The sequence below is a fragment of the Pseudonaja textilis genome, chromosome 5 (genome assembly GCF_049901715.1).
Source record: "Pseudonaja textilis isolate UNSWEBS1 chromosome 5, rPseTex1.2, whole genome shotgun sequence".
Taxonomy (NCBI): Eukaryota; Metazoa; Chordata; class Lepidosauria; order Squamata; family Elapidae; genus Pseudonaja; species Pseudonaja textilis.
Genome location: NC_141994.1, coordinates 23,939,548 through 24,186,188, shown reverse-complemented (window position 1 = coordinate 24,186,188; position 246,641 = coordinate 23,939,548). Strand labels below are relative to the sequence as shown.

The 246,641-nt window shown below is 42.9% G+C and overlaps 3 protein-coding genes across 9 annotated transcripts; 2 read left to right on the top strand and 1 right to left on the bottom strand.

Annotated features, from left to right (window-relative positions):
- Window positions 1-30,031: 30,031 nt before the first annotated feature.
- LRRK2 (leucine rich repeat kinase 2) lies at window positions 30,032-126,917 on the top strand. 2 transcript variants are annotated; one of them, XM_087935524.1, is made up of 51 exons: window positions 30,032-30,623; window positions 30,718-30,803; window positions 35,798-35,907; window positions 43,703-43,791; window positions 44,804-44,938; window positions 48,137-48,271; window positions 48,487-48,618; window positions 49,382-49,501; window positions 54,796-54,938; window positions 56,609-56,688; window positions 58,758-58,867; window positions 59,786-59,915; window positions 61,805-61,929; window positions 63,457-63,581; window positions 64,016-64,160; window positions 65,398-65,537; window positions 66,800-66,928; window positions 69,460-69,630; window positions 71,128-71,386; window positions 73,775-73,951; window positions 77,065-77,177; window positions 77,915-77,984; window positions 80,032-80,252; window positions 80,713-80,963; window positions 83,159-83,301; window positions 84,168-84,261; window positions 86,425-86,611; window positions 88,816-88,997; window positions 90,597-90,826; window positions 93,471-93,598; window positions 94,251-94,469; window positions 96,364-96,565; window positions 98,029-98,117; window positions 100,315-100,502; window positions 102,420-102,574; window positions 104,221-104,367; window positions 105,073-105,264; window positions 107,130-107,276; window positions 108,537-108,637; window positions 109,945-110,135; window positions 111,685-111,845; window positions 112,880-113,050; window positions 113,780-113,880; window positions 114,899-115,093; window positions 116,350-116,543; window positions 117,924-117,996; window positions 118,260-118,444; window positions 118,600-118,752; window positions 120,001-120,209; window positions 121,853-121,915; window positions 124,357-126,917. In XM_087935524.1, exons 1-51 carry the CDS (start codon window positions 30,449-30,451, stop codon window positions 124,476-124,478), a joined length of 7,593 nt encoding a protein of 2,530 aa, XP_087791650.1. In that variant the 5' UTR covers window positions 30,032-30,448; the 3' UTR covers window positions 124,479-126,917. The 2 variants fall into 2 exon arrangements, with proteins under 2 accessions (XP_087791650.1, XP_026557018.2); XM_026701233.2 differs by having other exon boundaries at window positions 30,033-30,623; window positions 83,153-83,301.
- A 7,855-nt stretch (window positions 126,918-134,772) lies between these two features.
- ERGIC2 (ERGIC and golgi 2) lies at window positions 134,773-171,775 on the bottom strand. Of its 6 annotated transcripts, none has more exons than XM_087935553.1 (17): window positions 171,679-171,775; window positions 168,855-169,083; window positions 161,824-161,889; window positions 158,465-158,628; window positions 157,975-158,083; window positions 152,720-152,766; window positions 151,286-151,356; window positions 149,834-149,874; window positions 148,191-148,292; window positions 146,528-146,623; window positions 145,373-145,428; window positions 142,504-142,602; window positions 141,833-141,930; window positions 140,310-140,472; window positions 139,343-139,422; window positions 136,702-136,769; window positions 134,773-135,541 (listed from the first exon to the last, which is right to left on the bottom strand). In XM_087935553.1, exons 4-17 carry the CDS (start codon window positions 158,568-158,570, stop codon window positions 135,499-135,501), a joined length of 1,179 nt encoding a protein of 392 aa, XP_087791679.1. In that variant the 5' UTR covers window positions 158,571-158,628; window positions 161,824-161,889; window positions 168,855-169,083; window positions 171,679-171,775; the 3' UTR covers window positions 134,773-135,498. The 6 variants fall into 6 exon arrangements, with proteins under 6 accessions (XP_087791679.1, XP_087791680.1, XP_087791682.1 ...); XM_087935554.1 differs by lacking the exon at window positions 168,855-169,083 and adding an exon at window positions 162,780-162,904; XM_087935556.1 differs by lacking the exon at window positions 136,702-136,769.
- A 16,326-nt stretch (window positions 171,776-188,101) lies between these two features.
- Window positions 188,102-246,411, top strand: LAMB4 (laminin subunit beta 4). The gene is given in 35 exon segments (XM_087935516.1): window positions 188,102-188,105; window positions 188,933-189,093; window positions 192,599-192,731; window positions 194,072-194,145; window positions 195,960-196,148; window positions 197,246-197,309; window positions 199,015-199,229; window positions 200,627-200,747; window positions 201,149-201,337; window positions 202,338-202,517; window positions 203,557-203,666; window positions 205,643-205,722; window positions 207,371-207,521; window positions 213,576-213,707; window positions 214,413-214,598; window positions 215,702-215,823; window positions 217,337-217,457; window positions 218,815-218,992; window positions 219,790-219,827; window positions 219,829-219,934; window positions 220,938-221,169; window positions 222,221-222,378; window positions 224,830-225,054; window positions 226,476-226,696; window positions 228,540-228,627; window positions 232,307-232,682; window positions 233,944-234,104; window positions 235,184-235,389; window positions 236,623-236,826; window positions 240,428-240,572; window positions 241,656-241,863; window positions 243,530-243,668; window positions 244,366-244,542; window positions 244,704-244,857; window positions 245,919-246,411. Coding segments are annotated over 35 exon segments (5,388 nt in total). The 3' UTR covers window positions 246,059-246,411.
- Window positions 246,412-246,641: the final 230 nt, after the last annotated feature.

Genomic DNA, 246,641 nt, shown 5'->3' with positions numbered 1-246,641 from the left:
GTTTTTATTCCTTTTGGCCATGCCCGTTGTGGTGGCCGTGGCCGTGGTTGTGGCTGTGGTTCCATTCTTTGGGGTCCTGTCAGAGAAATGGTGAGAGGGGGAGGGCGAATAATGGATTAGGATCGTAATAAAAGTGAAATCATAAGAAAAGACTTCCAAAGTTTCGTCTCTCTATGGAAACGGGAATGGGCATGCGCGGTAAGGGCCGGTGAAGCAGTTTGGGCGGGTCTCGCGTACCAGTCCTGCCCTTTTCCTGGAGGCAAAGCTTCTTGGCTGGGAATCGCCAAAAGTCGGAGGCAGGAGGGAGGGAGTGGAGGAAACGTGTGAAAGAAGGGAGTTGGGCGGTCGTGAGGTTTTTTTTCCCCTGGAGTATGTTTGGGACAACTGGATGAGGGAAGGGACCTTAGAGGTCATCTAGTCCAGGGCTCTCCAACCTTGGCAGCTTTAAGACTTGTGGACTTCAATTTCCCCTCCCCTTCCTCCTTCCTCTTTCTTTCCCTTCCTCTCCCCTCCTTCCCTTCCCTTCCCCTCCCTTTCACTCCCTTCCCTCCCCTCCTTCTTTCTTCCTTTTGTGCCATTTGTGCAGGGACGCGAGCCCCAGGCAAACTTACTCACTGCACATGCGCGCACCTCCCAGCTGATTTCTGGGCCTCTTTCGGACTCCCAGAGGCTCAAGAGAAGCCTCTGCAGCCTTTGCAGGCTGAAAAACAGGCCCGTTTCATCACTTCCTGTATTTCTGGAAATACCGGAAGTGATGAAACGGGCCCATTTTTCAGCCCCCAAAGGCTGCAGAGGCTTCCCTTGAGCCTCTGGAAGGCCAAAAAAGGCCCGAAAATCAGCTGGGAGATGCATGCATGCACAATGCAGGTAAGGGGGTGGCGTGGGAGGGAATCATGCGTGCATGCACAGGGGTGGGGGGGGGGGGCGCACGCATTTCCTTCTGGTTGCTGGCATGTAAGCATGCGTGCAATTTTCGGCATAGGAGCCCAAAAAGGTTAGGCACCACTGCTCTAAAAGGATGCAAATGACCAGCTGTCTGCAAGGAGTATAAATCCTTCCATGCCTCACCATCCAGTCAGAGCGGAAGAAGCTTCTGGAATGAGAAGCGAAACGTCTTCCAAAGAAAAATAAAAAGTAAAAAATGCTTTCATGGTAAAATCCTGCCCTTATCTATTCTGTAATAAGCAGAAGGGGTCAGCCCCCAAAGTCGATCCTTCTTGAAATGACCAGTGTTGTGATCACATCTTATTATAAGCCAAGGTTGTTAAACCCCAGTTTAAGAAAGAAAAGGTTGGATTTGCATAGCATAACTAAGTTACCTTTTGTCTAACTGGGTTACAGAGAATGAATCACTAACGATGGGGGTTGCATAACATGCTCAAGTCAGAAAACAGGGTTATTAAATCACTTTGACATGATTCATAGAGTCTCCAAAACGAAAACAAGAATTTAAATCTGAATGCAACAGGCGAACCTAACCAATAAGTCTATTTGGAATGATATAATTATAATATATCATTATAATTCAAAAAGGGAAATATCACCATATTTTTTTTCCCTTTGGAATTTCTAGCCAACATAGAGCAGAATACCTGGAGTCCTCGATTTACGGCAGAACTCAAAGTAACCAAAAAAAGTGACTTATGACTGTGTTTCATACTTACGACCATTGCCGCATCCCCGGGGTCACGTGATTTGCATTTAGATGCTTGAAAACTGATTCACATTTATGACAGTCACAGTGTCCCCTGGGGGGGTCATGTGATCCCCTTTTGCGACCTTCTGACGAGCAAAGTCAATGGGGAAGCCAGAATTCACTTAACAACCAGGTTATGTCATGCCCCTGCTGGAGTCTGAATCCAAGGAAGAAGATGAACAGCTGACAGGGAGTGGGAGTGTGGCTCCGTTGGCTGTGGAGAAGGCTGGGGAAGAGCAAAGTCCAGCTGGGCAGAGCAGGGGGGAGGGAGAACAAGGAAGAGGGAGTTCAGAGGAAGACCCAGGCCCAGCCCCTCTTCATCCTTTGGCACGCAGGGAGGAACGGAGAAGAGAGCAACATGGGTTGTGTAGCTTATGGGGGAGGAAAGGGCCCTGATTACCTTCATTAGTCACAGCTGGGAGGAGAGTTTAAAAGAGATGCAGGCTGCGTGCGGCAGCTTCTGGGAGCAAATATGACTTTATCCTGTGTTGTCATTGCTTATCTGTGTTTCTTGCACTTTCCCAATGGGTGAGTTTTGCCATGCCTTCAGGTCTGGAATTCCTGCTCCTGCTCTGCCAAACTAATTACCTCATTTTGCCTTGATTGGACTTATAGTTACAGTTTTTGTTGACCACATTTTAGTTACTCTCTGAGAATATATCTGCTGAACAAAACTTCGCACTGGCAACAGGAATGGCATCCGGCCACTCAAATGCTTTGTTAGTTCCATTCAGTTGCCCAGACTCCATCCTGAAGGGGATTATGAGATCGTTAAATGAAGATGATTGCAACCTCACCGCACCCTACAAGAAGTGACCTGCGGCAGACCCAATAAAGCAATTTAGCACCTCGAGGTTTCCTTAAACCCTTTAATCTTTTCCTTATGAGTTAGCATTACGAAGGATTACACAGCATATCATTTGTCCGTTCTAATCCCCCCCCCTCAGCATTATTTGGCTAACTGGCGGGTGAGAGAGCATGTGTTAAATTTCCGCTCGGCTCTCTTGTTTCTGTTTCAGCATTTTCCATGCCTTTTTCCTAAAAGCAGTTATTCAGCGGGATTTTAAAAACTGCAAATCCTATGAAGATAAATGCCGGTAATATTTGTTCTGATCAGCAGGCCTCCGAAGATTAACGATGGTTATTGGAGTTATAGGTATTACGCTTGCAAGGGTAAAATTATAAGGTAGAAAATGGGAGAAGGGTGTTTTGTGTGTGTGTGTGTGTGTGTGTGTATGTGTGTTGGGCCCAAAGCTTTTCTGCAAATACGTGCAAAAAGAGAGTGGGATGTATTTCTGAGACCGGCAGTATTGTTGTAATATAATGCAAGAAAGATCAAATAAATCTGCATAATAGAATCATGCTTAGTATTTGCTTTGGAAAAGAAACCAGCACAAAGAACAAGAACTTTTTTCCCCTTTCTACCATTATAAAAAGCCGAACGGGGCTTGTGTTTGGAGGAATTGTTCTGTTCCTGTAGAGGGAAAATCCAATATCTAAAAGGACCCCACAGCCAGAGTTATGAAAGTACTAATGTAGCCCTGACACGGAATTATTCATTGCCTCCTCTTGTGAGTTTTTATACATATATTAAAAAAAAATCCATTAAAAGCTACCAAACGGGGCCATTCTCTTGGAGAATCCCCTGTGATGGTTTCAGAAGATGGCAGAGTTGGAAGAGGCTGTCCACTTAAGTCGGAACTTTACACAACAATAGCCCTCTACTCTTGACCTTGAACAGGTCCAAGGAAAGGGAATCTCCCAATTGCTGAAGGGGAGGGGAGGAAAGAGGAAGGGGAGGGGAGGGAAGGAAGGAATGGGAGAGGAAGGGAAAGAAAGAGGAAGGGAAGAAGGAGAGGGGAGAGAAGGGAGGAGAAGAAGGAGGGAAGGAAGGGAAATGAAAGGAGGGAAGGAAAGGGAAGGAGGAGAGGAAGGGGAGGGGAGGGGAGGGAAGAAGGAAGAAAGAAGGGAAGGGAGGGAGGGGAGAGGAAGGGTAAGAAGGAGAGAGAGAAGGGAGGAGACGGAGGGAGGGAAGGGGAAGGAGGAAGAAAAGGGGAGGGAGGGAGGGGAGAGGAAGGGGAAGAAGGAGAGAGAGAAAGGAGGAGAAGGAAGAGAGGGAAGGGGAAGGAAGGGAAGGGAAAGAAGGAGGGAAGGGGAAGGAAGAGATGGGAGGGGAGGGAGGAAGGGAGGGGAGATGAAGAAAGAGAGAGGAGGGAAGGAAGGGGAAGGGAGGAGGGAAGGGGAGGAGGGAGGGGAAAGGAAGGGAAAGAAGGAGAAAGGAGAGCGGAGGTGAGGAGAAGTAAGGGAGAGGGAAGGGAAGAAAGGGAAAGAAGGAGAGAGGAGGGAAGGGAAGGGAGGGGAAAGGAAGGAAAAGAAGGAAGAATGGAAAGGAGAGGGGAGGGAAGGAAGGGGAGAGGAAGGGAAAGAAAGAGAGGGAGGGGAGAGGAAGGGGAAGAAGGAGGAAGGGGGAGAAGGAGAGGGAGAGAAGGGAGCGGAAGAAGAAGGGAGGGGAAGGGAAAGAAGGAAGAAGGGAAAGGAGAGGGAAGGGAAGGAAGGAAGGGGAGAGGAAGGGAAAGAAAGAGAGGAGAGGGAAGTGGGGGAAGGAGGAAGAAGGGAAGTGAGGGAGGGAGGGAAAAGGAAGGGAAAGAAGGAAAAAGGAAAGCGGAGGTGAGGAGAAGTAAGGGGGAGGGAAGGAAAGAAAGGGAAAGAAGGAGAGAGGAGGGAAGGGAAGGAAAAGGAGGGGAGAGGAAGGGAAAGAAGGAGCAAGGGGAGGGAGGAGTGGGAAGGGAAGGAAAGATAGAAAGGAAAGGAAAGGACCCTTCCAAACGTTGCTTTTACAGAGACACAGGGGGGAATGTAGGCATTTCAAAGGGAAAAAAATTAGATAAGGCTCAGGAATTAAATGAGATTTCAAGACGAGCGAAGGATGAGCTCGGCCTTCACACAACCTTATCTTGACCTCACGAGGTTGCCCTACAGCTTGGTTGAGTCACAGAGAAGCCCCCTCTCCTCACAAACCGTCTCTGACCAAAATACTATGCATCCCTCAATTATGGAAAGGGCAAGGAAAGGAACCAGACAAGGGGTTGCGTATGAAGGATGGAACGATAAAACCCTCCAAGTCTAGACGCAGAGAATAAAAATGGATCAACCTTCTCTCTGATGCCATCGGGGATAGGATCACGAAAGAGAGAAAACAACCGCCATGTTTCTCCATCCTTATGGAGATACCTGATAAGAAAAACCATCTGGGTCATTTTCTTTCTGCCTGTGGAGAACTAAGCATTGAATACCTGAGCATAAAAATACAAGATTCCTTTGGGAGCTTTAAGGAAAAAAAAAACCAGTCAATTAATCACAGTATTTAAAATACCATCAAAAGTCATAGGCTGGACATTCATGAGGTTTCAGCTTGGAGTAACTTTGTGATGACCCGGGGCGTGGCACAAAGGCAACTCAGCCAGAGTAAGTATGGGTCCCTTTATTAGCTCCAACTTTGCCCGCAATGTCCCGGTTACCTTCTGGTCTGGAGAAAAAAACTCTCCCATGAACCTGCAACAGCCTTTGGCTGCAGATACTTCAATCCAAATGTTGTAAACAGAAAACTTTAAATTATTATTCCAACAAGGCAAAATAAGGTAATAAATCCGGTAGGGCAAGATAAGGAGCTCCAGAAGTGAAGTAACATCAAACTAGTTGGGAGGATGCCAAGAACTCATAACAGCAGCCCACACAAGATAAACTCAACATTTCTTCCTGACAAACATCCCTCCCAACTGCCTCTCCTTTAAACACTAATTCCCAGGTATGCCTAATGAAGGGAATCAGGGCCCTTTCCTCCCCCGTAAGCCACGCAACCCAGGTTGCTCTCTTCTCCATTCCTCCCTGAGTGACCTAGGATGAGGAGGGTGTGGGCCCGGGTCTTCCTCTGAACTCCCTCTCCCTTGTTCTCCCTCTTCCCTACTCTGCCCAGCTGGACTTTGCCTTTCTCCAGTTTCCTCTGCAGCCAACAGAGCCACAGTCCTTCTCCCTGTCACACTCCTTCTCCTCCTCAGATTCAGACTCCAAGGGGGGGGGGGGCATGACAGCCTTGTATCCTGGTAACCCAATCAGAATATGGGTAGTTTTATCACAATTAAAGTTCAAATTTCTGTTGCTAAGTGAGACAGTGGCTAAGGGAGTTTTTGCCCCATTTTAATTACCTTTCAGACCACTGTGGTTAAGTGAATCACCGCAGTTGTGGAATTAGCAACACGATTGTTCTTGACTTTGCTTGTCAGAAGGATGCAAAGGGGGATCACAAGACCCCAAGAGACTGCGACCGTCATAAGTATGAACCCATTACCAAGCATCTGAATTTTGATCCCGTGGCCATGGTAATCCTGCAACGTAAGCATGATGACGGTGTTGTGGCCTGTCAGCTCCTGGCCCCTCCAGCAGCTGGATCGAGGACGAGGAGGAGGCAAGGGAGTCAGGGTCAGCATCAAGTCAATCTGGGAGCCCGAGGGGGAAGAGGGAATGGAGCTGGCAGAGAGAGACAGAGAGAGAGAGAGAGGCAGAGTCTGGACCATCCATCAGCCCTCAGATGGAGAGTCAACAGCCCCCAGGTCTGGAGGTGGCTGATGAGGAAGAGGAGCAACAGCTGGGTCCAGTGCCTGGTGCACAGATGCTCAGAAGGCAGAGGAGAGGAGAGCAGTGAAAATCTATGGGCCGATCCTTGGGACAGAAGAACCAGGTCTGGAGGTGGCTAATGAGGAAGAGGAAAAACAGCTGGCTCCAGTGCCTGACACGCAGAAGGCAGAGGAGAGCAGAGCAGTGGAAATCTATGGGCCGGTCCTTGGGACAGAAGAATCAGGTCTGGAGGTGGCTGGTGAGTAAGAGGAAGAACAGCTGGCTCCAGTGCCTGACACACAGAAAGCAGAGGAGAGCAGAGCAGTGGAAATCTATGGGCTGGTCCTTGGGACGGAAGAGACAGCTCAGAAGGTGGCTGATGAGTAAGAGGAAGAACAGCTGGCTCCAGTGCCTGGCACGCAGAAGGCAGAGGAGAGGAGAGCAGTGGAAATCTATGGGCTGGTCCTTGGGACAGAAGAGACAGCTCAGGAGGTGGCTGATGAGTAAGAGGAAGAACAGCTGGCTCCAGTGCCTGGCATGCAGAAGGCAGAGGAGAGGAGAGCAGTGGAAATCTATGGGCCGGTCCTTGGGACGGAAGAGCCACCGCTGCTAGCAAAGCCTCACCCTAGCTCTGGGGCGGAGATGAATAGATGGGGCAGACAACTAATCCTCTCCCTATTGGATGGACAACCCTAACCCTGTGTTGAGAGAGAAACTTTTTTCTGGGACTGCCGGCATTCCTAATGAAGGAATATTTGAGTTAACTTCAGAGGGTTTGTCATGTTTGGGAGTTGGGTCAGAACAAATGGTCATAAGTCACTTTTTTCTATGTTGTTGTGACTTTGAACGAACTGTTGCAGACTACCTGTACATAGGGACTTCCTTACGCTTTACAAATCATAAGAAGGAAGATTGTGGTGGACATAAAATGGGAAGGAAATACTTTCGAGGAGACCCACTGTACTGCTCTCTCCACTCTTGATACAGAGACGTTTTGTATTTTCTGAACACAACAACGCACCAGAGAATAGACGGAGGATGTGTGTATATGACAGTGGAGTATGGTTTCTGATAGGAAATGCAGAGAGCAGGCCTGTGTCAGAATGACCTTTAATATTTTTGTGTTGTAAACAAACTCCCTTCAGAACAGCAAATAATCTTTCCTGTAAAAAAAAAAAAAACCTAGCATTTTTTCTTGACTTCTATGAGATGAAAAAAAAAACAAACCCGTAGTTTGTGAAGTTGAGACTCTGGAAAACAAATGCAGGGAAGAGCAATTAAGATGATTAAGAGCCCAGAGACTAAACCACATCAAGAATAACAGATTAACAGAGTTGGAAGGGACCTTGTAGGTCATCTAGTCCAACCCCCAGCCCAAGCAGGAGACCCTACACCAGTGATGGTGAACCTTTTTGTTCTGGTGTGCCGAAAGTACATGCGCTCACAAGAGTGCACACGTGTGTGCTGGCCCCCACAATGCAATGCACACCGCCCCCCTGCACATGCACATGCAACACCCCCGCCTCACCCCCTTACCTGCACTGCGCATGCACGTGCCCCCCGGCTGATTTTGGGCCCATTTAAGGTCATTTTTGTCCTCCTGGAGGCTCGAGAGAAGCCTCTGCAGCCTCGGGAGGCTGAAAATGGGCCCGTTTCGGCACTTCTGGTATTTCCGGAAGGCCCATTTTTGGCCTCCCGAGGCTGCAGAGGCTTCCCTCAAGCCTCCAGGAGGGTGAAAATGCCTCAAACTGGCTGAAAATCAGTTGTGGGCTTGCGTGCCAGCACTAATGGCTTTGCGTGCCATCTGTGGCACGCGTGCCATAGGTTCACCATCATGGCCCTACCCTGTTTCTGACAGAGGGCAGTCCAGTCTCTTCTTGAAAGCCTCCAGGGATGAAGCTCCCACAACTTCCGAAGGCAACTTCTGTTACATGGGTTGATTTACACTCACACACACACACACACACACACACACACACACACAGTTCTCTTCTATTATTAAGAATGTTAAATTTCTGGCATTTTGATTGATGCTTTCTATGTCCCTAACTTGAATCTGAAAGGATCGTTTTGATAGGCCGGGGAGTCGTACGGCTAATCCCAAAATGTATATTGTGAAGTGAAACATTTGTTAAGTGAGTTTTGCCCACCATTTAACGACTTTCCTTGCCTCGGTTGTTAAGTGAATCACTGCAGCTGGTAAGTCAGTAACATTGTTGTTAAGTGAATCTGCCTTCCCCATTGATTTTGCTTGTCGAAAAGATCTTGTGATAAGTTGGTTTTTGGTAGCTTTCGGAAATTTCAACGTTAGGAAGAATCCGATCTCTTTAAGCAACACCAACCAGCTAATTATTTCAGCACCAAGGCGAGCTGATCCTGCCTTCCGCTGCTGTATATAATTTATGAGTGACATATTAATAAATTAAATTATTTGAGCAGGATTTGCAAATGGAAGAGACACGGCGTCTGTCATATCCCCTGACCAGAAATGCCAGATGTAATTTTTGTTATAAATATAGCCCAATTAATTTTTTTCTATGATTAATATGGTCGGGTCCTGTGCTTTTATTATTTTCAGGCACAGAAAATTGCATCCCAATGCAATTTTTGGCTGGTAAGGTCGTGGATTGATCGGCTCAAGAAGAATTTTAATTTTAAGCAAAATTAAATGAAAAACTGTACAACGTGAGGGTGGGAAAATAACACGTCTCATAAAACGAACATGAAGCTAAACATAATCACCTTGTATGTATTTTGATTTGCAAAAATTGGATTTTTTTTGTTGAAGTATCTATTCTATCAACTGTTCGGACGAAGGCTTCCGAGACCGTAATTACGCACACATTTATTTAAAAAACAAGTTTTCTTTTATTGCAACGCTGGGAATTTTTTTCATTCCCAGCCAATAATGAATCTCAAACAGTTCCTCGAGATAAGCACCAGCCTTTCTTTCTTGTGAAGTGCTACCAATAACAGAAGTGTTAAATGAACTAGAAAAGAAACCAACTGAAGTACAAAGAGCTTCAAGAATGAATCTGAACCTGACGAACGACTTTGCTTCCTGCAAACGTTTCGTCATCTTTGCCTGTCCTTTATCCCTTATGGGAGGGGCAATCACCTCCCAGCCTTACTCCCGAGTCGCCCATTTTGTTTCAGCTGCTCTCGCCTTCTGGCAGCTCTGCGCACGCACGCACTGGGACCAGGCTCCCCTGGGTCCTCTGCCTCGCTGCTGCCAGACTTGGGAAGCTCCAAAGACAGCACCCCATTCCCAGATGGTCCTGGCCCCATTCCTACATCGGATGCAGGATCCTTATCTGAGTCCTCTCCAGATTCCCGGACTGGTCCTCATTCTTCCCCACTGTCCGATTCTGCTGCTGCCTGCACAGGCTGCCAGTGAACCACAACATTAACGTAGTTTAAATGTACTCTAACTTTGAGATAACCAGTGAAGTAAGTAATAAATAATAACCAGTAAGTAGTAATAAATCCCCCTTTAATTCAATTATGATTTATAGCCTATTATTATTCTAATTAAGCTTTGCATTTCACGGTCTTTGACAGATGTTGGAGAGAGAGCAACAACCGTGTGGAAACACGAATTGTGTTACAATTCAGCCATCCCACTACACAAGATAGCTATCATAGGTCTCTTCTGAAACAAGAGGTTATTATCAACCATTACTTCAAAAATCAGGCGTATTCATGGACCTATCTGTGAAAAAAAGATTGTGCATGGAAGAAGCAATCAAATGTTCATAATTAGATTGTTCATGGAACAATCACCCAAAGATTGATTTTCCTACATAAGAAGTACTACCTGGAAATTTAGACACTGTTGCTTCGATCTGTTATTACATACTTGGGCCTCTTCCAATTGAATCCAACACATGTTTATTTGCATTTAAGTCTCACCATATTTGTTTTCAATGAGCTATGGCTTCCAACTGGTCTTAAAGACAGACCCTTGAAGAACAATATCAAAGGTTTCTTTCTACCGTGTTTCCCCCAAAATAAGACTCTGTCTTATTATTTTTCTTGCCACAAAAAAGGCACCAGGTCTTATTTTCGGGGGATGTCATCCACTGACTAAGTTCACTTGCACGCATCGCCCCCGGCCTCCTTTTCACTGTCAAAGGCCTTCAGGAAAGCCTTGCCAGCCTCAGAAGAAGTAGTTCCTTGGAAGAAGTAGTAGGCCTTCAGGAACTACTTCTTCTGAGGCTGGCAAGGCTTTCCTGAAGGCCACTGCAGCCGATAACAGAACTCTGGATTGAACTTTGCCAGCTTTGCCAGCTGCAGTAGAAATGGGCTGGCCAGGCAGGTGTCGGGGTGTGTGAGGCCTGGTTACAACTGTCCAAAAGTAAGTAGTTTTAATTAGGGCTTATATTGGGTGCATGTGTAAAAATCAACTAGGACTTACTTTCAGGGTAGGTTGTATTTTCGGGGAAACGGGTAAGTTGGTAAGGATGGGACACCCTTCATTGATAATATAGACTATTGAGGCAATACACAACTAGTTTCATCTTTACTGGGAACGGCCAGATGTACACAATCAGATTTATTTCCCTGTGGTTCAAACCCTCTATTGAGAAGTGAACGCATGGACCATTCTGCTTTAGGTGTCATGCGTGAAAGATCAGATCCATCTGTGAAGATCAAATTAAACTGATTTATAGATCCAATCTGGGTTGGTCACCAGGACCAGAGGTTTAGTCTTCTGAGCTTTCAGATGCCTGCGGGAGCCCATCTACGGAGAACTTCTCTCTACTGGTATATGTGCTTTGGTCTATTCTATGTGTCTGATTTATATGGTGCCTTCTGATTGGTTGATTGGTGTGTTGATGGTTGGAGATTGTCTGTTGTTTCCTTGTGCTACCAAGCCCTTGGCTGCTAAGTATTTGATAGGCTGGCGATAATTCAGCACTCCTATTAACTGAGAAGGGGCCCGTTTCCCAGGCTTCAATAATTTCCCTGGCTGTTTTTGTACCTGCACAGCCAACAATCCTAGTAGCTGTGAAATTAAATATAACTGATTTATTGCTGTTTATCCCTGTGCATAAGAATCTTGTTAATTTACAGTTAACACCTGCTATGAGTTAGATAAAGATCAACGAAATTCAAGAGAGGTTGGACTTGGTCCACTTATGGCTATGTAAAGATTCTAGGCTCAACCCTCTCTTAACTCCGCCTCCCAGATTCTGCCACTCCTTCTCCTATGTCAGATGACTAGATAGCCTGTAATTTTGGGAGCTGATGACATGGCTGTTTACCACTAGCTATTTACACCTTACCACTGGCTATTTTTTTTAATTTATGGCTGTCTCCATAATCTTTATTGCATCAATAAAGGCAAGGAGAACAAGTTTTGTCTTACTCACTGTGTAAGATCTTTTTTTTCCATTACAATCCAGAACCATGAGTATGCTTTGGGTTTCAATTTTGTCGAGCTACAGCAGAACTCCGAAGAAAGAATATGTTTATTTTTCAGATATGAAATTTTTATTTTTCTATTCCATGCATATCCCTAAAATTAGTGCTGGATCTGGTTTGTTATGTTTTGACACCTGGCATCATCATCTTGCTGTAATTTATTCCACAGATTTTATACAGGCTGGATGTTGTTAATCCCTACTTAAAAACGAATTACATGCTGCAGGCAAATATTCTCATTGTTGCATCTTTATAGACAAATGTCATTGGATAATTATTTGCATACGAGTTATTAAAAAATGACAGTTTGCAAAAAGGTGTCTGATATTTTGCAAGTTAAAACCATTGTTGGAAGCCCCCACCCACCCATTTCCAGAAGAATGAAATATTCTGGGAAATATTAAAAAGGCAGAATATTGTATTTCCCTAAATAAGAAATGGAGAAACATGTTTTTAGAAGAATAAAACAACCCCCATCTTTTCTTAATAGCCCACAGCAGATGTCAGCACTTAAGAGATAATGAGCTTATTGAAAGAAGATAAGTATCTAGATAGCTCTATTCATAAGCAAATATCCTCACCCAAAAGCCAAAGTAGGATGAAAGCCATTAAGCCACAATAGGAATTGCATCATCCCCAGAGCAGTCCAAACTTTAACCAAACCTGGGAACTCAGACAAACACTCGGATTTGCATTTCCTCTTTTGCCTATAGAACCAGCTATGACCCCTACACGACCCCATAGGAATCTCACAACAGCCAATAGAATATATGTTCTTGCTCAGGAACAGGAAGCTCAACTGCAAAGCCCAAAAGAAGGTATAAAACCCACCCACTCTCTCCATTTTTGTCAGCTGCCCAGAACCTATGTGGTTCTGTTCCTCAATAAACCATCTTTCCAATCAGCCTCCATGTTTCCAGTGTCTTTGTCCTGGCTTGGACCTGAGCCAGATGGATCTCTTTTCCTACACCATCACAGTCAATTTCATAGACTGTAATTTTTAATACAGCATTCTCTTACTTCTGCTGTCAAGATGGGCTTTGAGTTGTCCGTACGTAGGGAAGCAACTTCAAATGAACATCCCAGGTCTTTTCAAATGTTAACAAGGGCATATTGCACTGATTTCATCAAAAATACAGATTGGGAACATTTGTTTTCCTTCTGTTAATTCATATTTCTTTGATGATTCACTGAAAGCATAATTCAGATCAGTTTTGGTGGAATAAGCTGTGATTATTGAAGTCTACTGTCAGACAGCTGCTAACCCCCTGGCTTAATTGATGGGGAAAATTCACGCAATTTCTTTGAATGATGGAGCAGAACAAAGGAGGGTTTTGCAGCCAAGTCAAGAGCGAGACAAACCATCCTTACTTAAGAGTAAATAAACTCAGAGGGGCTCTTTAATCTGCTATATTGGGGATGTTATGGAAATCCAGCTAATCAAAAACCTTTTTCATGTTTCGACTCAGATAGATCTTTCTGCCTTCAGAATGAATAATGCTTTCTTTTCCAACTTCAAGGGGGCAAAAGTAAGACTATAAGAAACTGCTACCCTCCCAAAACATGTAGTATTTCTTTTAGCATCTTTCCGAGCACATTTCAGTTAATTGAAAGAATTGATTCCACTGTGAAAGCCAAATCTGGCCCTAGCTCCTGCCTCAGTTTAACTTCCCAATAAGCAACTGGGTCAAAAGATCATTTAAAAGCAGTTTATTAGGGTACCCAGAAAAAGTGGGGGTGTCTCAATGAAAAAAAGGAAGAGGCAACCCAGAGCCCTATCTTACATTCCTTTTTTATAGTTAACACAACAAAAAGAACACAAGAGAAAAGTTGATTGGACAGAATAAAAGTAACCTTCCCTTTGTATAGGAAATGACTTACAGGTAGTCAAATATGTTACCTATTTGCATCTCATAATATCACACGATACTTAAAATGAGGAAGCAGCATAATTGTAAGAAAAAAGGTTGTACTAACAAACTTTTTTCTTACCTGGAGCTAGTCTCCAGCTTGTTTATGAATTTAAGAATGTTAAAAGCTAACAAACCTGAGCATCATTTTAAAAGAGAGAAAATAAATCCAATTAACATGCAAAGTTAGTTAACAAATTACAAAACTCATGTCATTTGACCCCCCAATTGTCTGTATCTACCCAACGATTACATGCCAGGATTAAGAATCTACTTCCCTCTACCCAACCTGGCAGAAAATGGTCCACAAATATTTGAAACTAGCCAATAACCCGGTGCTGTCTGTGTATTTATTTATCTCAATCCTATATTAGACAGAAAAATCCTGTAGTCGGGACTCACGCTGTTGTACTGTCTCTCTCGCAGCATCGCAAGTCTTCTATTCCTCTGCTCGGGAGTTTGTTGTTTACGGTGGTGTTTCATTTTTTTTACTGCACTTGGCCAATTGCCTGACATATCCTTGGAGGGCTGAAAGGGAGCCCCCTTGTGGAGTACTGGAGTACTGTGAAGCCATTACCATGACAAGTCCACTGTGCTGTATAGTAGAAGCCATTTTAAGGCACGCACACACAGACACAGACACAGACACAGACACACACACACACCGCGAGGGATGTCTTACCCCCACAGTATTTGCTTCCAGAGGGCAAGTCATCTGTTTACCAAGTTTGGTTGTAATTGCTTGAGGCGGTCCAGGGTTATGCTGGCACATACATGCACACAGGGGTGGGATTCAAAAATCCCAGCAACCGGTTTGCTGCCTGGTTGCTGGGTGGGCAGAGCCATGGTGGGAGGGGCCTACCAGATCTTCCTGTTTCTGGCTTCCGGTGGGCCTCCAGAGCCCGGGTGGGGGGGACATTTTCGGCTACATACCTTTCAGAGTAAATTTCTTCTGTTTCTCCAGCATAGAGTCTCTCTTAAGCTTCCAGGTGGAAGGAAGTGAGAGGAAACAGCATGGCATATATTCTTTTTTCTTTCATAGCCAGCATCTCACAAAAATCTGATTTTTCTTTCCTAACTGAGAAAAATCTGTCCATTTCCCCCATACCGAGCTGCCCGTGGAAAGAGTCCGCCATGCCAGACACCCACTCAGCCATCTGGTATGGAGACCAAGAGAAACTGTTCTCCCTCAGTAAAATAGGCTAAAAGTCCATAACATACAAAAAGGGGAACATGTAACAAAAATAGAATTAAAAAGAATAATATGCAATAACTGTAAGGAACAAAAAGGAGAACCTGGAAAGGGTACGTTAAATACTAGGAGCAGTCAAAAGCTGGACTTTTAGGCATAAATGTAAATAAATTTAAAATAATTTAAAATAAATAAATAAAAGTAAAATTTAAAACATAATCGGTGGCCGTTTTTTAATTGGTTTAAATCTCGAACAATTAAAAAGGGGAATTGTCCTATTTTAGCCAGAGTTTTGTGCTGGACAATGCTGAGGGAAAAAAAACGTGAAACAAACTTATCCTGAGTAGCCTTATACAGACAGTCCTCAACTTATGATTACAACTGAGCCCAAAATTTCTGTCATTAAGTGAGACACTTGATACGTGGGCTTTTGTTGAGGTAATTCCCCGTTAGGAGAATGAGCGCACACAGGGAGATGTAGTGAGAGTGGTGAAGAATAACACACAACCAGCACACAGATACACTGTATAGTAAAATGTAGGTTTTTACTACCAATAAACATTTAAGCAAAGTCCAAACAAATCCAAGTCATTCACGGTTAAAGCAGTCAGTTTTCAGTCCAGTATCAAAAACAGTTCAGTAACAAACTTACATCAAATCCAAAAATAACGATGATCAGTAACAGTCAATAGGAAAATGTAGGAATGGCAACACTCTCGGAAACAACAGAACAGAACAGCCCAGGTTTCTGGCTCCATCTTATGGCCGTTTGCGGAACCACACCCAATTACAATTTTAGCATTCTCTTAAAGAGACAGTATTAAAATGTCTATCCTGGTTTATATATTTTCCAGCCCAACTAACTGTTAGGTGACTTACATTCCTAACAGCTTTGTCCCATTTTAACCAGCTTCTGGTCAGAGTTGTTAAGTGAATCATTGCAGTTGTTAAATTAATCAGACCGTTGTTAAGTGAATCTGGCTTCCCCATGGACTTTACTGGTTGCAAAAGGGGATCTGCGACTGTCATACTAATTAACAACAGTGATTCACTTAACCACGGTGGCAAGAAAGGTCGTAAAATGGAGCAAAATGACATATGCCTCACTTAATAATATACGTTTTGGGCTCAATTGTGGTCATAAGTCATAAGTCCCTGAAAAATATATGTCTGTGGTAAACATCACTCCAATAGAAAGAAAATGCAGGGACTTAGAAACGCAGGATAAGCATTCTTTCAAGGTCAATAAGTTTACATTTTGGTTGAGCAACGGGGTTTTCATTCAATTGCACACAGATGTTTCATGGCATCTAGGGAGAAGAGGAATGCATTGATAGCATCACACAAACAACCTGTGTTATATAATTGCATCAGCTGCACCGTGACATAGAACTCAAGTCATGCACATTGCAAAATTCACATCATTTATGCAACATCTTCCAGATGTGCGGGATGTCATCTTGGGTTATAATATTTCCCCCCCTCCAAAACCAGATTGTTGCAATCGAGTCGAATTCCAGACATCCATAATAGGTACAGAACTTTTGTTTGTGTTCTGTCAAGCTCCAAAATCGAGAAAGACATGTGGTGATTTTTCCAAGTAGATTGCTTTATTGTTCCAGCACCTGTAGACAGAATTTTGCCAAAGTGAAGCACTCTTCTACCTACGAGAAATGGCCACATTGTGCACTGTTAGGGAGGATCTGTCTTCACCCTCTTTCTCTCATGCAAACTGTCTGAACTGAGCTGCCTCTTACTCCTTTGGAATGCACCCCTCCTTCCTGGGAATCCAGACTACATTCCATCACAGTTCTGCCATCTGTTTGTAGATTTGCAACCCTTGCAAACATAATCTCCTGCTATCTCAGGCCAGTTGTTTTACTCCAGCTAGTTTACCTGGAGCTCCTGGTCCTGTCCGGGGTGTCTTCAGCATGTCATCAAATTTTCATGTGATGCACATGTGTGATGCACATAAAGAACAGGTGTAATTTGATCGCACCACAATGGGGGGAAATGTTTCCCCCTGCATCCTGAGAGCATCCCTGCTCTTATTTATGTTGAGAAGCAACCAACCTGACCAGGAGGAGGAATCAAGCTGGGAACTAGCCTGGTATCACTGTGTAACTACAAAAGGGTTAGGACTAACCCTAACCCTAAGTTTCTCGGAGCCTCATCTAATTGTTCCTAGGTGTAGGCTGCCAAACTGGGCAGATTCCCATAGTACAGGTTGAACATAATAAAGCAGTTAGCTTGACCTCTGTACTGTGTGGGTTTATTTGTTTACACCTGACAATCTTTTTTGTATTATTAATTTTTTTATTGGTTTTTAAAACAAACATAAATAAACAAAACATAAAAACATCAAGTCATCTTCCATACATGTACATACAGTGTGCTGGTTGGTTTACACATTGTTTTGTGCTTCCATTTCATAGTCTTCAATTATAATTACATTGTATATAATCTCGTATTTTCAATCAAATATTAAATACATTAATATCATTATTAATCAATCATTTGACTATACTTTTATTCATTCACGTTTTACAAAATGATCATATTTTACTTAATTTGTTTTATGACAATTCATATTATCATCCCAGATCTATCCTAGAATCATTTTGTAGATATAAGAAAACATCGTTATATATTTATTATTTTCTAAAAATCTTCATATTTCATTACTATATTTTATTGTCTAACCATTGATAGAATAGATCCCAAATTTTATAAAATTGTTTATCATCTTGTTCTCTAATTTCAAATGTCAAATCTACTCATTTCAGCACATTCCAATATTTTCTTAATGATTTCTTGTGATGGTATTTTCTCATTTTTCCAGTTTTTAGCAAATGCAGTCCTGGCCGCTGTTAATACATTTACAATCAGGTATTTCAAGTCTTTACTATATATTTCAGGTAAAATTCCCAATAAAAATATCTCTGGTTTCAAATTTATATGTTTTTTTGTCATTTTTTCCAACCACGTGTGGATTTTAGTCCAGTATTTTTTAGCACCCACACAAGTCCACCACATATGGCAATATGAGCCAGGTGTCTGATGACATTTCCAACATTTTTTGGATTTATTCTTGAACATTCTTGCTATTCTTGTCGGGAGGAAAACGCCACCTGTAAAACATCTTATACAAATTTTCTTTATATGTGACATTGTCATTTTATAATTTGGAGACCACAATTTTTGCCATTTCTCTAGATCAATCCCGTATCCAAAATTCTTCCCCCAAGCAATCATAGTTTCTTTAACTTGTTCTTCTTCTAGTTTAATTTCTAATAAATATCCATACAATTTTTTAATCACCTTTTCATCAGTACCTGTCAAAATCTTATCTAAATCAGTCAGTTTATCATAGAAACCTGTTTTAGAATCTTTATCATACCTTGAATGTATTTTCACATATGAAAACCAATTCATCTTTATACCTTGTTCCTCTAGTTTTTGTATAGATTTAAGTTCACCCTTTTCATTCAATATTTCACCATATCTAACTGTTTGTTCCTTTTTGTATATTATAGGATGAGAAAATGCTTCAATAGTCGATAGCCAGACTGGAATTTTCAAATAACATTGTCTTTTAATCTTCTCCTAGTTTAACCACAGAGACTCCCGTATATAATGTCTTCTAAAATACCTTTGTGTTTTAGTTCCTTTATACCATAAAAAAGCATGCCACCCCCAACTACAGATCATGTCCTTCTAATGTCAACAATCTAGTATTTCTTATTGTTATCCATTCCTTAACCCACATCAAATTTGTAGCTTGGTAATACAACTCCCAATTAGGTAAACCAAATCCTCCTCTTATTCTAGTATCTTGCAAAAGTTTTAACTTTATTCTCGCTTTCTTACCTTGCCATATATATTTCAACACAATTTTATTTAAATCTTCAAAGTAGTCTTTCCCAAGCCTAATTGGAATTGTTTGAAACAAATATAAAATTCTGGGTAATATATTCATCTTGTTGATATTCTCCCTATTAATGACAGTTGTAAATTTTCCCATTTCGCCAAATCTAGCGCTATCTGCTGTTTAAGTTTGATATAATTATTCTCTTTTAGTGTACTGCATCTTGCTGTCAAGTATATCCCCAAGTATTTGATCTTATTCATGACCTGAATTTTCAATAGATCTGCCAGTTCTTCCTTTTGCCTTGATAGCATATTCTTTGTCAAGATCTTTGTCTTATCTTTATTTATTTTCAAACCAGCCACCTTTCCATATGTCTCTATCTTTTCTATCAATTTTGATGCTGTTTCTAGTGGGTCTTCTAAGATGAAAACCAGATCATCCACAAATGCTTGCAGCTTAAATTCTTCCTTTTTGATTTCCATCCCTTTTATATTCTTTTCATCTCCAATATTTCTGTTTAGCATTTCGAAAGTTAACACAAACAACAAAGGTGATAGTGGGCACCCTTGTCTTGTTCTTTTTCTTATATCGATAGATTCTGTCAGTTCTCCTTCTATCATTACCTTTGCCATCTGCTTATAATATATAGCTTCTATTGCTTGAATACATTTTCTAGCAAAGCCCATCTATTCCAGCAGTAATAACATGAATCACCAATTCACATTATCAAATGCCTTCTGTGCATCTAGAAATATCAGAGCCATTTGTTTTTCAGGATGTGCCTCATACTATTCCAAAGTGTCCAAGATTACTCTCATATTGTCTTTAATTTGTCTTTTTGGCAGAAATCCATTTTGATCAGGATGGATAAAATTATTTAAGTATTTGTTAAGTCTTTTTGCCAATATTGAAGCAAAGATTTTATAATCTGCGTTTAGTAGGGAAATAGGTCTATAGTTCTTGATTTGTCATGGATCAGTCTCCTCTTTTGGAACAAGTGTGATATAAGCTTCTGACCATGATTTAGGTATCCTCTTCTTTAACATAACTTCATTCATAACTTCTAGCAATGGAAAGTTCAATGATTCTTGTAATGTTTTGTAAAATTCTACCGGAAGTCCATCTAGGCCTGGTGCCTTTCCATTATTTTGCTTCTTAAGTGCTTCAGTTAACTCCATCATCATTATATTGCTTTCTAACATTGTTTCAATCTCTTTAGGTATCTGGGGTAAATTAGCATTCTGTAAATACTGTTTAACTCTTTCTTCATCAATATTCTCTTGTGTGTATAGTTTCCCATAATAGTCTCGAATGATTTCCTTCTTCTCTTTACTACCATAGCAAACTTGGCCTTGGTCATCTATTAATTGCAATATTTTCCTTGATTCTTTCTCCTTTCTCAATTTATATGCTAACCATCTACCTGGTTTATTTGCATCTTCAAAGTAGTTCTGTTTAGCACCTCTAATTTTTTGTGCCAATTCTTCTTTTTCTATTAGACCCATTTTATGTTTGGTTACATCCATTTTTAACTTAATGTCCTTTTTCTGTTGCATTTTCTGTAGCTCTTTTTCAAGTCCTTTATACTCATCTTCTAATGCCTTAGAGGCTAATCTTTTCATAGTATTTCTTTTCCTTGAATAGTCTATTATCAAGCCTCCGGCACATCCCTTCATTGTATCCCATACATTCTGGATTGATGTATCTTCTTTTTTGTTTTCTCTTTAAAAAAAGGCCAGTTCTTTCTCCATCCACTGTGTGAAGTCTTTTTCCTTTAAAATAGTATTATTTAACGTCCATCTAGATCTTCTTCTTTGTCCTTTCCATTTAATTGTCATTGGATTGTGATCTGCCCAAGTACTTGTTTCAATATTTATTTCTTGAATATTAGTTAACAATTCTGTTGACATCCATATCATATCTATTCTGGACCATGATAAGTGTCTATTTGAGTAGAAGGTGTATTGTTTAGTTTTAGCATTTCTTTCTCTCCATGTATCTTTTAAGTTTATTTCATCTACCATTTAAAAAAAAGATTTAGGGAGAGTCTTTCTATTTTGCTTTATTGTTTTCTGTGCTGTATAGTCCAGTTTATTGTCTACAATTCCAATTAAAATCTCCCATCATAACTATATCAACATAGTCCAGTTCAATTATTTTCATATGTAATTTTTTATAGAAATCTTCTTGATTGTCATTCGGGGCATCGATTGCAATCAGGAGTGTTTTCGTATTTTTGTCCATTATTTCCACCATTAATATTCTTCCATCGTCATCAGTATAAATCAATTTCACTGGGATGGTCTCTTTAATATATAAAACCACTCCTCTTTTCTTACATTGGGTCAAGGAAGTAAATATTTTCCCTAATTTTGCCTGTATCAACAATTGTTCATATTGTTTTTTAATATGTACTTCTTGTAGACAGATTATATCAAATTTTAATTTTTCTAATTTATGAAAGGTTTTCCTTCTTTTAACGGCTGAGTTAAGTCCATTTATATTAATTGTAATCAATTTTTTCTCTTCCATGGTTATATTTTGTAGTTAGGTTTGACGGCTCTCGTGGATCTTGGTTCACGTTGTTCTTTGGCTTCCTCCTTTCCACCTACTGCACCTTCTTCTTTTTCAGTCGTCATTTGGGAGTCCTCTTGGAATTCAATTAGTGAAATTTCTTTTTCTGCCTCTTCCTCCCCTCCAAAAAATTCTGTGTAAAATGATTCAGCTTTCTCAATTGAGTCAATTCTATATCTCTGTTCTTGCCATGTGAACATTAAACCTTCTGGAATCATCCATCTATAATTCATCTCTTTTTTAAGTAGCAATTTGGTCAAGAATCGGTATTCTCTTCTCATCTCTCTCACTCTTCTGGGTACTTGTTTCAAGACCACAATCTCCTTATCTTTGTATTTCAATGTTTTCTCTCTTGCCACTTGCAATATTTGTGGTTTAAAGGCTTTCTTTGTAAATCTGATGTAAACTTCTCTTTGTAAGCTATTTCTCATCGCATATCTTGTGAAGACTCGATTAACCTCATCTATTCCATCCATCATCTTCTCTTCAGTTATTTCCAAAGCTTCAGCCAATATTTCTATCATTATCTCAGCTAGATTTTGTCCTTTTTCTTCCTCTATGTTTTGCAATCTAAGATAAAATTCTGATCTGTCCATCTCCCATCTCAGCATACCACTTTTATCTTGTTCAACCACAGTTAATCTGTTATCAATGTCTCCAATCTTCTTGTCTCTTTGTTTAAGTTCTTCAATTTTTTGGAGTCTCTCATCATAGTTCATCATCATTTGTTGGATGTTCTCCACTTTTTCATCGGTTTTCCCTGTTCTTTGTTCAATGTTCTCTATTCTCTTTTCAATATTCTCTGATCTTGTTTGAATATTTTGAATTCCTTGCATAATCATCTGCAGGGTCACTTTTTCTTGTTCTTTTTCTTGCCTTAACATTGTCTGTATTGAACGTTGTCCTCCAGATGGTGGAGAGGAAGAAGTAGAATTTGAAGAACCAGGAGCTGTTAATTTCCTACTCATTTTGAGCAATTCAAAATCTTCAGGTTCTTAATCCAATCCAATCCAACCTTAATCCAATTGTGAAATAACCAATTGCGGTTCCAAATAAAAATAGTAGGAAAAAAGAAGCCAAATAGTAATAATAATAAAAAAGAAGAAAAAATTTCTTCAGGTTCTTGGTTAGATGACAGTAAAAATTCAAAAATGAAGGAAAAGACCATAAACACACCATAAACACACACAAAAAAGAAAAAGTTGTAAAATCCTAAAATAGGCGAAAAAGTGAAGAAAAAGGCTAAAAAAAGAAAGGAAAAATTCTTCAGGTTCTTCATCCAATTAAGAGGTCTCAAATATAAAAGGATGCATAAAAATAAACAAAAAAAACCCAATATGGAAGGTAGATGGAAAGACAAAAATACCAGGAAGGGAGAGAGAGAGAAAAGGCTACTCCCTTAAAAAGAAAAGGAAGGGAATCATTAATACTAAAGCTTTTCCTTTAAAATAAAAAGCAGGTGTAGAAATTTAACTTCCAAAGACAAGAAAAACAAAAACAAAGACAAGTTCCAAAGAGCCAAAAATCCAAATAGCTATTACAAAAAAAAGTAAACTGATGAGGGGTAGCACAGTTTAGAAAGAATAAAAAGAGCACACTGCACTTTGTTTAATTATCCAAGGCTCTTGTTATAACTCTCTTCTCCAAAGACTTATCACCTTTTCTTTTCCTAAGCTTCAACATCAGACTCCAGCTGTTGATAGACACCTGCAATAATACTCTCCCATGCTCTTCCCTCTATCTTATCAAACAGGCAATGTCCTTGAAATGAAGTCTCAGTTCTTTCTCAGCTTTGTCTGGTCAAAAGAGAAATAGAATATTTCCAAGCCTCTAGTTGGAAGTGTTACAAAGTTTCTTTAGCTTTCACTTTCCCCGCTCCTTTTCCTAGCAAAATATAATAAGAATTAATTAAAAAAAGAAAAAGATATTTTAAAAAAATAACTAAAAGGAAGTCTCTGGCTTAGAAAATTATAAAGTCAAATAGGAGAAAAGAAGAGATAAAAAGAAGAGAAAAAAAACAGTCCAGTTTCAAAATATAAGATCATGTGTAGAAAATCCAGCAATGAGAAAAAAAATAAAAATATTACTTTGATATTCCTGTTTAAAATCGCCGCTTAATCACTTCTGTCAAAACTTTTACAGATTCTTTCTTTCCCTTAGGGTGTCCTTTCAAGTCTTAAAATAAAGAAAAAGTTCTCACCAAACCGGCACACTTTCTCTTTCCGTTCTCTTTCGTTTCGGAGCTGTCCCAGCTTCAGCAGCTTTAATGGCTGCCTCTTTGCTGCTGGCAAAAAGAGCTTCTCCTGGATCTACCAGGGACTTTGCGGTATCCCTGGGATCAACAGGATGCGCTCTTTACATTCACCATCTCTTCGGGACAGTTTAGATCCCCTTGGACCATCCAGGAGCAAAGACATCGGCAGCGATCTCAGACCGCCAGGATCGCATGCCGTATCGTCGCAACGCCAGCTCCGCCCTCCCTCACCTGACACTCTTGTGCATGACAATCTGAGAGCTATTGTCTTCAGCCACACTCAACTTCCCTTTACCAACTGTCCAGTTTTTAAGTGACACTGTTTAATTGTCACATTGATCTTTTGGGTTTTAACATCCTGCCAAGAGCTTTCATCTATCATGTTCGTAATGGATATTTTGAAGGCTAGTGTTTTTTTTTCTTTTAACCCCTTAACTGTTTTAATTCCCCCTGATTTTTCAAGCGTCACCTTCAAATCTTCCTGTTTTATATATCTACAACTTCAAATACCACACAACGAAGGGCTCTGGCCCACTAATCCTAACTCTCTTCCAAGCAGTCACCAATAGCCTCACTTGAGGCTGCTTAGCCTGACCTTCTTCTGTGACATTAACAGATTTCATTCATGAGGGAAATTGCTTGTGAGTTTTGCCCCATTTTATGACTCTTCTCGCCACTTTTGTTACGTGAATCACTGCAGTTGTTTAGTTAGTCACACAGGGAGTCTGTCTTCCCCATTGACTTTGCTTGTCAGAAGGTCGCAAAAGGGGATCATTAGACCTCATTGGTTCTCCATGAGTAAAGGAAGCCAAGAAGGCCTAATCATCAATCAATCAAGGGTCATTTTGATGTTGGTTTCTCATTGATTATTAATTAAACCCTCTTATCTCTTTGGGTTTTTTCGCATATTCAGATGGATTTTTCTTCCACACCACAATCAGCCCTGGCCTTGCCTTTTCCATGAATTCTTCCACCCACCCACCCCACTTACAATCAGGGGTGGGATTCAAACATCCCAACAACTGGTTCTCTGCCTAGTTGCTGGGTAGGCGTGGCCATGATGGCCTTCCGATAGAACTTCCAGGAGGGCCATTTTTTGCCTTCCCCAGAGTCTGGGGGCTTCCCTCGGACCTCTGGGAGGGCAAAAACGGCCTCCCCCGGGCTCCGGAGGCCTTCTGGAAGCTGGAAACAGTCCCATTTCCAGACTTCCGAAACTTCCGGGAAGGCCATTTTTCGCCTTCGCCAGAACCCCAAGGCTTCTCTTGGGCCTCTGGGAGGTCACAAACAGCCTCCAGACGTCCTCCAGAAGCTGGAAACAGGCCCATTTCTGGACTTCCGGGAGAGCCATTTTTCGCCCTTCCAGAGCCTCCGCCTGGACCCTGAAGTTACCTGCATCCAAAATGGGCCACGTGGCGACCCCTGGGAGGGAAGAGAGGGGTGGGTGGAGCCAGCCGGTTGGTTGAACTACTGGTTCAGTGAACCAGATATAAATTTAACATCCAGTTCACCTGAACCGGTCCGAACTAGCTGAATATCACCCCTGCTTACAATCAAGCATAAGAAACTCCCCTTTTCACAATCCTGTAATCCCTTCATTTGTGGTAGAGTCAGGGCTACTGGATGGAGCTGAGCGTTTACTGGCTGGATGCCCTTCCCGATGCCTATGTGGAGTACGCAGCAGATACTGGTAGTACTCGACTTACAACAGTTCATTTAGTGACTTTTCAAAGTTACAATGACACTGAAAAAAGTGACTTACGACTGTTTTTCACAGTGATGATTTTTGTAGCATTCCCCCCACGATCATGTGATTAAAATTCAGAGGACTGGCAACTGATTCATACTCACAACTATGGCTGTGTCCCAGGATCAAGTGATCCCTTTTTGCGACCTTTTGACAAGCAAAGTCAATGGGGAAGCCAGATTCACTTAACAACCAGGTTACTAACTTACGAATTGCAGTGATTTGCTTAACAACCAGGACAAGCAAAGTCATAAAATGGGGCAAAACTCACTTAACAAATATCTTCACTTAACAACAGAAATTTTAGACTCGATTATGGTCATAAGTCAAGGACTACCTGTATTTTTTCTTTGTGGCCTAAGAGAAAAATATCTACCCATCCTAGGTTTGAACTCTCAACCTTCTGAATGTGAGGTGTCTTCACCACTAGGCTATCACACCACTCTAGTTACAATCAATACTAACGGGTTATTATATCTGTTCAAGGAAGGCATCTATCTCATTTACAATTGTATTTATGGATTTATTCAGGAATTGGTGTTCTAAACTCGACAGTTCCGTTATATGAAACCGAAAGGCAGGATTCAGCAAGAATGCCGTAATCAGATTTATGAAATCTATTTTTTTATAAAAAGGGTCTTTTAAAATTTAACTGAGTGTTTTGAACCACTAGGAGGCATAACCTTCTGATTATTTTCAGCTATTATAATTTCAGCAAGCTGTAGAAATGATGGTTGTGTAATAAAATGCCTCATTCAGGTTTCATCTGTAATGTTTATTGAGTAATATTTTAAGTGCACTCAGTCATAGGATTACGGAACCAGAAAGCAGGTAGCATATTTTGTTTATTTAGAGGTGGGGAAATGATATTATTTCCCACATGTTTATAAAAGCCTCTCTGTTCTCCAGTCCTGTGAGGCTATCCTAAGCATCAACTGCAAACAAATTAAATAACACACAAGTGCAGTGTGCAGAAATTGGAACTGCAATTCAAGTTTAAAACAATCCTTCTGAAACACAACCTACATGTTGAATGGACACAAATATGCAGCACTGTTGATACACAATAACGCAATGCAAAATGAAACACAAAAACAAATATTTATTGACTCTAGCTTGAATAGAATTCAGAAATCCAGGAGTAAATTTAAGATAAGCAGTGAAAACCAAAGCTGCAATTTTTGCACACGTCTATCTATCTATATAAAAGCGAAATACCATGCATCATCACAAAATCTCCAGAACTGCAAAGCCTACAAATTTGAAATTTGGCCTGTATGTTCCTCTTGGCTTCGAGGTGCTCACTAAGAAAGGGTTTTTTGAAATGACCATCAGAGCATTCTAATTTCCTATATTATTATTATTAACACGCTCTGATGCTAAGGAGTTCTAGTCCCCCTCCCCACCTGAAAAGAAATCTCTTCCAAATGCAAAACACAAACAGAAGAGAGGAATTTCAGTTTCAGAGCACCAAGCAGCTTTAGTACAGTTGAGCTAAGCCACGCCCAGGCTCCTTGCTGTTTCCTTCTTGCTCAAACAGCAAATACTGCTTCAGTTTCCAAACAGCCCTCAACTTTCTCACACACTGACAGACGCTAGCCAGATGAATACTGATGGATGCTGGTAGGCAGAAGCAGAATTTTTCCCCTTATTTTCCTCCCCCCCAAACTAAGCTCAGCCACATAGTTTTGTAGTGAAGCACGAGTATCGAGCTAGTTCCAAATAAAAGTGCCAAAGGTTTAGTGCCAGAGAGATGTGTAGTAGATGACACACTAAATATCAGGACTATCAGGACCATGTCAATCTGTTAGATGTGTTCATTCTGTCTGTAAATTGGCTGCTGTGCTCAAAATAAGCCAAAAGTTTAAAAGGCACGCCATATAATTATGGCATTACATCAACCCTTGTGCTCAAGAAATGATCATTATGCACAGGATTGCATCTGACCTCTTCAAAAGGTCCAAGAGTAACACAGCCTGCATTTAAATATTAGGCTGTAATTTCAGTGCAGAAGTTGGTAAACCAGCCACATAAAGTATGTGTTGTCTACTTTCCTGAATCCTTTCATTGTTATAAAAAAAACCACCCTGAAATTCAGAAGATTGATATCATTAAATATAGTAAAATTATGTGATGGCCAGAATGGATATTGATAGTGCAGGAAAATACACGGTCTTTCTCTAACGTTTATTCGAGAATTCTGGACATGTTTATTATGATTCAAAATAACAATGAAGAACGGTTGCAGGATTTGGGTCTAGCTTGATAAAAAGGACTAGTAACATGATAGCAGTCTTCCAATATTTGAGGGGCTGCCCCAAAGAAGAGGGAGTCAAGCTATTCTCCAAAGCACCTGAAGGCAGGACAAGAAGCAACGGATGGAAACTAATCAAGGAGAGAAGCAACTTTAGAACTAAGGAAAAATTTCCTGACAGTGAGGACAATTATCCAGTGGAACTGCTTGCCACCAGAAGTTTGGACACTCCATCACTGGAGGTTTTTAAGAAGAAACAGGACAGCCACTTGTCTGAAATGGTAGAAGGTCTCCTGCTTAAGCAAGGGGTTGGACTAGAAGACCTCCAAGGTCTCTTCCAGCTCTATTCTGATTCTGATCCTGAAAAGATCAAGAACATGCAAGAATTCAGTTTCCGAGGACTGCAGATTCACCAAAGTTTTACCGTAGCCGAAATAGTTTGTGCTCAATGAAGCCCAGCAAGAAAATGTTGAATTGTAGCAGGGTGCACGGCAATTGGAAGTCTGAATCAAGTGCGGAAAAGCAAAGAAAAGCACTAGAGGTATTCCTCAACTTACAACCATGATTGAGCCCAACATTTATATCGCTAAGTGAGATATTTGTTAAGTGAGTTTTTCTGCATTTTACGATTTTTCTTGCAGAGTTTGTTAAGTGAATCACTGCCATTAAATTAGTAACATAGTTAAGTGAATCTGGTTTATCTGTCTGTCTTATCTATCTATCTATCTATCTATCTATCTATCTATCTATCTATCTCTATCTTATCTTTCTCTATCTCTCTTATCTTTATATATCTAATTTATCTAATCTTATCTCTATCCATCTAATCTATCTTATCTTTATCTATGTATTATCTTTATCTATCTATATCTTATCTTTATCTAATCTCTTATCTTTATATATCTAATCTTCTCTATCCATCTAATCTTATTTTTATCTATCTATATATTATCTTTATCTCTTATCTTTCTCTTAATTTATCTCTCTTATCTTTATATATCTATCTAATCTTATCTCTATCCATCTAATCTATCTTATTTTTTATATATTATCTTATCTATCTCTATCTTATCTTTCTCTATCTAATCTCTTATCTTTATATATCTATCTATATCTATCCATCTATCTTATTTTTAATCTATCTATATATTATCTTTATATATCTCTATCTTATCTTTATCTATCTAATCTTATCTCTCTTATCTTTATCTATCTATATCTTTCTCTCTCTCTCTATTTATCTAATTGATCTCTATTTTATCTTTATCTCTTATCTTTATATATCTATCTAATCTAAATCTATCAATATCTCTCTTATCTTTATCTGTCTCTCTCTCTTATCTGTCTCTAATCTATCTCTATCTTATTGCTCTCTCTTTCTGTCCTATCTATCTCTATCTTTATCTAATCTATTTAATCTCTCTCTCTTATCTTTATATATCTAATCTATATCTATATCTCTATCTTATCTTTATCTGTCTATCTATCATTCATTCATTCATCTGATTTTTATCTCATCTTTATTATTTTTATAAAAAGCTCAGGAGGGCCTCATAGCTAAATACTCCTCCTATTTTTCCCACAACAACAACCCTGTAAGCGACTGGCCCAAAGTCATCCAGCGGAGCTTTCCTATATTATCCCTTATTTAGACCAGGTGGAATACATTTTGGAGGCTTTGATGAAACAACCGGCACTGTCATATTGCAGACATTAACAGGGTTCTTCTATTTGAGGGTTGCTACTTCAGCAACCAGGAGCACTTTTTCTGTCTGGTGATTTGGGGAGAACACCAGGGAAGCTTCTTCCCCCCCACCCCCAATGGGGAAGCGGGGTGTGGGAGTGGAAAGCCGGAATGAACTGCTGTCCTGCAACCTCTTGCTACCTTCCTGAGAAATGCTTTTCCTAACTCGGGAGCTTTGAGCTGTCAAAGAGAACTGGCATTACTTTCTAACAGCAGTTCTAGCAGTTTAATTCTTGGAGGCAAAGGGGAAGGGAAGGGAAGAGAAGGGAAGGTGGGAGGCAGGAAGAAAGTGAAAGAAGAAAGAAAAGGAAGAAGAAAGAAAAATGAATAAAGAAAAAGGGAAAAAGAAGAAGGAGAAAAAGAAAGGAACAAAGAGAAGAAAAGAAATATAGACAGAAAGAGAGAGAAGGAAGGGAGGGAGGAAAGAAAAAGAAAGAAAAAGAAAGGGAGGGGAAAGAGGGAGAAAGAAGGAAGGAAGGGAAGAAAGAAGGAAAGAAAGGAGGCGGAAGGGAGGGAGGAAAAAACAGAAAAAGAAAGGGAGGGGGAGAGCGAGACCAAGAAAGAAAGAAGGAAAGAAAAATAAAGTGAGAGAAAGAGAGAGAAAAGCAAGGAAGGAAAGAAAGAGAGAAGAAACGAAGGAAAGAGAGCGAAAGAAAGAAAGAAAGTGAGAGAGAGAGAGAAAGAGAGAAAAGCAAGGAAGGAAGGGAAGAGAGAGAGAAGAAAGAAAGGAGAGAAGAAAGAAAGGAAAGAGAGAAGAAAGGAAGGAAAGAAAGAGACAGAAAGAAAGAAAGAACGTGAAAGAAAGAAAGAAAAGAAAAGAGAAAAACTTTCCGGGGACCATCCTCTGTGCCCTTTCCGTACTCCTCTTCCCCATTTGCTCCCGGGCTCCGCTCGGCCGCCGCCCCCGCTCGGCCTCGGGCCGCGGAACCGTCCCCCCGTCCCAGCGGCTTCCCCTCCGCTTCTCCCCTTTCCTTCCTTCCTCCCTCCCTCCCTCCTCCTCCCTCCAGCCGGGGAGGAACCCTCCGGACGCCATCTAGGGCTCCTTCCTCCGCCTCGCCCGACCCGACCGGGCTCCAGAGGAGGAGCGCGGGGCGAGCGGGCAGGCCGGGCGGGCCTGAGGAGACTTTGGTTTTTTCCCCCCCACTCAGGCAGGCGGGCCGGCCGGCCGGCCATGGCTAGCGGGGCGCCGGGCCCGTCGTCGTCGTCGTCTGAGGCGGACGAGGAGCGTCGGGCGGCGGCGCTGCAGAAGCTGGTGGTCCGGCTGCGGAACTTGCAGGAGGGGAAGCAGCTGGAGAGCCTCTTGCAGACGCTGCAGGACCTGCTGGCCTTGGCCGGCCTGCCCAGCGGTAAGGGGGCGGCCGCCTCTGACTCCCCTCTCCGAGGGTCCCGCGGGAAGGGACGGGACAGGACTCAGGCTCCTCTCCTCCTGCCTCCCCTCAGGTGCCCGGCTCTTCCGCGACGGGAGCGTCTACGTGCCTCTGCTGCTGGTGCTGGTGTCCTACCTGAGGGTGGGGAGAGTGCAACAGGTAAGGCAGCTGCCCTTCTCCCCTGCCTCCTCTTTGTAACTCTCCTTCGATCTTCTGTCTATCTCCTCCTTTTCCTCCTCCTCCTCCTCCTATCTTTTCTTCTATCTTCTTCTCCTTGTAAGTCTCCTCCTCCTTCTATCTTCCTTTTCTTCTTTCCTTGCTGTAAGTCTCCTCTTCCTATCTTTTTCTTCTCTTTTCTTCTTCTCCTATCTCCTCCTCCTTCTATCTCCTCCTCCTATCTTCTTCTACCTTCTTGTAAGTCGCCTCCTCCTCCATCTCCACCTTCTATCTCCTTCTACTTCTATCTCCTTCCCCTATCTTCTCCTTCTCCTGTCCTATCTCCTCCTCCTTCTATCTTCATCTTCTATCTCCTCCTCCTTCTATTATCTTCTTCTATCTCCTTCTCCTTCTATCTTCTTCTTCTTGTAAGTCTCCTCCTCCTCCTCCTCCTCCTGGACAGCCACGGGAATGGAATAGGGTCTCCTGCTTGAGCCGGGGTTGGACTAGAAGGCCTTCAAGGTCCCTTCCAACTATTCTGTTATTCTTGTCCTTCTGTGCCTGTCTACTTTCTCTTTCTTTCCTTCTCCTCCTCCTTTTTTCTGCTCCTTCTCCTTCGTCTCCTTGTAAGTCCCCTCCTCCTCCTGGACAACCGCTAGAATGGAATAGGGTGTCCTGCTTGAACAGGGATTGGACTAGAAGACCTTCAAGGTCCCTTTGAACTCTGTTATTCTGTTATTCTCCTTGTCCTTCTGCTACTGTCTACCTTCTCCTTCCCCTCCTCCTCCTCCTCCTCCTCCTGCCTGCATTTGCAAGCTAAACATCATTTTATCTGCTCCATCAAAAAGAGAGAGAGAGAGAGAGAGAGAGAGAAAGAAGGAAGGAAGGAGAGAGAGAGAAGGAAGGAAGGAAGGAAGGAAGTCAGTCTCAGGGAGATGGAATGTGTCACAATTCACTTTCTATTCTGTTCGGGCCAAAAAATGATGCTTTGACATAATATTGACTGTGAAACAGAACTTCTGTTTTTTAATTATTATCTTTTAAAATAGGCTGCCCCTGTACCCTCCTTACAGTTTGAAGAGATGCATAAAATAAGAATCTAACAGGTGGCTTTGGGACTGCTGTTTGATGAGAGGCATGTTGCTATAAACAGTGGCCTAACTGTGAGGAAATATCATAAGGAAATAATTTCTCTTTTAAACCAAAACCTGATTTAATTACCATAGTAAAACTGTAAGACATAGGTAAAATGTCCCACTATAAATGTTCCTTAAATAAAAATAAACTACAATTGGACAGGATGTTAACAGAAAGCAAAGCCATTTGCTTGCATATGTGTGTGTGTAGACACACACACACACACACACACACACACACACACATATTGCTCAAAAAAATAAAGGGAACACAAAAATAAGACATCCTAGATCTGAATGAATGAAATATTCTCATTAAATACTTTGTTCATTACATAGTTGAGTGTGCTGACAACAAAATCACACAAAAATTATCAATGGAAATCAAATTTAGCAGCCCATGGAGGTCTGGATTTGGAGTTACACTCAAAATTAAAGTGGAAAAAAACACTACAGGCTAATCCAACTTTGATGTAATGTTGTTAAAACAAGTCAAAATGAGGCTCAGTAGTGTGTGTGTCCTCCACGTGCCTGTATGATCTCCCTACAACACCTGGGCATGCTCCTGATGAGGTGGCAGATGGTCTCCTGACGGATCTCCTCCCACACCTGGAAAAGCATCTCCCAACTCCTGGACAGTCTGTGGTTCAACGTGGCGTTTGTGGATGGAGCGAGACATGATGTCCCAGATGTGCTCAATTGGATTCAGGTCTGGGAAACGGACGGGCCAGTCCATAGCATCAATGCCTACATCTTGCAGGAACTCCAGCCACATGAGGTCTAGCATTGTCTTGCATTAGGAGGAATCCAGAGCCAACCGCACCAGCATATGGTCTCACAAGGGGTCTGAGAATCTCATATCAGTACCTAATGGCAGTCAGGCTACCTCTGGCGAGCACATGGAGGGCTGTGCGGCCCCCCTAAAAAAATGCTACCCCACACCATTACTGACCCACTGCCAAACCGGTCATACTGGAGGATATTGCAGGCAGCAGAACGTTCTCTACGGTGTCTCCAGACCCTGTCACGTCTGTCGCATGTGCTCAGTGTGAACCTGCTTTCATCTGTGAAGAGCATAGGGCGCCAGTGGCGAATCTGCCAATCTTGATGTTCTCTGGCAAATGACAAACGTCCTACACGGTGTTGGGCTGTAAGCACAACCCCCACCTGTGGACGTCGGTCCCTCATACCACCTTCATGGAGTCTATTTCTGACCGTTTGAGCAGCCACATGCACATTTGTGGCCCGCTGGAGGTCATTTTATAGGGCTCTGGAAGTGCTCCTTCTGTCCCTCCTTGCACAAAGGCGAAGGTAGCGGTCCTGATGCTGGGTTGTTGCCCTCCTATGGCCTCCTTCATGTCTCCTAATGTACTGGCCTGTCTCCTGGTAGCACCTCCATGCTCTGGACACTACGCTGACAGACACAGCAAACCTTCTTGCCACAGCTCGCATTGATGTGCCATCCAGGATGAGCTGCACTACCTGAGCCACTTGTGTGGGTTGTAGATTCCGTCTCATGCTACCACTAGAGTGACAGCACCACCAGCATTTAAAAGTGACCAAACCATCAGTCAGAAAGCATAGGAACTGAGAAGTGGTCTGTGGCCACCACCTGCAGAACCACTCCTTTATTGGGGATGTCTTGCTAACTGCCTCTGCTTTCCACCTGTTGTCTATTCCATTTGCACAGCAGCATGTGAAATTGATGGTCAAATCAGTGTTGCTACCTAAGTGGACTGTTTGATTTCACAGAAGTGTGATTAACTTGGAGTTACATTGTGTTGTTTAAGTGTTCCCTTTATTTTTTGAGCTGTGTGTGTGTGTATGTGTGTTTTCTTAAGTTTTCACGGGTACTTACATGTATGATATTCAGCTTTGTTCGGGTACCTAGAAGATGAACAGACCTATGGAACAGCTGTCCTGCCCTACATAAGAGGTACTACAGACAAAATCAGTAAGATACTACACAGGCACCACATCAAGACTGCCTTCAAAACAGACAGAAAAATAGCAGCCATCCTAAGAAACCACAAAGATAAAATTGACCTGGAAAACCAAGGCATATATGAAGTCCCCTGTGCATCATGCCCTCCCACATACATTGGACAGACCAATATAAGAATAAGTACCCGCCTGGATAAACACAGAAATGCAGTAAAAAAGCTGGAACACACTTCCTCACTAGTCCAACACATGAAAGCCACAGGTCATAGCATCAACTTCAATGGCACCAAAACCCTAGCCACTATAGAAAACCCCAGCCACAGAATTATCAGAGAAGCCATAGAGATTGAAAAAAGACCTGAAAGCATGAATAAAAGAGATGATTCCACCAGACTGTCAATTATTTGGAAGCCTGCACTCACAAACAAAAAAATCTCCACACCACAAGCCAGGCAAACACCTGGGCACAAACAGATCCCCCCTGATACCTCCAGCTCAGACACACCCCAACCAGGCACCTAGATGAAACCTAGCTTTCTAACAAATGATAGCCGTCCATTTACTCGGAGCCAAGCTGCACTAAAAGCCTCCAATACAGGAACACAATGTTGCCAGCCAACCAAGGCAAAAAAAGCCACAAAACAGACAGAAGATATTAGAAACACCAATCAAGCAGAACACAGCAAACTCCAAGACCAATAAACACAGACCAAGACTTCCAACCAATCAGGATGAAGAAAAAACCATTCTGGCACAGCAGTAGGCTAGCCCCAAATTTAAAACTGAAACAACTGTAAAAGTCTGACTCACAGACGAACACTATACAGAAGCCTGATGATGGCAGATGAGATTCTGCTGAAACGTTGCTACAACTTTAAAAGCACAACTATAATGACGTGGGAAAATACCCGAACAAAGCTGAATACCATACATGTAAGTACATGTGAAAACTTAAGAAAACATATATACATATACATACATATACATACATATACATATATACACATTCACATACACATACATACATACATACATACATACACATATATGAACAAGGAATTGCATGCCTGGAGTGATGTTTTTTATTGAAGGAGCAGTTGAAACACAGACGCTAAAAAAAAAATGTAGTGAGAGGCACACAAAAACGAACAGATTTCAAGACAGAAATGAAGTGGCTGGCATCCATTTTGTTCTGTCCAGAACTCTGTGGGTGTTTACACTTGTTTTTTGTCGCAGTAAAAAAATGACTCCACTGTCAACCAGAAACCCACATTATTTCAGGTCAGGAACAAAACTCTAATTTTATAATTACTGCTTGGGATTTGATGCCTTCTCCCTCACGCATTAGATAAAACAGGACAGTTTGTGTTAAGTGTGATGTCCTGGACTTGCAACAATTTGTTTAGCGATCGTCCGAAGTTACACCGGACTCACTGAACTTTACTTGAGTGCTGTTATTTTATTCTATTCTTGCATTACAAGCGAAGAAATTGACTTATTAAAAATTTACTGTCTGGGAAATAGATAACAGATAATCAGAGTTAGGAGGGTCATCTAGTCCAACCCCCTGCCCAAGCAGGAGACCCTACAACTTTTCTGACAGGTGGCAGTCCAGTCTCTTCTTGAAAGCTTCCAGGGATGAAGCTCCCACAACTTCTGAAGGCAACTTCTGTTCCATGGGTTGATTGTTCTCACTGTCAGAAAGTTTCTCCTTATTTCCAGGTTGAATCTCTCCTTGATCAGTTTTCACCCATTGTTCCTTGTCTGGCCTTCAGGTGCTTTAGAAAATAGCTTGAACTGCTTCCTCTCTGTGACAGCCCCTCAAATATTGGAAGACTGCTAAATCTTTAAGTGGGACGTAAAGGAGGTTGGTGAACTGTATTTTTATAAACCAAACATTTATTTTCTGCTTTTTAGGTGGGCTGGACACTTCTTTGCAAACTGATTAAAATATGCCCAGAAGCTCTGCATCATTTAACAGCTCCACAAGGCATCGGAAAGGACTGGGAAGTTCTTGGTGTCCATCAGTAAGTATACTGACTCTAGCACAGCCTGTTACTGCAGAAGAATAAAATATTATCTTGTCTTTGAATATGAATACAATGGAGCTCAAAATGTCCATTGCTAAGCAAGAGTGAGGTTTATCCCTTTCTTGCCACGGCTGTTAAGTGAATCGTTACAGTTGTTAAGTCGGTCACACGGTCGTTAAGTGAATCTGGCTTTCCCCATAGATTTTACTTGTTAGAAGGTCGCAAAGGGAGATCTCGTGACCCCCGGGGGACACTGCATCTGTCATAAATACAAGCCAGTTGCCAAACGTATGAATTTTGATCATGTGATCACGGGGTCATAAGTGTGAAACGGTTGTAAGTGTGAAAAACATATAATAATCAGAGTTGGAAGGGACCTTATAGGTCATCTAGTCCAACCCCCCCGGCCCAAGCAGGAGACCCTACACCATTTCTGACAGATGGCAGTCCAATCTCTTCTTGAAAGGCTCAAGTGATGAAGCTCCCACGACTTCCGAGGGCAACTTCTGTTCCATTGGTTAATTGTTCTGTCAGAAAGTTTCTCCTTATTTCCAGGTTAAATCTCTCCTTGTCCAGTTTCCATCCTTTATTCCTTGTCTGGCCTTCAGGTGCTTTGGGAAATAGCTTGACCCCCTCCTCTGTGGCAGCCCCTCAAATATTGGAAGACTACCCTGTCCGTCCTGGTCCTTCTTTTCATTAGACTAGCCAGTTCCTGCAACCGTTCTTCATATGTTTTAGCCTCCAGTCCCCTCATCATCCTGGCTGCTCTTCTCTGCACTCTTTCTAGAGTCTCAACATCTTTTTTATAGTGTGGTGACCAAAACTGGATGCAGTACTCTAGGTGTGTTCTTACTAAGGCTTTATAGAGTGGTATTAGTACTTTCCTGGATCTTGATTATATCTCTCTGTTAATACAGCTTAGGATTGCCTTAGCCTTTTTGGCTGGTGCTACACACTGCTGGCTCCTATTTAGCTGGTTGTCCATGGAGACTCCAAGATCCCTCTCACAGTTATTGCTATTAAGCCTGGTTTCTCCCACTCCAGATGTATACTAAAAAACACTCCTAAGCCACTCTTTTCAGTAATTTTGTAACTTAAACAGTCACTTAACGGTTGTAAAATGTGAAAAGCAGTCCTAAGTTCTTTCTTTCAGTAACTTTTCAGTAACTTTGAAGAGTCACTCAGTGAATGTTGTAAGTCCAGGATTGTCTGTGCACATAGCCCAATCATCTAGCTCAGTGATGGCTGACCTTTTAGTTGTCGCGTGCCAAAAGTGCGCATGCGTTCCTGCACCCATAATGCAATGTGCGTGCGCAACCCCCGCCCCCTACGTGTGTGCATGCGACCCTCCCCTGCATGTGCTGTGCACCTCTGCATGCACATGCAACCCCCCTGTGCATGCCCCCTGCGCATGTGCATGCATCTCCTATGCACGGCCCACCCCCGTGAATGCGCGGTAGCTACCCGACAATCAGCCGGCTGGTGGGAGGGACGCACATGCATGTGCAGTGGATCTGTTCCAGGAGATGGCTCATAGGTTCGCCATCACGGGCCTAGCTGAAAAATCTGTCATTTTGCTACTGAATTTTGGCAGCCTGATCTCCAGTGTGTTGTAGGCAGTGGTGGGATTCAACCGTCTTGCACCACTTCGGTCAAGCCGATGGTTAAATTGCTGGCCCCTCCCCTCCCCACCCCGCCACTTCCAGGAATCCACACGTGCCCCATTTTGGCTCCCAGGTAAGTGCAGGGAGGCCTACTAGGCCCAAAAACGAGGCATGGGGATGTATGGCATGGCTCCCCCACGACCCATTTTTGCTCCCAGAGGAGTTCAGGAGGCTGATTGCTGCTTGTCACACACCCCTGGCCACGCCCATCATGGCCATGCTCACCCAGCTAGTCATTAGGGCAGAGAACCCATTGTTAAATTATTTGAATCCCACCCCTGCTTGTAGGCAGGGGTGGGATTCTACCAGTTCGCACCTATTCGGTAGAACCGGTTGTTAACATTCTAAGCAGTTCAGAGAACCGGTTGTTAGAAGAAATTACTGGCCTAATCCTGTAAGGAAGGCAGGAAGGAAACATTCTGGTGTTGCTTACAGAAACTGCCTCTCTGTTAATCCTTATTACATTCTTGGCAGGACTAGACTTTCTGTCTCAGGAACTTCTCTGGAGTTTTTTCCCCCTCCTTTGCTGGTACTTGTGTGGAGTGACCATTCAATGTTACAATGGCACTGAAAAAAGTGACTTATGACCGTTTTTCACACTTATGACTGTTGCAGCATCCCCACAGTCATGGGAGGCCAGGCGAGGAGATGCATGCCTCGATGTGTGTGATGTTGAGTTGGCCACGTCCATCCAGCCAATAACATGACCACCAAGCCATGCCCACCAACTAAGCCACGCCCACAGAACCACTTGTTAAAAAATTTGAATCCCACCACTGCTTGTAGGCCACAAACATCCTGTGTCTGTTAGCCAGGACTGCTTTTCAGATGAACACAACGTGAACAATGCATGGTCATAAACATTTGCTTTTAAACTTCTTGGTTCCACTTGTCTCAAAAACCCAATTGATGGAGAGGTTTCATCTGGGGTAGAATGAAAAACCCGACAGGTGGAATCAGCTATAATTTGCCCGGGAGAAGATCACCAGAATTAGTAATCATAATTAGATCGATGAAACAGTGGGTCACTTTATCAGTGGCTGCAGCAAAATCTGACAAACTTGATTATTCTACAACATGACGATTGAGTTGCCAAAATCATACATTGACAGCTTTGCTGGAAGTTTGGGTTCGAATGCAGCAAAAATGACTGGGAACTAGGAAAAAAATAACGTAATATTGTGATTTGCAAATTGAAGTTGAGCAGTTATGGAGGAAGAAATCGGTTGTACCAATAGTAACAGGAGCCCTTGGAGCAGTAGAGTTGCCTAGATACATGGAAATTTTGAACTCATCAGAGCTGAATATTCTGAATATAGGTTAGGACTTGAGCTGTTAGGTTTTTACCAGTCCCAGACTGTGAATCAAATTGAAGATTTAATAACAACAACAACAATAATTGTAGACACGCAGCAAGAAAAAAATCACAAAGTATCGGGACTTACAAATTGAAGTTGAGTGACTTTGGAAAAAGAAATTGTGTGTTATCCCAATTGTGATTGGAGCCCTTGGGGCAATACTTGAAGGGCTGCCTCTCCTATTTGGAAATTCTGAATTTATCAGACTTGAATACCATGATTCTACAAAAAAAACACCCTACTTGGAACAGCTTATATCCTCTGACTTTACCTGAACGGTTCCTAGGTCCTTGGTTAGGACTCGAGCTGTTGAGCTATCAACCAGCCCCAAAAGCTGTGAAACTCACTAAAGATATAATAATAATAATAATAATAATAATAATAATAATAATAATAGTAATAGTAGTAGTAGTAGTAGTAGTAGTAGTAGTGGTAGTAGTAGTAGTAGAAGACTGGAATAAACCAGTGCAGGTGGTTCCAGTGGTACTCGGCACACTGGGTGCTGTGCCTAAAGACCTTGGCAAGCACTTGAAAACAATTGGCGCTGACAAGATCACCATTGGTCAGCTGCAGAAGGCCACCTTACTGGGATCTGCTCGCATAATCCACTGATACATCACGCAGTCCTAAATGCTTGGGAAGGGTTCAACTAGTGATTTGTGATACGAAACCCAGCATAGATATCTCATTTGCTGTGTACACTGTTATTTTTTTTTGTATTATAATAATAATAATAATAATAATTTTACAAAACACATCAAGAAATTGTAGCTTCCTGCAATAACACCAACAGAACTGCAAAAAACTGAGCTACTTGGAAAATTGTATATTTTAACTTGGTTGATATCTAGAATGCTGGCAGCAACCCGTATCAACCATCAATGCCAGTCACTGGTATTTGTGATACATTTTTAAAAATTCAGTTGACTGAATTTCATGGTTAATGAATAAAATTTTATAACAATAATAATATTGTGTTTCCCGGAAAATAAGACTAGGTCTTATATTATTTTTTGATCCAAAAGTTGCATTAGGGCTTATTTTATGGTTAGGTCTTATTTTCAGGGAAATATGATTCTAAATACTAAATCTGGCTGACGATCTTAACTGGGGCTTGTTCCTGGGGTAGGGCTTATATTATGAGCATCCTGAAAAATGCTAGGGCTTATTTTCCTGTTGGATCTTATTTTCGGGGAAACGGTAATAATAATAATAATAATAATAATAATAATAATAATAATAATAATAATGGCTGAAGAGAGCATTTTTGATGAAAAGAAAGTTTCTCCGTGCTGAGAAAAATGTCAATGCTATTTTTGTCAGAGAGACAAAAGAGAAGTGAAATGGTTTAACTTTCAGAATCTGTGGTTAGCTTCCCGTTCTCTGAGAGGGCGTTGGTTTGAAGGAATTACAGCAGGGTTGGGGTTTTTTTTGTTTTTGTAATCTCAGTCTGCCTCTGGCCTGCCTGAGACAGGGTGGGGTGAGGGAGAGAGCCAATTAAATCCGTCAGTAAGTGAGATACTTAGAATAAATCTGTGCAGAAACTGTCTAGTGAGCTTTTACCCTAAGAAAGAAAAATATTTGTTTTGTTATATTGTCTAAAGGGGTTCGACCCCAGTGAAGTTTCAAAGAATGTTGGGTTCTAGAATGAAATCTATCCAAAGGATTTCATTATTAGCTTCCTGTACACACTTCCTCGACTTATGACCACAGTCGAGGCTAGCATTTCGGTTGCTAAGAATGTTGTTGTTGTGGTTTGCCAGCAGCCTGTGCAGACGGCAGCAGAATTGGACAGTGGTTAAGAACATGGTCCAGTCCGGGAGTCTGGGGAGGACTCGGACGAGGGTCCTGCGTCTGATACAGAGATGGGGCCAGGACCATCTGAGAGTGGGGTGCTGACTCCTGAGTCTCCAGAATCAGGCAGCAGCGAGGCAGAGGAACAAGGGGACCCTGTTCCCAGAGCGTGTGTGCGCAGAGCTGCCAGAAGGCAAGAGCAGCTAAGACAAAAGGGGCGACTTGGGAGTACGGCTGGGAGGTGATTGCCCCTCCCCTAAGGTATAAAGGAAGTGCAAAGGTAGGAAAACCTTTGCAGGAAGCAATGTTGTTTGCTCTGATCAGTTTGGACTCTGAAAGCTCCATGGTGAATTTGTTCTCTGTTTGGTTTTGAAAGACTAATTGGAACTTTAGTCACTGGCAGCACTTCAAGTCAGGTAAGGTGCGTTCTTATCAGACATTTTGCGAAGAACTTTGGCAGACGTTCTTGGGACTATTTATAACCGGTTGAATCTCATTCGGGGCTGTGAATGATGATAATTCACAGCCATTGAACTAAAATAAAAGGGTCTTGGATTTTATGTGTGTTTGTTGGTGTCTCAGAAAGCCTTGGTCAGAACAGTTGTGCCCCATTCTAAGACCTTTCTCGCTGTAGTGATTAAACGAATCACTGCAGCTGTTAAGTACTTATGATCGTCACAGTGTCATGCGATTCCCTTTTGAGACCTTCTGACAAGCCAAGTCAATGGGGGAAGCCGGATTCGTTTAACGACTGGGTTATGAACTTAACAATTCCAGAGATTCACTGAACCACTGTGGCAAGAAAGGGGGCAAAATGGGGCGAAACTCACTTAACCAATGTCTTACTTAGCAATGGAAATTTGGGGGCTCAGTTGTGGTCATAACTCAAGGACTTACCTGTGTTCTAAAGATTAATGGCATGCCTTGTGTGAAGGAATGTTTTATTTTGTCTGCGCCGAATCTTCCAGTAATTATAGTCAATGCCTTAACGTTTTGGTACAGACACACAGTGGCATGCCCCTGTTGGAGTCTGAACCCAAGGAGGAAGCAGAACAGCTGACAGGGAGGGGGAGCGTGGCTCCGTTGGCTGTGGAGGAATCTGGGGTGGGCAGAGCAAGAGAAAGGTAGAACAAGGGAGAGGGAGTTCAGACCCAGGCCCACCCCCTCTTCATCCTAGGACACGCAGGGAGGAACGGAAAAGGGAGCAACATGGGTTGCGTGGCTTACCGGGGAGGAAAGGGCCCTGATTCCCTTCAGTAGCCACAGCTGGGAATGAGAGTTTAAAAGAGATGCATCCTGAGTACAGCAGCTGCCAGGAACAAACCTGAGTTTATCTTGTGTTGACTTTGGTTATCTGTGTTCCTGGCGTCCTCCCAACCATGTTGAGTTATTGCCGTGCCATCACGCCTGGAATTTCTTCTCCTGCCCTCCCGGACTAATTACCTCATTTTGCCTTGATTGGACTTATAGTTACAGTTTTTGTTGACCATGTTTTGGACTTGATTCTCTGCAGCCAAAGGCTGTTCCTGGGAGAGTCTTTCTCCAGCCCAGAAGGTAACCAGGACTTCGGGGGCAAAGTTGGAGCTAATAAAGGGGCTCCTACTGATTATCTGACTGTGTTGCCTTTGTGCCACACCCCTTTGGTTCCTCACACACACACACACACACACACACATACACACAATCCTCCATGCAGTGTTAATTACTTTTAGCTTGAAGATCTTTTTCCTGAATGGTTATAGACAGTTCAAACCTATTTTCTGTATGTGAGTTTTTGAGTTTTGCTCTGGTTTGCATCACTCTGCACAATCAGATAGGATGGGCGTTTGCTTTGGTTTTTTAAAAATCATTCATCCGGTATGAAGAGATCTGGGAATTGTTCACAATCAGTTTCGGTTTCACTATTATGAATAATTTGGCATCATTCACAGGGCTTGGCCTGCTGACCAGTTCATTCCTAAACCCAAACAGTTTGTGGACAAACCCAAGAAAGGATGCACACACAATTCTTTCGGGTCTCCTATCCTTGTTTTCTCTATGCAGAACATTTAAGATTAGCCATTTTCAAAGGAAGAATTTGTGGTTTCAACTAGTGCCAGGGTTGGATGAGAATAAATAAAAAGTGAGATCCAGACAGTTATGAGGAAGGAAGAAATATTTAGTATATACTTACACTTTCAGATGCCTTGGTTATTTTTTTTACCAATGTATGTTGATTGGGTAATTGAGAATTGTGGTTAAATGACTATCCTGATACGTGGCATCTAAATTGCATTTGTTGGAAACGGATAAATTTTGGTTAAATATGTCTAGGATAATGTTCTCTCTCTCTTCCCCCTCTCTTTCTCTCTCTCCCACTCTTTCTCCTTCCCTCTCCCTCCCTCCCCCTCCCCCCCTCTCTCCCCCTCCCTCCATCCCTCTCTTTTTCTCTCCCTCTTACCCCTCTCCCTCCATCCCTTCCTCTCTCTCCCTCCCTCTTTCTCTCCCCTCCCCCTCCCTTTGTCCCTCTCTCCATCTCTCTCTCCATCCCTTCGTCCCTTTCTCTCATTCTCTCCCCCCTCCCCCTCTTGCCCTCCCTCCCTCTCCCCCTCCCTCTCTCCCCCCTCCCTCCCTCTCTCTCTCTCTCTCTCCTCGCTCCCTCTTTCTCTCTCTCCCTCTCCCCCTCTCCTTCTCCCTCCATCTCATCCTCTCTCTCTCTCTCTCTCTCTCTCTCTCTCTCTCACACACACACACACACACACAAATCTAAGCCAAAACCAACAAATCACATTATCATTTAGCATGATATGTAAATCCAACAATGATTATTAAAAAAAAGGAATGGTCAGTGATTGAGGAATAGAAATTTCAATTGCTTGCTTGTATGCGGGAACATTATGCTTATCTGAATCCATAAGTATGCCTGTTCATTTTACTGTGATTTGTAGCTAACATATTTTGGATTGCAATTAAGATTTCTTCTTCTTTTTACTTTAGGCAAATTCTCAAGATGCTTAAAACCCACAGTGCTGATGTGCATCTTTCAAAGGTTGGCTTGAAAGCATTAAATCTACTTCTTTCTTCAGGTGCGTAATTTTTCTTAAAATGTATAGGCACATGATATAATGTTAGTGGTTCAAGACCTTCATTATTCTCTGCCTGTTTATTGTTCTTCGAACCCTTGCATATGAAACGATAGGGGGGAAAGAATATTCTTTTTAATTTGTATATTTTGATGGGTTGATTAAATGCTACTACTGCCGACTCTTTGAGACCACATAGATAGAACTTTGTGGGGTCCTTGGTGCTGTCTGACTTGGTGGTTTTCTTGCAGATGTTTCATTACCAAAGCAGGTAATATATGATCATCCCTGTCATCCTTGTCCCCTACTGGTTCCAGTAGGGTGTTGTGGAATGGAACAGATGGAACGGATGGAACAAAACAGAATATAACAGAACAGAACAGAATAGAATAAATGGAATGGAATGGAAAGGAATAGAAAATAGAATAGAAAATAGAATAGAAAATAGAACAGAAAATAGAACAGAAAATAGAATAGAATAGAATCTATGAAATGGAGCGAGTGGAGTGGAGTGGAGGAGTGAAGTAGAGTAGAGTAGTAGAGTAGAGTAGAGTAATAGAGTAGAGTAATAGAGTAGAGTAGAGTAGTAGAGTAGAGTAGAGTAGAGTAGAACAGGGGTCTCCATCCTTGGCAACTTTAAGAGTTGTGGACTTCAACTCCCAGAATTCTTCAGCCAGCATTCCTGGCTGAGGAATTCTGGAAGTTGAAGTCCACAACTCTTAAAGTTGCCAAGGTTGGAGACCCCTCGAGTAGAGTAGAGGAGTAGAGGAGAGGAGAGGAGAATAGAGGAGAAGAGTACAGTACAATACAGTACAGTACAATATAATACAACGCTCAATTAACAACCATTTCACTTAGCAACCAAAAATTTTGGGCTCATTGGTGGTCATAAGTGAACCTGTACTTCTCTGGGAATAATACTTTTAGATATATATATGGATTTGTATTGATGAAAGCAAAATGAACGCGATACTTGTAAGCCAATGATCTCCAGAGTTTTCCTTGTATCGTTTAGATGAAATCACACTTCTTCTCTTAGAGGAAGGGACTGATATATTTCTATTGATATTTGATGCCATGGATACTTTTCCTGATCATGAAAAGATCCAGAGATATGGATGCAAAGCTTTGCACATGCTTTTAGAAAAAGGTAAGCTGTAGAGTCGTCTGCATACATTTTCACAGTTGTGGCATTGGTTCGTAAAGCCGGTAAGAAGCTTACGAGACCCCCAGAGACAAGGGGAGCAAAAAAAATTAATAATACTATCACTAAATTCTCAATAGGATCCTTTTAGTCTCTGATTTTCCATGCACTGTTTTGTTTGTTTTTTTGTTTGAAACTCAAGGCAACTTCATCATGCACCCTTCTTTCATTTTTACTCATAACGATCACCCTATATTATAGGTTGAACTGAGCAACAATGACTAAGTTGTAAGACAGGGGTATCAAATTCAGGGCCAGACATGGCCCGCAGGATGCTTAGATCTGACCCGTGGGGCCAGCCTGGAAATAGTACAGGACTGGCCCACAGTGCCTCTTCTAGTGAAAGCAGGGCATGTGGGGGGGCATGGGGGCCCCCATGTCTGCCCCATTTTTGGCCTGGACTGCTTCCTGCAGCACCCTGCCAACCAAAATGAGCCCCCCACCCCGTTTTGGCCAGCAAGAGGCTGAAGGTGACCACCCAGGCCAAAAACAGGGTGCGCGGAGGTTCCCCATTGCCCCCCCATGCCCTGTTTTCACCGGCAGGGTACTCCAGGAGGCTGGTTGTCCTGTCTCCACCCCCAAGCCAGCCCACAAAGGACAACTACAATTCTGATCCAGCCCTCCAAGAAATCCAGTTTGACAGCCCTGTTGTGAGCCACTCAAAAGGTGCTTTTAAAGAACTGTGGCGTCTTCCAAAAGCTTCTATTTTCCACTTGCTTATGCAAAGCGTAGAGCTTAAAACCAACCCAATCACAATTTTATAGGGTTGCAACCTTAACGTGCACATCTAAAGGCCTTGACAAATCTTTCGCCCACGACTATAAATAACTTAAGAATTAAATAAGTAGTTATTTCCTAAGTTTACTTGCACGGCGATCAACAGATCTGAGAGGGAATGGCGTTTCAAGACATTCCCAACACAGCCGTGTAAGAAGATCTTGTGGTTTAAGAAACGGCCCGGGCTACACAATTAATCAGGGAAATAATATTGTGCCTTGAATTAAGGAGGTATCTCTCGGTGTTCTTCCGCTCTCTTAGCTTCTTTTGATTTATTAAAGCTTTTAATAAATCAAGAGCAGGTGCTTGGAACATTCTGTCCTTCAGTAAAGAAGGAAAAACATTCAACTTGCTGGGCATTAACACACTGTGGTATTTAAGGAGCATGAACTATTCTAAGTATCTTGCAGGTTTAGCAAAGTCATTATTGCACACTACACTTTCGTGGAGTAGTTATCAAAGTCTTTCAAATTTCACTTCAGTGCAGCTCTGCGTTTGCCCAGTTGCCCTTAACAGTTTTCTGACCTAGGCTTCCCAAGATCACAAAGCAGACTCCTCGTCCTGACAAAACCCCTTTTTATTTAGGCTAATGTGAATTCCTCTCATTCATATCTGGCAAAGTCCCGGCAAACAGTCTTTCAAGGGTGAATTGCAACCACAGACCTTTTTTCAGGCTTGGAGAATTGCCAGGCCATAGTTTCCAAACTCTGTAGCAGACAATACTGGGCAAGGAGTCACGAATAGATCTTCATCCTAATTAAACAAACTAATTGTCTCCTGCAAACCCCACTCCCCCTTTACTCCTCTTTATTCCCTATGGGAGGGACCGTTCACTGTCTACCTGCGCCTTTACTCCCAAGTCAAACCTTGTTCCTTAACTGTTCCCTTCTTCTGGCAGCTCTGCGCATGCACACATCGGGAACAGGCTCCAGCTGTTCTTCTGCCCCACTGATCTCCAACTCCGAAGGCAGTTGATAACTGTTGGACGGCCCTGGCCCTGTCTCTGCTTCTGATGCAGAGCCCTCGTCACAGCCCTCCCCAGACTCCGGGACTGGCTCATGTTCCTCCCCAACCTCCTCACTCTCCGAGTTTGCTGCCAGCTCTGCTGGCTGCTGGCGGGCCACAACAAACATGGCTGAGAAACAGCAGAAAGGAGAGAAACTTTTATTTAATCTCACAGTTTTGATGTAAACTTATCAACCGGTATTGAGTTAGGCCTGATGGAAAGGGGAAAATAAATCACTTTTGGATAATGGCTGACCATATTAATCTATGCCCAGGTTTCAGCTCTCGGATACTTAAAGCACACCACAATACAGGCAGTCCTTTACAACAGCTCATTTAGTAGCCGTTCAAAGTAACAACGGCTCTGAAAAAAATTGACTTAGGACCGTTATTCACACATAAGTCTATTGCAATATCCCCTGGGAGTCACACGTTCAAAATTAAGATGCTTGGCCGCTGAATCCTATTTATGACAGTTGCGTTGTCCCAGGGTTACGTGATTCCCTTTTGCAACCTTCTGATACGCCAAGTCAATGGGGAAGCCTGATTCACTCAACAACCGGGTTGCTAACTTAACAAGTTACTGAACGACGTTGGCAAGAAAGTTCGTAAAATGGGGCAAGACTCACTTAACAATTGTCTTGCTTAGCAACAGAAGTTTTGGGCTCCATTGTGGTCGTACGTCAAGGACTTACCGATACAAGCGATCTAGAATTGTGTTTCTCCTCTCCTCTTTAAACCTCAAAAGACTCCCATTAGTTCACCCCTCACCTGTCTCTTGTTCAAGAGAGAATATAGATGGCAGAGAGGAGATCTTTGCCTTATACTCGGGGTGGGCCGTGACCAGTTAGCACTGGTTCAAGCAAACCGGTTGTTAATTTTATATCTGGTTTACTATTACAATGACTTGCTGTCCCCGCCCACCTCACCACTCCCTTTCCAGGAGTCTTCAAGTGGCCTGTTTTGGATCCCAGGTAGTGTAGGGCATGCGTGGAGGCTCGGGGGGGGGGGACAAAAAAAATGGGCCTCCTGGAAGGTCCGGAAGGTCAGAAACGGGCTTATTTCTGGCCTCCAGAGGGCCTCCGGAGCCCGGGAGGCCGTTTTCACCCTCCCAGAGGCTTGAGGAAAGCCTCCAGAACCCAGGGAGGGTGAAAACGCCCTTCCCCGTCGTGGTGCATGAGACCGACTAGGCCACACCCACCATGGCCACGGCCACCCAGCAAGCAGGCAGAGAACCGTTGCTAAATTTTTTGAAGCCCACCCCTGCTTATATACACTTCTACGTTCTGAATATTGAATCACGTTCATTCCATTATCAAAATGAGGTCTTGACTTGGTTGGTGCCTTTGTCTCGTCATGCAGTTCCCGAGGAGCAGCTGATTGAATTTGTCGAGGAGAACGATCACTTGATCATCCTCAAAGTCCTTAAAAAATTCCCCGAGAAGGAAAATGTCATTGGCTTTGCCCTTCGGTCGTTGTACATCTTGGCTGGACCAGGTAAATAGGGTTGTCTTATCAGAAGGTCCTGCTGGGGGAACGGAGCCATGGGTCAGTCATAGTCCTCCTTGTGCTGGCATTATAAATTGGCCATCGATGAATTTATGAAAAAGTTGTTGAATTGTTAATGATAATTTTAAATTTTAAAACACCGGCATGCAGAAATGGGATAAATGTTTTTTCTTACTCAAATTTCCTTTTTATGCTGTTTTTAGTTAGTAATGCGGAAGTTCTCATGTCTGGAAGTGTGCGGTGTTACAATATCATAGTGGAGATTATGAAAGCATTCCCTGCATGTGAGCCAATTCAGGAAGTCAGCTGCTGCCTGCTACACAAACTTACTCTGGGTGAGTTCTGAACGAAAGGGGAGAGAAGAATGCAAAAGGAACTGCAGGGGAACTCTGTACACTTAATAAAGCTTCTTTCTAAACCATTATTTACCTACCTACCTATCCATCCATCCTCCATCATCTCTCTCTTGCCCCAACCTACCTACCTAACTATTCACCCATCCATCCATCCATCTCTATTGTCTATTATCTATTTATCCTACCTATCTACTATCTACCTATTTATTTATTGATCCATCCTTCCATCCATCCATCCATCCATCCATCCATCCATCTCTCTCTCTCTCACTTCAACCTACCTACCTATCCATCCATCCTCCATCATCTCTCTCTCGCTCCAACCTACCTACCTACTAAGATACATTTGTCAAGAGTCAATAATCATCAGGTACAACACTTAATAATAGTCATAAGGGACAATAAGGAATCAAATCATGCTAGGAAACAGTCAATATAAATTGTAAGGATATATGGACTACTTCCTGTAAGGACTGAACGTGATTAAAAAAATTATGGTGTGAAGGAAATTCACCTTGCTTGATATTTTCTCCTAGATGATTTTTTCCCCCTTCCCCTTAGTTGCCATTCTTAATTATTGCAAACCATGTCGCCTCATGTTTTGCAGAAACATGCTTTGAGAATAGTTTTCAGCTTGGGTGGGGGGGAAATCTTCATCATGAGTCTTTGCCAACTCTGTGTCAGGTAACTTTCTGGTTTACACGTCGGCTCCAGTACATTTTGTTTTTTAAATCTCCCACAGAAAACTTTTTCAATATCCTCGTGTTGAATTCTGTGCACAAAGTGATCGTGACGGCGGTGGAAACGTACCCTGAAAATGAGAAACTACAAGCAGCAGGCCTCAGCTGCTTGGCTCTCCTCAGTAAGTAACGAAATGAAAGAAAATTAAATTCCCCAGATGAATGTACCCCCTCAGGCCTTTTATTTTATTTTTTTTATATATGAACCTGCAAATAAATCTAGACACCATCTGCTAAAAGGGAAACGTTTAAACTTCCCTCTTTCTGCAACCCACCAAATATTGGTTTGTAACTTTTTCAGTTCCCTCTAAGCGAGGAAATCTTAAAATTGTATTTCCAACCCATCTAGCTGACAGTTTATATTGCCAGTCATTTTTTAAAAAAACAAATATCACCGTTATGTACAGATCGTTCTCAACTTACGACCACAATCGAGCTCAACATTTCTGTTGTCAATGGAGACCTTTTGCCCCGTTTTATGATCTTTCTGGCCACTGTTGTTAAGTGAATCCCTGCAGTTAGGAGCACGGTCCTTAAGCAAATCAGGCTTCCCTGTTGGTTTTGCTTGCCAGAAGGTCACCAAAGGGCATCATGTGACACACACACATACGCACACATGGGACACTGCGACCATCATAAATGTGAATTGGTTGCCAAGTGCCCAAATTTTGATGGAGATCCATTCCAGATGGATATTGAGAGACTAGAACACTGGGCCATATCTAACAAAATGAAATTCAATGTAGAGAAAAGTAAAGTCCTACACTGAGGCAAGAAAAATCAAAAGGACACATATAGACTGGGTGAAACCAGGCTCAATAGCAGACACTGTGAGAGGGATCTTGGAGTCTTCGTGGACAACCAGCTAACTAGGAGCCAGCCGTGTGCAGCAGCAGCCAAAAAAGCCAATGCAATCCTAAGTTGTATTAGCTGAGGGATACAATCAAGATCAAGGGAGGTAGTAATACCACTGTATAAAGCCTTAGTAAGACCACACCTAGAGTACTGCATCCAGTTTTGGTCACCACACTATAAAAAAAGATGTTGAGATTCTAGAAAAAGTGCAGAGAAGAGCAACCAGGATAATTAAGGGACTGGAGACTAAGGCATACGAAGAATGGTTACAGGAACTGGGCTTAGCTAGTCTAGTGGAGAGAAGGATCAGGGGAGATAGGATAGCAGTCTTCCAATATTTGAGGGGCTGCCACAGAGAGGAAGAGGGGGTCAAGCTAATTTCTTTTTTTTTTAAACAAGTTTTATTGATTTTACAAACAAACAAACAAACAAAACAAAACATCATTAAACATTAAAAACATAAAACCTCTTTCCATTGTAGATCTTTACAAGGCAGGTAACATATTGCTTTATATCACGTACTTATAATTTATCCCATTTCCATATAAACACGTAAATTACCTTTACCAAATTCCACATTGTTTCTCTTTAATCATTATTCAATCATATTTCCTTTCTGATTTATCTGCTATTCAGTCATCAAATTTATATTTTCCTCTGGCTTGTTTATAATTATTCTCATCTAGTCTTCCTCCAAGATTTTATTATTTAATTCTTAATTAAACACACACACATAAGACATAGACATAAAAACATAAAACTTTCTTCTAGAAAGTAACTTGGCCCCAGATTACCTCTTTTTGTATGGACTTCAATTGAATTCATGCTCTTCTTATATACCATTACCCATCTTATTTACCATTCTATATCTATTATATAACTCCTCTCCACTTTTGCCTCATCTTAATTCTGTTTTATATATTTAATCTTGCTTTAAAGAAAAATATTTTTATATCTTTTGTCCATTTCTCCATTTACATCTGTCTCATTTCCAATTTAAGAAACAATAGTTTCCCCTGGAATCACTAATCGGAGTATGATGCCTTTCTACCATTCCCCTAAATTAAAGTTTAAAATAACACCTAAATCCCAATCAGATTCTGCTTAGTACATTCTACTATTTCAAAAACCAATACTACAATAATAAATCCATAACAATCAACACATTAATCCATTAAACTCTATATTCAAACTAATATTTTAAACATTCCCTTTAGTATTTTATTAAAACTTATTATCATTCATTATTAAACCTTTTAAAGTTATGTCTTGATATTTTAGTCTTTTATTAGATCTTAAAAAGTTCTGATTATCTACTTATAATACAAATACCACTATTACAATACTCATGTGTACTTTGCAGAATCCCCCTTTTTTTAAAAAAAAATCCCATATATTACCCATTATCCCTAAAAAAAATTTCCTTTTCTCCATCTTGTCTTATATCTTTGTAACTTTTTTCCCCCTTTTCCCTTTCCTTCTTAGCCCGCCTAAACTTTTTACCCCCTCCTCTCCAAACCTCTGCCTTCTTGATTTCCCCTTTCTGTTGCATTCCTCTTTCCTTTTGCTTTCTAGCATTCTGTTGTTTTTGCATCTTCTTTTTCTCTTTCATAAACATTTTTTTAGTTCTTAAGTCCTTCCTTTTCGCTCCTCTCTTTCTCCTTTCTTTCTTAGTCACACCGTTTAGTTCATTAAAAATGGCTTCTTCTTCCTCGGCTTCTTCCAGCTGTTGTTTAATTTGCTGACACATGAGAAGCGCCATATCTAGAAAACAAAGGGCTTCTCCCATAACATCTTTGCCTTCTTTCTTTATTTTAAAATATTGTTTTTTTAATTCATCAAGAGATAGAGCCATTTTGAACTGTTTCTTCTTCTCTTTCTGTATCCTCTTCTTATTGTTAAGCCAATCAATTATTTCCAAACTTAAAACAGTTCCCAAAAGTCCCAAAGTCCCACAGTCATCAAACAGTCCAGGCAGAGTACAAGCTTCTTCTTTTTACAGTTTCTCTTCTAGGAGTGAAGTCAAATTAGGGAAAGAAGAAACGTCCAATCTGTGCTTTAAATCTTTCTTAGAATTAATTTCTATTCTCTTTATCTTCAAGGCATCTCCTCCAGCAAAATCTTAGAGTAAAGATTTGTTTTCCCAAGCCTCTCCCTTCCCACTTATAACAAAGGAGTTTAGGTTTTACCTTCTACCAAAGGGCTAGTTTCCCTTGTCCATTTGTTAATTCCATAAGGGAGGGAGAGTGACTTCCCCTTTTCGTCACTTTTCTTCGCAGCTGAAAACATCAATCGGGAACATTATGGCTTCCAAGTCATTACTTTCCCAGGTGTTAAATATATCCTTAAGGTCCCAGTTCGACCAAGAAAAATCTTTCTTTAAAAAAAAAAAACTCCTTCTTCCTCCTGCGCATTCTTTATCCAGTTGCCGGCTTCTTTATGGTGGCCATAAAAGACCACCGCTGCACCGTCTTGAGAGAAGGGGGTTATTGCCGGCTGGGGGGGGGTTGCGACGCCCCTCACCCCCGTCCGGATCCCCCCTTTCTTCAGCTGCCCCAACAGGGCAGCCTTAGCCTCCAAATCCGTCAGGATCGGAGGCACCTGAACGTGAGATTCAACCTGGAAATAAGGAGAAACTTTCTGACAGTGAGAACAATCAACCCATGGAACAGAAGTTGCCCTCGGAAGTTGTGGGAGCACCATCACTTGAGACTTTCAAGAAGAGATTGGACTGCCATTTGTCAGAAATGGTGTAGGGTCTCCCGCTTGGGCAGGGGGTTGGACTAAATGACCTATAAAGTCACTTCCAACTCTGATTATCTGTTATCTGAAATGCTGCAACGGTCTTTAAGCATGAAAAATCAATTTTTTCCCAATGCTGTTGTAATTCGAATGGTCGCTGATTGAACCATCGTAAGCTGAGGACTACCTGTATTTGTTTAAAGTCAGGATAATGATCCTCACACTGAACTGGAACCTCTCTTAGTACCGTGTTTCTCACAAAATAAGGCCAGGCCTTATTTTTTTTTTTGAGCCCCGAAAAAACGGCTAGGACGTCTTTTCGGGGGTGAATTAATTTCTTTCCCCCTCCGCACACCAGCGCTGTCTCCAACAACAGCGTCTGAGTCGCTCCCGCTTTTCCGCCGTCCCCATAACAACAGGAAAAAAAAGATTTTGAGGTACCTGGGAGCGCTGCGCGCTGTGTTTTGGTTTAATCCCGAGCAGCTGGGTGGGCGTGAGAAGAGCCGAGTGAGCGTCTCTGCTGCTGCTACTCTTGGTGCTCCAGCCTCGGGCTCTGCAAGTTTGCAAAAGTCCTGGTGTGCAGCCCATTCCTGCATTCCAAGCGCCCAGGCTGAGCTGCAGTTGTTCCTCTCTCGCCAGCGCTGTCTCCAACAACAGCGGCTGCAGCGGCGGGAACCATGGAAGTTACGGAGGCAGCTCCCTCATCCGAGAAGCGGCTGAAACGTTTCCACAGTTCCCCCCGCTGCTGCCACTGTTATTGGAGATGGCGCTGGTGAGAGAGGGACAGCTGCAGCTCGGCCTGGGCACTTGGAATGCAGGAACAGGCTGCGCGCCAGGACTTTTGCAAACTTGCACAGCCTGAGGATGGAGCACCAAGGGTAGCAGCAGCAGAGACGCTCGCTCGGCTCTTCTCACCCAGCCGCTCGGGATTAAACCAAAACGCAGCACGCGGCGCTCCCAGGTACCTCAAAATCTTTTTTTTTTCCCTGTTGTTACGGGGACGGGGGAAAAGCGGGAGCGACTCAGACGCTGTTGTTGGAGACAGCGCGGACGAGAGAGGCACCAGCACCAATGGGAACCGTGGAAGCTACAGAGGCCTGAGAAGTGGCTGAAACCCTGCCGGACATCCACGCCTATGCCGCCCGCCTACTGACCTGGGTAAGGGAGGGGTAAGGGAGCCCTCCGTGCTCCACCATGGTGTTAGGAGCGGCTGATGGTGAGGTGTAGCTGCCCGCGGGGCACTCCTAATGACAAGTTCCCCCCTGCCTCCCCCCCAATTTCGCATGTTTGAAACTAGGCTTAAATTTGGGGGGAGGGGCTTAATTTCATTTTATACCTAGAAAACATGCTGGGTCTTCCTATTGTGGGGGGGGTATTGTTGGAGAAACACGGTACAGAGCCTGGATGTTTCTGAGTTTGTTTTTCATTCTGATTGAAAAGTAAAATAAATTTGATTGCTGGAATGCCAGAGCTAAAACTAATAGCGTTGTAACCAAGGCATCAAACTGTAATTTAGTGCTGCAGTTTAATTATGCAACATCCTGTTTGCCCTAAGGGAATGTTTTTTACTTTCAGAAAAATCAATTTAGAATTTTAAGAGTAACTTAAGTCCAACTGTTAAAATGCTTTTTTTTTTTTGGTCTGGTTTTTTCTTTTCTTTTTTGTTTTGCTGGCCATGAGTATCTTGGTTCAGAAATAAATCGAGCCATTTGTGAGTGAAGTTGGTTGTTTCTTTACTTGGCTCACCTTGTTGCTGTGAAAATTAAACGAGATGGTCGGGTTTGCGAAGTTCAATAAATGGATCATTTTTCTCCCAAAGCGGAAACCATCTTTTTAAACAGAGATTTGGAAGAAAAAAAGGAAGAGGAGGGGGAGAAAGAGGAGGAGGAAGAAGAAAAATTATATTGGCTGGAGGCCTGCTATAAAGCATTAAAATATCACAGAAGAAATAGAGACATACAGGTAAAAACGCTAAAAACATGGACTAGGGCAGTGGGGACTAACCTTTTTCGGCTTCCGTGCCAACAGGGGTGGGATTCAAATTTTTTAACAACTGGTTCTTTGGGCGTGGCTTAGTTGGTAGGCGTGGCTTGGTGGTCATGTGACTGGGTGGAAATGGCTTGGTGGTCACGTTATTGGCTGGGCGTGGCCAACTCAATATCACTAACATCGAGATACGCATCTCCTCACCTGGCCTCTCATGACTGTGGGGATGTAGCAACAGTCGTAAGTGTGAAAAATGGTCATAAGTCACTTTTTTCAGTGCCATTGTAACTTTGAATGGTCACTCCACACAAGCAAAGTACCAGCAAAGGAGAGGAAAAAAACTCCAGAGAAGTTCTTGAGACAGGAAGACTAGTCCTGCCAAGAATGTAGTAAGGGTTAACTGAGAGGCAGTTTCTATAAGCAACACCAGAATGTTTCCTTCCTGCCTTCCTTACAGGATTAGACAAGTAATTTCTTCTAACAACTGGTTGTTCTGAACTGCTTAGAATGTTAACAACTGGTTCTAGCAAATAGGTGCGAACTGGTAGAATCCCACCCCTGGTAGCAATAATTGCATGGCCCGCTTGCTTGCGTGCGCTCCTATGCCAGCACCCAGAAGTCAGTGAGTGCTGGCACCCTCCCATGCCCCCTGCGCATGTGCACGCAACCCCCTCACGTGTCATGCACCTGCATGCAATCCCCTCGCACGCCGCACACCTCTGCGCATGCATGCGAGACACCCCTGTGCACTGCATGTCTTTGTGCATGGGTGCGCATTTCCCATGCAACCCCCTATGCCCCCTGTGCACGCACATCAGATACCCAACAATCAGCTGTCGGGTGGCGACGGTGCATGCGCAGTGGGGCTCTTCTGGGCGACCTCTTGCATACCGGGGGGAATGTGTTCCATAGGTTCGCCACACGGGACTAGGGCATCAAATACAAGTTAAATTTTGTGTAGGAAAAGAAGCTGTCGGTGCTAATTTTATTTTATGTCATTCTTAAAATACAAACTTCCCCCCAAAATACCCATTTTAACTAGAAATAGATATCAGTTATTTCCGTGGAGAAGCTTGAAGCAAAAAATTAAAATTTTAGTCCTTGACTTACGATCATAGTTGAGCCCAAACTGTCCATTGCTTAGCAAGACTTTTGTTAAATGAGTTTTGTCCCATTTTAGCACCGTTGTTAAGTGAATCTGACTTCCCCATTCATTTTTGCTTGCCAGAAGGTCACAAAATGTGACCATATGACCTTGGGACACAGTAACGGTCGTAAGTATAAACCAGTTGTGAATTTTGATCACCTGATCATAGGGATGCTGCAAAAGGTCGTTAAGTGTGAAAAACGGGTCATAACTCCCTTTTTTTGGTGCTGTTGTAACTTTGAACAGTCACTAAATGAACTATTGCAAGTTGAGGACTACCTGTGTTTCTGAGAATCCATCAGGTTTTTCATTTCTGTACATGATTTAATGTTAAAATGGTCTTGGTTTTATTTTATTTTATTTTTTTTGAAAAATAAAACTTTGTACAGGTTTTGAAGCCTTTTTTATTTTGCATAAGTCATGCCGGGGCTTGTGATTAGTAATGCTCTGAAATTAGGAAGTGCTGGCCAAATAAATACTTTTTATTCTGTCCATTTAGGAAGCTGCTTGCTGGGCTTTGAACAATCTCCTTATGTATCAGCCTACTCTTAATGAGAAGATTGGAGACGAAGATAAAAAGTTAGTGGCTTGAGTGCAAACCTTTTGCAATACCTTCGTCAGCTGTAAATAGTTTTATTTTACATTTTTCTTTCCCACGTAGAAGTAGAGAGGTTCACTTTTCTAGGTTCTATAATAGCTCAAAATTTAAAATGGACACCTAACATCAATCAAATGTCATCAGAAAAGCACAACATAGAATGTTCTTGTCCAATCACACTTGGCCAATAAAGAATTCTATTCGCACAATATTGGAAGGGTGAGGAGATCCCTGCAAAAGAAAAGATAATAACAAAAATTTTGGAATGTGCAAAAATGAATAAACTAACATTTGAAATTAAAGAAAAGAAAGACACTGAACATTTTGAGGTATTTTATTAATATTCTGTTCCATCAGTTAAACAAGAGAAATGGAAGTTGTAAATTCAAAGATTACAAGAGAAAGATCAATCTCACAATCAGGGTTGTTTATTGTAACTTATTAATTGTGATTAATTTTGATTACTTTTTCTAAACAAGGGTGACAGTGAATTACGTATTTCAGAGTTGGCTATCTGTCAGGATTCCGGCAGTTACTCCAATTAAATCATGAGTCTTGAGCCATACTCCCAAAACTAAAAAAGATTTATTTGAAGGTAACGTTCTACCTCCGGAATTTACCTGGGTGTAGCCAACTCTGAGATATGTAATTCACTGTCACCCTTGATCCTGCTTTTCCCCCCCACCCCTTGGGGTGTATCATCCAACGAAACACGTCCATAGCCAAGAGTCATTAATCATGCTCTCCAATTAGATTTTTGTGCGGCAGAAGCTTCAGTCATCTAATCAGTCTTTGAAGAAATATGAATGGAATGTACTTTCAATTCCACACTGCTGCCTGCTCTTTGAAACTCCCCCCTTCTTTCTGTTGTCAACTATAAAACGTGTATACAAAATGTTTTATGAGTTGACTGTATCGATGTTATGAGGGAAAAGCACTGTTATCATGAAATTATCATTAGAGAAGACTATTATCATGATGATGACGAATATTACTCCAAGAAATGTAACCAGGCAACACACTGTATATATGGATTTTGAACAAGTTGCGCTTTCTTTTTATTTATATGTTAATAAAAAATGTATTAATTAAGAATGTTGTTGTCCAATCACACTTGGCCAATAAAAAATTCTATCCTATTCACTTAAGACAAGGGTGTTAAACTCAAGGCCCACGGGTGATCTGGCCAGCCGGGTCCTTCAAACTGGCCCGCTGTGGTGTCCTGAAAATGGGGGCCCCTGGGCCTCTGCCAGTGAAAACAGAGCTCAGGAGGGCCACGGGTGACCCTCCCAAGCTCTGTTTTCACTGGCAGCGAGTTGCAGAAAGCCGTCGCAACCAGAAACAGAGCTCAGGAGCCCATTTTTCGCTAGCAGAGCACTTGGTCCACCACAGGCACCCCTGACACGAGTGTTGTCAAATGGCCATGCCCCCTGGCCATGCCCCCATGCCCCCCTAAGGTCAGACACAACCCTGATACGGTCCTCAATGAAATCGAGTTTGAGACCCCTAACGTAAGATGAACAATATTACTAAGGGAGGGAAGCATATTCCCTTTGTGTTGTGGATCACATTTTGTGGCGGGACCCTTAAGTATTAATATTGGGAAAAGCACGGAAAACTCACTTTTATACATCAGATCGCCTCTTCAAAGGGAGTCCTCAGCACAGGACCGCAATGGAGCCCTCAAATTTTGTCACTAAGCGAGACAGTTGTTAAAGTGGGTATTGATCACATGGCCATGGGGCTATTGTAACAGTTGTTAAGTGTAAAAAACAGTCATAATTGATACTTTTAAGCGGCTGCAGGTTGAGGACTACCTGTAGTTCTCGTTTAGTGACCATGTGAACACTGCAAAGGTTGTAACTGTGAAAAACGGTCCTAAGTCACATTTTCCAGCGCCGTTGTCACTGAGTGGACTGTTGTAAAGTTGAGGACTACCTGTGGTAACCTAGCTTTTAAAGTTATTTTTATATTAGTTTTCATTCCTATTCAAATAACTGCATCATGGGTAGTTTCCAGGGACATAACCCGATTGTTCTCTTCGTCTTAGATACCCAGCCCACAGAGAGATGATGCTCGCCATGTTGATGTATTATTCTTCCTCCAAAGAAGTATTCCAGGCTGCGGCCAATGCCTTAGCTACTCTGGCAAAGCAAAATGGTAAATAAAAATTTAATAATGCCTCTAAGCGGGGAAGGCTCAGAGGTAGTATTCAGCAGGTTCTGACCAGTTCTGGAGAACCGGTAGCGGAAATTTTGAGTAGTTTGGAGAACCGGCAAATACCACCTCTGACTAGAGATTTTACAGTATCCTTCCCCTGCCGTGCCTACCAAGGCACGGCCACAGAACTGGTAGTAAAACAATTAGAATCCCACCACTGGGAAGGATGGCATTGCAAAACCAGTCCTTAATATGTTGAGGCCACTTGGAGGTTTATCTGTGTCCTCAGGGTCGCCTCAACGACTTTCTAAAAGGATGCAAATGACCAGCTGTCTATAAAGGAATATAAATCCTTCCATTCCCCCACCATTCAGTCAGAGCTGAAGGAGTTCAAAGCCTTTATTGTCATTGTACATCATGTATACAACGAAATTGGTTAAGCTTCTCGAATGAGAAGTGAAACATCTTCAAAAGAAAAAAACCAGAGTCCAGTTGCCTCCTGAAAAAGCACTTTCGGGACAACTATGATCTAGAGGACTGAGAATCTCTACAGACCTTTAGTGATACAATTTGGGATGAATGTGGGAGTAGGAATGGATTTCCAAAGAAAAAAAAATTGCAGACTATAGGAACCATTTGCACTACTCAGGTGACCCTGAGGACACAGTCAAACCTCCAGGTGGCTCCAATGACCCTCTAAAAGGATGCAAACGATCAGCTGTATGCAAGGAATATAAATCCTTTCGTTCCTCACCATCCTGTCAGAGATGAAGAAGCTTCTTGGAGGAGAAGCAAAATGTCTTCAAAGAAAAACACGAAAGCCCAGTTGCCTCTTGAAAAAAGCACCTTTGGGACATTCTAAAAGTTAGGTGCGTTGCATTTAGTCTATATCATTTCTTTCTTTTTGTCTTACTGTAGCACATTCTCGAGAAATTCTCTTGGCCAAAGGGATACACATGAACGTGCTGGAGATCATGAGAAAACATTCAGATTCCCCTGAAATTGCAGAAAGTGCTTGCCGATTGCTGAACTGTGCTTTCGAAGGAAGGTAACGAAACCTGAACTCTGAACAACTCGATCCCAAATCAGCAATCCTCTGGGTTGATCCTTCCCTGGCTTTGTGTTTCTTCAGGGATCGTTCCACGTCCCTAAAATTAAGACCTCTCTGGCTACGCGCTCGGTTTTACGCAGAGGTGGCCTTTAGCAGGTTCTGACCAGTTCTGGAGAACCGGTAGCGGAAATTTTGAGTAGTTCGGAGAACCGGCAAATCCCACCTCTGACTGGAGATTTTACAGTATCCTTCCCCTGCCACGCCCACCAAGCTACGCCCACAGAAGAGGTAGTAAAAAAATGTGAATCCCACCACTGGCCACGCCCACCAAGCCATGCCATGTCCACCGAACCGATAATAAAAATTTTTTAATCCCACCACCCCCACCAAGCCATGCCACGCCCACCAAGCCATGACATGCCCACCAAGCCACGCCCACAGAACAGGTAGTAAAAATTTGAATCCCACCACTGGCCATGCCCATCAAGCCATGCCACGCCCACAAAAGTAGTAAAAAGTTTGAAACCCACCACTGGCACATGCGGCCTCCCATGCCCTATTTTGGCTGCCAGAGGCACCGTGGACCGGTCCTTTGCTATTTCCACACCGGTCCCATGAGCCAGATTTAAGTACCTCATGGGCCAGATCCGGCCCATGGGCCTTGAGTTTGACACCCTTGTCCTAGATCAAGAGTCTTCAAACTTGGGAAATTAAAGACTTGGGGACTTCAACTCCCAGAATTCCTGACTGGGGGAGGAATTCTGGGAGTTGAAGTCCACAAGTCTTAAAAGCTGTCAAGTCCTAGATGCTGAGGTCCCGGAAAGTGTTCAGAGAAGCTGTCATGCCTCTGGTGGAGACTGACTCTGAGGGAGAGGAAGAACAGCTGACAGGGAGTGGAAGTGTGATTCAGAAGGTTGTGGAGAAGGCTGGGGAAGGGCAGAGGCCAGCTGGGCAGTCAGAGGAAGAACCAGGCCCATCCTATCTCCATCCTAGGGCACGCAGGGAGGAGAGGATAAGGGAGAGATGTGGTCTATTCAGGAGGAGAGAACCTTGGTCCTCTTCATGGGCTGCAGCTGTGACAACTGGATAAGAGGACGGACATGCATACGGGCAAGTGCTGGAAACAAAGCATGGAAATATCTCTAGTTTATTGTTCCTCTCTGAGTTTGGCATCCTTTCCAGTGTGTGTTCTGATATATGTGGACATCTTCCAGCCCTTATCTTGCCTGGTTTGTGTGGTTTTTTTTACTCTTTATAATTTAAACGGAATTTCCTCCTCCTTGTAACTGCTTGTGTGAGAGTTTTTTGTCTCCATCAAGGATATTTGGAGCTTGGAAGTGAAGTGAAGGAATAAAAGGGGATACACCTGTTCTTTTGTGACTGTGTTTATTTTGTATCCCACCCTGGGTCATTACAGAAGCACAACAAAGATGCTAAGTGGGACTGGAGGCTAAATTGTAGGACAAACAGTTGAGGGAGCTAGATATGTCTAGTCTAACAAAGAGGAGAATTAGGAGTGAGAGGATAGCTGTATTCCAACACCTGAGAAGCTATCACAGAGAAGAGAGGGTTGACTTGTTCTTCAAAGCACCTGAGAGATCCCACCTAGAAATAAGGGGAAATCTCCTAACAGTGAGAACAATTAATTGACACGGAGGCCCAATCAATCAGTGTGCCTCCAGATCGTGTGGGTGCTCCATTGCTAGAGGTTTTCAAAAATAGAGTGAACAACGGTTTGACCAGCTTGGAATAAGGTCTCCTGTCCTGAGCAAAGGGGTTGGACTAGAAGACCTCCAAGGCCCTTCTGGCTTATGATTCTATGTTCTAATAAATGAATAGGTTACCAAGTAGTTGGTATTTTAGCATTTCCGTGATTTATGTTCCAGTTTCTTACAGTTGGATATCATGATCGCTGCTGCATCTGGATGTATGAAAACTATGAAGAAACACAAAAACTTGCCATCGGTACAGTTGGAAGCACTTAAAGTAATTTTATGTTGCATGGTTCCAGGTAAAACACCTTAGAAGATAGTAGTGTAAACTAATCCAAACTAGGTACTACAAATAGAGAGTCTTGTTTATGTCTTCTTTCTTTCTTTCTTTCTTTCTTTCTTTCTTTCTTTCTTTCTTTCTTTCTTTCTTTCTTTCTTTCTTTCTTTCTTTCTTTCTTTCTTTCTATCTCTCTATCTATATCTATCTATTCTATATCTATCTATCTATATCTATATCTTTCTATCTATTCAATATCTATCTATCTATCTATCTATCTATCTATCTATCTATCTATCTATATTTTGAAAGAGAGGGAAGATGAGAAAACCAGGTACAGATAAATGTGGCAGATTCAGCAGCAAATCTGAACTATCACAAAATAAAAATATTCTAATACATTATTCAAAATTTATAATATTGTAAGAGGCTTACTGCACACTTTCGATTCAAAATGAGATCCCATTTCAGCTAAAAATCCTTGGTTCAGCTGTTCAATTCATTAAAGTTTGTGTTGAAATGGTTTCCTTAGAATGACTTTGAACAATTATTTAGAGAATAGAAATCATCTGAATGCGTCAGTAATGGGACATTTACAATGAAGCGTGGTTAAGATCAGAGTTCTCGGCTGTTCCTCTCATCAAAAAGTTGTTTGCAAATTATCAGGTATACAAATATGTAGGGTGCCCAGCATGGAACAAATTAAACAGAAATCAGTGGTGGTAATTAATTTACAATAATGGTTTCTCTCTCTACCTTGCATTTTTAGTAGGATAGCATCTTAAAATAAGTTTATCCATTCATTCTTTCTGTTTTAGTCTATACTTACCGTAATTCTTCTCATTACTGAATCACTGGATAGTTTTCTTTTAAAACTTTAGGATTGAAATGTAATGGCTCAATTTGTTTTTGTTTTGTTTTTCCTATACTTATTTCATAAAACTATTTATAAGCACAAAATGATTGCCTGGTCACCTCCTTTGAGATGCCTCCAACTCAAAACCTGGGTTAGAAATCTCTTAATAGCACTAAATCATTAGGAATTTTCTCCAAAGAGTTCATTGCATAAGATTTTGGACTATAAAATAATAAGTGTAAGAATATGTGTATAATTATTATAAAAATTGAATAAGAATATGGATAATATTGTTTAATATGACAGGAGAATATTTAAAGAAAAACAAAATAAGCTATAATATCAAATGTGATGGTATAAAATAAGAGTAATGAATATAGAAAATGAATACGTATATGGATAATATTGTTAAATAATGTATGAGACTATTTAAAGAAAAAGGTAATAAGTAATAATATGATATAAATTTGGATATAAAAGTTGGTATGTAATTTTGGTCTGGAAATGTATGGAAATGTAAAAACCTGGAACCATATTGTTCACCTAATGAGATGTTTTATAAAAGATAAAAAGTAAAAAAAATATTTAAAAAAACAATAAGTTTTGTTCTTTGTGTGTGAGTGTGGGTATGCATGTATTTGATGCATTTCAATTACAATAATCGCTTTTACAAATTGTTTTCGCATGTTGCAGAAGGGCTAAAAAATCAGCACCATGTTGGTTCAGAAGACACTAACCAGAAAACCATGCTAACACTTATGAAAAGTCAGTTTTTGTTAGAAGGAGGTCATTCACTTGTCCTTGGTGCTCTGAACACGGTACAGTTAATTTTTGTTACATCTGTTTTATTGTAGTCACTTTGTATTTAATAGGTAACTCTTTTCAATATTACAAGCTGGTTATAACAGCTAAATAAGGTCTGAGTTGCATTGTCTTCATAGAAGTAAATCAGTCTATGAAATCCTTTTAACAACCCGATAATCCCTTGTGGGTGGAGTCTGGGCAACTGAATGGAGCTGAATGTTTACTGGCTGGATGCCTTTCCTGTCGCCAATGTGGAGTTTTGTTTTCCACTTATAAGTGTGAGAAACAGTCATGGGTTACCTTTTTCAGTGCTGTTGCAACTTTGAAAGATCACTAAATGAACTGTAGTTAAGTCGAAGATTGCTGGTATTTTCATCAAGGGTCGATAAATTGAAGATTTATATAATCAAATATAACCATCTGCTTTTGGGTTTTTTTTTCCTTCTAGTTTATTGGAAATCCAGGCATTCAGAAATGTGGACTTCAAATACTCTCCACTATAACAGAACGTCCGACTTTATTACAAATGTTATCCAATCTAGGAATGGCAGATACTCTACTCCACACACTACAGATGTATCCAGATGATCAAGGCAAGCAGAAAAACCATTTATTTTGAAACTGAGAATGTCCGGTCATCAAATCAAAAGCGTTGTCAACCTGGAGAATGTGCAGATGTATGAGCCGAATTCCCAGGATTTTCTGTCATTGTTTTGAGATGCGTATGATGGGTAGACATATTTTAGAAGGTTGATCCAGAACAGGGGTTCCCAACCAGGGGTACAAGATGGTATTCCAAGGGCGTGAAAATCTGGGTTTAGAAGTTTCAAAATTATAGTGTACACTCTGTTTCCCCAAGAATATGACCTATCCTGAAAGTAAGGCCTAGCTTGATTTTTACATGTGCGCCCAATATAAGTCCTACTGTGATGACCCAGGGTGGGATACAAAAGCAACAAAGTCACAAAAACAGGTGAAGTCCCTTTAATTCCTTCAACTTGGCTTCAAAGCTCCAATTATCATTGACTGGAGAACTCAGATAAGAACTGAAAGACTAGAATTAGTTCACACTTTGCTTCCAGCACTGGCCCATGCGCAGTTTGTCCTTTTAAACAATCCTCACAGCTGCAGCCCATGAAGGGGATCAGGGCCCTTTCCTCTCCCGTGGACCATGCCATTCACATTTCTCCCTTATCCACTCCTCCCTGCGTGCCTTAGGATGAAGAGGGGATGGGCCTGGGTCTTCCTCTGGATGCTCAGCCAGCCTGTGCCCTTCCCCAGTTTCTTCCACAACCTTTAGAGCCACATTTCCACTCCCTGTCGGCTGTTCCTCCTCTCCCTTGGAATCAGACTTGGAGTCAATAGGGGCATGACACCTACCCCGCCCCCAAATAAGCCCTAATTAAGATCCTGACAACTTGAGTGCACAGGTAAAAATTAGGGTGGGGGGGTGGAGCTGCCCTACTACTTACCTTTGGACAGTTGTAGCCAGGCCTCGCATATCCTGACACCTGCCTTGCTGGCCCATTTCTTCTGGAGCTGGCAAGGCTTTCCTGAAGGCCTCTGTAACTGAGAACAAAGCTCTGGATCGATCTGTTATCGGCTGCAGAGGCCTTCAGGAGAAGCCTTGCTGGCCGCAGGAGAAGAAGTTATCAATGGCAGTGATTCACTTAACAATGGGGCAAAACTCACTTAACAAATGTCTCGCTTAACAACAAAAATTTTGGCCTCCATTGTGGTCATAAATTGAGGACTATCTGTACCGCTATTGCTATTGTGTGCTTGATAAGTACTTCCATTGTAATATTCCCAATTTTCTTTTCTTTCTAGAAATACAACGCTTAGGTTTAAACTTTCTGGGATCCTTGGTATCCAAAAAGATCTTATGTTCAGCTACTTTCTATGCCTTGGTATCTCCTTTGGTCTCGACGTTACGACGCTTTAAGGATGTTGTCGAAATTCAGATTCAGGTAACAAATGAAACATCAATTTGGGCAGGAAGATTCTTGCGGAAATTCAGATGTTTGGTATTTTTTTCCCCTCTTTGAGTTGAACCAAGAGCAACCAAGATGATCAGGGGACTGGAAGGTAAAACAGAAAGAACAGATGCTGGAATTGGGTATGTCTAGGCTAATGAAAAGAAGGACTCGGGGAGACATGATAGTGATATTCCAGTATCTGAGGGGCTGCCACAGAGAAGAGGGAGTCAAGCTATTCTCCAAAGCACCAGAAGGCAGAAGAAGAAACCATGGGTGGAAACTAATCAAGGAGAGAAGCAACCTAGAACTAAGGAGAAATTTCCTGACAGTGGGAATAATTAACCAGTGGAATTCTTCTTGCCTCCAGAAGTTGTGAATGCTCCAACACTGGAAGTTTTGAAGAAGAGATTGGACAACCATCTGTCTAAAGTGGTATAGGGCTTCGTGCCTGACCATGGGGTTGGACTAGAAGACCTCTAACCTTTCCAACTTTGTTATTGCATTGCATTGCATTGCATTGCATTGCGTTCTGTTCTGTTCTACTCTTCTCTACTCTACTCTACTCTACTCTACTCTACTCTACTCTACTCTACTCTACTCTACTATATTTCTATTCTATTCTATTCTATTCTATTCTATGCTTCATTCCAATATCTAGTTTATTCTACTCTACTCTATTCCATATGCTATTCTATTCCTATTCCTATTCCTATTCTATTCTATTCCTACTCCTACTCCTACTTCTGTTCTGTTCTATTCCATATGCTATTCCTGTTCCTATTCCATTCCATTCCATTCTATCCTATTCCATATACTATTCTATTCCTATTCCTATTCTATTCCTATTCCTATTCTATTCTACTCTACTCTATTCCATATACTATTCTATTCCTATTCCTGTTCCTATTTCTATTCCTATTCCATTCCTATTCCTATTCCATTCCATTCCATTCTATTCTATGTTTCATTCCAATATCTATTCTGTTCTGTTCTATTCTATTTTATTCTATTCCATTCTATTCTATGCTTCATTCCAATATCTATTCTATTCTATTCCATTATTCTATTCTACTCTACTCTGCTCTGCTCTACTCTACGCTATTTGAATGCACAGGTAATCCTCAATGTAAGTCCATGATAGAATCTGCCCATATTGGAACCAGATAAGGAATGTTCAAATCTCAAACTCTCCCTTCCCGATTTATTAACGGTACATTTGAGCCGATGATACTTTTTTTCCCATTGAATTACAGGGATTTCAAATGATTGTAACCATACTCCAGTCATCCCCTTGGTTTGCAAAGCTGCTCATACAGGAATCGTTCGAGATCTGCCTCTTCTACCAGCTCTCCATGTGTTTTAATGAGCAAAGAGATCAGCAGGTGATTTGTAATTCTGGTGCACAGGTAGTCCTTGAGTTACGACGGTTCAGTTAGTGACCGTTCAAAGTGACAACATAACTAAAGAAAAAGCAACCTGTGAATGCTTTTCCATCTTGTTGACCGTTGCAGCATTCCTCCCCCCCAACGGTCACGTGATCAAAATTCAGATGCTTGGCCACCGACTCGTATTTACGATGGTTGCAGTGTCCCGGAAGGGTTACATGATCCCCTTTTGTGACCTTCTGACGATCAAAGTCAATGAGGGAAGCTCGATTCACTGAACAGCCACGTTACTAATTTAACAACTGAGAGGATTCATTTAACAACCATGGCAAGGAAGGTTGCAAAATGGAACAAAATTCACTCAATCACTGTCTCACTTAGCCAGACAGATATAGGACTCAGTTATGGTTGTAAGTCAAGGTCTACCCGTATTCTTCTTGACTCCTTTTGAATGGGTCTCAGCTCTTCAATTCATTTCTTTTAACCCTCCTGGGAAAACAACCTTTAATCTATGTATATATAAAAGCGAAATACCACTCAGGCATCATCACAAAATCTCCAGAACCGTAAAGCCTACAAACTTGAAATTTGGCCCGTATGTTCCTCTTGGCTCCTAGGTGCTCACTAAGAAAGGATTTTTTCCAAATGACCATCAGAGCATTAGTATTTTCTATATTATTATAATTAACACGCTCTGATGCTAAGGAGTTCTACTCCCCCTCCCCACCTGAAAAGAAATCTCTTCCAAATGCAAAACACAAGCAGAGGAAAGGAGTTTCAGTTTTAGTTTCACAGCACCAAGCAGCTTTAGTACAGAACAGTTGAGCCAAGCCACGCCCAGGCTCCTTGCTGTCTTCTTGCTCACACAGCAAATGCTGTTTCAGTTTCCAAACAGCCCTCAACTCACACACGCTGACCGGACGCTAGCCAGATGAATACCGATGGATGCTGGTAGGCAGAGACAGAATTTTTTCCCCCTTATTTTCCTCCCCAAAAACTAAGCCCGACCACAGTTTCGTAGCGAAGCACGGGTATCCAGTTAGTTTATGAAATACCTTAACATTAAAGTAAGTGAAACCTCAAGTGAACAGGTACCTAAGTTTCTTTTTTTTATGTTAACATTTTTATTGAGTTATACAGTAATACAAAATACAAAGTAAATAGGAAAGCAGTGGGAAGGAGAAGTGAGGAAAGATAAGAAAAAGAAGAAAAAGAAGCGTGTCCTTCTGACTCTCTCTGTTACCAAGAAATAACGCATTAACATCAAATCACAACTTTTTTGCTTTTTCCTAATAATATAAACAAGCCATTTCTATAAAGATCTATCTATCTATCTATCTATCATCATTTAACGACCCCATAATCCCTTGCAGGGTTGAAGTCTGGGCAACTGAATGGAGCTAGCAGAGTGTTTACTGGCCAGCTGCCCTTCCTGTCATCAATGTGGAGTTTTGTTCAGCAGATACATTCTAAGTGTGCCCAGAGAGAGAAATATCTGCTGCTACCTAGGATCAAACTCACAGCCTCCTGATTGTGAGGCGAGAGCTCCACCTCTAGGCCATCGCACCACTACGTATAAAGATCTTATCAATCTAATAAAGTGTGCAGCAGCTGCTAAAAAAAGCCAACGCAGTTCTAAGCTGCATAAGCAGAGGGATAGAATCAAGATCACGTGGAGTGTTAATACCACTTGGTATGACCACATCTGGAATCCTGCATTCAGTTTTGGTCGCCACGATGTAAAAAAGATGTGGAGACTCTAGAAAGAGTGCAGAGAAGAGCAACAAAGAGGATTAGGGGACTGGAGGCTAAAACATAATGAAGAATGGTTGCAGGAACTGGGTAGGTCTAGTCTGATAAAAAGAAGAGCTAGGTATTACAGGATAGCAGTGTTCCAATATCTGAGGAGCTGCCCCAAAGAAGAGGGAGTCAAGCTATTCTCCAAGGCACCAGAGGGCAGGACAAGAAGCAACAGATGGAAACTAAACAAGGAGAGAAGCGACTAAGAACTCAGGAGAAATTTCCTGACAGTGAGAACAATTAACCAGTGGAACAACTTGTCTCCAGAAGTTGTGGATGCTCCAACACTGGAAGTTTTTAAAAAGATGTTGGATAACCATTTGTCTGGAGTGGTGCAGGATTTCCTGCCTAGGCAGGGGGTTGGACTAGAAGACCTGTGACCCTGTTTCCCCCCCCTCCCCCCCTGGGTATGTCATAAATCAGATTCTCCAATTGAGCACATTCACAGGTTGGACGTCATCATTCACATTCTCCAATTCAATATATTTGCGGGCAAAAGCTCTTATTTTAGCTACAATATTTTAAAGATAAAGAGTTGAAATGTACTTTTGCTTTCAAAGTGCTGCACTGCTCTTCCAGATGTCCTTTCTCCCCCACCTTCCTTTTTTATGGCAACTACTAAAACAGGCGTAGGAATGTTTTATGAGTTGACACTTATATTCTTTTCTTTAATCAAAGTGGTCAACAACACGCACCCAAGTTTCAATCCCCTCTTGTTCCTGTTTCAGTTTCGAAGTCTTTGCTTTAAATGCTTTGCCAAAATAACTGAACACGACGACTTGAAAAACCTGTTGCTGGAGAAGGCCTGTGAGGAGTGCAACACCTTTATGGCCGAGTGTTTGCTGCTCCTGGGCGCCGACGTCAATACAAGCTCGAAGGAAAAGTCCTTAATTTACGACGTACGTAAGTTAAAACCGCGGGCAGGCAGGCTCAGATGTAAAACTCCCTGGTTTTAACGTATTGGTGTGAACCCTTTATTGCTCTCCTTAAAATGGCAAGAAAGACTTCAATCCAATGTATTTGGCAAGGTTTGGCAAAACTTCCCAAAAGTGCTTTTTTTTTTTCTTTCCAAAAGACAACTGGACTTTCTGGTTTTGCTTTGAAGACATCTTGCTTCTCATGGAAGAAGCTTCTTCAGTTCTGACCGTATGGTGGGGAATGGAAGGATTTATATTCCTTGCAGACCTTTGGTCATTTGCGTCCTTTTTAGAGAGTTGTTGAGGTGACCTGGAGGTTTATCTGTCTCATTACAGATTTAAAAAAAGCATCTTTGGGACAACTATGACCTGGATGACTGAGAATCTCCATAGACTTTTAGCTATGCACTTTGGGGTGAACACCCTTGGAATGGTGCAGGAGTACGAATGAATTTCCAGAACGGTTGCAGACTAGAGGAAACCATGTGCGCTTCAGTTTGAGATGCAGACAACACAGACTCATCCCCAACAGCCTGTGCATGTCTTCGACAGGGAAGGTTGATGCAGGGCAGAAAACATCCTTCAGCCAAGAAGGCTCCACACCCATTTTCACCGCTTAGGTGACCCTGAGAACAGAGCTAAACCTCCAAGTGCCTCAACGACCCTCTGAAAAGGATGCAAATGACCAGCTTTGTCTGCAAGGAATATAAATCCTTCCATTCCCCACCATCCGGTCAGAGCTGAAGAAGCTCCTTGGATATGAGAAGCGAAACGTCTTCAAAAGAAAAACCCAGAAAGTCCAGTTGCCTCCTGAAAAAGCACCTTTGGGACAATCATAACCTGGAGGGCGGAGAATCTCCGTAGAGAGTTGCCTGACTTGTTTAAGCCATGATTTATTACGTGAGCTATTGAGGCTGTCCACATTCACATAAAATATGGTTTGTAGAATACAGTGGCTGTGTTTTCACATCCTGCTATACCAGGATAGACTCTATTAAAAGGAATCTCCAGCACTGATGAAATTAATAATTCTCTTCTTTCTTCTTTCTCCTCCGCCCTTCCCCTTCTCTTCCTCTATTTCCCCTTCTTCTGCTTCCCCTCTTTCTCCCTCTTCCTCCCTCCTCGTCCTCCCCCCTCCCCCCTTCTCCTTCCTCCCGTCCTCCTCTTCTCCTCCTTCCTTCCTTCCCCTTCTCTTCCTCTATTTCCCCTTCTCCTCCTCCTTCTGCTTCCCCTCCACTTTCTCCCTCCTCCTGCTCCCCTCCTCTTCCTCCTTCCCTTCTTCTTCTCTTCCTCTATTTCCCCTTCTCCTGCTTCTACTTCCCCTCCTCCTCCTCTCTCCTCATCCCCTCCTCCTCCTCCTCCCCCTTCTCCTTCTCTTCCTCTATTTCCCCTTCTCCTGCTTCTGCTTCCTCTCCTCCCCCTTCTCCTCCTCTCCCTCCTCCTCCCCTTCCCCTCCTCCCCCCACCCTCCTTCTCCTAGGTATGTGAGAAAGGAAGCAACCCCAAAGTGGTCGAACTCCTGCTCAACAGTGGTGCCCGGGAACAAGACGTTAGGAGCGCTTTAGCAGTCAGCATGAAGAAAGGGGACAGCAAGATCATCAGTCTGCTCCTGAAGAAACTTTGCCTGGACATGACCAACCGCAGCATTTGCCTGGGAGGGTTCGGTATCGGGCGAATGGAACCTTCTTGGCTGATCCCCTTGTTTCCAAGCAGACTTCCATCCTCCCAGAAGCCAACCAGTATGTCTTTGTAGAAGGGATGTTCATCTTTAACATAGGTGGAGTTGTCAGGCTCAAAACGATCGGACCCACCGGTGTAGAGTTCAAACTAGTACTTTATTCTGGTCTGCCTATCATACAGGTAGTTCTCGACTTGACAATGGTTTTGTTTAGTGACCGTTCAAAGTCGCAACGGCACGGGAAAAAGTGACAACAATTTTACACACTTACAACCGTTGCAGCATCCCCATTGGTCGCGTGATTGACATTCGGATGCTTGACAACCAATTCACATTTATGATGGGTCGCAGCGCCCCGGAGTCCCTTTTGCGACCTTCCAACAAGCAACGTCAATTGGGAAGCCGGGTTCACTTAACAACCAGACTACTCATTTAACAACTGCAGTGATTCGCTTAACGAATTTGGCAAGAACATTGGGGCAAGGCTCACCAAACCAATTTCTCACTTAACAACATACATTTTGGGCTCAATTGGGGTCGTACGTCGAGGGCGTCCTGTATTAAGGCAAAAACTTAATCCCATCGTTTTGTAGCGCTGCATTATTTTGAGGTGGGCCATCAAAGCTTTCCAGTTGCTCTGAACTTGGAATCGAACTATGTTGAACACTGCCTGTATATTCAAATTACTCACGGCTCTGAATGCAGCTGTTGCATGTAGTACCGCAGGGGTGTCAAACTGGGTTTCTTCGAGGGACGGATTAGCGCTATAACAGACAACAAATAATCAGAGTTGGAAGGGACTTGTAGGTCATCTAGTCCAACCCCCTGCCCAAGCAGGAGACCCTACACCATTTCTGACAGATGGCAGTCCAATCTCTTCTTGAAAGTCTCAAGTGATGGCGCTCCTACAACTTCCGAGGGCAACTTCTGTTCCATGGGTTGATTGTTCTCACTGTCAGAAAGTTTCTCCTTAACTTCCAGGTTGAATCTCTCCTTGTTCAGTTTCCATCCACTATTCCTGTCTGGCCTTCAGGTGCTTTGGGAAATAGCTTTACCCCCCCTCCTCTCTGTGGCAGCCCCTCAGATATTGGAAGACTGCTCTCCTGTCTCCCCTGGTCCTTCTCTTCACTAGACTAGCCATGTCCAGTTCCTGCAACCGTTCTTCCTATGTTTTAGTCTCCAGTCCCCTCATCATCCTGGTTGCTCTTCTTGCCACTTTTTCTAGAATCTCAACTTCTTTTTTTATAGTGTGGTGACCAAAACTGGATGCAGTACTCTAGGTGTGGTCTTACTAAGGCTTTATAGAGTGGTATTGATCTTGATTGTATCCCTCTGTTAATACAATTTAGGATTGCATTAGCTTTTTTGGCTGCTGCTGCACACGGCTGGCTCCTAGTTAGCTGGTTGTCCACGAAGACTCCAAGATCCCTCTCACAGTGACTGCTATTGAGCCTGGTTTCACCCAGTCTATATGTGTACTTTTGGTTTTTCTTGCCAAAGTGTAGGACTTTCCTTCTCTCTACGTTGAATTTCATTTTGTTAGTGTTCTAATCTGTCAAGATCCATCTGGATCTTGAGCCCATCTTCTTGGGTGTTAGCTATTCCTGCCAGCTTAGTATCATCTGCAAATTTGGTAAGTTCCCCTTCTATTCCCTCATCTATGTCGTTAATGAAGATATTGAAGAGTACTGGGCCTAAGATGGAACCTTGTGGCACTGTAGATCTCCTCCATGGGCTGGGGGAGGAGGGGGACGAGAGGGATGCCTCTTGCAGCACATTGCCAAGCAAAATGGGACGCAGGGAGGGGCATTTGTGTCCCCCCGGTGGCCCATTTTCGGCCTGGACAGTCTCCTGCAGCACTTTGCTGCCAAAAACAGGGCCCAGGAGGCGCTGTGGGCCAGTCCTTTGCTATTTCCAGACCGGCCTCTTCCGCCAGATCTAAGCACTCCACGGGTCAGATCCAGCTTTTTGGGCCTTGAGTTTGACACCCCTCTAGTACCGGTATGTAGTCTGTGTCAACTCATAAAATATTTCTAGGGTCTTTTTAGAGTTGCCAACAGAAAGGGTAGTGTAGCAGCTTGCAAAACCTAAACTGCATTTCATCATTGTTTTCAAAGATAGTAACTAGGTGACTGAAGTTTCTGTTGCACAAAATTCTAATTGGAGAGCATGATTGATGACTCTTGGCTATGGAAGTGTCCCATTGGAGAATATGAATTACGATACACCCAGGGGGTGGGGGAAAATCAAGGTCAGGCGTGACAATGAATGATGTGCCTCAGAGTCGGCTACCCACAGGCAGTGCCGGATATGTTAACTCCCAATAATTCCTTTTGAGGTTTTGGAAGTTTGGCTCGAGACTTATGATTGAAATGGGGGTAACTGCCGGAATCCTGACAATCTGTTCAATATTTGTGAAATAGTATTACTTTTCTTTCTTGTATGTAAGGTTCAAGTTCTGCGTTGGCCGTAATGGTCCTTCGATACCAGAGGACGAGTAGTTATGAAGATCAGTCAAGAGGTGACGTCAATAGCCAGAACGATGAAATGCAGAATGAATGGACGTTCTTACCTGACCCTTTAGTGGACAATGTTTTCTCGTTGACTGATGACATAGACAGCGAAGGTACGTGCGCTTAACGAAATGAACAGATTTATCTCTCTGTGAATATATCAACACTAGCATATAAAAAGAACACACCCCGTTGGGTGTATAAGCATGGAAGTGATGTGTGTACATCACGAGGGTGTGTGGGATTCTAAAGTTTTCTACAGCACATTTTTTTAAAAATGTTATCTCTGCCTCCATTCCTCTAGCTGTAGCGTGCAATGTTATAATCTAATCTGCTTTAGTCTGCACATCTATGCATAATGGAAAACTCAGAATATATTGTGTTAATTAATTTCACTGCAACTCGGAATTTGTAAGTCAGAAGTGGCGAGTTATTCTGTATTGCATGAGAAGGACTGACTTAAACATCAAGTCGTGAATTTATATTTTCTGCATTTATCCTATGTTGTCTGATGACCTTTAATAAGTATGATGACCCGGGGCATGGCCCAAAAGCAACACAGTCAGATAATCAATAAGTCCCTTTATTAGCTCCAACTTTGCCCTCAATGTCCAGGTTACCTTCTGGCTGGAGAAAGACTCTCCCAGGAACAGCCTTTGGCTGCAGAGAATCAAGTCCAAAACATGGTCAACAAAAACTAACTATAAGTCCAATCAAGGCAAAATGAGGTTAATTAGTTTGGCAGGGCATGAGCAAGAATTCCAAACGTGAAAGCACAGCAAAACTCACAGGGTTGGGAAGACGCAAGGAAAACAGATAAGCAAAGACAACACAGGATAAAGTCACCTTTGCTCCCAGAAGCTGCTGCAGTCAGCATTCACTTCTTATAAACTTTCATTCCCAGCTGTGGCTAATGAAGGGAATCAGGGCCCTTTCCTCCCCCGTAAGCCATGCAACCCACGTTGCTCCCTTCTCCGTTCCTCCCTGCGTGCCCTAGGATAAAGAGGGTGGGCCTGGGTCTTCCTCTGAACTCTCTCTCCCTTGTTCTACCTCTCTCCTGCTCTGCCCAGCCAGACTTTGCCCTTCCCCAGCCTCCTCCACAGCCAACGGAGCCACACTCCTGCTCCCTGTCAGCTATTCATCTTCCTCCTCGTATTCAGACTCTGACGGACATAACAGGAGGGAAGAAGCCCTAGTAAACTTTTAGAAAGCTACTTTATAGAAAGAGAAGTCAGGAAATGCAGCTGGTGCTCTGTGTATTTGTTCCCTTTGATTTTTAACTATATTTCTTGTTTGTTTAACATTAGATAATGTTAATGTGGTTTAACATTAAATAGATGTGCTATTTACTCTAAAAGTCTTCTTTTAAAAGTTAACTTTTTTTTAAACCCTGCACATAACTGTAAGATTTAGATATTATTCATGTTCTGATGAGAGTTAATTTTATTTTTTAAATAAATAAATGGATTGAAGCTACTGTACAGATATTCCTCGACTTACAACAGTTCATTTAGTGACTGTCTAAAGGTATGTCATTGAAAAAAAGGGACCGATGACCATTTTTCAAACTTACGACCATTGCAGCATCCCCATGGTTATATTATCCAAATTCAGATGATTGGCAGCTGTTTCATATTGATAACTATCACCGTGTCTTGAGGTCACATGATCCCCTTTTGTGACCTTCTGATGAGCAACATCAATGGGGAAGCCAGATTTGCTTAACAGCCCTGTTACTAATTTATCACCTTGAGAGATCTACTTAACAACTGTAGGAGGAAAAGTTGTAAAATGGGATAAAGCTCACTTGACCAATGTCTCACTTAGCAACGGAAATTTTGGGTTCAATTGTGATCATAAATGAAAGACTGCCTGTGTAATCTGCAGTCATATTGTGCTACATTTCTGAGTGGCGTGGTGGCCTAGCGGGGAAGCTAATTGCCTCCTGTTCAGAAGGTTGAGACTTCAATCCTAGGTAGCACAGATAATTTGTCTCTCCCCGGGCACAAAGAAAAAAATGCCTACTGCGAACTCCATGTAGGTGTCAGAAAGAGCATCCGGCCAGTAAGCACTCAGCTCCAGTCAGTTGCCCTGACTCTACCCTGAATTACCCGAATGATGAAAGCAGGGGTGGGCTTCAAAAAATATAACAAATAGTTCTCTGCCTGGTTGCTGGGAGACCATGGCCCTGGTGGGCATGGCCTAGTCCCGTGATGGCGAACCTATGGCACACATGAGCCATTTGTGCTGGCATGCGAGCTGCAGGCAAACTTACTTCACTATGCATCTGCGCGCCTTACCACTGATTTTTGGCCTGTTTGAGACCTTTTTCGGTCTCCCAAAGGCTTGAGGAAGTCTTCTGCAGGCTTCTGCAAGCTTTGTAGGCCAAAACCTAGCTGCGTTTTGTCACTTCCAGTATTTTCGGAAAAACAGGAAGTGACGAAACGGGGCTAGTTTTCGGCCTACAAAGCTTGCAGAAGCTTGCAGAACCCTTCTTCAAGCCTTTGGGAGGCCAAAGAAGGCCTCAAACCAGCTGAAAATCAGCTGCGAGGTGCAGTGCAGGTAAGGGGGTGGGTGGGTGGGGGATTACACGCGCATGCTTAGGGGGTGTGGGGAAGCACACATTGCCTTCTGGGTGCTGGCACACGAGCATGAGCGTGCAAGCGCACGCGCAATTTTTGGCACGGGAGCCCAAAAAGTTTAGTCACCACTGGCTAGTCGTCCTCCTGCACCACTCTGGGAGCGAAAACAGGCCACCGGAGGAAGTGTTTTTGTCCTCCCCAGGCTCTGGAGGCTATCTGGAGGTTGGAAACGGGCCTGTTTCCAGCCTTCTGGAACTTCTGGGAGGCCCGTTTTTCACCCTCCCCAAGCCTCTGTGTGTGACCTGCACTCACCTGTGATCCAAAACAGGCCCCACAGGAACTCCTGGGAGGGGTGGGGCAGGGCAGGGTGGGTGGGGCCAGCCAGGGTTAGGATTTGCTGGTTCGTCAAACTGACCTTATATTCACAACCAGTTCGCCTGAACCGGTGTGAACCGGTAGCAGCTCACCCCTAGATAAAAGTAATAAAAGGGGAGAGTATCATGCTACATTTCGGATATCTGGATAGTTACTAGTTGCAGTTTGTTGTGTTTGCGTGTATTTGGGTTTTTTTTTTTTTCATTTCCCTGTTTTATACATATATGTGTAATTTATTTTAATCAATTGTTGTTTTCTTTTTGCCTCAGGGAGTGAAAGCTCATTTACGGTGAGGCAGAAATCTTACTCTGTGGCAGCTGCAGACCTCCAGAAACCTCTTCAGAGTTCTACTCCTCCGCTACAAAGACATTCCAAATCTGTGGTGAGACCAATAGTTCCAATGGCTTCCAGTTGTACAAGTAGTCCTCATTTAACGACGGTCATTTCAGCCCCTGTTCAAAGGTACAATGGCTCTATTACCCCAATGACTCCAGGGCACTGCGAGCGTCATAAATATGAACCAGTTGCCAAGCGTCACAATTTTGATCAGGTGTCCACGGCATAGCTGCAACATTTGTAAGTGTGAAAAATGGTCCTAAGTCACTTTTTTCTCGAATGCCATTGTAACTTTGAACGGTCACTAAATGAACTGTTATAAGTCGAGGACTTACCTATATTTAGCCATCTCTTTCTTTTAACAGTAGTGTCTATTTATATGGACAGGGAAAAATCAATCAATCAGCTAGATTAGCACTCTTTGCGAGCAAGGAATTGGGTCTGGAATATACCGTATCCTTAAAAAAAAGAATAGAATAGAACAGAATAGAATGGAAATGGAGAATTAGAATTGGAATTGGAATTGGAATTGGAATGGAATGGAGAATAGAATAGAAAAGAAGGGAAGGGACCTTGGAGGTCTTCTAGTCCAACCCCCTGCTTAGGCAGGAGACCCTACACCACTTCAGACAAATGGTTGTCCAATCTCTTCTTTAAAATTTCCAGTGTTGGAGCATTTATAACTTCTGGAGGCAAGTTGTTCCACTGATTAATTGTTATAACGGTTTGAACTAAAATGTGTAAATGTCCAGATTTTTTTATTTTTGGGGCTTTTTTTTTCAGGGGGCTGGATCACCTTACGAACCATTAAAGAACCAAAGAAGAAAAAATGTGTTTTCTGAAAAACAGAACAGTAAGTAAAACGTTATAATAGATTTTAAAGTTTAGACGTACCTTATCGAAGCATACCTGGTCGAAAATAGCTAAAAGCAAAATGAAGCTCTAATAGTGCAGAATACTGTAATATGAACAAAACTGTTAATAGTGTTACTAGTATGGGGTACATACCAGTTGGATGTGGTTTGGTTTGAATATAATGGGGTGTGTGAACTCACATACAGATAGTCCTGGACTTAAAACAGTTCATTTAGTGACTGGTCAAAATTACAACGGCACTGAAAAAAAATCAGGAATGGCCGTTTTTCACACTTGTGATCCTTACAGTGACCCCATAGTCATGTGATTTACATTCAGATGCTTAGCAACTGACTCACATGTATGACAGTTGCGATGTCCATGGGTCACGTGATCCCCTTTTGTGACCTTCCAACGAGCAAAGTCAATGCGGAAGCCGGATTCACTTAACAACCAAGTTACTAACTTAACAACGGCAGTGATTCACTAAGCAACAGTGGCAAGAAAGCTCGTAAAACGAGGCAGAATTCATTTAACAGGTTGATTCACTTAACAACAGGAATGTTGGGCTCAATTGTGGTCGTAAGTCGAGGACTACTTGCAGAGATGGGGCTGCACTTACGTTACCAACCGATTTGCTGGTCGTGAGCATACGCGCGCATGCGGTCGCTTTGCTCTCACACGCCCCTTTGGGACTGAAATGGAGTGTCAGGATTCTGGCAGTTACCGCCCATTTAAATCATAAATCTCGAGCCAAACTTCTAAAACTTCAAAAGGATTTATTGGGAGTTAACATGCCAGCACTGCCTGGGTGTAGCTGACTCTGAGGCACATAATTCATTATCATCTTCTCCCACCCCCTGGGTGTATCGTAATTCATATTCTCCAATGGGACACCTCCATAGCTAAGAGTCACAATCATGCTCTCCAGTTAGAATTTTGCATGGCAGAAACTTCAGTCACCTAGTTACTATCTTTGAAAACGTTTATGGAATGCAGTTTCAGTTTTGCAAGCTGCTACACTACCCTTTCTGTTGGCAACTCTAAAAAGACCACAGAAATATTTTATGAATTGACAGCAGGGGTGGGATTCTACCTGGCTGGACCAGTTCTATAGACCTGGTTGTTATAATTCTGCCCAGTTCAGAGAACTGGCAAATCGTGCCACTGGTTGGCTCCTCCTCACCCACTTACAACTTGCCTGGTATGCATGCCATCAAACCTGCCCGCTAAGTTACTATTTTTCCTTCCCCCCTGACCATCAGCTGTTCTGCTGTGCCGGGAGATTTAGATTATCTAGAAAGCAGGAAATCTTTGGATTTTTTGCTTTCTAGCTAATCTAAAAGCAGGGTTGAATCTTCCTTAGGACTGGAACTTCTATTTTTCAGTGCAGACTCAACTAGCCGATGGCAGAAAGATAGATCTCTGAGTGAATCTGTGATTCTGTGAGCGACTCAATCTGCCTGCCTGCTTTGCCTGATTTTGGGTAAAAGTTGTTCTTTTTTAAATAAAAAAATAAATATTTACAATACCGTAAATATTACAGTATTGTAAATAATGTAAATATTTACAGTATTTACATATAAGCCACGCCCAGCTAGTCACGTGCCCACCAAGCCACACCCAGTCAGCAAACCATGCTCACCCAGTCACATATCCACCAAGCCACACCCACAAATTAGGCCACGCCCACAGAACCAGTTGTTAAGAAATTTGAATCCCACCTCTGGTTGACAAGGAGCTTCTAATATGCAGCTAGTCTACTCAGGCAGCTCCGGTGACTGCAGCAGGGGCGGTGTGGAACTCAGCTGGGCAATGTGGGTGGGTGGGGAACAACGAGAAAGTTAGTTATATACAGGGATGGGATTCTATCGGTTTGGACCGGTTCCGGCAAACCGGCAGTTCCGGTGATCTTTTGGCCCCGTGCATCTGCCCCGTCTTTTCCTGTGCTTTATTTCCTTTTGTTTTAGCACAGCTGAATCAATGCAACCAATGCAACAGAGATTTCTAATGAAATTGATTTTTTAATTTTTTTTTAAAATTAGAAGGCACATCTGTATTCCAACCCAACATGAAGAGCTCGGACAGCTTCCCTTCCCTGGTCTCCGACCGAGAATATATTAAATCCCTCGACTTGTCCTCAAATGAGCTGGAGAACATAGACAACATCAGCCAAAGTCTTGGCTTAATTACTCATTTCGAACACCTTGACAAATTAGAACTGCATCACAACCAGCTTTCGTGCGTGCCGAAGCAACTCTGTGAGGTGAGTCTCCTGAGAAGGACAAAGGAATCGGAAAATACTAGATTTTGGTCCTCAAAGAAATTAAGATGCAACCTGGAACAACTTTTCACTAGTCCCATTATCGTAGGTGCGTGATTCGTTACTTTAAGAACATGGTTTATAAGGATGCTGCCATTATGTAATTATGGATTATGTTCACATTGGAAGGTTGTTCATCTTCTGGCACGCATGCCATAAGTTTGCCATCACAGCACTCGGTTAAAGTAAAACGGAGTTATGATACAAACTGGGGAACTCATTTATGTTTATTACAGGAGTTCCTTGAGAGGATCATTATGATTCTTGCATTTTTTCCAGATAGAGATTATTTCTTTTAAGTGATCCCTTCAATAAGCTACATTTTCTACCACTTTATCCGTGTATTTACCCTAACATAATTTATTAAATTGGTTTATTGGTCATAATAACTTTTTTCTTTTAGACCATGAAATCTTTGACTTATCTCGACCTGCACAGCAACCATTTGAAGTCTTTCCCTCAATATCTCTTGGAAATGCCTCAGATCGTTCACCTCGACGTTTCACGGAATGAAATTGGACCTACCTTGTGCTTCAGTCCAACAATCACCTGTCCAACTCTAAAATTACTCAATTTGTCCTACAACCAACTGTTGGGCATTCCTAGATATCTTGGCAATATTCTGATCAACCTGGAACATTTCATATTGGAAGGGTGAGAACATAAACAAAGGTTTTTATTATATATTTTACTTATTTATTTTGTCAAACATGTATTAGATAAGAGATATAACTATAAACATGATTATTAATACATAAAATGGGTAAGAATAAAAGGAGACATTAGGACAGGGACGGCAGGCACGTTGGTGCGCTTATGCACACCCCTTACAGACCTCTTAGGAATGGCGTGAAGTCAACAGTAGACAGTCTTAAGGTTAAAGTTTTTGGAGTTTGGGGAAGAAACCACAGTCAATTAGAGTATTCCAGTCATTGACCACTCTGTTGCTGAAGTCGTATTTCCTTCAATCCAGTTTGATGCGGTTTACCTTGAGTTTGTATCTACTGTGTGCTCGTGTATTGCTGTGGTTGAAGTTAAGTAATCATAGACGGGTAGGACATTTCAATGGATAATTTTATGTACTATGCTTAGGTCGGACCAAAGTCGGCGTAGTTCTAAGTTGTCTAGGCCTAAAATTTCAAGTCTGGTGGCATAAGGTATTCTATTGCAAGTAGAGGAGTGGAGGACTCTTTTCGTGAAATATCTCTGGACTCTCTTGATTGTGTTAATGTCCGATATACAATGTGGATTCCAGACAGATGAGCTGTATTCAAGAATTGGTCTAGCAAATGATTTGTATACTCTAGTTTCATGTTGGCGACCTATGGCATGCCTGCCGGAAGTGGCACACAGAGCCATTTCTGCCACCATGCAAGAGGTCGCCTGGAAGAGCCCCACTGCGCATACACACCCGCTGCCACCCAACAGCTGATTGTCAGGTATCCGGCGTACATGCGCAGGGATGCATGGGAGACGCATGCGCAGAGATGTGTGGTGCACAGGAGGGATTGCGTGCATGTGCAGAGAAGCATGGCATGCAGAGACCCAGCATGCATTGCCTTCTGGGTGCTGATGTGAGCACGCGCACAAAGCATGCGCACAATTTTTGCCAAAGAAGCCAAAAAAGGTTAACCACCACTGCTCTAGTTGGTAGTACAATATTACTGGAGAAAAAGCTTCGCATATTTCTAATAATATGGAATTAAGGCCCAACTTTCACAACCTATCCTCAAAAAAGGCTATGATTAACTATGTCTGTGACACTGCTAGGAAAACCACATGGTTTGGTTCATGTCATCATCAGAAGCTGAGGTTGACTTGAATACAGGCACTCCTTGACTTATGACCGCAATGGAGCCCAAAATTTCTGTCATTAAATGAGACATTGGTTAAGCGAGTTTTGCCCCATTTTCCATCTTTTCTTGCCACAATTGTGAGGGGAAAAATCACTGCAGTTGTTAAGTGAATCTGGTTTCCCCATGGACTTGGCAGTCAGAAAGTCACAAAACGGGACCAAATCACGTCATCCCGGGATGCTGCAGCCATCATAAATACGAGCCAGTCGCCAAGCCTTTTAATTTTGGTTGTGTGATCCTGGAGATGCTGCTACCTTCGTTAAGTGTGAAAAACATTTGTAAGTCGACTTTCTTCAGGGCCATCGTAACTTTGGACAGCCATGAAATGAATTGTTGTAAATTGTGGACTAACTTGTATCGGAGAAAAGACCCGCAGGATGGTATTTATATTTTGGTGGGATTTTACGGGGTGGATTGTCAGGATTCCAGCAATCGCCCTAATTAAATCATGATTCTTGAGCCAAACTTCAAAAAAACTTCAAAGGATTTATTAGAGGCGACATACTGGCATTGCCCTGTATGAAGCCAACTCTGGCATATGTCATTTATGGTCCCCTGTGACCTTGTTTCCCCCCTCCCCCCTGGGTGTCTCATAAACCAGATTCTCCAATTGAACACATTCACCGGCTGAGTGTCACCAATCACATTCTCCAATTAAATATATTCCCGGGCAAAAGCTCTGGTATTTTAGTTACAATCTTTTAAAGAGAAGTATTGGAATGTACTTCCGCTTTCAAACCGTACTGCTCTTCCAGATTTCTTTCCTTCCCCACCCCTCCTTTTTTTTTTTAATAGCAACTACTAAAACAGTCCTAGGAATGTTTTTATGGATTTTTAAATGTTGTAAGCTGCCTGGAGCCACCTAGGCGTGAGTTGGGCCTCCATACAAAATGTTTTCATCAATAAAATAAATGAATTGAACAATCAACAGCTGTTTTGTGTGACCTTTGCTGAAATGCTCTTTTTCGTCTTCTTCCTTTCTCCCAGGAACAGACTTTCAACATTAATTGCAAGAAGCAGTTTGAAAGAACTGAAAAATTTAAACATTAGCAAGAACGACATTTCGTACCTGGATACCGAATTTCTGCATGATTGTTTGAAGTTGGAAAAACTCAATGCAGCAGCAAATAGAATTTGTGAGTATGTCGTATTAGAAGGAGCGGTGCTAGGAATGGAAGCGAATAAAGTAAAACTAAAAAAACAGGCAGACCTCAGCATGTGGCTTACATCATATTAATAATAACGGAATAACAGAGTTGGAAGGGACCTTGGAGGTCTTCTAGTCCACCCCCTTGCTCAAGTAGGAAACTCCATACCATTTCAGACAAATGGTGGTCCAGGCTCTTCTTAAAAGCCTCTAATGATGGAGCATACACAACTTCTGGAGGCAAGCAGTTCCACTGGTTAATTGTCCCCACTACCAGGAAATTTCTCGTTAGTTCTAGGTTGGTTCTTATCTTGATTAATTTCCATCCATTGCTTCTTGTCCTGCCTTCAGGTGCTTTGGAAAATAGGTTGACCCCCTCTTCTTTGGGGTCAAATATTGGAAGACTGCTATCATGTCACCTCTAGTCCTAGTGCTTGTCGATCAGAAAGGTCGTCAGTTCAGCAGTTCGAATCCCTAGCGCTGCATCACGGAGGGAGCTCCCTTTACTTGTCCCAGCTTCTGCCAAACTAGCAGTTCAAAAAGCATGTAAAAAAAAATGCAAGTGGAAAAATAGGGAGCCCTTTGGTGGGAAGGGAACAGCGTTCCATGCACCTTTGGTGTTTAGTCATGCCGGCCACACGACCACAGAGATGTCTTTGGATAGTGCTGGCTCTTCGGCTTTGAAACGGAGATGAGCACCGCCCCCTAGAGCCAGAAATGACTAGCACGTGTGTGTGAGGGGAACCTTTACCTTTACCTATAGGATATCTGTTTGATAACTGCGTTGTTCAGTTGTCTTATGACAAATTGTTTTTCCAAACCGGTTACTAACACGCTTATTTCTCTGTGTTTTAGACACCATAAAGAACTTGCCTTGTAGCATAACTACATTGAAGCTATCTCAGAATGCTTTTTACAACGTTCCAGAAGCAATTCTTCTTCTACCACAGTAAGTTACTAGGATACGTGATGATTGCTGATTGTACCGTATGACTATCACCAAGTGTTGCACCTGATGATTCTTGACTTTTGACAAATGTATCTTTTCTTTTATGTACACTGAGAGCATCTCCACCAAGACAAATTCCTTGTGTATCCAATCACACTTGGCCAATAAAGAATTCTATTCTATTCCATTCCATTCCATTCCATTCCATTCCATTCCATTCCATTCCATATTCCATATTCTATTCTATTCTATTCTATTCTATTCTATTCTATTCTATTCTATTCTATTCTATTCTATACTATTCTATTCTATTCCATTCTATATTCTATATTCATATTCTATTCTATATTCTATATTCTATATTCTATTCTATTCTTCTATTCTACGTACATTAAAATTTGCACCTCCTGTTCTTGTACTGATTTGTGGAGACTTTTGGTAATTGCAAATATCTATTGCAGGGGTCTCCAATCTTTCTGACTTTATGAATGGGTGGATGGGGAAGAGAGATTTTAGGTGTATGCGCTTGCCTGCCCGCTACACACCTGCTCGCCTACTGCCTCGGGATTTGGGGAACCCTGATCTATTGCATTCATTGCTTGAGAAAAACACATGCCTGTCACATACTAAAAGAAAGAATGGTTTAGTTCAGAGGTGGCATTCAGCTGGTTCTGACCAGTTCTGGAGAACCGGTAGCGGAAATTTTGATTAGTTTGGAGAACCAGCCAATCCCACCTCTGACTGGCCCCACCCCATCTATTCTCTGCCTCACGAGTCCCAGCTGGGTCTTCTTTGGTTGCCCTGCACAGGAGAACGGAGCTGGAAAGCAGGTTAGTGGGGTGAGGAGAGAATGGAGATGTTGCAGTATCCTTCCCCTGACGTGCCCACCAAGCCACGCCCACCAAGCCGCACCACACATACCAAGCCACGCCCATAGAACTGGTAGTAAAAAATATTGAATCCCACCACTGGTTTAGTTGTTAGGAAAGGGACAAAAATAATGAGAGAATTTTAAAAAAGCATGCCTAATTTAAAAAAAAAATGCACAGTGTGTGATTTGTCAACCCAGGAGTCATTTTCCCCCTGGCACCTTCAGGGCTGCCACAGCGGAGATGAGTTGAGATGAGAGGGCGGTGGGGAGGTAGAGATAGCTGAAGGACTGAAGCCAAAATACAATCCTTTTCTCCGAGAACCAAGGACTTTCCCACCAGGTGTGAGGAGGTGGGATTTGAGACCAACTGACCCTTGGGCTGTGACCTGATTGGACCACATCATGGACTGCATGGGCAGGGGAAGGAAAATTTCACTTTTAACCAGAGGGAAATCTGAGGGGGGTTTAGAGTCGGGTTTCCCCAGATGTGCCAATATGACATTCCTAATTCCATGCTAGTCTATATATATATATAAAAGGGAAATACCCCTCACGCATCATCACAAAATCTCCAGAACCGTAAAGCCTACAAACTTGAAATTTGGCCCATATCTTCCTCTTGGCTTCTAGGGGCTCACTAAGAAAGGATTTTTCCAAATGACCCTCAGAGCTATACACTATTATTAATATGCTCTGATGCTAAGGAGTTCTACTCCTCCTCCCCACCTGGAAAGAAATCTGTCCCAAATGCAAAACACAAACAAAGGAGAAGAGTTTCAGTTTCAGTTTCACAGCACCAAGCAGCTTTAGCACAGAATAGTTGAGCTAAGCCACACCCAGGCTCCTTCCTATCTCCTTCTTGCTCACACAGCAAATATTGTTTCACTTTCCAAACAGCCCTCAACTCTCTCACACACTGACAGGATGCTATCCAGATGAATACCAATGGATGCTGGTAGGCAGAGGCAGAATTTCCCCTCCGCCTTATTTTCCTCCCCAAAAACTAAGCCCAACCACATAGTTTCATAGCGAAGCAGGTTTCCAGCTAATAAATCTATACTTTAAGGAATATGCCTGCTTTGGAGTTTTGATTCCGTTTGGGTGTGTTACTTGGAATCCTGACAGTGACCTGGTTAAAAAGAAAAGCCATCTGATGTATGGTTAGCATCCTTCGAAAATTAATAAATATAATATTTTTTCTGTATGGCCCTCATGTTTGGAAATGATTGCTGCGAGTTACAAGGTCTAACTTTTCATTTAATAGCAATTGTATTCCTTTCTCTCTTTGCCAGTTTGCGATCGGTGGATTTAAGCAGCAATAGAATTGGGATGCTACCAGGGCCTGCGTTTTGGAAATCGTCCAATTTAAGAGAATTGCTATTTAACCACAATCAAATAAGCATTCTGGACCTGAATGACAAAGCTTCTTCCTGGTCTCGGCTTGAAAAGCTACACCTGTCTAACAACAAGTTAAGAGAGGTAATACGCATCATAAAATAGTAATTGATTTTATTACTATGCACCGATGCATTCTTTTTCAAAATACTTTTCGGGAACCTTTGAAGCAATTGCTTTTTTCTTGAAAAATTACGTTCCTTCAGCCCTGATTGTATTGGACTGGGCTGTAAACAAACTCAAAGTAATCAAGACTGATTTATTTGAAGACAGAGAAGCAGGATGCCTTCCATCCAAATAACTGCTGAGGAAAACAGATCTTAATTGTCTTAATGCAAAGCTTACTTTATGAGCCACGGTGGCGCAGTGGTTAGAGTGCAGTACCGCAGGCTACTTCTGCCTGCCTGCTGGCTGCCTGCAATTTGGTGGTTCGAATCTCACCAGGCTGAAGGTTGACTCAGCCTTTCGTCCTTCCAAGGTGGATAAAATGAGGACCCAGATTGTTGGGGTCAATAGGCTGACTCTAACCTGCTTATAGAGAGTTGGAAAGTACTGTAAGCAGTAGATAAATCTAAGCTATTGCCCTTCCTTCCTTCCTTCCTTCCTTCCTTCCAGTCTAAGTGCTATTTCTACTCCTTCCCTCCCTCCCTCTTCTCCCCTCCCTCCCTCTCTTATTCCCTTTCTCATTCTTCTTCCTGGTGGCACAGTGGTTAGAATTCAGTATTGCAGGCTAAACTCGGCCCACAGCCAGGAGTTCGATCCTCACCTCACCTTGACTCAGCTTTCCGTCCATCCGAGGTTAGTAAAATGAGGAGCCAAATTGTTGGGGGCAAGAGGCTGACTCTGTAAACTGCTTAGAGAGGGCTGTAAAAGCACTGTGAAGCGGTGTGTAAGTGCTATTACTTTGCAAAAGAGGATGACAAGAAACCAGAGAGGAAAGTCTATCAAACTGTATTATTAAACCTCAAGCAAATAAGTCTTCAGAAGAATATATGAATATATTTTGCAGTTTCCTGCAGATAAAGAATGGATCTAAATAATTTTAATCATGGTATGGAGGCATGGTTCTCCAGAATAAACTTTTCTTCCAGGGAAGCAGAGAAAACATACCACCGAATGCTCAAGCAATGCTTCAATTTTAAGAATTAAAAAAAACAAAAACACCAGCATTATTTAATTGGAGAAGGTGACAATAGGGAGTCAGTTACAGGCAATCCTCGACTTACGACCTCAACCAAGCTCAAAATTTCCACTGCTAAGCAGATCAGCGAGTTTTGCCCCATTTTACAACCTCTTTTGCCACACGGGCTAAGTGAATCTCTGCGGCTATTACGTTAGGATCCCGGTTGTTAAGTGAATCTGGCTTCCTACACTACAATGGTCATAATTATGAGTCAGTGGAGAAGTGTCTGAATTCTGATCACGTAACCATGGGGATGTTCCAATGGTCATAAGTGTGGGGAACATGGTTGTAAGTCCCCTTTTTCTTTGTAACTTTGAACGGTCATGGTTGTAAGTCAAGGACTACCTGTAACGTTAACCTGAACGCTCTTCAAAAGAAGCAATGAATGGACCTGAAGGTTACAATAAAGAGATAACGTATTTGATTATCAATGTATTAACAGCAGCTAGAATTGTATTTGTACAAAATTGAAAAGATGAGAAAATTCCGTCAGAAGAGGAAACAATTAAGAAAATAATGGAATGTGCAGAAATGAGTAGAGTGACAATGGCAATTAGAGAACAGGAAGAAAAAGATTATTATAAAATTTGGAATTTATTCCATGAATGGCTAGATAGAAGAGTAAGAAGTTGAAATATGTAATAATAGCATAATACCTCGTAATTGATTGAGTTAAATTGAGTAAAAGAATGAATATAATTTAGGTAAGGATGAAATATATTTTTGAAAGGCAATAATTACAATGTTAATGGTAATACAAGAATTGACAAATGTGATATAAAGTATTGATTAGAATGGTTATAAATATAAACAAGTAAGAAATGTATGATATTATTACAATGTGCACAAGATATATGTACCCAACCGACAGTGCTGAACAGAAAGATGGTTTAAAAAATAAAAATAAAAATAAAAAAAAACTTTCTTTTTTTAAAAAAGAAGAAGCAATGACTGGCCTAGAATTAACTCGCTACCGAGTTAATTGTCTAAATTAAACATCTGATTAAAACTTAGATTAGTTTGGCATGGAACTGACATTGACAACTGATAGATTAGCAGTTCTATTCTCAAAAAATATACAGTCTTCTTTTTCTCCTCTCTCTAGATCCCTCCTGAAATTGGCTTTCTGAAAAACTTGACGTCTTTTGATGTTAGTTACAATCCAGCCATCCGGTGTTTTCCAGATGAAATGGGAAAATTGTTGAATATATGGGATCTTCCTTTAGAAGGACTGCATCTTAATTTAGATTTTAAACACGTGGGAGACAAAGCAAGGGATATCATCCGGTGAGTTCTCTTGACCATTCTTTCTATGGCTTTGTACAGCTATTGTCACTGGAAAAAACACCGATAACAACAGAATAACAGAGTTGGCAGGGTCCTTGGAGGTCTTCTAGTCCAACCCCCTGCTTAGGCAGGAAACCCTATGCCATTTCAGACAGATGGTTATCCAATCTCTTCTTTAAAGCCTCCATTGATGGATCACCCACGATTTCTGGAGGCAAGTTGTTCCACTGGTTAATTATTCTGATTGTCAGGAAATCCCTCCTTATTTCTAGGTTGCTTCTCTCCTTGATTAATTTCCATCCATTGTTTCACCCCTGCCTTCAGGGGGGGGGGGGGGGGGGGGGGGGGGGGGGGGGGGGGGGGGGGGGGGGGGGGGGGGGGGGGGGGGGGGGGGGGGGGGGGGGGGGGGGGGGGGGGGGGGGGGGGGGGGGGGGGGGGGGGGGGGGGGGGGGGGGGGGGGGGGGGGGGGGGGGGGGGGGGGGGGGGGGGGGGGGGGGGGGGGGGGGGGGGGGGGGGGGGGGGGGGGGGGGGGGGGGGGGGGGTGGTGTGGGGGGGGGGTTGGGGTGGTTTGGGTGTTTTGGTTGGGGGGGGGTGGGGGGGGGGGGGGGGGGGGGGGGGGTGGGTTGCAGTTTTTTTTTTTGTGGGGGGGGGGGTTGGGGGGGGGTTTTGGGGGGGTGGGGGGGGGTGTGGTGGTTTTTTTTTTTTGGGTTTTGTTTTTTTTTTTTTTGTTTTTTTTTTTTTGTTTTGTTTTGTTTTTTTTTTTTTTTTTTTTTGGGTTTGGTTTTTTTTTTTTTTTCTTTTGTGTTTTTTCCTTTGGGTTTGCCTGCCCTGGAGAATAAATTGACCTCCTCTTTTTTGTGGCAACCCCAGAGATATTGGGACACTGCTATTGTGTCCCCCCTTTCATTAAAGTAGACATTACTCAGATCCTGCAGCCATTCTAATAAATATTCACGTGTTGGAAGAAGGCTTTACAGTATAAATCAGGAAATGATAAGTCTTTAATTAATAGATTAACATTGGCAATTAAGGAGAATGAGCAAACTGAATATTATATGGTATGGGATTTATTCTATCAATGATTAAATAATAAAAATGGAAGTTAGAAATAAGGAAACAAAACAAAGAGGATGTGTTAAAAGTGATAAGTTAATATGATGACTAACATATTGAATACTACTACGTTGATATTGTACAATTAGTATAATTAATAGGTGGACATTACTATGTTAAATATTGCAGAATTAATATGTAATGGAGGATGTTGTTATTTTGATTGTTGTTTAACAAAGATGTTTGAATGCAGAAAACACACTGTTCAACTGAAGATGAAATGATTATATTAAAAATAAAAAAAATATTTTTAAAAAAGGAAATGATAAACCCTTGAAATAGTTTCCTTTCCTTTTTTCTCCTTGTCAATTCACCGATATGATATCCCTTTTTCCTGCCATCTAGTTCTCAATTGTCTTGGCAGTTGGACAGGTCTGGTTTCCTTCCTGAAGTATTTTTACCAAGAGAAGAGAAGGATTATTATTATTATTATTTTAAAAAACAATTCTGTAATTCAAACAAGCCTTTCCTTTTCTTTTTTGCCAGGTTCCTTCAACAGCGTTTAAAGAAAGCTGTCCCCTACCATAGAATGAAGCTCATGGTAGTTGGAAACGCCAGCAGCGGTAAAACAACCTTGTTACAACAGCTCATGAAATGCAAGAGGCCAGATTTGGGGCCTCAAAAGCCGACCATCGGAATTGATGTGAATGACTGGAAGATCCCTCGAAAAGGCAAAATCAAGAAAGAGACAGTTTTAAATGTCTGGGATTTTGCAGGTATTTTTCTCGCGCCCGCAAGGAACAAAGGCAAAATACACAGTTCAGAATTTAGGAGAACAGCAAGAGCGATGGCACTTAGACTTATATACCACTTCGTAGGGCTTCACAGCCCTCTCTCTGAGCGGTTTACCGAGTCGACATGTTGCCCCCCCCTCCAAAAAAATAATCTGACTTCGAAAGGACGGAAGGCTGAATCAACCTAGAGCCAGTCAGGATTGAACTGCTGACAGTGGGCACAGTCAGACTGCAGTACTGCATTCTAACCACTGCACCACCAGGAAGGAGAATGAGAAAGGAAATGAGGGAGGGAGGGAGGGAGGGAGGGAGGGAGGGAGGGAGGAAGGAAGGAAGGAAGGAAGGAAGGAAGGAAGGAAGGAAGGAAGGAAGGAAGGAAGGAAGGAAGGAAGGAAGGAAGGAAGGAAGGAAGGAAGGAGAGAGAATTAGGGGTGAGGAAGGAAGGAAGGAATAGCAATAAGACTTTACATACTGCTTCACAGCCCTCTCTAGGCAGTTTACAGAGTCAGCCTATTGCCCCCAACAATCTGGGTTCTCATTTTACTGACCTTGGAAGGACAGAAGACTGAGTCGAACTTAGTCAGAATCGACCTCCAGACTGTGGGCAGAGTTTGTGTGCAATACCGCTTTCTGATCACTGTGCCACCACAGCTCGAATCAGCACCTACAGAGAGGCACAGCACCTCCCCTAATCCAGGTAGTCATCAATTTACAACAGTCATATGACTGGAAATGGCTCTGATCTAGGATTATCCACAGAGATGGGTTTCTACCGGTTCTGTTCACCACTGTAGAACCAGTAGCTCTGAAGAGCAGCAGACACAGAACCGGTTCTATGTCTGCTGATGTTTTGGCCCACCCACCTGCCCGGGCTCTTACCTGACCTTTATTTCCTGATTTTTCAACTTCAGCTGCCGTGCGAGGCACAGCTGCAGTTTAAAAAGCAGGAAAAAAGTGCTTTTTCAAAGGCTGTTTCTCTGCACGCAGCATGCTGATGACGATTTACAGGCGCATGCTCGCAGCATGCAGGGAAGCACATTGTAAATCACCGAACCTCGTAAATCACTGAACTGGTAGTTAACCCTGTCAGATCCCACCCCTGATTATCCACTAATCATTTTTTTCATATGTTGGCTACTGTATTGTATCTTCCTCAATAGATTTTTCAAGGGCTCTGTAATCCTATATTTTAGTTAGTTTTAACTAATAAGGATGCCTTTAAATACATTTTTTTTAAAAACGTATCACTCCTCTTTATTTATTATTGAATATTCTGGATATTTGGAAACTATTTTCTTCTCTTTTGCTCTTCTGCTGGTTACACAATAAAGTAATTTATTCACAATAATAATATAGTAATCACAATAAAGTAATTTGAATATGATTTAGAATGTTTTTCGCTGGAGTGGCTAGCGTGCAGTACTGTGGGCTACTTCTGCTGACTGCCAGCTGCCAGCAGCTCAGCAGTTCAAATCTCACCAGGTCAAGGTTGACTCAGCCTTCCATCCTTCTGAGGTCAGTAAAATGAGGACCCAGATTGTTGGGGACAAAAGGCTGACTCTGTAAACAGCTTAGAGAGGGCTGTCACTGTGAAGCAGTAGAAAGTAAGTGCTATTGCTATTGCTAGTTTAGGTAGCTGGCAAAAATCACCCTGGAATTAACCAAATCATGACAGCTGCAAAAAAGGTCATAAAATTGGCTCAGTCACCTAACAGCAGTAGCACTTAGCAATAGCACAGTACTACTAGTAGATAACAATAATTCTTGTACTTTGCAATTGTAGAAATTAATATGGAGTGTGAATTACTAAAGGGGAAGGAAACCTGGAGCCTGTCTTTAGATCTAGCATATAATGCAAGAGTCTTCAAACTTGACAGCTTTAAGTCTTGCGGACTTCAACTCACAGAATTCCTGAGTTAACATGATTGGAGGAGGAATTCTGGGAGTTGAAGTCCACAAGTCTTCAAGCTGTCAAGTTTGAAGACCCCGGGATGAGAATAGGGGAACTCTTGGGCTCTAAGAACCAGAATCCACATAGTAAGTTGCAATTCAACTGATTAATTGCTTATCTAGTCAATTAACAGAGTATCTAGTCAACTAAGGGTCAGCATTAAATTCGTGCTAATTGAGTGTCAGTGGAATTCAAGAGAGGTTGGCCTTAGACCGCTTGTGACGACACAAAGATTCCAGGCTGAGTCCTCTCTTGACTCCACCTCCCCCCCCAGGTGTCAAACTTGTGGTGTTACCTTGCCGTGACGTGTCACAACATTTTCTCCCTTCATGGAGTCAGGGTGGGCATGGCCTGTGTGGGACACATCCGGCCCAGTTTGACACCCCTGTCCCTACAGGAATGCAGTTTTGTTTGTCTAAACTTCTAAAGTTCGAGGAAACTTTCCGTTTTAACCGTGTTCCCAATAATATCTTTTGTGTTGTCTGTGTGAGAGAGCAAATTGGAAAGCCAACTGTTTCTTCATGATCTGTAACATTTCGTTCTTGTTTTTGACGCCAGCCTGAAATGATTTAAACTCTGTTTAAATTCTCCCTTTGGTGAGAATTGGAGGTCACAGAGAGCGTACGTGGGCATACATACCATCTGCCAATTACTGCTGTACTTGCTCTTCTGTAGGACAAGAAGAATTCTACAGTGCTCATCCCCACTTTATGACTCAACGAGCACTATACCTCGCGGTGTATGACCTGAGCAAAGGAGAATCAGAGGTGGATGCCATGAAACCATGGCTGTTTAACATCAAGGTAACATACTTACTGATCTTTTAAAAAAAATATCTGATATGATAGAAAATTTGTTGAGCACAAATAACAAGGAACATTCATTGAGTTCAAAACAGGAAAGAGTTTATTATTGCTACCATTACACAAGTATCTAGTCAACAGACAGTCAAAGAATAGAATAGAATATTCTCATTCCATTCCCTCTTCTCTTCTCTTCTCTTCTCTTCTCTTCTCTTCTCTTCTCTTCTCTTCCCACTCCCTATTCTATTCTATTCTATTCTATTCTATTCTATTCTATTCTATTCTATTCTATTCTATTCTATTCTATTCTGTTCTTCTACTCTACTCTACCCTACCCTACCCTACCCTACTCTACTCTACTCTACTCTACTCTACTCTACTCTACTCTACTCTACTCTATTCTATTGTCATTCCATTCCGTCTTCTCTTCTCGTCTCATTCTCTATTCTATTCTATTCTATTCTATAATTAAGATTTCATTTCCCATGTTGCTTAAAGATGGCATGGTGGTTAATGGGAATTCTAAACTGCTTGACAAATCTCAGGTGACTAGGATTGATGATAATAGAGTGGAATAAAACCAACTGCAAATAACAGGATGGTTATTGGAGAAGTGCCTTAATCTAGAGCATTGCAATGCCTTCTTTTATAGACCCGAGCGTCCTTCTCCCCTGTGATTCTCATTGGAACTCATTTAGACGTCGCTAATGAGAAGCAGCGTAGAGCTTGCATCAGTAAAATCACCCAGGAGCTGATGAATCAGAAGGGATTTCCTAAAATCCACGACTATCACTTTGTGAATGCCACAGAAGAGTCTGAGTCCATGACTAAACTTCGACAAATCATCATCAAAGAATGTCTGGATTTCAAAGTAAGCCATTTTGCTTTAATGTACATGTATAAATAGAAATAGCACTTAGACTTATATACTGCTTTATAGCCCTCTGTAAGCAGTTTATAGAGTCAGCATATGGTCCTCCACTATCTGGGTCCTCATTTTACCCACCTCGGAAGGACGGAAGGCTGAGTCAACCTTTAGAGCTGCTCAGGATCGAACTGCTGGCAGTGGGCACAGTCAGCCTGTAGTACTGCATTCTAACCATTGGGCCACCAGGAAGAAGAATGAGAAAGGGAATGAGAGAGGAAGGAAGAAAGGAAGGGAGGAAGGAAGGGGAGAAGGAGTAGTAATAGCACTTAGACTTATATACCATTTTACAGCCCTCTCTAAGTGCTTTACTGAGTCAGCATAATGCCCCCAACAATCTGAGTCCTCATTTTACCAACCTTGAAAGGATGTAAAAATGAGTCAACCTTGAGCCGATCAGAATCAAACTGCTGGCAATGGGCAGAGTCGGCCTGCAATACTGCATTCTAACCACTGCGCCAACCATAATTAAATGATTGATACGTTCTGCTAAAGCTGCATGTCTCAAGCATATTTGCATCCAATCTTGCTTGATTAGCAGTCGGGGAAATTACTGCTTAATGTTAAATGTGATGGGTTGGACTAGATCTCTAAGGTCCTTCCAACTCTTGTTTTTCTGTTATCACTGTAGAAGGTATGACTTATCTAGCAATTGCTTATAGACTAAGGTACAGTCGAACAGATTCACACCAGATTGTAAAGCCACAAATCATAGTTTACAAAACACAATAGCTGGATTTGCATGGCACCCTAAACCACAATGAAACAAGCCATCTTATGGCTTACTTCAAATGCCTGGTCCTTCTCAATGGCTCAGTCTTTTCAATATTCAGGAAGGCAGAGGATTTTCAAGAAGAGTTTGGACAACCATTTGTCCGGGATAGTATAGAGGTTCTCACCGCTTGAGCAGCGTGGGATGGGTTGGACTAGAAGACCTCCAAGGTCCCTTCCAACCTTGTTATTCCAAGTTCGAGAGCAACCCAAACGGCAATCCATGTTTCATGAGAAATTATTGATGATAGGAAAGTACAATTTATCCCTAAGGTATTCATTGAAATAGTTGAACTGTAACATTCATAGAATAGAAATAGGAACAGAATAGAATAGAATAGAATAGAATAGAATAGAATAGAATAGAATAGAATAGAATAGAATAGAATAGATATTGGAATATAGAATAGAATTGAATTCTTTATTGCCCAAGTGTGATTGGACACACAAGGAATTTGTCTCTGGTGCAAAGGCTCTCAGTGTACATAAAAGAAAAGATATATTTGTCAAGAGTCAAGAATCATCAGGTACAAGTCATAGGCTACAATAAGCAACTAAATCATACTAGGAAACAGTCAATATAAATCGTAAGGATACAAGCAACAAAGTTACAGTCATACATTCACAAATGGGAAGGGATGGGGGATAAGGAGTGATGAGAAGATTAATAGTAATAGTACTGCAGACTTCGTAAATAGTTGGACAGTGTTGAGGGAATTATTTGTTTAGCAGAGGGATGGCGTTCGGGAAAAACGGTCCTTGTGTCTAGTTGTTCTGGTGTGCAGTGCTCTTTTGTGTCGTTTTGAGGGTAGGAGTTGAAACAGTTTATGTCCAGGATATGAGGGGTCTGTAAATATTTTCACAGCCCTCTTTTTAACTCAGGGTGCAGTATACAGGTCCTCAGTGAAAGGCAGGTTGGTAGCCATTCTTTTTTCTGCAGCCCTAATTTCCCTCTGAAGTCTGTATCTGTCTTCTTGGGTTGCAGAACCAAACCAGACAGTTATAGAGGTGAACGTTCATCCATCCATCCATCCATTAATTCATTAATTCATTCATTTATTTCCTGCAGATCAGAGACCAGCCTGTGATTGGCCAGTTAATTCCAGACAGCTACTTAGAACTTGAGAAGAGCATTCTTGAAATACGCAAAACATTGCCGGCTGAATTCCCCGTGATTGGCCAGGATCAGCTTTATGAATTGGTGCAAGAAAAGCAGCTGCAATTGGATGAAAACGAACTTTCTCATGCAGTGCATTTTCTGAACGAATCGGGTAAAAATATATGGCTAGTCAGTGGGTCTGCCATCCCATTTTTCATTTAACAAAAAAAGTTGCACTAAGTTGGGCAGTGTGTTTATTTATTTGATTGTTGTCTTGCTTTTATTACTTGATAAGTTACTCAAGGAGGCCAACAAATCCAATAGTCTGCATCCTGTTTTGGTCACCACACTATAAAAAAGACATTGAGACTCTAGAAAGAGTGCAGAGAAGAGCAACCAGGATGATGAGGGGACTGGAGGGTAAAATATATGATGAACAGTTGCAGGAACTGGGCCTGGCTAGTCTAGGGAAGAGAAGAACCAGGGGAGACATGATAGCAGCCTTTCAATATTTGAGAGGAGGAGGGGGTCAAGCTATTTTCCAAGGCACCCGAAGGCCAGACAAGGAATAATGGATGGAAACTGAACAAGGAAAAATTCAACCTGGAAATAAGGAGAAACTTTCTGACAGTGAGAACAATCAACCAATGGAACAGAAGTTGCCTTCGGAAGTTGTGGGAGTTTCATCACTGGAGGCTTTCAAGAAGAGACTGGGCTGCCCTCTGTCAAAAATGGTGTAAGGTCTCCTGCTTGGGCAGGGGGTTGGAGTAGAAGACCTTCAAGGTCCCTTCCACCTACTCTACTCTACTCTACTCTACTCTACTCTACTCTACTCTACTCTATGTTTATTCTGTTCTGTTCTATTCTGTTCTCTGTTCTATTCTTATTCTTTTTCTTCTCTTTTTTTCTATCCTTTTTTTTCTTTTCTATTCTTTTCTATTTTCTATTCTCTCCTCTTCTCTACTGTAATTGTCTTCTCTTCTTTAATTCTATCCTATCCTATTCTATCCTACCCTACCCTACCCTACCCTACCCTACCCTACCCTACTCTATTCTATTCTATTCTATTCTATTCTATTCTATTCTAGTTCTTCTCCTCCCATTTTCCCAGCAACAACCACGCTGTGAGGAGGGTTGGGCTGAGAGAGGGATGGACTCCTCCACTGAACAAAGGATAGTGAATTTTAAAGTTCACCCAGTCCTCGACTTGCAACAGTTCATTTAGTGACCATTTAAAGTTACAACAGCACTGAAAAAAGTGACTTATGACTGTTTTTCACACTTAACAACAGCTGCAGCGTCCCCCCATGGTCATATTGATGATGGTTGCAGTGAACCGGGGTTGTGTGATCCCCTTTTGCTACCATCTGACGAGCAACGTCAGTGGGGAAGCCAGATTCACTGAAGAACTGTGTGTCTAATTTAATGACTGCGGCAATTCGCTTAACAGCCGAGGGAAAGGAAGGTCGTAAAACGGGGCAAAGCTCACTTAACAAATGTCTCACTTGGCAGCAGAAATGTTGGGCTCCATTGTGGTCGTAAGTCGAGGACTACCACCTGCAATAAACCGTACTATTGTTAAAATGCTCCGTACGCACCGATACATACTAAAAAAGACTTTTTTTTTTAATTTAGGTGTCCTGCTGCACTTCCAAGATCCAGCCCTTCAGCTCAGAAATCTCTATTTTGTCGATCCCAAATGGCTGTGTAAAATCATAGCCCAGGTCAGTCTCAGTTGTCTTTTGGAAAAGCGCCTTGGGGGTGTCTCCACTGTCATCTCTCCCACCTTGTGTTCCCTGCCTTGGCTAGGTTATGTTTCCTGAGACCATAATTAAGCACATGCTTAGTCCAAACAGCCCTCTTTTTATTTCAACAGCTGGGAATTATGTGCATTCCCAGCCCGTTATGAGTCCCAAACAGTCCCTCGAGATAAGCATCCACCTTTTAATTGCTGCCAACAACTAAAGTGCCAAATTAACTGTAAAAACCAACCAAAGTACAAAGTCCAGACAGAGCTTCAAGGTTTAATCCGAACAGAGTGAACAACGTTGCTTCCTGCAAAGGCTCCTGTCCCTTTGCTCCTTCTTTATGCCTTATGGGAGGGGCCAATCACCTTCAAGCCTTACTCCCAAGTCGCCCTTTTATCTTAACTGCTCTAGCCTTCTGGCAGCTCTGTGCAACACACACTGGGAGCAGGGTCCCCTTGCTCCTCTTCCTCACTGCTGCCAGATATTCCCAGATGGCCCTGGCTCCATCTCTGTATTGGATGCAGGACCCTCGTCCGAGTCCTCCCCAGACTCCCGGACTGGCCCATGTTCCTCCCCACTATCCGACTCTGCTGCCGTCTGCTGGCAGATCACAACACATAGTTTTTCTCTTATCTTCCAGGTCTGAGAATTTTTTTTCTGTATGATATTTAGTTTTTTGGGGGAAAGTTAAAATGCAAAACACCCCAAAATTACAGACAGTTCATTGAGTGGCCATTCAGAGTTACGACGGTCCTGAAAAAAAGTGACTTTATGACCGTCTTTCACACTTTTTCATGACCATTGCAGCATTCCCTCAGTCACGTGATCAAAATTCAGATGCTCGGCAACTGGCTCATGTTGATGACAGTCGCCGTGTCTTGAGGTCATGTGATCCCCTTTTGTGACCTGAGAAAGCAAAGTCCACGGGGGAAGCCGGATTCATTTAACAACAGGGTTACTAACTTGTCAGCTGGAGTGATTCACTTAACAATGGAGGCGAAAAAGTAAAATGGGGGCAAAACTCACTTACTAAATGTCTCCCTTAACAATGGAAATTTTAGGCTGAATTGTGATGATAAATCGAGGACTATATTTAAAAAAACAATGAAAAGATAAAAAGACATTTTAAAAAATGTCTTAGGAAAAAAAGACACATAACAGCCTCCCTAATTGAATGCTGATGAATATAATATGACAGTATTAATTTCCTACGCCTTATAAAACAGGCCAGAAGAATTCTAAACAATAAATCTGTTCTAAATCTGTTTACAAGTTGTTAGCCTATCATCTAATGACTGTCAACAAAACAGTTAACAGGGAAAACAGTAATAAGGATATTGTATAAAGGTATAAAAATAATATGAATACAGGTTTGAGAAACTTTTCAGTAGCTCTTCATTCACATTTTTTATAAAAATACATTTTTATTTTTATTTCTTTACATACATGATTAGGTGAACAGTGTTGTTCCAGGTCATTTAACATTTTAATAATAAACATGACCCTAACTATAATATTACCAATTTTTTTATCTAATTTAATATTAATATTAATTTAATATTACATGTATCAGCTTTTGTTTATTCAATATTCTCATATATTACTTAGTATCATTCTCTATATTTTTAATATCACTTTTTGTATTATATATATTCTTTTAATAGTCATATTTGTGGAATTTAACAAATTACATCATTCAGGTATTCATATATTCATCTTAGGTTGTATTATCCAATATTTATCCCCTTTTAATGTTAGTTGTGCCACTGTTATATTTTTCACATAAGTTCCTCTCTAATCTCATTACAGTACATAGGTTATATTTTCCATCTTATAGTCATTTAACAGGCTATAATTAATTTACGTTCTTGATAGCAGAGAAATAATACTGCTTTGTGTGTAACAGTTTTGTGTATGAGGCGTTACAATTGTACCTTATGATTTATGATTTATCCCTTTTTATGATTTGTGATCTATCACTTTGTTACTTGCATGTACACTGAGAGCTTTTGCACCGGAGACAAATTCCTTGGGTGTCCAATTACACTTGGCCAATGAAGAATATTCTTCTTCTTTTGTATTTGAAAATGAAGCGGAAAGGTCGACGTATGGTATGATTTTTAAAACTAAGCCAATTGGAGTGAGGTTTGTGAGATGGATTTCTCTTCCGTAGATCTTGACGGTGAAGGTGGATGGCTTTACCAAATACCCCAAAGGGATCATAAAGCGTTCTGATGTTGAAAAATCCCTGCTAAAGAACATTAAATTCCCTGAGATTTGCAAGTGCCAATACTTCAAGCTTCTAGAGAAATTCCAAATTGCTTTGCCGTTAGGGGAAGATCAACTGCTTATTCCAAGCAGGTAATCAAAAATTAGAATTGATTGTTACATGGGCATTGTCATGCCCTTGGTAGAGTTGGATTCTGAGGGAGAGGAAGAACAGCCTACAGGGAGTAGAGGTGTGGCTCTGGAGGTTGTGGAGGAGGCTGGGGAAGGGCACAGGCCGGCTGGGCAGTCAGAGGAAGAACCAGGCCCATCCCCTCTTCATCCTAGGACACGCAAGGAGGAACGGAGAAGGCAACAACTTGGCTTATGAGAGAGGAAGCAGCCATGGTCCCCCTCATTGGTTGCAGCTGGGGAGAATAGTATATAAGAGAGACCGTTAAAACACAGCGTTGCCAGAAGCAAAGTGTCTTTTATTTTGGGCTGAAGTTATCTTGGTTGGTGTCCTTCCAACAGATTGTGCCTTGTTATCTCCCTGAAGTTGGTAATTACTTATCTTGGTCCGTTGTGGAAATTCCTTCATTGTAGTTTGTTTTAGTTTTTTATTTCACCTTTATTTGCTCATTAAGTTCGGACTGTATTGCTTTCTTTTGAAGACTATTTCTGAATACATTTTATCTCCAACTGAGAATTATTGAACAGTGGGGCCAAGTTGGAGGCATTAAAGGACATTTATTTATGTTTCGGATTTTGTTACGTTTGTGTTACAGTCTGGGTCATCACAGGCATTTGCAGGGGGTACAAATAACATCTCATACATTATAACTTCATTAAGAGATGATGTGAATTATTAAATTTGCAGAGCCCTTGGTGCTCTCTGAGCTTGATTGTTTTCTTGCAGATGTTTCACAACCCGACTAGAAAACATCATCAGTGCTAGAAGAGAGTGGGGTTTGCTCTCATTTTATATACCCCTGGCTTTCCCTGTCAGTGTTGCTGGGAATGGTCTGGGTGGTTCCTTACTATTGTATACTGTTAGTTTATTTGTCTGAGTTGGTAGTTCCTTGCCTTCTCTGCTTTTTGATTGTTAGAAAGGAAACAACATTCCAAAATAACCTCCTCACCAATGATCCACACACAGAGGAGCAAAGATTAACCCTAAGATTAACATTAGACCCACAATCAAGATGCAAATAATACAAAACTCACTTCCTACTAGCACTGATAATCTAGTTTGGTCATGAATCATTTGCAAAAAAACCCACCAAGCTCAGAGAGCACCAAGGACACCTCATGTCAATCCTGAGCTACAAATATTCTCCTTTGTCAGTATCAGAATAGAATAGAATAGAATAGAATAGAATAGAATAGAATAGAATAGAATAGAATAGAATAGAATAATTGGAGGTCTCCTAGTCCAACCCCCTGCCTAGGCAGGAAACTCTGCACCATTTCAGACAAACAATTATCCAACATCTTTTTAAAAACTTTGAGTGTTGGAGCATCCACAAGTTCTGGAGACAAGTTGTTCCACTGATTAATTGTTCTCACTGTCAGGAAATTTCTCCTTAATTCTAAGTTGCTTCTCTCCTTGATTAGTTTCCACCCGTTGCTTCTTGTTTTTTCTTAGTAACTGTTTGCTTTCTTTAAATCGTAATATGTGAAATGGGTATCCACAATAGGTAAATCTATGGATTGGAAATTGTCGGTGTCCACTGGAGAGGGAGTCAAGAGAGGAATAAGCCTAGAGTTATTTATTACGTTGCCACAAGTTCAGTTCCACCCTGAGCTACAAATATTTTCTTTTATTGTTTGATTTCTATCGGAGTCACCGAAGCAAATTTAGACATTTGCTACCATTTGTGTAACAATCCCAAGGTGCACAATAAATCACAGGGACTTTTTAGTCCCTTATGTCCAGCAATAATTATAACTCAAAGAAGATACTCTGCTCCTTTTGACTGTCACCCCATTGTCAACTTGGGGAATGAAAATTTTTTAAAAAAGTGAAAAATAGCTCCCCTTTAAAATTTCTTTCTTTTTTCTCTCTTTAAGCTTGTCGGATCAACGGCCTGTGATAGAATTGCCTCACTGTGAAAACTCTGAGCTTATTATAAGATTGTATGAGATGCCATATTTTCCAATGGGATTTTGGTCCAGGCTAATTAATCGACTGCTTGAAGTGTCTTCATACATGCTTTCTGGAAGAGGTACAAGAATGGAAGGAAATTAGCTAAATCTGTTCGAAAAGTCTGTGTTGTTAGGAAATTAGCTGAATTATCACTTAGTTCCATGATCGGTATTTGGTTTTATTTTTGGTTTAAGATTTTTTTGTTGAGTTATAAGATAAAATAAGATATAAAATACAAAAGTAAATAGGAAAGCAGTGGGAAGGAAGAGAGGGAAGAGAAGTGAAGTAGGATTAGGAAGAAGAGAAATAAGCATTCCATCAGCTCCATCAACTCCTGCAAACATTCATCCATAGCAGGAATCAAAGAATCCTTCCACTTTTGTGCATACAATAATCTTGCTGCTGACAACATATATAACAAAGTCCCAATTTTTTTTCTCCAAGTCTTTTTTCCATTAGACCCAAAAGGAAACATTCTGGTTTCATCTTTATCTCCATTTTCAAAATTTTCTGAATTAAAATATGAATCATACTCCAAATTTTTCCCCTGTATTACATATCCACCATAGATTATTCTTACTTTTACACTTCCAACATTCATTTGACATACCTTTGTACATCTTAGATAACTTATCTGGTGTTATATACCAGCAATACATCATCTTATAGGAATTTTCTATATAATTTAACTTAATGTAAATTTTAAACCCTTTGTCCACATATTTTCCCATTGTTCAAGCATCACATTACTTCCAAAATTCCTTGCCCACTGAATTGTACGATGGGTATTTTGTTTTTTTAAAGTCACTTACACGATTGCTTAATTCACGTTACATTTTTAGCAGGAGCTCTGAGACTCTGTAGGCTGAACCAAATTTGATACAGAAAATATTGCTTGCATTTGTCCAATTTCAATGGGAACTACTTTCGGGTACAAAGAGATAAAGATCAGGCTGTTATATGACATTTTGGAATGGTTATCCTGGTTTTGTTGCAAAGGATCTTCCAACAGAAAGGCACTTCTGTGAATTGGAGATAGGTAGCTAGATTATGAATACTTATAGATGCAAACTTAAATATTTAAGGGACTTCATTTAGGGATCTGGAACACATGTGTTAGTTACCTAAGACATACCTAATGCCATGTAGGTTCTAAGACATTTTATACTTAGAATCCTAAAACTATGAAGGGTCTCAGACGTCCTGTCTCATATCTTCATAATATTAGGATTCCAAACACTGTTAATTTATGACAGTAGAAATAATTTGGGCCAAGGTAGATATTTAGATTAGTGTGAAGGTCAAAAAAAGTAGTATTTAAACCCTAAGGAAGCAGGAGTACTACATGTATTGATCTCATGATGACTATATATTGAGAAAAGTTCCCAACCTGAGATTTGAACCCGAGGCTTGTTCCAGATTTTTCCATGCTTGGGCTCAAATTAATTAAGATTGCAAAAAGTTATTGTTAGTATAGGCTGGGAAAGATGGCTGTTTTTCTTGTTTTTGCATACTTCATGTTTCTAACCCCCCCCACCAATCTGTGATGAAAAAAATATTTTTTAAGGATCCTGTTTGGATAGATTGAGACTATAAATTTATCCCGCACATAAAATCATGCCAGAGAAAGGGATCGTATGTGAATTTACAATGGATATATGTGTGTGTGTGTGTGTATAGAGATATATATAAAAACGGACTTAACATCCCTCCTTTTCTTCTTAGAACGAGCGCTTCGCCCTAACAAGATGTACTGGAGGCAAGGCATATATATGAACTGGTCCCCAGAAGCTTACACCCTGGTGGAATCTGCAGTTCTGGAAAACAATCTAAACAGCTTTTTAAAAATCACAGTCCCTTCTTGCAGAAAAGGTTAAATATTTGTCCTAACCTTCTGGAGGGAGGGGGGAATTAAGATATTGTGTTGTGGCCTGTCGGCCACCAGCCCCTCCAGCAGCTGAATCAGAGGAGGAGGAGGAGGTGTGGGAGTCAGGGTCAGTATCAAGGCAACCTGAGGGCTCTGAGGGGGAAGAGGGAATGGAGCTGGCAGAGAGAGAGAGGAAGACAGAGGCGGAGCCTGGGCTGTCCATCAGCCCTCAGATGGAGAGTCAACAGCCCCCAGGTCTGGATGTGGCTGATGAGGAACAGCTGGGCCCAGTGCCTGATGTGTGGATGTCAGAAGGCAGAGGAGAGGAGAGCAGTGGAAATCTATGGGCCGGTCCTTGGGACAGAAGAGCCACTGCTGCTAGTGAAGCCCCACCCTAGCTCTGGGGATAAAAGGCAGGGGGCGGAGATGAATAGATGTGGCGGGCAACTATTCATCCTCCCTGCTGTACAGACTTGTTGGCCTGAGGAGAGAGAGAAACTTTTTGCCAGGGTGGCCGACGCTCTTAATAAAGGAATCATTGCTTCAACTACAGAAGGGTTTGTCGTGTTTGGGGAGCTGGGTCAGAACACGTTGTTGGTTTTGCTCAGCAGAAAACTTCATCGTGTATTTCTAATTACAGGTGCAGCAAAACACAGTTTTTACTCCTCTTTTCTTTTTTTCTTTTTTTTTACCTCCCTGACTTTCTCAAGGTTGCATCATTTTGGGGCAAGTTGTAGATCACATTGATTCTCTTATGGAGGAGTGGTTCCCGGGTTTATTGGAAGTAGACATTTGTGGTGAAGGAGAAACGCTGTTGAAGAAATGGGCTTTGTACAGCTTTGAGGACGGAGAAGAACATCGGAAAATATTGCTTGATGACTTACTTAGAAAGGCAGAGGAAGGTAGGTTTATTACAGTATTTCGACCAATCCATTCCAAAATATTGTTTTGGTTTACAGTAATAAATGTATACCTCTTACTGTCAATTTCATAGTATTTTTTATGTCAAAATCATAGTCTGATCACTCTCTAGCATGCAGCAAGAATCTCTATATATAAAAGCAAAAGACCACTCATGCATCATCACAAAATCTCCAAAACGGTTAAACCTACAAACTTGAAATTTGGCCCGTATGTTCCTCTTGTCCATTCATGTAGCATGAAACCAGGAGTGGGATGCAAATATTTTTTACTACCGGTTCTGTGGCCATGGCCATGTGACTGGGTGGGTGTGGCTTCTTTTTTTTGCAGCACCCCACCCCCATGCTCCATTTTTTTTGCCTTCTGGGCCTCAGGGAAGCTTCCTGAGAACCCATTTTGGCTCCCAGGATGCTTCCCTGAGGCCCAGGAGGTAAAAAATGGGAGCATGGGAGGTCGCGCAGCACCTTTCTGCCTCCTGGGCCTCAGGGGAGCCTCCTGGGTAAAGCAGTAAGACAGTGAGGCGGATCCCTGCACAGCTAATCGTTGGAACAGCTGATTGTTGGGAGAGAAAAAAAAAGAAATACTGGTTTGGCTAAACCAGTAGCTGTTTTTTTTACTGCTGGTTCGGCCGAACGGTAGCCGAACCGGTGGAATACCACTACTCCAAGAAACTGTTTATATGTTATAATGACTGTACAGGTGTGCATGTATGTAGATCCTTGATTCATTTCCCAGTATAACCTGGAGCCATTAGAGTCAAAAGTTTGTCTACCTTATTGAAATGTGCAATATATAATGATTTTTACAACCCGTACTTCCCAATGGATCATTGTAGCAATGCGTCCTTAAGATTACATAGAGCGCATCATTTGTGTAATAGTGTCATTATGTAAATGACATAGATTACAGGGGCTGCCCCAAAGAAGAGGGAGTCAAGCTGTTATATATTTGCATACTTACCTATGATGGGTTGGTCCGTGGTGGTGGGAGATTTGAAGAGCTGTCATTGGCCATGACCCGCAAGCAGCCGGCTATAAAAAAGGCTGCCGCGGTTTCTCCGTGTTCAGATTCTAGAAGGACATAAAGAAAGAAAAAAGGTCAACTGGGTCTCCAGTCTCTTTTCCCGCGACGCAACACAAGCTATTTTCCAAAGCACCTCAAAGCAGGACAAGAAGCAACAGATGGAAACTAAACCAGGAGAGAAGCAACTTAGAACTAAGGAGAACTTTCCTGACAGTTCTTTGCCTCCAGAAGTTGTGGGTGATCCATCCCTGGAGACTTTTAAGAAGAAATTGGACAGTTATCTGTCGGAAATGCTACAGGGTTTCCTGCCTATCCAGTTTCTTCTAGTTGGACTCTCCAAGGCAGAGGTGGTCTTCAGCAGGTTCTGACCAGTTCTGGAGAACCAGTAGTAGAAATTTTGAGTAGTTCAGAGAACTGGCAAATCCCACCTCTGACTGGCCCCGCCCCCATCTCTTCTCTGCCTCCCATTGAGTCTCAGCTGATTGGCCGGGTCTTTTTTGGTTGCCCTGCACAGGAGAACGGAGCTGGAAAGCAGGTTAGTGGGGTGGGGAGGGAATGGAGGTTTTACAGTATCCTTCCCCTGCCACGCCCATCAAGCCACGCCCACCACACCATGCCCGCCAAGCCACGCCCTCAGAACCTGTAGTAAAAAATATTGCATCCTACCACTGCTCCATCTGCTTCCAACTGTTATTGTACTCTATTTTACAGTGGAATTTGGTTTGATGTGCCAGCGCTTGAGAAAGTAGAGGTTCTACAGTATTAGTTTATCTTTCCGTTTAACCGATTACATTTCCATATCTATTCTTCTTTATCCATCAAGGTGACCTCTTAATAAATCCAGATCAACCAAAGTCTACTGTTCCAATAGCTCAAATTGCTCCCGATTTGATTTTGGCCGATTTACCTAGAAACATCATGCTGAATAATGATGAACTGGAATTCCACCAAGCTCCAGAGAACCTTCTCGGTAAAGACAATCGTTGTGTTGCATCCTACAGCTAAGAAAGACAAACAGTTCTAGGAATAAATGAGTTTCACCCAAAGCTCTTGAGGCCAAAGACTTCATTTAAATTAAATGAGGAATATTAATGTAACAGTTGTCTGTTGATGAAGTTGAGGAAGATTTTTAAATGCTGCATCAGACCCTGGTAGTGATATTCCTTACCTGCAATCAACCTTAAAAATAGCAATATTTTTAATTTAATTGGCATTGTTAGAAATGTTCTATGAACTTAGGAATTTCATTCAGGAGGTAAGGTAGAATTATTTTGGAGTACGCTCAATATGGATGCACAAGCCTAGAAAAACCAATCTAAAAGAAAAGAGAAATTTTCTACCAGTGAGAAAAATTAATCAGTGTTTGAGTGCTCCGTCACTGGAAACTTTCAAGAAGAGATTGGACAGCAGTTGTAAGGAATGATATAGTCTCCTGCTTGAGTAGCGGGGGTTGGACTAGAAGATCTCCAAGGTCCCTCCCAACTCTGTTACTTTGTTATCTATATATATAAAAGTGAAATACCACGCACGCATCATCACAAAATCTCCAGAACTGTAAAGCCTACAAACTTGAAATTTGGCACGTATGTTCTTCTTGGCTTCTAGGTGCTCACTAAGAAAGGATTTTTCGAAATGACCATCAGAGCATTAGTATTTCGTATATTATTATTATTAACATGCTCTGATGCTAAGGAGTTCTACTCCCCCTCCCCACCTGAAAAGAAATCTCTCCCAAATGCAAAACACAAGCAGAGGAGAGGAGTTTCAATTTCAGTTTCACAGCAGCAAGCAGCTTTAGTACAGAACAGTTGAGCTAAGCCATGCCCAGGCTCCTTGCTGTCTCCTCCTTGCTCACACAGAAAATACTGTTTCACTTTCCAAACAGCCCTCAACTCTCACACACTGACAGGATCTATCCAGATGAATACCAATGGATGCTGGTAGGAGAGGCAGAATTTCTCCCCCCTTATTTTCCTCCCCAAAAACTAAGCTCAACTACATAGTTTCGTAGCGAAGCTTGGGTACCTTGCTAGTTCAGTATATTTTACAAATTCAATCTTGCTGGTTTGAGGGGAATTCTGTCAAATTAAAAATTAATTATTTCAGCTCTGATTTCTTAACCTAGAATATGCCAAAACGGTGTTTCGACTATCTAGGCAATTATTCTATAAATTCAGGAAATGTAGCCTATTTTTTAAAAAAATATTGTCTCATATTTTCTGTCGGAAAGGCGATGGGGGATTTGGATCTGTGTATCGTGCTGTATATGTTGGCGAAGAAGTAGCTGTAAAGGTTTTTAACAAACACACGTCCCTTCGGCTTCTGAGACAGGTGAGTCAATTCAGTCTGCAAAATAAATCACAAAGCCATAAATTACCGTGTAGAAATCACAAGAGCGCAACTTAATTAATAGCTACCAACCTTGTAGCCGACAGGGGTCATTAATTATTGGTGGCAAATATCCTCATAGAGGCCAAACCATTTTCAACGTGGCCTATTGTGGCATGATTCCAGAATAAAACTAGGGTTTGCTAGGGTGGTTTTTTTTCCCCGTTGCTGATTTTGGGGGAATAAATTATTTATTTTCAACTATTACATTTTTTAAATGTCTGCTTTTTCTTTGTCGATGCGAGAGCCTTATCAACTTCTCTGAAACCGTTTGTGACGCTTGGGATCTGTGAGACAGAGACTTGGCTGGGAAAATCTCTCTGTAGCATACGCTGCAAACATACCATTGTGTCTGTGGAGATTCTCACTCATCCAGGTCATGGTTGCCTCAAAAGTTGTTGTTTTAGATGTTCTTCTTCTTCTTCTTCCCCTTCCTCTCCTCCTCCTCTCCTTCTTCTTCTTCTTCTCCTCCTCCTCCACAACCTTCACTTCATCCTCCTCCTGCTCTTCCTCCACCTTCACTTTCTCCTCCATCCTCCTCCTCCTCTTCCTCCACCTTCACTTTCTCCTCCATCCTCCTCCTCCTCTTCTTCTCCATCCTCCTACTCCACCTTTACTTTCTCCTCCTCCTCTCTTCTCCTTCCCCTCCTCCCCACCTTCACTTTCTCCTCCTTCACTTTCTCCTCCTTCCTCCATCCTCCTCTTCTCCTCCCTCCTCTTTCTCCTCCATCCTCCTCCTCTTCTTCTCCTCTTCCTCCACCTTCGCTTTCTCCACCTTCACTTTCTCCTCCATCCTCCTCTTCTCCTCCTCCTCCTCCTCCTCCACCTTCACTTTCTCCTCCTCCTTCCTCCTCCCCTCCCTCCTTCCTCCTCCCCTCCCTCCTCCTCCTCCTCCTCCCCCCTCCCTCCTTCCTCCTCCTTCGTCCCTCCTTCTGAAAAAAAACAACAGTCCAGTTGCCTTTTGAAAAGAGCATCTTTGATCCACTATGGCCCAGAAGGCCGTGAATCTCCATAGACATTTAGCCATACCCTTCGGGGTGGACACCCTTCAAAACCTACCCTTCCAATCCTCCCACAACCGATGAAGCCTCTTGGATGAGAAGTGAAACTTCTTCTTCCTCCTCCTCAAGGAGAAAAACCCAAACCAGTCCAGCCCAGTTGCCTTGCGGGGGTTGTGGGGGGAAAAGCACTTTTGAGAAAGCACGGCAGGAGTGTGGCTGTCCTTTCACTTCCGTTTTTGCTGTGCCTAGGAACTGACGGTGCTTTGTCACCTCCACCACCCAAGCCTGGTATTCCTGATGGCTGCGTCTGTGCGTCCCCGGATGCTGGTCATGGAATTGGCCCCCAAGGGGTCCTTAGATCAGTTGCTGCAGCAAGAAAACGCCGGTCTAACCAGAACCTTACAGCACAGGATAGCTCTGCATGTGGCGGATGGCTTGAGGTAAAAAAAAAAGAGAAAACCCCTTCCTTTTTCAGTATGTAGGAATGTATCTCCCTCCCTCCCTCCCTCCCTCCCTTTCCTGTTTCTCTTTCACTCTCCCTTTCCCTCTTTCCTTCTCCCTCCTTCCCTCCCGGCCTCTCTCTCCCTCTCTTTCTTTCCTCCTCTCTTTCTCTCTCCCTCCCTCTCTCCCTCCCGTTCCCTCTCCCGTCTCTTTCTCTCTCCCCTCTCCCCATCTTTCTCTCCCTCTCCCTCTTTCCCTCTCCCTTTTTCTCTTCCTCACCCTCTCTCTCCCTCCCTCCCTCTCCCCCTCTCTCTCATTCCCTCTCCCTCCCTCTCCCCTCTCCCTCCCTCTCTTACTCCCTCTCTCTCCCTCTTTCCCTCTTCCTTTCTCCCTCTCCCTCCTTCCCTCCCTCTCTTTCCCTCTCTCCCTTTCCCTCTCTCTTTCCCTCTCCCCTCTCTTTCTCTCCCTCTCCCACTTTCCCTCTCCCTTTTTCTCTTCCTCTCTCTCTCCCTCTCTCCCTCTCTTTCTCTCTCATTCCCTCTCCCTCCCTCTCCCCCCTCTCTCCCTCTCCCATCTGTTCCTTACTCCCTCTTTCCCTCTTCCTTTCTCCCTCTCCCTCCTTCCCTTCCTCCCCTCTCCCTCTCGCTCTCTCCCTTTCCCCCTCTTTCTCTCTCCCTCCCTCTCCCCTCTTTCTCTCTCCGTCCCTCCCCATCTTTCTCTCCCTGTCCCCTTCTCCCTTTCTCTCCCTCCCTCTCCCCCTCTTTCTCTCTCATTCCCTCTCCTCCTCCCTCCCTCTTTCTCTCTGTCTATACATCTATATCTATATAAGGTGCCCAATAGCAATAGCACTTAGACTTATATACTGCTTCACAGTGCTTTACAACTCTCTCTAAGCGGTTTACAGAGTCAGCCTATTTCCCCCAACAATCTGGGTCATCATTTTACCAGCCTTGGAAGGATGGAAGGCTAAGTCAACCTTGAGCTTGTCAGGATTGAACTCCTGGCAGTTGGCAGAATCAGCCTGCAATACTGCACTCTAACCACTGCGCCACCAGGAAGGAAAATGAGAAAGGGAATAAGAAGAAGGGAGGGAGGGAGAGGGGAAGGGGGAGGGATGGGGGGAAGTAGTAGAAATAGCACTTAGACTTATATACCGCTTCACTGTGCTTTTACAGCCCTCTCTAAGCAATTTACAGAGTCAGCCTATGGCCCCCAACGATCTTGGTCCTCATTTTACTCACCTTGGAAGGATGGAAGACTGAGTCCAGCTTGGGACAGTGACGACTGAACCCCTGGCAGTCAGTAGAATTAGCCTGCAATACAGCATTCTAACCATTGCGCCACCATACTTCACCAATCATGATAACTTGTGGCCTTCAACTCCCGGAATTCATGAACTGGCTTGGAAATTTTGGAAGTCCACAAGTCTTCTGTTTGCCAAAGTTGGACACCCGTGCTCTAAATCTTTGGGATATAAGCACCCATTATATGTACCTGGTGTTATTTCTACTCCTCTCAGTGCCTCTCTTATTTTCTTTTTCATAACAGGTATCTACATTCTTCCATGATCATCTATCGCGACTTAAAGCCTCACAACGTCTTGCTGTTCACGCTTTATCCCAATTCAGCGGTCATTGCCAAGATTGCCGATTACGGCATTTCCCAATATTGTTGCCGAATGGGAATAAAAACCTCTGAAGGCACACCAGGTACCAACAACTTAGTAGCTTCTACATCTGAGTAACAAGGACTTTCTGAGGTTCTCAGGTGAAATTGGAAGTTGAATACTCATTCAAAAGTTCTAATTTATGTCTTTTAGTGTGTGTTGCCAGTGGGTTTTTGTTGCAAGGTTTTTCCATCTGTCTTGATTTTCAGTAGTTAAATTCTATTTATTTTGAAGTTTTATTTCTTGTCCCTTTCTTGTGACTCGTTTTCTGTGTAGCATTACTAATCAATTTGTATTTGTATATCAAATTTGTTCACGCATACAGTATGCATATATAGTGTGATTTTATATAGCTTATTCACAGGGGTGGGATTCAGATTTTTTTAACAACCGGTTCTGTGGGCGTGGCTTAGGTGGTGGGCGTGGCTTGGTGGTCATGTGACTGGGTGGACGTAGCTTGGTCATGTGACTGGCTGGGCGTGGCCAACTCAACATCACTCACATTGAGGCACGCATTTCCTCGCCTCCTCGTGACTGTGGGGATGCTGCAACAGTCGTAAGTGTGAAAAACGGTCATAAGTCACTTTTTTCAGTGCCATTGTAACTTTGAATGGTCACTCCACACAAGCAAAGTACCAGCAAAGGAGAGGAAAAAAACTCCAGAGACGTTCCTGAGACAGGAAGTCTAGTCCTGCCAAGAATGTAATAAGGGTTAACGGAGAGGCAGTTTCTGTAAGCAACACCAGAATGTTTCCTTCCTGCCTTCCTTACAGGATTAGACCAGTAATTTCTTCTAACAACCGGTTCTCTGAACTGTTTAGAATGTTAACAACCGGTTCTAGCGAATAGGTGCGAACCTGTAGAATCCCACCGCTGCTTATTCATACCTCCTAAAGTAATAAAGCCTTTTTATATACTGGGAAAATAATAATAATAATATTTTGATTTTCTTGTTTATATGTTCTGAAGACATTTAATATCATTTAAGATTCTTAAATTAAAACAAGATCAGCATCTGCCTAATAAAGACCGTAACAATTAATGATTCGTGGATTATTTTTCTTTCCTTTTTTAAAGGATTTAGAGCACCAGAAGTTGCAAGAGGAAATGTTATTTACAACCAGCAAGCTGATGTTTATTCATTTGGCTTGCTGCTGTATGACATTTTGACAGCTGGTGGGAGAATATTAGAGGGCATAAAATTTCCTAATGAATTTGATGAATTAGCTATCCACGGAAAGCTGCCAGGTATGTTCCATTTCCTTCCTGTCTGGTTATTATATGCAATATGCATTTGTACTTTTGTAATAATCTACTTTATCTTAATCTGTCCAGCAAATGTAAAAACAAAACACAGAAACAAGTGCATTCTCAGTCCTAATTTGGATATGTTTGAATTTTATTTGATTTTTTTTTAAATAAAGGTAAAAGGTTATAATGCAAAAAACTCCAAATCTGGATTATAAAGAAAACTAGAATCTTAAGCATTTTTTTAAAAAAAATTCTGTTCAGTCATGTCCAATAATTTCTGTAGCTCAAGTTTGAACTGCAGAGTCCTTCATTCCCTCTGAGCTTGGTGGTTTTCTTGCAGATGTTTCATTAACCAACTAACCAGAACATTCTCAGGGCTAAACCCAAGCACTGATAATGTTATTTACCTTGGTAATGAAACATCTGCACTCTGCAAGGAAACCTGTTGGAATTCATTGTTGGAATGTATTTCTATGCAACCACTACAGTAGTATTCAGCCAGTAGATGGCAGTATTTACAAGTTTGGATCTATGCTGTTTTGTCCTAAGTAGAGTTTCCTGTTTCCTGTTACAGTTGAACAGTTCAGCAGTAAAGCACATGGTGACTGTACTGTTTGTTTGTTCTGTGATGCTATATATAAACATAATTTCTAACAAATTTTGCAAAACAAATGTTAGTCTCTGTAATGCGATTCTCCAAATTACTCTCAGAATGATCTATTCTAGATCCTGTCAAAGAGTACGGCTGTGCCCCCTGGCCAAGATTTGAAGATTTAATTAAGAAATGTTTGAAAGAAAATCCTCAAGAAAGACCTACATCTGACCAGGTAGGCTCAGTAGACAGTAAATGAGACACTGATGTTCCCAGTGCTATAGATTTTAGCGTTAGGAACTTTTGTACCAACTCATAAAACATTCCTATGCCTATTTTTGAGTTGCCATAAACAAGGGGGGTGGGGTGGAAATCTGAAGGAGAAATAGTTTAAAACCATTCCACATTTATCTCACAAAGATTGTAGCCAGGCTACTGCCTGGGAAAATCCTTCATTGGAGCCACACGATTGATGACACCCAGACTGTGAATGTGCTTCATTGGAGAATCTGATTTATGAAACACCCAGGGGGGACGGGGGAAACAGGATCACAGGTGACTATGAATTACGTATGCCAGAGTTGGCTTCATTTTGGTTAATGCCGGCATGCTGCTCTTAATAAATCTTTTGGATTCTTTTGAAGCTTGGCTCACGGCTCATGATTTAATTAGGGCAATCGCCGGAACCCTGACATTTTACATGCAAAAACATTTAGTAAAAGATAGACGCTCTTAGATGCTATTGTGTTGTTGACTAACATATCTAGTTATGGTCGCTACGATGTAAAAAAGATGTTGAGACTTTGGAAAAATGTTCTGAGAAGAGTAACGAAGATGGAGCTAAAGACTGGAGCTAAAACATATAAAGAACGGTTGTTGGAACTGGGTATGTCTAATTTGATGAAAAGAAGGAGCAGGGGTGACATGATAGCAGTCTTCCAATATCTCAGGGGCTGCCCCAAAGAAGAGGGAGTCAAGCTATTGTCCAAAGCACCTAAAGGCGGGACAACAAGGGATGGTAACTAAGCAAGCAGAGAAGCAACCTAGACCTAAGGAGAAATTTCCTAATAGTGAGAACAATTAATCAGTGGAACAACTTGCCTCTAGAAGTTGTATATGCTCCAACACTGGTAGTTTTTAAGAAGAGATTGGACAGCCATTTGTCTGAAATGCTAGAGGGGATTCAGACTAGAAGACCTCCAAGGTCCCTTCCCACTCTGTTATTCTATTCTATTCTAATATGATATCCTCAGGTCTATGAAATGTTGAACTCCGCAGAGCTGGTTTGTTTCCTGAGACACATTCCAGTGCCCTCTCCTTTTGCGTCGGAGTGCATGGTGGCTACAAACCAAAGTAGCAAGAAGTGCGGGATCTGGATCGGAAGTGGTAGCAGAGGGGAAGCCCAGCTGTCCTTTGTCGACATAAATACCGATGAACGCACCTGTGAAGTAGGTTTCAAGGTTGACCTTCGAAGCAATGCTTCGTTATATATTGCCCCAGTGCATCTGTGGACTTAGCCATGGAATGATACTGAATCTCATAGACCAGGGGTGTCAAACTCAATTTCATTGAGGGTCGCGTCAGGGTTGTGTTTGACCTCGGGGGGGGCGTGGGGAAGGGCGTGGCCAGGGCAGGTGTGGCCAGCTCAATGTTACTTGTGTCAGGACGCCTGAGGCAGCCCGAACGCTCTGCCAGCAAAAACAGGCTCCCGAGCTCCATTTTCGGCTGGGACGGCCTCCTGCAAACCCTCTGCAGGAGTTCGGGAGGGGCGCACACGGCCCTCTCAAGCATCATTTTCACTGGCAGAAGCACCGCGGGTCAGATTTAAGCACCCCGCGGGCCAGAACTGGCCCCCAGGCCTTGAGTTTGACACTCCTGTCATAGACCACTATTTCTCAACCATGGCAACTTTAAGACAGACGGACTTCAGCTCCCAGCATTCTCCATGGCTGGCTGAGGAATTCTGGGAGTTGAAGTCCGCCTGTCTTAAAGTTGTCAAGATTGAGAAACACTACCCTAGATGCTTTAATTCAAAGGTCGGCAACGCCCGGGAGATGGTCCTATACAAATGGCAGATGACCATACCCACACGGACAGTTCCATTTCTGCAAATGGCAGGCATGCACACAAGTGCATGATGCTTCATTGGTGCGAGCGATGAGCACGCAAGCCCTCTACTTGTGCAAGTGGAACTAGATCCATGATGGCGAACCTATGGCACGCGTGCCAGAAGTGGCACGCAGAGCCGTTTCTGCCAGCACATGAACTGTCGCCCAGAACAGATCCACTGTGCATGCGCGTGCGCCTCCCTCCAGCCAGCTGATTGTTGGGTATCTGCTGGGGGGTGGTGAATGCGCGAGAGACATGCACGAATGCGCAGAGACACGTGCATGTGGGGGGGTAGTGCATGCATTATGGGTGCAGGCACACATGCGCGCACTTTCGGCACGTGACGATGAAAAGGTTAGCCATCACTGAACTCGATGGTTATGTAGAACCACCCGCTCTTTCTCTCCCCCTGCTACCGTGGGTCACCGCCTGTCCACAAAACCAGGGAACCACTGCTTTAATTAATGAAGCCATTATAGTTCAAAGCCATCGAGCGCACCGTTAGGATTTATATTTCTGTTTATTTTTATTTATTATTTTGATGAATTCGTGGTCCAAAGCTTCCTCTTTTTCTCCCTTCCCTCTCTTCTCCCAGGACGTTGAAGATGGTAGGATATTGTGCTTGGCCTTGGTCACATTTTCTGCAGAGAAGGAGAACTGGGTGATCGCAGGAACCCAGTCAGGATCCCTGTGGGCCTTTCACACCCAAGATGGAGAGCGCAAGCATCGGTTTCACACGATGACAGATTCAATCACCTGCCTTTACTGCAGTCCCCCATCAAAGCATAAGTACGTGTCAGGCACAAAAGACCCCAGGTCCCTTTGTGAATGCCTAAATTAAATTGATGTATTGCTAAAAATCGACGTGCAGGAATCTTCTCAATGAACAGTCCCTGATTAGAGTTAGATAAGGGTCAAATCAATTCAAGGTGGGTTGGCTTAGTTTGCTTGTTGCTCAGAGGGGGGCTTCAGCAGGTTCTGACCAATTCTGGAGAATCAGTAGCAGAAATTTTGAGTAGTTCAGAGAACCGGCCAATCCCACTCTGACTGTCCCCGCCAACCGCATCTATTCTCTGCCTCCCAAGTCCCAGCTGATTGGCTGGGTCTCCTTTGGTTGCCCTGCACAGGAGAACAGAGCTGGAAAGCAGGTTAGTGGGGTGGGGAGGGAATGGGGATTTTGAAGTATCCTTCCCCTGCCATACCCACTAAGCCATGCCCACAGAACTGGTAGTAAAAAAAAAATTGAATCCCACCACTGTTGTGGCTACAGAGAGATTCTCTGGTGATGTCTCTTTTGACTCTGCCCCCAGGTTCTGCCATTCTTTCTACACCAGGGGTTGGCAACCCACGGCTCTGGAGCTACATGTGGCTCTTTTATCCCTTTGCTGTGGCTCCCTGTCACTGGTTGAGAGGAGCTTCCAGTTAGGGAGAGGAAAAGCACAACCTATCAGGAGACTTTATGGCGAGGGGCCAGTTTTCTGGTCGGCTCCACAAATGATAGGGCTTTCGGTTAGGACAGGTAGAGGGAAAAGGACGCCGTGCTAGGAGGAGGCTCTATGGTGGGGGAGAACCGGAGTTCCAGTTGGCAGAGGAAAAAGGATGCTGTGCTAGGAGGAGACTCTATGGTGGGGGATTTGGAGTTCCGGCAAGCAAAGGAAAAAGGACGTTGTGCTAGGAGGAGAGACTATGGTGAGGGAACTGGAGTTCTGGTCGACTCCGCAATTGAACAGGGGGCTTCCGGTTAGGACCTCCGAGGCTCTTTGAGTGTTTAAGGTTGCCGACCCCTGTCCTACACTTTGGCTGAATTTAGATTCCATTCCATACTGCCCATTGCTTCAAAACAGTCTTAAAAATACAGAAATGTTGATTTTTTTGTGAATGAAATGACTTAGTTCTTCATCCCTATTTAGACATCATTGTATTATTTGAGCACCACGTGATCAGAATTACTGCTGACTTTTGGCACAGGGCTAATGGTGCGGCTGTTTTGAGGGGGACATATTTAGCTTGCCCTTTGAGTACACGGGCTGGCCATTTCAGCTTTTCTTATCTCCAGGGTTACACATTTAACTGCATGGCTTCAATGCTGCCAATCTTATTTCACTGAATTCATTAAATGCATTTAAATTTAAATGTAATTCATTTGTACATCTCCTCCTTCCATTTCAGCAAGTACAAGAATGTCTTTTTGGTGGGCACAGCCAACGGACAGCTGGCCATTTTTGAGGATCGAGCAGTCAAGGTACATATGCACTACAGTCTTCCAAGAGATATGTAATCAGTGACAGACATGTTTGTAATAAACCCTTCACTTTGCATTAATATAGAAAGTTTATGCTTTCTTCAATTTTGACAGGTGCTATTCAAATAGTAGCAGGAAGAGTGGGAGCAATAAAACGAAACGGAATTGTATAGATCTGTGATGGTAAACCTATGGCACACCAAGGATCCTTGTAACCCTATTAATCTGTTTATTTTCTTTATTTTCTTGTGTTTTCTCTGCAGGGCCAATGTGCCACACCCTTAAAGGTGATTCTCGTCGGAAGTGACAGCACTCCACTGATGTGTTTAAGTGAATCAAATTATTCCTCAGACAGAAGTACAATCTGGGGCGGCTGTGGATCCAAAATATTATCATTGTCCAGCGATTTGGCTACCCACAAACTCATTGAGACGAAGACGAGCCAGTTGTACGTTTGACTTGCTTAGGTTTTTATCAGGTTGTCTCTCTTCCGGATTGCTTATCACCTTAATCCATTTGTGCCACGTGGCCTATGTTGTAAACGCCACAACATCACTTTCTGATTTCCTTTTGTGTGTGTGTGTATGTGTGTATGTGTCTCAGGTTATGTCACAAGGACTACTGCAACGCCAACATTATTTCTATAGCGGTAGACAAGTTTATCTACTTGGCAAAGAAGGACAGCTATTTCGTGGAGATTTGGGACAGAAAGACGGAGAAGCTTTGTGAACTGATTGACTGCGTGCATCTACTCAAGTGAGTATCGGATATCCCACAGGGTCAGCAACGTCTTGCGAGGGGCTGAGATAACTAGGACAAATAAATCGCTCTGGTTTTCTGAACATCTAGATTCAGTCACAGTATAGTATCAACCTCGTGAAGTCTTCCGCTTTCCACTAGGAATTCAAAATGGACAGTGATTTGTGTGTGTGTATGTGTGTTTCTGTTTTCTTACGTTTTCACAGGTATTTATTTGTATGGTATTCAGCTTTGTTGGGGTGTTTTCCCATGTTGTTATACTTGTGCTTTTAAAGTTGTAGTGACAGTTCGGCAGAATCTCATTTGCCATCATCAGGCTTCTGTATTGGGTTCATCTATGTGTCAGACTTTCGCAGCCGTTTCTGTTTTAAATTTGATGCCGGCCTCGTGCTTTGATAGAATATTTTTTTCTTCATCCTGATTGGTTGGGAGCAAACTCCAAGACCAATAAGCACAGACCAAGACTCCCAACCAATCAGAATGAAGAAAAAAATCATTCTAACAAAAGCATGAGGCTAGCACCAAATTTAAAACAGAAATGGCTGTGAAAGTCTGACACACAGACGAACACTATACAGAAGCCTGATGATGGCAGATGAGATTCTGCCGAAATGTTGCTACAACTTTAAAAGCTATAATGACGTGGGAAAATACCCGAACAAAGCTGAATACCATTCATATGTATGTGTGTGTGTGTGTGTATGTGTGTGTGTGTGTGTGTGTGTAGGTATATATTTATGTATGTACATAGTGTGTGTAGATATATATGTATATGTGTGTTATGTAGGTGTTTGGGTAAATATATATTTTCTCTTGAGAGCAGGCAACAGAATTTCATTTTTAATGTGGGCCACTGTGCTTACAGTAAAAACATGACAATGTTATCTTATCTTATCTCTCATCTTTCATATATCTTATCATGTTATTCTCATCTCTTCTCTCTTCCAACTTATCTTATAATCTTATCATTTTATCTTATCTTTATCTTTCTTATATCTTCTCTCCTCTCCCCTTCCCTTCCCTTCCCTTCTCTCCTCTCCTCTCCTCTCCTTTCCTCTCCTCTTCATCTCATCATCTCATCTCATCTTAGCTTATCTTCCAAATAGAAGAACGTGATCTGACACAGTTTACCATTTAACTTTCTTATTAGTTTATCAAAGTATAAAACACAAAGGGACACACCCCCCAAAAAAAGCATGAAAAATCTGACACGGTTTAGACATGTCACAACTTCCTGTTTTTCAGAGCGGGGGTACCAAAACTGAGTATGGAATCGAAACAGAAACTTGCTTACCCGGGACGGGTGAAGAGTATCTGTCTGCAGAAAAATACGGCGTTGTGGATCGGGACAGGAGGTGGCCACCTCTTACTACTTGACCTGTCCACGCGCCTTCCCATATGGATAATACAGGGTTTCTGTCGTTCGGTGAGATTCATGATGACAACTCAACTAGGTAAATAGTGAAGCGTATATACCAAAAGAAAACCATGGTTGGTTTTAACATCAAGACATTTTACTCCATGTTTGTTTGATCTGTCTTTGTGATGACCCAGAGTGTGACACAAAAATAACCAAGTCACAACAATAGAAGAAAGTCCCTCCAACTAATGCCTCCAACTTGGCCCCAATGTCCAATTATCCTTGGCTGGATATTAAACTCGTAAAGAAAACAGTTTACGGAGGGAGTAAATGCAGTCCGCGCCCAAAGTAAACTTAATTCGAAATAAACCCAACACAAATCACACTGAAGGAATTACTACAGCAGGCAAGGATGATTAATTGCAGACTTTTACCAGATAACGCAGCCATCACAGTTGGGAGGAAGCCAAAACACAGATAAGCTCCGACAAGAATGCATGCTTTGCTTCCAGCAACTTTGCTGTGTGCACTTTGTCCTTTTAACCAGTCCTCCCAGTTGCAGCCCATGAAGGGGATCAGGGCCCCTTCCTCCCCAGTAGACCACACCACTCATGTTTCTCCCTTATCCGCTCCTCCCTGCGTGCCCTAGGATGAAGACGGGATGGGCCTGGATCTTCCTCTGAATGCCCATCTGGCCTGTGCCCTTCCCCAGTTTCCTCCACAACCACCAGAGCCACATTTCCACTCCCTGTCAGCTGTTCCATCTCTCCCTCAGAGTCAGACTCCAACAGGGGCATGGCAGTCTTTGGCCTTTATTGTAAGTAACAGGAAGAAAAACTACATACAGGCAGGGGTAGGATTCTACCGGTTCAGCCCGGTTCACTGAACCGGTTGTTACACTGGTTGAATCGCACCCCTGCATACAGGTACTCCTCAACCTACGACCACCATTAAGCCCCAAACGTATGTCGCTAAGTGAGAAATCCACTGAGTGAGTTTTGTCCCGTTTTACAACTTCCCTTGCCACCGTTGCTAAGGGAATCCTTGCAGTCGTTAGATTAGTATCCCGGTTGTTAAGTGAATTTTGGCTTCCCCACTGACTTTACTTGTCAGATGGTCACATAAGGGGATCGTGTGACTCCCCCCAGGGACACTGCAACCATCATAAATGTGAGTCAGTTGTCAAGCATTCAAATGTCAATCATCTGCCTCTAGGGATGCTACAACAGTCGTAAGTGTGAGAAACGGTCATAAGATGGGGTCAACCTATTCTCCAAAGCACCTGAGGGGCAGGACAAGAAGCAACGGGTGGAAACTAATCAAGGAGAGAAGCGACCTAGAACTATGGAGAAATTTCCTGACAGTGAGAACAATTAACCAGTGGAACAACTTGCCTCCAGAAGTTGTAAATGTTCCAACACTGGAAGTTTTTAAAAAGATGTTGGATAACCCTTTGTCTGAAGTGGTGTAGGGTTTCCTGCCTAGGCAGGGGGTTGGACTAGAAGACCTCCAAGGTCCCTTCCAACTCTGCTATTCTATTCTATATGCTGAGGCCGGTAGAAGCAAGATTTTCCTGATTTTTTTTTTTCCAAAATGGGGGAAAGACCTGCAAAGTCTCACACCCCACATTCTGGTGCATGCACAGAACTATTTAGGCTTTGACAGGAAGAATATAGGATTTAATTAATTTAATATAGAATTTAATTAAAATACTCATGTTTGTTTTTTTAATTTAAGGCACCCTCAAAAATGTCGTTCTGGTCTTGGGTTATAGCCATGAAGAAGACAGACACATTAAAGGTAAGCCTGAGTCCGTATTTCATTTGTTCTAATTTTGCAGCGGGCCACAATGTTAGCGCTGGCAAGATGATCTGTAGGATGTGGTTAAAAAACAACAACAATAATAATAAAGTTTCAGTCATAGTCACGGCTGCTGTAGGAAGAAAAATCCGTCTGGTTTAGTTCCAAGCCGGGAGAGACTGTATGCGCTGGAAAATAAAATGGAGGGCTGACTGGAAGGAAGGACTCAGTTTATTGAGGAGTAGAATCGGCATGCGGTTCTGGGACAGCTGCCAAATTAGGATTTTTACACAGCTTACAGCAGGGGTGTAGATTTCATCAAGGGCCGCATCAGGGTTGTGTTTGACCTCGGAAGGCCTGTGGGGTGGGTGTGGCCATGGCCTGATATGGGACCCGTATTGGGGGCTTCTGTGGTGGCCAAGAGCTAAGGCAGGACTTCCTTGAGACCCTCACTCTCTCTCATTATAATCTTCCTTCTGTCAGCGTTCCAGCAAACCTCCATTCCAACCAATAACTCCTGAGACAGACATCTCCTCAAAGGTTCCTTTTTATTTGGATAGTAAACTGACACATCTGTGGCATCCCGAATCTGAAAGTTTCGGGCTTCCTTGCAAAAGTAAAAGCTACAAATCCACCCCCTGCACCCATCATCTCATCACATGGCCCAATCACCATCGTCCAAAAGTAAGACTTCCTTTTCACTATGCACCACACTTCATGACCTTCAACCAGGAGAAGAGTTTTATTTTGTCTAACCAGATATTCTCCAATGATTCCACCACCCCCCATTCCCACTTTCCCAGGCTCAATTATGGCAGCGTGGGAGCATCGGATCTCAATATGGCTTCCAAAGCTGACACCTACCTTCCTCCCTCCCTCCCTCCTTCCTTCCTGCCTCCCTCCCTCCTTCCTTCTTTCCTTTCTTTCCTTTTCTTCTTTTTCCTTCCCTCTTCCTTCCCCTCTTTCCTTCTTTTTCCTTCCTTGCTCTCTTCCCCTCTTCCCTTCTCTTTCTTTCTCTTTCCTCTTTCCCTTTCACTGTTTCTTCTTCCAGGCTCAAATGCAAAAGGGGAATCATTTCTCCTTTTGTTTCGTTTTGAATTTTAGTTTTGCCAGCCCTCTGCTTCATTGGTAGATGCACCACGGGCCAGTCCTTCACTGTTTCCAAGCCAGCCCCACGGATCAGATCTAAGCACCCCACTGGCGGGATCTGGCCCACAGGCCTTGAGTTTGACACCCCTGGTTTAGAATATTTTGTCATTTTAAGGTTTGCTTTGTGGGCTTTTATTACGTGATTGGTTTTACTTGTTGCACAAAGGTTCATGATGGGCCTTAATTATTGGCTTCCTTGGTCCTAATCCTGTCAGGCAGGTGTAATTGATTTTATCCTATTATCTATTGCCTCTAGCCTGCCTTTCTTAATGAACTGATATTGCTTCCACTTTTCTCAATGAACGGAGTTAATGTCCTGTCTGGTCCTTCTTTATCCCATCAGCTGGAGCTGAAGATGTTTTGTTGATGAATTTCTTAATGGGCCCAAAATATCCATCTCTAAAGACTTCAGGCATCTGCTGGAGGCTGTTGGAAGCCGCTTTCTGTCTTTGTTAAAATTTTTCTCCATTTCTCCTTTGGGGAAATATAACATTCTGTCTCTTTTAATCATCATTCATCATCTTCTTATAATGAACCCGTAATCCCTTGCGGGGTGGAGTCTGGGCAACCGAATGGAGCTAGCAGGGTGTTTTAATGGCCCAATGCCCTTCCTGTCACCAGTACAGAGTTTTGTTCAGCCGATATATACTCATTGTGCCCAGAGAGAGAAATATCTGCCTCTACCTAGGATTGAATTCACAGCCTCCTGATTGTGAGGCGAGGGCTCCACTAAGTCACCACACCACTCTTCCATAAGCTAGAAAGATATTAATTTATTCATTCTCCCAATCGCAAGTCAACCACATCAGTAATCCAGATAATTATTGAAATGATATAAATCTAAATCATTTTTCCCTCAGAGACATTGATTGTACCAGCTATCACTGTTCTCCTTACAAGCTGAAAGGAAACAAGTGAAATATAGTTTGAATTCTGATAAGTAATTTATCGTAGAAAAATCTAAGGAGTTATTAGGAAAGAATTCCAGCAACCTTTATGTATCTGTGGCTTTCTTGGGATCAACCAATTTTAGTTTAAATAAAGCCAAACCAGATTAGTACAATAAATATCTATTCAACTTGTGTATGAAAAGTGAGACTTATTTAAAGTGAAATCAAAGTTCACATTTTTGGTAATTTTTTTCTCCTACTCATGCTAAGCAATATGCCTACCTCTCTATTTTGGCTCCTGTTTTTAAAAGGCAGCGAATGCAAGCACTGACAAATGTGCCCAGCATTTTTGTCTTTGTAGTATCTTTGTTGATTATTTTTTAAATGATTTTTTTTTCACAGGGATACTGTCTTCTGTGTCCGTCTGGGATGTGAACCTGTCACATGAAGTGCAAAACTTGAAAAAACATATTGTGATGAGGGAAGCACTAGCAGAGAAAATGAAGCATTTTTCAGTGGATTAACTTGAAGGAATTTACTAGATTTACACGAGACCGTTGAAGTTAAGTTTTGTTGAAGGACAGGTGGAAATACTCGTTAAATGCAACAATACTGCTGGTTTCCTTTAAAATGAAACACAAATATTATTATTATTATTATTAAATTATGCAGCGATGTTTAATATTCCACACTAAAAGGAGAAAAGGGTGGCAGCACAAAAATGTATTTCTTCTGGTTTCAGATGCCATTAGGTTTAAATTCATTCTCTTTTGATGCTTTTCCTGTTCTATTGATATCTTTACATAGGTATAATTCAATACGATTTAACTGTTTTAAGTACATGAATAAAAATACGGAAGCTATTTAATTACCAGGAAATTAAAGGCATCGTAAGTATAATTTTTGATAGCACCAACTCACCCTTGGGCATATTTCAAAATAATTGGGATGAAATGTTTAGGGCTTCACGTCAACCCAATGTTTTTCTCTGGCTTTGTTCCACTCACGTTTTTTCCACCCAAGGCTTCTGTCCAAGGTGCTACTGCTGCTTTAAAAATTTAACTTATTAAATTTAATGAGACCTTTAATAAAAGGTTATAGGAATGCCAAGATTTTCTCCGGTTTGGATGGAAGCCAGAAAAAGGAAGACTGTTTTAATGAATTGTAAGGGAAGTGCTGTGCTCAAAGGAGAACCGAAACATTTTAAAATCAGATGAAGTGTTAGTCCCACTTCAGAATGCCTTGGTAAGACCTCATTTGGAATACTGCATCCAGTTCTCGTCACCACAATACGAAAAAGATGCTAAGGCTTTACAAAGGGTGCAGGGAAGAGCAACCAAGATGTTTAGGGGCCTGGAGGCCAAACTGTGCGATGAATGATATGTCTAGTCAAACGAAGAGAAGGCCTAGGGCAGAGATCTCCAAACTTGGCAACTTTGAGACTTGTGGACTTCAACTCCCAGAATTCCCCAGCCAGCATGACTGATGGAGGAATTCTGGGAATTGGAGTCCGTAAGCCTTAAATTGCCAAGTTTGGAGGCCCCTGGCTAAGGGGTTGACATGATAGCAGTCTTCCAGTATTTGAAGGGCTGTCACAGAGAAGAGGGGGTCAATCTATTCTCCAAAGCACCAGAAGGCTGGACAAGAAGCAATGGATGGAAACTCATCAAAGAGAGAAGCAACCTGGAATTAAGGAGAAACTTCCTAACAGGGAGGACAGTGAACCAGTGGAATGAGCTGCCTCCAGAAGTTGTGGCTGCTCCATCACTGGAGGTTTTCAGGAACAGTCTGTGTCCGGCCTTCCAATTCTGTTTTTCTGGATTCCTTCCAAATAGTTTTCCACAATGGGAAAGACAAATAGTGTCAGGATTCCGGCAATCACAAATCATAAGCCTCAAGCCAAGCTTCAGAAAACGTCAAAAGATTTATTAGGAGCAACATGCCAGCATGACCTGTATGAAGCCAACTCTGAGATATGTAATTTACAATCACCTATGACCCTGTTTCCCCCCATGCTCCTGGGTGTATCATAATTCAGCTTCCCCAATGAAACACAGTTCATGGGCTGGGTGTCATCGCTCACATTCACCAATAAAGGATTTTCCCAGACGGTATACCCAGGTGCCTAAGTTACAATCTTTGTGAGATAAGCTTGGAATGTGCTTCTGATTTTATTTGCTGTGTGCTCCTTCAGGTCTTTCCCCCACTCTTTCTCATGGCAACTTGGAAACAGGCATAGGAATGTTTTACAAGTTGACAATAGGTTCACTGTTATTGTTACTCCATCCAGCTATAGAGAGAAGAGTCTCTATCAATATCAACTTTGGTATTATCGAGTTGTTTATAATCAATGTGCAAAACTTGGGCTGTGTTTTATTTTTTTTCCTAAATATAGACCTTTCCACATTTTGCGAAAGCAAACTAAGATTTAGTTACTAGCAACTTGAATCTTGGTTGCATGTTACAAGCATGGGGATATTCTTTTTTGATTTTCCCTGCTGGCAAGCTTTCTTGAACCCTGATGCTTCTGGAATCAGGGATTGCATTTTCCCTGAAGCAAATTGGAATTATCAGGAAGAGGAAAAGAAAAATGTAAAAGGGGCAACTTCTTTGATTTTAGTGGCACAGACAGAAGAATAAGTTTTGCCCACAAGACATTCTAGATATTGAAATCCCCATCTGGAAATAACAATAAAATAACTATTTTTAATAGTGACTCTGTGGTTACAGATTAATTACTGTACTCTTGGGACAGTGTTATTTTTCCATAACTCTTTTGTGTATATGCAAAAATGTAATTTAAAAACGTGTGTGAACAGTAAATATTACAATAGAACCAGCATTTCTGTGTCTTAAGCAAAGCAATTCTTTCTGTATATTATTTGGGATCTAATCTGTGCAGTTAACAGAGTTTTATTAATGATCATTTCAAATCAAATAAAATATTTTGATACCGATTCAAGCTTGTCAGTAGTTCAGTTCACTGAAATCACATAATTTCTGGCTATCTTAACTCTACTAATCATACATTGAAAGATTAAAAGATTAATATATCTTGTCAGTCTCCCAACATTCTAAGCTATCAGTGTTTTCTAACAGAAAAGCAAATTATTTGATGTGGTTCCAGAAGGAGAGGGAATATTAAACTCATTTGGATGGACGCAATTAGTGGTTTTGGTTCTGAAAGCAAGGTGTGCTTCAAGAAAAACATCCACTGGATTTTCTAAAATTTAAAACCCTTGGAGAAAACAATACCTGAATATCATAAACTAGGTAGGAGAGAGATGTGGTCCTTTCTGAATCTTCAGTGGGTTCACTTGGGATTTGGAGATATTTTGTGTGACAAGAGGCAGCATATCCTTTTAAAGATAATTCAGTAAGTCCCAAAGGTGCTTTTTCAGGAGGCAACTGGACTTTCTTGTTTTTTCTTTTGAAGACGTTTCACTTCTCATCCAAGAAGCTTCTTCGGCTCTGACTGGATGGTGGGAAATGGAAGGATTTACACTTATTGCAGACATCTGGTCATTTGCATCCTTTTAGAGGGTCATTGGGGCTACTTGGAGGTTTGTGTCTTCAGGGTCACCTGAGTGTTGCTGAGTCTGCAATTTTTCCAGCTGTCTGCAAGGAGTATAAATCCTTCCATTCCCCCACCATTCAGTCAGAGCTGAAGAAGCTTCTTAGATGAGAAGCGAAACATCTTCAAAAGAAAAAAACAACAAGGAAGTCCAGGTGTCTCCGGAAAAAAAGCACCTTTGGGACAACCATGACCTAGATAATGGAGAATCTCTACAGACTTTTAGCTATCCAATTTGGGATGGACACCCTTGGAATGGTGTGGGGAGTAGGAATGGATTTCCAGAGGAGAAATTGCAGATTATACAGGAACCATTTGCATCATTCAGGTCACCCTGAGGAGACAGATTAACCTCCACACGGCCTCAACAACACTCTTTCAAATGACCAGCTGTCTGCAAGGAGTATAAATCCTTCCATTCCCCCACCATTCAGTCAGAGCTGAAGAAGCTTCTTGGATGAGAAGTGAAACATCTTCAAAAGAAAAAAGAAGGAAGTCCAGTTGCCTCCAGGAAAAAGTCAGTCAGAAATGGTGTAGGATCTCCTGCTTGGGCAGGGGGTTGGACTAGATGACCTACAAGTTCCCTTCCAACCCTGATTATCTGTTATGTGTCATCTAAAGCACCTTTGGGACAACCATGACCTGGATGACTGAGAATCTCTACAGACTTTTCGCTGAAGATTAAGTGATCTGGGTGGAACAGGATTCCAGGAACTCTGTTTGACTCAGTGGTTCCGGCGCAGGAATATTTTCAAGCCATCCATCAATTTGTTTTGCTGCTTCCCGAAAACCGGATCCATTAATTATTCTATAAGCTACTTGTTTTCATGGGTTGGAAGCTCCTGGTGGAATCTGTGCAGCATCTTGATACGGGTGCAGCAAAGAATATTAAGACGCGAGCAGCCTGACTCATTCTTCACCCTAACGGTCCTCCAAGTGAGAAATTCGTCTTAATTGTTTTAACGGTAATAGGCATTTCCTCGCCTTCCGACCACCATCGAGCCAAACACTTATGTTGCAAAGCACAACTAAATACAACTACAGTCATTCCTGTGACAGCTACGGCCAAAAAAAAATAAATAAATAAAATAAACTGGGACAAAACCCACTGAACAACTATCTGGCTTAGCGGCAGAAATTTTGGGCTCCATTATTGTCGCATGTTGAGAACTACCTGTATTTTCACGATGCTTTTTGTTTAAAAAAAAAAAAAGAAGTGCTGTAGAATGTACAGTGGGTTAGTTTTTTGAGGTTGTCCAAAAATGGTTTTGATCTTTCTCAATTTTTTTTTCTCTCTGTCAGCGGAAAGCTGAAATTGTGTAAAAACTTGCCTTTCCTTAGTGCAATCTCCTTATTTCATGTGTGTGTGTGCGTGTGTGTGTGTGTGTGTGTGTGTGTAATGTATTGCCTGAAGGTTTGTGATTAGAAGAAGAAAAGAATTGGGGCATCAGGTTTTTAAGGTGAATTGCAGAAGCCTTGCTTTTCCACTTCTGTTGCAGCCTAATAATAATAATTAAAAAAAAACCAGGATTGATGCATAACACATAAAAACACACACAGCAATATTTCCTTTTAGCTGTATATATTGAGCCTGTCCCCAATTGCCGTGTGTGTGTGTCTGCCTGATGCACTGGAAAATAGAGTCTTCCCGACCTAAATGGCCTATTTCTATCTTTTTCAAACCAACTGGTTCCCTTGAAGATAGATAAATTAAATTTCTCTCTAGAGGTGAGCTCTGTTTGTAAGCCTCTGCTTCAATTTCACTAGTGTTTGCAAAAATTGCAAAATATTTCTGCCCAGAAAGATCAAATGGAAGCTTTCATCACCTCCCTCTGATAGCACCTCTTACAACGATGTCAGGGACTGTCACTTTATTGCAAATTATTATTAACAAAGTTATTAACTTTGTTGCTTACGCAAACCATTTTCCGCCTTCCTGCAGTGTGTGTGTGTGTGTGTGTGTGTGTGTGTGTGTGTGTGTGTGTGTGTACACGCATCAACTTTGAATTTCTCATTTCTGCATTTCTCAGCTTAATTTGTTCCCCAAACTCTGACAGTAGGATGCAGATGTTCTCAATATTGGATGAGAAGAAAGAAAATAATTATCTTGCAAGGATCATAACTGAAAGGACAGTCATAAGTCAGTTTTTTCAGTGCCGTCGTAACTTTGAATTGTCACTTGAATCGTCACAATTGTGGGGATAATACAAATTAAAATGGATTCATGAATGATTATTTGAGGAATATAACTTGATAAATTTATAGCTAATACAGCAATTACAATGAATATATACTAAAAAAATGATATTAAGAATGTAGTAATTGATATAAAGAGAATATTGTATGAGAATATTGAAGAAAGCTAATAGCAGGAATGTGTAAATATGGTCATGTTTGCTTTGAAATGTTAAAAAGACCTGGATCCACACTGTTCACATAAAGATGCATTTAAAGAAATAAAAATAAAAAGTAACTTTGAATTGTCCCTAAACGAATGGCTTTAAGTCAAAGACTACTATATTAGGGTAAGAAAACTGGGGGTTTTTTAAAAGAAAAATTCAGCTGGTTCTACCTCTGCTTGGCGGATAAACCAAGTTTCAACCTCTTTTTTTGGTTTTGCTTCAATAATTGCATGGTTAAAACCAATTTATTATCCAACTGGTTTTCTCTGGATTCGTGGCCTTTGAAGCAACTTGTGCTGGAATTGTTTTCCCAAGCAGAAATTTCTGTGTTGATCCGAGGGCTTTTTTTTGTTCTTGAACAGCTGCTAATCCTTAACATTTCTATCTGTTGAATATTTCTTTTTCTTCCTTCGTATGCATTTCTGGCAGCCTGCAGATGCTCAAGTACATTCCAGCTCCCCCCAAATATGAATTTGTCAACAAGCTGGGTTTTTTTTTTCTCCCTAGATGGTGGGTTTTCATTGCCCAGCCTTATTGAATTCATAAGAAAACGATGTTGCTGCGGTTTGCCTGCCCTACAATATGCACACACGTTAGCCGTTCTTAAGGAAGGTTCCTACATCCGTATCGGACCTTGAAACATTTCCTCTGAGAACATTATAAGCAATGCGAGAGATCTTTTGTCAGTCTGATCTCCGTTTTTACAATGTGCAAAATATTTGATTGGATGGCTGAGAGCTATCATCAGTAATAAGGCTAAATATTTATATATATATATATTAAATATCCAGTATTGATCTCGCTTAGTCTGTCAGCTGTCATTTATCTGTCATCTATCTATCTATCTATCTATCTATCTATCTATCATCTATCTATCATCTATATCTATTAGTCCGTCCATCCATCCATCCACTGGTATCTCTCGTTATCTATTCATCATCCGTCATCTATTTGTCATCTATATCTGTCAACTATCAATCCATCCGTCATCTATATCATCTCTGTCAGCTATGTCTGTCTGTCTGTCCATCTGTATCTATTTCTGCCCATCCATCCATCCATCCGTATCTATTTCTCTATCCATCCATCCATCCGTCATGTTATCTATCTCTGTCTGTCATCTATCTATCTATCATCTATTTCTCCATCCATCCATCCGATATCTTTATCAATCCATCCATCCGTCATGTTATCTATATCTATCTGTCATGTCAGCTATGTCTGTCTGTCCGTCCGTCTATCCATCCATCAGTATCTATTTCTCCGCCCATCCTTCAGTATCTATTTCTCTCTCTCATCTATCTACCTACCTACCTACCTTCCTATCTCCATCCATCCGTCCATCCATTCATCCACCCATCCATCAATAGGCTTTTTCTGTCTCTCTTTAATCTATCTCTATTTTCTTTCTAGGACTCATTCATGATCAGGAAATGGGGAGCTTTTTAAAAATAAAAAGCTTAATGAGAATTACGTGCTTCCTCAAGCAATCAGAACTGGAAAGCCCACTCATTTCAATAAATAGGATATATGTTTTTGCGGATTTTATGAGTCAATTCTCAAGGATTACTAAATATAGCTACAAATTGTACCCCAGTGCTGTGTGCAAAAAAAAAAAATAAAAGAATAAAAAATGCTATTTTATTTGCAGTTGGGATAGGACTCTGTATGAGGACATTTAATGAATACCAAATAATTTCATATGCCTACATCCAGTAGAATATTGCTGGTTTTGCATCAATGGAAATATTATTTGAAATAACTCATACTCCAAACACCCCCCACCCCCAAATGTGATTGTGGAATAATGAGGGCACCTAGTGACTAGTAAGGCAAATGACAACAGGGAACAACAATGTTAAACACACACTTCATTTCCAAAGAGCCTCGTGAAATGTAAAATACAAATTATAGTTTCTAGTTGAGACAATATGGCTTTTTAAACAAGGATATTTGAGCCATTTCTTCTCACTTGGTGTCTGCTCGGACAGACAAAGCACAGGGAGTCCTCAGCTTAACAACAGTTTGTGTAGTGATCGCTCAAAGTTACGACGACACTGGAAAAAAGTGAGGTACGATCATTTTTCACACTTATGACCAGGGCTGGGCTGCTGGGGGTTCGGGAGAGCCCCGAGCGAAGATTCTGTGCAGTTTGGAGAACCCCAAATCCCACTCCTGGCTGGCCCCGCCACCCCTCCCCTCCCCTTGAAGGAGTCCCCACACGCCCTTACTGCAGGTAAGTGCAGGGGGGGCGCGTGGAGGCTCGGGGAGGGCAAAAAATGGGCCTCCTGGAAATTCAGGAAGGCTGGAAATGGGTCCATCAAAGTCACTTTTCTTTAGTTCTTTAGAACAGGGGTCTCCAACCTTGGCAACTTTAAGACTTGTGGACTTTAACTCCCAGAGTTCCTCAGCCAGCTTTGCTGGCTGAGGAACTCTGGGAGTTGAAGTCCACAAGTCTTAAAGTTGCCAAGGTTGGAGACCCCTGCTTTAGAAGATTAAGGCCATCAGCCTGGGTGAGTTAGGTACATCAAAAATACCCGAAAATAAGACCCTGTTATAAAAAAAAATTTGCCACCAAAGAAAGGCACCAGGTCTTATTTGAGGGGGATGTCACCCCCGGCCTCTTTTTCACTGTCAGAGACCTTCAGGAACTTCTTCTGAGGCTGGCAAGTCTTTTCTGAAGGCCTCTGCAGCTGATAACAGAGCTCTGGATCGATCTAGAGCTTTATTCTCAGCTACAGAGGCCTTTAGGAAAGCCTTGCCAGCCTTGTCAAAGAAATGGGCCAGCAAGGCAGGTGTTGGGGTGTGCAAGGCCTGGCTACAACTGTTCAAAGGTAATTAGTAGGGCAGTTCCACACACACACACACACACCCATCCCTACCCTAGCTTAATTTTACCCATCCATTCTGGAGTGGGTGGGATCTTAATTAGGGCTTATTTTGGGGGCAGGGCTTATATTGGGCTCACATGTTAAAAAATCAAGCTAGGACTTACTTTCGGGGTAGGACCGGGGAAACGATACTTTCGGTACTTTCTGCAAAACATTTTAAACCTACTAATTTAATGGCCCCCAAAATGTGGTTCTATCTGAATGACTTACGTTCCATCTGCCCACAAGCGTTGCTGGAATATGACATTTTCCACTGGCATCAGATTGTCTATTCCAGGTTGGGCAACTATAGCTAGCATCTTTACGATTGGTGGACCAACTCCCAGAATTTTTCAGCCCGCTAGTGACTTGAAATCCACAGATGGTAAAGCCATCATAGTTGCTCATCCTGCTCCGTCCTTGTCATTAAAATCAGATTTTCCGCCCCCATTGCATTTTGGTCTTTCCAGCTAACAGCCATGTTTTGGGTTTTTTTTTAACCATTCATAAATCACCAAGCTGGTACATTTGAAGTGTCATTCCTACGTTTTTCATTCTTCAATGGAGGGAATATTTTTGGAAGCTGTGATGGAGTCAGATGTGCATCCTACCTTTTTCCTCTATTAAACTTTCCAAATAAATAACGGACATCTAAGTTCTTATTTTTTACAGATGAAGATGGACGTTAAATAAAATTCACTGACAACCAGAACATCATAGCGACTGCTTTGCATATCAGTTGGATAGATAAGATAAGGCTCACAATTTAGATTATGGTTCCCATATTTACTGATGGTATAAAGAGCGTGGAATTAAAAGCTACTGGATTCAATTCAGTCAAATTCATAGTTAATTTGCAATATTAACTCGCACATACGTGCTAGTTGTTTCCTAGGCTCTGGGGGCAGTGCTCATCTCCGTTAGAAAGCCAAAGAACAGCCAGTGCTGTCCGAAGACGTCTCTATGGTCATGCGGCCATGACTAAACGCTTTCGAAGGTGCATGGAATGCTGTTCCCTTCCCACCAAAGGGATCCCTATTTTTCTACTTGCATTTTTTTACATGCTTTCAAACTGCTAGGTTGGCAGAAGCTGAGACAAGTAACGGGAGCTCACTCCCTTACGCAGCACTAGGGATTTGAACTGCCAAACTGCCGACCTTTCTGACTGACAAGCTCAGCATCTTAGCCCCTGAGCCACCACATCCCTTTTTTAAAAATTTAAATTTGCAATATTAATTGCCCACTAATTTCATTATTCTTTTCGTCTGCCATAAATTCAAGAAAGATTTAATGCAAGGCAACGCCGATACAGGAAATCCTCGACTTATGATCACAATTAAGCCCAAAATTTCCATCGCTAAGCAAGACAAGTGAATTTCACCTCATTTTATGACCTTTCTTGCCAGTTATTAAGTGAATCACGGCAATAAATTAGTAGCACGGTCGTTAAGTGAATCTAGGCTTCCCCCTTGACTTTGCTTGTCAGAAGGTCGCAAAAGGGGATTGTGTAACTCCGGGGGCACTGCGACCGTCATAAATATGAATCAGTTGCCCAGCATCTCAATCTTGATCACCTGATCACGGGAAGGCTGCAAGTCATTAAGTGTGAAAAACAGTCATAAGTCCCCCTTTGCAGTGCTGTTGTAACTTCAAATGGTCACTAAATGAACTGTAGTTCATTTAGTCAAGGACTATCTGTATGACTCAGCCTCCAAAAATATGGTGATCAGAATTGTAATCCAATTGGATGGTACTTTAAAACTCAAGAAAATTAAAAATAACCATGATGGATTCTTCAGATTGTCAAGTACCCCTAAGGCTGTCAATCACTCTCAACAGTATCCCTAAGGCTGTCAATCACTCTCAACAGTACCCCTAAGGCTGTCAATCACTCTCAACAGTACCCCTAAGGCTGTTAATTTCTCTTAACCATGTTACAGTGCAAAGAGCCCATGATTCTTCGATCGGTCCATTTGTTTTGTTTTGCAGAAAGAGTCTGACAATAAACAATACGCTAAAAGGTTTTCCACATTTGTTCAAACAGCCAATTCGTAAATTGGTATACATGCTCTGCTCCCAGTATAAGATTTTTAATTTCCTTTCTTGTGCATTAATTCTCCATTTCTTGGGATTCCCACACTCTTAGGATAGGAGTGACATTTTAAAAGATGAGGGGAGAAATTAAAAAAATACCAACCAATCGTATCTCGCACCCCATTTTAAAAACAGAATTATATGGGCTTGTGAGTTTCGGCTGCAAAATTTTCTCGCTTCGCTTGCCTACGGAAAATACATCACTTTCCAATTTCATTCCCGTTGAAGATTATCAATCTACGGGACTCTGCGATGCTCCCAGAATGTAGAGTTGATAAATTTTCACGATTTAAATCCAGTTTCTGAATGATCAATTCTCCTCTCCGTGACAATCCTGTTTCTCGTTCTGGGAAGGAGGACTTTAAAAATGAAAGGATCATCTCAGCGACTTTTTAAAAATCCTTGAAAAGGACGAAACGAGTCACAGCGCAGAGTTTAATTGCTTTCCCTTCTTTCGTTGCCGGGGAAAAAAAGGCTAGTTTGTTTGTTCCCCCCGGCTCCGTGTCTTTAATGTATTGCACAATCTTTTGCTATTAAAAAAATGTCTTTTCATGTCAAGACTAGAGTTTCTGCAGGAGGGGCTATTGCGTCGCCTCTTCGGTGGCTAGAGGTTCGTGGTCATTTCGTTGACTATCTGGAAGTTGAACCTGTCAGAAAAACAAAACAAAACAGAGAAAACGTAATTTTTTGTTTCCTCCCCTTCTTCATGCATTTCGGCTCGTTGTGGCTCAACTCCACCTATTCCTCTTCTAAAGAAAAAAATCATAATACGGATTTATTTGAGAAAGTTTAAACCAGTTTGGCCTAGTGGTTAAGGCTCCAGGTTAGAAAACAGGAGATAGTGTGTTCTAGTCCTACCTTCGCCATGAAAACCAGCTGGGTGACTTTGGGCCAATCACCAGGAGACTGTGAGTTCTAGTCCCGCCTTAGTCATGAAAGCTGGCTGGGTGATTTTAGCCAATCACCAGGTGACTGTGAATTCTAGTCTCGCCTTAGCCATAAAAGAACTCAGTCTTCTGGCTGGGTGATTTTAGGCCAGTGGTAGTCAACTTGATCCCTACCGCCCACTAGTGGGCGTTCCAGCTTTCACGGTGGGTGGGTGGGGGTTTGTCCCCTACTTTATAAATCACCATTACTGTGGTACCGGTGGGCGGTTAAAGAAAACTTACTACTAAGAGAGATACAAATGTGGGTGGTAGATATAAAAAAGTTGACTACCCCTGCTTTAGGCTAATCACCAGGCAACTGTGAGTTCTAGTCCTGAGTTCGCCATGAAAACCAGCTGGGTGATTTTGGGCCTATCACCAGGAGACTGTGAGTTCTAGTCCTGCCTTAGTCATGAAAGCTGGCTGGGTGACTTTAGGCCAATCACCAGGCGAACGTGAGTTCTAGTCCCACCTTAGTCATGAAAGCTGGCTGAGTGACTTTAGGCCAATCACCAGGAGACTGTGAGTTCTAATCCCTCCTAGCCATAAAAGCTGGCTGGTGACTTTAGGCCAATCGCCAGGAGACTGTGAGTTCTAGTCCCACTTTAGCCATAAAAGAACTGACAGTCTCCTGGCTGGGTGACTTTAGGCCAATCACCAGGCGAATGTGATTTCTAAGTCCCGCATTAGTCATGAAAGCTGGCTGGGTGACTTTAAGCCAATCACTGGGAGCCTGTGAGTTCTAGTCCTGCCTTGGCCATAAAAGCTGGCTAGGGTGACTTTAGGTCAATCACCAGGAGACTGTGAGTTCTAGTTCTGCCTTCACTATAAAAACCATCTGGGTGACTTTGGGCCAGACACTCTCATTCAGCCCAACTCACCTCACAGGATTGTTGTTGTGGGGAAAATAGGAGGAGGAGGAGGAAGGTGTGTTGGATATGTTCGCCGCCTTGAGTTATTCATAAAAACAATAAAGGCAGGATGCAGATAAATTAAAATAAAATAAAAAAATAAATGAAAGATGTATCACAGATTTTGTCACAATCGCCGTACCACTTCTAATGTTTATTCACAGTGTTCATTCTGCTTTGTGACTTTCTCCTACTCTTAACTTTCTTTCCTGTGCCTTAATATTGTCACTAATTTTGGAAGAATTATACCAAAGCAACTTATTCAAAATAACTAAGGGCTAATATTTAAGGGGCTGCCACAAAGAAGAGGGGGTCAATTTATTATCCAAAGCACCAGAAGGCAGGACAAGAAACAATGGATGGAAACTAACCTAATCAAGGAGAGAAGCAACCTAGAATTAAGGAGAAGCTTCCTAACAGTGAGGACAATTAACCAGTGGAACTGCTTGCCACCAGAAGTTGTGGCTGCTCCATCACTGGAGGTTTTTAAGAAGAGACTGGACAGCCACTTGTCTGAATGGGTATACAACAGTGGTGGCTAACCTTTTTGGGCAACTGTGCCAAAAATTTTGTGTGTGCACACTTGTGTGCCAGCACCCAGAAGGCAACGAACCCTGCGCATGTGCACGCAATCCTTCCCCCGCCACCCCCTTACCTGCACCGCACCTCATAGCTAATTTTTTGGCTGGTTTGAGGCCTTTTTTGGCCTCCCAGAGGCTTGAAAAAAGCCTCTGCAGGCTTTGCAGGACAAATAATAGGCTCGTTTCATCACTTCCGGTATTACAGTGACAAAACGGGCCTATTATTCAGCCTGCAAAGCCTGTAGAGGCTGAAAAAGGCTTCAAACCAACCGAAAAATCAGCCATGAGGCGCGCACATGCGCAGTGAGGTAAGTTTGCCTGTGGCTCGTGTGCCAGCACAAATGGCTCTGCATGCCACCTGTGGCGTGTGTGCCATAGGTTCGCCATCATGGGTATAGGATCTCCTGCCAGAGCAGGGGGCTAGACTAGAAGACTTCCAAGGTCCCTTCCAGCTCCATTCTATTCTATTCTAATAGAAAGCCTGAGTTCTATTACTGTCAATTTGATAATTACTTCTGTGCACTTGTATTACGAGAGATACCTACAGCATGCTATGAGGCGAATTCAGAATTAATTAATCAAGGCCGTTGGGGAGATGAAATTAGCTTTTCCCCCATCAGCTCTTCATCTTTTGATAGCAAAGTATTATTTTCAATGGTCACAGATACTAGGATCCTGAAATAATGGCTGTTACCCACCTAGCTTTCATTTAAATAGGAGGAACAACTTTCTAATGGCAAGGACTCTCCAACAATTAATAAAACGTCCCCAAAGAGGTTTTTTTCCAAAAGGCAACTGGATTCTGTTTCCCCTTGAAGAGGTTTCGCTTCTCATCCAAGAAGCTTCTTCCAGTTCTTCAGAAGAAGCAGTAAAATCTCTTCAAGGGAAAACGAAGTCCGGTTGTCTTTTGGAAAAAAAAACAACAACCATGACTTGATGGACTGAAAAAACTCTCCATAGACAGTCAGTGGGACGGTCTCATTGTAGAAGTTGTGCGTTTTCTACCTCTGGAGGGTTTGTAAGAAGAGGCTGGAGACCATCTCCTATGGATATGGAGGCTGGGTTTTCTCCACATTGCAGGTGGCTGGATTAGATTATCCATGCGGTTCCTAACTACTTTGTAATTCCAAATATGTCCCAGTGTCGACTCCCACAATTCTTCGCCAAAAGGCTACAGAGATAGTTAGTTCGCCCGAACCCGTAGCTAACTGGTAGCTAATTTTATCGCCAGTTCGGGGAAGCGGCAAATGCCACCCCCTAGTTTGCCACGCCCCTCCCCGAGTCCCCACGTGGGCCATTTTGGATGCCAGGTAAGTGTAGGGCCAGTACGGAGGCTCGAGGAAGGTGAAAAATGGGCCTCCTGGAGGTTCCGGAAGGTCAGAAATAGGCCTGTTTCCAGCCTCTAGGGGCCCCCCGGAGACTAGGGGGGCCGTTTTCGCTCTCCCGGAAGCCTGAGCAAAGCCTTTGGAGCCCAGGGAGAGTAAAAACACGCCCCCACCGTGGTGTAAGAGGCCGACTGGGCCATGCCCACGATGGCCACACCCACCCAGCAACCAGGCCGAGAACCGGTTGCTAAAATTTCTGAAGCCCACCCCTGTGGTTAGGGTGTTGTTACAAGGAAGGTCCCTAAAAATTGGGATGGGCTATCTACCCTCACCAAAGCTGTGCTCCAATTAAGAGCGCCATTAGATTTCCAAGGATCCTTTCCCCTCGTCTGGATTATAACCTTATTCTGTTCTCTGTGTGAGGCAGGAGAGGAAAGCAGAGTCCTGTCTAAGGCTAGATACACACAAAGCCCTATCTGGAGTTCTTGGTTGTTTGCTTGCAGACGTCTCATGACCCAACTAGGGAATGTCATCAGTGACCAAAATGACTGACTGAGATATCTCGCCCTGAGGATGTTTCCTAGTTGGGTTCGTGAAACGTCTGGGAGACAACAAGCAAGCTCAAGAGAGCACCAAAGACCTCACAGTTCAACCCTGAGCTACACCTACCCTAATTAAATCCCAGGTGTTACTCAGAATACTTACAGGTGTAGATTTAGAAGACTTCAGTCTGAAACGGCAACAGATAATTTCCACGATGAACCCTCCAATGCTGTGTAAAATGCCTACGGTAAGAGAACAAATGGAACCTTTGGTTATGTTGGTTATTCTATTTGATGCGGTAAAGTGGCTACAACCAGCGCCTGACAAGCTAAGTCATTAGCTAAGGATTCTGAATTCGTTTAACAACCAAGTGATTCACTTAACAACTGTCACAAAAAAGGCATAACATCAGGTGTGACTCACTTAACAATTTCCTTGTTTAACGGTGGAAATTCCAACCCCAATTATGGTCATATGTCAAGGACCCCCTGCATCTATTAATACCCACGTTTCCCCAAAAATAAAACTGGGTCTTATATTAATTTTTGCTCCAAAAGTCACATTAGGTCTTATTTTCAGAGAAATACGGTACTAAATGCATCCGTATGGCTGACGATCTTAACTAGGGCTTATTTTGGGGGGTAGGGCTTATTGTCAACTCATAAAATATTTCTCTGGTCTTTTAAGAGTTGCCAACAGAAAGGGGTTTGAAAGAGCAGTAAAGCAGCTTGGAAACCGAAAGTGCATTCCATAAATAGTTTTTCAAAGATAGTAACTAGGTGATTTAAGTTTCTGCCCCGCAAAATTCTAACTGGAGAGCATGATTGATGACTCTTGGCTATGGATGTGTCCCATTGGAGAATATGAATTACGGTACACCCAGAGGGTGGGGGAAAAACCAGGGCCAAGGGTGACAATGAATGATGTGTCTCAGAGTCAGCTACACCCAGGCGGTGCAGCCGGCATGTTTACTCCCAATAAATCCTTTCTAAGTTTTGGAAGTTTGGCTTTAGACTCATGATTTAAATGGGAGTAACTGCCGGAATCCTGACACTTATATTATGAGCATCCTGAAAAATCATGCTAGGGCTTATTTTCTGGTTGGGTCTTATTTTGGGGGGAGGTTTACCTGTAGTAGAAAAAATTCCTCCAACTATACCACAGAGTCTGATGATAAACTGCCAGAAGGGCATGTGTTCCTCGGTGACGGTCACCATAAGGGAACTGATATCATACTTCATGAAAATTCCAGAGACTCCGTGACTTCCGGCCGCGTGGTTGATCACGCGCTCCTAGGAAGAGCAGCAAGAAGGAAAACCGAATCAGGAATAGCTTTGCAATACTGTATTAGGTCCGAGACAAATGAAGACTCTAATTTACATACATTAGACCAGCGGCGTCAAACCAGCCCGTGGTGCCTCTGCCAGCGAAAATGGAGCTTTGGGGACCCACTGGCAGAGGGCTGCAGGAGGCCGTGGCAGCCCCTCCAAGCCCCATTTTCGCTGGCAGAGGGCTAGCAAAGCAAACTAAAAACAAAGAAAAGGATAAATGTTTCCCCTTTTGGATTTGAGCATGCAGGAAGGGATAGGAAAGGAGAAAGCGAACAAGGAAAGAGAAAAAAGAAAGGAAGATGGGAAGAGAGCAAGGAAGGAAAAAGAAGAAAAGAGGGGAAGGAGGAAGAAAGGAGAAGGAAAAGGGAAGGAAGGAAGAAGATTAGAATAAGAGTGAGGGAGAGTCTCCACAGGTGCCCCCGACACGAGTGGTGGCCATGCCCCACCATATAAAATAATTTATTTAAATAATAAATTATTTAAAATGTATTTCAGAAGAGCTGGCACGCATTAAGAAACATTAGAAAAAAGAAAAAATGGAAATCATTTAATTACGGACTTTGCACGCACATCTGTTTATTGCAAGAGCTGTATTTTACTTTACTTTATCATAAAGGAAAACAACAGAAGAAAACAGCACCTACAGCTCACACTCACAAAATATTTCTAAAATATTCTACTTTTGTATCATAAAGGAAAATGACAGAAGAAAATGGCATCTATACTTCACACATACCATATATATACTAGCTGGATACCCGTGCTTCACTACGAAACTATGTGATTGGGTTTAGTTTTTATGGAGGAAAATAAGCGGGGGGGATTGTGCCTCTGCATCCATCGGTATTCATCTGGCTAGCGTCATGTCAGTGTGTGAGAGTTGAGTTGAATTGAGAGTTGTTTGGAAAGTGAAAGAGTATTTGCTGCGTGAGCAAGGAGGAGACAGCAAGGAGCCTGGGCGTGGCTTAGCTCAGCTGTTCTGTACTAAAGCTGCTTGGTGCTCTGAAACTGAAACTCCTCTCCTCTGCTTGTGTTTGTATTTGGAAGAGTCCCCCTTTGGGGAGGGGGACTAGAACTCCTTAGCATCAGAGCGTGTTAATAATAATAATAATATAGGAAATACTAAAGCTCTGATGGTCATTTCAAAAAATCCTTTCTTAGTGAGCACCTAGAAGCCAAGAGGAACATACGTGCCAAATTTCAAGTTTGTAGGCTTTACAGTTCTGGAGATTTTGTGATGATTCATGAGTGGTATTTTGCTTTTATATATATGTATATATAGAGAGATAAACGCTGCTCTTTTTTTGACGCCAGGACTCACCCTTTCTGTTACTGCAAACTGATGCGTTTCTGCTGAAATTTTGTGTGTTTGAAGTTTTGTTGGCACCACTGTGACAAAGTACTGGAACATCTGATTGTCTGCAGAACCCCACCCCACCCCAAAAGAAAAAATAGGTAAAACAAAATTCATCACGCAAGAAAAACAACGGTCCGAGCACAATCCTACATCGTTGGTTTTATTCTATGTCATAAAGTTTTAAAGCGCATTTCAACACGAGATAAACTCATTTATCCACGAATAAAACGAAATCACTGCTTCATAAATCTCTCGTGCCTCCTTATATCCATTTCCTTGTGCTTATACAAAAGGCTCAACACCCCACGTGCGATAATTAATCTTTATGTAAATATATTAATAATTTGGGGGAAGCGAGAGGTGTTCCACGGAAAATGCACCATCGAGGCTAGATTCCGTAAAAAAAAATGACATTTATTTATGAAACGTATTACACTACCCATTATTATTGTAATTATTGAATATCTCAGCGGAGGTGTGATTAAAACCTCGGCGGAGTCATTAGAAATTCCACGAAAATGATGCAATAAATGCCATTTAGGGAAATCAAGGAGAGAATTGTAATCCAACAACAAACGAAGTTGTTGAGCTGTTGTCCCACCCCACCCTACCCCCGACAAATAGAACCCACTTACGATCTGATGCAATCTTTTCGGTACCATCTAAAGGATTAATAATGCCTGGAATGAGCTCTCCAAAAGACAAGTGATCTATCCTATGGGAGAAATTGTATGCTAGAAGACACAACGGGAAAACACCTGGTTAATATCGTAATTTTAGCTATGTGTGTGTGTGTGTGTGTGTGTGTGTGTGTGTATCCTCAGAAAATATATTATATATATATATATATATACACACACACACCACACACACACATACACCGTATTTCTTCAACAATACGTCCCCACCCAATAGGAAGGCCCAGCACTGTTTTATACGCATGCAGTGAAATTAAGCCCCGTCCCCCAAATTTGGGCCTATTTAAAGCATGTGTTTCCCACCATTTCTCACATCGCTTGAACAACACGAGGTGAACAGAAATGGGGGGGAAAGGCAGGGAGGGGGGAAACTTGCTGTTAGGCTAGAGCGCCCTGCAGACAGCCATGCCTCGCCAGCAGGCTGCTCCTAACGGCCGATAGAAGTGGCCTGGTGGCGAGGTGAATCTGCACGCATTGGGCACTCTAGGTGAGGGTGCGTGTGCAGGGAAAATTAAGTCACCCCTCAAAAAGACGGCCTAGCCATTTGGGGGTAAAAAAATAAGGCCCAGCCTTATTTTCTGAGAAATACGGTGTGTGTGTGTGTGTGTGTGTGTGTGTGTGTGTGTGTGTGTATATGTGTGTGTGTGTGTGTGTGTGTGTGTATATATGTGTGTGTGTGTATATATATATATATATATATATATATATTTCTTAAGTTTTCGCTGGTACTTACATGGACCAGAAGCTACACTGCAACCTCATCACTGCCCACTTCAAACCCCTCCGAGCCATACATGAAGCAGGCCGACACCCACTATGGAGATGCAGCGCGACCTCGAACTCGAAGCCGGGCAGCAGGAAATCCAGCCAATCAGAACACGGCCAACCCCCAACCAATCAAAACACAGCCAGGCCCCCCACCAATGAGAAGACACCCCCACCCAATCAGAACACAGCCAAGCCCCCACCCAATCAAGTCCCACCCCCACTGGCAGTTGGAAAGAAAAAAGCAGCTGCAATTTCACATCACTCTGAAAAGCAAGAACCGAAGACAGAGGCCTGATGCTGATGAATGAGACTTCATCGAAACGTTGCCTAGATACTTTGAATCTTACGCGGGAGAAAACCCGAACAACCAAAGATCCATATATATATATATATATAGATAGATAGATAGATAGATAGATAGATAGATAGATAGATGTATGTATGTATGTATGTATGTATGTGTATGTGTATGTGTACGTACATACATACACACACAGAGACACTCACACAAAGAAGTCCTTGATTTACAACCACAATTGAGCCCAACATTTCTGTGGCAAAGAGTTAAGTAAATTCGGTCCCATTTTATGGACCTTTCTTGCTATCTTTGTTAAGCAAATCGCCGCAAGTTGTTAAGTCAGTAACATAGTCATTAAGGGAAACCTGGTTTCCCCGTTGAGTCTGATTGAGAGTTAGTCACAAAAAGGGATCACACACACACCCCGGGGACATAGGAAAATCGCCATAAATATGAGTCAGTTGCCAAGCAACTGAATTTTGATCTTGTGACCATGAAATGTGAAAATGGGTGTAAGTCATTTTTTTCCCCCAGTGACGTCATAACTTAGAGCGGTTGCTAAATGAACTGTCATGAGTCAAGGACTACCTTGTGGCTCAGGTTCAACACCAGGCAACCCAAGAGCTTCATTCTTCTACTCAAAATTGTGGATGAAATTTCATCTACTGTATATATCAGGGCTCTCCAAATTTGGCCGTTTTTAAGACTTGTGGACTGAAGCTCCCAGGATTCCCCATCATGGAAGTTGAAGTCCACAAGTCTTAAAGTGGCCACGGTTGGATGCTCTCATCCTGAGCTTCCCAGCATCCCTCTAGCTACAGGGGTGTCCAACCTTGGCAACTTTAAGACTTGTGGACTTCAACTCCCAGAATTTCCTCAGCCGGGGGGGGGCGCGTGGAGGCTCGGGGAGGGCAAAACATGGGCCTCCTGGAAGTTCAGGAAGGCTGGAAATGGGTCCATCAAAGTCACTTTTCTTTAGTTCTTTAGAACAGGGGTGTCCAACCTTGGCAACTTTAAGACTTGTGGACTTCAACTCCCAGAGTTCCTCAGCCAGCTTTGCAAAGCTTTGCAAAGCTGGCTGAGGAACTCTGGGAGTTGAAGTCCACAAGTCTTAAAGTTGCCAAGGTTGGACACCCCTGCTCTAGCACTTTAATGGTGTCATTGTCCACTCATAGAATATTGCCTGTTTTAGTAGTTGCCATAAAAAAAGGGGGGGGGGGAATGAAATCTGGAAGAGCAGTAGAGTTTGAAATTGAAAGTACATTCCAACTCTTCTCTTTAAAAGGTTGTAACTACAATACCAGAGCTTTTGCCCACCAATATACTGAATTGGAGAATGTGATTGATGACACCCAACCTGTGAATGGGCTCAATTGGAGAATCTGATTTATGATACACCCAGGGGGAAGGGGCGAAACAAGAGTCACAGGGGACTGTATGCCAGAGTTGGCTTCATACAGGGCAGTGCCAGCATGTCGCCTCTAATAAATCTTTTGAAGTTTTTTTTGAAGTTTGGCTCGAGAATCATGATTTCATTAGGGTGACTGCTGACCACGCTGCAAAAATCTAGTGGCGGTGTGCATTTGTTTCGGCACATGCCTCCAGAGGTCGGCTGCTTTTGCAGAGTACGTCACAAAGTTATTTTGTGCAAGCGGTGAAGAATGTGCCTCGATAGATTTGTCCCAAGCACCCTGTGAAAAATAACACGTCTCCAACGCCCAAGGAACAGAGCTGGCTTACATTCGTGGCTCACCAAGGCTGCCAAATGTGCGTGGCCCCTCGGGTGGGGAATTGCCCTAAAATGAAAGGCAAGGAAGAAAGAAAAATGGTTGTGTTGGAATTCAAGAATGTTTTTGAAGGGCAGACTTAATCATGGAATTGATATACATTTCCAATGACAGGAACGCTTCTTTTCGCAAACAGAATTCCAAATGAACCCTGTAGTAGGTGTCTCCAATCTTGAGTGCCTGGGTGTTGCGTACACGTGGGCATGTGCATAGCCCCACTTGCGTGAGCATTGCAGGAGGGCTCACAGCTCCATTCGCGCATCGCAGGGGGTCGTGGCCCTACTAGCGCAACAGGGGCTCGCGTGCACAACAAAACTCTCCCTTCTTTCCCCCCTACCTCCTCTGGGCCACCAATCTGGAAAGGTTGGGGAACTATTCTATTCTGCCCCTCCAGCAGCCAAATCAGAGGAGGAGGAGGAGGTGCGGGTATCAGGGTCAGCATCAGGGCAACCTGGGACCTTCCAGGGGGAAGAGAGATGGAGCTGGCAGAGAGAGAGGCAGAGGCAGAGCCTGAGCCCTCTGATGGAGAGTCAACAGCGCCCAGGTCTGGAGGTAACTAATGAGGAAGAGGAACAGTTGAGTCTAGTGCCTGAAACGCAGATGTGCAGAAGGCAGAGGAGAGGAGAGCAGTGGAAATCTATGGGTCGGCCCTTGGGACGGAAGAGCCACCGCTACTAGCGAAGCCCCACCCTAGCTCTGGGGCTAAAAGGCAGGGGGTGGAGATGAATAGATGTGGCAGACAACTATTCATCTTCCGGCTGGACGGACTAGTTAACCTGCGAGAGAAACTTTTTGCTGGGGCTGCCGGCACTCCTAATAAAGGAACCTTTTTCGGGTCACTTCAGAGGGTTTGTCGTGTTTGGGGAGCTGGCTCAGAACAATGGTATTCTTGGTCTGTTCCTTGAAAAATGTACACCTGATGTTTTGAACTGGGAAGCAAAAGCTGGTTTATAATAGGGTTTCCCAACCTTGGCAACTTTAAGACAGGTGGACTTCAACTCCCAGAAGGAGCTGGCTGGGGAGTTCTGGGAGTTGGGAGTTGAAGTCCACACGTCTTAAAAGTTGCAAATGCTGGTTTATAGCGTTTCAGGAAATGAAATGAACATACTTGCCCACTGTAACGTGAAAGTTCCCTGCTACTTTATTCACATAGAGGTGCCCGTGAATTCTGCAGGCATCAGCCGAATGTACGGGATTGTCTTCCCTGCGCAGATTTTTTTTAAAAAAGAAAAGAAATGCAATTCTTAAAAAGTAGCACTTTGCATTTTACAAAGCCTTGCAAAATACAAATTACATATTGCTCTTAGGCAAATTCTAATGTAATGATCCCCAATGACCACGGAAGTAGATGCAAGCTCGCAAATTGAGGAAAAATTAGGAGACATACTGGTATGTCTTAGAAGACAGGAGATAGAATAACAGGATTGGAAGGGACTTTGGAGGTCTTCTAGTCCAACCCCCTCTACTCTAGCAGGAGAACCTATACCAGGTGGTCGGCAAACTGAAGCACACATAGAGCCATTTGGACCCATTTCCCACAGAAAAGAAAACACAGGGAGCCACAAAACCCTTTTTGACATCTAAAATGAAGATAACACCGCATGTTTGCCAATTTCTCACCACATATTAATCATACTGGTAAACCAGTCTCTGTTGTGGTTCGCCGGCAGCTGGTGCAGACGGCAGTGGAATCGGACAGTGAGGAAGAACAGGGACCAGTCAGGGAGTCTAGAGAGGACTCGGGTGGGGGTCCTGCGTCCGATGCAGAGATGGGGCCAGGACTATCTGGGAGTGGTGTGCCAACTCTGGAGCCTCTGGAGTTTGGCAGCAGCGAGGAAGAGGAACAAAGGGAGCCTGTTCCCAGTGCATGTGTGCCCAGAGCTGCTAGAAGGCGAGAGCCGCTGAAACAGAAGGGGTGACTCGGGAGTAAGGCTGGGAGGTGATTGCCGCTCCCATAAGGGATAAAAGTCAGGCCAAGATGACAAAACCTTTGTAGGAAGCAAAGTAGTTCGATCGGTTCCTAATCATCCTCAAGCTCTGTGCAGTTTGGTTGTTTTTTTTTCTTGTACTTTGGTTTCTTTTATAATTAATTGGATACTTCTGTTTTTGGCAGCATTCCACAGCATTGAAAGGTGAGCGCTTATCTTGGGGGACTGTTTAAGATTAGCTCCGGCTGGGAATGGAAACAATTCCCAGCATTGCAATAAAATAGGTTTTGCTTTTAAAACAAGTTTGTGATTAATTATGATTGATGAAGCCTGGGTCAGAACAGTCTCGTACCATTCAGGTTAAACGTTTTTGTTTTCTTCTGACACTTTTCTTTTCTTGGATTTATCTGTGGTTGGCCTACCGGGGGGGTCAGAAAACTAAAGAAAGCGCATGCCGGCGGATGTCACACACATTGGTGGTTGTGACGCACATTTTGAGCGACTGAGTCACAGCAGAGGGGGGAAAGAGCCACATGCAGCTCTAGAGCCTCGGGTTGCCAACCTCTGAACCTTATGCCATTCCAGACAAGGGACTGTGCAATCTCTTCTTAACAATCTCCTGTGTTGGAGTATCCACAACTTCTTTGGGGTTTATTTTTCTTTTATCACTTTGTGTATTAAAAACTTCCTTACTGAGAAATGGCTTAGCACATTGATTCTAATATGGCTAAAGTCATGGCTTTCATCTCTGAATTGGCATGTTTTAGATTACGTTAGTTCTTTTTCATGGTTTCTCACCCCCCATTCCCCCAAGGTGAGGAGACCCTGAAGCTACTGTCTCACCTTGGCGGAAGTGCCGTTGAAGCACTTTTAAAAGCACTTTTGAATATTATGTCTTGGAGAGAGTGTTCTTCCTGCAGCCGGGCCTGAATATTTTGTAGTATCCTAGAAGTAAAGCAAAAGACAAAGATTCAGCTATCATATCTATATCAATCTATTCTATTCTATCGATCAATCAATCAATCTATCTATATCTATTTAACTATCATTATTTAACTATCTATCAATCTATCATCTATCTATTCTATATCTACCTACCTATCTAGAATACATTATAGTTATTTATATTATATAATTAGTTATATACGCGTATGTGTATTTCCCCCATGCCATCATTCTACTAAACAACTAATTCTCTCAACACTATCAAACTGCTTAGTAGGGCTATATTAATATCCTTCTCATCTTTCCTACTACCGATTTCTTTATCTTCTTATGACTGTAACATTGTTGCTTGCATTTTACAATTTATATTGTTTTATTATATTGTAATATCCTAGTATAGTTGATGTCGACTGCTTATTTGGTATCCAATGACTATCATTGAGTGTTGCATCTTATGATTTATGATGAATGTATTTTTATGATAGGGGACACGGTGGCTCAGTGGCTAAGACACTGAGCTTGTCGATCAGAAAGGTCGGCAGTTTGTCGGTTCGAATCCCTAGCACAGCGTAATGGAGTGAGCTCCCATCACTTGTCCCAGCTTTCTGCCAACCTAGCAGTTCGAAAGCACGCAAAAAAAAAATGCAAGTAGAAAAATAGGGACCACCTTTGGTGGGAAGGTAACAGCGTTCTGTGTGCCTTTGGGTGTTTACTCATGCCAGCCACATGACCACGGAGACGTCTTTGGACAGCGCTGGCTCTTCTTCGGCTTTGTACCGAAGATAAGCACCGCCCCCTTAGCCAGAAACAACTAGCACATATGTGCGAGGGGAACCTTTATTTTTATGATAAATTATCGTGATTTATCACTTGGTTGCTTGTATGTACACTGAGAGCTTCTGCACCAGAGACAAATTCCTTGTGCATCCAATCACACTTGGCCAATAAAGAATTCTATCAGGCATGAAAAACCAGGTCTATATATGAAGGTTTAATTAAAGTGGTCTATTGCTAAAAGCCAAGAATTGCACAAGAATTTTCTCAACTAATCAACAAATCTTCTCAACCTGCTTAGAGTTAGATAACCATCAGCGGTAGACAACGGTTAGATAACCGTCAATGGTATTCAAGGGAGATTGGACTTAGTTCTCTTGTGGCTATGTAGGGATTCTAGGCTGATGCCTCTTTTCAGTCCACCCACAAGCTCTGCCATTCCCTGTCCTACAGCAGCACTTCTAACAATAGTGAAACATGTGCACAATAAAGCAACATTAATAGTGAATCCTGCAGAACAGGGTCTTCAAACTTGACAGCTTTAAAACTTGGGGACTTCAGCTCCCAGAATTCCTTTTCCAGTCATGTTAGCTCAGGAATTCTGGGAGTTGAAGTCCACAAGTCTTAAACTTGCCAAGTTTGAAGACCCTTGCTGCCGAGCTACAACCCACCACTGAAATTATTTAAGTCCTTAGTCAATTTAACGTTGAACTAAGATGGCCTTGGATGGACATGAATTATGATGATTATAATTACTGAACTGTTACCTTTGCCACTCTCTTTGCATGGGACTGAGTTCAAATATCACCTAAAACAAAACAAAAACAACAACAATCAAAGTTAAGACATAAACTATCTTTAGTTTGTTTCTGAAAAAAATTGTGAGCCTAAGAAAGCTGCACCAAACAATAATCCAGCAAGGTAATCAGTCTGATATGTGGTTAAGGAACTGGGCTAGAAAATGGGAACAGTAGGCCAACCACTCCCCCTCAGCCCTAGGAAGAATGCAATGGCAAACCACTTCTGAAAGACCTTGTCAAGAAAACTGCAGGGCCTGGACCAGGCAGTTGCCAGGAACCAAAACTGACTCGAAGGCACATAACAACAAAAATAATCTTTGGCAACTGGCAGGTATTTATGACGGTTTCACAGGCTCAGGTTTTCACTTTTTGTAACCTTCACAGCGGGTGTTCAACGAGCGAAGTCAATGGGGGAAGCCAGACATGCTTAGTGGCTGCATGGTTCGCTTAACAACTGCAGTGATTCGCTTAGAGACAATGGTGAAAAGGGAACAAAACTCACTTAGCAACCACTGTGCTCAGCAACGGAACTTTTGGGCTCAATTCTGGCCATAAGTCGAGTTGACATTTGGAGAGTAAGGGGTTTTTTTTGGAATGGAAATCCATCTTCTGCTTGCCATTCTCACTAGAGAAGACCGTGTGGTTCACGGTTCTGCAGGGCATGGCATGGCTATCCTGAGGGTGGATGTCAACTCTGGTCATATTTTCTGTGACCGTGGATACCCAAGCCAAGCTCAGTAAAATCAAGAGTTATCATGGGGTGAATAGTTTCATCCCTGGAATGCATAACAAGCCAGATGTTGTGGCCCACCAGCAGCCACAGTGAGGAGGCTGGTGGAGAACATGGGCCAGTCCTGGAGTCTGGGGAAAGCTCTTTCGAGGCTCTGCGTCGGGGGCAGAGATGGGGCCAGAGCCACCTGACAGTTATCAGCTGCCTTTGGAGTCGGAGATCAGTGGGACAGAAGAACAGCTGGAGCCTGTTACCAGTGTGCGCATGCACAGAGCTGCCAGGAGAAGGGAACAGTTAAGGAACAAGGGTCGACTCGGGAGTAAGGACACAGGTGGATGGTGACTGGCCCCTCCCATAGGGAATAAAGAGGAGAGAAAGGGGAGGGGTGTTTGCAGGAGACAATTAGTTCAATTCATTAGGGTGAAGATCTCTTCTTGACTTCTTGCCAAGTAATTGCTGCTACAGTGTGGCATTTGGAAGATATCGGCCTGGCAGTTCTCCCAGACTGATAAAGGTCTGTCGTTGTGAAATCTCTTGAAAGACTGTTGTCCGGGTCTTTGCTGGAGAGGAATTCCCTTTAACCTAAATAAAAGGGGTTTAAATCGGAACGAGGAGTCGGGTTCATGATCTTGGGAAGCAGCAGGTGTCACTGAACCTTTGACCAAAAAAACAACGAAACTCCCACTTACTGGTTCATAGACCAATCCATCTGCAGTAGCAACCATTGTTTCTGCCAAATCCAGGACGTCAGCACCAATATCTGTTTCAAAAAGTTGAAAAGGAAAGAATTTGCAAAGGGTTATATAAACTGTTTCTTTTCCAAACGTCCGTCGTTAAACGAAATGTGGATCCACCTGTTCCTTTAATGGAATCCTCAAATCATTACAATACATTTTATTTCTTTAACAAATTTACAGGTAGAAAACTGAGAAACTTGTACGTTTTGAGCCCACCAACTGCAGTCATCTCAAAAAATAGAAGGAATTTACAAATCCTGCTTTCTTCTCAGTGAGGACTACAGAAATATTGTGGCTTCTTTGGGCCCCAGAAACAAGTTCTCCTGTTGATTAAAACCCTGATTATAAGTACTGTAAATAATGGTAATTCAAGATGCATTATTAGTTGGTAAAAGGATTGGCTGAGACTAATGGATGCCATCATTTCAAAGCATTTCGCTGAATATTAGCTCCAATTTGCATCTGGCTTCTCTTTTTTTCTTCTTTTTTGTACTAGCCAATGTGATTTTTTTTTAAAAAAAGAAGGTAGCCATTTCAAAAGTCTCGTTTCTAGCTTTAAAATAGATATCATAATAATGACAGCATTAAGAAAATATAGGGAAAGTCATCAGGGATCTACTTTCAATAATAGATCTTGTCGAAGCTTGAAGAGAGGAATCTCGACCTAGCATTATCTGATTTCGATCCTGATTTCATAATATGTCAGTCTAGCCCCATGATGGTGAACCTATGGTATGCATGCCACAGATGGCACGCAGAGCCATTTGTACGGGCATGCGAGCCCCAGCCAAACTTACCTGCACTGCGCATGCACGCGCCTCCCAACTAATTTTTGGCCTGTTTGACACTGTTTTCGCCCTCCTGGAGGCTCGAGGGAAGCCTCTGCAGCCTCAGGAGGCCGAAAAATGGGCCTTCTGAAAATACTGGAAGTGCCGAAATGGCCCCGTTTTCAGCCCCCAGAGGCTTCTCTCGAGCCTCCAGGAGGGCGAAAACAGCCTCCCCGGACTCCAGAGGCCCTCCAGAGGCTCGTTTTCAGCCTCTGGCTGGCCTCTGGAGCCCGGAAGAGGCCATTTTCACCCCTCCGGTGGGCTCGAGAGAAGCCTCTGCAGCCTTTGGAGGGCAAAAAACGGAAGTGCCGAAACAGGCCCGTTTTTCAGCCTCCCGAGGCTGCAGAGGCTTTCCTCGAGCCTCTGGGAAGGCGAAAGAAGCCTCAAACGGGCCAAAATTCAGCTGGGAAGCACGCGCATACGCAGGGGAATGGGGTGCATTGCATGTGGGTGCTGGCACATGCGCGCGCGTTTTCGGCACAAAACGAAAAGGATCGACATCACCGGTCTAGCCTGAATAACTGCTGTAGTAAAACAAAGATTGAATGAAAATACTTACGTTGACACTTCATTGCAACTGTGATGTCTATATTCATTCTTAATTTACTAGAAAAGGGGAAAATACAATTATGTTAATTTCATCAGAGTGCCATAGTGTCAATTCTTCTTTGTCCTGATGTGTGAGACAGTCCTGCACATAAGGCCACAATGGAACCCAAAATTTATGCTGTTAAGTGAATTTTGCCCTCATTTTATGACCTTTCTTGCCACTGTTAAATTTAACACCACCATTAAATTAGTAAATTTGCTAAGCAAATCCGGCTTCCCCATTGACTTTGCTTGTCAGAAGCAAAACTTGATCACTGGACACTGCGACCGTCATAAATAGGAACCATGCCCTGTATTTTGATTACCTGACCACTGCAACGGTCATTAAGTGAGGAAAAACGGTCAAAATCTTCTTTTTTCCCCCCATGCCACTCTAACTTCGACCGGTCACTAAGCAAACCATTAGAAGTCAAGGACTGCCTGTACAATTTTTCATAAACATTTAAAGCCACCACTGCTTGACATTTGACATCAGGGCAGGAGGAACTGAAAGTCTAAGGAAGAAAGATGAAAGCAGATTCTGAAAGATGCCTTCATTGCTCCTTCTGGTTTCTCATCTATTTTCTGAGTATGTTTGTTCATCTTTTTCTGCCATTTGTTGGGGTTCTTCTACACCAGAGGTCTCCCAACTTGGCAACTTTAAGACTTGTGGACTTCAACTCCCAGAATTCCTCAGCCAGCTTTGAAGTCCACAAGTCCTAAAGTTGCCAAGTTTTGGAGCCTCTGTTCTACACTCACACCTTTGTTTTTAAACAATACCTTTACCTCCTTATGATTTAGGAGCGGTGGTGGAGACAAATCAATGAAAGAGCTACCAAAAAGTAAATAGAACTGCTGAAATTTTTTAAAAAGAACAAGAGATGATGGAGAGAAACAAAATACTTTTCCAAATGGTGACTGTATTAAAAATTAAAGGGGGTGCGGGGGAAAGTACAAATTGGGAAAATAGTATTACACACCCTGATGTATAATAGAATTTACTATAATTACAATGTGCATGTTAAGGTTAGAAAATGGAAGACTAGGATTATGTATATCTTTTTTTTCTTTATTCTTTTTTATTTTTTCCATTTTATGTAACTGGTCAATGTTTTTTTTAATAAACTTTATTGATCTTTTATGTCTTTAAAAACCGAACAAAAAATATACATATTATGACATTAACAGTGTTAGACATCTATTACATATACTTCTATTTTGTGCTTATTTACAAATATATACAATTTGTGCGAATATAATCTTTTAATCTGTAAATTGCTTATCATTAATTCTTCTGTCGTCCATTTGTCTTAATTCAATCCAATCAAACCATTTTTCCCAAATTCTATAATATTCAGACTCCTCTTTCTCTCATAGCATTAGGATTAATCCATCTAAGCTCAGGATTATTGTACTATTATTGTTAGCATTGTGTAAAAAGTATATTGACCCAGACAATGCACTGTCCACAAAATATGTATGGCTGTTAAAAGAAAATTACAAATAAATATTTTTTTTAAAAAAAAATGGGTGCATTGCTGGCTGGGGAATTCTGGGAGTTGAAGTCCACACAACTTGAAGCTGCCAAGATTAAGCAATACCAACTTTTTAAAAAGGCATCATATTAGGTGGCAACTATAATGGAAGCTTGCACCGCAATGTGAAAACTCTCCATTACTCCCCATTCTTCAAAATATGGAAAATTGGAAATGTGATGTTCCAACTACTATCATCCAACATGTCATTTTTATCTTGCTATGCATGGAACAATCTCGACTGCTTTCTTTTAGAGAAACTGGATCCCAAATCTTTTATAAATCTTTGCTATTCCCCAACCACTTTTGAAGAGGTGCCACCGAGGAGAACTAACACCTGGAAAGCAACAGGTTGGGGTTTAATTAGATTAATTACAGAGCATCAAGCCTTCTCCTCAGAGGCCAATTACGTCAGAAGCCAACCTTGTTAAGAGCCTCGATCTGGGACTTGAGTGTGAACCACTTCGCCTGTTGGACTTCTGCTTGTATTCAGAGAGAGAAAAATAAAGAATAGAATAGAATAAGAGTTGAAAGGGACCTTGGAGGTTTTCTAGTTATAGGCAGGAAACCCTACGCCATTTCAAACGAAGCGTTGCCCAATCTCTTCTTTAAAACCTCCAGTGTTGGACCATATTTACAACCACTGGAGACAAGTGGTTCCACTGATTAATTGTTCTGTCAGGAAATTTCTTAGTTCTAGGTTACTTCTCCCCTTGGTTAGTTTCCATCTATTGCGTCCTCTCCTGCCTTCAGGGGCTTTGGAGAATAGCTTGATCCCCTCTTCTTTGGGGCAGCCTCTCAAATATTAGAAGACTGCTATCATGTCACCCCTGGTCCTTCTTTTCATTAAACTAGACACACCCAATTCCTGCAACCATTCTTCGTATGTTTTAGCCCCCAGTCCCCTAATCATCTTGGTTGCTCTTCTCTGCACTCTTTCTAGAGTCTCAACATCTTTTTTATATTGTGGCGACCAAAACTGGATGCACTATTCTAAGTAAAGTAAGGAACCCACCTTACATTTCCATCTACAACTCGACAATAAAAATCTGCCTTGAATTCTATTTTTGTTGTTGTTGTTGAGAACAGAGAACTGACTGTCTGAAGAAACCTTGTCGGAAGCATCATGTCTCAAGTACTGCTTTTTAGTCTAAAGAAAGTTGTCCAATCTTAAGAATACTTGTGGACTTCAACTTCCAGAATCCCACAAGCCTTTGTTGAAGTCCAAAACTCTTAACCAACTCTTAAGACAACCCTGGTCTAAAGCGAGATATGATTGTGATAGTGTTCTGACCCACGCCCTTTTCCAACAAATCAAACACAATCCAAAGGGAACAGAAACCTTGTAATGCTTCTGCAAAATAATTAGCTGCGATAAGCACAAGCCTTGCCAAACTGTGCCAAAAGATAACAGACAAGAAATAATTTGCAATACAAGAATCTTCAAATAACAAACTCAGGATACTGGAATGTCCACGAGGCTGAAGTTTCAAAACGTCTTTGCCTTCTGCAAAGTATGTTTGTTTCACAGCTGGCTTTTATCTTCTTGAAGCAGGGGCCATTACCTTGCAGTCTTACTCCCGTCACCCATGCTGTCGTAACTGCTCCTTCCTACGAGCAATCCTGCGTGCACACACACTTGGCACAGGCTCCTCGGGAACCTCATCACTGCTGCCAGCCCCCACAATCTCTGAAGGCAGCAGACCACTCCCTAATGGTCCTGGCCCAGCATCTGAGTCCTCGCTCTCCTCAGCCATCTGCACCTGCTGCCAGCTAACCACAACAGATAGAGACATGCTGTGCTTTTTCTTTTTGGAAGCAACACTGATAAAATAATTGTGTGATGCCATGCTGTGTTTTACTGAACAAACACTGGAGTGTTCAAAGAACGTGAATCAAAACATTTATGAACTCTGGTGCAACATGGGGATGAGAGCAGCATAATCATGTTTAACTGAAGGTGGAGAAGAGACAACTCAGTAAAAATAATGCTTTTCCCTGGGAATTCTTACCCACGATTGTTATATCTTGAAATTTGTAAGCGCTGCCTATAGGTTTCAGGTTGAGGCAGAAATTGCTTATTTATCTCCATGACAACAACACAAAGAATCCAAAGAAACAACTATTATTTCCAAAAGTGTTTTAAAAAAAAAATCACATCAGCTTCCAGCAGAGATGCAAAATGTTTTCGGTGCCCCAAAGGCACATGTACAGCACATCAGCGGGAGACCAAGAAATGCATGTAAACTCCCAGCTTGAAAAATGGGCATAAGAAATATTGGAGTAGGATTCACTGCTTAATACAGAAAGTTCTCAAGGTGAATATAAAAATAAATTTGGGGGCCAAAAGCCACTGGGGTTAGATAATCTTGTCACGTTTATGTATATATTAGAGGTGGAGACTCTTTTGAGAGCTGCATGAAACGCAATTTCATTTTAATGTATGCCGACTAGTGTACATTCAAAGTGACAATAAAGTATTTTATTCTATTTTATTCCATATTTTATATTCTTTCTTTTTCATTCCATTTTCTATTCTGTAATTCTATTCCATTCCATATTTTATAGCCTCTATTATATTCTTTCTATTCTATTATTGTATTTTATATTTTATATTCTCTATTAGGCCCTAAATATCCTCCCTCCCCAGAAATCAAAGAGCATTCCAGCGAAATACCAGTTGCTCCCATAATACCAAGGTAGAATTTGAATGGATTTCAGCAGACCTGACGAAACGAGCCCAAGAATAGGAAGGAGTGTTTCCAAAACACTGTCAAAGAACAGATGGAGTCTGTATCTTCAGAAAGGGCTGCGGCCTCCTCTTAAATCAAGAGAGGGAGATCTTAGAAAGAGAACTAGTTTGGTTTAAGGATTAAGGCGCCAGGCTTGAAAATGGGAGATGGTGAGTTCTAGTTCTGCCAAGTCATGAAAGCTGAGTGGGTGATTTTGGGCCAATCACCAGGAAATTGTGAGTTCTAGTCCCACCTTAGCCATGAAAACCAGCCGGGCGACCTTGGGTCAGTCTCCCACTCAGCCCAACTCACCTCACAGGGTTGTTGTGGGGGAAATTAGGAGAAGGAAGATGGACTGGGCATGTTCCGTGCCTTGAGTTATTTGTAAAAATAATAAAGGCGGGATTAAAATCATAAAATAAATAATAAATAATAAAATTAAATTAAAGTGACATCAGAGAGGACTTGCCTTACTATACTAATAGGAGGTTAAATTATATATATATGTATGATATGTATATCATACACACACACACACACACACACACACACAGAGTTCTGAGGTACAGAAAACTAACCCCTTTTCCTTTCACTAAATCTTTCTAATGAGCTTCTGGGATAATCGAGTTTTCTCGATTTTAAGCAGCTTGACTGTGTGGCAATATCCTCTCTTAACAGCTTTGCTCCTAAACAAATCTATTTGGATCAACCTTACCTCCCCTTCTAAGGTGTAGCAAAGCATGTTTCTTCCTTATGTCCCAGAAGACAGGTAATAATTTTGTTTTTGTTTTTCATAACCACCTGGTGTTCCTGTTATCAGGCTCTTGAAGAATTAATGGAAGAATTTTGAAACCGTGGCCCTTAAAGGTATCAAGCTTGTTTTAAAAGAACAACAAATTAAATTCACATACAATCAATATACGTTTTTTTTAAAAAGGTAATCCAGGGGAAAGCCTTACCTGGTATAATCCTTGTCCACTTCATACTCATATTTCATCCAGGTGTCTCGATAGACTGTAAATTCCATTATGGTTAAAAGAGCCATCGTTGTAAAAGCTATAAGAGAAACTGGGGAAAAAAGAACACCACAATGAGGTCAAAAATGGCATTGACTGGGAGAAGCTATACCAATGGTGGCTAACCTTTTTCTGCTCCCATGCCAACAATTGCGCGCGCACTCATTTGCGCGCGCTTGTGTGCCAGCACCAAGAAGGCAATGCGTGCTGCCTCCTCACACACACCCCGGGACGCTGAGACTGTCATAAATAGGAGTCCGTTGCCAAGCATTTGAAATTTTGATAACGTGACCGTGGGAACACTGCAACAGTTGTATGTGTGAAAAACGGCCCTAAGTCACTTTTCCCCCCGTGCCGAACGGTTGCTAAACAAAACATCGTAAGTCGAGGACTACATGAATCCCCACAGCGCAAACTGTCAGCCAGGGTTTACCTGTTCCTCCGCTTGCTGAAGTCTCAATGTAGCTTTCTGGAACCTTTGGGAAAGCGTCCAATTCTTTCACTAAATTCAAGGTCTTCTTCCGATTCAGTCGTCTCATCTTCAGTAGATCCTTCAACTCCTTCCTTCACATAGACACGGCCTTGGCAGGAGCGTCACTGAGTGAGACAAAAATCACAAAACGTTCGTCTTGAGCATAGCGGGTGAAAACCGGGTCATACAATAACATGTGAAACGGAGCAAGGCTGAGGCGAAGCCCACAAACTGTCGCTTGAGGTTTCAAGATTTTAGCTCTGTCTAATCTCTGTCTTCCCCTAAATAGCAGAAGATCAGCATTAGCGATTAGATTAGAATAGAAAATAGAATAGAGAATAGAGTAGAATAGAACAGAATGGAATGGACTAGAATGGAGAATAGACTAGAGAATAGAAAAAATAGAATAGATTAGAAAATATAGATTAGAATAGAATAGAAAATAGAATAGAGAGTAGAATAGAAAACAGAATAAAGAAAAGAAAAAATAGAATAGAAAATGGAATAGAATAGAATAGAATAGAAAATAGAAAGTAGAGTAGAATAGAAGCTGGAAGGGACCTTGGAGGTCTTCTAGTCCAGCCCTCTGCTCAAGCAGGAGAACCTATACCCATGTTGGCGAACCTATGCCACGCGTGCCGGAAGTAGCACGCAGAGCCATTTCCCCCAGCACATGAGAGGTCGCCCGGAAGAGCCTCACTGCACATGCGCGTGCCACCGCCCGACAACTGATTGTTGAGTACCTGGCACGCATGCACAGGGGGTGTGGTGGGTGCGCGGGAGACGCGTATGCATGCGGACACTCGCTGTGCACGAGGGGAATTGTGCGTGTGTGCAAAGACTCATGGCGTGCGAAGGGGTTGCGCACGCATGCGCAGGGGGCGTGGGGAGGGGGCAGCACATATTGCCTTCTGGGTGCTGGTATGTGAGCGCGTGCAGTTATTGGCATGGCAGCCGAAAAAGGTTAGCCACCACTGACCTATACCATTTCAAATAAGTGGCTGTCTAGTTTCTTCTTAAAAGCCTCCAGTGATGGAGCGCCGGGTTTTCTGGAGGCAAACTGTTCCACTGGTTAATTGTCCTCACTGTTAGGAAGTTTCTCCTTAATTCCAGTTTGCTTCTTTCTTTGATTAGTTTCCAACCATTGTTTCTTGTCCTGCCCTCTGGTGCTTTGTAGGATAATTTGACCCTCTCTTCTTTGCGGCAGCCCCTCAAATATTGGAATATCATGTCACTCCAATTCTTCTTTTAGACTAGCCAAGCCCAAATCCTGCAGCCGTTCTCCATATGTTTTAGTTTCCAGGCCTGACATGCCCTTGTTGGAGTCTGATTCTGAGGGGGAGATTGAGCAGCTGACAAGGAGTGGGAGTGTGGCTCTGGTGGCTGTGGAAGAGACAGGGGAAGGGCACTGTCCAGCTGGGCATTCAGAGGAAGACCCAGGGCCACCCTCTCTTCATCCTAGGGCAGGCAAGGATGAACGGAAAAGGGAGCAATGTGGCTTATGGGAGAGAAAAGGGCCCTGATCCCTTTCATTAGTTGCAGCTGGGAGAACAGGATATAAGAAGGGCGTTTGCACCCAGCACCTTGCTGGAAGCAAAGCGTGCATTATCTTTGTCGAGCCTTATCTGGGTTTTGGTGTTCTCCCAACTGTGTGTGTTTCATTATCCTTTGGAAGTCTGCAATTTATTATCCTGGACTGTTGTGTTATAATTTATTTCAACATGGTTTGTGTTGGGTTTTTTTACTTCTAATTTATTGTACTTTGAGTTCGGACTGCATTTCTTCCCTTTGTAGACTGTTTTTGGAAGAGTCTGATCTCCAGCCAAGGATAACTGGACATGGGGGGCCAAGTTAGAGGCATTAAAGGGAATTTATTCTACTTTGGTGACTTTTGTTATTTTTGTGTCATGCATCACAAGGCCTTTGATCATTTTAGTTGTCTCTTCTTTGAACTTTTTCCAAGGTCTCCACATCTTTTTTTGTAGTAGGGTGACTAAAATTGGTCGGTTTGGTTCATAAAATATATTTATACCACGAAATTAAATCAGGGCTTTATAAAATGGTACCAATACTACATGTGGTTTTGATTCTATGCCTCTGTTTACACAGCCAAGGATTATAGTAGCTTTTTTGGATGCTGTTGCACATGGCTGGCTCATGTTTGATTGTTTGCTAGGACTCCAAGGTCCCTCTCACAGTTACAGTTTTTAAGCCTTTCACCTGGAGAAAAGGTGTAGAAAAGGCTTTTATTTATTTGGTCCCTTCAAGTCAGTTTTTGACTCTTTGGGATTGCCCGGGCTAGTTTCTGCAACTTTCTTGACAAGATTTTGAAAGTGGTTTACTGTTACCATCTTCTTAAGAGCTGAGAAAGAGTAGCTGGCACCTAGGGTAGGACTCGAACTCACATTCTCCTACTTTCTAGCACAGGCTAGCTTCTAGCCTGGTTCCTTAACTCCTAGACCAAAATGGCTCTCTATAAAAGAATAGGGTTTATATCTGCATTCTGTACTCCAAAGCATGACTTTGCTTTTGAATCCAAAGCTCTGCGCACTCTTATGAATTGATCTTGATTTATGCTATAATCGTGTCCAGTTGCTTTTTTGATTCTTGAAATTTATTGTGGAGGGGGAACTTTGCAATGTAAGCAGTCCTTTTGCATCTGCTAATTTTCTCTTCCAGAGTCTCATGCTTCACTACACCTATGGATTTAGTAATATCTGACTCTGGGTAGAATACAATAAGCTGATCAGAACACGGATAGACGATTTCTACAATCCCCATTTGAAGCAATAAAGCCATTTGATAAAAAGTATCCCACAGACCATAACATTATTTGAATTACAGATTGGCTTTCTTCTCTCTCTTTTTTTCCCTTTTTTGCAACGTGGGCCATGAATTATGCAAATTCCCTTTCGGCTTTTTCCATTTATGGATACCAAGCTGTGCTTAAAAGCACTTTATTTGAAATTTTGCTGGGAAGCCAAACCCGTTAAAACACAAGACAATTTCACTCATGAAAGCACAGATTTGAAAGGAAGGAAGGAAGGAAGGAAGGAAGGAAGGAAGGAAGGAAGGAAGGAAGGAATTTAATTTCTTTCCTTTTCTTTCTAAAGCTTTAACTAAAGATACACACACACACATATATACACATACACACACACACACACACGTATATATACACACATATATATACACACATATATATATATATACACACATATATATATACATACATACATATATATATATATATATATATATAGAAAGAGAGAGAGAGAGCTAAAACTATATATCTCTCCATCTGACAACTCAAACATTACCTTAATTTTCTGTTTCTTCTGCGTTATCAAAGAAGGAGGAATTTGACTGGGTTTTGGATAGAGATTCTGAAGCAATAAATAAATAAATACAGATATTAATTGGTGAGTTACAGGAGAATCAGAAAAATTCTAAACAAAACGGTACCCTGGCTTCAATGTTTTCCAGCCTTGAGTTACTATCATGAAATGCCCGACATGTTTTCAAAAAAATAATAATTTTGTGATATAGCCGAGTGTTTACAGAATTCAGGCAAAAACCTCAAACGAGAATTTCATCAGCTTTGGTATAAGAGAGACAAATGTTTTGTAAAGTTTGCATCTTCTAAGGGGAGGTTTTGCAACCAACCATATCCATGTAGGATCTGCTGTACGTCAGTTTATTTTATTTGTTGATTATTTTACTTTTTTTAATCCATTTTTTTATTCTTTAAACATCTCTTTGAGTGGACAATGTGATTCCAGGTTTTAACATACACACATACATTTTCAGCTTTCTTATCCAGTTTCATATCATATCATTACCTATTCAATTTTTCTTTTAATATGTTTTATCATTTCATGCTATTTTATTCATCCTTTCCAGACTGAAAAAAGTTTAACGCTAAAATATGTTAACCAATATTTATTCCCTTTTATTGTCAATTCAATCTTGCCACCTATTTTTATTTTATATATTCTCCCCTTTTTATTCCATTAAACCCAATATATAACAAATTAAAAAATAATTAAAAAACACATATCAATATAGCCTTTTTTAGTTACTACATCCTATATTAACCACAATGATCTCCTATTTACTATTATATATGCATATATCTTTTTTCCCCAATCGGGTTCCACATGGTATTCTTTCCCTATCACATAATAAATTTAATTTTGCTTTTAACTGAGAGATTGCAGGTATCGTGGGGGTACGGAGGTGGGCGGGGTTAAGGCAGGCCTTTCAAGATCCTTACGGGTCATGTTGCTGTTGTCAATTAGGCTGCAGAGGAAAACATGTTCTTAAAAGCATCCTTTCTGTGCTAATTTTGTCTGCAAAGGACAAAGTTTATCAAATTGATACGGTAGCAATGGGAAGAAGCTGAAAAAAAGATGGGGAAAAGATTTCAAGACTTCACAAAGTGAGCCAAAGAAAGCAAACAGGTTAAATAACATCGATTAAAAAATAATTTTTTTTAAAAAAAGAAATCTACAGTACAGGTGGTCCTTGTTTTACAACCGCTATTGAGCCCAAAATTTTTTCATTGCTAAGTGAAGCAGTTGTGAAGTGAGTTTTGCTCCATTTTTTGAGACCTTCCTTGCCACGTTTGTCAAGTGAATCGCCACAGTGGAGAAGTTAGTAACATGGTTGTTAAGTGTTGTGGTTAGCCAGCAGCAGGTGCAGATGGCTGAGGAGAGCGAAGACTCAGATGAGGGGCCAGGACCATTAGGGAATGATTGTGGGGGCTGGCAGCAGTGATGAGGTTCCTGAGGAGCCTGTGCCAAGTGCATATGCGCACAAGATTGCTCATAGAAAAGAGCAATTAAAACAGCACAGGCAATTCGGGAGTAAGGCTGCAAGGTAATGGCCCCTCCTTCAAGAAGATAAAAGCCAGCTGTGAAACAAACCTTCTTTGCAGAAGGCAAAGAGGTTTTGAAACTCAGCCTCGTGGACATTACAGTTGGTATTTGAAGACTCTTGTGTAGTAAACTATTTTCTTATCTATTGTTCTTGGCAGCCTTGCAAAAACTTGGCAAGGCTCTTTCTTGTCGGAGCTAATTAGTTGGAAACAGCCTTTTATCTGTGAAGAAATAGAATTCATAGGTAAAGAGTTGTGCTGCTGCCTTTGTCTTGTGTTTACTCTCTTGGAACCAGGTTTGGGTCAGAACATTAAGTGAATCTAGTTTCCCTACGCACTTTGTTCATCAGGAGGTCACAAAAGGGAGATCATGTGACCTTGGGACACTGTAATGGTAATAAATGTGAATCGGTTGCCAAGTGCCTGAAATTGGATCGTGCGATATCGCAGGGAACCATGCAATGGTAGTAACTGTGAAAAACTGCCCCAAGTCACTTTTTTCAGTGCCGTTGTAACTTTGAACGGTCACTAAATGAAGTGTTGTTAAGTTGACGACTACCTGTAGCAACTTCCTTACACACAGCTTCATGAGGTACCAGCGTTGGCATCATCCCCTTTATCAAAATAAATGAAAATAAATAGAATTTGGGAGTCCCAACTGGACAGGATCTCGTGTTATCCATCGTGGCACGATGTAAACAGAATAACAGCAATGAGCAAAAAAACACATTTTTGCACGCCTTCTAATTACAATCTGCCCTAAATGCATGTCCCACATGTATTCCCTTTACTAGGTAACAAATAACTTGAAAATGCAAGCATTAAAAGACATGCTTTTCCACAGGTAACAAACTCAAACTTTCCAAAGCATTTGGAATGGTGGGCCTATCTTTAAATACAGTCTAGATACGAAAAAGACAAAAAAGAATGTGGAATTAACTGTCAAGATACAGCAATAGATAAAATATTAACAGGACCAGAGACAAAACAAATAAAAAAACTTTATAAATGTCTACCTGACCATAAAACGTATGAAGAACAAATTGAAGAATCAATGTTAATCTGGGCTAGAGACCTCAGACATAATATAAACCTAGATAAATGGCAGCAAATTTTGTTTGTAACCGAAACAAAGATTATGCTAGCAATATCTTTTAAGGAAAATCTGTACAAGATGTTTTATAGGTGGCATCACCCACCAGCCAGATTAGCAAAAATGTATGGTACTCAATGATCCGTATGCTGGAAATGCCAAGAAGAACAGGGTACTTTCTACCATATGTGGTGGGCCTAAAAAAACCCACAGGTGTTCTGGTATAAAATTTGGTCATGGCTTGAGGAAATGTTGGGACTAAAAACTGGGTATACACTAGAGACGTTCTTATTGGGAATAATAAAAGAGAACCCTAGCAAAGCAGACATTTAACCTAACTATACATGTAATCACAGCAGCAAGAATACTTTTCGCCGAAACTTTGAAAACAAAAGAAATTCCAAATGATGATCCTATAATAGATAAGATTTTTCAATGCACTGAATTAAATAGTTTGACACTAGAATTGAAAGAACAAGATAAACTAGAATACTATAAAGTATGGAACAAATTCTACGGATGGAAGGACATGAAAGGAAGTTCATAAAATTGAAACTAGAATTTAAGGCGAAATAGAAATGAGGTATAAGAATAAGATCTAAAATGGTACAAAGCCTAAATGTATAGGGGGGTGTGTGTGTGTGTGTGTGTGTGTGTATCTACTGTATGTATGTATGTGTGTGTGTGTGTGTTTTCGTAGATTTTCACGGGTACAGATATGTAGGTCTAGGTGTGTTCGGGTCTTTTCTCGTGTAAGATTAAGAGTATCTTGGTGACGTTTCAGCGAGGTCCCACTCGCCATCCTCAGGCTGGTGCTTTCGGCTTCGTGCCAGTGCAAGCAGTGTGTGATCAGCTCTGCCGTCTCTCTATAAATACTGGTGGTGGTGTGCTGGGCTGGTTGGCTGAGCTGCTGCCTCTTGATTGGTTGATGGAGTTGATGTTGGTATAATGGGCTGTGTGATGGCCTTGTGAGTTTTGTCCAGGATATCTCCACAACAAAACTCACAAGGCCATCACACAGCCCATTATACCAACATCAACTCCATCAACCAATCAAGAGGCAGCAGCGCAGCCAACCAGCCCAGCACACCAGCCCCATCCCCCCTGCAGTATTTATAGAGAGATGGCAGCTCCGATCACACACTGCTTGCACTGGCATGAAGCCAAAAGCACCAGCCTGAGGATGGCGAGTGGGACCTTGCCAAAATGTCGCCAAGATACTCTTAATCTTACATGGGAAAAGACCCGAACACACCTAGACACACACACATACACACACACACACACACACACATATATATATATATATATATATATATATGTACATGCATATAATTGTTTATATTTTGTTTTGATCTTTTCTAATGTAAAATGTAAAAACTGAAATGTATGCCAAAGAAAATCCACCACGTTCAATATTTTTAATGTTCATTTTCAATAAATTATTTTTTTTTCAAAGCATCACATGTGCCACATGAATCACTGCTAAATTTTTCTCTTATTTTAGGCGGTGAATTTCTAGGGAGCCGTAACATTTCACGGAACTGATTTCTCTTGGAATACACAATGAAGCCCATAATATTTTATACCCAGCCAGAAACCTATTTTCTTCTGAACTTAGTGTGCCTAATGTATGAGTATATAAGACTGTGCTAGAAATGTTAAATACAAATTGGGGTTTTTTTGGCATCAGAAGTGGGCTCTGCCAGCCCGCATACCAACAAATATTTGTAAAAGTGGGTGAGGTTCAGATAAGTTGACTTAAGGAACGAAAATTGGAGCAGGTGGATTGTCAAAGTGGCCATACACTGAGTGAATATAAACCAGTATATTTTCTTCTTCTAAAAATGAGAAGCCTGCCTGATTCAAAAGGTTGCAGGAATTGTGTGGTTTAATGAAGAGAAGGACTAGGAGTGACATCATAGCAGCCTGCCAATATTTGAGGGGCTGCTCCAAAGAAGAGGGAGTCAAACTATTCTCCAAAGCACCTGAAGGCAGGAAAAGACGCAATAAGGATGGAAAGTAATCAAGGAGAGAAGCAACCTAGAACTAAGGAGAAATTTCCTAATAGTGAGAACAATTTATTGGTGGAACAATTCATTGCCTCCAGAAGTTGTAGATGCTCCAACACTTGGAGGTATTTAAGAAGAGATTCTCTGAAATGGTGTAGGGTCTCCTGCTTGAGCAGGGGGTTGGACTAGAAGACCTCCGAGGTCCCTTCCACCTCTAATTATTCTGTCAAATTATCAGAGAAGGAAGGATTCTAAACCTAGAAAATACCATCCATTTCCAAAGTAAAATCTGAAACTCCAGTTAAAAGGCATCCATAATGAAGACGTAATTTTCTCAGAAGGGGAGTCAATTTTACAGACAAATGAATCTACGAAGAGGGTGGGGGGGACGGGACACTACAAATCTTGCCATGACATGAGGATGGAGGAGCAGTTTAATCTGCCTCAAAGCTTTAACAAGGTGTATAAGGAAGGTTAACAATAAGAAATCAATACAGACCACTAATCGGGGTGGGGTGGGGTTTGAAAGTCAAGCAAGCGAGTGACAATCTTCACTCAAAAGCAACGGGTTGTCAATCAATTCTGAGATGGCCAGGTCTCCCCCGTTGGGAATTAGTCAGAGCTAACCTCAGAAAGGTTTATACTAACCACTCATTAAGAAGCAAGCCACAAGCAGAGATTGCACTGCCCACACAAGAAACTAAACCAAGTTAAAGGCTGATTTAGTTTGGCACAGCCTGTTCTGCACTGGAGAGGATAGGATGTGATACCTTGATACCCAAATGTCCTGTCCATTTCCAAAGTTGTCAGGTGGTTTCTTTGTAACCCGAGTCTATCGATGGATAGATACGGTGTTTCCCCAAAAATACGACCTACCCCAAAAGTAAGTCCTAGCTTGATATTTACACATGCACCCAATACAAGCCCTACCCCCCCCCCAATAAGCCCTGGTTAAGACCTCAACCACTCCAGCGTGCATAGGGTAGGATGAGGCGCACAGGTAAAAATTAAGCTAGGGTGGGGATGGGGGCGTGGAGCTGCCCTACTAACCAGGCCTCACACACCCCGATACATGCCTTGCTGTCCCACTTCTTCTGCGGCCACTTGCTGCTGCTTGCGCATGTCACCTCCGTTTAGCAGTCAGAGACCTTCAGGAAAACGCCTCTGCAGGTGAAATAAGGCCAAGGGGAGCCATGCACCTCAATCCGAAGCCTGTTTCTTGGTTGCAGAGGCCTTTCCTGAAGGCCTCTGACAGTGAAATGGAGGCGGGCGGGGGGGCAACGTGGACAAGTGGCCACAGGAGTGATCCGGCAGCAGGCTCCTGCTGGGCAGGGCTGTTGGTGCCCCTGCCACAAGGTGAGTCAGTGGAAGGGGGACACACACCGATAATAAGACCTGGTGACTTTTTTGGTGGCAAAAAATATAAGACTGGGTCTTATTTTCAGGGAAACTAGGCAGATATACATACATATAGATTAGATTAGATTAGATTAGATTAGATTAGATTAGATTAGATTCGATGGATGGATGGATGGATGGATAGATAGATAGATAGACAGACAGACAGACAGAGATATACGGAGATAGAGATATAGAGACATACATACATATAGATTAGATAGATATACATACATAAAGATTAGATAGATAGACAGACATATGAGTATAGATAATTATTATAAGATAGTAGCGGGAGAATAGATGGGTTTGTGTTGCAAAATATGACAATGAAGTTTACACAGTAAGCAGCAGAGCTAAGATGGGGGCAATGTTAGGATTTTGGAGTTTAACACTAGTTGATCTTATAAAAATAAGAGCTTCAGAAAGACCTGTAAGGATCTAAGTCCAGGAGATCATTTTGATCTATTCAGCAGTTGGTCAGGGAGCGTGACCAAAGTTTCTGCTGCGCAAAATTCTACCTGGAGAGCCTGATTGATGACTCTGGGCTAGGGAGGTGTCCCATTGGAGAATATGAATTATGATATACCCAGAGGGTGGAGGGAAAACCAGGGTCAAGGGTGACAATGAATGAAGTGTCTCAGAGTTGGCTATACTCAGGCAGTGCTGGCATGTTAACTCCCAATAAATCCTTTTTAAGTTTTGCTCGAGACTCATGATTTAAATGGGAGCCCTGACACCTAGAGATTTTTAACCCTAATTCCCCTTTTGTAAAGGATGAGTAAAGCACCTAGCACACACTAGCTCTCTAAAAAGCACTAAATAAGTGTAAGAGTTACAGAAGCGAAAAGCAGAGGCTATGCCAACTTATACAGCCCCAATGTTGCAATGCACTCAACTGTGAACAGTGTGGGATATTGACATTTCATTTTTTTTAAATGCCAAATGCAATCCTGTTCAGCAACTCACCTGCGTCCGTTTCTAATGTGTACCTCTAGTGGAGGAGCCTATCAGCAAGTGCCAAATCATCTTTTAAAATGAAAATGAGGAAAGCAACGTCTAGGGATCCTTATTTAATTTTTATTTCCTTCTTCGCCGTGTTACGTTTCTCTCCCCAACAGCCCATGCAGGAAATTCACAAAATTTTGAGATTCCAGGATTTAAGGAATGATCTCGGCCGATCTTTAATTTTGTAGTTCTAGAACCGTGAAGGGGAATAAATAGGGAAGAAAACGTTTATATCTGGACCTTCTTGCATGCCCTCTTTAATCCTACACCCTCGGTCAGCGCACTCCAAAAGTCGGCCAACAAAAGTGTGTGTTTTTAACTCGAGGTATTGTCGTGGACATTACACAGTCTCTCTATGACCCAGTTTTGTTAACTTTCTGGGAGGGGGCTTCGTGGTATCCGAAGCAGAACAACTAGATTGTGTAATAGCTTTATACCACATAATATTAACTTAGTTAACTTTCAAGACTCTTTTTTTCCATAGTGTATTCTAAATGGTCTCTGTGATAATACATATGTACATACATTCATACGTTTTTGTGTGTGTGTGTACATAGACAGACAGATGATAGACATAGGGACGATAGATGCTAGACATAGGATAGATAAATATACAGGTATAGATAGATCGATAGTTAAATGATATAGATGATATCTACCTATCTACCTATGATCCTATATATCATCTAAATCTATATGTCTAACAATCATCTCTTTCTCTCTCTCTCTCTCTCTCTTTCTGTCTGTCTGCCTGCCTGCCTACCTATCCTTTTGAGAGCAGGTATCAGAATTTCATTTTTTAATATATTCTTTCGGAAGCAGACATCGGAATTTCATTTTTTTAATATGTGTTAATATGTCCAGAGAAAAAAGTGACAATAAATAAAGGTTATTTTATTACATTTGCCAAGAGCTGTTTGGGGAAATGTGTCATCTTTCCCACTTTCACATCACAACCACAATTGAAAAAAAAAAAAACAGCCTTTAAAAGCATCGCAGAGAAAATTATAAATTTCCATGGTAATAAGCAAGTACATTATAAGCTACAGACTCTGAACAATCTTTTTTCCTAACAGATCATCATGGTAAGATTTTGGGGTGCTTCTACACAAGAAGTTCACAATGCTACCGCCCAAAACGTATCACACCACTCATCTTCCCTTGCGCACAGAGGAAGAAACCTCGCACAAACACAACATCTGCCGAATTGCACACCAGTGTTAATTTCCCTGGCAATCATTGGAATGGTCTTACTGCAACGACAAACAGTGGGGGGGGGGGAGAGAAAGGGAATTGCAATTGACAGATGTAAACCAATGCAAACCGATATAAGGCTGTTTGACTCAAAAGCAACAACATTTCAATCGATTTCGAGCTGCTCAATTAACCCTGGTGGCAAGAAAAATCGCAAAATGGGGCAAAATTCACTTCAGATGTCTCACTTAATGGAGTAAATTTTAGGCTCAATTTTGAGGACTACCTGTACTAACCCAGACGTTACCTAGTTGGGTCAGGTGACGTCTGCAAGCTAACCACAAAGCACAGAGGGCACTAAGGACCCTACAGTCCCTTTCTCGTTTTCTCTTCCACTCAACAAACCCCACTCTCTCCCAGCATGGATGATGATGTTGCCTAGTTGGATAATGAAACGTCTGCAAGGAAAGAAGTCATCTTAAGAGAGCACCAAGGACCTCTCATTTCAATCCTGAGTTAGAAATATTCTCCTTTATTGCCATTATCTCTATTTATCTACCTAGCTATGTATCATCTATCCATCACCTATCTATCTCTACTATCTACTATCTAGCACTGGTGATGTTGCCTAGTTGAGTCATGAAATGTCTGCAAAGAAAACAAGCCAGCTCAAAGGGCACCAAGAACCTCCATAGTCCCCCTCCTTCCTCTCCCCACCTCCTCCTCCTCTCCACACACCCCACTCCCTCCAACCACTGATGATGTTGCCTAGTTGGGTCACAAATCGTCTGCAAACAAAACAAGCCAGCTCAAAGAGCACCAAGGACCCCTCAATCCTCCCCCCCTTCTCCTCTACTCTTCAAACCTCCCTCCTTACTAGCACTGATGAAGTTACCTAGTTGGGTCACGATGTTGATGTTACCTAGTTGGGTTTCTTTCTGCAAAGTAAACCAGCCAGCTCACACCGCACCAAGGAACCCCTTGGCTAAACCATTTTATTAAGGAACAAAGCCTTAGGAAAAGGGGAAATACAAAGCAAGCACAAAACCCACTGCCCCCATACACACACACACAAATGTAAATCTACTTAAAAAGGGTGATTTAACTTGATAGGTCCTATAGAAATATATATATCAGCACATAAACATGAACACATGGGTGCAATTGCAACTGTTTGCAAAGCCCCCTTCCACCCGGATCTTCCAAGGTGCAAACCCCAAGCCCCCTTTGGCATCCTGCCTTTCCCTGCACCCCATTCCTACGTAGTCCTAGACACGTTTTTTTTTTTAAACAAAATGACTTTCAATGACTTCAAAGCCATTTGGCATCTCAATTCGTCGCTCTCTTGCCCTTTGCCGGGTTCCAACTCGGCTGCCAAAATAAAATAAAATCCCCACTTTCTTTTCCTGTGTACAGCATTCACACGTGTAAAACAGACCAAAAAAAGAGGGAAAGCTGGCGGGGTCACGTGCGCCAAAGCGGACCCGGGAAGCCGGGGGGCGAGACGGGTCACCCCACTCCACAGCAGGGGCGACCGATCCGGAAAATGCACCCCACAGCGGGAAGAAAGGACCGAGGTCGGAGGGCTCACCTTCCCCGCCGCATCTCCGCAGCAGCAGCAGCGGCGGCAGTAGCGGCGGGAGCTTCAGCTCCGGTCGGCCGTCAAGCCGAAGCGCCTCATCGAATGGAACGCCGCGACGTCAGCCAAGCCTGACCAATGAGGACGCCGCTTCCCGGCTCTTACGCGGGAAGGGCCCCGCCCCTTAGGCTTCGCGGAAAAAGAAGAAAAAAGCAAGCCACAGGAAGCTAGGAAATGAAAGCCCTTCTATAGATCTTCCTCTATGGTTTGGAATTGGACTTCGCCTCGCCTCCTCGCGCCTTTTCCCCGCCCTCGGCGGGTTTTTTTTAACCCCGAGCTCGTTTTTTTTAGAGCCGTTCTGCCAGAGGGGGCGCTGTTGCTGTTGCAGAATTTCCCTCCTCAGGGCGGAATTTTTTTGCAATGTTTAGATAGATGATAGATAGATAGATAGATAGATAGATAGATAGATAGATAGATAGATAGATAGATAGATAGATATAAAAATATAAAAATGTACAAAATTTATATGAGGGGTCCTTGGTGCTGTCTAAGCTTGATTTTCTTGCAGACATTTCATGACCCAACTAGGTAACATCATCAGTGCTACAAGGGAGTGGGATGCTCAAATGAAAACAAACCCTTCTAGTACTGGTGATGTTGGGTCATGAAAACGTCTGCAAGAAAACCACAAAGCTTAGACAACACCAGGAATCCCACAGTTCTCCTCCTCTCTGCAAACTCCACTCCCTTGCAGCACCGATGATGTTACATAGTTGGGTGGTGAGACGCCTACAGGAGAACAAGCTCAGAGAGCACCAAGGACTCCACAGTCCTCTTCTCTGCAAACTTCACTCTCTTCCACCATTAATGATGTTATCTAGTTGGGTCATGAAACGTCTGCAAGGAAACCACCAAGTTTTGATAGCACCAAGGACCCCATAGTCCTCCTCCTCCTGACTGCAAGCACCATTGTCTACGGAGTCTATGGAGATTCAAAGAATCTCAAAGAAAAATAAGAAAATCCTGTTGCTTTTTGGAAAAGCACTTTTGGGACAACCAAACTGAGAGAGCTTCAAGGATCTCACAGTCTTCTTCTTCTTCTTCTTCTTCTTCTTCTTCTTCTTCTTCTTCTTCTTCTTCTTCTTCTTCTTCTTCTTCTTCTTCTTCTTCTTCTTCCTCCTCCTCCTCCTCCTCCTCCTCCTCCTCCTCCTCCTCCTCCTCCTCCCCCCTTATTCTCTTCCACTCCACAAACCCCACTCCCTTCTAGCACTGATGACGTTACCTAGTTAGGTAGTGAAATGCCGGCAAGAAAACAACCAAGCTGGAAGTGCACCAAGGACCCCCACAATTCAACCCCCAAAATTTAGATGAGACTATTTTTGGGGAGGGGTGAGCTTGAGGGACACCAAGGGAAGTCCAATCTTGGGGCAACTTCTGTTAGTGCGAAGAGGAAGACCCAAGTTTTAATGCTGCCTCTATTTCTTGCCTTAGAAATCCCCTCTTCTCAATCCAAGGTGGTAATAAGGAAATCCCAAGTTAGTTTCCTCTTGTGCACAACTAAGGAAGAATGGTGTCGTATGTTCATCATTTCCATGCAATTTTGTTGGCTGTAATATTTTGTCCCTCCACCTAATAACTGCCCCTAATATAGCAAAGGCAAGCTATTCATAGTCTTTAATGGCCCCATAATCCCTTGCTGGGTGGAGTCTGGGCAACTGAATGGAGCTAGCAGAGTGTTTTACTGGCCAGATGCTTTTCCTGTTGCCAATGCGGAGTTTTGTTTCAGCAGATATATTCTCAGTGTGCCCAGAGAAAGAAATATCTGCTTCCACCTACGATCGAACTCACAGCCTCCTGATTGTGAGGTGAGAGCTGCACCTCTACGCCACCACACCGGTCTTTTCTCCTTTTAGAAATACGTTGCTCTTATGTTCAAGTATTTACTAAGTGTTTTGCTTTGGTTTTTTACCAGGATAAGGTTAGGCAAGTATTGGAAGCTTAAGTGAACAGCTAATAATCCAAAAGGTGAGCAGTTTTTGCATGCCTCTTTGAGAGCTGCCAAACGTCCGAGGAAGTCAACTACTCTCTGTTTAAAACAATAATACACAACCCATTTTGCATAAGAGATCTGCTTTTTGTACAGTGTGTCGGGCATTTTATTTTTATTTTTTTAGATATCAGAACAGAATAAAAGAGTTGGAAGGGACCTTGAAGATCTTCTAGTCCAACCTCCTGCTTAAGCAGAACCCCCAATATACTGTTAAGTTCGGGAAATGAGAGGCTGAACCAGGGCATGGATGCAACAAATACTTTATTAGAATAATAAAGGACTGAATGTGCTTGCCAAGCCTGGAACTGGCTCGCAGCGATCAGCAACTGGTTGGACCCCGCAGCCTGCTTTTATAGCTGGCTGCTGGGGAGAACCAACCAATGAGAGAGAGGGCAACCGCCCCGTATCACGAACGGACCTGGGTGGGAACTTCTTTAAGTTCCAGGGACATAACACCCTTCCCCCAGATGCGAACACGCATAGTCTTTAAGGTACGCGGGAGGCTTGTGCTGGCGCCCAGAACGGCGCAACTCTGGGGAATTGTCTGGTAGATCGGAGTCTGCAACTGAAAGTTGGACCGGTGGGGTGTCACGAACGCGTTCCTCGGTCAGTGCCGGATCGGGGCTTGTAGGGCTGATCGTTGAGGAAGTGTTTCCGTTGGCTGGTTCGGACTGGTCAGCCATCAGGTGGTCACGGGTCGTGTTCGGGGTCCCCGACTCGGCTGCAGACGTGAGCTGGTCCCTGGAATTGGTGCTGATGTGGGGTTGATGCTGTAGCCCTGCACCGGTCTGCAACCATGAGTCACTGCTAACGTGAGTGTCTTGGCGCTTCCGCAGCTGATCCAGGTGCCTTCTCCAGATCCGGCCATCCTCCAGTCTGACTCTATACGACCTGGGTCCGGTGATGGCCACGACCTCGCCCGGGATCCACAGAGGGTCTCCAGCGAAGTTCCTCGCGAACACGGGTTCCTGTAAGACAAAATGCCTAACCCCCGATGTGGAAGCGAGGGGAGCGTCAGGGCAGTAATGTGGGTGCAGCCTGTCCAATACAGTCCGCAGGCGTCTACCCATCAGGAGTTCAGCCGGGGACTTATTAGTGACTGTGCACGGGGTTGAGTGCTGGCTCAGCAAGAAACGGGAGAGTTTGTGGTGCCAGTCATCCTTGCTGAACCTAGCCAGAGCCTCTTTAGTGGTCCTAACGGCTCTTTCTGCCAACCCGTTACTGGCAGGATGAAAGGGAGCCGTGAAGATGTGGCGGATGCCCAGATTGGCAGCGAAGCGACTGAACTCAGCCGATGCGAACTGGGGGCCATTGTCGGAAACAATTGAGTCAGGTAGCCCGTGCGTTACGAATAGGCGAGTTAATACCTTGGTGACCGCTTGCGTGGTGGTTGTGGACAGTTGTGCCACGTCAATCCATTTAGAGTAAGAGTCCACGACCACCAGGAACATTTTGCCGTGTGTCGGGCCCGCTAGGTCGATGTGAATCCTGGACCAGGGTGCGCTGGCACTTTCCCACTTGGTGGGGGTGGCAATTGGAGGGGATGGACGGGATTCCTGGCAGGGATGGCAGGAGCTTACCCATCTGCTGATGTCATCGTCGAGGCCGGGCCACCATACGTAGCTGCGTGCTAATGCCTTCATTCTGACGATGCCAGGGTGGCCCTCGTGCAACGCCTCCAAAACTCGGGTACGCAGTGAGGTCGGGATGACCACTCGTGTGCCCCACAGCAAACAGCCCTGCAAACTGGATAACTCCTGTAGGCGGGTCTTAAAAGGCGTGAATTTGGTTTCAACATCACTGCCCGGCCACCCCCTCCTCACCCAGTCCAGTACCTGGGCGATCGTTTTGTCTGCCTTGGATTTGGCGGCAATGTCAAGGGCAGTGATGGGGAGGTCCATTTGGGTGACCTCAAAGATAGCGTGGACCAGGGCCGGGTCCTCAGCTGGAGCAGGTAGGGGGCAGCGGCTGAGGGCGTCTGCGTGAGACAATGTTTTACCTGGACGGTGTATGAGTCTATACGAGTATGCTGCTAGGAAAAGAGTCCACCTCGTCATTCTAGGAGACAGGACTTGAGGGGTCTGTTTGTCACCTGCTAGTAGGCCCAGGAGAGGCTTATGATCCGTGACCAGCTCGAAAAAGTGGCCAAAAAGAAATTCATGGAATTTCTTCACAGCTGCGACACCTGCTAAAGCTTCCTTATCGATTTGACTATAGTTGCGCTCTGTTGCAGAGAGCGTCCTGGAAAAAAAAGCGATGGGAGCCTCGGAGCCATTGGGGAGCCTGTGGCTTAACACTGCCCCAATTCCAAAAGGGGATGCGTCCGCTGCTAGTACTAATGGAAGGTTGGGGTCAAACTGAATAAGGACCGCCTCCGACGTGAGTAGTGATTTGACTGCGCGAAAAGCGGAGTCTTCCTTGTGACCCCAATGCCAAGCCGATTTTTTATCCAAAAGTCTGTGCAGGGGTTCCGCCACAGATGCTTTATGGGGCAGGAACGATGCGTAAAAATTCAAGAGCCCCAAGAAGGCCTGTAGTTCCACTTTGGAGGTTGGAGTGGGTGCCTCGTGAATTGCCTTAACCTTGGACTCCAGGGGGTGAATGCCTGAGGCGTCAATTTTATAACCCAGAAAGTCCACCTGTCTAGTGGCAATGGCACATTTTTTCTTTTTTTAATTTGAGGCCATGCTGTCTGAACCTCTCTAACACTGCTCGAACTCTCTGGAAGAGTTGGGGTCTGTCCCTGGCTGAGACTAAGATGTCGTCGAAGTAGGGTACTACACCAGGGAGGCCCTGCAAAATCCGCTCCATGAGGGATTGAAAAATGCCTGGGGCAACACTTACGCCAAATTGGAGACGCTTGCACCGGAAAGCACCCCTGTGGGTGACGATGGTCTGGAGTTCCGCTGTTTGGTTGTCAACAGGGAACTGTTGATACGCTTGAGACATGTCAATTTGGCAAAAATGCTGCCAGGTTCAAAAGTGTGTAATAAGTGCTGAATGACGGGCACTGGGTAAGCGCTAACTTGTAAAAATTTATTAATTGTGGTTTTGTAGTCCGAGCAAATTCTCAGGCTACCATCTTTTTGAGGGTGTGACAATGGGCGTCTCCCATTTGGCGAAATCTGTTGGCTCAATGACCCCTTGTTTTAATAATTTATCCAGTTCCGCATCTAATTTAGGCCGAATAGCGAATGGGACTCTACGAGGTTTTAGCCTGATTGGGACTGCTTGGGGTCGACTGAGAATGAGATAGGGGTACCGTTATAACACCCCAGTTCATTGCTGAATACGTCTGAGTAGTCAGCGAATAAGGAGTCAGTGTCTGAGGTTGAGACAGCATGGACTCCTGTTAACCCTAGGCTGAGATGGGGGAACCAATCAAGCCCCAAGAGTGTGGGGAGGTTGCCGTTAACTACCACTAGAGGTAGGTGGCCTTTGAAAGTTTTAAAATTGACAAGAAACTTGCCTCTGCCGATTACAGGAATGTCCTTCCCCTGGTAGTCCTTCAGGCTAAACTGGCACTTCTGGAGCCGGTTTCTGGATAGATTGGGCTGTAGTCTCTTGATGGTGCTCCAAGAGATAATTGAGAGCGCTGACCCCGTGTCAACCTCCATGCGACAAGGTCTACCTTCTAACAAAACGGAGAGAGAAATTTTACTAATGGCATGGCAAGCGTGCTTAGCATGGTGGCGAGTGCGACAGTTCAATACTTGCCTTTGGGGTCCAGAATGTGAAAAGGAGGGGTGCCTTTGTGCCGAGTTGTGAGCGGCCTGGCAGACTCTAGCGATGTGCCCCTTTTTGTGGCAAATGTTGCAAGTGGCTCCCTTGAATTTGCAGGTGGTCCTCAGGTGAGATCCACCACAGGATAGGCACAGGGTGATGTGCTTGGGTGGACTGACGCTTTCTTGCTTGGCTCCTACCTGCGGGGGTCTGGCGTGGGCTAGGCGGTGGATGTCGGCTGCATCGCTGGGGTCCTCTTCGATGACCACCTCTTCAGAGTGGACTGAAACTGCACTTTGCTTGGAAGCAGGACCTTGGATTTCGGTGGCTGAGTGTGCTGCCAGCTCTGCTGCCAGGGCTTCCTCGACGGCTTGCGCGAGGTTGAGGTCCTTCTTAGCGAGTAGGCGCCTTTGGAGGTGAAGGTCCTTGACTCCGCAGACTAGCTGGTCGAGGAGCATGTCCTCCAGGTAGGTCCCAAACCCACAATGGAGAGCTGCAGTTCTGAGGGCAGCCATGTACTGGTTGATGGTCTCTTTGTCTGATTGCTTCCTCATTCGGAAAGTGAACCGCCTGGCAATCTGTGAGGGTCTAGGAGAATAGTGGTTAGTAAGGATTTCTAACAGTTCTGTCCAGGGAACGTTTTTAACTCACGTGGAGCCACGAGTGCTGTGGCAGTATCAAAGACGATGGCTCCACAGTAGATCAGGAAATATGATTTTTTCCGGTGCTCCCCTGCATCAGCCAACCCAATTGCGTCGATGTAATGGTTAAAGCGATTCTTGTATGACTCCCACTTCTCCTCATCCGGCTTGAACGCTGGGAAAACCGGGTTGGAGTTCATGATGAACAAAAATCAGGTTGGAATAATCTGTTGAGAAAATCTCTCTGGGGCAGCAGCAGGAAGGTTTTTTGCCTGTGGCAGGCAAGTGACTTCAGCTCTGGAGAGGCTTTTCACAACTCTCTCTCTCTCTGGGTTAACACGAGGTTAGGCTGCAACGGTCGTTGGCAGCGTTTTGAAATTCGCGCCTGCGTGGGCGTCAGTGACTTTGTAATACAGCACCGCGCTGTACTTCTAGGGCGGAAATTCAAATGACAGCCGTTTGAATTTCGTGCCTAAAGAAACGAGCGGCTGCGGCTCGCAGCGCTTCACTTTCCCTGTAGCTTGGCTAACTAGCGGCTACAGACGCTTCTCACTCTCGCTGCTTGCTGACCGCTTTCTCTGGCTGCGGATCAGCGTTCGCTCTCGTTGCCTGCTGACCGCTCTCTCTGGCTGCGGATCAGCGTTGCTCTTATCGCCTGCTGATCGTTCTCTCTGGCTACGGATCAGCGGCTAGTGATTCAGCGGTTGCATTGTGCCTCTGGTAGCCATCCCATCCTCGTCGCCAGTGTTAAGTTCGGGAAATGAGAGACTGAACCAGGGCATGGATGCAACAAATACTTTATTAGAATAATAAAGGACTGAACGTGCTTGCCAAGCCTGGAACTGGCTCGCAGCGATCAGCAACTGGTTGGACCCCGCAGCCTGCTTTTATAGCTGGCTGCTGGGGAGAACCAACCAATGAGAGAGAGGGCAACCGCCCCCGTATCACGAACGGACCTGGGTGGGAACTTCTTTAAGTTCCAGGGACATAACATATACCATTTCAGATAAAGGGTTGTCCAGTCTCTTCTTAAAAGCCTCCCCGTGCTGGAATACATACAAATTCTGAAGGCAAGTTGTTCCACTGATTAATTGTACTAACTATCAGGAAATTTCTCATTATTTCTAGGTTGTGTTGGAAGAAAATATCCACCTGGGTTCAGGTCCAAGTGGGGAAAAAAGACACTGGAAACATGGCGTCTGTTTGGAAAGATGGTTTAATGGTGGACAGGATCACCTGCCTTGGATGAAGAAAGAAGGAAGGGAAAAGATGCGGAAAGTGCCTGGGTTTTATTTTGAATTTGAGCTTGTATTCTGATGGGTTGTCACGCTCCCATGGGGAGGGGAGCAACTCTGTAAGCTGTCCTGAGTCCCAGGCTTGGTGGAGCCTTGTTGGATGATGATGTAATGAAAGGGCTTTGGGCAATTCCTACAGCTCTACCTGGTGATCTTTGTTATGTAAAATAGGTTGGCCCAGGCCAGAGTAACGGCCCATCAGCAAAGGTGGGGAGGGGGAGCTGAGTTTCTGCTTCTGAATTTCTACTTCTCTTTTTAGGGGAAATATTCTGCCTTTTCAGTATATCCCAAAATATTTCATTTTCCTAGGAGAGGGGTGGGTTTTAATTTCCAACAGTTGCTTCTCTCCTTGATTGGTTTTCATCCATTGCTTCTTGTCCTGCCCTCAGGTGCTTTGGAGAATAGCTTGACTCCGACTTCTTTGGGGCAGCCCCTGAGATATTCAAACACTGTTATCATGTCTCCCCTAGTCCTTCTTTTCATTAAACTGATAGACATACCCAGTTCCTGCAATCGTTCTTCATTTGTTTTCGCCTCCAGTCCCCTAGTCCTCTTGGTTGATCTTCTCTGCACTCTTTCCAGAGTCTCCATATCTTTTCTGATATTCTGATGAGCAAAACTGGATGCAGTATACCAAGTGTGGTCTTACCAAGCCGTTATAAAGCACATAAATCGGTGTTTTTGAAACTTGGCAGATTTTATGATGTGTGGACTTTAATTCCCAGAATTCCCCAGCCAGCATTTGATCTTCATTATGGATGCCCCTGCCTGTTCTTTCTGTCTGGGTGGAGTTTTCAAACGTCCCGTTGCAACTGAACAATTAATCCAAAAAACGTTTTGATCGATGCATACTATTGAGGTTTACATGGGGTTGATGCTCTATAAATGCTCCAGGATATTGAGAAAATCTACATAGGGTTGTTTTTATGCCTTTGATCATGCTCCAATTAATACTAAAGGAAAAAAAGATCTATGGATTAAAATAGTCCTAGTACACACACATGGAGTTAAAACTAGGTCTTATTTCAAAGACAGCAAAACATCAAACATAACTTAATGCCTTCAGTTTGGTATTTACAGAAATATTACTTTACATATTTGTGGGTCAAACTGAATGCCATAATTAGGGGAATGGAGAAAGAGAGTGAGAGAGTGATATCCATCTCTTTCTTCTGCTATCTATCTATCTTATCTATCTTTATCTATCTATTTATCTATCTATCTATCCATCCATCCATCCATCAATCTCTGTCCTATCAATCCATCCATCTCTATCTCTTTATCCATGCATCCATCTATATCTATCTATCTATCTGCCTGCCTGCCTATCTACTTATCTATTTCTTTCCATCCATCCATCCATCTATCTGTATCTATCTATTCATTCATCTATCATCTACCTACCTATCTATCCATTATCTGTCTGTCTGTCTGTCTGTCTCTGTCCTCCTCTAGATCCAGCCATCTCTATCACTATCCATGCATCAATCTATATCTATCTATCCATCTGCCTGCCTGCCTATCTATTTATCTATTTCTTTCCATCCCTCCGTTCATCCATCCATCCACGCATCCATCTATCCATCTATCTATCCATAAACTTTGTGAAGAAAATTAATTAAAGGTTATTTAATCCAGAGGTCTACGTCCTAAATATACTTAACCTCTCAGTATTTTGATGGCTAAACACAATAGCATCTCTTCTGACTTTGCCTATGTTAACATTTATTCTCTCTTAAACTCTTCAGCTGTTCTCATATGGCTTTTCTTTCAGATATATACTCCAAATTTAACAAACTGCCTCCCACATCTTGTTGCGATTGGACAATTCAAGAACATGAAACTATTCAAAGTTTCCATCCATTGCAAGTTATCGGGCTTGTTTGTGGATGAACCTTTATCCTTTCCAGCCCACGTAAACTCTAAAATAAATTATCGTTTCATTTACTTTCTTTTTTTTTTTTTTTTTGGCTAGGCTACAAACAGTCTTGTCCTGAAAACTTTCCACCTTTTCTGGAGTGAGGCTTGCTTGTCCCAGCATACAATGTCAAGGAACGTTGCCCAAACATGGCTAGGTTTTTGCAAGCAAGTCTACTCCTGCATAACAGGTGTGTGAGCTCTGTTTGGGGAGACTTCAAAAGAAACCTTATGTTCCATTTCTCAGAGGTAAATATTTCTTTGGCTGAATTAGGAAAACAAATCTAATACGTGTTTTAAGATTAGATATATAATCTTGCTTTCTTATTTTACACACACACACACACACACTCACACACACACAGACAGAGGTAGTCCTCGACGTATGACCACAATTGAGCCCAAGCTTTCCGTTGTTAAGCAAGGCATTGATTAAGTGAGTTTTGTCCCATTTTACGACCTCTCTGCCATGGTTTGTTAAGTGAATCACCTCCGTTGTTAAGTTAGGAACACGGTCATTAAAGCTAAACTAGCCACCCCATTGACTTTGCTTGTCAAAAGGCCGCAACAGCAGGGATGGGCTTCTACCGGTTCTGTCCACCTCTGTAGAACCGGTAGTTCTGAAGAGCATCAGACAGAGAGCATACATAGAACTGGTTCTATGTCTGCTGCTGTTGTGGCCCGCCGGCCCGCCCGGGCTCTTACTTGACCTTTATTTCCTGCTTTTTCAACCACAGCTGCTTTGCGCGGCACAGCTGTGGTTGAAAAAGCATCAAAAAGGGCTTTTCCAACCACTGAGCACTTGTACGCAGTGCTGCTCAGCTGTCCGGGCAGCTGAGCAGGTTACAAATTGCACTCGTACGACTCACACATGCATGCGTGATGTAGAGCGACAGAACCAGTAGTTATACCGGTTGGACCCCATCCCTGTGCAAGAGTGGAATCGTGTTATTCCCCCAGGACACCGCAGCCATCGTAAATATGAGCCAGTTGTCAAGCATCTGAATTTTGATTACGTGGCCATGGGGAATGGTGCAAAAGTCATAAGTAGGAAAAACATAAGCCACTCTTTTCAATGCTGTTGTAACTTCAGTCACTAAATGAACTGTTGTAAGTCAAAGACTATATCCCTCTCTCTCCCTCTCTCTCCCTTTCCCTCTCTCTCCCTCTCTATATCTATCTACCTATCTACCTATCTACCTATCTATCTATATCTATCTATCTATCTATCTATCTATCTATCTATCTATCTATCTATCTATCTTCCTATTCATCTATCTTCTATCTTTCTATCTATCTGTTTATCTATCACCTATCTACTATCTCTCTATTATCTTCTATCTGTTGGCCTATCTATCTATCTATCTATCTATCTATCTATCTATCTATCTATCTTCCTATCCATCTATCTTCTAACTTTCTATCTGTCTGTCTATCTATCTATCATCTATCTACTATCTATCTATCTATCTATCTATCTATCTATCTATCCATCTTCCTATCCATCTATCTTCTATCTTTCTATTCATCTATCTATATATTATCTATCTATCTATCTATCTATCTATCTATCTATCTATCTATCTTCCTATCCATCTATCTTCTATCTTTCTATTCATCTATCTATATATCATCTATCTATCTATCTATCTATCTATCTATCTATCTATCTATCTATCTATCTATCTATCTTCCTATCCAACTATCTTCTCTTTCTATCCATCTATCTATATATCATCTATCATCTTTCTTTCTTTCTTTCTTTCTTTCTTTCTTTCTTTCTTTCTTTCTTTCTTTCTTTCTTTCTTTCTTTCTTTCTTTCTTTCTTTCTTTCTTTCTTTCTTTCTTTCTTTCTTTCTTTCTTTCTTTCCATCCATTCATCCATCCATCTATCTATCATCTATCTATCTCATATCTTTCTATCCATCTATCTGCATATTATCTATCTATCTATCTATCTATCTATCTATCTATCTATCTATCTATCTATATCACATATATCATGTGGCTCCAGAGCCGCTGGTTGCCAACTCCTGGCATAGTGTCTTAAGGTGCGTGAACCTCATTCCTTCAAGCTTTCTTTCTTTTTTCTTTTAACTCATTAACAAGTAGGAACCTGAGTTTTGAAATCACGTGGAGTTCTTGGTTCTTCCAAACTACAATAGTTCACAGTTCAGATGCCGGGGGAAAGATATTGTTTCTTCTAACAACACGCTGTCCTTCCCCATTAAATGCAGTAATTCAAGTAGTTCTGTTCTTCCTAAAGTTTGATGTAATCGTGCACTTTGGACATAGGGATGGGCAAACCTTCCACGTTTCTTTGCAACAGTGAGGTTGGAAGAGAGTAGAGGAAGGAATTGCTGTCCTAGGTTATAAAAAAAAAAACAGTTTAAAGCACCTCTTATTGAAACCCTGAGATTGTGCATTAAAGATGACCGCTATGAGAGCTGACAGCATATACTACTGGAGTTCCTGTACTTCAGGGAAGGGGTTGGGGAAGACAGGATAAAAATTATACTTCAGGAGGGAAAATGGAAAGGGAAGAGAAGGGAGGGAGAGGGAAGTGAAGGGGAGGGGAGGAAGAAAGGAAAGAAGGGAAGAAAGGAGGAAGGGAAGGAAAGGAAAGGAAAGGAAAGGGAAGGAAAGGGAAGGAAAGGAAAGGAAAGGAAAGGAAAGGAAAGGAAAGGAAAGGAAAGGAAAGGAAAGAGGGTGGGAGGCACTCTAACCACTTTCCCACCAGGAAGGAGAATGAGAAAGGGAATAAGAGAGGAAGGAAGGAAAGAAGGAAGGAAAGAAAGAAGGAGGAAGGGAAGGAAAGGAAAGGAAAGGAGGGAAGGAGGCACTCTAACCACATTCCTACCAGGAAGGAGAATGAGAAATGGAATAAGAGAGGAAGGAAGGAAGGAAGGAAAGAAAGAAGGAAGGGAAGAAAGGAAAAAAGGAGAGAGGGAAGGGAAAGGAAAGGAAAGGAGGGAGGGAGGCACTCTAACCACTTTCCCACCAGGAAGGAGAATGCAAAAGGGAATAAGAGATGAAGGAAGGAAGGAAAGAAAGAAAGAAAGAAAGAAAGAAAGAAAGAAGGAAGGAAGGAAGGAAGGAAGGAAGGAAGGAAGGAAGGAAGGAAGGAAGGAAGGAAGGAAGGAAAGAAGGAAGGAAGGAGAGTGGAGGAAAGGAAAGATAAAAGGAGAAAGGAAAGGCATGCATTATAACATACATTACAATATTTTTGTTAAATAAAGACATTTAATGTATTTAATGTTTCCCCTTAATAAACAAATGGATTTGCTCAGTATTTCTTGCAGAGGGGGAGTTATAATGGGCCCCAAAATAGCACCCATGAATGTACACATACCCAGAAAGACAGAGGCAAGTGTATTAATCCATAACTAACAATAAAGATGCATCGTGATCTATATATTAATGTGTAAAAGCAAAACATTGAGGTTGTTGGAGTGTGTTTGTCTTGTACTGTGCTAAGAACAGTTGGAAGTCAATGCCCCCTTTTCTTTCTTTTTCTCTTTCTCTTTCTTTTTCAACCTCCTTTCCCCACTCTTCTTCCTTCCCTTAATTTCCTATTTTTTCTTCTCTTCTTTGTATTTTGCATAATAAAATAAAACCTTGATAAAAGATGCATTGTGATCACTGCAATAAACGTAGGGACACAGCTGAAATGTTCCACTTATCTTCCCCTTAATGGCAATTTGCTTCTTCCACAACCTCAGATCAATACGGTGTAATATATAATGCACCGCTCTCAAGTAAGCAGGAGCTAATGAAACAAACGAAGCAGATTGGAAATACACAGTATTGTCGGCCGTGACGGAACTAAGAAGGCCGCCTATTGTGGTAGCTCCTCCAATTTGGTGTCCTCCATCCATCTGTAACTGCAGCACATCCATCGTCATTCAATGACCCCATAATCCCTTGTGGCGTGGAGTCTGGGCAACTGAATGGAGCTAGCAGAGCGTTGAATGGCCAGATGCCCTTCCTATCGCCAATGAGGAGCTTTGTTCAGCAGATATATTCTCATTGTGCCCATAGAGAGAAATATCAACAGCAGCACACTGACGAAGACTTTATAAATGGAGTAATTTCCATGGGGTCGCTGTAGTTTTATCACCATATCCTTTGCCATTCAAGAAATGGATTGGAGCTATTTGTTTCAGAGCAAAGTAAATACATTGATGGATTTTGCCTCTCAAGTTTTTTTGGCAAATGTCGAGGTTTCGTTGCAACTATAAATGCATCAGGCAGCACAGCTTAACAAATCATCTTTTTGGCAGATTTTAAAACTCATTTTCATCTACACCCAAGTGCCTGAAGGGAAAACATTCTCGTTGTTTCCTTCCAACTCGGAGGTACGACTTTTAATTCTCTCTTTTCGCTTAGCTGGTCCCTGTTTCAAGAATCGCATATAATTCGAAGGCCAGGTAAGATGGTTTAGGTGGTTGGGGATTCTTTGGTGGTAGGAATCAGGGCTGTCCTGGGATCTTTGCATGATGGCTGCATACCTGAGCAATCTTTTTGTGTCTTCTGCTGCATTCCATGTATCAGGAAGCATAGATCTTAATGTAAATCTTAGCTCACAGTGCGGAATAATACATTTTTTTTTACAGTTGATTGAGTTTGCTTGCTAAAGTTGTGGACATCTACACGGTGCTGGGCTAAAAAAGAAAAGGGGAAAGGGGAAGAAAGGAAGGGGTGTGGAGGAAAGAAAGGAAAGGGAGAGGGAGGGAGGAAAAGTGGAAGGAAGGGAGGAAAGGAAGGAAGGAAGGATGGAAGGAAGGGAGTGTGGAAGAAAGGAAAGGGGGAGGGATGAAATGGAAGGAAGGAAAACTGGGAAGGAAGGGGAAGGAGGGGAGGAAAAGTGGGAAGGAAGGGGAGGAAGGAGTGTGGAGGAAAGGAAAGGAAAGGGAGAGGGAGGGAGGAAAAATGGAAGGAAGGGAGGAAAGGAAGGAAGCAGGAAGGATGGAAGGAAGGGAGTGTGGAAGGAAGGAAAGGGGAGGGATGGAAAGTTAGGGAGGAAAAGTGGGAAGGAAGGAAGGAAGGAAGGAAGGAAGGGCAAGGAGAGGGAGGAAAAGTGGGGAAGGAAGGGAAGAAAGGAGTGTAGAGGAAAGAAAGGAAAGAAAGAAAGGAGAGAGAGGGAGGGAGGAAAAGTGGGAAGGTAGGTAGGAAAGAAGGAAGGAAGCAGGAAGGATAGAAGGAAAGGAGTGTGGAGGAAAGGAAAGGAAAGGAAAGGGGGAAGGATGGAAAGGTAGGGAGGAAAAGTGGGAAGGAAGGAAGGGGAAAGAGAGGGAGGGAAAGCAGTACTAATATTTCATGTGATTTTGATTCTATGGCACTGTTTATATAGCGCAGGATTGTATTTGCTTTTTTGGCTACTGCTGCACACGGCTAGCTCATATTGAAGTGATCATCCCCATATATATCTACATGATGTGGTTTCCATTGGTAACTCTTCTGAATTTTGGTAAGTTCAACAACCTTAGAATATGTCCAAACATATTCCATATCGTTTATTTTTGCTACTCTACTCTACTACCAGTTTATACTATGAATACCTGAGCTCAGGGGTGGGATTCTACCAGTTCGCACCTATTCGGTAGAACCGGTTGTTAACATTCTAAGCAGTTTGGAGAACCGGTTGTTAGAAGAAATTACGGGCCTAATCCTGTCAGGAAGGCAGGAAGGAAACATTCTGGTGTTGCTTACAGAAACTGCCTCTCCTTTAACCCTTATTACATTCTTGGCAGGACTAGACTTCCTGTCTCAGGAACTTCTCTGGAGTTTTTTCCCCTCCTTTGCTGGTGGTACTTTGCTTGTGTGGAGTGACCATTCAAAGTTACAATGGCACTGAAAAAAGTGAGTTATGACCATTTTCCACACTTACGACTGTTGCAGCATTCCCACAGTCATGAGAGGCCAGGCAAAGAGAAGTGTGCCTCAATGTGAGTGATATTGAGTTGTCCACGCCCAGCCAATAACATGACCACCAAGCCACATCCACCCAATCACATGACCACCAAGCCACGCCCACCAACTAAGCCACAACCACAGAACTGGTTGTTAAAAAAATTGAATCCCACCCCTGTCTACTACCAGTTTATACTATGAATACCTGAGCTAGCAAACCTGGTACGAGCCTAGCTGAGATCTAGCCAGATCTACATCTTTCACTACACACCTTCCCTATGCTATGTTGCTTCTCTAACTCATTGTAAGAGTTGAGTTAATCTATGATGACAGAAAAAAATCAGCAGCGTTCTAGCAGCACAACTTCGGACCCACAGATTTTATTAAAAGACATACATTGGATCACAACTCCAAATGCCTGTTCATATTTGTAGGTCTAGGACAGAGTTTTCCAAACTTGGCAACTTTAAGACTTGTGGACTTCAACTCCCAGAATTCTCCAGCCAGCTGGCTGGAGAATTCTGGGAGTTGAAGTCCACAAGTCTTAAAGTTGCCAAGTTTGGGGACCCCTGGTCTAGGACTTTGGGAATAGGCCTATGTTTTCCATAAAGCTTGGTTCTTATTATTTGGAGTAATAGTGAAATACTTTTAATCAACTTTTTAATTTCACCCAAACATTTCTTCAGAGTTTCATGCTGAAATCTGACAGCCCAGAATTTTGGTTTGCATATACAGTATATGAAGAAGGGTTGTCCCAAAGGTGCTTTTCCAAAAAGCAACTGGACTTTTCTGGGTTCTTGTTCTCCTTGAAAACGTTTTGCTTCTCATCCAAGAAATTTCTTTGTGAACTCCACAAGAGGCATCAACCAACCTGGCTCAGAGCTTAAGTGAGCAGAATGAGTGGGTGGAAAACACGCACGCAATGCCAAGCTCTTGGATAGACTGGGAAGCAAAACAACAAAATGAAATGAGCAAAGGCAAAAACAAGACAGTCCTGTAGCCTTGGGAAGAAAACTGTGTGGGTGCAGTCACACCTGGAGTTTTGGCTGGACTTGTGTTTTGGGTGCCAGGATTGGGTGGGCTTTTTGCTAGATTTTCTATTTGTTTATTCTTTTATTATTATTTTCTCCTCCTCCTCCTCCTCTTCCTGCTCCTCCTTCTTCCTGTTCTTCTTCTTTGTCTCCTCCTCTTCCTCCGCTTTCTCCTCCTTCTTCTTCCTGCTGTTCTTCTTCATCTTCATTTTACAATACCAGTTGTAAATTTCTCCAACATGGAGCAAGCTCAAACAGAAGCAGACAAGTTACAGGTTCAGAGCAGAGCTCTAGTTTTCAGCAAGCAAGCAAGACACGCACCAGAGGAGAGAAGCAGTTTCATTTTCAATAGACAGACTCAGAGCTTAACATAGCTTCAGAGCTTAATATAGAGCCACGCCTAGGCTACTTCTTCAGTTTCAGTTTCCAAACAGTCCTCATTGGCTGACTCAGTTGCTATGCCTATTCATTGGCAGACCTTGTTACCATGCTCTATTCCAGTTCATGATTATACTCTGACATGAATGTTGCGCATGCTTCTCTCATAGAACTGGTGGGAAAAAATTTGGAATCCCACCACTGGTTATACTCTTGGTAGAAAAAATAATGTCCCTGGAATTTCTTTCTTTTTTTTTTTCTTTTTGGATTTGCCAGCTGGACAGTTGATGCCATGTTTCCTCTTTATTTTGTGTCCAGTATCACTCCCAGACTTTCTGAGCAGTCAGAATAGCTGTCAGCTGGGAGCTTGTCACCCATCAGTCGGAGATCTGCTTGTGGGACGCAGCCAAAAGTTGACAGCTTCATCTACATGTGGATTGTATGGCCCTCAGAAGTATTGCATTGTGGGATACCTTGAGGTGAGCTTATCGTAATTTATCGTAATGTTTATCATAAAGTTTATCGTAATGCCAAGAAGATACACACATTGTAGGCATCCCGAATTTGTCATCCATTTCCTTCTGTCTGAAATTTGATCCCATATTTTCAAGGCTAAGCAGCAGAAGAAAACCGTAGAACATAAAATAATAGGGTTAGAAAGGACCTCCTTGGAGATCTTCTAGTCCAGTGGTGGCTAACCGTTTTGGGCTCCTGTGCCAAAAATTGTGCTTGTGCTTGCATGCTTGCGCTCGCGTGCCAGCACCCAGAAGGCAATGCATGCCCCCCCCAGGCCCCCTACGCATGCACGCATAATCCCCACCCACCCACCCCCTTACCTGCCCTGTGCCTCACAGCTGATTTTTGGCTAGTTTGAGGCCTTTTTTGGCCTCCCAAAGGCTTGAGGAAGGCTTCTGCAGGCTTTGCAGGCCAAAAACTAGCCCCATTTCATCACTTCTGGTATTTTCGGAAAAACAGGAAGTGACAAAACGGGGCTAGTTTTCGGCCTGCAAAGCCTGCAGAAGCCTTCCTCATGCCTTTGGGAGGCCGAAAAAGACCTCAAACCAACCGAAAATCAGCTGTGAGGCACGTGCATACTCAGTGAGATATGTTTGCCTGCAGGTCAAGTGCTGGTACAAATGGCTCTGGGCATTTGGCCATAGGTTCGCCATCACAGTTCTAGTCCAACTCTCTGCTCAAGCAGGAGACACTATACTATTTTGAACAAATGGTTGTCTAATCTCTTCTTCAAAACCTCTAGTGATGGAGCAGCCACAAATTGTTCCATTGGTTGTCCCAAAGGTGCTTTTTCAAGAGGCAACTGGACTTTCTGGTTTTTCTTTGAAGACGTTTCACTTCTCATCCAAGAAGTTTCTTCAGAGAGCTGAAGAAGCTTCTTGGAAGAGAGGAGAAACATCTGGGAGCAAAAAGGCTCTTCTGAGGCCAGGAAGGTCCCAAAATGGGGTGTAGAAGGGTCCAAAATAAAAAAGCCACACCCACCCAGTCACATGGCCATGCCCACCTATCCATGCCCACAGAACTGGTAGTAAAATTTTTTTGAATCCCACCACTGAATAAAATCCTTACCCCATCATAAGGCCTAATTCTAAGGATTAGTCAATCGTAAGAACGCTAATCTCTAAATCGGAGCTTTATTCATAAATCAGAAATTACTTAAGAAATATTTCGCAAGCCTGAACTTCTTAAACAGTTTTCTACTCCTTTGTCCCTAAGGAATCCATTTGCTGAATTGCCAAAACATTACATTCATCAATCAGAGATACTTTGAATTTGCCATAAAAGAATTTCTGTTCTTTAAACTCTGCCTGACCTAAGCTGCTTCTTAGTTCTGTCTTGCATTCAGACATTTGTCATCACTGTCAACTTTTCACCCTTCCAGAAAGGCAGAGAGAGAAAAGATGAAGAAGAAAAGAGAGAGATCAGAACACTGTGAGCTTCTACCGCAGGGACAAATTCCTATTCCAGTGATGGCGAACCTTTTTGTTGTGGTGTATCGAAAGTGTACATGCTGGCACCCACAATGCAATGTGCCACGCCCCCCCTGCACATGCATGTGCAACACCCCCACTCTGCACTGTGCATGTGCGTGCCTCCCAGCTGATTTTCGGCCTGTTTGAGGCATTTTTCACCCTCCTGGAGGCTCGAGGGAAGCCTCTGCAGCCTCGGGAGGCCGAAAAACAAGCATTCCGGAAATGCGGGAAGTGCCCGTTTTCAGCCTCAAGAGAGCCTCTGGAGCCCAGAGGAGGCCATTTTTGCCCTCCTGGAGGCTCGAGGGAAACCTCTGCAGCCTTGGGAGGCTGAAAACAGGCCCATTTCGGCACTTCTGGTATTTCCGGAAGGCCCATTTTTTGGCTTCCTGAGGCTGGAGAGGCTTCCCTCAAGCCTCCAGGAGGGCAGAAATGGCCTCAAACGGGCCAAAAATCAGCTGGGAGGTGTGCACATGCGCGATGCGGTTAAGTTTGGCTGGGGCAGGGAGTTGACTAGATGATCTACAAGGTCCCAATTCTGTTAATCTGTAATTCTTAGTTGCTTCAGTTGGCTGTTCCCAAATCATGTGGCCTTTATATTATGGAGTTAATTCTGCTTTCTCTCTCCTTGGTGAGATTTCCTGGAAAGAGGATAGACTTTTCAGGAAAGAGAACAGACAGAGTCAGACACAGGAGGCTTAGGATTGTGAGGTGAAATTATCTTTCATCTCCATCAAATCCCGAGAATGAGGCCATTGTTCCCTTCTCACTTCTGAGAGCAATGAAGCAGGGAAGTGTGAAAAGCACAGGGCGTGTACAAATAAACTTTTCTGTCAGCTCATCTTCCTTCTTGGTCTCTGGCGCTTGCAGAGTGGTTTATGCAAGGGGGGTTTGAAATCCGTTAGTCCATATACGGTATTCAGCAGGTTCTGACCAGTTCTGGAGAACCAGTCACGGAAATTTTAAGTAGTTTGGAGCAATGGTCACCAAGCAGTGAGCCGGGGGAGCAATGGTGATCCACGAGAAAATTTTGGTGGTCTGCAGGAAAATGTCACCCCCAAAGCACCCCACAAAGCAATTAATCCAGGCTGCATGGGAACACAAGGCTGCGCCACCTACATGGCCCATGGGAACACAAGGCTTGCGTCGCTTGCATTGCGAACAACATGAGGTAGTGAGGGAAGTGGAGAAAGGGCGGAGAGGGGAACTTGCCCCACTCACCCCATGCTCCTTGCCTGGCCACTGGGCTGTTTCTTTCTGCTTCTTTGTTCTGCTGCTTTTGGCTGCACGCAAGGAAAGCAGCAAAAGTTTTTCTTTCTCTCTGCCAAACTCCACCAGAAATGAGTCTTTGGGACCTGCAAGGCCTCCTGCTCCAAAAGGCTGTGCCGGCACGACAAGTCTCACAAAGACTCATTTCTGGTGGAGTCTGGGGGAGAGAAAGAAAGACTTCTGCTGCTTCTGCTGCTTTCCTTGCATGAAGCCAAAAGTCTCTCTCCCCTTGAGAACAGAACTGGAGACAGTATCCTGCAATCCCAAAAAGAGAACGAAATGATTGGTAGGAAAATGGGGTGAGGAATTTTCCTGCAGACCTTTTTGGGGATTTTCCCAGGGTCTCTGCTCCGTGGGATTTAAAATTATGAGTTTGGTGGTCCCTGAGGTCCAAAAGGTTGGTGACCCCCTGGTTTGTAGAACCGGCAAATACCACGTCTGACTAGCCCCACCCCCATCTATTCTCTGCCTCCTGTTGAGTCCCAGCTGATCAGCTAGGTCTTCTTTGGTTGCCCTGCACAGGAGAATGGAGCTGGAAAGCAGGTTAGTGGGGTGGGGAGGGAATGGGAATTTTACAGTATCTTTCCCCTGCCATGCCCACCAAGCCACACCCACAGAACTGGTAGTAATTTTGTTTGAATCCCACCACTGCATTGATCTACTAAGAAATCATCACCACTGAACACCCCAAATAAGATCAAAGAGAAAATTTGTGTCTGCCCTTTCTTAGGATACGAAGAAATGCTTCACCTGTGATTCCAGGCACCCCTACCACCCACTTTTCCAAACCAACAGCCACTCCATTGAAAACGTGGTCACCCGTTTGGAACGCGACCAGAAGAAATGGTGGCAATCTGAAAACGGTGAGTTGGCTTCGGTCGGTTTTATTACTTTTAGCCAGTTTGCTTCTGCTGTTTATTTGTCCAACTTCCATCTGACCATTTCACGAGCAAAGTGGCAGATCCTTGTCTCTGGATGGTATTTGGCCAGAAAGGTTAATACTTGTTGGTAGCAAAATCAGGTTCTAAAATTATCCAACGAAACCAATTGATGGCTCGGTGCCTAACATCAAGCAGAGGGACAGCCATTTCCTGCAATAGCTGTCACATTTGGAATGATAGGAGATTTCAATTATTTGCAGCATCATTGAATATCTTCTATTTAACAGAATAATAGAGTTGGAAGGGGCCTTGGAGGTCTTCTAGTCCAACCCCTCTATTCAAACAGGAGAGAGTATACCATTCCAGAGAAGTGGTTGTCCAGTCTTTTCTTAAAAGCCTCCAGTGATGGAACATCCACAACTTCTGAAGGCAAGCTGCTCCAGTGATTAATTATTCTTACTGTTAGGAAGTTTCTCCTTAATTCTAGGTTAGTTCTCTCCTTGTTTAGGTTTCTATCCATTGTTTCTTGTCCTTCCTTCAGGTGCTTTGGATAATAGGTTGATCCATCTCTTCTTTCTGTGAGCCCCTTAGATTCTGGAGCAAATCTGTCATGCCCCCCAGTCCTTCTTCTCTCTAGACTGGCCATACCCAATTCCAACAATCGTTCTTTATATGTTTTAGTCTCCAAGCTCTTAATCATCTTGGTTGCTCTTCTCTGCACTCTTTCCAGAGACTCAACATCTTTTTTAATAATGTGGTGACCAAAACTGGATGCAGTATTTCAGATGTGAAATACCTGGATGCTAAAGATTTAAATATTTTAAGATGCTAAAATGACACTAGCCCATTAATTAAGTTGGAGAAATGCAAGAAGGAAAAAAAAACAGGATCAATAAATTATACATTTGAATGTTTGCAATTTTTATACCACTAATACATCCATTTATTATGATCTAAAATGAATGGAATCAGATAGAATAAGAATTTGTGCTTTGTAAGCCTTGCACATTGTGTGTGTGTGTGTGGGGGGGGCATTCCTTGTAAAATAATTGTGATCATTCTGATAATAATCAAGATAATTATCAAAATTGTTTGAGAGTTGGAAACATAAGCCATCAAATTGAGTTAGTTAAGAAAATGAACCTCAGAGGTACCACAAAATGTCAATCCTCTGGCCATTTTCTTTTGAAAACAAAACATATCGTTGAAGTGGTTTCTATAGGATAAACCCTAAATGCAATTGATTCATCAGAAAGACAATAAATATTTTCTTACTTTTTGTTCATTTTCCTATGACCTGCATCTGGCTTATTAATTTGCAGGTGTTGACCATGTCAGTATTCAGCTGGACTTGGAAAACATCTTTCAGTTCAGTCATCTTATTCTGATTTTCAAGGTACCAAAAATACACTATTTACATTATTTAATCTCCTGGTAATTATTTAGAGTATTTAATTTATTTATTTTTATTTATTTGATTTGATTTGTCAATTGCTTACAAGATAATAGGCATAAGTATAAACATAGTTATGAATACATGAAATGGATACATATAAGAAAAATAAAAAGAAACAATAGGACAGGGACAGTAGGCACGTTGGTGCGCTTATGCATGCCCCCTACAGACCTCTTAGGAAAAGGGTGAGGTCAATAGTAGACAGTCTATGGTTAAAGTTTTTGGGGTTTGGGGAAGAAACCACAGAGTCAGGTAGAGTATTCCAAACATTGTTCAGGCAATGCCTGCTTTTATCTTGTTTAGAATCAACATTGTGCATCTCAGAATTACTTAGCTGCTGTTGACTAGGATCCACGATCACCTGGAAGGCAATTTACCTTTTGCAAAAGAAAAAAAAAGATATGCACTTTTTTTATGCTTAGCAAAAAAGGGGGGGGGATTTACCCCTTTCAGCATTTTTTTCATATTTAAGAGTTCCTAAATTCAGCCTATTTAGGATTTCAAAATGGGCACTTTAGCCTGACTTCCCGATGCCAAGATCTGCAACGGTTCCGCATAAACTGTTCATGCTTCAGCTAATGTTTATAGCAACAATTCAATGAGGCGTATCGTCTCCTCAGCTTTTAAATCTGATTTAAATCTGGTTAAGGCTTGTCTGTAGCCACAGGTAAAACAGGAGAGATTTGCAGTATGTGTTTGAGCAGGAATGCACAGATTGCTTGCATTCTACTGATGGCTTAAGTCATGGAGTCCCCAACACCCAGTCCTGTTCTGACCTAGGCATCCCAAAAGCATGAAGCCAACTCCTTGTCCCGATAGAACCCCTTTTTATTTAAGTTAGAGGGAATTCCTCTCCAGCAAAGTCCCGGCCAACAGTCTTTCAAAAGATTTCACAACTACAGACCTTTATCAGGCTTGGAGAGTTGCCAAGCCGATATCTTCCAAAAGCTATTGTCTGTAGCAGACAATACTTGGCAAGGAATCAGGAACAGATCTTCACCCTAATTTAATGAACTAATTGTCTCCTGCAAGACACCACTCCTCTTTCGCTCCTGTTTATTCCCTATGCCGTTCACCATCCATCTGTGGCTTTACTTCCCAGTCAAACCCTGTTCCTTAGCTGTTCCCTTCTTCTGGTAGCTCTGCGCATGTGCACACTGGGAGCAGGCTCCAGCTCTTCTTCTGCCCCACTGAACTCTGACTCCAAAGGCAGCTGATAATTATCGGACGGCCCTGGCTCCATCTCTGCCTCCAACGCAGAGCCCTTGTCAGAACATTCCCCAGAATCCAGGATTCCTCCCCAACTTCCTCACTGTCCAAATCTGCCGCCAGCTCTGCTGGCCGCTGGCAGGCCACGACAGGTCGGAGCATGCCAGCAAGCAGACCGCGCAAACAAGCAAAGCCACATCCATGGGATGCAGGTAGGGGAGGGCAAAAAAATGGGCCTCCCATAAGTTCAGGAAGGCTGGAAATGGGCCTGTTTCTGGCTTCCAGAGAGCCTCTAGAATCTGGAGAGGCCATTTTTGCCTTCCCAGAGGCTCAAGGAAAGCCTCCGGAGCCTGGGGAGGGCAAAAAGAGCCCCCACCACCATGGTGCAGGAGGCCGACTAGGCCACACCCACCATGGCCACGCCCAGCCAGCAACCGGGCAGAGAACCCATTGCTAAAATTTTTGAAGCCCATCCCTGGTCTCAGATGCTTAAGTGTTCATAGCATAAAGTCATACCAATCTGAAGGTGTGTATTTCTCTTATAGACTTTTCGTCCCGCCGCCATGTTGGTGGAGCGTTCTGCAGATTACGGTCAAACCTGGAAGGCCTATCGATATTTCGCACAAAACTGTACTGCTTCTTTTCCGGACATTCCTTCAAGGCCACCCAAAGAGGTTGGAGACCTCGTGTGTGACTCCAAATATTCAGATATCGAACCATCAACCGAAGGGGAAGTATGTATCTGATTTCACTTGATTGATTTGGATTCTCGGTACAATTACAAATGTCCATGATTGTGATAATAATCACAAAAACAACCAGAGACAGTGAACAAGAGCTTCATTATTAAGCTTTTGCCAAAGGGAATTCTGCTCATGGCAGAAGACATGGTTCCCAGGAGGGCTGGGGTTTATATACAGGTTGAAATATGCAGTCTCTGCCCCTTCCTGGGTTCACAATCTATCCAAGCTACGTATCTTCCTACGCCACACCCATAGCAAAACACCTGTTTCCTTGTCTTTGGAAACTATCTTCATTCTCATGGCTTCTTCCTGTTATGTCCATCGAAGCACAATGGATCATTAACAGGTTTCTGTTGGGTCAGAATGACTTAAAATCTCTGACATTAATCCTTAAGCCAAGATTACAAACCGTCACCCCAGCCAAGAACATGACATTTTACTTTCAAAATATAACATGTTACAAAACATAATATGTTTGTTAAATACAGTTACATCACTGTCCAATAATAATTTCATAGGTCATATTTCGGATAAACATGGAATCTCTTCTGTTCTTCATTTTCTCAGGAGTAACTCACAATATATAATTTCTACATATAACAATGATGTACAATAGTGTTCAAATTGCCTTGAAGTCAGAAAGCTGCCAGAGAGTTTTTATGGTTCATTCTGTAGTTAAAGTACAGGTAGTCCTCGACTTACAACAGTTTGCTTAGTGACTGTTTGAATTTACAACGGCACTGGAAAAAGAGATTTATGACCGTTTTTCACAATTATGGCCACTGCACTCATGTGATTAAAATTCAGGTGCTTGGCAACTGACTCCTATTTATGACGGTTGATCCCCTTTTGCAACCTTCTGACAAGCAAAGTCAATGGGGAAGCCAGGTTCACTTAACAGTTGTTACTAACTTATCAACTGCAGGAGATTCACTTAATGACCGTGGCAAGAAATGTCATAAGATGGGGGCAAAACTCACTTAACAAACGTCTCACTGAACAACAGGAATTATTGTCGTATTGGCAAGGACTGAATGTTTTCCTTCCCTGCACTTATCCTTATAAATATTTTTGGGGGATTTTGACAGGTTATTTTCAAAGTCCTGGATCCCAGATTTGAAATAGAAAATTCTTATGGTCCGTACATCCAAGGTAGGAATAGTTGGGATTTGAACGGTCCTTTACCAATTCTTTTTTGCTTTGATTCTTTTGATAACTCAGGGGTAGAACACAACTGTTAACAGGGTGAAGGGCCCTTGGTGCACTCTGAACTTGCTTGTTCTCTCGCTGACATTTCATGACCAAACTAGGTAACATCATCAGTGCTAGAAGGGGGTGGGCTTTGTGTAGAGGAAGAGGAAGAGGAGCAGGAGAAGGAGCAGGAGGAAGAGCAGCAGCAGCAGGAGGAGGAGGAGGAGCAGGAGGAGGAGGAGGAACAGGAGGAGGAGGAGCAGGAGGAAGAGCAGGAGGAGGAGGAGCAGGAGGAGGAAGAGGAGCAGCAGGAGGAGCAGCAACAGCAGGAGGAGCAGGAGCAGGAGGAGGAGGAGCAGGAGGAGGAAGAGGAGCAGCAGGAGGAGCAGCAGTAGCAGGAGGAGCAGGAGGAAGAGCAGGAGCAGCAGGAGGAGCAGCAACAGCAGGAGGAGCAGGAGGAGCAGGAGGAGGAGGAGCAGGAGGAGGAAGAGGAGCAGGAGGAGGAACAGCAGTAGCAGGAGGAGCAGGAGGAAGAGCAGGAGGAGGAGGAGGAGCAGGAGCAGGAGGAGGAAGAGGAGCAGCAGGAGGAGCAGGGGGAAGAGCAGGAGGAGCAGGAGGAGGAGCAGGAGGAGGGTGAAGACACCTATGGGGTCTTTGGTGTGATCTGAGTTTGGTGATTTTCTTGCAGACGTTTCATGACCAATCTAGGTAACATCATCGGTGCTAGTAAGGAGTGCTGTTTGCTGTCAGTTCATATTGTGGTGGCTTGCCTATCCGTGTGGATGGGGGCAGTCTTAGTGATTCTTTGGTTGGGCTGTTTACTGATGGCTCTTTAGCAGTTTCTTCATTGGGGTACAATGCTTACTCGATTGTTGGTCTGGAATTAACCTTGGAGTTAAATGCCAGAGAATTTCTGGAGTCTTTTTCTCTTGGTCTAGACACATACACATTAACAACATCTATAGAGGGATGTGGTGGCTCAGTGGCTAAGACGCTGAGCTTGTTGATCAGAAAGATCGGCAGTTCAACGGTTCGAATCCCTAGCGCTGTGTAAGGGATTGAGCTCCCGTTACTTGTCCCGGCTTCTGCCAACCTAGCAATCCGAAAGCAGTGAAAAATGCAAGTAGAAAAAATAGGGACCACTTTGGTGGGAAGAGAACAGCGTTCCGTGCACCTTCGAAGGCATTTAGTCATGCCGGCCACATGACCACGGAGATGTCTTTGGACAGTGCTGGTTCTTTGGCTTTTTAACAGAGATGAGGCCCGGCCCCCTAGAGCCGGAAACGACTAGCACATATGCGCGAGGGGAACCTTTACTATAGACTATGCAAAAGACACAATCAACCAGCCCCCAAAAGACTCCAACAACTCTCCAACAGCCCTCAGATCAGCACAGATTAACTCCAAGGTTACAAGATAACTCTGGGTGGTTTACAGGTTATAAAACAAATTATTAAACAACACAAAGTTAAAATATTAAGAACTATACAAAAACCGAACTGAAGGAGTTAAGAGCTCGATAGGTCAGGGATGAGGTCTTTTTACCTCATCAGCTACTGTTAGAGACATTGTTATAAAAATATGTGGATATAATATGGATTATATCCATTATGGATATTATTTTGAGCTAAACTACTTTACACATTTCCCCAAATTTTCATCGCAGAGCTGGTTGCTTTTACAAATCTGAGAATCAACTTCACAAAGCTTCACATGCTGGGAGATACTTTACTTGGAGAAAAGAAACAGAGTCTTCTGAGAAACTACTACTATGCGCTTTATGAAATGGTTGTTCACGGGAGTTGCATGTGCAACGGCCACACCAGCCACTGTGGCCCTGGGGAAAATCTGCGAGGGGATGTCTTCCACGAGCCTGGGATGGTGAGTCAAAAGAGTTGTCTTTCCAAAAGATTCCATTTGAGCACAAACTTCAGTTGTCTTGAAATGTTGCAGTAATACTATAGGAGAGATCACGGGGAGTGGAGTCAAGAGAAGATTTAGCCTAGAATTGTTACGTTGCCACAAATGATCCAAATCCAACCCCTCTTGAATTCTGTTCTTATCTAGCACCAATGTAGTGATTATTCATGTGTATAGGCATGAACAATAAATCAGCTTATGGTAAAGGTAAAGGTTCCCCTCCACATACGTGCTAGATGTTCCTGACTTTAGGGGGCGGTGCTCATCTCTGTTACAAAGCCAAAGAGCCAGCGCTGTCCAAAGACGTCTCCCTGGTCATGTGGCCGGCATGACTAAACACCTTCGAAGGCGCATGGAACCCTGTTTCCTTCCCACCAAAAGAGTCCTTATTTTTCTACTTGCATTTTTTACATGCTTTCGAACTGCTAGGTTGGCAGAAGCTGGGACAAGTAACGGGAGCTCGCTCCATTACGCAGTGCTAGGGATTCGAACTGCCAATCTTTCTGATTGACAAGCTCAGTGTCTTAGCTGCTGAGCCACTGCGTCCCTTTAAATCAGCTTAGCTGGAATTTAACATGTGATCCTGATACTTCCCATCCCACCAATATTCCTAAGTGCAACTCAGAAATAGATATTGGAGTACCAATAAGGTTATCACAATACATTTTAACTGTCATTCTTGTGTCCAAATGTTCTGCAAGATGGATGCTCTGAGATGATGCCTCTTAAGATGGCAACACTAGTGATAGCACTTAGACTTATATACTGCTTCACAGTGCTTTACAGCCCTCTCTAAATGGTTTACAGAGTCAGCCTATTGCCCCCAACTATCTGGCTCTTCATTTTACTGACCTCGGAAGGATGGAAGGCTGAATCAACCTGAGATAAATAGACAGACAGACAGACAGAAAGACAGACAGACAGACAGACAGACAGGCACACACACGGAGAGAGAACACAATAGCAGTTAGACTTTTATACCACTTCATAGTGCTTCACAGCCTTTTCTAAGCGGTTCACAGAGTCAGCGTATTGTCCCCAACAATGTGGGTCCTCATTTTGCCAACCTTGGAAGGATGGAAGGCTGAGCCAACCTTGAACTGATGAGAATTGAACTGCTAAATTGATGCAGTCGGCAGTCAGCAGAATTAGCCTGCAATACTGCGTTCTAACCACTGTGCCACCACGGCAGTTTCATAATGATGGGTAATGGCATACGCACATGAATGTACCCATTTTATTGTGGACATGCTGTTTGTTCACCCCTTGTCCTAAGTTCATTTTCAGCAGGCCACATCAGAAAATGCAAAGCCATGATGCCAACTTGCACTTCCATCATTTTCATTGACGTGTTTCAGGTCCACGGGAACTGCCTTTGTGAACACAACACAGACGGTTTGTCCTGTGAACGATGCAAAGATTTCTACAATGACATCCCTTGGAGGCCGGCTGAAGGATCCCAGGAAAATGCTTGCCGAAGTATTCCAGTGATTGGCTTAATTTTTTCCAGATTTATGGATAATATAACCACCCATCACCCTGCTGAATCTCCATTGGTGTGGCGGTGTCAAGTGCTGGGAAAATCAGGAGTTTCAGGCAGTTCAAATCAGTATAAAGATTTATTGCAAGCTTGAGTCCTCTACAAGAATCTGGCCAACTAACAGGCAAAGAAAATGAGCGGGAGATAAGAATCGAAAGGAATTCAGGGTGGGCTGGAGTTAGATCTCTTGTGGGTGCGCAGGGACTCGTAACTTATGATGGGTTTGACTCTTCAGCCTGGTCATCTCCTACAGGCAGACAGAAATTATTACTACTATTTAGTGAGGTATCTGGTTCTAATTGATGTGCAAGGGCCCCATTACGTTTGCTTTCTCTTTCAGAATGTGAATGCAACGGTCATTCAGAGAGCTGCCATTTTGATATGGCCGTGTACCTTGCTAACAACCGTACCAGTGGCGGAGTTTGCGAAGACTGTCAGCACAACACAACGGGGCAGCATTGTGAACGGTGCAAGCCGTTCTTTTATCAGGATCCCCAGAAGGCCATGGTGGATCCTCATGCGTGTATCCGTAAGTGTGAAGTGCTTGTGAGAGGATCCAGAGCAGAGGTGTCAAACTCAAGGCCCAGGGTGCTTAGATATGGTCCACAGGGCTACCCAGGAAATAGCAAAGGACTGGTAGTGGGCAGCCCTCCCGGGCTCTGTTTGGACTGGCAGAGGGCTGCAGGAGGATCCCCTAGCCCTGCCCAGGCGACCACAGGTGCCCCCTGACATGAGTGATGTCAAGCTGGCCATGCCCATCCCGCCCATGTCCATCTGCCCCCCCCGAGATCAAACACAACTCTGATACTGTCCTCTATGAAATTGAGTTGGACACCCCTGATCCAGAGGGTTGGATTCAGACAATTCCTAGGACTTGCTATATTTGACGCGACTTGTATTAATTTGGGTGATGTTTCGAAGAGTGAAATTCTACTGGTTCAGCCTGGTTCAGCCTGGTTCAGCCGAACTGATAGCTCCGAAGATCATCTGGGAGCGAACCGATTCACTCCAAAGATCAAATGCTGAGCCCACCCACCCATCTCGGCTCCATACTGACCTTTATTTCCTGATTTTAATGCTCAGCTGCATTGCTGCATGTCAGCTGTTGAAGAGACAGGGAGAGTGCAGGAGTGCAGAAGGGCAGTAGGAAAGCCTCCGTGCATGCGCAAAGCATGCATTTGCCATGCACATGTGCAAAGCATACCCACCAAGCAGACCCACCAAAGTGGTGGTAAACCAATCTGAATCCCACCACTGGATGTTTCCAAACGTTACATTGCTCCCTTATACCTACCCTGTTTCCCTGAAAATAAGACCCAACTGGAAAGTAATATAAGTCCTAACCTAAAAATAAGCCCCAGTTAAGATTGACAGGCAGATGGACACATTTAGTACTGTATTTCCCTGAAAATAAGACCTAACTGGAAAATAAGCCCTAATGCATCTTTTGGACAACAATTAATATAAGATCCGGTCTTATTTTCGAGGAAACACAGTAGTATATCAGTTTTTGTCTTGTCTGCCCCTAGCTTGTGACTGCAATCCAGAAGGCACTCTGCGAAATGGGCTGTGCCAGGATCATTCGGATCCTGTCCTTGGAAGCATTGCTGGCCAGTGTCATTGCAAAGCCAACGTTGAAGGCGTCCGTTGTGACAAGTGCAAGCCGCACTACTATGGAATCAATGGAAGCGATCCACTTGGCTGTCAGCGTACGCATTTTTCTTTTATTTTCTTGCAGTTCAGGTCTTGTAGACTTAAGTCAGGGTGGAAAAAAAAACAGAAGAATGAGTTGTATTTCAACATATCAGTTGCCCTCCTTGAAATTCTACAATTTCACTGGTATTGCTACATGGTTTTGACTAACCCATCAGGTAGAGGTGGTATTCAGCCAGTTCAGATTGGTTCTGATCAGTAGCAGAAATTTTGATTAGATCTGTTGTGGTTTGTCAGCAGCCTGTGCGGATGGAAGCAAAATTGGACAGTGGGGAAGAACAGGGTCCAGTCCAGGAGTCTGGGGAGGACTCAGATGAGGATCCTGTGTCCAATACAGAGATGGGGCCGGGACCATCTGGGAGTAGGGTGCTGCCTTCCGAGCTTCCAGAGTCTGGCAGCAGCAAGGCAGAGGAACAAGGGGACCCTTTTCCCAGTGCGCGTGTGTGCAGAGCTGCCAGAAGGCAAGAGCAGCTAAGACAAAAGGGGCGACTCAGGAGTAAGGCTTGGAGGTGATTGCCCCTCCCCTAAGGTATAAAGGAAGTGCAAAGGTAGAGAAACCTTTGCAGGAAGCAAAGTCATTCACTCTGTTCAGATTAAACTTGAAGCTCTGTGTGGACTTTGTACTTTGGTTGGGTTTTTTTCAGTTAATTTGGCATTTTAGTTTTTGGCAGCAATTCAAAGGAGATAAAGATGGGTGCTTATCTCGAGACACTATTTGAGACTCATTACGGGCTGGGAATGAACATAATTCCCAATGTTGAAATAAAACAGATGTTGTTTGGACTATGCGTGTGCTTAATTATGGTCTCAGGAAGCCTTGGTCAGAACAAGTTCGAAGAACTGGTTAGCTCTTCCCACCCGCCCCTGCCTTTCCTCTCCTATATTCCCTTGTTTATTACCTCAGCTGATTCGCGCGGCAGAGAATCACGAATAGAACCGGTAGGAAACAATTTGGAAATCCACCAGTGCCATCAGAGCGTTTGTGCTGCCATCCATTTCTCATCCAAATGATGATCTGGAATTCTGTCTTTTCAGCTTGCAGGTGTGACCCAAAGGGAAGTTTGCCTTTCTCTCTTTGCAACCCAGAATCAGGAAAGTGTGTGTGCCAGGAATTTGTCACTGGACAACGTTGTGAACACTGTCTTGTATGTATTGAGAAGTTTTTCAACTAGAGTATCTTGCTTAGGACTTTCCTTGGTGTGATACAAAATAAACACAGTCACAAAAACAGGTGAAGCCCCTTTTATTCCTTCACTTTGCTTCAAAGCTCCAAATATCCTTAACTGGAGACAAAAAACTCCCCCACGAGCAGTTACGAAAAGGAGGAAATGCCATTTAAACTAAAAATGCCTATAAATTCTAAAGAATAAAAACAACAAAACCACATTGAAGCAATTAAGGGAACCAGGCAAGATAAGGGCTTGAAGACGTCCACTGGGAAGGACGCCAAATTCAGAGAGGAATGACAGACCAGAAATATTTCCACGCTTTGTTTCCAGCACTGGCCCATACGCATGTCCATCCTTTTAACCAGTTGTCACAGCCGCAGCCCATGAAGAGGATCAACGCCCTTTCCTCCCTGTAGACCACGCCATTCCCGTCTCTCCCTTATTCTCTCCTCCCTGTTTGCCCTTGGATGGAGAGGGGATGGGCCTGGATCCTCCTCTGACTGCCCAGCCGGCCTCTGCCCTTCCCCAGCCTCCTCCACAACCTCCGGAGCCACACCTCCACTCCCTATCAGCTATTCTTCCTCGCCCTTGGAGTTAGTCTCCAACAGATGCATGACACCTGGTGTTGTTCCCTCTCTTTGCTCTTTCTTTTAATCCAAATATCAGGGTCAGGTAATCCTCAACTTACAGCAGTTTATTTAGTGACTGTTCAAAGTTACAATGGCACTAAAAACAAAGTACTTATGACTGTTTCTCACACTCATAACCATTGCAGCATCCCTGTGTCGTGTGATCAAAATTCAGCCGCTTGGCAACTGCTTTGTATTTATGATGGTTGAAGTGTCCTGGGGGTTGTGTGATCCCGTTTTAGGAACTTCTGATAAGTAAAGTCAATGGGGAAGCCAGATTCATTTAACAACTAGATTATTAACTTAACATCTGCAGTGATCCATCTAACTGCATTCCCACTCATGCTAGTAATACTGTTAATAAATTTGCAGATGATACAACAGTGGTGGGACCCATCTCCGGGGACGGATGGGTCTGCCTACTGAGATGAGGTGGACTGGTTGCTTTCGTGGTGGGGAGACAATAACTTGGTCCTCAACCCCAATAAGACCAAGGAGCTTATAGTGGACTACAGAAGGAACAGATCAGACATCCAGCCCTTGCTTATCAAGGGAGACTGAGTGGAGCAAGTGGCCAGTTTTAAGTTTCTGGGTGTTATCCTAAAATAGGACCTGACCTGGGGTGCCCACATTGCAACACTGCTCAAAAAGGCCCAGCAGAGATTACGCTACCTGAGACTTCTCAGAAAACAACAACTGAATGGAAAACTGCTGGTGACCTTCTACCGCTGCACCATAAACAGTATCTTAACTTACTGCACCTCCGTATGGTTTGCCAATTGCACAGGGGCAGATGGGAAAGCACTCCAGAGGGTAAAGGTCATTGCCCAGAGGATCATTGGTTGCCTTCTCCCCTCTTTGGAAGAGCTTTATAGCTCCCGCTGCCTTAAGAAAGCTCAAAACATTCTCAAAGATCCATCTCATCCTGGGAACCTTTTTTTTTTGAACTATTACCATCTGGCAGCCAGTACAGAATAATAAAACAGACAAGCAGGCTGAAAAACAGCTTCTATCCCAGGGCAGTAGCTCTATTGAATTCTACTGAATAGTACACTGAAGATGGCATTTTATTTTATTGTAGGATGTGCAATGACCATAAAGTAAACTAAACTAAACTTCTGCGACAAGAAAGGCCGTAAAATGAGACAGAGCTCACTTTACCATTGTGGCAAGAAAGGTCGTAAAACGGGGCAAAACTCACTGAACAAATGTCTCAGTTAGCAACAGAAATTTTGGACTCGATTGTGGTCGTAAGTTGAGGACCACCTGTGTATTTTTAATTGAATGGGGTAATGACTCCATTTCATTTCTTTTCCATTGTAGGAAGGATACTGGGGTCTTGGAAGTCACGTTTATGGATGCTCTGCGTGTGATTGTGACATTGGTGGCGCCTACAATTATTCGTAAGTTTCTATTTTAGCTCCTTCACAATATTTAGAGAAAAAAAAATAACCTAACTGTCCCCTAGAAAATAAAGAGAGGTACTAAAGATTTGTCTTTAAAAGAAAGCAATTTTTTTATTTCTTGTGTATTGGACCCATAGCTAACCATACCTATGGATATGTGCATTAATTTGAAATATCAGACCATCTGAATCAGGAGTGTCAAACTCAAGGCCAGGGGGCGGAACTGGCCCGCAGGGTGTGTCAGTGTTTCAGAAAACCTCAACACCAACCAATAACTCTGAGGCAGACATTGTGATGACCCGGGGTGTGGCACAAAGGCAACACAGTCACATAAGCAATAAGTGTCCTTTTATTATCTCCAACTTTGTTCCCAATGTCCAGGTTAAACTCTCCTAGGAACAGTCTTTAACTATAGAAAATTCAGTCCAAAACAAGATACATACGAACAGTAATTAAAAATCCAAACAAACCAAACTGAAGTAATTAGCTTGACAGGGCAGGAGAAGGAATTTCAGACTTGAAAGCACAGCAAAATTCACACAGTTAGGAAGATGCCAAGAACACAGAAAAGCCATTATAATATAAGATAAATTCACATTTGCTCCCAACAGCTTGCTGCATGCAGCTTCCTTTTTTAAACACTGTGTTCCCGGCTGCAGCTAATGAAGGGAATCAGGGCCCTTTTCTCTCCCGTAAGCCATGCAACTCATGTTGGAGGTGTCCAGTCCCCTGCTCAAGTAGGAGAACCTACACTATCTCAGATAAGTGGCTGTTCAGTCTCTTCTTAAAGACCTCCAGGGATGGACCGTCCACAACTTCTGGAGGAAAGCTGTTCCACTGGTTAATTGTCCTCACTGTTAGGAAATTTCTCCTTAATTCCAAGTTGCTTCTCTCTAGAATAAGTTGACCCCCTCTTCTTTGTGGCAGCCCCCTCAAATATTGAAATATTGCTATCATGTCACCCCTCATTCTTCTTTTCTCTAGACCAGACAAACCCAATTCCTGCAACCATTTTTCATATGTTTTGGTCTCCAGGCCTTCGATCATTTTAGTTGCTCTTCTCTGAACTTTTTCCAAGGTCTCAGCATCTGTTTGTAGTACGGTGACCAAAATTGGTTGCGGTATTTCAGGTGTGGCCTTACTAGAGTTTTATAAAGTGGCATTAATACTTCATGTGATCTTGATTCTATGACTCTGTTTATGCCACCCAGGATTGTATTCGCTTTTTTTGCTGCTGCACACACTGCTGGCTCATATTCAAGTGATCATCCACTAAGACTCCCTCTCACAGTTCCTGTTTTTGAGCCAGGGCTCACCTAATCTATACTTATACCTTTAATTTTTCCTGCCTAAATGTAAAACTTTTCTTTTCTCCACATTGAAATTCATTTTGTTGGGTAGGGCCCTTTGTTCAAGTTTGCCAAAATCTTTTTGGATCTTGAGCTTAACATTGTCGTAAGAAAAGTCATAAAAAGCGGGCAAAACTCATTTAGCAAATGTTTCACTTAACAACATAAATTTGGGGTCCAATTGTGGCCGTAAGTCGAGGACCACCTGCAATTGGTCAGAAAACTATTTTGAAGTCATAGTTTAGTTTTCCTTACCTTCTTTTCACATTTTACTTTCCACTGTTGTTTCCTCCTAGGTGCGCACCTACCGACGGACAGTGTGACTGCAGAACTAATATAGTAGGCCGACAATGTAGTGACCCAGCTGCAGGCTACTTTTTCTTACCTTTGGATTATTATATATATGAAGCTGAAGATTCAGCGCCACTCCTTGGACCTCTGCCCTTGGTATTTTAATGAACTTTGCTCCGGGTTACAAATAGTACAGATTAACGTGTAGGATAGTCCTTTCTGGACCGGCAGGAAGCAGAAGACAAAGATGGAAAACTAAAATTACAGGAAAAAGGAATGAGCATATTTTATTTATTTGTGGCTTGCCAGGAACAGCGTAGTGGTTTAGAGGTGAAGGTGCTTGCCTCCAGTGATGAGATTCAGCCAATTCGCACTGGTTCAGGAGAACTGGTTGTTAAATTACCCACCCATCTCCACTATCAAAGTGGATCCTGGGTGCTGCATTGCGCTGCAATGGAGAAACGGGCAATGGAGTGACCAGTGCAAGGGAAGGAGAAGGCCACTTTCCCTCTTTCTTCTCCCTGCTCCTCCCCCTTCCCCCATGCCAGCCGCTCCATTTCCTGTTTCTCCATTGCAGCACAGTAGCCAGGATCCACTTTGATAGTGCGGGGAGGTGGTATAATTTAACAACCAGTTTGCCCAGGGTCAGGTTGGCCATCGCAGGAGGCTCATCCTATATGGTGGTGGAGGTGGAGGATAGGGATGGGCCTCCCACGACAGCCTATCTGACCCTGGGTGAACCGGTTGTTAAATTATTTGAATTTCACCACTGGTAGTCTCCCATTTGGAAGGTTGTGAGTTTAATCCTAGGCAGCAGCAGATGTTTCTCTCTTAAAGCGCAAAGAGAAAATATCTGCTGTGAATTCCTCATCGGCATCAGGAAGGACATCTGGCCACTAATGGCTCAGCTCCATCCAATCGCCTCAATTCCATAAAAATATGTGCAGCTGCCATATTTAGAGTAGCTTTCCCCAACCTGGCCTACTGAAAGATGTTTATCTTCCTTCTCTTTCTCTTTGTGATTCCCCCCCTCCTTCTTTTCAGAAGTATAATAACTTCTGAAAATGGAGGTTTAACTTCCTTCCATTTAAATTTGTTGTTCAAAATGGTGGAAAGTTCCATTTCTACAGGGAAATGGGGACACAGGTTAAATTCTGCCATTTCCATGTTTGCCTAATCATTCACAGTATGATTGCATGGAATGTATTTGTTGTGGAGCGGCGGAGGAACGAGGCTGAACCAGAGTGAAACGTAAAAGGCTTTATTGCAATGAATAAAGGGTTGCCGCATCTGCCTTCTCGCTAGGCAGGCTAGCTGGCGGCAACGGAGCTGGCACTGCTCGACAGCCGCCTTTTATAGCCGGCTGTCAAACGGTGCCAGCCAATGGGAGCGGCTGGTGCTCCCGCTCAAACAGCGGACCTGGTTGGGGACTCCAACCAGTCCCAAAGACATAACACTCCTTTCCCCCAGCTGGGAGCATGCGTAGTCCTTCAGGTAAGTTGGTTGTCTGCGCTGGCGGCCAGAACGTCGCAACCCGGGCAAGCTGCTGGCTGGCGTCAAGTCCTTGCCCCCGGGAATTGTCTTGGAGGTTGTTGGGAAGTGGGTTCGGTCAGGTGTGGTGCTCTGTGAATTAGGTAAGTCCCCATGTTCGGGCTGACCTTGGCGAGTCGCTTGGTCCGGCCGGCAGACAGGTTCGCTTGGCTGTTGGTTTGGTGTCCCTTGTTGACAGCTCGGGCCCTCCAGCAAACTCTCCTGGTCGATGGGGTAGATCGGATCCTGCAGGGAGTTCCCGACTGGGTAGGCTGGTACCGGCAGGGAGTCCTCGGTGCTAGGAGGTTGGGCTGGGTTGGTATCAGCTGTGCTTCTCCATCGCCTTCTGAGCTGGTCACGTGCCTCGCCACAGGCGTCCATCTTCCAGGAGGACCCTGTAGGATCTAGGACCTGTGACTGACACAACTTGACCTGGTACCCACAGAGGATCCCCTGCATAATTCCTGGCGTACACCAGGTCATGCAAGGCAAAGTCCCTGACCAAACTGTCAGATCCTAAAGGGGTGTCCGGGCAGTAGTGGGGTGCAACCTGTCCAGGGTGGTCCTAAGGCGTCTCCCCATCAAGAGCTCGGCAGGGGATTTATTTGTAGCGGTGCATGGCGTCGTATGTATGTTGGCTCAGGAGGTAACGTGACAGTTTGGAATGCCAGTTTTCCTGGCCAAACCTGGCAAGTGCCTCTTTTGCTGACCTGACTGCCCTCTCAGCCATCCCGTTACTAGCGGGGTGAAAGGGGCTGTAAGGATGTGTCTGATGCCCAAGTTGGCAACGTACATGCTAAACTCACATGACATGAACTGGGGCCATTGTCAGACACCAGTGTGTCAGGAGCCCATGGGTAATGAAGAAGCGGGTCAGGGCCTTAACAATTGCTTGAGTGGTTGTCGAGGGTAGTAGGGCCAAGTCTATCCATTTGGAATAAGAGTCTACTACAACCAAGAAGGTCCTGCCATGTACTGGTCCAGCCAGGTCGATGTGCAGGCGAGACCAAGGACCACTAGCACTCTCCCACTTGGTAGGCGTGGCTGCTGGTAGGGCAGCCCTGGTTTCTTGGCAAGGTTGGCATGAGCTTACCCAGTTGGAGATTTGGGCATCCATGCCGGGCCACCAAACGTAGCTGCGGGCCAGAGCCTTCATCCTTACGATGCCGGGTGGCCCTCGTGAAGTACCTTCAGGATGGGTACACGAAGAGTGGCTGGGATGACTACCCTTGTCCCCCACAACAGACATCCTTGTAGTTTCGACAATTCCTGCTTACGGGTTTTGAAAGGAGCAAAGTCAGCGGTGTATTGTGTTTCCGCCACCCTTCCCACCCAGTCCATAACTTGGGCAATTATTCTGTCTTTTTTTGAGTGCGCAGCAATGTCCTCGGCTGTAACCGGCAATTTAAATTCGTTAACTTCAAAAATGGCATGAACAGGTGCTGGGTCTTCGACTGGGACTGGTAGGGGCAGCGACTAAGGGCATCGGCGTGACTCAAGTTTTTCAGGGCGATGCACCAACTTGAATGAATAAGCGGCCAGGAACAAAGTCCACCTGGTCATTCTAGGTGATAGTACCTGTGGGGTTTGCTTATCCCCTGATAACAGCCCCAGGAGTGGTTTATGGTCGGTTATAAGTTCAAAATGGTGCCCAAACAAAAATTCATGAAACTTTTTACTGCAGCTACTGCAGCCAAGGCCTCCTTATCAATTTGGCTGTAGTTCCTTTCTGCAGTAGAGAAGGTCCTAGAGAAGAAAGCGATTGGTGCCTCGGAACCGTTGGGAAGCCTGTGGCTCAGAACAGCCCCAATCCCAAGGGGATGCATCAGCAGCTAGGACCAGGGAAGTCGTTGATCAAATTGGATTAAGACTGCCTCAGATGTGAGTAAGGATTTGACTGACTTGAAGGCATGGGCTTCTTTGGGTCCCCAATGCCAGGGGGATTCTTTGTCTAACAGTCTGTGTAAGGGTTCAGCAATAGGTGCTTTGTGCGGGAGAAATGAGGCGTAAAAGTTTAGTAGCCCCAGAAAGGCTTGGAGCTCCGTCTTGTTAGTTGGTGTAGGCGCCTCATGGATAGCCTTTACTTTGGATTCGACTGGGTGAATGCCTGAGGCATCTATCCTATACCCCAGAAAGTCCACTTGCCTAGTGGCGATGGCGCACTTCTCCCTTTTAAGTTTGAGGCCATGCTGCCTAAACTTCTCTAGGACTGCTCTGACCCTCTGTATGAGCTGAGGTCTGTCAATTGCTGAGACTAAAATGTCATCGAAGTAAGGGACAACCCCTGGGAGACCTTGGAGAATCCTTTCCATGAGGGATTGGAATATACCCGGGGCTACACTTACGCCGAATTGGAGGCGTTTGCACTTGAATGCCCCTCTATGTGTGACTATGGTTTGTAACTCAGCTGTCTGATCATCCACAGGGAACTGTTGGTATGCCTGGGACATATCTAATTTGGCAAAGATGGTGCCGGGTTTGAAGGTGTGTAACAGGTGTTGAATGACAGGGACAGGGTAGGCGCTGACCTGTAGATAACGATTGAGGGTGGTCTTATAGTCTGCGCAGATTCTTAAACTGCCATCTTTCTTGAGTGGGGTGACTATGGGGTCTCCCATTTGGCAAAGTCAGTTGGTTCTAACACCCCTTGCTTTAGTAACTTATCTAATTCTAAATCTAACTTGGGACGGATGGCGAAAGGCACTCTGCGTGGCTTAAGGCGAAGAGGAATTGCCTGGGGTCCACAGAGAAGGAGATGGGGTGCCAGAATAACAACCCAGCTCGCTGCTAAAAACATCAGAGTAATCTGAGAATAGGGCGTCTACGTCAGAAGTTGAGACAGCATGGATCCCAGTTACACTAAGGCCGAGGAGGGGAACCAATCTAGCCCCAACAGACTGGGGAGGGCACCATTAACAACCACCAAAGGCAAACGGCCTTTAAAGGCTTGGAATTGAACTAAAAACTTGCCTTTCCGAGGACAGGAATGTTCTTGCCCTGGTAGTCCCGCAGTGTCAGGTGGCATCTCTGCAGCTTCTTCTTCGCAAATCTGGGATGAATCTTCTTTAGGGTTTCCCAGGAGATTGAAAGTGCAGATCCCGTGTCTACTTCCATCCTGCAGGGCTTACCTTCTAAAGAAACAGAAATACTGATTTTATTAGGAGTCTGGGAAGTTTGGTTAGCGTGGTAGCAGGTATAGCAGTCCTCCACTTGCCTTTGGAAAGTATTAGGTGGTGGAGGTCTTTGAGGAAAGGCTCGCCCTGCTTGGCAGATTCTAGCGAGGTGGCCTTTCTTTTGACAATTCAGGCAGATGGCGTTCTTAAACCTGCAGGATGCCCTAGAGTGGGAGCCCCCGCAAGCTAGGCAAATGGGAGGTTGCTTGGGGGTGAAGTTGTTTCTCTGTCCTGCTCCTACCTGTGAAGGCTTTTGTTGCTTAAGGCAGTTAATGTCTGTTGAGTCCATGGGGTCTTCTTCAAGGAAAACTTCCTCTGAATGGATGGTGGAACTGCTGGGTTTTACAGGAGTTCCTTGAATTTCAGCTGCTGATTGGGCAGAGAGCTCAGCAGCTTGGGCTTCCTCCACGGCTAAAGCTAGGTTTAAGTCCTTTTTTGCTAGCAAACGTCTTTGAAGCCTAAGATCTCTAACCCCACAGACGATCTGGTCTAATAACATGTCTTCTAGGTAGTCTCTGAAACCACACTGTAAGGCAGCTGTCCTCAGAGCTGCCACATACTCATTAATTGACTCTCCCTCAGCCTGTTTTCTGGTTGGAAAGCATATCTCCTGGCTATCTGGGATGGCTTAGGTGAGTAGTGGTTGGAGAGGATCTCTTGGAGTTCATCCCACGGAATGCTCCTGATAGTGCGAGGAGCAACTAGTGCTGTAGCGGTGTCAAAAACCGCAGCCCCACAGTAGCTGAGGAAATAGGATTTTTCCTGTGCTAGCAGCATCTGCTAAACCGATGGCATCGAGGAAGTAGCTGAAACAGTTTTGTATGAGTCCCACGTTTCCTCGGCTGGCTTGAATGGCGGGAATGGCGGATTGGCATTCATTTTGGAAACGGCAGGGCTTGTCCCTTCAGTCTTGATTCAAAATTCGCTCTTAGAAGAGCGCTTGCGGCTGCGCTTATCAGGCGGTGTCTGTCTCTCCGGCTACGGAGGCTTTTTGAATTCGCACCCTTGTGAGCGCCCGGCTGCGGCTTCAGCGCCCGTGACTTCGCTCTAGTGACTACAGCTCAAACCCGGAGGCTTTTTGAATTTTGCGCTCTTTGTGAGCATCGGCGGCTTCAGCGCCCGTGGCTCGCTCTATGTGGCTTCAGCTCTTCGGAATCGCACTACTGGTAGCCTCTGATCGCATCCCGCCCTCGTCGCCAGTGTTGTGGAGCGGCGGAGGAACGAGGCTGAACCAGAGTGAAACGTAAAAGGCTTTATTGCAATGAATAAAGGGTTGCCGCGTCTGCCTTCTCGCTAGGCAGGCTAGCTGGCGGCAACGGAGCTGGCACTGCTCGACAGCCGCCTTTTATAGCCGGCTGTCAAACGGTGCCAGCCAATGGGAGCGGCTGGTGCTCCCGCTCAAACAGCGGACCTGGTTGGGGACTCCAACCAGTCCCAAAGACATAACAGTATTTCTACCACTAACTCTCAGATTCTGATACTGTTATCATTTCAATATATTTATAAGGTTCAACCAACAACCATGCCACGCTGTGATGTCTATTTTCAGCAACGAGGCTATGATTTCACAATTGAAAATGGGAAAATTGTCTTGAAGAAGATGAAAAAAAGGGGCAACAGAAAACTGACAGCTGGACCAGTAAATCTAATGTTTTTCTTAATTTTTTAAAATTAATATTTACTAGCTTGATACCCGTGCTTCGCTACGAAATTACATGGGTGGGCTTAGTTTTGGGGGAGGAAAATAAGGGGGGGGGGGGGAATTCTGCCTCTGCCTACCAGGATCTATCAGTATTCATCTGGCTAGCATCCTGGTCAGTGTGTGAGAGAGTTGAGGGCTGTTTGGAAACTGAAGCAGCATTTGCTGTGTGAGCAAGAAGGAGACAGCAAGGAGTCTGGGTGTAGCTTAGCTCAACTGTTGCGTACTAAAGCTGCTTACTGCTGTGAAACTGAAATGGAAACTCCTCTCCTCTGCTTGTGTTTTGCATTTGGAAGAGATTTTGTTTCAGGTGGGGAGGGGAAGTAGAACTCCTCAGCATCAGAGCGTGTTAATAATAATAATATAGCAAATACTAATGCTCTGATGGTCATTTCAAAAAATCCTTTTTTAGTGAGCATCTAGAAGCCAAGAGGCAGATACTGGCCAAATTTCAAGTTTGTAGGCTTTACAGTTCTGGAGATTTTGTGATGATGCATGAGTGGTATTTCGCTTTTATATAGAGAGAGATAGAAACTTTTTTTTCTGAAGCAACAAAAGACCAAAAAGCATGGTGCTTATTCTGCCAGTTTATTTGGATGCACTTGGCTACTAGAATAAAGGTGTTGTTTTAAAACCCTCTTTTAGAATCCGGTTCCGTTCAGCAGAAACCCGGCTCTGAATATTGTGATTAAAGAGGTTGTGCCTGGAAAACCCATGACGTGGTCAGGACTGGGTTTTGTCCGTGTGCAAAGCAAAGCAGGATTACGTTTTTTGATCAACAACATTCCATTTCTGATGGACTTTAATGTCATTGTCCGTTATGAGCCAGAGGTAATTATTATATTCCTAATTATTTCAGTATCTTAATAGAGACCCAGACTAAACTGAAAACTGTCAGATTTATCTTGGTTTGTCGTGTTTATATCCATTTTCAACTCTCAGTATGATGGATCCAAGGATTTTCTCATAGACTGCAATCAAAGAATGATCCCTGTTGAAACAAAAGGCCTTCGGATGTGAGGTGTATATACAATTGTGTGATTTTCTATCACCATTGATTAGAGCAGGGGTAACCAACCTTTTGGACCTCAGGGACCACCAAGCTCATAATTTTAAATCCCGCAGACCAGAGACCCTAGGAAAATCCTAACAAAAGTCTGCAGGAAAATTCCTCACCCCATTTTCCTACTGATCGATCAATCTTTATTTGGGATCACAGGATACTGTCTCCACCTCCATTCTCAGGGAGAGAGAGAGAGAGACTTTTGGCTTCAGACAAGGAAAGCAGCAGAAGTCTTTCTTTCTCTCCCCCCAACTCCACCAGAAATGAGTCTGTCGTGTGAGATTTGTCATGCCGGTGTAGCCTCTTGGAGCAGGATGCCTTGCAGGGTTGGACTAGATGACCTCCAACAAGGATCCTGCTAACTTTGTTATGCTGTTAAAAATAATAAAGACAGGATAACAAACAAACAAACAAATAAATAAATAAATCTCAGTTCTGAGAGGGAGCAAAGTAGGTAATGCAAAGTCCCATATTAAATTTCAGCGTTGACTGAAGGTTTCTTATCTACTGAGCTCAAGGCTCAACAGTTGCTGCTGTGGAAGGTATCATAAAGCAACAAGATGCAGGCGCAAAACTGCCACCTTGCCTTTTAGACAGACAGACACACACACACACACACAAACTCCCCTGTATGCTGATGCCATTGCAATTGTTTGTCCTGCCAAAAATGATTTTCTTTTGGGGAAGCATTAATTAACCAGGAGAACAATTATTTGTAAATAAAAGATATACCTTTCCAACCTCCATTGAGCAGGTGTTTCATTTCCTGGTCCAATAGCTCTTTTTTTTACATCTCTCATAAAGTTAGAAATATTTGCCCTTCGTTTGATCTTGGTGTGTGTGTGTTTTTTCCCCTCACCCAAACATCCAGGCTTCAGATGATTGGAGAGCAACTATTATTGTTAAGTCTTCTGGCTCTGTAGGAAGTGAACACTGCAAGAACCGAGTTGCTCTGGAAGAACCACGGTTCCTTGATTTGCCATCCACAAGGAGGTCTGGTATTCGGTTTTTTAAAAAGATAAAAAATATAATAGAATAGGAAAAGAAAACATAAGAATAAAATAGAACAGAATGGAACGAATAGAATAGAATAAGAAAACATAAGAATAAAATAGAACAGAATGGAATGGAATGAATAGAATAGAATAGAATAGAATAGAATAGAATAGAATAGAATAGAATAGGAATAGAATAGAATAGAATGAATAGAGTAAGGTAGGGCAGGGCAGGGTAGGGCAGGGTAGGGTAGGGTAGAATAGAATAGAATAGAATAGAATAGAATAGAATAGAATAGAATAGAATAGAATAGAATAGAATAGAATAGAACAGAATAAGAAAACATAAGAATAAGAATAAAGTAGAATGGAATGGAACGGAATGGAATCGTATGGAATGAATAGAATAGAGTAGAGTAAAATAGAGTAGGGTGGAGTGGAATAGAGTGGAGTGGCATTGCATGGAAATGAATAGAAAACAACAGAAAACACAATACGAATAAAATAGAACAGAATGGAATGGAATGGAATGAGTGGAGTGGAGTGGAGTGGAGTGGAATGGAATGGAAATGGAGAATAGAATAGAATAGAATAGAATAGAATAGAATAGAATAGAATAAAAAGAAAACATAAGAATAAGAATAAAGTAGAACGGAATGGAACAGAACGGAATGAATAGAGTAGAGTAGAGTGGAGTGGAGTTGGGGTGGCATGGAATGGAATGGAATGGAATGGAATGGAATAGAAAAGAAAAGATAAGAGTAAGAATAAAATAGAATGGAATGGAACAGAACGGAATGAATAGAATAGAATAGAAAAGAATAGAATAGAATAGAATAGAATAGAATAGAATAGAATAGAATAGAATAGAATAGAATAGAATAGAAGAGAAAAGAAAAGAAAAGAAAAGAATAAGAATAAAGTAGAACAGAATGGAATGATCCAGAATGAATAGAGTAGACTAGAGTAGAGTAGAGTATAGTGGAGTGGAGTGAAATAGAATGGAATGAAAAAAAAGAAAAGAAAAGAAAAGAAAAGAAAAGAAAAGAATAAAATAGAACAGAATGGAACAGAATGAGTAGAGTGGAATAGAATAGAATAGAATAAAATAGAATGGAATGGAATGGAAAGGAAAAGAAAAGAAAAGAAAAGAAAAGAAAAGAAAAGAAAAGAAAAGAAAAAAGAAAGGAAAGGAGTGGAAAGGAATGGAATGGAATGGAATGGGATAGGATAGGATAGAACAGAATAGAATAGAATAGAATGGAATGGAATGGAATGGAATGGAATGGAATGGAATGGAATGGAATGGAATAGGACAGGACAGGACAGGACTGAACAGAACAGAACAGAACAGAACAGAATAGAATAGAATAGACACGATTTGCCAGTTCTCTGAACTGCGCAGAATCATAACAACTGGTTCTATAGAACCAGTTCAAACCAGTAGAATCCCATCCCTGGAATAACTGCGTTTTTAAATCCTTAAATGATGCATTAATTCTTTTCAACAGAATTCAGCTTCTATCTACTCCGATATGCTTACAACCAAAGAGAGAATATTTTATAGATGTCTATTTTTCCAAGACTTTAGATCCAGAACCGGAGTCTCAATCCTCCATACTGGTTGATTCAGTAAGTAGCAATGATACAGTCATAATGTTTGTTTTCTGTTTGACTTAATGGATTTGGGGGATCGATTGCTTTCTATTATCTATCAATTTATCCCAACAGTTACACAGGTAGTCTTTGAGTTACAACCGCAATGGAGCCCAACACTTCCATTGTTATGTCAGACATTTGTTAAATGAGTTTTGCCCCATTTCATGACCTTTCTTGCCACCGTTGTTAAGTGAATCAATACAGTTGATAAATTAGTAATCCAGTGGTTAAGTGAATCCAGCTTCCCCATTGATGTTGCTTATCAGAAGGTCGTAAAAGGGGATCACATGACCCCAGGATGCAGTGACCATCAGAAATAGGAGTCAGTTGCCAAGCATCTAAATTTCAATCACGTGACTGTGGGGATGCTACAAAGGTCCTAAGTGTGAAAAATGGTTATAAGTCCCTTTTGTTCCAGTGCCGTTGAAACTTTGAATGGTCACTAAACGAACAGTTATGTTGTGGACTACCTATATTGCAATAATGTATTTGCAATAACGATGCATTTATATGAACTGTCAGGCAATAATTTTATTGTTCTGACCCAAACCTTGTTCCAAGGAAATAGACACGAAACAGAGGTAACAGCAAAACCTTTTAATGATTCTTTACGAATTCCGTTCCTTCATGGTTAAAAGGCTCTTTCAAACTAATTGTCTCTGACAAGAACGAGCCTTGCCAAAGTGGTGCAAGGCTGCCAAGAACACTAGATAAGGTTACTAAGAAATATTTCCAACACAAAGAGTCTCCAAACACTAACGAAGATACTCCGAATGTCCACAAGGCTTGAGTGCAAAAACTTCTTTGCTTCCTACAAAGAACTCCAGTTTCTCAGATGGCTTTTATCTCTTGAGGGAGGGGCCATTTCCTTGCAGCCTTACTCCCACGTCACCTGCGCTGCTGCAGCTGCTCTTTCCTTCAAGTAGCCCTGCGTGCATGCACGTTGGGCATGGGCTCCTTGGGGACCTCTTCATCTCCACTGCCAGCCTCCACAATCTCCAAAGGCAGCACTCCACTCCCTGATGGTCCTGGCCCCATCCCTTCATCACACGCAGGCCCCTCATCTGAGTCCTCACTCTCAGAGATCTCAGCCGTCTTCACCTGTTGCTGGCGAACCACAACACTATTATCATTTCTTTCAACTGTTAAAAATGATACCAGTCGTAAGGCCAAATGACTGCAGGAGCCCTTCAAACATTGTAACTTTGAAACAGGGTCCTATGTAATTTGGGAGCATCTGTCGTAACTTTGGACATTCATTAAGTGATCTGTTGGATCTCGGGGACTAGTTGTATTCTTCGGTGTTTTGCGACTTCTATTAATGTTGTAGATCGGACTCCTCCCTGCCATCGCTTCTGTGGAAAACCTTTGCGATCAAAATGATTTAGAGGAGTTTCGGCAGTATCATTGTGTGGAAAGTGCCTCGGAAATTGGTCCACACATCTTACCGGAAACCTGCGCAAAACTTATCGCGAGTTTGTCTGCCCGGATTCACAATGGTGCCGTCCGTAAGTCCTTGTCTTCTACCTGTTGAAATATTGTATCTCCTCTATTGTATTATCCACATATTGTCATGCTGTGATGACCTGGGGCGTGGCACAAAGGCAACAGTCAGATAATCAGTAGGAGTTCCTTATTAGCTCCAACTTTTTCCCCAATGTCCTGATTACCTTCTGGGCTGGAGAAAAATTCTCCCAGGAACAGCCTTTGGCTGCAGAGAATCAAGTCCAAAATGTGGTCAACAAAAACTGTAACTAGAAGTCCAATCAAGGCAAAATGAGGTAATTAGTTTGGCAGGGCAGGAGCAAGAATTCCAGACGTGAAGGCACGGCAATAATTCCACACAGTTGGGAAGACACCAGGAACACAGATAACCAAAGTCAACACAAGATAAACTCATGTTTGCTCTCAGCAGCTACCGCACGCAGCCTGCATTTCTTTTAAACTCTCATTCCCAGGTGTGGCTAATGAAGGGAATCAGAGCCCTTTCCTCCCCCGTAAGCCACGCAACCCATGTTGCTCTCTTTTCCGTCCCTCCCTGCATGCCCTAGGATGAAGAGGGGGTGGGCCTGGGTCTTCTTCTGAACTCCCTCTCCTTTGTTCTACCTCTTCCCTGCTCTGCCCAGCCGGACTTTGCCCTTCCCCAATTTCCTCCACAGCCAACGGAGCCACCCTCCCACTCCCTGTCAGCTGTCCGGTTTCCTCCTCGGATTCAGACTCTGACAGGGGTATGCACATGCCTTCGTCTGAGTATCTCTTATGTTTTGGGAAATACAGTTATAAAAAAGTATATTTCTCCCCAAAGCCTGCAGGTGCCATCCACAAGGTTCTCTGAATTCCCACCTGCACAAAACTTGGAGGCCAGTGCCAATGCAAACCCAATGTTGTAGGACGCTGTTGCGATAAATGTGCAGCCGGGAGTCACAGCTTCGGGCCCCAAGGTTGCCTTGGTAAGTAACGATCTATGTCCAGTCCAATACACCAATTGTGACCTCTTTTTACTGAATATACGCTTACCCTGAGACGTAAACCTATTGAACAAAATGAAATTCAAGGGTGAGAAATGTAAAGTACTATATTTAGGCAAAAAAACCAAATGCAACGTGGTACCTGGCTCAATAGTAGTAACTGTGAGGGGTGATCTTACAGTCCTAGTGGACAATCACTTAAATATGAGTCCATCAAAAAAAGCCAACACAGTCCTTGGCTGCATTAACAGAGGGATAGAATCAAGATCACATGAAGCATTATTACCAAGGCTTTACAATGCCTTGGTAAGGCCACACTTGGAATCCTCCATCCAGATTGGATGGAGTATTCCAAGAGTCTTTGAGTCTTAGAGGACAACCAGCTAAATAGGAGCCAGCAGTGTGCAGCAGCAGTCAAAAAAGCTAATGCAATCCTAAATTGTATTAACAGAGGGATACAATAGAGATCAAGTGAGGTACTAATACCACTCTATAAAGCCTTAGTAAGACCACACCTAAGAGTACTACATCCAGTTTTGGTCACCACATTATAAAAAAGATGTTGAGACTCTATAAAGTGTACAGAGAAGAGCAACTAGGATGATTAGGGAACTGGAGGCTAAAACATATGATGAATGGTTGCAGGAACATACCATGAATGGTTGCAGGAACTGGGCCTGGCTAGTCTAGTGAAAAGAAGGACCAGGGGAGACATGATAGCAGTCTTCCAATATTTATACATCTGTAGAGGAAGGGGCTCAGAGAGGTTGAGGACTCCATAGTCGTCGTCCTCCTCCTCCTCCTCCTCCTCCTCCTCCTCCTCTTCCTACTCGCAAACCCCATTCCCTACTAGCACTGATGATGCTACCTAGTTTGGCAATGAAACGTCTGCAAGAAAACAACCAAGCTCAGAGAGCACTAAGGATTCCAGATTAACCAAATAAGAGGCCATCTAAAACTGTTGTCTTTTCTTTTGTCAATGTAGCATGTGACTGTCATCCTCAAGGATCAGTAGACACCCTGTGTGACCAGGTGACCGGACAGTGTTCCTGTCGACCGGAAGTAGCCGGCCAGCAGTGCCATCAATGCCTAGTTGGATATTTTGGCTTTCCCCATTGTCGTCCTTGTGCTTGCAACGGCTTCGCAGAACTTTGCAATCCGCGGACTGGAGCGTGTTTGAACTGCACAAACTTCACCACCGGATCTAACTGTGAAAGGTAAAGACCGATGGATAAATAACAGATAATCAGAGTTGGAAGGGACCTTGTAGGTCATCTAGTCCAACCCCCTGCCCAAGCAGGAGACCCTACACCATTTCTGACAGATGGAAATCCAATCTCTTCTTGAAAATCTCAAGTGATGACACTCCCACAACTTCCGAGGGCAACTTCTGTTCCATGGGTTGATTGTTCTGTCAGAAAGTTTCTCCTTATTTCCAGGTTGAATCTCTCCTTGTTCAGTTTCCATCCTTTATTCCCTGTCTGGCCTTCAGGTGCCTTGGAGAATAGCTTGACCCCCTCCTCTCTGTGGCATCCCCTCAAATATTGGAAGACTGCTATCATGTCTCCCCTGGTCCTTCTCTTCACCAGACTAGCTGTACCCAGTTCCTGCAACCGTTCGTCGTATGTTTTAGTCTCCAGTCCCCTCATCATCCTGGTTGCTCTTCTCTATATTTCTTCTAGACTATAGTCTCAACATCTTTTTTATAGTGTGGTGACCAAAACTGGATGCTGTGCTCTAAGTGTGGTCTTACTAAGGCTTTATAGAGTGGTATTAGTACCTCCCTTGATCTTGATTATATCCCTCTGTTAATACAACTTAGGATTGCATTGGCTTTTTTGGCTGCTGCTGCACACGGCTGGCTCCTATTTAGCTGGTTGTCCACGAAGACTCCAAGATCCCTCTCACAGTGTCTGCTATTGAGCCTGGTTTCACCCAGTCTATATGTGTCCTTTTGATTTTTCTTACCTAAGTGTAGGAGTTTACTTTTCTCTACATTGAATTTCATTTTGTTAGATACGGCCCAGTGTTCTAGTCTGTCAAGATCCACCTGGATCTTGAGCCCATCTTCTTGGGTGTTAGCTATTCCTGCCATTAGTATCACCTGCAAATTTGGTAAGTTCCCCACCCCACTTCCCTCTGCAGGGTGTGCATGTTTCTAGGTTCTGTTTTTGTAGTGCTTGTTTAAATTACTTCTCTAAGATGATGTTTTTTTAGCCATTTTATGTGGTATAATGTTTTTTTAAATATTAACTATGTTTGGTGCAGGTGCTTGGATGGGTATTATGGAAATCCCAAGGAAAGAGAACCTTGTCATCCTTGTATGTGCCCAGATTCCCCAACCAGCAAGAGATATTTTGCACATTCCTGTTTCCATGACCCTCAGACCAAAAGGTTAATCTGCAAATGCTTTGTGGGCTACTCAGGTAGGAAACTTTTGCCATCTTCAGATCGCTTTTTGTGGCTAAAGGTTCGCAAAAACAGTATTTGATGTCTAGTCTAGGAAGCTATGCCTCAAATGGTCTATGGACATTCTCAATCATCCAGGTCATGGTTGTCCCAAAGGTGCTTTTATTTTTTTTTCTCAAGAGGCAACTGGACTTTCTGGTTTTTCTTCTGAAGATGTTTTGCTTCTCTTCCAAGGAGCTTCTTCAGCTCTGACTGGCTGGTGGGGAATGGAAGGATTGGTACTCCTTGCAGACAGCTGGTCATTTGCATCCTTTTTAGTGGGTCGTTGAGGCCACTTGGAGGTTTAATCTGTGTCCTCAGGGTCACCTGAGTGGTGCAAATGGGCATGGAGTCTTTTTGGAACTGCTGAAAGGACTGTGTTGTAGACTGGAGATAAATGATGTCATATCCCTCTCCCTCTGTTGAGAAGGGGCTGTCCAATTTGGACATAGATGGTCTCTTGGACCCCCTCTTTCAAACCAGCAGTCCTCTCTGTCCAAAATGTGGACTTTGCCATCTTCAAGAGAGGGGCCTGTGTCTATTAAATGAACCAAGGGAGACATGATAGCAGTCTTCCAATATTTGAGAGGCTGCCCAGAGAGGAGGAAGGAATCAAGCTATTTTCTAAAGCACCTGAAGGCCAGACAAGGAATAATGGATGGAAAGTGAACAAGGAGAGATTCAACCTGGAAATAAGGAGAAACTTTCTGACAATGAGAACAATCAACAATGGAACAGAAGTTGCCTTCAGAAGTTGTGGGAGCTTCATCCCTGGAGGCTTTCAAGAAGAGATTGGGCTGCCATTTGTCAGAAATGGTGTAGGGTCTCCCACTTGGGCAGGGGGTTGGACTAGATGACCTATAAAGTCCCTTCCAACTCTGATTATCTGTATCTGTATCTGAAGATGGACTGCTGAATCTAGTCCCGGTGGATTTGTTCTCCTATGTTGTGCCATGTGCTTGTGAAGTGGTTGTTTTGTTTACCCAACAATTATACTAGTTAGTAGGTTGCTCAGTGTTTATGGAGATTCTCAGTCATCCAAGTCATGACTGTCCCAAAGCTGCTTTTTCAAAAGGCAACGGAATTTTGTTTATGTTTGCTTGAAGATGTTTCTCCCTGAACCAAGGACTGTTTGAAATGAAGGGTGATCTCAGAGGTTCGCTGGAGTGAAAATAGGTTGGAAAATAGGTTGCTCTGAAAGCTGAGAGGTATCGTAAGTGGAACTGGGAACTGAGAAAGAATTGGGATTTCCAGCCCAGAACGAAGGAGAAATTTCCTGACAATGAGAAAAATGAATAAGAGGAGCGGCTTTCCTCCAGAAGTTAAAACTCCAACACTGGAGGTTTTCAAGAAGAGGTTGGACAGCTATTTGTCAGGAATGGTATAGGGCAGTGGTTGCCAACTGGTGAGCCGTAGCCCACTGGTGGTCCGTGAGAAAATTTTGGAGTCCACAGAGAAATGTCACCCGCAGAGCACCCCTTAAAGCAATTAATCCTGGCTGAGCAGGAACACAAGGCTGTGTGGCCCACATGGCTTGCGGGAACTCTCCCCGCCCACTCACTCCTTACCCGGCAAACTTGCCTGCTAAGTTGCTATTTTTCCTTTTTCTTTTTCCCGACCATCAGCTGTTCTACTGTGCCAGGAGATTTAGATTAGCAAGAAATCAGGAAATTGTTGGATCTTTGGCTCTGCTTTTAAGACTGAAGCTTCTATTATTCAGTGCAGACTCAGGTAGCCGATGGCAGAAAGATAGATCTCTGAGTGAATCTGTGATTCTGTGAGCAACTCAATCTGCCTGCCTGCTTTGCCTGATTTTGGGTAAAAGTTGCTCTTTTTTAAATGAAAAAAAATCAATATTTACATAAATATTTATAATATTTACATAAAAGCCATGCCCAGCCAGTCACATGACCACCAAGCCACACCCACAAATTAGGCCATGCCCACAGAACTGGTTGTTAAGATATTTGAATCCCACCCCTGCCTCTGTGTGTTTGTGTGTGTGTGTGTGTGTGTGTGTGTGAGTGAGAGAGAGAGAGGGAGGGAGGGAGAGAGGGAGATTAGATCAGATCTCTCTCTCTCTCTTCCACCAATGTCAGCAAGCCACTGTCAGTCAAAATTCATATTAGTGGTCCCTGGGATTTAAAATTATGAGTTTGGTGTCCCTGAGGTCCAAAAGGTTGGTGACCCCTAGTATAGGGTGTCCTGCTTAATCCAGAGTGTCGACTAGAAGACCTCCAAGGTCCCTTCCAACTCTGTTATTCTATGTTCTAAAGCAAGAGAAAGCAGGAAACGTAAGTTTTTAATGCAATCTAGATTTTACTGGTAATTAATAGATTGGTTTTGGAAAAAAATTAGGCTCGTAATAACCAACCTATATACCAGCACATTTAATTAATTGTAATTGTGTATGACTTCCATATTCATAGGTGACCGCTGTGATAAATGCTCCAGTGGATTCCATGGAAATCCAAGTGCACCAGCAAATCAATGTCTTCCTTGTTTTTGCAATAACAACACGGATGTGGCAGACCCAGAGTCTTGCAACAAGGACACTGGAGAGTGTTCAAAATGCTTACACAACACTCATGGACCAAACTGCCAGTTCTGTAAACCTGGTTATTTTGGATCAGCACTTCTGAGGAACTGTAGAGGTAAGTAAGTGTGATGGAATGTAGTCTGGATTCCCAGGAGGAAGGGAGGGAGGGAGGGAGGGACTGAATACTGGGGAAGCAAGAGACAGCGAAATGTAACGTGTGAGAGAAAGAGGGTGAAGACAGCTGCTCCCTGATAGTTCCCTGAATACATATATATTTTATGATGCAAGTCATCTGCTTTAGTTTGGCAAGTTTTCGGTCTATAGATGAAGAACAATACAGGAAATTGTTTGAAGAACCTCAGTGTGTCTCTCTTCGCACAAGAACCAACTGGAATAGTACCAGGGATGAATGTCCATTAATTAAACACGGTAGTAGGAAGTGAATTGCTAAATGGATCATCGGGCGTGTCTTTGGTGCTCTCTAAACTTGGTTGTTTTCCTGTAGGCAGTAGTGGGATTCAGCCAGTTTGCACCGGTTTGCCAGAACTGATACCTAATTTTTTGTGGAGTTAGGCAAACCGTTTATGATAAATAAATACAGTATATAAATGATAAATAACCGCTTTGCCAGGGTGGGACCTGTGCATAAGGCGGCAGCCCAGGCAGGACCAAAGCGCCGGCAGAGCACCAGAGGGTCAGAAAAGGTGCTGAAACAAGTGGGGTTGTTGTTGTTTTTTACTCCCAGAAACTTTTGTTTCCCTGCACATGATGGCGAGAAACGCGGTGGAGAAATGCAATGGTCACTCCATTTCCCATTTCTCCATTATAGCGCAGTGCCCAGGACCCATCTTGACAACCAGTTCTTCACCCTAATGCCCATTTTACTTAAAATGGGCATTAGGGCAGAGAGCCGGTTGGTAAATTACGTATTTGAATCCCACCACTGTCTGTAGGTGTCTCATTACCCAACTAGGAAAACATCGTCAGTGCTTGTAAGGAGTGGGGTTTGCTCTCAGTTTATATTCTGGTGGCTTCCTTTGTCAGTTTAGGTGGGAATGGTCTTAGACATTCTTTAGTTAGGCCGGGTGTCTGCAACCTTGAACACTCAAGGAGCCATTTGGACTTGTTTCCCACAGAAAAGAAAATACTAGGAGCCAATAATTTAACAACTGGTGTGACTGGGTGGGCGTGGCCAACTTGACATCACTCATTCCCGCCCAGTCACCTTCTGTTCTGGAATATGGAGTGAGTCTCCATCCCCCGCCATCACCCTTACCTTCTCTGGCCAGGCGAGGAATGATGGGGAGGGGAAGGGTGGGGCCAGCCAGTAATGGGATCAGCTGACAGGGAGTCGCAGCAGAGGGCTGAAAGAGCTGCATGCGGGTCCAGAGCCAGAGGTTGCAGATCCCTGGATTAGGCTGTTTGCTGTTAACTTGTTTGCCAGTTTCTTCACTGGGGTATTGTTTGCTTCTTGATTGAAGGTCTGATCTTAAGCTTTGGATCATCTTTCTATCATGATGTCTGATATCTTTTCAGAATGTAACTGCAACCTTTTGGGTGTGAATCCAGAAAAATGCCCACCTGGAAGTGACTTTTGCGCATGTGACCAGACCACTGGTGAATGCCCTTGCTCCCCTCATGTGATAGGCGAGAAGTGTGACCAATGTGCTCCTGGCTTCTGGAACATGGCCCAGAGAAGAGGATGCTGTCCCTGTGGCTGCCATCCCAAACGCTCCATAAACAACATTTGTGATCAGGCAAGATTCTTGACCTTAATGTATTTTTAAAATTAAAAGATATAGTGGAACGCCAGGGCTCAAAATTTATTAAACTGAATAATCTTATGATAATATGTAATGGTATGTGGGAATGACCTTGGGAAGCAGGAGGAAGAGCTACAGACTGGGCAGGCAGCATGTAAATGATTTCTCAGTCCTCAGAAGGAGGGAAGGCATGGTGAACATCTCAGAAGGGACCCTCCCTAGTAACTTGGACTGTAAAGGTGAGGGGCAAGAGATGTACTTGCAAGATTTTGTTAATGTTATCTTGCAACTGCAGATGGTGACTACAGCCATGAAATTAAAAGATGCTTGCTCCTTGGGAGGAAAGCTATGGCAAACCTAGGCAGCCTATTAAAAAGCAGAGTTATCATCTTGCAAACAAAAGCCCCTATAGTCAAAGTGTTAGAAATTCTGTATATAGCCCTATAGAACAGACAGTGCACAGTCCACATGTGCTTTTCTGCTTAACTGCCACAAAAAAGCAGGAAATTTCAGAGAAAAGACATAGAGTATACCACAGATGCAACTACAAACATATAAACACTGTCATCTACTGGTTGAAGAATATATATCTCTACTGAATACTGCTGTAGTTGTGCAAAATATATGAACACTGTATTCCAACACAAAGCTATGGTTTTCCCAGTAGTAATGCATGGCTGTGAGATTTGGGACCATAAGGAAGGCTGAGAGCCGAAGAATTGAGGCTTTTGAATTGTGGTGTTGGAGAAGAGAACTCTTGAGAGTTCCTTGGACTGGAAGGAGATCCAATCAGTCGATCCTAAAGGAAATCAATTCTGATTGTCCTTTGGAAGGACAGATTCTGACTCTGAAGCTCAAATGGCCACCTAATGAAAAGAGAGAGCTCCTTAGAGGAAAGCCAGATGTTGGGAAAGAGGGAAGGCAGACAAGGAGATGTTTAGATAGTATCATCAATGCAATGAACATTAATTTGAGGAAATTCCAAGAGATGATGGAGAACAGGGAGGCCTGTCATGCTGTGATAAATAAGGTGGCTAGAACAAAAACAACAACAACTGAACAACAACAACAAACAATCTTACAAGAGAGTTGGTACTCTTCAACAGAGTTGTGCTTCTTGTCTGGACTAGCAATAGCAATAACTCTAAGGCTTATATATTTCTTCACAGTGCTTTACCGCCCTCTATAAGCGGTTTACTGAGTCAGCCTCTTGCCCCCACAATCTGGGTCCTCATTTTACTGACCTCAGAAGGACAGAAGACTGAGTCAACCTTCAGCCAGTCAGGATCAAACTCCTGGCAATTGGCAGAGTAAGCCTGCAATCCTGCATTTTAACAACTGCACCACTAGGAAGGAGAACGAGAAAGGGAAGACGGAAAGAAAGAAAGAAAGAAAGAAAGAAAGAAAGAAAGAAAGAAAGAAAGAAAGAAAGAAAGAAAGAAAGAAAGGAAGGAAGGAAGGAAGGAAGGAAGGAAGGAAGGAAGGAAGGAAGGAAGAGCAATAGCACTTATATACCGCTTCACAGTCCTCTCTAAATGATTTACAGAATCAACCTATTGCCCCCAATAATCTGGTCCTCATTTTACTGACCTCGGAAGGACGGAAGGCTGAGTCAACCTTGAGCCAGTCAGGATTGAACTGCCAAACTGTGCAGTCAGCAGATGTAACCTGCAATACTGCATTCTAACCACTGCACCACCACGGTTCCTACTTTGAAGAGCTGATTTGTAAAATGGAAATAAGCCATGATTTTCCACGATCTGGATCTAGCTGAAATACAATGACTTCACTTGTTTCCCCCCCCACCCAAAGTTCTAACTATAGACCCTTTTTGTAGTTTACAGGCCAGTGTCCGTGTAACGCCGGTTACGCCGGAAGACGTTGCGACATCTGTGCTGAAAATCATTATGGCATCGATTGTATCGGTAAGTGGACCAACGTTTGCTAGACTTATATGGTCTAACAAGAGCCCTAGAACTTTGGCGTTACAGCTGGTCCCTGACTTACAACAATTCGGTTAGTGACTGTTCAAAGTTACAAGGGCCCTAAAAAAAGGGACTTGGGACCATTTTTCACACTTACACAGCATCCGTCGCAGCATCCCTAGTTAGGGCATGTCAAAAATGTTTCAGCTTTCACTTTCCAACTATTAGGGGTGCTCAAACGTGGTGGCATGCTTTGGGGATTGTGATGACCCAGAGTGTGGTACAAAGGTAACACAGTTAGATAAACAATAAGAGTCCCTTTATTATCTCCAACTTTTTCCCCAATGTCCAGGTTACCTTCTGGCTGGAGAAAAACTCTCCCAGGAACAGCCTTTGGCTGCAGAAAATTCAGTCCAAAACAAGGTATCCACAAATTGTAACTTAAAATCCAAACAAACCAAAATAACGTAATTAGTTTGGCAGGGCAGGAGCAGGAATTTCAAACTTGAAAGCACAGCAAAACTCACATAGTTGGGAAGACACCAAGAACACAGATCAGCCATGATGATACAAGATAAAGTCATGTTTGCTCCCAACAGTTTGCTGCATGCAGCTTTCCTTTTTTATACACTGTGTTCCCAGCTGCAGCTAATGAAGGGAATCAGAGCCCTTTCCACCCCCATAAGCCATGCAACCCACATTGCTCTCTTCTCCATTCCTCCCTGCGTGCCCTAGGATGAAGAGGGGATGGGCCTGGGTCTTCCTCTGAACTCCCTCACCCTTGTTCTACATCTCCCCTTGCTCTGCCCAGCCAGGACTTTGCCTTTCCCCAGTTTCCTCCACAGTCAATGGAGCCACACTCCCACTCTCTGTCAGCCGTTCGGCTTCCTCCTCCAAGTCAGATTCCGACAGGGGCATGACAGGGATTGTAAAGATATTTTATATCGAAACTTTTAAACATGTTTGCTTGTTTCACACGATAACAGGATCAAAAGTCCGACACTTGGCAACTGACTCATATTTATCATGGTTGCAGCGCCCTGGGATCTTCTTTTGTGACCTTTGCACATGCAAAGTCAAAGGGGAAGCCGGATTCACTTCACAATCCTGGTACCAACTTAACACCTGCAATGGTTCACTTAATAAACATGGCAAGAAATGTCATAAAATGGGGTCAAAATTCATTTAATAACTGCCTCACTCAGCAACAGAAATTTGGGGCTCAAATTTTGTTTGTAACTCAAGGATGACTTGCAATTAAGGCATAACAGGTAGCAGCTTGTTGCTAAAGCCCTCTTGATCTGTGGGGTGGTAACACCTATCATCCCACAGCCAGATAATTATGCCTAGAAAAGATGGGCATTGTAGTCCAAACACAGCAGGAAAGGAGCAAATAAAAGAGGCCCATGTAGTGTGATGACCTAGACTGTAACACAAACGTAATAAAATCCAAAATGTAAATAAATGTTCTTTAATGCCTCCAACTTGGCCCCACTGTTCAATAATTCTCAATTGGAGATAAAACTTATTCAAAAATAGTCTTCAAAAGAAAGCAATACAGTCTGAACTTAATGAGCAGATAGAGGTGAAATAAAAAACTAAAACAAACTACAATGAAGGAATTTCCACAATGGACCAGGATAAGTAATTACCAACTTCAAGGAGATAACAAGGCACAGTCTGTTGGAAGGACGCCAACCAAGATAACTTCAGCCCAAAATAACACACACTTTGCTTCTGGCAACGGTGTGTTTTAACCGTCTCTCTTATATACTATTCCCCCCAGCTGCAGCCAATGAGAGGGGTCATGGCCACATCCTCTCTCATAAGCCAAGTTGTTTCCTTCTCCGTTCCTCCCTGCATGTCTGAGGATGAAGAGGGGCCTGGTTCTTCCTCTGACTGCCCAGCCGGCCTCTGCCCTTTCCCAGCCTCCTCCACAACCTCTGGAGCCACACTTCCACTCCCGGTTGGCTATTCCTCCTTTCCCTCAGAATCTGACTCTAACAAGGGCGTGACACGTGGGGTACACTCATATAACTAACAACCTTAAATTACAGGTTGACTGTTCAACAGTTCACTTAGGATCCGTCTGAAGTTAGAACGGCACTGGAAAAAAGTGATTTAGGACCATTTTTCACACTTACGACCATTGTAGCATCCCCACAGTAAATGACTTACGTTGGTATGCTTGACAAATGGCTCACATTTACGACGGTCACAATGTTCCAGGGTCACGTGATTGCCTTCGGTGACCCTTCTGGAAAGCAACGCCAAGTGAATCCAGATTCACTTAGCAACCGTGCTACTAACTTAACAACCGTAATGTTTCCACTTCATAATGGTGGCAAGAAAGTTGTAAAATGGGACAGCCCTCACTTGACAATTTTCTCACTTCGCAACATCAATTTTGAGCTCAATTGCTGTCGTAGGTTGTTTTTCTTTTTTTTAAGTTTTTGATTTTTGATTTTTAACCTGAACGTATCATCTTCTGTTAAACAGTATGTTGTCTGGCTACAAATGTCTATGTGCTATTACAATCCAAATGTACAGTATTGTATACAGCATTGATAATAATTCTCTAATCTTATCATAATAATCATCAGCATTAAGACTCTATTCATGTCTCCCTCTTAACATATCTTTTAATGGAAATATAATATTACTAGCTCGATACCTGTGTTTCGGTACGAAACTATGTGGTTGGGCTTAGTTTTGGGGGAGGAAAATAAGGGGGGGAAATTGTGTCTCCACCTACCAGCATCCATCAGTATTCATCTGGCTAGCATCCAGTCAGTGTGTGAGAGAGTTGAGGGCTGTTTGGAAACTGAAGTATTTGCTATGTGAGCAAGAAGAAGACAGCAAGGAGCCTGGGCATGGCTTAGTTCAACTGTTCTGTACCAAAGCTGCTTGCTGCTGTGAAACTGAAACTAAAACTCCTCTCCTCTGCTTGTGTTTTGCGTTTGGAACATATTTCTTTTCAGATGGGGAGGGGGAGTAGAACTCCTTAGCATCAGAGCATGTGAATAATAATAATAATAATATAGGAAATACTTTAAATGCTCTGATGGTCCTTTCAAAAAATCCTTTCTTAGTGAGCACCTAGGAGTCAAGAGGAACATAGGTGCCAAATTTCAAGTTTGTAGGCTTTACGGTTCTGGAGATTTTGTGATGGTCCGTGAGTGGTATTTTGCTTTTATATATGTAGATCAGGGATCTTCAAACTTGACAGCTTTAAGACTTGTGGACTTCAGCTCCCAGAATTCTTCCTCCAGTCATGTTAGCTCAGGAATTCTGGGAGTTGAAGTCCACAAGTCTTAAACTTGCCAAGATTGAAGACCCTTGATATAGATAGTAGGTATAATAATCTTAACAATCGTATTAGTCATCATCATATTGTTTATATCTCTATCTTAACGTATTTTCTTTATTTTACTAATCTCCATTCATTTCTCACTTCTGTTTTTATTCTCCAACCCTCCATCAAATAGCTCCCACGTCATATAACACTGTATTTAGTTTGTTCTTTCTCCTTTATAGCAAGCGTTAATCTGTTCATTTTCTGCACATTCTAATATTTTCCTAATCACATTCTCATCTCTAGACTCCCTGCATTGCTTTACATTTTTTTGATGATTTTTCATCCTTTTCCTTTGAACACTATTGTTTCTCTTTTCCTCAGAATGTAAGTGTAACAAGGAGGGAACTCTGATTCCCACGTGCGATCAAGACACTGGAGTGTGTCACTGCCGGACTGGCTTCACCGGAAAGCACTGCGATCAGTGTGCACGCAATCACAAGCAAGAATTCCCCTCCTGTCCTCGCTGTCACGTTTGTTTCGATCAGTGGGATAATATCATGAATTCGTTGTCGCGGAGGATTCAAAAATTATTGAAATTTGCCGCCACGCTAGCAGAGAAGAGGAAAACTACGCCGGGCTGTGATTTCAACTTTAAAGGCTATGAAAATAAAATTGCAGACTTAGAAAAGGTCTTGAAAAGCTCGTTCCTGTTTTCCGAGACAATCTTGGATATTAAAAAAGTCCAGGACAATATTAGGTAAGTCTTGTTTCCTACTTTTGCATCAAGACAATTCCTTGTGTGTCCAATCACACTTGGCCAAAAAAGAATTCTATTCCTATTCCTATTCCTATTCCTATTCTATTCTATTCTATTCTATTCTATTCTATTCTACTCTACTCTCAATTCAATTCAATTCTATTCTACTCTACTCTCAATTCAATTCAATTCCATTATACTATTCTATTCTATTCTACTCTACTCTACTCTACTCTACTCTACTCTCAATTCCATTCAATTCCATTCTATTCAATTCCATTATTCTATTCTATTCTATTCTAGTCTAGTCTAGTCTAGTCTAGTCTAGTCTAGTCTAGTCTAGTCTAGTCCAGTCCAGTCTATTCTATTCTAGTCTATTCTCCATTCAATTCCATTATTCTGTTCTATTCTGTTCTATAGGTAGTCCTCAACTTATGACCACAATTGAGATCCCCAATTTCTGTGGCTAAGAGAGACATTTGTTAAGTGAGTTTTGCCCCATTTTATGACCTTTCTGGCCATTGTTGTTAAGTGAAACACAGCAGTTGTTAAATTAGAAACACGGTTGTTAAGTGAATCGGGCTTCCTCATTGACTTTGCTTGTCAGAAGGTTGCAAAGGGGATTGTATGAGCCTGGGACACTGCAACTGTCATAAATACGAGGCAGTGGCCAGTTTTGGATCATGTGATCACGGGGAGACCACATCGGTCATAAGTGTAAAAAACAGTTGTAAGTCCACTTCGAACAGTCACTAAATGAACTGTTGTAAGTCTAGGACTACCTGTGTTCATTATGTTTGATTTTATTTTTCCAGAAGAACTGGAAGAGCCTTGATGGCACAGTGGTTAGAGTGCAGTACAGCAGGCTATTTCTGCTGACTGCTGGATGACTGCCATTTGGCAGTTCAAATCCCACCAGGCTCTAGGTCAGTGGTGGCTAACCTTTTTCAGCTCCCATGCCAATAATTGAGCGAGCGCTCGTTTGCGTGCGCTTGCATGCCAGTACCCAGAAGGCAAAGCGTGCTGGCCCCCCCAGGCCCCCTGCACCTGTGCCTGCACCCCCTTGCATGCCACATGTCTCTGTGCATGCAATCTCTCCTTGTGCGCTGCGCATCTCTGCACATGTGCATGAGACAACCCACGTGTGCTGTGCATCTCTGTGCATGTGTGTGTGTGTGTGTGTGTGTGTGTGTGTGTGTTGAATGGCAGGGTCTTATTTTTGGGGAAACATGGTAATAGTTGACCTATTGTTCTTTTCCAGGCAAACAGTTTCTCACATGTTTCTGCAACCTGGCACACTGGATCAGATTCCTGATTTTGACAGCATAATTGAAAACTTGCAGAAGGATGTTGACAATCTCTCTGAAAGCCTGCAGAAGACAATGGAAGTGCATCGCAGGATGAATTACTTGCAATTCCAGGGTAAGCAGGAACTAAGAACATAAAGTTTTTACTGATCGAAAGTATGTCAAACTATCTTTCATAAAAAGCTGAAATATGGAGTTCATTCATAGATCATTTGGGAGGGGAAAGCTTGTTATAGGAAGTTCTCAACTTATGAACATTCATTTAGTGATCGTTTGAAGTTACAATAGCAGTTGAAAAAGTGATTTATAGCAATAGCACTTTTATACCACTTCATAGTGCTTTACCACCCTCTCTAAGCGGTTTACAGAGTCAACCTCTTGCTCCCAACAAACTGGGTCCACATTTGACCAACCTCAGAAGGAAGGAAGGTTGAGTCAACTTTGAGCCAGTCAGGATTGAACTCCTGGCAGTGAGCAGTGATTTAGCCTGCAATACTGCATTCTATCCACTGTGCCACCGGGAAGAAGAATGAGAAAGGGAATAAGAGAGGAAGGGAGGGAGGGAGGGAGGGAGGGAGGGAGGAATAATCTGGGTCCTCATTTTACCAACCTCAGAAGGGTGGAAGGCTGAGTCAACCTCGAGCCAGTCAGGATTGAACTACTGGATGTGAGCAGAGTCAACCTGCAATCCTGCTTTCTAGCCACTGTGCCACCAGGAAGGAAAATGAGAAAGGAAATAAGAGAGGAAGGCAGGCAGGCAGGCAGGCAGGCAGGCAGGCTGGAAGGAGCCGGTAAATCCCACCACTGTCTTCCCCCCTCACCTTGCCTCTCCCAGGAGTCCCCACATGGCCCGTTTTGGATGCCGGGTAAGCACAGGGCCCATGCGGAGGCTCAGGGAGAGCGAAAAATGGGCCTCTTGGAGGCTCCAGAAGGCTGGAAACAGGCCCATTTCCAGCCTCCAGAGGGCCTCTGGAGCCCAGGGAGGCCATTTTTGCCCTCCTGGAGGCTCGATGAAAGTCTCCGGAGCCTGAGGAGGGCAAAAACACCCCCACCCCATGGTGCAAGAGGCAGGCTAGGCCACGCCCACCATGGCCACACCCACCCAGCAACCGGGCAGAGAACTCATTGCTAAGATTTTTGAAGCTCACCCCTGGATTAGATGCTATGTTGAAATGGCTCTCATTCGACCTGCAGATTTTTTCGACAAATTAAAGAATTATCATCAAATCATGTTGGCTGCTGAGAAGAGAACCAACGAAACCAGATCCCTCCTAGTTCATGGGGGAGAAATAAGGAGCAATGCGTCTGCCCTGCTGAATGACCTGGGAGTAAAGGAGAACGTTACACTGAGTCACCTGAAGACGTTCACAATGTCAGAAATTGAAAATATCAATGGAAAAGTAAGACAATTAATTTCTTGCAGAGAGAAAGGCTAAATCAGCTAAATCTCTGGGAAGAGGATATATTAGGAATAGAGCTAATGAGAAATTACATACGGGTGGTTCCTTGACCTACAACAATTCATTTAGTAACTGTTCATAGGTACAACGGCACGGAAAAAAGTGACTTGGGACCAGTTTTCACACTTATGCCCGTTGAAGCATCCCCACGGTCCCGTGATCAAAGTTCGGGCACTTAGCAATTGACTCGTACTTATGACAGTTGCAGTGTCCCATGGTTACATGATCCCCTTTTGCGACCTTCTGACCTGCGGCGTCAATGGGGGAGCTGGATTCATGTAACAATGGTTGTTACTAACTTAACAGGTGCAGTGATTCATTTAACAACTGTGACAAGAAAGATTGTAAAATGGGGCAAAGCTCATGTAACAAATGTCTCATTTAGCAACAGGAATGCTGGGTTCAATTGGGTTGTAAGTCAAGGACTAACTGTATGTTGTTCTTATAGTAAGCTGACCTGAGACATATTATGTCAGTCCATTTAAAAGGTTTTTACCTGAGATGTTAGCTAGCGTACACTATTTTAAACATTTTCAGAGCTGATGATATGTCACAGAACAGAATAACAGTTGGAAAAATAGAATGGAATAGAGTAGAGTAGAGTACAGTAGAGTAGATAGAGTAGGATAAAAGGTAGGGTAGGGTAGAGTAGAATAGAATAGAATGAAAAGTAAACTAGAATTGAATGTAGGGTAGGGTAGAGTAAAGTAGAGTAGAGTAGAATAGAAGGTAGGGTAGGATAGAATAGAAGGTAGTGTGGGGTAGAGTAGAGTAGAGTAGAATAAAATGTAGGGTAGGGTAGAATATAATAGAACAGTAATAGGAATAGAGAAGGGAATGAGAAGGGAAGGGAGGGAAGGGAAGGGTAGAGGAGAGGAGAGGAAAGGAGAAGAGAAGAAGAATGGAAGGGAATAGGAAGGGAAGGGAAGAGTGTAAAGTAGAGTAGAATAGAACAAAATAGAATAGCACAGTTGGAAGGGACCTTGGAGGACTTCTAGTCCAACCCCCTGCTCTGGCAGGAAACCCTATACAATTTCAGACAAATTGTTGTAATTAAATGTGAGTTAATCATGATCATCTCCCTGGTAGATTTGGGCTGCAGAATGAAAACACACTGAGTTATGTTTCTGCTGATCACTTCACTATGAATGCCTGACTTGTGTTTTCATGCAGGTATGTGGGATGCCAGGAAACATCTCTTGTGCCATGGCAGAGTGTGGCGGGGCTTTATGTCGTGACAGGCAGGGCAACAAACATTGTGGCGGTCCAAACTGTGATGGAGCACACCCCGTTTCTACCAATGCCTTTAGAAAGGCTGATCTCACGGGCCAGCTGTTAAGTAACCTAACTAATCAGGTGCAAGGATCTCAGAATAAGGTACTGTATGTTAACACTTATGTTTGTTGCAAGCTCCTGAGCTCCAAAAGTTTTTCACAGTTCTTGAAATGCGCAAGAGACAGATTGCAATAATCCCTGTTAATAGATGGAAAGATAATTGCAAAAGATTGTTAGAAGGCTGAGGAAGAAACCACAATAACAGAATATGCTATTTTGTCCTGTAGAGTTTCCTGTTTCCTGTCACAGTAAAATAATTGAGCATTAAAGCAGGGGTCCCCAACCACCGGGCCCCGGACCGGTACCATTCTGTGGAACATTTTCTACTGGGCCGCTGGTTTGCTGGGCGCCGCCATCTTGTTTTGATGAGAAAGTGCTTCCGGTGAGCTTTTCCGGTTGGAAAGCGGTGTTTGAGTCCTGAAGGAATCCTCACGCCTTAGTTTCATCAAAGGGGGGGGGGGGCAGCTTCGAACAAAACTAAGGCGTGAGGATTCTTCCAGCACCCAAGGCAAGGTGAGCCGAGTGACTGTCCCGAAGCCATCCCGAAGCCCATCGACAAAGGAGGAGTTGAAGATAGCGGGGAGAAGTGAGGGACGGCTGGCTGGCCAGTTGCTCAGCTCGCCTTGCCATGCGTGCTGATGCCAGTACCGGGCTGCGGATCATTTTGTGATGCCGGTACCGGGCCGTGGCATAAAAAAGGTTGGGGGCCACTGCAGTAAAGCACATGGTGACTGTGCTCTTTGTTTGCTCTGTGGTGCTTTATATAAACAGAATTTCCTACACAAATACTTACGTTTCCTGCTTCCTCTTGCTTTAGAACATAGAATAACAGTGTGGGAACAGACCTTGGAGGGGTCTCTTCAAACACTGCTCAAGCAAGAAACTCTATACGATTTTGGACAAATGGCTGTCCAATTTCTTCTTAAAAAACCTCCAGTGTTGGAACACCCACAACAAAACCAGAGGTGATGGTTTTTGTTTGTTTGTTTGCTAGGAGTGCTCTAGACATAAAGCATCAACAAATTGAACAATGTGTTAGTAGCTTATTTAATAAATGGCAAATCAGTCCAGCTAAGGTACATAAATCCTGTGAAGAAGACATCCAGAACTTCCAAATATGGTCTGTCTTAATGCTCTCAGATCTCTTCAGGCTTCTATAATACTTTCCAAATTTTTGTACCTTACTGCTAATTCTTGTATTAAAAACTTCTTATGAAGAGCTATGCAATTCTTACTTCCTTGATTGTGTCCTATTGTAAAGGTGTTGACACTAAGGCCGAGAGATAGACATGTGTTAGTAACTAGTAAGTCAATAACTGAAATCGGATTCGATTTTTAACATGTGCCATGTCTCTTAAAATAGCAGAGTACAGAATAATAGAGTTGGAAGGGACCTCAAAGGTCTTCTAGTCCAACTTCCTGTTCAAACAGGAAACTCTATATTTCAGATAAATAGTTGTCTAACCTCTTCTTAAAAACTCCAGTGTTGGAGCACCACAACTGGAGGCAAGTAGCAAATAAACTTTCAAAGGACTTTGTGATGACCTGGGTGTGGCGCAAAGGCATTGCTGTCAGATAATCAGTAGGAGTCCCTTTATTAGCTCCAACTTTGCCCTCAATGTCCTAGTTACCTTCTGGGCTGGAGAAAAACTCTCCCAGGAACAGCCTTTGGCTGCAGAGAATCAAGTCTAAGATGTGGTCAACAAAAACTGTAACTATAAGTCCAATCAAGGCAAGATGAAGTAATTAGTCCAACAGGGCAGGAGCAAGAACTCCAGAAGGCACAGCAATAACTCAACATGGTTGGGAAGACACCAGGAACACAGATAAGCAAAGTCAGCACAAGATAAACTCACATTTGTTCCCAGAAAACGCCGCTCTCAGCTGCCTCTCCTTTAAACTCTCTTCCCAGGTGTGCCTAATGAAGGGAATTGGGGCCCTCTCCTCCCCTGTAAGCCATGTACCCCACGTTGCTCCCTTCTCCGTTCCTTCCTGTGTGCCCTAAGATGAAGAGAGGGTGGGCCTGGATCTTCCTCTGAACTCCCTCTCCCTTGTTCTACCTCTCCCCTGCTCTTCCCAGCCGGACTTTGCCCTTCCCCAGTTTCCTCCACAGCCAACAGAGCCACCCTCCCACTCCCTGTCAGCTGTTCATCTTCCTCCTCAGATTCAGATTCTGACAGGGCGGCATGACAGACTTTCACAATTTGTGCAATCTTCCACTGCTGATGTCGTTGAAGAAGCTCTCTTGCACTATTGAGCATAACACATGGCTCCTGCACGATTGTTCTCAAGAAAAACAGTTAATGACCTAGTTAATAAATTATCCAATTTATACAGGATTTGTGAATGAGTCTCCAACAGTATAGTTGGCCTGCACCAGAAAACCAACTGTTCTGGATTATAGTGTCTACATGAGCTTCTGTCCCTGTCTCTGGAGAAAGCAGATGTTAAATGTTCTCAGTACTGAAATAGGTCCAGTACAAAGAATCTTTTTTTTTTTTAATTACAGAAATGACATGGAAACTATGCTACACCCACAAATCAGGAATGTAGGGACTGTGTGGGAAGAGAGCTATGCTGGTTTTGTTTATTCCCATCCCTCTTTCCCTGATTAACTCCCTTCCTCCAGTGTGGTATTTTTCCTACAGTAAGGAAGCTAACAACCAACCATTCACAGTGGGCTATTTTTAGAATGGTAAAAATAGACACTAGGTCAGAGGTAGTATTCAGCAAGTTCTGACCAGTTCTGGAGAACCGGTAGTGGAAATTTTAGGTAGTTCAGATAACCAGCCAATACCACCTCTGACTGGCCCCGCCAACCCCATCTATTCTCTGCCTCCCAAGTCCCAGCTGATCGGCTGGGTCTACTTTGGTTGCCCTGCACAGGAGGATGGAGCTGGAAAGCAGGTTAGTGGGGTGGGATGGGAATAGAGATTTTGCAGTCTCCTTCCCCTGCCACGCCCACCAAGCCACACTATGCCCACCAAGCCATGCCCACAGAACCGTTAATAAAATTTTTGAATCCCACCATTGTACTTGTAGTATTATGATTCTGATTTTATATATGTCTAACATGTGGGTATCAAAAGCTATTTCCCCCCAGGCAAAAATCATCTGGAGGGGGCAGGTTAAAAAAGTCAAACTTGGTGGATTCACCTGTGCAGTCGTATCCACCATTTTGTAGGAGAAGGAGCGCAGAACCTGAGGGTGGAGTGAAAAGAGGTAGCAGCCTAGAATCCTTACATAGTCACAATTGAACTCCCTTGAATTCCATTGACCCTGATCTAACTCTATGCAGGTGCTAATGCTTAGTTGAGAGGATGCATAGGCTGTTTAGCAATGAATCAATTTAATTAGATCTTCCTGTAGGGAGCTGATCTTTCTCACCCGATAATTTTAACTTTTTGACATCACTTCCTCTCCTAAAATAATTTATACCTCTGGCCTTTGGATGAGTTCAGTCAATCACTTTAAAAAAACACATCCTAAAACCTACTTTTGCTTTAATCCAGGCTTAGGGTTAGAACTGAAAAATGGATCTAGAAGTTATGGGGGAAATATTATCATCACTTTGTTTTTTCCACCACCAATAAAACTGATAATAAAAGAAAAATCAGATTGTTATCAAAATGTACCCTCACAGATCGAAACTATAAGGAAAATGACTGAAGACACTAAGGAAAAAACATTGGAGAATCATGGAAAACTGGAGAAAAGTAAATATCAAATGGAAAACAAAAGAGAAAACATGAAACAGCTGATCAAGAGACTGAAGAATTTTTTGCTAGGTAAATGTGCTATTCTTTCTCTCCCGTTTTCAGTATATGTCGTGCGAAATAAATTCAGCGTTGCAGGCATGTTAACAAAATTAAAATGATATTATTAATATCAGCAACTGTTCTTCATATCAAGAACTGACCATTAAAGTAATTCAGGTATGTTACAGCATTATAGAAATGTGGGGAAAGGGTTCTGTGCATATACACAAACAGAATGCTAATAAATAATACACTAATGTGTATATACACAAATAAGAATATTAATAAATAATTAGCTTCCTAACAGGCTGGGGAATTCTAGCAATTGAATTCCACACATCTTGAGATCTGAGGTTGAAACATTGATCTAAAACAATGCACAAAAAACAACAATTAGATAATAAAACATTATTTTTAATGGGTGGCATGGTGGTTAGCATGCAGTATTGCAGGCAAACTCTGCCGACTGCCAGCTGCCAGTTCGATCAACCTTGACTGGCTCAAGGTTGACTCAGCTTTCTGTCCTTCCGAAGTCATTAAAAAGAGGACCTACATTGTTGGGGGCAATAGGCTGACTCTATAAACTGTTAAAGAGGGATGTAAAGAGTATGAAGCAATATATAAGTCTAAGTGCTAGTGCTATTGTTATTTAAACTGTGGTGGCACAGTGGTTAGAAGGCAGTATTGCAGGCAGACTCTGTCCATAGCCTGGAGTTCGAACCTGACCGGCTCAAGGTTGACTTAGCCTTCCATCCTTCCGAGGTCGGTAAAATGAGGACCCCGATTGTTGGGGGCAAGATGCTGGCTCTGTAAACAGCTTACAGAGGGCTGTAAAGCATTGTGAAGAGCTTTATAAGTCTAAAGGCTATTGCTATCTAAGTCATGATGGCGCAGTGGTTAGCATGCAGTGCTGCAGGCTAATTCTGCCAACTGACAGCAGTTCGATCCTGACCTGCTCAAGGTTGACTCAGCCTTCCATCCTTCCAAGGCCAGTAAAATGAGGACCCCGATTGTTGGGGGCAAGAGGCTGACTCTGTAAACTGCTTAGAGAGGGCTGTAAAGTCTAGGATGCAAAGTTTTGACCCTACATACTTCCCTCCTCACTTTTCTAAGAGGAAAGTGCCCCGCCGGAGGATATAGAAAAAGTTGCAAATTATGTTCTGGCCATCAAGATGCACGAAGGACCTCAGGAGCTGCCAGACCTTCTCAACAACCTCAAGAGTCTCATAACACATTGTGAGGACAGCACAAAATATACCCAAAACTTAAAGAAACAAAAGGAAGAGCCAGATAAGCTTTTGAAGAAAGCCAAAGAAGCTGAGTAAGTAATGTGTTTTCTTATTTGTACTGATAGGTGAGACTACAGGTAGTCCTCAACTTACAACAACTCACTTAGTGACCGATCCGAGCTACAACGGAACTGAAAAATGTGACTTATGATCATTTTCACACGAATGGCCATTGCAACATCCTCATGGTCGTGTGATCAAAATTCTGACTCATGTTTATGATGGTTGCAGTGTCCCGGGATCATGCCATCGTCTGAGAAGCAAAGTCAATGGGGAAGCTTGATTCACTTAACAACCGTGTTACTCACTTAACAGGTGCAGGGATTAACTTAACAAATGTGGCAAGGAAAGTCGTGGACTGTGGCAAAACTCATGTACCAAATTTCTCACTTGCGCTCAGTTGTGGTCGTAAGTTGAGGACTACCTGTATTTCAACTGTGGGGTCCTTGGTGCTCTCTCAGCTTAGCTGTTTTCTTGAAGATGTTTCATTATCCAGTTAGATAACATCATCAGTGATAAAGGGAGTGGCCAATGAGAACAAATTGCAGTCCCTTCAAGCACTGTGTTGTGGCCTGCCAGCGGCCAGAGAAGCTGGCAGTGGACTCGGACAGTGAGGAGGTTGGGGGGGAACATGGGCCAGTCCTGGAGTCTGGGGAAGGCTCTGATGAGGGCTCTGCATCAGAGGCAGAGATGGGGCACAGGCCGTCCAACAATTATCAGCTGCCTTTGGAGTCGGAGATCAGTGGGGCAGAAGAGCAGCTGGAGCCTGTTCCCAGTATGTTTATGCGCAGAGCTGCCAGGAGAAGGGAACACTTAAGGAACAAGGGTCAACTCTGGAGTAATGGCCACAGGTGGATGGTGAATGGCCCCTCCCATAAGAAATAAAGAGGAGTGAAAAGGGAGTGGGGTTTGCAGGAACCGATTGGTTCAATTCATTAGGGTGAAGAACTGTTTGTGACTCCTTGCCAAGTATTGTCTGCTACAGTGTGGCATTTGGAAGACATTGGCCTAGCAACTCTCCAAGCCTGATAAAGGTTTGTAGTTGTGAAATCTCTTGAAAGACTGTTGGCTGGGACTTTGCTGGAGAGGAATTCCCTTTAACCTAAATAAAAGGGGTTTTATCAGGACGAGGAGTTGGCTTCATGCTTTTGGGAAGACTAGGTCAGAACATACTGATGGTGTTCCCTAGTTGGGTCATGAAATGTCTGCAGAAAAAAAAAAAAAGTTCAGAGAGCACCAAGGACCCCACTGTTCTCCTCCGCTCCACAAACTCCACTCCCTTCTAGCACTGATGGTGTTACCCAGTTGGGTAATGAAACATCTGCAAGAAAACAACCAAGCTTAGAGAGCACCAAGGACCCTAACAATGTCTTATTTGTATTTGTGATCATCCAATGCAAACCCCTGAAAATGGATATTCTGATTTGGCTAAACGTATCCCATAATAACTTTTGAATCATTCAGTGAGAAAAACAATGTCAACTGAGCAATGCAGTTATGATTAAGTCCTTTGTAACTCTAATGTTCTGTTCCATTCTTGTCCTATTTCCTAAATGACATGCAATAAAGATTCACTGGGTTTGCTCATTGGGTTCTCTTTCTTTCTCTAATTATTATATTCTCCTTCCAATTAATACTTCCTAGCGTGCAGATTTCTTGCTTCTTTCAAGGTATGTCTTTCTTTTTTTTTAAACTCAGGGATAAAACAAAAGCTCTCACCACGGCTGATGAAATTATAAGCCACCTGAAAGAAGTAGAAGTTACTCAGCAACAAACCCAAGATGCCTTGGCAACTTTCAATGAGAAAATGGAAAAAACAATAGCAAATATTTCAGAGGTATCCTTGGTCCACTCAAAGATCGTAAATTAAAGCAGGTGATATTTATCTATGGAGATTCTCAGTCATCCAGATCATTGTTGTCCCAAAAGTGCTTCTTTCAAGAAGCAACTGGACTTTCTGGTTTCTTTTTAAAGACGTTTCGCTTCTCACCCAAGAAGCTTCTTCAGCTCTGACTGGATGGTGGGGAATGAAAGGATTTATACGTCTTGCAGACAGCTGGTCATTTGAATCCTTTTAGAGGGTCGTTGAGGCTACTTGGAGGTTTATCTGTATATCTCTGGATGACTGAGAATCAGTCTAGACAATTCGGGATGAACACCCTTGGAATGGAGTAGGAACGAATTCCCAGAGGAAAAATTGCAGACCAGGAACCAGGACCACTACTCAGGTAGCCCTGAGGACACAGATTAAACCTCCAAGTGGCCTCAATGACCCTCTAAAAGGATGCAAATGACCAGCTGTCTGCAAGGAGTATAAATCCTTCCATTCCCCACCATCCAGTCAGAGCTGAAGAAGCTTCTGGGATGAGAAGCGAAACATCTTCCAAGAAAAACCAGAAAAGTCCAGTTGCTTCTTGAAAAAAGCATCTTTGGGACATGTGAGATTTAATTTTTTAACATTCTCTTGTCTTTTTCAATCATTGTCCTCTAACAGTGAGGGCAACCCCTTTAATTAGTTATGTTTCTCGGTTCAGGCTGAGAACCAAATGAAGAAGGCTGCCACTGAGCTGCAGGCTTTTCCAGAAAAACAGTCCAAACTGGCCAACGAAATAGGTTCCCTGAAGACCAAAATGGAGAGGAACAGAATCCAAGCCATAGATGCAAGATCAAAGGCAGAGGAAGCCCAAACTCAAGCGACAGCGAGTAATAAGGTAAAATGCCATTTGAACATCCTTGTTTATCCCCCTGAAAAAAAAAGGGGCGGGGGAATTATGACCACTTTTCACACTTCCAACCACTGTAGAATTCCCTATGGTCACGTGATCAAAATTTCGACGCATTTATACAGACTCTGTTCCTTGTTTTTTTTTAGGAGCTTGCTAATCTTGAACACAAATACGGCAACTTGCAAGACAAACTCCTGACCCGCGGAGTTACATTAGAAACTTTGGAGAAACTCAACTGGTTGAAAAAAGAGGCGGAAGAACTGGCTAATGAGACCGCGGAGAAAGTGAAAAGAATCACTGGTAATTTACATCACTTGTATGCACATAGATAGAGACCAATGGTGGGATTCAAATTTTTTTACTACCTGGCTTGGAGGGCGTGGCAGGGGAAGGTTACTGCAAAATCCCCATTCCCTCCCCACCCCACTAACCTGCTTTCCAGCTCCCTTCTCCTGTGCAGGGCAACCAAAGGAGACCCAGCCAATCAGCTGGGACTCAGTGGGAGGTAGAGAGTAAATTGGGGCAGGACCAGTCAGAGGTGCTATCTTCTCTGAACTACTCACAATTTCCGCTACCGGTTCTCCAGAACTGGTCAGAACCTGCTGAAGACCACCTCTGATGCAGACTGGGTGAAACCAGGCTTAACAGCAGTAACTAGGAGACGGATTTTGGAGTCTTAATGGACAACCAGCTAAATATGACCAGCAGTGTGCGGAGGCAGCCAAAAAAGCCAATGCAATCCCAAGTTGCATTAACAGAGGGATACAATCGAGATCAAGGGAGGTACTAATACCACTCTATAAAGCCTTAGTAAGACCACACCTAGAGTACTGCATCCAGTTTTGGTCACCACACTATAAAAAAGATGTTGAGACTCTAGAAAGAGTGCAGAGAAGAGCAACCAGGATGATGAGGGGTCTGGAGACTAAAACATATGATGAATGGTTGCAGGAACTGGACCTGGCTAGTCTAGTGAAGAGAAGGACCAGGGGAGACAGGAGAGCAGTCTTCCAATATTTGAGGGGTTGCCACAGAGAGGAGGAAGGGTCAAGCTATTTTCCAAAGCACCTGAAGGCCAGACAAGGAACAATGGGTGAAAACTGATCAAGGAGAGATTCAACCTGGAAATAAGGAGAAATGTTCTGACAGTAAGAGCAGTCCACCCATGGAACAGAAGTTGCCTTCGGGAGTTGTGGGAGCTTCATCACTGGAAGAAGAGACTGGACTGCCCTCTGTCAGAAATGGTGTAGGGTCTCCTGCTTGGGCACAAGCGAGGGTTGGACTATATGAGCTCCAAGGTCCCTTCCAACTCTGTTAATCTGTTTACCTCTGTTTACATGCCTTGCTTTGGTTATTTTTAGATCTGGAAAAGAAGATACAAGATTTGAACCAGATTAAACAGCAAAAGGCGGATCAGCTGAAGCAGCTGGAGGATCAAGTTATAGCCATTAAAAACGAGATAGCTGAGGAATCCGACAGACACGCTACTTGTAAAAGTTAGGCTCGAAGAACGTGGCACCCTGTGGGGAAATCGCTGAATACCTGTCTGTAAATGGTTTGCAATAATGATGAGCATTAGATAAGCTACATAGTTATTATAATGCAAAGGTGGTACTGTATATACCAGTGGTGGCTAACCTTTTTGGGCTCCTGTGCCAAAAATTGTGCACACACTTGCACGCTCGTGCTCACGTGCCAGCACCCAGAAGGCAATGCGCCCCCTCACGCCCCCTACACATGCGTGCGCAATCCCCACCCACCCCCGCTGCCCCCTTACTTGCACTGCGCCTCACAGCTGATTTTTGGCTGGTTTGAGGCCTTTTTTGACCTCCCAGAGGCTTGAGGAAGGCTTTGCAGGCTTCTGCAGGCTTTGCAGACCAAAAACTAGGCCCGTTTCGTCACTTCCGGTATTTTTGGGAAAACAGGAAGTGGTGAAATGGGCCTAGTTTTTGGCCTGCAAAGCCTTCAGAAGCCTTCCTCAAGGCTCTGTTTGGCCAAAAAAGGCCTCAAACCAGCCCAAAATCAGCTGTGAGGCGCACGTATGCAAAGTGAAGTAAGTTTGCCTGCAATCTAACCTTATGGAT

Coding starts and splice junctions, on each gene's coding strand:
- LRRK2 (XM_026701233.2), top strand. CDS start 30,449: ATGGCTAGCGGGGCGCCGGGCCCGTCGTCGTCGTCGTCTGAGGCGGAC. Junction 64,161..65,397: donor GATGTATCCAGATGATCAAG/GCAAGCAGAAAA, acceptor TTTTCTTTCTAG/AAATACAACGCTTAGGTTTA. Junction 100,503..102,419: donor CAACTGCTTATTCCAAGCAG/GTAATCAAAAAT, acceptor TCTCTCTTTAAG/CTTGTCGGATCAACGGCCTG.
- ERGIC2 (XM_087935553.1), bottom strand. CDS start 158,570: ATGAGACGACTGAATCGGAAGAAGACCTTGAATTTAGTGAAAGAATTG. Junction 149,875..151,285: donor ATGGATTGGTCTATGAACCA/GTAAGTGGGAGT, acceptor GTTTTGTTTTAG/GTGATATTTGAACTCAGTCC. Junction 145,429..146,527: donor TTTCACGTTACAGTGGGCAA/GTATGTTCATTT, acceptor CTTTCATTTTAG/GGCAATTCCCCACCCGAGGG.